This window comes from Triturus cristatus, chromosome 6, assembly GCF_964204655.1.
Source record: "Triturus cristatus chromosome 6, aTriCri1.1, whole genome shotgun sequence".
Taxonomy (NCBI): Eukaryota; Metazoa; Chordata; class Amphibia; order Caudata; family Salamandridae; genus Triturus; species Triturus cristatus.
The window spans coordinates 1813186413-1813474770 of record NC_140589.1 but is presented as its reverse complement, the minus strand read 5'-3'; positions in this window follow the sequence as shown (position 1 = coordinate 1813474770).

The following is a 288358-nucleotide window of genomic DNA, read 5'->3' as shown; positions in this document are numbered from 1 at the left end:
TGCATCAGACATTAGTCATCAGACATCCACAAGCATCAGGCATTAGACAACCTCAGGCATCAGACATCAGACATCAGGCATCCACAAGCATCAGGCATCAGACATCCACAAGCATCAGGCATCAGACATCAGGCATCAGACATCCACACGCATCAGGCATTAGACATCCACAAGCATCAGACAACCTCAGGCATTAGACATCAGGCATCAGGCATCCACAAGCATCAGACATCAGACATCCACAAGCATCAGGCATCCGACATCCATATGCATCAGACATCAGGCATCAAACATCAGGCATCAGACATCCAAAAGCATCATGCATCCACAAGCATCAGACAGCAGGCAGCAGACATCCACAAGCATCAGACATCAAACATCAGGCATCAGACATACACAAGCATCAGACATCCACAAGCATCAGACATCAGGTATCAGGCATCAGACATCAGGCATCAGATAGCCACAAGCATCAGGCATCAGACATCAGACTTCAGGCATCAGACATCCACAAGCATCAGGCATCAGACATCCACATGCATCAGACATCAGGTGTCAAACATCAGGCATCAGACATCCAGAAGCATCAGGCATCCACAAGCATCAGACATCAGGCAGCAGACATCCACAAGCATCAGACATCAAACATCAGGCATCAGACATCCACAAGCATCAGACATCAGGTATCAGGCATCAGACATCCACAAGCATCAGACATCAGGCATCAGATAGCCACAAGCATCAGGCATCAGACATCAGACTTCAGGCATCAGACATCATGCATCAGACATCCACAAGCATTAGACAACAGGTATCAGACATCCACAAGCATCAGGCATCAGACATCCACAAGCATCAGGCATTAGACATCCACAAGCATCAGACAACCTCAGGCATTAGACATCAGGCATCCACAAGCATCAGGCATCAGACATCCACAAGCATCAGGCATCAGACATCCACAAGCATCAGACATCAGGCATCAGACATCCACAAGCATCAGGCATTAGACATCCACAAGCATCAGACAACCTCAGGCATTAGACATCAGGCATCAGGCATCCACAAGCATCAGGCATCAGACATCCACAAGCATCAGGCATCAGACATCCACATGCATCAGACATCAGGCATCAAACATCAGGCATCAGACATCCAAAAGCATCATGCATCCACAAGCATCAGACAGCAGGCAGCAGACATCTACAAGCATCAGACATCAAACATCAGGCATCAGACATCCAGAAGCATCAGGCATCCACAAGCCTCAGACATCAGGCAGCAGACATCTACAAGCATCAGACATCAAACATCAGGCATCAGACATCCACAAGCATCAGACATCAGGTATCAGGCATCAGACATCCACAAGCATCAGACATCAGGCATCAGATAGCCACAAGCATCAGGCATCAGACATCAGACTTCAGGCATCAGACATCATGCATCAGACATCCACAAGCATCAGACATCAGGCATCAAACATCAGGCATCAGATATCCACAAGCATCAGACATCCACAGGCATCAGGCAGCAGACATCCACAAGCATCAGGCATCAGTCATCAGACATGCACAAGCATCAGGCAGCAGACATCCACAAACATCAGGCATCAGACATCCACAAGCATCAGGCATCAGACATCCCAATCATCAGACATCAGGCAGCCGATATCCACAAGCATCAGGCATCAGACATCCACAAGCATGAGACATCAGGCAGCAGACATCCACAAACATCCGGCATCAGACATCTGGCATCAGACATCCACAAGCATCAGGCATCAGACATCCCAATCATCAGGCAGGAGATATCAACAAGCATCAGGCATGAGACATCAACAAGCATCAGGCATCAGACATCCACAAGCATCAGACATCAGGCATCAGACATCCACAAGCATCAGGCATCAGACATCAGGTATCAGACATCCACAAGCATCAAGCATCAGACAACAGGCTTCGGACATTCACAAGCATCAGGCATCAGACATCCACAAGCATCAGACATCAGGAAGCAGACATCCACATGCATCAGACATCAGGCATCAAACATCAGTCATCAGACATACACAAGCATCAGGCATCAGACATCGACAAGCATCATGCATCAGGCATCAGTCATCAGACATCCACAAGCATCAGATATCAGGCAGCAGACATCCACAAGCATCAAGCATCAGACAACAGGCTTCGGACATTCACAAGCATCAGGCATCAGACATCCACAAGCATCAGACATCAGGCAGCAGACATCCACAAGCATCAGACATCAAACATCAGGCATCAGACATACACAAGCATCAGACATCCACAAGCATCAGACATCAGGTATCAGACATCAGACATCAGGCATCAGATAGCCACAAGCATCAGGCATCAGACATCAGACTTCAGGCATCAGACATCCACAAGCATCAGGCATCAGACATCCACATGCATCAGACATCAGGCGTCAAACATCAGGCATCAGACATCCAGAAGCATCAGGCATCCACAAGCATCAGACATCAGGCAGCAGACATCCACAAGCATCAGACATCAAACATCAGGCATCAGACATCCACAAGCATCAGACATCAGGTATCAGGCATCAGACATCCACAAGCATCAGACATCAGGCATCAGATAGCCACAAGCATCAGGCTTCAGACATCAGACTTCAGGCATCAGACATCATGCATCAGACATCCACAAGCATTAGACAACAGGTATCAGACATCCACAAGCATCAGGCATCAGACATCCACAAGCATCAGGCATTAGACATACACAAGCATCAGACAACCTCAGGCATTAGACATCAGGCATCAGGCATCCACAAGCATCAGGCATCAGACATCCACAAGCATCAGGCATCAGACATCCACATGCATCAGACATCAGGCATCAAACATCAGGCATCAGACATCCAAAAGCATCATGCATCCACAAGCATCAGACAGCAGGCAGCAGACATCCACAAGCATCAGACATCAAACATCAGGCATCAGACATCCACAAGCATCAGGCATCAGGTATCAGGCATCAGACATCCACAAGCATCAGACATCAGACATCAGGCATCAGATAGCCACAAGCATCAGGCATCAGACTTCAGGCATCAGACATCCACAAGCATCAGGCATCAGACATCCACATGCATCAGACATCAGGCGTAAAACATCAGGCATCAGACATCCAGAAGTATCAGGCATCCACAAGCATCAGACATCAGGCAGCGGACATCCACAAGCATCAGACATCAAACATCAGGCATGAGACATCCACAAGCATCATACATCAGGTATCAGGCATCAGACATCCACAAGCATCAGACATCAGGCATCAGATAGCCACAAGCATCAGGTATCAGACATCAGACTTCAGGCATCAGACATCATGCATCAGACATCCACAAGCATTAGACAACAGGTATCAGACATCCACAAGCATCAGGCATTAGACATCCACAAGCATCTGACAACCTCAGGCATCAGACATCAGGCATCAGGCATCCACAAGCATCAGGCATCAGACATCCACAAGCATCAGGCATCAGACATCCACATGCATCAGACATCAGGCATCAAACATCAGGCATCAGACATCCAGAAGCATCAGGCATCCACAAGCATCAGACATCAGGCAGCAGACATCCACAAGCATCAGACATCAAACATCAGGCATCAGACATCCACAAGCATCAGACATCCACACGCATCAGACATCAGGTATCAGGCATCAGACATCCACAAGCATCAGACATCAGGCATCAGATAGCCACAAGCATCAGGCATCAGACATCAGACTTCAGGCATCAGACATCCACGAGCATCAGACATCATGCATCAGACATCCACAAGCATTAGACAACAGGTATCAGACATCCACAAGCATCAGGCATCAGACATCCACAAGCATCAGGCATCAGACATCCACAAGCATCAGGCATCAGACATCCACAAGCATCAGGCATCAGACATCCTCAGACATCAGGCATCAGACATCAGGCATCCACAAGCATCAGGCATCAGACATCCACAAGCATAAGACATCAGGCAGCAGGCATCCACAAGCATCAGGCATCAGACATTCACATGCATCAGTCATCAGGCATCAAACATCAGGCATCAGACATCCACAAGCATCAGACATCCACAAGCATCAGGCAGCAGACATCCACAAGCATCAGGCATCAGACATGCACAAGCATCAGGCATCAGACATCCACAAGCATCAGGCATCAGACATCCTCAGACATCAGGCATCCACAAGCATCAGTCATCAGGCAGCAGACATCCACATGCATCAGACATCAGACATCAAACATAAGGCATCAGACATCCACAAGCATCAGGCATCAGACATCCACAAGCATCAGGCATCAGACTTCAGGCATCCACAAGCATCAGGCAGCAGACATCCACAAGCATCAGGCATCCACAAGCATCAGACATCAGGCAGCAGACATCCACAAGCATCAGGCATCAGACATCAGGCATCAGACATCCACAAGCATCAGACATCCACACGCATCAGACATCAGGTATCAGGCATCAGACATCCACAAGCATCAGACATCAGGCATCAGATAGCCACACGCATCAGGCATCAGACTTCAGGCATCAGACATCCACAAGCATCAGACATCATGCATCAGACATCCACAAGCATTAGACAACAGGTATCAGACATCCACAAGCATCAGGCATCAGACATCCACAAGCATCAGGCGTCAGACATCCACAAGCATCAGGCATCAGACATTCACAAGCATCAGGCATCAGACATCCTCAGACATCAGGCATCAGGCATCCACAAGCATCAGGCATCAGACATCCACAAGCATAAGACATCAGGCAGCAGGCATCCACAAGCATCAGGCATCAGACATTCACATGCATCAGACATCAGGCATCAAACATCAGGCATCAGACATCCACAAGCATCAGACATCCACAAGCATCAGACTTCAGGCATCCACAAGCATCAGGCAGCAGACATCCACAAGCATCAGGCATCAGACATCAGTCATCAGACATCCACAAGCATCAGGCATCAGACATCCACAAGCATCAGGCATCAGACATCCTCAGACATCAGGCATCCACAAGCATCAGGCATCAGGCAGCAGACATCCACATGCATCAGACATCAGGCATCAAACATAAGGCATCAGACATCCACAAGCATCAGGCATCAGACATCCACAAGCATCAGGCATCAGACTTCAGGCAACCACAAGCATCAGGCAGCAGACATCCACAAGCATCAGGCATCAGACATCCACAAGCATCAGGCATCAGACATCCACAAGCATCAGACATCAAGCATCAGACTTCCACAAGCATCAGGCATCAGACATCCACAAGCATCAGACATGAGGCATCAGACATCCAAAAGCATCAGACATCAGGCTTCGGACATCCACAAGCATCAGGCATCAGGCGGCAGACATCCACAAGCATCAGGCATCAGACATCAGTCATCAGACATCCACAAGCATCAGGCATCAGACATCCACAAGCATCAGGCATCAGGCATCAGACATCCTCAGACATCAGGCATCCACAAGCATCAGTCATCAGGCAGCAGACATCCACATGCATCAGACATCAGGCATCAAACATAAGGCATCAGACATCCACAAGCATCAGGCATCAGACATCCCAAGTGTAGGAGAGTAGGGTCTGCAATCCTATGATCACCCAGATTTTTTTGCTTTTGCTTCATTGGTTTACGACTTTCCCCGGCTGTGGGCCTGCCAATCAGACCCACAGCCTAGCTGTTCTCTCTCGAAATTAAACACATGTACCTTAGGTGCATCCACCAATTGGAACTGGGCCGCCTTGTCAGTCCCTGTCTCAGCATACCACAGGTATCCAGGGCATCGGTGTACCCAGGGCCTACCAGGGGCTGCAGCATGTATTATGCCACCCCCGGAATGGCCGCCCAAATCTGACACAACTGGCTGCACGACAGCTGGGGCAACGTGGTGTAATCATCACCCGTTGCTGTAGGTGTAGTATTCCTACACCTAACCCTAAAATGGACACATGGATTCCTATCAGTCACTCCTATGGCAGGCCTTATCAATCCTGAAGGCAGAGTGCAGGGAGTCATGTGGGACGGTGCTCTGGCGCGAGCTGAGCCCGTCGACGGCTTGCGGAACCAAGTCCTAATAGCCGTTCCATGGTGACGCGGGCCAACTACTTTTTAAATGCATTATAATCCTTGCGGTTATTTGCTAACTTTGGCATCGCATCACCTACACATGTCGAGTAAGGTGTCATACGAATTGGAATACGAACCCCTCGCCAGTTCCGGCGACGGGGTTAGCATTCCCCCCTTTTAGAGGGGCACGACATGGAAGTAACCTTGAACCCCGGTTAAAGTTGACTCAAGCCTCAGCATCACAAAATGGATGCTGCCACCAGACACAAGTCTGACCTCCTGCTGCTGGGAGACCTTCCAGCGAGGGGAGCTTGGACAAAGGGTTTCCTGTCGAGGGCGGTGTTAGCACCATCCCAGACAGGGTTTGTGTATCCCAGGTAGGCAGGGCTGAAAGGAAGGTGATTGCAAGCGGCACCCCGGTGCTCACTGTGCATAGCCCGGCTCAAACCAGTTTCGGGGGCACCCCAGCCCCTGAGCTGGGGCGAAGCCGGACAAAGGATAGGGGTGTAACCACCCCCCTCCTGGCTCCACCCATAGGTAGTACCTAGTCACGGGCCAGCCCCTTTTCTTAGAATAAAGGTAGGAGCGAGTCCCCTTCCCAAATTGGATAATCGGATAATCGGATAATTCTGAATCTTGAACTACTTTCCACGAAAGGAACTCTTGACTATTTTCTGAAGACTCTCCCTTGTGGCTAAGGAGTAGCCACCCTGCACCAGCAGGCACCACCTAAGCGCTTGCGATTTGCTGTAAGTCTCTCCCATGGATCAAGACTGCCCAGCTCGACGAGACCCGAGTTCCCTGCCATCTCTGACCTTTTACCTACCTCATCAGCCCAGCTGAGAGCCGTAGGTGTGACGAGACTTGCGGGACCGGCCATCTTCAGAACCTGCACGACGCTTATCTAGCACGCCCACCGAGGGACCCTCGAGTGAGTGCACCTAGGGTTTGAGAAGCCCTAACCCTGAGCAGCTCCAGCACCGAAGTCTGCCTCCCCAGCATCCACGAGATCTGCGTGGGGGCCCTTCCGCTCCTTGCTGTTCACCGCGTTGTTCGACCACTTGACGACCGGCTTGTGGCCCTCTTCACGACGCACCACGATTGTTTCATCACTAGTCTGGTTGCTCCAGACTGGCTCTTGCTCCCCTTCAACAGAGGAGTACCACGGACCCTCCTGGTCCACTCCAGACGCCATCTTGACTCCACCGCGTGGGTTTGCCACTGCCAAGATCCGCTGCCCCATTCCTGGGCCCAGTATCATCGACACCAGACACCTTCGTGGGACAGCTCGCCCTCCATCCTGGTCGCCGCCGCGCCTCCTGGTCCGAGGAACAGCCGAGTCCGACGTCATCCACTCACCTGGTCGAGGTGACTTCAGCCGGTACCCTCCTGGTGCCCACCCGATCACTGGCTAGCGGTTGAGAACTGAGTCCCCTCTGCTTTCAGGTTTCCTTCGACACCGATCCAGGCTTGGATCTCGCTGAACATCGACACTGGTCGCCTGCCAGCAACTCTTCTTTCAGGCTCCTGAGACTACAACGAGGACTTCCGACATCTTGCCGAACCTTCCACCGCCGCAGCCTCTGGACTAGGTAACTCGAGCATTTCGGTGCTCCATCGCAGGTTCGCTTTACAAGTGTCCAGTTCCTTTTTTGTTTAGTCCCACTGATCGGATCACTCCGGAATCAGTAACCTTAGACTTTCTAACTTCTCCCCTTCCACTTGCAGTGTAATGGTTTCGTGCCCTCGGGCATTTGTGTAAATTGTGCAACCAGAAGTATTTTCCTAAGAGTTTTGTATTGTGCTTAGCTCCCTGACTCATAAAGAGCCAGGGTAGTCTTGTTATAAATAAATATCCTTTATTTTCATAACAACTTGTGTGGTGTCCTTTCACTTGGTGTTCCAGGGGTATATGTGATGGTAAACAGCTGGCTTAACACGCCCTCTAGAGTTTAGCCTAAGACTGCTCGTATCCACGCTACTAGGATAGCTGGTCAATAAGGTTGACTTACAACCAATCACCAATAAGGGTTGTTTGGAATGATACACAGTGATCACTAGAATAGTGAGCACTACATATCAGGCCAACTTCTCACACCAAGCATCAGACATCAGGCAGCAGACATCCACAAGCATCAGGCATCAGACATCCACAAGCACCAGGCATCAAAGATCAGGCATCAAACATCCACAAGCATCAGGCATCAGACATCCACAAGCATCAGACATCAGGCATCCACAAGCATCAGGCATCAGACTTCCACAAGCATCAGGCCTCATACATCAGTCATCAGGCATCAGACTTCCACAAGCATCAGGCATCAGACCTCATCAGGCATCAGGCATCCACAATCATCAGTCATCAGGCAGCAGACATCCACATGCATCAGACATCAGGCATCAAACATCAGGCATCAGACATCAGGCAGCAAACATCCTCAAGCATCAAGCATCAGACATCCACAAGCATCAGACATCAGGCATCCACAAGCATCAGACATCAGGCATCACGCCTCAGACATCCACAAGCATCAGACATCCACAAGCATCAGGCATCAGACATCAGGCATCAGACATCCACAAGCATCAGGCATCAGGCTTTGGATATTCACAAGCATCAAGCATCAGACATCCACAAGCATCAGACATCTGGAAGCAGACATCCACACGCATCAGACATCAGGCATCAAACATCAGTCATCATACATCCACAAGCATCAGGCATCCACAAACATCAGGCATCAGACATCCACAAGCATCAGGCATCAGCCATCAGACACCGTCAGACATCAGGCATCCACAATCATCAGGCATCAGACATCCACAAGCATCAGGCATCAGACATCCCAATCATCAGACATCAGGCAGCAGATATCCACAAGCATCAGGCATCAGACATCCACAAGCATCAGACATCAGGCAGCAGACATCCACAAACATCAGGCATCAGACATCCACAAGCATCAGGCATCCCAATCATCAGACATCAGGCTTTGGACATCCACAAGCATCAGGCATTAGACAACCACAAGCATGAGACATCAGGCAGCAGACATCCACAAACATCCGGCATCAGACATCTGGCATCAGACATCCACAAGCATCAGACATCCCAATCATCAGGCAGGAGATATCAACAAGCATCAGGCATGAGACATCCACAAGCATCAGGCATCAAACATCAGGCATCAGACATCCACAAGCATCAGACATCAGGCATCAGACATCCACAAGCATCAAGCATCAGACATCAGGCTTCGGACATCCACAAGCATCCGGCATCAGACATCCAAAAGCATCAGACATCAGGAAGCAGACATCCACATGCATCAGACATCAGGCATCAAACATAAGTCATCAGACATCCACAAGCATCAGGCATCCACAAACATCAGGCATCAGACATCCACAAGCATCAGGCATCAGCCATCAGACACCCTCAGACATCAGGCATCCACAAGCATCAGGCAGCAGATATTCACAAGCATCAGGCATCAGACATCCACAAGCATCAGACATCAGGCAGCAGACATCCACAAACATCAGGCATCAGACATCCACAAGCATCAGGCATTCCAATCATCAGACATCAGGCATCCGACATCCACAAGCATCAGGCATCAGACAACCACAAGCATCAGACATCAGGCATCCACAAGCATCAGGCATCAGACATCCCAATCATCAGACATCAGGCAGCAGATATCCACAAGCATCAGGCATCAGACATCCACAAGCATCAGACATCAGGCAGCAGACATCCACAAACATCAGGCATCAGACATCCACAAGCATCAGGCATTCCAATCATCAGACATCAGGCATCCGACATCCACAAGCATCAGGCATCAGACAACCACAAGCATCAGACATCAGGCATCCACAAGCATCAGGCATCAGACATCCACAAGCATCAGGCATCAGACATCCACAAGCATAAGGCATCAGACATTCTCAGACATCAGGCATCCACAAGCATCAGGCACCAGACATCCACAAGCATTAGACATCAGGCAGCAGACATCTACAAGCATCAGGCATCAGACATCCACAAACATCAGACATCAGGCATCCACAAGCATCAGACATCAGGCATCATGCAGCAGACATCCACAAGCATCAGACATCAGACATCCACAAGCATCAGGAATCAGACATCAGGTATCAGACATCGACAAGCATCAGGCATCAGACATCAGGCTTTGGACATCCACAAGCATCAGGCATCAGACATCCACAAGCATCAGACATCAGACAGCCACACACATCAGACATCAGGCATCAGACATCCACAAGCATCATGCATCAGACATCAGTCATCAGGCATTAGACAACCTCAGGCATCAGACATCAGGCATCAGGCATCCACAAGCATCAGGCATCAGACATCCACAAGCATCAGACATCAGGCATCAGACATCCACAAGCATCAGGCATCAGACATCCACAAGCATCAGACATCCACAAACATCATGCCTCAGACATCCACAAGCATCAGACATCAGACATCTACAAGCATCAGGCATCAGACATCAGGTATCAGACATCCACAAGCATCAGGCATCAGGCTTTGAATATCCACAAGCATCAGTCATCATACATCCACAAGCATCAGGCATCCACAACCATCAGGCATCAGATACCCTCAGACATCAGGCATCCACAAGCATCAGGCATCAGGCATCCACAAGCATCAGGCATCAGACATCCCAATCATCAGACATCAGGCAGCAGATATCCACAAGCATCAGGCATCAGACATCCACAAGCATCAGGCAGCAGACATCCACAAACATCAGGCATCAGACATCCACAAGCATCAGGCATCAGACATCCCAATCATCAGACATCAGGCAGCCGATATCCACAAGCATCAGGCATCAGACATCCACAAGCATGAGACATCAGGCAGCAGACATCCACAAACATCCGGCATCAGACATCTGGCATCAGACATCCACAAGCATCAGGCATCAGACATCCCAATCATCAGGCAGGAGATATCAACAAGCATCAGGCATGAGACATCAACAAGCATCAGGCATCAGACATCCACAAGCATCAGACATCAGGCATCAGACATCCACAAGCATCAGGCATCAGACATCAGGTATCAGACATCCACAAGCATCAAGCATCAGACAACAGGCTTCGGACATTCACAAGCATCAGGCATCAGACATCCACAAGCATCAGACATCAGGAAGCAGACATCCACATGCATCAGACATCAGGCATCAAACATCAGTCATCAGACATACACAAGCATCAGGCATCAGACATCGACAAGCATCATGCATCAGGCATCAGTCATCAGACATCCACAAGCATCAGATATCAGGCAGCAGACATCCACAAGCATCAGGCATCAGACATCAGGTATCATACATCCACAAGCATCAGGCATCAGACATCAGGCTTCGGACATCCGCAAGCATCAGGCATCAGACATCCACAAGCATCAGACATCAGGAAGCAGACATCCACATGCATCAGACATCAGGCATCAGACATCCACAAGCATCATGCATCAGACATCAGTCAACAGGCATCAGGCATCAGACATCCACAAGCATCAGGCATTAGACAACCTCAGGCATCAGACATCAGGCATCCACAAGCATCAGGCATCAGACATCCACAAGCATCAGACATCAGGTATCAGTCATCCACAAGCATCAGGCATTAGACATCCACAAGCATCAGACAACCTTAGGCATTAGACATCAGGCATCAGGCATCCACAAGCATCAGGCATCAGACATCCACAAGCATCAGGCATCAGACATCAAACATCAGGCATCAGACATCCAGAAGCATCAGGCATCCACAAGCATCAGACATCAGGCAGCAGACATCCACAAGCATCAGACATCAAACATCAGGCATCAGACATACACAAGCATCAGACATCCACATGCATCAGACATCAGGTATCAGGCATCAGACATCCACAAGCATCAGACATCAGGCATCAGATAGCCACAAGCATAAGGCATCACACATCAGACTTCAGGCATCAGACATCCACAGACATCCACATGCATCAGACATCAGGCGTCAAACATCAGGCATTAGACATCCAGAAGCATCAGGCATCCACAAGCATCAGACATCAGGCAGCAGACATCCACAAGCATCAGACATCACACATCAGGCATCAGACATCCACATGCATCAGACATCAGGTATCAGGCATCAGACATCAGGCTTTGGACATCCACAAGCATCAGGCATCAGACATCCACAAGCATCAGACATCAGACATCCACACACATCAGACATCAGGCATCAGACATCCACAAGCATCATGCATCAGACATTAGTCATCAGACATCCACAAGCATCAGGCATTAGACAACCTCAGGCATCAGACATCAGACATCAGGCATCCACAAGCATCAGGCATCAGACATCCACAAGCATCAGGCATCAGACATCAGGCATCAGACATCCACACGCATCAGGCATTAGACATCCACAAGCATCAGACAACCTCAGGCATTAGACATCAGGCATCAGGCATCCACAAGCATCAGACATCAGACATCCACAAGCATCAGGCATCCGACATCCATATGCATCAGACATCAGGCATCAAACATCAGGCATCAGACATCCAAAAGCATCATGCATCCACAAGCATCAGACAGCAGGCAGCAGACATCCACAAGCATCAGACATCAAACATCAGGCATCAGACATACACAAGCATCAGACATCCACAAGCATCAGACATCAGGTATCAGGCATCAGACATCAGGCATCAGATAGCCACAAGCATCAGGCATCAGACATCAGACTTCAGGCATCAGACATCCACAAGCATCAGGCATCAGACATCCACATGCATCAGACATCAGGTGTCAAACATCAGGCATCAGACATCCAGAAGCATCAGGCATCCACAAGCATCAGACATCAGGCAGCAGACATCCACAAGCATCAGACATCAAACATCAGGCATCAGACATCCACAAGCATCAGACATCAGGTATCAGGCATCAGACATCCACAAGCATCAGACATCAGGCATCAGATAGCCACAAGCATCAGGCATCAGACATCAGACTTCAGGCATCAGACATCATGCATCAGACATCCACAAGCATTAGACAACAGGTATCAGACATCCACAAGCATCAGGCATCAGACATCCACAAGCATCAGGCATTAGACATCCACAAGCATCAGACAACCTCAGGCATTAGACATCAGGCATCCACAAGCATCAGGCATCAGACATCCACAAGCATCAGGCATCAGACATCCACAAGCATCAGACATCAGGCATCAGACATCCACAAGCATCAGGCATTAGACATCCACAAGCATCAGACAACCTCAGGCATTAGACATCAGGCATCAGGCATCCACAAGCATCAGGCATCAGACATCCACAAGCATCAGGCATCAGACATCCACATGCATCAGACATCAGGCATCAAACATCAGGCATCAGACATCCAAAAGCATCATGCATCCACAAGCATCAGACAGCAGGCAGCAGACATCTACAAGCATCAGACATCAAACATCAGGCATCAGACATCCAGAAGCATCAGGCATCCACAAGCCTCAGACATCAGGCAGCAGACATCTACAAGCATCAGACATCAAACATCAGGCATCAGACATCCACAAGCATCAGACATCAGGTATCAGGCATCAGACATCCACAAGCATCAGACATCAGGCATCAGATAGCCACAAGCATCAGGCATCAGACATCAGACTTCAGGCATCAGACATCATGCATCAGACATCCACAAGCATCAGACATCAGGCATCAAACATCAGGCATCAGATATCCACAAGCATCAGACATCCACAGGCATCAGGCAGCAGACATCCACAAGCATCAGGCATCAGTCATCAGACGTGCACAAGCATCAGGCAGCAGACATCCACAAACATCAGGCATCAGACATCCACAAGCATCAGGCATCAGACATCCCAATCATCAGACATCAGGCAGCCGATATCCACAAGCATCAGGCATCAGACATCCACAAGCATGAGACATCAGGCAGCAGACATCCACAAACATCCGGCATCAGACATCTGGCATCAGACATCCACAAGCATCAGGCATCAGACATCCCAATCATCAGGCAGGAGATATCAACAAGCATCAGGCATGAGACATCAACAAGCATCAGGCATCAGACATCCACAAGCATCAGACATCAGGCATCAGACATCCACAAGCATCAGGCATCAGACATCAGGTATCAGACATCCACAAGCATCAAGCATCAGACAACAGGCTTCGGACATTCACAAGCATCAGGCATCAGACATCCACAAGCATCAGACATCAGGAAGCAGACATCCACATGCATCAGACATCAGGCATCAAACATCAGTCATCAGACATACACAAGCATCAGGCATCAGACATCGACAAGCATCATGCATCAGGCATCAGTCATCAGACATCCACAAGCATCAGATATCAGGCAGCAGACATCCACAAGCATCAGGCATCAGACATCAGGTATCATACATCCACAAGCATCAGGCATCAGACATCAGGCTTCAGACATCCGCAAGCATCAGGCATCAGACATCCACAAGCATCAGACATCAGGAAGCAGACATCCACATGCATCAGACATCAGGCATCAGACATCCACAAGCATCATGCATCAGACATCAGTCAACAGGCATCAGGCATCAGACATCCACAAGCATCAGGCATTAGACAACCTCAGGCATCAGACATCAGGCATCCACAAGCATCAGGCATCAGACATCCACAAGCATCAGACATCAGGCATCAGTCATCCACAAGCATCAGGCATTAGACATCCACAAGCATCAGACAACCTTAGGCATTAGACATCAGGCATCAGGCATCCACAAGCATCAGGCATCAGACATCCACAAGCATCAGGCATCAGACATCAAACATCAGGCATCAGACATCCAGAAGCATCAGGCATCCACAAGCATCAGACATCAGGCAGCAGACATCCACAAGCATCAGACATCAAACATCAGGCATCAGACATACACAAGCATCAGACATCCACATGCATCAGACATCAGGTATCAGGCATCAGACATCCACAAGCATCAGACATCAGGCATCAGATAGCCACAAGCATAAGGCATCACACATCAGACTTCAGGCATCAGACATCCACAGACATCCACATGCATCAGACATCAGGCGTCAAACATCAGGCATTAGACATCCAGAAGCATCAGGCATCCACAAGCATCAGACATCAGGCAGCAGACATCCACAAGCATCAGACATCACACATCAGGCATCAGACATCCACATGCATCAGACATCAGGTATCAGGCATCAGACATCAGGCTTTGGACATCCACAAGCATCAGGCATCAGACATCCACAAGCATCAGACATCAGACATCCACACACATCAGACTTCAGGCATCAGACATCCACAAGCATCATGCATCAGACATTAGTCATCAGACATCCACAAGCATCAGGCATTAGACAACCTCAGGCATCAGACATCAGACATCAGGCATCCACAAGCATCAGGCATCAGACATCCACAAGCATCAGGCATCAGACATCAGGCATCAGACATCCACATGCATCAGGCATTAGACATCCACAAGCATCAGACAACCTCAGGCATTAGACATCAGGCATCAGGCATCCACAAGCATCAGACATCAGACATCCACAAGCATCAGGCATCCGACATCCACATGCATCAGACATCAGGCATCAAACATCAGGCATCAGACATCCAAAAGCATCATGCATCCACAAGCATCAGACAGCAGGCAGCAGACATCCACAAGCATCAGACATCAAACATCAGGCATCAGACATACACAAGCATCAGACATCCACAAGCATCAGACATCAGGTATCAGGCATCAGACATCAGGCATCAGATAGCCACAAGCATCAGGCATCAGACATCAGACTTCAGGCATCAGACATCCACAAGCATCAGGCATCAGACATCCACATGCATCAGACATCAGGTGTCAAACATCAGGCATCAGACATCCAGAAGCATCAGGCATCCACAAGCATCAGACATCAGGCAGCAGACATCCACAAGCATCAGACATCAAACATCAGGCATCAGACATCCACAAGCATCAGACATCAGGTATCAGGCATCAGACATCCACAAGCATCAGGCATCAGGCATCAGATAGCCACAAGCATCAGGCATCAGACATCAGACTTCAGGCATCAGACATCATGCATCAGACATCCACAAGCATTAGACAACAGGTATCAGACATCCACAAGCATCAGGCATCAGACATCCACAAGCATCAGGCATTAGACATCCACAAGCATCAGACAACCTCAGGCATTAGACATCAGGCATCCACAAGCATCAGGCATCAGACATCCACAAGCATCAGGCATCAGACATCCACAAGCATCAGACATCAGGCATCAGACATCCACAAGCATCAGGCATTAGACATCCACAAGCATCAGACAACCTCAGGCATTAGACATCAGGCATCAGGCATCCACAAGCATCAGGCATCAGACATCCACAAGCATCAGGCATCAGACATCCACATGCATCAGACATCAGGCATCAAACATCAGGCATCAGACATCCAAAAGCATCATGCATCCACAAGCATCAGACAGCAGGCAGCAGACATCTACAAGCATCAGACATCAAACATCAGGCATCAGACATCCAGAAGCATCAGGCATCCACAAGCCTCAGACATCAGGCAGCAGACATCTACAAGCATCAGACATCAAACATCAGGCATCAGACATCCACAAGCATCAGACATCAGGTATCAGGCATCAGACATCCACAAGCATCAGACATCAGGCATCAGATAGCCACAAGCATCAGGCATCAGACATCAGACTTCAGGCATCAGACATCATGCATCAGACATCCACAAGCATCAGACATCAGGCATCAAACATCAGGCATCAGATATCCACAAGCATCAGACATCCACAGGCATCAGGCAGCAGACATCCACAAGCATCAGGCATCAGTCATCAGACATGCACAAGCATCAGGCATCAGACATCCACAAGCATCAGGCATCAGACATCCTCAGACATCAGGCATCCACAAGCATCAGTCATCAGGCAGCAGACATCCACATGCATTAGACATCAGGCATCAAACATAAGGCATCAGACATCCACAAGCATCAGGCATCAGACATCCACAAGCATCAGACATCCACATGCATCAGACATCAGGCTTTGGACATCCACAAACATCAGGCATCAGACATCCACAAGCATCAGACATCAGACATCCACACACATCAGACATCAGGCATCAGACATCCACAAGCATCATGCATCAGACATCAGTCATCAGGCATCAGACATCCACAAGCATCAGGCATTAGACAACCTCAGGCATCAGACATCAGACATCAGGCATCCACACGCATCAGGCATCAGACATCCACAAGCATCAGGCATCAGACATCCACAAGCATCAGACATCAGGCATCAGACATCCACAAGCATCAGGCATTAGACATCCACAAGCATCAGACAACCTCAGGCATTAGACATCAGGCATCCACAAGCATCAGGCATCAGACATCCACAAGCATCAGGCATCAGACATCCACATGCATCAGACATCAGGCATCAAACATCAGGCATCAGACATCCAAAAGCATCATGCATCCACAAGCATCAGACAGCAGGCAGCAGACATCCACAAGCATCAGACATTAAACATCAGGCATCAGACATACACAAGCATCAGACATCCACAAGCATCAGACATCAGGCATCAGATAGCCACAAGCATCAGGCATCAGACATCAGACTTCAGGCATCAGATATCCACAAGCATCAGGCATCAGACATCCACATGCATCAGACATCAGGCGTCAAACATCAGGCATCAGACATCCAGAAGCATCAGGCATCCACAAGCATCAGACATCAGGCAGCAGACATCCACAAGCATCAGACATCAAACATCAGGCATCAGACATCCACAAGCATCAGACATCAGGTATCAGGCATCAGACATCCACAAGCATCAGACATCAGGCATCAGATAGCCACAAGCATCAGGCATCAGACATCAGACTTCAGGCATCAGACATCATGCATCAGACATCCACAAGCATTAGACAACAGGTATCAGACATCCACAAGCATCAGGCATCAGACATCCACAAGCATCAGGCATTAGACATACACAAGCATCAGACAACCTCAGGCATTAGACATCAGGCATCAGGCATCCACAAGCATCAGGCATCAGACATCCACAAACATCAGGCATCAGACATCCACATGCATCAGACATCAGGCATCAGACATCCAAAAGCATCATGCATCCACAAGCATCAGACAGCAGGCAGCAGACATCCACAAGCATCAGACATCAAACATCAGGCATCAGACATCCACAAGCATCAGGCATCAGGTATCAGGCATCAGACATCCACAAGCATCAGACATCAGGCATCAGATAGCCACAAGCATCAGGCATCAGACTTCAGGCATCAGACACCCACAAGCATCAGGCATCAGACATCCACATGCATCAGACATCAGGCGTCAAACATCAGGCATCAGACATCCAGAAGTATCAGGCATCCACAAGCATCAGACATCAGGCAGCGGACATCCACAAGCATCGGACATCAAACATCAGGCATGAGACATCCACAAGCATCAGACATCAGGTATCAGGCATCAGACATCCACAAGCATCAGACATCAGGCATCAGATAGCCACAAGCATCAGGTATCAGACATCAGACTTCAGGCATCAGACATCATGCATCAGACATCCACAAGCATTAGACAACAGGTATCAGACATCCACAAGCATCAGGCATTAGACATCCACAAGCATCTGACAACCTCAGGCATCAGACATCAGGCATCAGGCATCCACAAGCATCAGGCATCAGACATCCACAAGCATCAGGCATCAGACATCCACATGCATCAGACATCAGGCATCAAACATCAGGCATCAGACATCCAGAAGCATCAGGCATCCACAAGCATCAGACATCAGGCAGCAGACATCCACAAGCATCAGACATCAAACATCAGGCATCAGACATCCACAAGCATCAGACATCCACACGCATCAGACATCAGGTATCAGGCATCAGACATCCACAAGCATCAGACATCAGGCATCAGATAGCCACAAGCATCAGGCATCAGACATCAGACTTCAGGCATCAGACATCCACAAGCATCAGACATCATGCATCAGACATCCACAAGCATTAGACAACAGGTATCAGACATCCACAAGCATCAGGCATCAGACATCCACAAGCATCAGGCGTCAGACATCCACAAGCATCAGGCATCAGACATCCACAAGCATCAGGCATCAGACATCCTCAGACATCAGGCATCAGGCATCCACAAGCATCAGGCATCAGACATCCACAAGCATAAGACATCAGGCAGCAGGCATCCACAAGCATCAGGCATCAGACATTCACATGCATCAGACATCAGGCATCAAACATCAGGCATCAGACATCCACAAGCATCAGACATCCACAAGCATCAGGCAGCAGACATCCACAAGCATCAGGCATCAGACATGCACAAGCATCAGGCATCAGACATCCACAAGCATCAGGCATCAGACATCCTCAGACATCAGGCATCCACAAGCATCAGTCATCAGGCAGCAGACATCCACATGCATCAGACATCAGGCATCAAACATAAGGCATCAGACATCCACAAGCATCAGGCATCAGACATCCACAAGCATCAGGCATCAGACTTCAGGCATCCACAAGCATCAGGCAGCAGACATCCACAAGCATCAGGCATCCACAAGCATCAGACATCAGGCAGCAGACATCCACAAGCATCAGGCATCAGACATCAGGCATCAGACATCCACAAGCATCAGACATCCACACGCATCAGACATCAGGTATCAGGCATCAGACATCCACAAGCATCAGACATCAGGCATCAGATAGCCACACGCATCAGGCATCAGACTTCAGGCATCAGACATCCACAAGCATCAGACATCATGCATCAGACATCCACAAGCATTAGACAACAGGTATCAGACATCCACAAGCATCAGGCATCAGACATCCACATGCATCAGACATCAGGCGTCAAACATCAGGCATCAGACATCCAGAAGCATCAGGCATCCACAAGCATCAGACATCAGGCAGCAGACATCCACAAGCATCAGACATCAAACATCAGGCATCAGACATCCACAAGCATCAGACATCAGGTATCAGGCATCAGACATCCACAAGCATCAGACATCAGGCAACAGATAGCCACAAGCATCAGGCATCAGACATCAGACTTCAGGCATCAGACATCATGCATCAGACATCCACAAGCATTAGACAACAGGTATCAGACATCCACAAGCATCAGGCATCAGACATCCACAAGCATCAGGCATTAGACATACACAAGCATCAGACAACCTCAGGCATTAGACATCAGGCATCAGGCATCCACAAGCATCAGGCATCAGACATCCACAAGCATCAGGCATCAGACATCCACATGCATCAGACATCAGGCATCAGACATCCAAAAGCATCATGCATCCACAAGCATCAGACAGCAGGCAGCAGACATCCACAAGCATCAGACATCAAACATCAGGCATCAGACATCCACAAGCATCAGGCATCAGGTATCAGGCATCAAACATCCACAAGCATCAGACATCAGGCATCAGATAGCCACAAGCATCAGGCATCAGACTTCAGGCATCAGACACCCACAAGCATCAGGCATCAGACATCCACATGCATCAGACATCAGGCGTCAAACATCAGGCATCAGACATCCAGAAGTATCAGGCATCCACAAGCATCAGACATCAGGCAGCGGACATCCACAAGCATCGGACATCAAACATCAGGCATGAGACATCCACAAGCATCAGACATCAGGTATCAGGCATCAGACATCCACAAGCATCAGACATCAGGCATCAGATAGCCACAAGCATCAGGTATCAGACATCAGACTTCAGGCATCAGACATCATGCATCAGACATCCACAAGCATTAGACAACAGGTATCAGACATCCACAAGCATCAGGCATTAGACATCCACAAGCATCTGACAACCTCAGGCATCAGACATCAGGCATCAGGCATCCACAAGCATCAGGCATCAGACATCCACAAGCATCAGGCATCAGACATCCACATGCATCAGACATCAGGCATCAAACATCAGGCATCAGACATCCAGAAGCATCAGGCATCCACAAGCATCAGACATCAGGCAGCAGACATCCACAAGCATCAGACATCAAACATCAGGCATCAGACATCCACAAGCATCAGACATCCACACGCATCAGACATCAGGTATCAGGCATCAGACATCCACAAGCATCAGACATCAGGCATCAGATAGCCACAAGCATCAGGCATCAGACATCAGACTTCAGGCATCAGACATCCACAAGCATCAGACATCATGCATCAGACATCCACAAGCATTAGACAACAGGTATCAGACATCCACAAGCATCAGGCATCAGACATCCACAAGCATCAGGCGTCAGACATCCACAAGCATCAGGCATCAGACATCCACAAGCATCAGGCATCAGACATCCTCAGACATCAGGCATCAGGCATCCACAAGCATCAGGCATCAGACATCCACAAGCATAAGACATCAGGCAGCAGGCATCCACAAGCATCAGGCATCAGACATTCACATGCATCAGACATCAGGCATCAAACATCAGGCATCAGACATCCACAAGCATCAGACATCCACAAGCATCAGGCAGCAGACATCCACAAGCATCAGGCATCAGACATGCACAAGCATCAGGCATCAGACATCCACAAGCATCAGGCATCAGACATCCTCAGACATCAGGCATCCACAAGCATCAGTCATCAGGCAGCAGACATCCACATGCATCAGACATCAGGCATCAAACATAAGGCATCAGACATCCACAAGCATCAGGCATCAGACATCCACAAGCATCAGGCATCAGACTTCAGGCATCCACAAGCATCAGGCAGCAGACATCCACAAGCATCAGGCATCCACAAGCATCAGACATCAGGCAGCAGACATCCACAAGCATCAGGCATCAGACATCAGGCATCAGACATCCACAAGCATCAGACATCCACACGCATCAGACATCAGGTATCAGGCATCAGACATCCACAAGCATCAGACATCAGGCATCAGATAGCCACACGCATCAGGCATCAGACTTCAGGCATCAGACATCCACAAGCATCAGACATCATGCATCAGACATCCACAAGCATTAGACAACAGGTATCAGACATCCACAAGCATCAGGCATCAGACATCCACAAGCATCAGGCGTCAGACATCCACAAGCATCAGGCATCAGACATTCACAAGCATCAGGCATCAGACATCCTCAGACATCAGGCATCAGGCATCCACAAGCATCAGGCATCAGACATCCACAAGCATAAGACATCAGGCAGCAGGCATCCACAAGCATCAGGCATCAGACATTCACATGCATCAGACATCAGGCATCAAACATCAGGCATCAGACATCCACAAGCATCAGACATCCACAAGCATCAGACTTCAGGCATCCACAAGCATCAGGCAGCAGACATCCACAAGCATCAGGCATCAGACATCAGTCATCAGACATCCACAAGCATCAGGCATCAGACATCCACAAGCATCAGGCATCAGACATCCTCAGACATCAGGCATCCACAAGCATCAGGCATCAGGCAGCAGACATCCACATGCATCAGACATCAGGCATCAAACATAAGGCATCAGACATCCACAAGCATCAGGCATCAGACATCCACAAGCATCAGGCATCAGACTTCAGGCAACCACAAGCATCAGGCAGCAGACATCCACAAGCATCAGGCATCAGACATCCACAAGCATCAGGCATCAGACATCCACAAGCATCAGACATCAAGCATCAGACTTCCACAAGCATCAGACATCCACAAGCATCAGACATGAGGCATCAGACATCCAAAAGCATCAGACATCAGGCTTCGGACATCCACAAGCATCAGGCATCAGGTGGCAGACATCCACAAGCATCAGGCATCAGACATCAGTCATCAGACATCCACAAGCATCAGGCATCAGACATCCACAAGCATCAGGCATCAGGCATCAGACATCCTCAGACATCCACAAGCATCAGTCATCAGGCAGCAGACATCCACATGCATCAGACATCAGGCATCAAACATAAGGCATCAGACATCCACAAGCATCAGGCATCAGACATCCCAAGTGTAGGAGAGTAGGGTCTGCAATCCTATGATCACCCAGATTTTTTTGCTTTTGCTTCATTGGTTTACGACTTTCCCCGGCTGTGGGCCTGCCAATCAGACCCACAGCCTAGCTGTTCTCTCTCGAAATTAAACACATGTACCTTAGGTGCATCCACCAATTGGAACTGGGCCGCCTTGTCAGTCCCTGTCTCAGCATACCACAGGTATCCAGGGCATCGGTGTACCCAGGGCCTACCAGGGGCTGCAGCATGTATTATGCCACCCCCGGAATGGCCGCCCAAATCTGACACAACTGGCTGCACGACAGCTGGGGCAACGTGGTGTAATCACCCGTTGCTGTAGGTATAGTATTCCTACACCTAACCCTAAAATGGACACATGGATTCCTATCAGTCACTCCTATGGCAGGCCTTATCAATCCTGAAGGCAGAGTGCAGGGAGTCATGTGGGACGGTGCTCTGGCGCGAGCTGAGCCCGTCGACGGCTTGCGGAACCAAGTCCTAATAGCCGTTCCATGGTGACGCGGGCCAACTACTTTTTAAATGCATTATAATCCTTGCGGTTATTTGCTAACTTTGGCATCGCATCACCTACAAATGTCGAGTAAGGTGTCATACGAATTGGAATACGAACCCCTCGCCAGTTCCGGCGACGGGGTTAGCATTCCCCCCTTTTAGAGGGGCACGAAATGGAAGTAACCTTGAACCCCGGTTAAAGTTGACTCAAGCCTCAGCATCACAAAATGGATGCTGCCACCAGACACAAGTCTGACCTCCTGCTGCTGGGAGACCTTCCAGCGAGGGGAGCTTGGACAAAGGGTTTCCTGTCGAGGGCGGTGTTAGCACCATCCCAGACAGGGTTTGTGTATCCCAGGTAGGCAGGGCTGAAAGGAAGGTGATTGCAAGCGGCACCCCGGTGCTCACTGTGCATAGCCCGGCTCAAACCAGTTTCGGGGGCACCCCAGCCCCTGAGCTGGGGCGAAGCCGGACAAAGGATAGGGGTGTAACCACCCCCCTCCTGGCTCCACCCATAGGTAGTACCTAGTCACGGGCCAGCCCCTTTTCTTAGAATAAAGGTAGGAGCGAGTCCCCTTCCCAAATTGGATAATCGGATAATCGGATAATTCTGAATCTTGAACTACTTTCCACGAAAGGAACTCTTGACTATTTTCTGAAGACTCTCCCTTGTGGCTAAGGAGTAGCCACCCTGCACCAGCAGGCACCACCTAAGCGCTTGCGATTTGCTGTAAGTCTCTCCCACGGATCAAGACTGCCCAGCTCGACGAGACCCGAGTTCCCTGCCATCTCTGACCTTTTACCTACCTCATCAGCCCAGCTGAGAGCCGTAGGTGTGACGAGACTTGCAGGACCGGCCATCTTCAGAACCTGCACGACGCTTATCTAGCACGCCCACCGAGGGACCCTCGAGTGAGTGCACCTAGGGTTTGAGAAGCCCTAACCCTGAGCAGCTCCAGCACCGAAGTCTGCCTCCCCAGCATCCACGAGATCTGCGTGGGGGCCCTTCCGCTCCTTGCTGTTCACCGCGTTGTTCGACCACTTGCCGACCGGCTTGTGGCCCTCTTCACGACGCACCACGATTGTTTCATCACTAGTCTGGTTGCTCCAGACTGGCTCTTGCTCCCCTTCAACAGAGGAGTACCACGGACCCTCCTGGTCCACTCCAGACGCCATCTTGACTCCACCGCGTGGGTTTGCCACTGCCAAGATCCGCTGCCCCATTCCTGGGCCCAGCATCATCGACACCAGACACCTTCGTGGGACAGCTCGCCCTCCATCCTGGTCGCCGCCGCGCCTCCTGGTCCGAGGAACAGCCGAGTCCGACGTCATCCACTCACCTGGTCGAGGTGACTTCAGCCGGTACCCTCCTGGTGCCCACCCGATCGCTGGCTAGCGGTTGAGAACTGAGTCCCCTCTGCTTTCAGGTTTCCTTCGACACCGATCCAGGCTTGGATCTCGCTGAACATCGACACTGGTCGCCTGCCAGCAACTCTTCTTTCAGGCTCCTGAGACTACAACGAGGACTTCCGACATCTTGCCGAACCTTCCACCGCCGCAGCCTCTGGACTAGGTAACTCGAGCATTTCGGTGCTCCATCGCAGGTTCGCTTTACAAGTGTCCAGTTCCTTTTTCGTTTAGTCCCACTGATCGGATCACTCCGGAATCAGTAACCTTAGACTTTCTAACTTCTCCCCTTCCACTTGCAGTGTAATGGTTTCGTGCCCTCGGGCATTTGTGTAAATTGTGCAACCAGAAGTATTTTCCTAAGAGTTTTGTATTGTGCTTAGCTCCCTGACTCATAAAGAGCCAGGGTAGTCTTGTTATAAATAAATATCCTTTATTTTCATAACAACTTGTGTGGTGTCCTTTCACTTGGTGTTCCAGGGGTATATGTGATGGTAAACAGCTGGCTTAACACGCCCTCTAGAGTTTAGCCTAAGACTGCTCGTATCCACGCTACTAGGATAGCTGGTCAATAAGGTTGACTTACAACCAATCACCAATAAGGGTTGTTTGGAATGATACACAGTGATCACTAGAATAGTGAGCACTACATATCAGGCCAACTTCTCACACCAAGCATCAGACATCAGGCAGCAGACATCCACAAGCATCAGGCATCAGACATCCACAAGCACCAGGCATCAAAGATCAGGCATCAAACATCGACAAGCATCAGGCATCAGACATCCACAAGCATCAGACATCAGGCATCCACACGCATCAGGCATCAGGCATCAAACATAAGGCATCAGACATCCACAAGCACCAGACATCCACAAGCATCAGGCATCAGCCATCCTCAGAAATCAGGCATCCACAAGCATCAGGCATCAGACATCCACAAGCATAAGACATCAGGCAGCAGGCATCCACAAGCATCAGGCATCAGACATTTACATGCATCAGACATCAGGCATCAGACATCCACAAGCATCAGACATCCACAAGCATCAGACTTCAGGCATCCACAAGCATCAGGCAGCAGACATCCACAAGCATCAGGCATCAGACATCAGTCATCAGACATCCACAAGTATCAGGCATCAGACATCCACAAGCATCAGGCATCAGACATCCTCAGACATCAGGCATCCACAAGCATCAGTCATCAGGCAGCAGACATCCACATGCATCAGGCATCAAACATAAGGCATCAGACATCCACAAGCATCAGGCATCAGACATCCACAAGCATCAGGCATCAGACTTCAGGCATCCACAAGCATCAGGCAGCAGACATCCACAAGCATCAGGCATCAGACATCCACAAGCATGAGACATCAAGCATCAGACATCCACAAGCATCAGGCATCAGACATCCACAAGCATCAGGCATCAGACATCCACAAGCATCAGACATGAGGCATCAGACATCCACAAGCATCAGACATCAGGCTTCGGACATCCACAAGCATCAGGCATCAGGTGGCAGACATCCACAAGCATCAGGCATCAGACATCCACAAGCATCAGGCATCAGACATCCACAAGCATCAGGCATCAGATATCCACAAGCATCAGGCATCAGACATCCACAAGCATCAGGCATCAGACATCCCACGCATCAGACATCAGGCATCAGAGATCCACAAGCATCAGACATCAGACATCCACAAGCATCAGGCATCAAACATCAGGCATCAGACATCCACAAGCATCAAACAGCCACAAGCATCAGACATCAGGCATCCACAAGCATCAGGCATCAGACATCCACAAGCATCAGGCATCAGACATCCACAAGCATCAGGCATCAGACATCCTTAGACATCAGGCATCCACAAACATCAGTCATCAGACATCCACATGCATCAGACATCAGGCATCAAACATAAGGCATCAGACATCCACAAGCATCAGGCATCAGACATCCCAAGCATCAGACATCAGGCAGCAGACATCCACAAGCATCAGGCATCAGACATCCACAAGCATCAGGCATCAAAGATCAGGCATCAAACATCCACAAGCATCTGGCATCAGACATCCACAAGCATCAGACATCAGGCATCCGACATCCACAAGCATCAGGCATCAAACATAAGGCATCAGACATCCACAAGCACCAGACATCCACAAGCATCAGGCATCAGACATCCTCAGAAATCAGGCATCCACAAGCATCAGGCATCAGACATCCACAAGCATAATACATCAGGCAGCAGGCATCCACAAGCATCAGGCATCAGACATTCACATGCATCAGACATCAGGCATCAAACATCAGGCATCAGACATCCACACGCAGCAGACATCAGGCAGCAGACATCCACAAACATCAGGCATCAGACATCCACAAGCATCAGGCATTAGACATCCCAATCATCACATATCAGGCAGCAGATATCCACAAGCATCAGGCATCAGACATCCACAAGCATCAGACATCAGGCAGCAGACATCCACAAACATCAGGCATCAGACATCCGGCATCAGACATCCACAAGCATCAGGCATCAGACATCCCAATCATCAGGCAGCATATATCCATAAGCATCAGGCATCAGACATCCACAAGCATCAGGCATCAGACATCCACCAGCATCAGGCATCAGACATCAGGCATCAGACATCCACAAGCATCAGGCATCATACATCAGGTATCAGACATCCACAAGCATCAGGCATCAGGCATCAGACATCAGGCTTCAGACATCCACAAGCATCAGGCATCAGACATCCACAAGCATCAGACATCAGGAAGCAGACATCAACATGCATCAGACATCAGGCATCAAACATCAGTCATCAGACATCCACAAGCATCAGGCATCAGACATCCACAAGCATGATGCATCTGACATCAGTCATCAGGCATCAGACATCCACAAGCATCAGGCATCAGACATCCTCAGACATCAGGCATCCACAAGCATCAGGCATCAGACACCACAAGCATCAGACATCCACAAGCATCAGGCATCAGACATCAGGTATCATACATCCACAAGCATCAGGCATCAGACATCAGGCTTCGGACATCGGCAAGCATCAGCCATCAGACATCCACAAGCATCAGACATCAGGAAGCAGGCATCCACATGCATCAGACATCAGGCATCAAACATCAGTCATCAGACATCCACAGGCATCAGACATCCACAAGCATCATGCATCAGACATCCACAAGCATCAGGCATCAGACATCCACAGACATCAGGCATCCACAAGCATCAGGCATCAGACATCCACAAGCATCAGACATCAGGCAGCAGACATCCACAAGTATCAGGCATCAGACATCCACACGCATCAGACAGGCATCAAACATCAGGCATCAGACAGCCACAAGCATCAGACATCCCAAGCATCCGACATCAGGCAGCAGACATCCACAAGCATCAGACATCAGGCATCAAACATCAGGCATCCGACATCCACAAGCATCAGGCATCAGACAACCACAAGCATCAGGCATCCACAAGCATCAGACATACACAAGCATCAGGCATCAACAAGCATAAGGCATCAGACATTCTCAGACATCAGGCATCAGACATCAGGCATCCACAAGCATCAGGCACCAGACATCCACAAGCATCAGACATCTACATGCATCAGGCATCAAACATCAGACATCCACAAGCATCAGACATCAGGCAGCAGACATCCACAAGCATCAGGCATCAAACATCAGGCATCAGACATCCACAAGCATCAGACATCAGACATCCACAAGCATCAGGTATCAGACATCAGGCTTTGGACATCCACAAGCATCAGGCATCAGACATCCACAAGCATCAGACATCAGTCCTCAGACATCCACACGCATCCGACATCAAACATCAGTCATCAGACATCCACAAGCATCAGGCATCAGACATCCACAAGCATCAGATATCAGGCATCAGACATCCACAAGCATCATGCATCAGACATCAGTCATCAGGCATCAGACATCCACAAGCATCAGGCATTAGACATCCACAAGCATCAGACAACGTCAGGCATCAGGCATCCACAAGCATCAGGCATCAGACATCCACAAGCATGAGGCATCAGACATCCACATGCATCAGACATCAGGAATCAGACATCCAGAAGCATCAGGCATTCACAAGCATCAGACATCAGGCAGCAGACATCCACAAGCATCAGGCATCAAATATCAGGCATCAGACATCCACAGGTATCAGACATCCACAAGCATCAGGCATCAGACATCCACAAGCATCAGGCGTCAGACATCCACAAGCATCAGGCATCAGACATCCACAAGCATCAGGCATCAGACATCCTCAGACATCAGGCATCAGACATCAGGCATCCACAAGCATCAGGCATCAGACATCCACAAGCATAAGACATCAGGCAGCAGGCATCCACAAGCATCAGGCATCAGACATTCACATGCATCAGACATCAGGCATCAGACATCCACAAGCATCAGACTTCAGGCATCCACAAGCATCAGGCATCAGACATCAAACATCAGGCATCAGACATCCAGAAGCATCAGGCATCCACAAGCATCAGACATCAGGCAGCAGACATCCACAAGCATCAGACATCAAACATCAGGCATCAGACATACACAAGCATCAGACATCCACATGCATCAGACATCAGGTATCAGGCATCAGACATCCACAAGCATCAGACATCAGGCATCAGATAGCCACAAGCATAAGGCATCACACATCAGACTTCAGGCATCAGACATCCACAGACATCCACATGCATCAGACATCAGGCGTCAAACATCAGGCATTAGACATCCAGAAGCATCAGGCATCCACAAGCATCAGACATCAGGCAGCAGACATCCACAAGCATCAGACATCACACATCAGGCATCAGACATCCACATGCATCAGACATCAGGTATCAGGCATCAGACATCAGGCTTTGGACATCCACAAGCATCAGGCATCAGACATCCACAAGCATCAGACATCAGACATCCACACACATCAGACATCAGGCATCAGACATCCACAAGCATCATGCATCAGACATTAGTCATCAGACATCCACAAGCATCAGGCATTAGACAACCTCAGGCATCAGACATCAGACATCAGGCATCCACAAGCATCAGGCATCAGACATCCACAAGCATCAGGCATCAGACATCAGGCATCAGACATCCACAAGCATCAGGCATTAGACATCCACAAGCATCAGACAACCTCAGGCATTAGACATCAGGCATCAGGCATCCACAAGCATCAGGCATCAGACATCCACAAGCATCAGGCATCCGACATCCACATGCATCAGACATCAGGCATCAAACATCAGGCATCAGACATCCAAAAGCATCATGCATCCACAAGCATCAGACAGCAGGCAGCAGACATCCACAAGCATCAGACATCAAACATCAGGCATCAGACATACACAAGCATCAGACATCCACAAGCATCAGACATCAGGTATCAGGCATCAGACATCAGGCATCAGATAGCCACAAGCATCAGGCATCAGACATCAGACTTCAGGCATCAGACATCCACAAGCATCAGGCATCAGACATCCACATGCATCAGACATCAGGCGTCAAACATCAGGCATCAGACATCCAGAAGCATCAGGCATCCACAAGCATCAGACATCAGGCAGCAGACATCCACAAGCATCAGACATCAAACATCAGGCATCAGACATCCACAAGCATCAGACATCAGGTATCAGGCATCAGACATCCACAAGCATCAGACATCAGGCATCAGATAGCCACAAGCATCAGGCATCAGACATCAGACTTCAGGCATCAGACATCATGCATCAGACATCCACAAGCATTAGACAACAGGTATCAGACATCCACAAGCATCAGGCATCAGACATCCCAAGCATCAGGCATTAGACATCCACAAGCATCAGACAACCTCAGGCATTAGACATCAGGCATCCACAAGCATCAGGCATCAGACATCCACAAGCATCAGGCATCAGACATCCACAAGCATCAGACATCAGGCATCAGACATCCACAAGCATCAGGCATTAGACATCCACAAGCATCAGACAACCTCAGGCATTAGACATCAGGCATCAGGCATCCACAAGCATCAGGCATCAGACATCCACAAGCATCAGGCATCGGACATCCACATGCATCAGACATCAGGCATCAAACATCAGGCATCAGACATCCAAAAGCATCATGCATCCACAAGCATCAGACAGCAGGCAGCAGACATCTACAAGCATCAGACATCAAACATCAGGCATCAGACATCCAGAAGCATCAGGCATCCACAAGCCTCAGACATCAGGCAGCAGACATCTACAAGCATCAGACATCAAACATCAGGCATCAGACATCCACAAGCATCAGACATCAGGTATCAGGCATCAGACATCCACAAGCATCAGACATCAGGCATCAGATAGCCACAAGCATCAGGCATCAGACATCAGACTTCAGGCATCAGACATCATGCATCAGACATCCACAAGCATCAGACATCAGGCATCAAACATCAGGCATCAGATATCCACAAGCATCAGACATCCACAGGCATCAGGCAGCAGACATCCACAAGCATCAGGCATCAGTCATCAGACATGCACAAGCATCAGGCATCAGACATCCACAAGCATCAGGCATCAGACATCCTCAGACATCAGGCATCCACAAGCATCAGTCATCAGGCAGCAGACATCCACATGCATTAGACATCAGGCATCAAACATAAGGCATCAGACATCCACAAGCATCAGGCATCAGACATCCACAAGCATCAGACATCCACATGCATCAGACATCAGGCTTTGGACATCCACAAACATCAGGCATCAGACATCCACAAGCATCAGACATCAGACATCCACACACATCAGACATCAGGCATCAGACATCCACAAGCATCATGCATCAGACATCAGTCATCAGGCATCAGACATCCACAAGCATCAGGCATTAGACAACCTCAGGCATCAGACATCAGACATCAGGCATCCACACGCATCAGGCATCAGACATCCACAAGCATCAGGCATCAGACATCCACAAGCATCAGACATCAGGCATCAGACATCCACAAGCATCAGGCATTAGACATCCACAAGCATCAGACAACCTCAGGCATTAGACATCAGGCATCAGGCATCCACAAGCATCAGGCATCAGACATCCACAAGCATCAGGCATCAGACATCCACATGCATCAGACATCAGGCATCAAACATCAGGCATCAGACATCCAAAAGCATCATGCATCCACAAGCATCAGACAGCAGGCAGCAGACATCCACAAGCATCAGACATTAAACATCAGGCATCAGACATACACAAGCATCAGACATCCACAAGCATCAGACATCAGGTATCAGACATCAGGCATCAGATAGCCACAAGCATCAGGCATCAGACATCAGACTTCAGGCATCAGACATCCACAAGCATCAGGCATCAGACATCCACATGCATCAGACATCAGGCGTCAAACATCAGGCATCAGACATCCAGAAGCATCAGGCATCCACAAGCATCAGACATCAGGCAGCAGACATCCACAAGCATCAGACATCAAACATCAGGCATCAGACATCCACAAGCATCAGACATCAGGTATCAGGCATCAGACATCCACAAGCATCAGACATCAGGCATCAGATAGCCACAAGCATCAGGCATCAGACATCAGACTTCAGGCATCAGACATCATGCATCAGACATCCACAAGCATTAGACAACAGGTATCAGACATCCACAAGCATCAGGCATCAGACATCCACAAGCATCAGGCATTAGACATACACAAGCATCAGACAACCTCAGGCATTAGACATCAGGCATCAGGCATCCACAAGCATCAGGCATCAGACATCCACAAGCATCAGGCATCAGACATCCACATGCATCAGACATCAGGCATCAGACATCCAAAAGCATCATGCATCCACAAGCATCAGACAGCAGGCAGCAGACATCCACAAGCATCAGACATCAAACATCAGGCATCAGACATCCACAAGCATCAGGCATCAGGTATCAGGCATCAGACATCCACAAGCATCAGACATCAGGCATCAGATAGCCACAAGCATCAGGCATCAGACTTCAGGCATCAGACACCCACAAGCATCAGGCATCAGACATCCACATGCATCAGACATCAGGCGTCAAACATCAGGCATCAGACATCCAGAAGTATCAGGCATCCACAAGCATCAGACATCAGGCAGCGGACATCCACAAGCATCGGACATCAAACATCAGGCATGAGACATCCACAAGCATCAGACATCAGGTATCAGGCATCAGACATCCACAAGCATCAGACATCAGGCATCAGATAGCCACAAGCATCAGGTATCAGACATCAGACTTCAGGCATCAGACATCATGCATCAGACATCCACAAGCATTAGACAACAGGTATCAGACATCCACAAGCATCAGGCATCAGACATCCACATGCATCAGACATCAGGCATCAAACATCAGGCATCAGACATCCAAAAGCATCATGCATCCACAAGCATCAGACAGCAGGCAGCAGACATCCACAAGCATCAGACATTAAACATCAGGCATCAGACATACACAAGCATCAGACATCCACAAGCATCAGACATCAGGTATCAGACATCAGGCATCAGATAGCCACAAGCATCAGGCATCAGACTTCAGGCATCAGACACCCACAAGCATCAGGCATCAGACATCCACATGCATCAGACATCAGGCGTCAAACATCAGGCATCAGACATCCAGAAGTATCAGGCATCCACAAGCATCAGACATCAGGCAGCAGACATCCACAAGCATCAGACATCAAACATCAGGCATCAGACATCCACAAGCATCAGACATCAGGTATCAGGCATCAGACATCCACAAGCATCAGACATCAGGCATCAGATAGCCACAAGCATCAGGCATCAGACATCAGACTTCAGGCATCAGACATCATGCATCAGACATCCACAAGCATTAGACAACAGGTATCAGACATCCACAAGCATCAGGCATCAGACATCCACAAGCATCAGGCATTAGACATACACAAGCATCAGACAACCTCAGGCATTAGACATCAGGCATCAGGCATCCACAAGCATCAGGCATCAGACATCCACAAGCATCAGGCATCAGACATCCACATGCATCAGACATCAGGCATCAGACATCCAAAAGCATCATGCATCCACAAGCATCAGACAGCAGGCAGCAGACATCCACAAGCATCAGACATCAAACATCAGGCATCAGACATCCACAAGCATCAGGCATCAGGTATCAGGCATCAGACATCCACAAGCATCAGACATCAGGCATCAGATAGCCACAAGCATCAGGCATCAGACTTCAGGCATCAGACACCCACAAGCATCAGGCATCAGACATCCACATGCATCAGACATCAGGCGTCAAACATCAGGCATCAGACATCCAGAAGTATCAGGCATCCACAAGCATCAGACATCAGGCAGCGGACATCCACAAGCATCGGACATCAAACATCAGGCATGAGACATCCACAAGCATCAGACATCAGGTATCAGGCATCAGACATCCACAAGCATCAGACATCAGGCATCAGATAGCCACAAGCATCAGGTATCAGACATCAGACTTCAGGCATCAGACATCATGCATCAGACATCCACAAGCATTAGACAACAGGTATCAGACATCCACAAGCATCAGGCATCAGACATCCACATGCATCAGACATCAGGCATCAAACATCAGGCATCAGACATCCAAAAGCATCATGCATCCACAAGCATCAGACAGCAGGCAGCAGACATCCACAAGCATCAGACATTAAACATCAGGCATCAGACATACACAAGCATCAGACATCCACAAGCATCAGACATCAGGTATCAGACATCAGGCATCAGATAGCCACAAGCATCAGGCATCAGACATCAGACTTCAGGCATCAGACATCCACAAGCATCAGGCATCAGACATCCACATGCATCAGACATCAGGCGTCAAACATCAGGCATCAGACATCCAGAAGCATCAGGCATCCACAAGCATCAGACATCAGGCAGCAGACATCCACAAGCATCAGACATCAAACATCAGGCATCAGACATCCACAAGCATCAGACATCAGGTATCAGGCATCAGACATCCACAAGCATCAGACATCAGGCATCAGATAGCCACAAGCATCAGGCATCAGACATCAGACTTCAGGCATCAGACATCATGCATCAGACATCCACAAGCATTAGACAACAGGTATCAGACATCCACAAGCATCAGGCATCAGACATCCACAAGCATCAGGCATTAGACATACACAAGCATCAGACAACCTCAGGCATTAGACATCAGGCATCAGGCATCCACAAGCATCAGGCATCAGACATCCACAAGCATCAGGCATCAGACATCCACATGCATCAGACATCAGGCATCAGACATCCAAAAGCATCATGCATCCACAAGCATCAGACAGCAGGCAGCAGACATCCACAAGCATCAGACATCAAACATCAGGCATCAGACATCCACAAGCATCAGGCATCAGGTATCAGGCATCAGACATCCACAAGCATCAGACATCAGGCATCAGATAGCCACAAGCATCAGGCATCAGACTTCAGGCATCAGACACCCACAAGCATCAGGCATCAGACATCCACATGCATCAGACATCAGGCGTCAAACATCAGGCATCAGACATCCAGAAGTATCAGGCATCCACAAGCATCAGACATCAGGCAGCAGACATCCACAAGCATCAGACATCAAACATCAGGCATCAGACATCCACAAGCATCAGACATCAGGTATCAGGCATCAGACATCCACAAGCATCAGACATCAGGCATCAGATAGCCACAAGCATCAGGCATCAGACATCAGACTTCAGGCATCAGACATCATGCATCAGACATCCACAAGCATTAGACAACAGGTATCAGACATCCACAAGCATCAGGCATCAGACATCCACAAGCATCAGGCATTAGACATACACAAGCATCAGACAACCTCAGGCATTAGACATCAGGCATCAGGCATCCACAAGCATCAGGCATCAGACATCCACAAGCATCAGGCATCAGACATCCACATGCATCAGACATCAGGCATCAGACATCCAAAAGCATCATGCATCCACAAGCATCAGACAGCAGGCAGCAGACATCCACAAGCATCAGACATCAAACATCAGGCATCAGACATCCACAAGCATCAGGCATCAGGTATCAGGCATCAGACATCCACAAGCATCAGACATCAGGCATCAGATAGCCACAAGCATCAGGCATCAGACTTCAGGCATCAGACACCCACAAGCATCAGGCATCAGACATCCACATGCATCAGACATCAGGCGTCAAACATCAGGCATCAGACATCCAGAAGTATCAGGCATCCACAAGCATCAGACATCAGGCAGCGGACATCCACAAGCATCGGACATCAAACATCAGGCATGAGACATCCACAAGCATCAGACATCAGGTATCAGGCATCAGACATCCACAAGCATCAGACATCAGGCATCAGATAGCCACAAGCATCAGGTATCAGACATCAGACTTCAGGCATCAGACATCATGCATCAGACATCCACAAGCATTAGACAACAGGTATCAGACATCCACAAGCATCAGGCATCAGACATCCACATGCATCAGACATCAGGCATCAAACATCAGGCATCAGACATCCAAAAGCATCATGCATCCACAAGCATCAGACAGCAGGCAGCAGACATCCACAAGCATCAGACATTAAACATCAGGCATCAGACATACACAAGCATCAGACATCCACAAGCATCAGACATCAGGTATCAGACATCAGGCATCAGATAGCCACAAGCATCAGGCATCAGACATCAGACTTCAGGCATCAGACATCCACAAGCATCAGGCATCAGACATCCACATGCATCAGACATCAGGCGTCAAACATCAGGCATCAGACATCCAGAAGCATCAGGCATCCACAAGCATCAGACATCAGGCAGCAGACATCCACAAGCATCAGACATCAAACATCAGGCATCAGACATCCACAAGCATCAGACATCAGGTATCAGGCATCAGACATCCACAAGCATCAGACATCAGGCATCAGATAGCCACAAGCATCAGGCATCAGACATCAGACTTCAGGCATCAGACATCATGCATCAGACATCCACAAGCATTAGACAACAGGTATCAGACATCCACAAGCATCAGGCATCAGACATCCACAAGCATCAGGCATTAGACATACACAAGCATCAGACAACCTCAGGCATTAGACATCAGGCATCAGGCATCCACAAGCATCAGGCATCAGACATCCACAAGCATCAGGCATCAGACATCCACATGCATCAGACATCAGGCATCAGACATCCAAAAGCATCATGCATCCACAAGCATCAGACAGCAGGCAGCAGACATCCACAAGCATCAGACATCAAACATCAGGCATCAGACATCCACAAGCATCAGGCATCAGGTATCAGGCATCAGACATCCACAAGCATCAGACATCAGGCATCAGATAGCCACAAGCATCAGGCATCAGACTTCAGGCATCAGACACCCACAAGCATCAGGCATCAGACATCCACATGCATCAGACATCAGGCGTCAAACATCAGGCATCAGACATCCAGAAGCATCAGGCATCCACAAGCATCAGACATCAGGCAGCAGACATCCACAAGCATCAGACATCAAACATCAGGCATCAGACATCCACAAGCATCAGACATCAGGTATCAGGCATCAGACATCCACAAGCATCAGACATCAGGCATCAGATAGCCACAAGCATCAGGCATCAGACATCAGACTTCAGGCATCAGACATCATGCATCAGACATCCACAAGCATTAGACAACAGGTATCAGACATCCACAAGCATCAGGCATCAGACATCCACAAGCATCAGGCATTAGACATACACAAGCATCAGACAACCTCAGGCATTAGACATCAGGCATCAGGCATCCACAAGCATCAGGCATCAGACATCCACAAGCATCAGGCATCAGACATCCACATGCATCAGACATCAGGCATCAGACATCCAAAAGCATCATGCATCCACAAGCATCAGACAGCAGGCAGCAGACATCCACAAGCATCAGACATCAAACATCAGGCATCAGACATCCACAAGCATCAGGCATCAGGTATCAGGCATCAGACATCCACAAGCATCAGACATCAGGCATCAGATAGCCACAAGCATCAGGCATCAGACTTCAGGCATCAGACACCCACAAGCATCAGGCATCAGACATCCACATGCATCAGACATCAGGCGTCAAACATCAGGCATCAGACATCCAGAAGTATCAGGCATCCACAAGCATCAGACATCAGGCAGCGGACATCCACAAGCATCGGACATCAAACATCAGGCATGAGACATCCACAAGCATCAGACATCAGGTATCAGGCATCAGACATCCACAAGCATCAGACATCAGGCATCAGATAGCCACAAGCATCAGGTATCAGACATCAGACTTCAGGCATCAGACATCATGCATCAGACATCCACAAGCATTAGACAACAGGTATCAGACATCCACAAGCATCAGGCATTAGACATCCACAAGCATCTGACAACCTCAGGCATCAGACATCAGGCATCAGGCATCCACAAGCATCAGGCATCAGACATCCACAAGCATCAGGCATCAGACATCCACATGCATCAGACATCAGGCATCAAACATCAGGCATCAGACATCCAGAAGCATCAGGCATCCACAAGCATCAGACATCAGGCAGCAGACATCCACAAGCATCAGACATCAAACATCAGGCATCAGACATACACAAGCATCAGACATCCACACGCATCAGACATCAGGTATCAGGCATCAGACATCCACAAGCATCAGACATCAGGCATCAGATAGCCACAAGCATCAGGCATCAGACATCAGACTTCAGGCATCAGACATCCACAAGCATCAGACATCATGCATCAGACATCCACAAGCATTAGACAACAGGTATCAGACATCCACAAGCATCAGGCATCAGACATCCACAAGCATCAGGCGTCAGACATCCACAAGCATCAGGCATCAGACATCCACAAGCATCAGGCATCAGACATCCTCAGACATCAGGCATCAGGCATCCACAAGCATCAGGCATCAGACATCCACAAGCATAAGACATCAGGCAGCAGGCATCCACAAGCATCAGGCATCAGACTTTCACATGCATCAGACATCAGGCATCAAACATCAGGCATCAGACATCCACAAGCATCAGACATCCACAAGCATCAGGCAGCAGACATCCACAAGCATCAGGCATCAGACATGCACAAGCATCAGGCATCAGACATCCACAAGCATCAGGCATCAGACATCCTCAGACATCAGGCATCCACAAGCATCAGTCATCAGGCAGCAGACATCCACATGCATCAGACATCAGGCATCAAACATAAGGCATCAGACATCCACAAGCATCAGGCATCAGACATCCACAAGCATCAGGCATCAGACTTCAGGCATCCACAAGCATCAGGCAGCAGACATCCACAAGCATCAGGCATCCACAAGCATCAGACATCAGGCAGCAGACATCCACAAGCATCAGGCATCAGACATCAGGCATCAGACATCCACAAGCATCAGACATCCACACGCATCAGACATCAGGTATCAGGCATCAGACATCCACAAGCATCAGACATCAGGCATCAGATAGCCACACGCATCAGGCATCAGACTTCAGGCATCAGACATCCACAAGCATCAGACATCATGCATCAGACATCCACAAGCATTAGACAACAGGTATCAGACATCCACAAGCATCAGGCATCAGACATCCACAAGCATCAGGCGTCAGACATCCACAAGCATCAGGCATCAGACATTCACAAGCATCAGGCATCAGACATCCTCAGACATCAGGCATCAGGCATCCACAAGCATCAGGCATCAGACATCCACAAGCATAAGACATCAGGCAGCAGGCATCCACAAGCATCAGGCATCAGACATTCACATGCATCAGACATCAGGCATCAAACATCAGGCATCAGACATCCACAAGCATCAGACATCCACAAGCATCAGACTTCAGGCATCCACAAGCATCAGGCAGCAGACATCCACAAGCATCAGGCATCAGACATCAGTCATCAGACATCCACAAGCATCAGGCATCAGACATCCACAAGCATCAGGCATCAGACATCCTCAGACATCAGGCATCCACAAGCATCAGGCATCAGGCAGCAGACATCCACATGCATCAGACATCAGGCATCAAACAAAAGGCATCAGACATCCACAAGCATCAGGCATCAGACATCCACAAGCATCAGGCATCAGACTTCAGGCAACCACAAGCATCAGGCAGCAGACATCCACAAGCATCAGGCATCAGACATCCACAAGCATCAGGCATCAGACATCCACAAGCATCAGACATCAAGCATCAGACTTCCACAAGCATCAGACATCCACAAGCATCAGACATGAGGCATCAGACATCCAAAAGCATCAGACATCAGGCTTCGGACATCCACAAGCATCAGGCATCAGGTGGCAGACATCCACAAGCATCAGGCATCAGACATCAGTCATCAGACATCCACAAGCATCAGGCATCAGACATCCACAAGCATCAGGCATCAGGCATCAGACATCCTCAGACATCCACAAGCATCAGTCATCAGGCAGCAGACATCCACATGCATCAGACATCAGGCATCAAACATAAGGCATCAGACATCCACAAGCATCAGGCATCAGACATCCCAAGTGTAGGAGAGTAGGGTCTGCAATCCTATGATCACCCAGATTTTTTTGCTTTTGCTTCATTGGTTTACGACTTTCCCCGGCTGTGGGCCTGCCAATCAGACCCACAGCCTAGCTGTTCTCTCTCGAAATTAAACACATGTACCTTAGGTGCATCCACCAATTGGAACTGGGCCGCCTTGTCAGTCCCTGTCTCAGCATACCACAGGTATCCAGGGCATCGGTGTACCCAGGGCCTACCAGGGGCTGCAGCATGTATTATGCCACCCCCGGAATGGCCGCCCAAATCTGACACAACTGGCTGCACGACAGCTGGGGCAACGTGGTGTAATCACCCGTTGCTGTAGGTGTAGTATTCCTACACCTAACCCTAAAATGGACACATGGATTCCTATCAGTCACTCCTATGGCAGGCCTTATCAATCCTGAAGGCAGAGTGCAGGGAGCCATGTGGGACGGTGCTCTGGCGCGAGCTGAGCCCGTCGACGGCTTGCGGAACCAAGTCCTAATAGCCGTTCCATGGTGACGCGGGCCAACTACTTTTTAAATGCATTATAATCCTTGCGGTTATTTGCTAACTTTGGCATCGCATCACCTACAAATGTCGAGTAAGGTGTCATACGAATTGGAATACGAACCCCTCGCCAGTTCCGGCGACGGGGTTAGCATTCCCCCCTTTTAGAGGGGCACGAAATGGAAGTAACCTTGAACCCCGGTTAAAGTTGACTCAAGCCTCAGCATCACAAAATGGATGCTGCCACCAGACACAAGTCTGACCTCCTGCTGCTGGGAGACCTTCCAGCGAGGGGAGCTTGGACAAAGGGTTTCCTGTCGAGGGCGGTGTTAGCACCATCCCAGACAGGGTTTGTGTATCCCAGGTAGGCAGGGCTGAAAGGAAGGTGATTGCAAGCGGCACCCCGGTGCTCACTGTGCATAGCCCGGCTCAAACCAGTTTCGGGGGCACCCCAGCCCCTGAGCTGGGGCGAAGCCGGACAAAGGATAGGGGTGTAACCACCCCCCTCCTGGCTCCACCCATAGGTAGTACCTAGTCACGGGCCAGCCCCTTTTCTTAGAATAAAGGTAGGAGCGAGTCCCCTTCCCAAATTGGATAATCGGATAATCGGATAATTCTGAATCTTGAACTACTTTCCACGAAAGGAACTCTTGACTATTTTCTGAAGACTCTCCCTTGTGGCTAAGGAGTAGCCACCCTGCACCAGCAGGCACCACCTAAGCGCTTGCGATTTGCTGTAAGTCTCTCCCACGGATCAAGACTGCCCAGCTCGACGAGACCCGAGTTCCCTGCCATCTCTGACCTTTTACCTACCTCATCAGCCCAGCTGAGAGCCGTAGGTGTGACGAGACTTGCAGGACCGGCCATCTTCAGAACCTGCACGACGCTTATCTAGCACGCCCACCGAGGGACCCTCGAGTGAGTGCACCTAGGGTTTGAGAAGCCCTAACCCTGAGCAGCTCCAGCACCGAAGTCTGCCTCCCCAGCATCCACGAGATCTGCGTGGGGGCCCTTCCGCTCCTTGCTGTTCACCGCGTTGTTCGACCACTTGCCGACCGGCTTGTGGCCCTCTTCACGACGCACCACGATTGTTTCATCACTAGTCTGGTTGCTCCAGACTGGCTCTTGCTCCCCTTCAACAGAGGAGTACCACGGACCCTCCTGGTCCACTCCAGACGCCATCTTGACTCCACCGCGTGGGTTTGCCACTGCCAAGATCCGCTGCCCCATTCCTGGGCCCAGCATCATCGACACCAGACACCTTCGTGGGACAGCTCGCCCTCCATCCTGGTCGCCGCCGCGCCTCCTGGTCCGAGGAACAGCCGAGTCCGACGTCATCCACTCACCTGGTCGAGGTGACTTCAGCCGGTACCCTCCTGGTGCCCACCCGATCGCTGGCTAGCGGTTGAGAACTGAGTCCCCTCTGCTTTCAGGTTTCCTTCGACACCGATCCAGGCTTGGATCTCGCTGAACATCGACACTGGTCGCCTGCCAGCAACTCTTCTTTCAGGCTCCTGAGACTACAACGAGGACTTCCGACATCTTGCCGAACCTTCCACCGCCGCAGCCTCTGGACTAGGTAACTCGAGCATTTCGGTGCTCCATCGCAGGTTCGCTTTACAAGTGTCCAGTTCCTTTTTCGTTTAGTCCCACTGATCGGATCACTCCGGAATCAGTAACCTTAGACTTTCTAACTTCTCCCCTTCCACTTGCAGTGTAATGGTTTCGTGCCCTCGGGCATTTGTGTAAATTGGGCAACCAGAAGTATTTTCCTAAGAGTTTTGTATTGTGCTTAGCTCCCTGACTCATAAAGAGCCAGGGTAGTCTTGTTATAAATAAATATCCTTTATTTTCATAACAACTTGTGTGGTGTCCTTTCACTTGGTGTTCCAGGGGTATATGTGATGGTAAACAGCTGGCTTAACACGCCCTCTAGAGTTTAGCCTAAGACTGCTCGTATCCACGCTACTAGGATAGCTGGTCAATAAGGTTGACTTACAACCAATCACCAATAAGGGTTGTTTGGAATGATACACAGTGATCACTAGAATAGTGAGCACTACATATCAGGCCAACTTCTCACACCAAGCATCAGACATCAGGCAGCAGACATCCACAAGCATCAGGCATCAGACATCCACAAGCACCAGGCATCAAAGATCAGGCATCAAACATCGACAAGCATCAGGCATCAGACATCCACAAGCATCAGACATCAGGCATCCACACGCATCAGGCATCAGGCATCAAACATAAGGCATCAGACATCCACAAGCACCAGACATCCACAAGCATCAGGCATCAGCCATCCTCAGAAATCAGGCATCCACAAGCATCAGGCATCAGACATCCACAAGCATAAGACATCAGGCAGCAGGCATCCACAAGCATCAGGCATCAGACATTTACATGCATCAGACATCAGGCATCAGACATCCACAAGCATCAGACATCCACAAGCATCAGACTTCAGGCATCCACAAGCATCAGGCAGCAGACATCCACAAGCATCAGGCATCAGACATCAGTCATCAGACATCCACAAGTATCAGGCATCAGACATCCACAAGCATCAGGCATCAGACATCCTCAGACATCAGGCATCCACAAGCATCAGTCATCAGGCAGCAGACATCCACATGCATCAGGCATCAAACATAAGGCATCAGACATCCACAAGCATCAGGCATCAGACATCCACAAGCATCAGGCATCAGACTTCAGGCATCCACAAGCATCAGGCAGCAGACATCCACAAGCATCAGGCATCAGACATCCACAAGCATCAGGCATCAGACATCCACAAGCATCAGACATGAGGCATCAGACATCCACAAGCATCAGACATCAGGCTTCAGACATCCACAAGCATCAGGCATCAGGTGGCAGACATCCACAAGCATCAGGCATCAGACATCCACAAGCATCAGGCATCAGACATCCACAAGCATCAGGCATCAGATATCCACAAGCATCAGGCATCAGACATCCACAAGCATCAGGCATCAGACATCCCACGCATCAGACATCAGGCATCAGAGATCCACAAGCATCAGACATCAGACATCCACAAGCATCAGGCATCAAACATCAGGCATCAGACATCCACAAGCATCAAACAGCCACAAGCATCAGACATCAGGCATCCACAAGCATCAGGCATCAGACATCCACAAGCATCAGGCATCAGACATCCACAAGCATCAGGCATCAGACATCCTTAGACATCAGGCATCCACAAACATCAGTCATCAGACATCCACATGCATCAGACATCAGGCATCAAACATAAGGCATCAGACATCCACAAGCATCAGGCATCAGACATCCCAAGCATCAGACATCAGGCAGCAGACATCCACAAGCATCAGGCATCAGACATCCACAAGCATCAGGCATCAAAGATCAGGCATCAAACATCCACAAGCATCTGGCATCAGACATCCACAAGCATCAGACATCAGGCATCCGACATCCACAAGCATCAGGCATCAAACATAAGGCATCAGACATCCACAAGCACCAGACATCCACAAGCATCAGGCATCAGACATCCTCAGAAATCAGGCATCCACAAGCATCAGGCATCAGACATCCACAAGCATAATACATCAGGCAGCAGGCATCCACAAGCATCAGGCATCAGACATTCACATGCATCAGACATCAGGCATCAAACATCAGGCATCAGACATCCACAAGCAGCAGACATCAGGCAGCAGACATCCACAAACATCAGGCATCAGACATCCACAAGCATCAGGCATTAGACATCCCAATCATCACATATCAGGCAGCAGATATCCACAAGCATCAGGCATCAGACATCCACAAGCATCAGACATCAGGCAGTAGACATCCACAAACATCAGGCATCAGACATCCGGCATCAGACATCCACAAGCATCAGGCATCAGACATCCCAATCATCAGGCAGCATATATCCATAAGCATCAGGCATCAGACATCCACAAGCATCAGGCATCAGACATCCACCAGCATCAGGCATCAGACATCAGGCATCAGACATCCACAAGCATCAGGCATCATACATCAGGTATCAGACATCCACAAGCATCAGGCATCAGGCATCAGACATCAGGCTTCAGACATCCACAAGCATCAGGCATCAGACATCCACAAGCATCAGACATCAGGAAGCAGACATCAACATGCATCAGACATCAAACATCAGTCATCAGACATCCACAAGCATCAGGCATCAGACATCCACAAGCATGATGCATCTGACATCAGTCATCAGGCATCAGACATCCACAAGCATCAGGCATCAGACATCCTCCGACATCAGGCATCCACAAGCATCAGGTATCAGACACCACAAGCATCAGACATCCACAAGCATCAGGCATCAGACATCAGGTATCATACATCCACAAGCATCAGGCATCAGACATCAGGCTTCGGACATCGGCAAGCATCAGCCATCAGACATCCACAAGCATCAGACATCAGGAAGCAGGCATCCACATGCATCAGACATCAGGCATCAAACATCAGTCATCAGACATCCACAGGCATCAGACATCCACAAGCATCATGCATCAGACATCCACAAGCATCAGGCATCAGACATCCACAGACATCAGGCATCAGACATCCACAAGCATCAGACATCAGGCAGCAGACATCCACAAGTATCAGGCATCAGACATCCACACGCATCAGACAGGCATCAAACATCAGGCATCAGACAGCCACAAGCATCAGACATCCCAAGCATCCGACATCAGGCAGCAGACATCCACAAGCATCAGACATCAGGCATCAAACATCAGGCATCCGACATCCACAAGCATCAGGCATCAGACAACCACAAGCATCAGGCATCCACAAGCATCAGACATACACAAGCATCAGGCATCAACAAGCATAAGGCATCAGACATTCTCAGACATCAGGCATCAGACATCAGGCATCCACAAGCATCAGGCACCAGACATCCACAAGCATCAGACATCAGACATCTACATGCATCAGGCATCAAACATCAGACATCCACAAGCATCAGACATCAGGCAGCAGACATCCACAAGCATCAGGCATCAAACATCAGGCATCAGACATCCACAAGCATCAGACATCAGACATCCGCAAGCATCAGGTATCAGACATCAGGCTTTGGACATCCACAAGCATCAGGCATCGGACATCCACAAGCATCAGACATCAGTCCTCAGACATCCACACGCATCCGACATCAAACATCAGTCATCAGACATCCACAAGCATCAGGCATCAGACATCCACAAGCATCAGATATCAGGCATCAGACATCCACAAGCATCATGCATCAGACATCAGTCATCAGGCATCAGACATCCACAAGCATCAGGCATTAGACATCCACAAGCATCAGACAACGTCAGGCATCAGACATCAGGCATCAGGCATCCACAAGCATCAGGCATCAGACATCCACAAGCATGAGGCATCAGACATCCACATGCATCAGACATCAGGAATCAGACATCCAGAAGCATCAGGCATTCACAAGCATCAGACATCAGGCAGCAGACATCCACAAGCATCAGGCATCAAATATCAGGCATCAGACATCCACAGGTATCAGACATCCACAAGCATCAGGCATCAGACATCCACAAGCATCAGGCGTCAGACATCCACAAGCATCAGGCATCAGACATCCACAAGCATCAGGCATCAGACATCCTCAGACATCAGGCATCAGACATCAGGCATCCACAAGCATCAGGCATCAGACATCCACAAGCATAAGACATCAGGCAGCAGGCATCCACAAGCATCAGGCATCAGACATTCACATGCATCAGACATCAGGCATCAGACATCCACAAGCATCAGACTTCAGGCATCCACAAGCATCAGGCATCAGACATCAAACATCAGGCATCAGACATCCAGAAGCATCAGGCATCCACAAGCATCAGACATCAGGCAGCAGACATCCACAAGCATCAGACATCAAACATCAGGCATCAGACATACACAAGCATCAGACATCCACATGCATCAGACATCAGGTATCAGGCATCAGACATCCACAAGCATCAGACATCAGGCATCAGAGAGCCACAAGCATAAGGCATCACACATCAGACTTCAGGCATCAGACATCCACAGACATCCACATGCATCAGACATCAGGCGTCAAACATCAGGCATTAGACATCCAGAAGCATCAGGCATCCACAAGCATCAGACATCAGGCAGCAGACATCCACAAGCATCAGACATCACACATCAGGCATCAGACATCCACATGCATCAGACATCAGGTATCAGGCATCAGACATCAGGCTTTGGACATCCACAAGCATCAGGCATCAGACATCCACAAGCATCAGACATCAGACATCCACACACATCAGACATCAGGCATCAGACATCCACAAGCATCATGCATCAGACATTAGTCATCAGACATCCACAAGCATCAGGCATTAGACAACCTCAGGCATCAGACATCAGACATCAGGCATCCACAAGCATCAGGCATCAGACATCCACAAGCATCAGGCATCAGACATCAGGCATCAGACATCCACAAGCATCAGGCATTAGACATCCACAAGCATCAGACAACCTCAGGCATTAGACATCAGGCATCAGGCATCCACAAGCATCAGGCATCAGACATCCACAAGCATCAGGCATCCGACATCCACATGCATCAGACATCAGGCATCAAACATCAGGCATCAGACATCCAAAAGCATCATGCATCCACAAGCATCAGACAGCAGGCAGCAGACATCCACAAGCATCAGACATCAAACATCAGGCATCAGACATACACAAGCATCAGACATCCACAAGCATCAGACATCAGGTATCAGGCATCAGACATCAGGCATCAGATAGCCACAAGCATCAGGCATCAGACATCAGACTTCAGGCATCAGACATCCACAAGCATCAGGCATCAGACATCCACATGCATCAGACATCAGGCGTCAAACATCAGGCATCAGACATCCAGAAGCATCAGGCATCCACAAGCATCAGACATCAGGCAGCAGACATCCACAAGCATCAGACATCAAACATCAGGCATCAGACATCCACAAGCATCAGACATCAGGTATCAGGCATCAGACATCCACAAGCATCAGACATCAGGCATCAGATAGCCACAAGCATCAGGCATCAGACATCAGACTTCAGGCATCAGACATCATGCATCAGACATCCACAAGCATTAGACAACAGGTATCAGACATCCACAAGCATCAGGCATCAGACATCCACAAGCATCAGGCATTAGACATCCACAAGCATCAGACAACCTCAGGCATTAGACATCAGGCATCCACAAGCATCAGGCATCAGACATCCACAAGCATCAGGCATCAGACATCCACAAGCATCAGACATCAGGCATCAGACATCCACAAGCATCAGGCATTAGACATCCACAAGCATCAGACAACCTCAGGCATTAGACATCAGGCATCAGGCATCCACAAGCATCAGGCATCAGACATCCACAAGCATCAGGCATCGGACATCCACATGCATCAGACATCAGGCATCAAACATCAGGCATCAGACATCCAAAAGCATCATGCATCCACAAGCATCAGACAGCAGGCAGCAGACATCTACAAGCATCAGACATCAAACATCAGGCATCAGACATCCAGAAGCATCAGGCATCCACAAGCCTCAGACATCAGGCAGCAGACATCTACAAGCATCAGACATCAAACATCAGGCATCAGACATCCACAAGCATCAGACATCAGGTATCAGGCATCAGACATCCACAAGCATCAGACATCAGGCATCAGATAGCCACAAGCATCAGGCATCAGACATCAGACTTCAGGCATCAGACATCATGCATCAGACATCCACAAGCATCAGACATCAGGCATCAAACATCAGGCATCAGATATCCACAAGCATCAGACATCCACAGGCATCAGGCAGCAGACATCCACAAGCATCAGGCATCAGTCATCAGACATGCACAAGCATCAGGCATCAGACATCCACAAGCATCAGGCATCAGACATCCTCAGACATCAGGCATCCACAAGCATCAGTCATCAGGCAGCAGACATCCACATGCATTAGACATCAGGCATCAAACATAAGGCATCAGACATCCACAAGCATCAGGCATCAGACATCCACAAGCATCAGACATCCACATGCATCAGACATCAGGCTTTGGACATCCACAAACATCAGGCATCAGACATCCACAAGCATCAGACATCAGACATCCACACACATCAGACATCAGGCATCAGACATCCACAAGCATCATGCATCAGACATCAGTCATCAGGCATCAGACATCCACAAGCATCAGGCATTAGACAACCTCAGGCATCAGACATCAGACATCAGGCATCCACACGCATCAGGCATCAGACATCCACAAGCATCAGGCATCAGACATCCACAAGCATCAGACATCAGGCATCAGACATCCACAAGCATCAGGCATTAGACATCCACAAGCATCAGACAACCTCAGGCATTAGACATCAGGCATCAGGCATCCACAAGCATCAGGCATCAGACATCCACAAGCATCAGGCATCAGACATCCACATGCATCAGACATCAGGCATCAAACATCAGGCATCAGACATCCAAAAGCATCATGCATCCACAAGCATCAGACAGCAGGCAGCAGACATCCACAAGCATCAGACATTAAACATCAGGCATCAGACATACACAAGCATCAGACATCCACAAGCATCAGACATCAGGTATCAGACATCAGGCATCAGATAGCCACAAGCATCAGGCATCAGACATCAGACTTCAGGCATCAGACATCCACAAGCATCAGGCATCAGACATCCACATGCATCAGACATCAGGTGTCAAACATCAGGCATCAGACATCCAGAAGCATCAGGCATCCACAAGCATCAGACATCAGGCAGCAGACATCCACAAGCATCAGACATCAAACATCAGGCATCAGACATCCACAAGCATCAGACATCAGGTATCAGGCATCAGACATCCACAAGCATCAGACATCAGGCATCAGATAGCCACAAGCATCAGGCATCAGACATCAGACTTCAGGCATCAGACATCATGCATCAGACATCCACAAGCATTAGACAACAGGTATCAGACATCCACAAGCATCAGGCATCAGACATCCACAAGCATCAGGCATTAGACATACACAAGCATCAGACAACCTCAGGCATTAGACATCAGGCATCAGGCATCCACAAGCATCAGGCATCAGACATCCACAAGCATCAGGCATCAGACATCCACATGCATCAGACATCAGGCATCAGACATCCAAAAGCATCATGCATCCACAAGCATCAGACAGCAGGCAGCAGACATCCACAAGCATCAGACATCAAACATCAGGCATCAGACATCCACAAGCATCAGGCATCAGGTATCAGGCATCAGACATCCACAAGCATCAGACATCAGGCATCAGATAGCCACAAGCATCAGGCATCAGACTTCAGGCATCAGACACCCACAAGCATCAGGCATCAGACATCCACATGCATCAGACATCAGGCGTCAAACATCAGGCATCAGACATCCAGAAGTATCAGGCATCCACAAGCATCAGACATCAGGCAGCGGACATCCACAAGCATCGGACATCAAACATCAGGCATGAGACATCCACAAGCATCAGACATCAGGTATCAGGCATCAGACATCCACAAGCATCAGACATCAGGCATCAGATAGCCACAAGCATCAGGTATCAGACATCAGACTTCAGGCATCAGACATCATGCATCAGACATCCACAAGCATTAGACAACAGGTATCAGACATCCACAAGCATCAGGCATCAGACATCCACATGCATCAGACATCAGGCATCAAACATCAGGCATCAGACATCCAAAAGCATCATGCATCCACAAGCATCAGACAGCAGGCAGCAGACATCCACAAGCATCAGACATTAAACATCAGGCATCAGACATACACAAGCATCAGACATCCACAAGCATCAGACATCAGGTATCAGACATCAGGCATCAGATAGCCACAAGCATCAGGCATCAGACATCAGACTTCAGGCATCAGACATCCACAAGCATCAGGCATCAGACATCCACATGCATCAGACATCAGGCGTCAAACATCAGGCATCAGACATCCAGAAGCATCAGGCATCCACAAGCATCAGACATCAGGCAGCAGACATCCACAAGCATCAGACATCAAACATCAGGCATCAGACATCCACAAGCATCAGACATCAGGTATCAGGCATCAGACATCCACAAGCATCAGACATCAGGCATCAGATAGCCACAAGCATCAGGCATCAGACATCAGACTTCAGGCATCAGACATCATGCATCAGACATCCACAAGCATTAGACAACAGGTATCAGACATCCACAAGCATCAGGCATCAGACATCCACAAGCATCAGGCATTAGACATACACAAGCATCAGACAACCTCAGGCATTAGACATCAGGCATCAGGCATCCACAAGCATCAGGCATCAGACATCCACAAGCATCAGGCATCAGACATCCACATGCATCAGACATCAGGCATCAGACATCCAAAAGCATCATGCATCCACAAGCATCAGACAGCAGGCAGCAGACATCCACAAGCATCAGACATCAAACATCAGGCATCAGACATCCACAAGCATCAGGCATCAGGTATCAGGCATCAGACATCCACAAGCATCAGACATCAGGCATCAGATAGCCACAAGCATCAGGCATCAGACTTCAGGCATCAGACACCCACAAGCATCAGGAATCAGACATCCACATGCATCAGACATCAGGCGTCAAACATCAGGCATCAGACATCCAGAAGCATCAGGCATCCACAAGCATCAGACATCAGGCAGCAGACATCCACAAGCATCAGACATCAAACATCAGGCATCAGACATCCACAAGCATCAGACATCAGGTATCAGGCATCAGACATCCACAAGCATCAGACATCAGGCATCAGATAGCCACAAGCATCAGGCATCAGACATCAGACTTCAGGCATCAGACATCCACAAGCATTAGACAACAGGTATCAGACATCCACAAGCATCAGGCATCAGACATCCACAAGCATCAGGCATTAGACATACACAAGCATCAGACAACCTCAGGCATTAGACATCAGGCATCAGGCATCCACAAGCATCAGGCATCAGACATCCACAAGCATCAGGCATCAGACATCCACATGCATCAGACATCAGGCATCAGACATCCAAAAGCATCATGCATCCACAAGCATCAGACAGCAGGCAGCAGACATCCACAAGCATCAGACATCAAACATCAGGCATCAGACATCCACAAGCATCAGGCATCAGGTATCAGGCATCAGACATCCACAAGCATCAGACATCAGGCATCAGATAGCCACAAGCATCAGGCATCAGACTTCAGGCATCAGACACCCACAAGCATCAGGCATCAGACATCCACATGCATCAGACATCAGGCGTCAAACATCAGGCATCAGACATCCAGAAGTATCAGGCATCCACAAGCATCAGACATCAGGCAGCGGACATCCACAAGCATCGGACATCAAACATCAGGCATGAGACATCCACAAGCATCAGACATCAGGTATCAGGCATCAGACATCCACAAGCATCAGACATCAGGCATCAGATAGCCACAAGCATCAGGTATCAGACATCAGACTTCAGGCATCAGACATCATGCATCAGACATCCACAAGCATTAGACAACAGGTATCAGACATCCACAAGCATCAGGCATTAGACATCCACAAGCATCTGACAACCTCAGGCATCAGACATCAGGCATCAGGCATCCACAAGCATCAGGCATCAGACATCCACAAGCATCAGGCATCAGACATCCACATGCATCAGACATCAGGCATCAAACATCAGGCATCAGACATCCAGAAGCATCAGGCATCCACAAGCATCAGACATCAGGCAGCAGACATCCACAAGCATCAGACATCAAACATCAGGCATCAGACATACACAAGCATCAGACATCCACACGCATCAGACATCAGGTATCAGGCATCAGACATCCACAAGCATCAGACATCAGGCATCAGATAGCCACAAGCATCAGGCATCAGACATCAGACTTCAGGCATCAGACATCCACAAGCATCAGACATCATGCATCAGACATCCACAAGCATTAGACAACAGGTATCAGACATCCACAAGCATCAGGCATCAGACATCCACAAGCATCAGGCGTCAGACATCCACAAGCATCAGGCATCAGACATCCACAAGCATCAGGCATCAGACATCCTCAGACATCAGGCATCCACAAGCATCAGGCATCAGACATCCACAAGCATAAGACATCAGGCAGCAGGCATCCACAAGCATCAGGCATCAGACTTTCACATGCATCAGACATCAGGCATCAAACATCAGGCATCAGACATCCACAAGCATCAGACATCCACAAGCATCAGGCAGCAGACATCCACAAGCATCAGGCATCAGACATGCACAAGCATCAGGCATCAGACATCCACAAGCATCAGGCATCAGACATCCTCAGACATCAGGCATCCACAAGCATCAGTCATCAGGCAGCAGACATCCACATGCATCAGACATCAGGCATCAAACATAAGGCATCAGACATCCACAAGCATCAGGCATCAGACATCCACAAGCATCAGGCATCAGACTTCAGGCATCCACAAGCATCAGGCAGCAGACATCCACAAGCATCAGGCATCCACAAGCATCAGACATCAGGCAGCAGACATCCACAAGCATCAGGCATCAGACATCAGGCATCAGACATCCACAAGCATCAGACATCCACACGCATCAGACATCAGGTATCAGGCATCAGACATCCACAAGCATCAGACATCAGGCATCAGATAGCCACACGCATCAGGCATCAGACTTCAGGCATCAGACATCCACAAGCATCAGACATCATGCATCAGACATCCACAAGCATTAGACAACAGGTATCAGACATCCACAAGCATCAGGCATCAGACATCCACAAGCATCAGGCGTCAGACATCCACAAGCATCAGGCATCAGACATTCACAAGCATCAGGCATCAGACATCCTCAGACATCAGGCATCAGGCATCCACAAGCATCAGGCATCAGACATCCACAAGCATAAGACATCAGGCAGCAGGCATCCACAAGCATCAGGCATCAGACATTCACATGCATCAGGCATCAGGCATCAAACATCAGGCATCAGACATCCACAAGCATCAGACATCCACAAGCATCAGACTTCAGGCATCCACAAGCATCAGGCAGCAGACATCCACAAGCATCAGGCATCAGACATCAGTCATCAGACATCCACAAGCATCAGGCATCAGACATCCACAAGCATCAGGCATCAGACATCCTCAGACATCAGGCATCCACAAGCATCAGGCATCAGGCAGCAGACATCCACATGCATCAGACATCAGGCATCAAACAAAAGGCATCAGACATCCACAAGCATCAGGCATCAGACATCCACAAGCATCAGGCATCAGACTTCAGGCAACCACAAGCATCAGGCAGCAGACATCCACAAGCATCAGGCATCAGACATCCACAAGCATCAGGCATCAGACATCCACAAGCATCAGACATCAAGCATCAGACTTCCACAAGCATCAGACATCCACAAGCATCAGACATGAGGCATCAGACATCCAAAAGCATCAGACATCAGGCTTCGGACATCCACAAGCATCAGGCATCAGGTGGCAGACATCCACAAGCATCAGGCATCAGACATCAGTCATCAGACATCCACAAGCATCAGGCATCAGACATCCACAAGCATCAGGCATCAGGCATCAGACATCCTCAGACATCCACAAGCATCAGTCATCAGGCAGCAGACATCCACATGCATCAGACATCAGGCATCAAACATAAGGCATCAGACATCCACAAGCATCAGGCATCAGACATCCCAAGTGTAGGAGAGTAGGGTCTGCAATCCTATGATCACCCAGATTTTTTTGCTTTTGCTTCATTGGTTTACGACTTTCCCCGGCTGTGGGCCTGCCAATCAGACCCACAGCCTAGCTGTTCTCTCTCGAAATTAAACACATGTACCTTAGGTGCATCCACCAATTGGAACTGGGCCGCCTTGTCAGTCCCTGTCTCAGCATACCACAGGTATCCAGGGCATCGGTGTACCCAGGGCCTACCAGGGGCTGCAGCATGTATTATGCCACCCCCGGAATGGCCGCCCAAATCTGACACAACTGGCTGCACGACAGCTGGGGCAACGTGGTGTAATCACCCGTTGCTGTAGGTGTAGTATTCCTACACCTAACCCTAAAATGGACACATGGATTCCTATCAGTCACTCCTATGGCAGGCCTTATCAATCCTGAAGGCAGAGTGCAGGGAGCCATGTGGGACGGTGCTCTGGCGCGAGCTGAGCCCGTCGACGGCTTGCGGAACCAAGTCCTAATAGCCGTTCCATGGTGACGCGGGCCAACTACTTTTTAAATGCATTATAATCCTTGCGGTTATTTGCTAACTTTGGCATCGCATCACCTACAAATGTCGAGTAAGGTGTCATACGAATTGGAATACGAACCCCTCGCCAGTTCCGGCGACGGGGTTAGCATTCCCCCCTTTTAGAGGGGCACGAAATGGAAGTAACCTTGAACCCCGGTTAAAGTTGACTCAAGCCTCAGCATCACAAAATGGATGCTGCCACCAGACACAAGTCTGACCTCCTGCTGCTGGGAGACCTTCCAGCGAGGGGAGCTTGGACAAAGGGTTTCCTGTCGAGGGCGGTGTTAGCACCATCCCAGACAGGGTTTGTGTATCCCAGGTAGGCAGGGCTGAAAGGAAGGTGATTGCAAGCGGCACCCCGGTGCTCACTGTGCATAGCCCGGCTCAAACCAGTTTCGGGGGCACCCCAGCCCCTGAGCTGGGGCGAAGCCGGACAAAGGATAGGGGTGTAACCACCCCCCTCCTGGCTCCACCCATAGGTAGTACCTAGTCACGGGCCAGCCCCTTTTCTTAGAATAAAGGTAGGAGCGAGTCCCCTTCCCAAATTGGATAATCGGATAATCGGATAATTCTGAATCTTGAACTACTTTCCACGAAAGGAACTCTTGACTATTTTCTGAAGACTCTCCCTTGTGGCTAAGGAGTAGCCACCCTGCACCAGCAGGCACCACCTAAGCGCTTGCGATTTGCTGTAAGTCTCTCCCACGGATCAAGACTGCCCAGCTCGACGAGACCCGAGTTCCCTGCCATCTCTGACCTTTTACCTACCTCATCAGCCCAGCTGAGAGCCGTAGGTGTGACGAGACTTGCAGGACCGGCCATCTTCAGAACCTGCACGACGCTTATCTAGCACGCCCACCGAGGGACCCTCGAGTGAGTGCACCTAGGGTTTGAGAAGCCCTAACCCTGAGCAGCTCCAGCACCGAAGTCTGCCTCCCCAGCATCCACGAGATCTGCGTGGGGGCCCTTCCGCTCCTTGCTGTTCACCGCGTTGTTCGACCACTTGCCGACCGGCTTGTGGCCCTCTTCACGACGCACCACGATTGTTTCATCACTAGTCTGGTTGCTCCAGACTGGCTCTTGCTCCCCTTCAACAGAGGAGTACCACGGACCCTCCTGGTCCACTCCAGACGCCATCTTGACTCCACCGCGTGGGTTTGCCACTGCCAAGATCCGCTGCCCCATTCCTGGGCCCAGCATCATCGACACCAGACACCTTCGTGGGACAGCTCGCCCTCCATCCTGGTCGCCGCCGCGCCTCCTGGTCCGAGGAACAGCCGAGTCCGACGTCATCCACTCACCTGGTCGAGGTGACTTCAGCCGGTACCCTCCTGGTGCCCACCCGATCGCTGGCTAGCGGTTGAGAACTGAGTCCCCTCTGCTTTCAGGTTTCCTTCGACACCGATCCAGGCTTGGATCTCGCTGAACATCGACACTGGTCGCCTGCCAGCAACTCTTCTTTCAGGCTCCTGAGACTACAACGAGGACTTCCGACATCTTGCCGAACCTTCCACCGCCGCAGCCTCTGGACTAGGTAACTCGAGCATTTCGGTGCTCCATCGCAGGTTCGCTTTACAAGTGTCCAGTTCCTTTTTCGTTTAGTCCCACTGATCGGATCACTCCGGAATCAGTAACCTTAGACTTTCTAACTTCTCCCCTTCCACTTGCAGTGTAATGGTTTCGTGCCCTCGGGCATTTGTGTAAATTGTGCAACCAGAAGTATTTTCCTAAGAGTTTTGTATTGTGCTTAGCTCCCTGACTCATAAAGAGCCAGGGTAGTCTTGTTATAAATAAATATCCTTTATTTTCATAACAACTTGTTTGGTGTCCTTTCACTTGGTGTTCCAGGGGTATATGTGATGGTAAACAGCTGGCTTAACACGCCCTCTAGAGTTTAGCCTAAGACTGCTCGTATCCACGCTACTAGGATAGCTGGTCAATAAGGTTGACTTACAACCAATCACCAATAAGGGTTGTTTGGAATGATACACAGTGATCACTAGAATAGTGAGCACTACATATCAGGCCAACTTCTCACACCAAGCATCAGACATCAGGCAGCAGACATCCACAAGCATCAGGCATCAGACATCCACAAGCACCAGGCATCAAAGATCAGGCATCAAACATCCACAAGCATCAGGCATCAGACATCCACAAGCATCAGACATCAGGCATCCACACGCATCAGGCATCAGGCATCAAACATAAGGCATCAGACATCCACAAGCACCAGACATCCACAAGCATCAGGCATCAGCCATCCTCAGAAATCAGGCATCCACAAGCATCAGGCATCAGACATCCACAAGCATAAGACATCAGGCAGCAGGCATCCACAAGCATCAGGCATCAGACATTTACATGCATCAGACATCAGGCATCAGACATCCACAAGCATCAGACATCCACAAGCATCAGACTTCAGGCATCCACAAGCATCAGGCAGCAGACATCCACAAGCATCAGGCATCAGACATCAGTCATCAGACATCCACAAGTATCAGGCATCAGACATCCACAAGCATCAGGCATCAGACATCCTCAGACATCAGGCATCCACAAGCATCAGTTCTCAGGCAGCAGACATCCACATGCATCAGGCATCAAACATAAGGCATCAGACATCCACAAGCATCAGGCATCAGACATCCACAAGCATCAGGCATCAGACTTCAGGCATCCACAAGCATCAGGCAGCAGACATCCACAAGCATCAGGCATCAGACATCCACAAGCATGAGACATCAAGCATCAGACATCCACAAGCATCAGGCATCAGACATCCACAAGCATCAGGCATCAGACATCCACAAGCATCAGACATGAGGCATCAGACATCCACAAGCATCAGACATCAGGCTTCGGACATCCACAAGCATCAGGCATCAGGTGGCAGACATCCACAAGCATCAGGCATCAGACATCCACAAGCATCAGGCATCAGACATCCACAAGCATCAGGCATCAGATATCCACAAGCATCAGGCATCAGACATCCACAAGCATCAGGCATCAGACATCCCACGCATCAGACATCAGGCATCAGACATCCACAAGCATCAGGCATCAAACATCAGGCATCAGACATCCACAAGCATCAAACAGCCACAAGCATCAGACATCAGGCATCCACAAGCATCAGGCATCAGACATCCACAAGCATCAGGCATCAGACATCCACAAGCATCAGGCATCAGACATCCTTAGACATCAGGCATCCACAAACATCAGTCATCAGACATCCACATGCATCAGACATCAGGCATCAAACATAAGGCATCAGACATCCACAAGCATCAGGCATCAGACATCCCAAGCATCAGACATCAGGCAGCAGACATCCACAAGCATCAGGCATCAGACATCCACAAGCATCAGGCATCAAAGATCAGGCATCAAACATCCACAAGCATCTGGCATCAGACATCCACAAGCATCATACATCAGGCATCCGACATCCACAAGCATCAGGCATCAAACATAAGGCATCAGACATCCACAAGCACCAGACATCCACAAGCATCAGGCATCAGACATCCTCAGAAATCAGGCATCCACAAGCATCAGGCATCAGACATCCACAAGCATAATACATCAGGCAGCAGGCATCCACAAGCATCAGGCATCAGACATTCACATGCATCAGACATCAGGCATCAAACATCAGGCATCAGACATCCACAAGCAGCAGACATCAGGCAGCAGACATCCACAAACATCAGGCATCAGACATCCACAAGCATCAGGCATTAGACATCCCAATCATCACATATCAGGCAGCAGATATCCACAAGCATCAGGCATCAGACATCCACAAGCATCAGACATCAGGCAGCAGACATCCACAAACATCAGGCATCAGACATCCGGCATCAGACATCCACAAGCATCAGGCATCAGACATCCCAATCATCAGGCAGCATATATCCACAAGCATCAGGCATCAGACATCCACAAGCATCAGGCATCAGACATCCACCAGCATCAGGCATCAGACATCAGGCATCAGACATCCACAAGCATCAGGCATCATACATCAGGTATCAGACATCCACAAGCATCAGGCATCAGGCATCAGACATCAGGCTTCAGACATCCACAAGCATCAGGCATCAGACATCCACAAGCATCAGACATCAGGAAGCAGACATCAACATGCATCAGACATCAGGCATCAAACATCAGTCATCAGACATCCACAAGCATCAGGCATCAGACATCCACAAGCATGATGCATCTGACATCAGTCATCAGGCATCAGACATCCACAAGCATCAGGCATCAGACATCCTCAGACATCAGGCATCCACAAGCATCAGGCATCAGACACCACAAGCATCAGACATCCACAAGCATCAGGCATCAGACATCAGGTATCATACATCCACAAGCATCAGGCATCAGACATCAGGCTTCGGACATCGGCAAGCATCAGCCATCAGACATCCACAAGCATCAGACATCAGGAAGCAGGCATCCACATGCATCAGACATCAGGCATCAAACATCAGTCATCAGACATCCACAGGCATCAGACATCCACAAGCATCATGCATCAGACATCCACAAGCATCAGGCATCAGACATCCACAGACATCAGGCATCCACAAGCATCAGGCATCAGACATCCACACGCATCAGACATCAGGCAGCAGACATCCACAAGTATCAGGCATCAGACATCCACACGCATCAGACAGGCATCAAACATCAGGCATCAGACAGCCACAAGCATCAGACATCCCAAGCATCCGACATCAGGCAGCAGACATCCACAAGCATCAGACATCAGGCATCAAACATCAGGCATCCGACATCCACAAGCATCAGGCATCAGACAACCACAAGCATCAGGCATCCACAAGCATCAGACATACACAAGCATCAGGCATCAACAAGCATAAGGCATCAGACATTCTCAGACATCAGGCATCAGACATCAGGCATCCACAAGCATCAGGCACCAGACATCCACAAGCATCAGACATCAAACATCTACATGCATCAGGCATCAAACATCAGACATCCACAAGCATCAGACTTCAGGCAGCAGACATCCACAAGCATCAGGCATCAAACATCAGGCATCAGACATCCACAAGCATCAGACATCAGACATCCACAAGCATCAGGTATCAGACATCAGGCTTTGGACATCCACAAGCATCAGGCATCAGACATCCACAAGCATCAGACATCAGTCCTCAGACATCCACACGCATCCGACATCAAACATCAGTCATCAGACATCCACAAGCATCAGGCATCAGACATCCACAAGCATCAGATATCAGGCATCAGACATCCACAAGCATCATGCATCGGACATCAGTCATCAGGCATCAGACATCCACAAGCATCAGGCATTAGACATCCACAAGCATCAGACAACGTCAGGCATCAGACATCAGGCATCAGGCATCCACAAGCATCAGGCATCAGACATCCACAAGCATGAGGCATCAGACATCCACATGCATCAGACATCAGGAATCAGACATCCAGAAGCATCAGGCATTCACAAGCATCAGACATCAGGCAGCAGACATCCACAAGCATCAGGCATCAAATATCAGGCATCAGACATCCACAGGTATCAGACATCCACAAGCATCAGGCATCAGACATCCACAAGCATCAGGCGTCAGACATCCACAAGCATCAGGCATCAGACATCCACAAGCATCAGGCATCGGACATCCTCAGACATCAGGCATCAGACATCAGGCATCCACAAGCATCAGGCATCAGACATCCACAAGCATAAGACATCAGGCAGCAGGCATCCACAAGCATCAGGCATCAGACATTCACATGCATCAGACATCAGGCATCAGACATCCACAAGCATCAGACTTCAGGCATCCACAAGCATCAGGCAGCAGACATCCACAAGCATCAGGCATCAGACATCAGTCATCAGACATCCACAAGCATCAGGCATCAGACATCCACAAGCATCAGGCATCAGACATCCTCAGACATCAGGCATCCACAAGCATCAGGCAGCAGACATCCACATGCATCAGACATCAGGCATCAAACATAAGGCATCAGACATCCACAAGCATCAGGCATCAGACATCCAAGAGCATCAGGCATCAGACTTCAGGCAACCACAAGCATCAGGCAGCGGACATCCACAAGCATCAGGCATCAGACATCCACAAGCATCAGGCATCAGACATCCACAAGCATCAGGCATCAGACATCCACAAGCATCAGACATCAAGCATCAGACTTCCTCAAGCATCAGGCATCAGACATCCACAAGCATCAGACATGAGGCATCAGACATCCAAAAGCATCAGACATCAGGCTTCGGACATCCACAAGCATCAGACATGAGGCATCAGACATCCAAAAGCATCAGACATCAGGCTTCGGACATCCACAAGCATCAGGCATCAGGCGGCAGACATCCACAAGCATCAGGCATCAGACATCAGTCATCAGACATCCACAAGCATCAGGCATCAGACATCCACAAGCATCAGGCATCAGACATCCACAAGCATCAGGCATCAGGCATCAGACATCCTCAGACATCAGGCATCCACAAGCATCAGTCATCAGGCAGCAGACATCCACATGCATCAGACATCAGGCATCAAACATAAGGCATCAGACATCCACAAGCATCAGGCATCAGACATCCCAAGCATCAGACATCAGGCAGCAGACATCCACAAGCATCAGGCATCAGACATCCACAAGCATCAGGCATCAAAGATCAGGCATCAAACATCCACAAGCATCAGGCATCAGACATCCACAAGCATCAGACATCAGGCATCCACACGCATCAGGCATCAAACATAAGGCATCAGACATCCACAAGCACCAGACATCCACAAGCATCAGGCATCAGCCATCCTCAGAAATCAGGCATCCACAAGCATCAGGCATCAGACATCCACAAGCATAAGACATCAGGCAGCAGGCATCCACAAGCATCAGGCATCATACATTCACATGCATCAGACATCAGACATCCACAAGCATCAGACATCCACAAGCATCAGACTTCAGGCATCCACAAGCATCAGGCAGCAGACATCCACAAGCATCAGGCATCAGTCATCAGACATCCACAAGTATCAGGCATCAGACATCCACAAGCATCAGGCATCAGACATCCTCAGACATCAGGCATCCACAAGCATCAGTCATCAGGCAGCAGACATCCACATGCATCAGACATCAGGCATCAAACATAAGGCATCAGACATCCACAAGCATCAGGCATCAGACATCCACAAGCATCAGGCATCAGACTTCAGGCATCCACAAGCGTCAGGCAGCAGACATCCACAAGCATCAGGCATCAGACATCCACAATCATCAGACATCAAGCATCAGACATCCACAAGCATCAGGCATCAGACATCCACAAGCATCAGGCATCAGACATCCACAAGCATCAGACATGAGGCATCAGACATCCACAAGCATCAGACATCAGGCTTCGGACATCCACAAGCATCAGGCATCAGGTGGCAGACATCCACACGCATCAGGCATCAGACATCCACAAGCATCAGGCATCAGACATCCACAAGCATCAGGCATCAGATATCCACAAGCATCAGGCATCAGACATCCACAAGCATCAGGCATCAGACATCCCACGCATCAGACATCAGGCATCAGAGATCCACAAGCATCAGACATCAGACATCCACAAGCATCAGGCATCAAACATCAGGCATCAGACATCCACAAGCATCCACAAGCATCAAACAGCCACAAGCATCAGACATCAGGCATCCACAAGCATCAGGCATCAGACATCCACAAGCATCAGGCATCAGACATCCACAAGCATCAGGCATCAGACATCCTTACACATCAGGCATCCACAAACATCAGTCATCAGACATCCACATGCATCAGATATCAGGCATCAAACATAAGGCATCAGACATCCACAAGCATCAGGCATCAGACATCCCGAGCATCAGACATCAGGCAGCAGACATCCACAAGCATCAGGCATCAGACATCCACAAGCATCAGGCATCAAAGATCAGGCATCAAACATCCACAAGCATCTGGCATCAGACATCCACAAGCATCAGACATCAGGCATCCGACATCCACAAGCATCAGGCATCAAACATAAGGCATCAGACATCCACAAGCACCAGACATCCACAAGCATCAGGCATCAGCCATCAGACATCCTCAGAAATCAGGCATCCACAAGCATAATACATCAGGCAGCAGGCATCCACAAGCATCAGGCATCAGACATTCACATGCATCAGACATCAGGCATCAAACATCAGGCATCAGACATCCACAAGCAGCAGACATCAGGCAGCAGACATCCACAAACATCAGGCATCAGACATCCACAAGCATCAGGCATTAGACATCCCAATCATCAGACATCAGGCAGCAGATATCCACAAGCATCAGGCATCAGACATCCACAAGCATCAGACATCAGGCAGCAGACATCCACAAACATCAGGCATCAGACATCCGGCATCAGACATCCACAAGCATCAGGCATCAGACATCCCAATCATCAGGCAGCATATATCCACAAGCATCAGGTATCAGACATCCACAAGCATCAGGCATCAGACATCCACAAGCATCAGGCATCAGACATCAGGCATCAGACATCCACAAGCATCAGACATCAGGTATCAGACATCCACAAGCATCAGGCATCAGACATCAGGCTTCGGACATCCACAAGCATCAGGCATCAGACATCCACAAGCATCAGACATCAGGAAGCAGACATCCACATGCATCAGACATCAGGCATCAAACATCAGTCATCAGACATCCACAAGCATCAGGCATCAGACATCCACAAGCATCATGCATCTGACATCAGTCATCAGGCATCAGACATCCACAAGCATCAGGCATCAGACATCCTCAGACATCAGGCATCCACAAGCATCAGGCATCAGACATCCACAAGCATCAGGCATCAGACATCAGGTATCATACATCCACAAGCATCAGGCATCAGACATCAGGCTTCGGACATCCGCAAGCATCAGCCATCAGACATCCACAAGCATCAGACATCAGGAAGCAGGCATCCACATGCATCAGACATCAGGCATCAAACATCAGTCATCAGACATCCACAAGCATCAGGCATCAGACATCCACAAGCATCAGACATCAGGCATCAGACATCCACAAGCATCATGCATCAGACATCCACAAGCATCAGGCATCAGCCATCAGACATCCACAGACATCAGGCATCCACAAGTATCAGGCATCAGACATCCACAAGCATAAGACATCAGGCAGCAGACATCCACAAGCATCAGGCATCAGACATCCACACGCATCAGACAGGCATCAAACATCAGGCATCAGACATCCCAAGCATCCAACATCAGGCAGCAGACATCCACAAGCATCAGACATCAGGCATCAAACATCAGGCATCCGACATCCACAAGCATCAGGCATCAGACAACCACAAGCATCAGACATCAGGCATCCACAAGCATCAGGCATCAGACATCCACAAGCATCAGGCATCAACAAGCATAAGGCATCAGACATTCTCAGACATCAGGCATCAGACATCAGGCATCCACAAGCATCAGGCACCAGACATCCACAAGCATCAGACATCAGACATCTACATGCATCAGGCATCAAACATCAGACATCCACAAGCATTAGACATCAGGCAGCAGACATCCACAAGCATCAGGCATCAAACATCAGACATCCACAAGCATCAGACATCAGACATCCACAAGCATCAGGTATCAGACATCGACAAGCATCAGGCATCAGACATCAGGCTTTGGACATCCACAAGCATCAGGCATCAGACATCCACACGCATCAGACATCAGTCCTCAGACATCCACACGCATCCGACATCAAACATCAGTCATCAGACATCCACAAGCATCAGGCATCAGACATCCACAAGCATCAGATATCAGGCATCAGACATCCACAAGCATCATGCATCAGACATCAGTCATCAGGCATCAGACATCCACAAGCATCAGGCATTAGACATCCACAAGCATCAGACAACGTCAGGCATCAGACATCAGGCATCCACAAGCATCAGGCATCAGACATCCACAAGCATGAGGCATCAGACATCCACATGCATCAGACATCAGGCATCAGACATCCAGAAGCATCAGGCATCCACAAGCATCAGACATCAGGCAGCAGACATCCACAAGCATCAGGCATCAAATATCAGCCATCAGACATCCACAAGCATCAGACATCCACACGCATCAGACATCAGGTATCAGGCATCAGACATCCACAAGCATCAGACATCAGGCATCAGATTGCAACAAGCATTAGACAACAGGTATCAGACATCCACAAGCATCAGGCATCAGACATCCACAAGCATCAGGTGTCAGACATCCACAAGCATCAGGCATCAGACATCCACAAGCATCAGGCATCAGACATCCTCAGACATCAGGCATCAGACATCAGGCATCTACAAGCATCAGGCATCAGACATCCACAAGCATAAGACATCAGGCAGCAGGCATCCACAAGCATCAGGATTCAGTCATTTACATGCATCAGACATTAGGCATCAAACATCAGGCATCAGACATCCACAAGCATCAGACATCCCAAGCATCAGGCAGCAGACATCCACAAGCATCAGGCATCAGACATCCACAAGCATCAGACATCAGGCATCAAACATCAGGCATCAGACATCCACAAGCATCAGGCATCAGACATCCACAAGCATCAGACGTCAGGCATCCACAAGCATCAGGCATCAGACATCAGGCATCACGCATCAGACATCCACAAGCATCAGACATCAGACATCCACAAGCATCAGGCATCAGACATCAACAAGCATCAGACATCAGGAATCAGACATCCACAAGCATCAGGCATCAGTCATCAGACATCCGCAAGCATCAGACATCAGACAGCGCGCTCAGTTGTATTATGTCCGCTGGAATAATAGCAAAGTAAACAAAGCAAAGTACTAACTTGTACTACAAAAAGTATGTGCACTGCTATTAATATAAAGCTTAGCGTGCAGCGCAGTTATGTGCTCATGGCAACCTAAAAACAAACAAAAATGTAAAAAGACTGCGCTCTGTTGGCATTACATAATGTTAAAGACGTACATCGTAAAGCCCTTCGCTCCGAAAATAAAGAGACCCATTTCGAACATGCAGGCTTTTGTAAGCACATGATAACGTGAATGTTTAAAAAGACGACAAATGTTTTGGCATGGGCGTCGAAAGAAAAGCTTAAAGCCGTTTACTCCGAAAATAAAAAACCCATTCCCAACCCGCGGCTTTTGTAAACACATGATAACGTGAATGTAAAAAAAGACGAAAATGCTTTGCCATGGGCGGCGAAAGAAAGCCTAAAAAAAAGTCCAACAATGCAAACGTATCTCTTCAGACCACGAAGGAGTACACGTAAAGGGGCCAATAGCTGTAGGCATGTACAATGTCCAAAAGGAGGGACTTTCTGACAGCTTGCACCAACAACAACTTGAACGGAACTCGGACGGTTTGAGTGACACACCAAAAATTGAATCGAAAGTCTGGAAGAAAAAGAGGCGGTTACCAACATCATTTAGTGTAAACAGCATCTCTCGTCGAGACAGCGCATGCGCTTCCTAGGCGAGACCTAAAAGGGATGTTTTTAAACTTCCATGCACTGGATATTTGGGGCGACACCACAAGTGCCCCCCTGGCCACATAGCAGTGCCCCATGGGGTCTGCCTGACATCGTAATGAGGGTCTAAGTCTGGCTGAAACCATATAGCTACATTTTAATTTTGCAAGGGCTTTCATTAACCAATCATTTGCTGTTTTGTCATTGCGATGTACAGTGCAATGCTGTAAAAATTACTGTGGTGTATCGCGGCACAATATATAGCTACGTTTTTGTGCTTTATAACTTTAACACGACTGAACCTATTTTGGTCTTTTAACAAAAAGAACTCTTTCCAACACAAATCTATATTCCTGCCAATTTTGTTCTACATACATTTCTAACATTTTCCTGCTACATCTGTTTAAACTTCACTCTACCACATAAGCCACTCCACTCCATTGTACGACAAGTCACTCCACTCTATCACAAGTCATTCACTCTACTCCACACCACTCTGACAGTCCACTCTATGACACTCCACGCCACTTCGCCACTCCACTCTACAAGACGTCACTCCACTCTATGAGATGCCACTCCACTCTATGATGCTATACCACTCCACACCACCCTTCACTCAATAATATGCCACTTCATGGGACACCACTCAACTCTACACTATTCCATTCTACACCACTCCCCTCTATTTTACTCTACACCACTCCACTCTAGGGCACTCCACCACTTCATGCTACACCACTCCCCTCTACGCTATTCCACTCTACCCCACTCAACACTATGGCACTCTAATCTACACCACTCCACTCTACGTTATTCCTCTCCATGCCACTGCACTCTAAACAACTCCATTCCATGCCACTCCAAGATGCTATTCCACACCTCTCCAAACTGTATTCGAGCCTACTGTACTAACCCACTCTACTGATGCCACTCCACTCTGTTATTCCACTCTATGCTATTCCACTCTATGCTACTTGACTCTACCCCACTCTACACTATTTCATGCAATGCCACTTCCCTCCACGCCACTACAGTCTACACTACTCTACTGTGTGCCACGCCACTCTATGAATCCCCACTCAGTGCCACTCCACTCTACACTATTACTCTCTGCCGCACAACTCTACACCACTCAACTCTGCCACTTCACTCTATGACCTTCCAATCTACGCCATTCCGCACTATGCCACTCGACTGTATGCCATGCCACTCTATTCAACTCTAAGCCACACCATTTTGTGCCACTCTACTCTACACAACTCCATTGTATACTTCTATAGTGTATGCCACTCCACTCTATGCTATTTTACTCTATGCTACTCCACTGTACACTACACCACTCCAGGTCATTCCATTTTACACAACTCGTACGCCAGTGTACACCATTCCACTCCAGCCTACGCCCTCCATTGTTACACACTGCATGACATACCACTCCACTCCATGACATGACACTCTACGCCACTCCACTCTACTCTATGACACAAAACTTCAGTTCTATGCCACTCCATTCTACAACACTACCCTATGTGCCTGTATATTCTACACTATTCCACTCCATGCCACTGCACTCTACGCCACTCTTTTTCATGCCACTCCACTGTACATCATTCCACTATGTTATTCGACCCTATGCTACTCCATGCCTTTCCAATCTATGCAACTCGACTGTACGGTATTCAACTCTACACCACTCCACTCTATGGATTCCACTCTACGTCACTTCACTCTGCGCTATTACACTATTACACTCTACACTGCTGTATGACACTCCACTCTATACTAATTGATACAACACCACTCCACTCTATGCTATTCCACTCTAAGCTGTTCCACTCTATGCCACTCTACTGTATTCCACTCCACACTATTCCACTCTACGCCACTCCATTTTAAGCCAATCTACTCTATGGCACGCCACTCTATACCTCTCTACTGTATTTCAGTTCACTCTATGCCCTCTCTCCATACGCCACTCCATTCTACAACACTGCTCTCTATGCCACTGCACTGTATGCTATTCCACTCTATGCCACAACACTGTACACTATGCCACTCCACTAAGCTATTCCACTCCACGCTACTCCATGCCTCTCCAATCTATGCAACTCCACCCTATGCCACTCCACTGTACAGTACTGGACTCTACACCACTCTACTATATACCCCTCCACTCTAGTCAACTCCTACCCTATTTGACTCTACCCCACTCTATGACACTCCACTCTACACTATTTGACTCAGCGTCACTGATGACATAATCTACATAATCTCTGATGCACCTACTCACACCCCAATATAAACTATCAGACACCCACTAAAAAAATTCCTGACTACCATTCTTGAAACCATTGACACACCAATACCAGTATGTACAGACCCACTCACTGATTCATAGGGCCACATACACATACACGCACTCACCCATACAGGCACTCCTACAGGCAGTCACTCACCAATACAGCCGCTGAGATATTCACTCATACATCCATTCAGCCACTCATACACCGCCAGTCACCCATAGAGCTACTCACACACCTACTCACTCACCCAAACACTCAGTCACACAGCCACTTACTCACCCATACAGAAACACACACACACTCACTACTCATACAGATACTAACAAATACTTACTCTCCTTATAGTCGCTGACACAAGCACACACTCACCCATACAGCCACTCTCACAATCACTCACTCACACATACAGTCACTTATATACCACAACACCCATATACTGCCTTTCACAAATGCAGTTACACTCACCCATATACCACTGAGACATCCATTCACTTTCTGACACAGCCATACGCACACTCACTCGCCTATACAAAGACGCACTCATGAACCCATACACCCAGGGATTCACTCACTCATACATCCATGCAGGGAGTCACACACCACCTCATGCACCCACACAGACACTCAGGCACCCATACAGGTACTCAGAAAACTAATCAATAACCCATATAGTGACTCATGTACCTATTCACCACTCACTACTCATTGTGTGTATAGATATATATTTTATATATATTTCTTAAACTTTTTACAAATTCTCACTCACTAGATGATGTCATCAGTGATGTCACTGACCATGTCTTGAGTGATGTAATATGTGACGCCATCAGCAGTGCATTGCAGGGGTGCAAGTTATAGTTAGCTCAGTTAACTATAACAGTTGCCTTTCTAAGGTTTTTTTAATGCTAATTTCTAACCATAACATCCCTGAAACCTATGGTGTTTTCAATGAATTTCTAAGGTTTTTTAAATGCTAATTCCTGTTGGACTTGGCCCTTTTTGCAGGGTCATCCCTAAACTTTTTGCCTTCCTACTGTATTTTTTCTGACCTGGTGTTGGCTGTTTTATGACTCTGGGCACCTTACCGCTGCTGACCAGTGCTAAGGTGCATATGCTCTCCCTTATGAAAAATGTATTATGTGAATTGACTTCCATGTTTGGCTTATTTGGTTTACTATCAGTCCCTAGTAGAGTGCACCAGGGGTGCCAAGGGCTTGTATATCCAAATGCTGCTAGTGGGCTTGCAGCACTGGTTGTGCCACCCGCAGAAGCAGCCTGGTAAAATGTGTCTAAGGTCTGCCATTGCAGAACCTGCATGCAGTCTGGTACTGTCATGCTGACTGGGAAAGTGTCCCCACTTGCCAGTCCCTAAACCTTCCCTTACCTTCATATTAGTCCCCCCTATGGTAGGCCCTAGGGCAGGGTGCATTGTGAGGATAAGGTAGGACATGCCCTGAGGTGTGTGGCATGTCCTAATAGTGAATTACAGCTATTTTCGTTTTTCACTATTGTAGGGCTACCTGCTCTCCATAGGCCAGAATGGGCTGCTAGATTATAACACTCTATAATCCTAGCAGGCTCAGGAAGCATGGTAGAAATTCATGTTTAGTATGCCTGAACTCAGAATAATAAAATACATCTTTTAGCAAAGGTTATTTTAATATCCTGGGTTTGCAAATGCTACTTTTAGAAAGTTAGCCTTTGCGTGCCTAACCATCTCAGTCCGCCTCTGGAGGGGAGGGCTATCTTCTTTGTTTGTAGCTTGAGTGACAGGGCTGGGAAGTTCCAGGAGACAGGCTGGGGCTGCCAGGTGGTGAATAGAAAGATTACACCAGGATGGGTGGGAGGAGTGCACCTTGACTCTGAATAGGGCAGTGCTCTGCCACCACAATGCTGGCTCCACCCCCTGGGGAGCGTCTGAAGTCTCTGTCCTGCCTGCTGAAAGAAGAAGCCAGAGTCCCAATAACAACGTGCTCCTCACTGAAAAGAACTGGACTGGGATTATGCAAAGGCCCCCCTGGCCTGCAAAGACAAAATAAACTTGGTATGAATGTAGGAGCCCTGCTCCTAAGAAATCAGATCCTGATTGAACCACAAAGGAACTCTGCCTGACCAGAAGGACCTGGAAGAAGCTGAAGGAGGAGTAACTTTCCCTGACCTGGGGGATTGGCCTGCAGTTGGTGCCTTGCTGAGAAAGGAGAGGAAAAGACTGAAAGAGACTTTGCACTTTGTTTTTCAACTATCTCCAAGGGCTTGGAAGAAGAGCTTGCCCCCTGAACTGAGTCCCAGGACCATTGGACTCATCTGCCTTCCAAAACTGAGTTGCCTGGACAATTCTTGCTTGTTTCCCGCTGGATTTGACCCCAGTACGCCTCGTACCCCATCCGCCGTGAAGCCGTGTCTTTGCCGCCCGGCACCGTGTGTCTACGCTGATCCAAAAGCGTTAGTACGAGCGTATCCCTCCCGGCCGCATCGCACCTAACCTTCCCCGCCGATTCGAGACGTATAGCCCTGGCTGCCGAACCCTGTACGCCGGACTCAAGCTTCGCTGTCCCGCAGGTGCGGTCCGTATGCTGCTAACGTACTGCACCGTGCCGTGCTCAGAGCCGAGACGCCGCATCGCACTGATCCTCCCCGTACGCTGTACGGCGCCGAGAAGTGTCGCCGCCTATCCGCACTGAAGGTACGGCTCGAACGCCGAACGCCACGGACTCTGCAAGCTGATCCGGGCCATCCGCACGTATCCCTGAAGGTCCCGTACCAACGCCGCGTCCCGACGCCGCGACCCGACCAGCATCTGAATACGCTGCCGAACTACGACCCGGACCCATCAACTTGTCCCGCACTGTCCGTCGCGGACTCCACGAACTTAAGGTACTTTGTTCTGTTCGCACCGCAGCGTGCGCGTCACGGACCCCGGAATCCGCACCGATTGTTTGACTCGTACTTTCCTTGTTTTTAATGCGGACGAGTTGCGCACCGTACAAAGCCTGAAAAGAAGCAGAATTGACTAAAAGAAGCCTATTTTTGTATTTTAAGCCTTTTTACAAGAACATTGAACTTTAAAAAAATACTGTGGTCATTTGAATCGTTATTCTGGTCTTGTGCTAAGCCTTATATAAAGAAACCTATTTTTGATATAACCTTGACTGGTGTCCATTTGTGGTGTGTCATTGTATTACTGTATGTGTTCACAAATGCTTAACCTATGACGCCCTGAGAATAGTCTTGACTGCTTGCGCCACACTACCTAAAGGGTGAGCAGGGGTTATTTGAAAGGGTGATCCCCTTACTCTGACTTAGAATTGAGAGTCCCTGCTTGTCGCAAGTGCATACCTGTGCCAACTAGAGATTCCCAGTTCTAACATTGGTGGTCAGCGGTGAGGATTTGAATTTGCATTTGTGATTCATGTACAGTGATTGAGTGAACGCCACGTAGTGAGTTCAGACCAATAACGCAGCCACACAGTATTGATTTTTGTCTTTGCTGAAGAATCTCCACTTTAAGAAACCATGCCTAGCTCAGTCTTGGAGGCAGGGCGGCCTCTATATTCTCTGGAGTTGATGACATAGATTGGGAGGAGAAGGAACTGATGAGGTGCACAAGTGAAGTCTTGAAAAGATACCTCTCCAAGTACAGAATTAAACAAACTAGATTGAAAAACATGGAGCAGTACACAAAGGCGCTGAGGGCCTGGTACGAATCCAAGTTCCCAGAGAATGTGCTGGAGGTGATACCCCCAGAAGGTGCTTCTGAGCCTGCAGAGGCCTGTCGCCAGAGGAGATGGGCGACAGGATTGCTGCAAGAGCACATGAAGTGGAGATGGCAAAACTGCAAATGGAAATGGAAAGACAAAGGCTGGCCATGGAGCATGAGGTAAAAATGAGGGAGTTGGATCTCAAGGCCAAGAGTTTAGACCGCTCTCCCTCTAGTGGCAGCAATATTGAATTTTATAGTGCTGAGAGAGTAGTATGCACACCCAGAGATGTGGCGCCTGACTTGAAGGAGAGGGTTGACATACACCAGGAGGTTCAAGGGCATGAGGTAGCTCCAGTAGTGCGCAGTATCCCTGAAGGGAATAGGGTAACTGGCGCAGGGGTTCATAGTCCTAGTGGAGGGAGGGACACTCTACTGACTCTAGCTGAGAGGTACAGGGAGAGGGGTTCCCCCAAAATTGAAGTCCTGGTGGGTGAGTGTGAAGACCGCCCAGAAGAGTGTGGGTTGTGTGACAGAGACAGTCAGATACTGTCTAGCCAGTCTCAGGATAGTGGTGTGGGGTACGTGTGCGAGGCACGGGATGGTAAGGTGAAGGATAGTTTGGTTAACCCTGCTAGGGGGCTGTGTGATCCAATGGTGGGAGAGCATATTGTAAGTCCCTGTTTTCCAGAGCTATGCCAACACCTGTGTGAGGGTGAGTTCTCTGACCGCAGAGAGCCCACATTGGAGGCAGACCTTTTGATGGATTACAGAGGGTCTGGAGAGGCATTGGGGAGTGACCCCGTGGGGAGTGGCTCGGGTATCTTCCAACCCAGAGTGGTGGAAGTGGTGCAGAGTAGCCCAGCTAGGTCCCCTGGTAGTGGGAGTGGTGTAGGGGCTCACGTCCTGTCTCAGTGGAGAAGGAGTGAGTGCGGGGCTGCGTGCCCCCAGGTGCCCGAAACCCAGTCTCAGAGCCTGGATGGTTCTTTAAGGGAACACCAGGCGGGGACCCTAGGCTGTCCTGATGGTCCGCCCGTTGAGGGGGATCCCCTAGTGTCTATTGGACGGGGAGTGTCTGTAAGCAGGCCTCCCTCAGTTCTGGTGTCTGGCAGCACCGCTCCAGTTGGGAGGGTGCAGAAGTCCAGAGTGAGGGGTGAGAGGGGGAAAGAGTCCCCAGTGGAAGAACCAGTGGGTCAGGGGCCAGCCAGAAGGGCTGCATCACCAGTGAATGACCATGGTGACACCACTTCTGTCCTGGGGGATCTTCAGGCACTGTCAGATGGACAGGGGTCGGGAGGTCAGCGCCAGGCAGACTGTCACACGACACATGAGTTATGTGTCACCCTCAGGGGGGCAATGCGTGCTCCCCGGTAAGTCCTGGTGCGCCAGGCAAGCGTTCAACCGCATGGGTTGGTCCCAGGGTTGGGAAGCCAGGTTCAGGTGTTGTCTGACCTGGAGGGTGGGACCACTGTAATCAGTGTCCTGACCCATGTTGCTTCTAGGGGTACCACGCCAGTTGGGAGTGGGCAGTACTCTGGAAGGGGGTGCAGAGGGAGGGAGTCCTCGCCTCTGACCCCGGCTCAACTGAAGGGTTTAGACCCTAGGTTGGGGGGCCAGGTTCAGGGTGTGCCCCCTGACCTGGGCGCCCAGTTGCAGGATAGAACCCCTGAACTGGTGGGCGAATTGCGCAGGACACCTGCCCCAGGTGCCCTGGCAATTCTGGAAGGGGGTACCACTCCAGGTGGGAGGGTACCGAGCCCCAAGGAGGAGGACCGTGTGTGGGAGAGGCCACCCCAGTCTTTGGTCCAGCCGCCGGGTACAGTCCTGGGGCTGGTGGGTCAGTGCCAGGATGTCATACCTGACCTGACAGGAGGGAGAAGGGACAAATGGTGCCAAGCACCTGGGGCTACTGCCCCCCACACCCTGGCACCACAGAGGTTTGAGAGCCCTGAGAGGCATACGGCCTGGGTCTCAGCCCTGACTACTGTCAGTGGCCACTGTAACATTTTGCTGTCTGTCTGTTGGGACACACCTGTGGTCCAGTTAAGGTTAGGTGCTGCACAGGTGGTGTCCACAGGTGAGGAGAAGGGTTCCCCATGGATTGGCTTGGTGGGCCCTGAGAGTATGTACAGAGGAAGTCCAATAGGTTCAGATTGGCGTAGAACTGGAGTCTGCCCCTGCAGTTGCGGGCCAGGTCCTTGTTCTATCGCCCCAAGCAGGGAAGACCATCACGGTGGTGATTGGTCTACCCTGCGTTTTGGCTGGAAGGGGGTTGTGTTGGACTTGGCCCTTTTTGCAGGGTCATCCCTAAACTTTTTGCCTTCCTCCTGTATTTTTTCTGACCTGGTGTTGGCTGTTTTATGACTCTGGGCACCTTACCACTGCTGACCAGTGCCAAGGGTGCATATGCTCTCCCTTATGAAAAATGTATTATGTGAATTGACTTCCATGTTTGGCTTATTTGGTTTACTATCAGTCCCTAGTAGAGTGCACCAGGGGTGCCAAGGGCATGTATATCCAAATGCTGCTAGTGGGTTTGCAGCACTGGTTGTGCCACCCGCAGAAGCAGCCTGGTAAAATGTGTCTAAGGTCTGCCATTGCAGAACCTGCATGCAGTCTGGTACTGTCATGCTGACTGGGCAAGTGTCCCCACTTGCCAGTCCCTAAACCTTCCCTTACCTTCATATTAGTCACCCCTATGGTAGGCCCTAGGGCAGGGTGCATTGTAAGGATAAGGTAGGACATGCCCTGAGGTGTGTGGCATGTCCTAATAGTGAATTACAGCCATTTTCGTTTTTCACTATTGTAGGGCTACCTGCTCTCCATAGGCCAGAATGGGCTGCTAGATTTTAACACTCTATAATCCTAGCAAGCTCAGGAAGCATGGTAGAAATTCATGTTTAGTATGCCTGAACTCAGAATAATAAAATACATCTTTTAGCAAAGGTTATTTTAATATCCTGGGTTTGCAAATGCTACTTTTAGAAAGTTAGCCTTTGCGTGCCTAACCATCTCAGTCCGCCTCTGGAGGGGAGGGCTATCTTCTTTGTGTGTAGCTTGAGTGACAGGGCTGGGAAGTTCCAGGAGACAGGCTGGGGCTGCCAGGTGGTGAATAGAAAGATTACACTAGGATGGGTGGGAGGAGTGCACCTTGACTCTGAATAGGGCAGTGCTCCTCCACCACAATGCTGGCTCCACCCCCTGGGGAGCGTCTGATGTCTCTGCCCTGCCTGCTGAAAGAAGAAGCCAGAGTCCCAATAACAAAGTGCTCCTCACTGAAAAGAACTGGACTGGAATTATGCAAAGGCCCCCCTGGCCTGCAAAGACAAAAGAAACTTGGTATAAATGTAGGAGCCCTGCTCCTAAGAAATCAGATCCTGATTGAACCACGAAGGAACTCTGCCTGACCAGAAGGACCTGGAAGAAGCTGAAGGAGGAGTAACTTTCCCTGATCTGGGGGATTGGCCTGCAGTTGGTGCCTTGCTGAGAAAGGAGAGGAAAAGACTGAAAGAGACTTTTCACTTTGTTTTTCAACTATCTCCAAGGGCTTGGAAGAAGAGCTTGCCCCCTGAACTGAGTCCCAGGACCATTGGACTCATCTGCCTTCCAAAACTGAGTTGCCTGGACAATTCTTGCTTGTTTCCCGCTGGATTTGGCCCCAGTACGCCTCGTACCCCATCCGCCGCGAAGCCGTGTCTTTGCCGCCCGGCACCGTGCCTCTACGCTGATCCAAAAGCGTTAGTACGCGCGTATCCCTCCCGGCCGCATCGCACCTAACCTTCCCCGCCGATTCAAGACGTACAGCCCTGGCTGCCGAACCCTGTACGCCGGACTCAAGCTTCGCTGTCCCGCAGGTACGGTCCGTACGCTGCTAACGTACTGCACCGTGCCATGCTCAGAGCCGAGACGCCGCATCGCACTGATCCTCCCCATACGCTGTACGGCGCCGAGGAGTGTCGCCTCATATCCGCACCGAAGGTACGGTTCGAACGCCGAACGCCACGGACTCTGCAAGCTGATCCGGGCCATCCGCACGTATCCCTGAAGGTCCCGTACCAATGCTGCGTCCCGACGCCGCGACCCGACCAGCTTCTGAATACGCTGCCGAACTATGACCTGGACCCATCAACTTGTCCCGCACTGTCCGTCGCGGACTCCATGAACTTAAGGTACTTTGTTCTGTTCGCATCGCAGCGTGCGCGTCACGGACCCCGGAGTCCGCACCGATTGTTTGACTTGTACTTTCCTTGTTTTTAATGCGGACGAGTCGCGCACCCAGGTACGAACCGTACAAAGCCTGAAAAGAAGCAGAATTGACTAAAAGAAGCCTATTTTTGTATTTTAAGCCTTTTTACAAGAACATTGAACTTTAAAATAATACTGTGGTCATTTTAATCGTTATTCTGGTCTTGTGCTAAGCCTTATATAAAGAAACCTATTTTTGATATAACCTTGACTGGTGTCCATTTGTGGTGTGTCATTGTATTACTGTATGTGTTCACAAATGCTTAACCTATGACGCCCTGAGAATAGTCTTGACTGCTTGCGCCACACTACCTAAAGGGTGAGCAGGGGTTATTTGAAAGGGTGATCCCCTTACTCTGACTTAGAATTGAGAGTCCCTGCTTGTCGCAAGTGCATACCTGTGCCAACTAGAGATTCCCAGTTCTAACAATTCCTAACCATAACATCCCTGAAACCTGTGTTTTTTTCAGTGAATTTCCAAGTTTTTTTTAATGCTAATTCCAAACTATAACGTCCCTGAAACCTATGGTGTTTTCAGTGAATTTCTAAGGTTTTTTAAATGCCAATTCCTAAATATAACGTCCATGTAAAGAGGCAAGAGAAACGCAGAGAGAGGAAGAAAGGTGCAGAAAGAAGCAAGAGAAGTGCAGAAAGAGGCAAGAGAAGTACAGAAAGAAACAAGAGAGGTGCAGAAAGAAGCAAGAGACTTGCAGAAAGAAGAGAGTGAGCTGCAGAAAGAGGCAAGAGAGGTGCAGAAAGAAGAAGAAAGGTGCAGAAAGAAGCAAGAGAAGTGCAGAAAGAAGAGAGGTACAGAAAGAGGCAACTGAGGTGCAGAAAGAGGCAGGAGAGGTGCAGAAAGAAGGAAGAGTAATGCAGAAAGAAGAGAGGTACAGAAAGAGGCAACTGAGGTGCAGAAAGAGGCAGGAGAGGTGTAGAAAGAAGGAAGAGTAATGCAGAAAGAAGCATGAGAGGTACAGAAAGAAGCAAGAGAGGTGCAGAAAGAAGCAAGAGAGGTACAGAAAGAGGAAAAAAGGTGCAGAAAGAGGCCAGAAAAGTACAGAAAGTGGCAAGAGGTGCAGAAAGAAGCAAGAGGGTTGCAGAAAGAGGAAGTGATGTGCAGAAAGAGGCAAGAGAAGTGCAGAAAGAGGAAGAAAGGTAATGAAAGAGGCAAGAGAGGTGCAGAAAGAAGAAGAAAGGTGCAGAAAGAAGCAAGTGAAGTGCAGAAAGAAGAGAAGTGCAAGTACAGAAAGTGGCAAGAGGTGCAGAAAGAGGCAAGAGACATAAGAAAGAGGAAGAAAGGTACAGAAAGAAGCAAGAGAAATGCAAAAACAGGCAAGAGAGGCGCAGAAAGAAGCAAGAGGTTTGTGAACCTTTAGTACCAATTTAACACCCACATTTCGCAATAAGTAACAGGTAACTATTCCAGCTTTGCAAAGGGCCTTCCACCACTCTGTAACACGTGTTGCTGCATTTTTTGTAACGTTTGAGCCGTTTGAGCTCCAAACAAGGTTTTTTTTGTTCAAATCTGCAGATTATGCGGCAGATGATGGATTATGTGGCAAATGCAGAAAATGTATAACTATGTGAAAATCGGTGCGGCCGAACAGTCGTATGATTCCAGTGGCCCTGTTCATACTCTGACTAGGTCCAGAAGTGCTCGTCTATGGTTGCTTCTTTTTTTGTGTCTTATTGAGTTTATAGGTTAGCTTCTTTGGGAACAAGGAAGACTAAACCTGAGGTTACCACTCCACAACACAGACTACCATACCACATAATTACTCTCTATAACACATAATCCCACTCCACATAGTTCCTATACACTAAATACCGCATACTATGTAACCACATAATTTCACTGCACAACATACAACATAATTCCACTACCCACAATGTACATTCACTCCACTCCACTCCAAAAACATTAGTAAAAAACATTTTACACTTTCAACGCCAATCGCTCTAAGTCTCGCAAATGTGAGACCAATTGCATTACAAATGCTTGTTTAACAAGTAGTCTCGTTTGCAGTGGTGGAGAAACGGGGCTGAGCCTCCAACCAGCGCTCCGGAATTTCACTGCATAGGACTTATATGAGGTGCCAGAGGACTTCTTCGCCCCCAAAGTCCCTCAGGAGTAAAGTGGACTTCATCCCCCAACCAGTAGTCTACTAGGAGGCACAATTGTAGAGTGGTGGAGAAAGGGGGCGTGGCCTCCAAAGACCTCTTAGCAATCCCACTGTGTGGGACTTACTGGAGGTAACAGGAGGAGTAGTTGGACACAAGGACGTCCCTAGGGGACACCTACCCCCTCCTATTACCTCCATTAAGTCCCACACAGCAGGATTGCTAAGTTCAGATAGCAGGCCACGACCCCTATGCCCACCACTCTGCAAATGCGCTTCCAGGCACACTCTTGGTTGGGGAATAAAGTGCCCTTTGCTGCTGTAGGTCCTTAGGGGCCAACTATCCTACCCATTACCCCTAGTAAGCCCCACACAGTGGTACTTCTGAGAGGTGGTCACCGGCCATGCCTCCTTTCTCCACCACCTTCAAACACGCTGCCTGGTGCACTGGTGCTTGGGGGATGAAGTCCACTTTAGTGCTGAGGTCCTCAGGACACAAGGGGACATCATCGCCTCACCACCAGTGCACCAAGAGGCGCGTATGCAGAGTGGTGTAAAAAGGTGTGTGGACTCCTACCACCTCTCAGCAATCCCACTGTGTGGGGCTTACTGGAGATAACAGGTGGGCTAGTTGGCCTCTAAGGACCCTCAGTAATGATGGGGACCTCATCCCCAAAACAAGAGCGTGCCAGGAGGCACATTTGCAGACTAGAGGTGAAAGGGGGCAGGGCTTCCGGCAAGTTGCTGGTTCCTCTATTTTTTTTTTGATTTAGAAAAAGGGGGCTGTATGGCCCCCCTTCCATTGGTGCTTTTGGGCCCCGGGGATACCATCCCCTAGGGCCCAACCTATTTAAAAAAAAATGAAATTGAAAGGGTAGTGGGGCTGATTTTGCCCTGGGGACCCCATCCCCCGGGGCCTGGCCATTTTTGTTCTTATTTTATTTTATGTTTTAAGGGAGAGGGGCCGATTGACCCCCTCCCCAGGCCATTTTTGGCCCCGGGAACCCTATCCGCTGGGTCATGGTCTCTCATTAGGGACCGTGGGGGAACCTCAATGTCCCCGCGGTCGCTGCCGGTTCCCCACCTCCTTCGGGAGCCAACATTGCTTTTGGGCAAAGGGAGCTGATAACATGCAGCTCCTTTTGTCCAAAAGCAATTCTGCTTCGCTTCATGGAAGCAAGAGCAGTTTTCCTGCTCTCGCTTTCAGGAAGTGAAGCAGAGGTTTGCTATGGCATGGTGGGAGCAATGCAATAGCAAACTGTAATATCCCGGCATGGGTACCCCGGGACATTGCTGGAGCCGGCCCTGGACCATATTTTTAAAGTTAGCCCCAGGGAGGTGGTGGCCCCCAGGGCTGCGGGGGGCCGCGGGCCCCCGTGTTCAATCACTATCGCTTGGAGAGGTGGTGGTCCCCGGGGCAGTGTGGCGGGGGTCCAGCAACCCTACATCATATTTTTACACTTATCTCCAGAGAGGTGGCGGTTCCCGGAGCAGTGGGGGCCACCACGGGCCTCTGCACAATACTTTCTCATTGCCCCCGGAACCTCACCCACCCGGGGGCTTAAAACAGACAAAGCGCTGCAGGATTTGCGTACCCTATGCAACTCCGGCTGAAATTTAAAAACAAATGCTTTTTTTGGACCTCGGGGTCCCTGTGGGACCCTCTGAGCAGGCCTAGGGGGTCAGGGTGTTTTGTACCCTGCCCACTTTTTTTTTTTTAAACATTTTTTCTTGTGACTTGTGGATCAACCGAGTCCCAAGATGTCTGCCAACACTGCCTTGTTTGAAGTGTTGGCAGCCAATCAGATATCAAGCTCAAGACCGGAAGGGTTTGCAAATCCTTCGCGTCAATATATGGATATCTGTATATTATAATATATAAAATTGTGGGGGGCTCCGGACTTTGCTTTCGCTCCGAGGTTGGAGGGCAAATCAACAGTTGGGCTGTGCACCGCGGAGCCTCACAGATCGTACACAAGACGTGCCCTGACAGAGCGGCCCTGGGCCTGAAGTCTTGAGGCTGGTGTTGCCTGGTGGAGTGAAGCAGACCGGGCACAGGACGGAAGGGAAAGGTGCTGTGCGTCCTGGCTGGGCCTGCGGTGTTGCAGTCTCTCACTAATCGCTGCTTCTCCGTAGAGTGGATGCGACCGTCGGCTCCACCTGGCGGAGAACCCTGGAGCCTGCTTGGCGGGGGCGCAGCCTGCTTCTCCTCGTGGGCCCATCTCTGGCTCAGATTTATCTCACGCCACTTACATGGAAGCCCTACTGACCTTCGGCGTAGGCAGGGGTATCGCTTCTAAGTCCCATCAGTCTTTCCACCGTGCTCTGACCTTCACTGGGAGCCCTGTGCTGTAGCTGGGGTCCTCCTTCCCCCTGCTGCTGAATCGAGGTGCTCTCCTGGCTCAGACCTACGTTCGGGACAGTGCACGAGATGACCTCGCTGTCTGGGTACGGGGCGCACTCGGGTCGGAGCAGCCCCTGAAGACGGCGGTCCGAGCCTGCAGACAAGTTGTGCTACGGCGCGGACGATGCAGAGTCCAGAAGTTGGCGTCATAAATCAGTCCTGACCTGCAGCGCTGCAGAGCTCAACTGAGGGCAGCTGCTTTTGTTACGAAGGCGAGTAGGTGCTGGGGGACGCACTTGATCACAGCACCTCCAGCCTAGAGGTTCATCTGTTTCCTTCACCGAACAGCTGATTCTTGTGAAGAAAGCCATTTGTGATCCTCTGCTCAAGGTACCCCTTATGTTCGAACTGTTGCGCTGTATTCGCCCTTCACGGCGATCGCTCCAGAGAAACTGTCTGACTTTAAAATGGCACCTCGAACCCCGTCTACACACATCTTGCCGCAATATTTGTTTACTGTGTAATGCATAGCTCTAAGTTTGCCAGCGCTTCTTCACTATGTGGCCCCTTGACCTGTTATAACTGCTCACTCACTCTCTTTAGTCCACGCGTGTAGCAGCGACTGAAGCATCTATGAACAAAATGGTGCCCAGCACATGTTAATGCTGTTCTTTACCTGCAATAGCATTACCAGCAACATTTGTTGTGTTGGGCAGCAGGATCCCAGGCAACTGAACCAGCGACCCAACTGTCAATTCCCCCTACAGCAGTGAGGGACATTCATACCAGCCTGACTGTCCCTACGATGGTCGCCACGAGTGGGCCTTCCACAAACGCACTCTTTTCTCCCCATGTTGGCGAGGGATCCAGCATTTGTTCTCTGGGGCTACAGGGATCTCTCCGAGAGTGACTACAGCGGCAAGGGAGACACACTCAGTTGAGGATTGGGAGTGGTCCCACTACCACTGGAACCTGCACAATTGCCCAACACTCACTACTGCTGCTGTAAATGGGGAAGATCTGCAGACTTTGGAACTGTCCCTTCCACCTCTCCTCTCACCACTCGTGACCTGGGGGTGAGCTGGAGGACGAAGTGGACGGCGCTCCCCAGTAACACCGGAACCGGTGCTTTTGATTGACCTATAATGATGCCCCCTGTGCTGAAACCATAACTGTCTATACTTACTGTGGAGCCCAAGCAACCTTGCCCGGTGGAGCTGTCCTATTCAGCAATAGAGGAGTTTGGCTTCGATTCAACCCCTCGGCATTCACCTTCCAAGCCGGACATCGTACATTGTTTTCCTCGCCTCCCCGTTGTGTTTCTTTTCCCTCTCCCGCCTCCTCCCTCCGTGACTCTTTGACTGCCTCCTCTTTTCCAGCCCTTCGTGGAACTGTGGAGTCTGCTACCTTTATTTTTTTTTATTTTATTTTGTATATCCCGCCATTCGGGGATAATGGTATTGGCTTCTGTAGGTCCTCCCTCTTGGCGGTTTCAACCTATCCTCTTTTCCGCTGGTCTGCTCCTTGTTCGCCTAATTGACCTTTTCTTCTAGTCTACCCCCCCATCGGTCTCCCACACCCCTCCCTTTGTATTCTTTCACTGATACTCAGGTTTGTTTTGTCTGTCTCTCACTTTGACCGCTTTGTTCCCCCTGAAGTACTTTTCCCCTTTGCCTGTCTGCCTGACTCTATCTGCACTCCTTAACCCTCTTTACCATTCCTCCTCTACCTTTTATTCCCCACAAGACGTATGTCTTGTTATGCTACTCGCTAAGAACTCATATTATTGTGTAATCTCATGTTTTTTCTCCTATGTCTATACTTGGCTCCTGTAATTGAAGTAATTATGTAACCTGTAACTCGTTGATCCTCATGTAAAGCGCTCTGATACCTCCGGGTCTAGCCAGCGCTATATAAAACTTTGCAAATAAATAAATATTTACATTTCTCAAAAACTACTAAACCTATTTACACCATTTAACAAGAGGGCACACTGGACCAAGATCTGCCTTTCTACCAAATTTGGTGTAATTATGTCCAGCAGTTTGGGCTGCAGCTGCGTCAACAGTTTCCTATGGAAATTAACATAAAGAAAAAGTGTTTTGGGACCCCCCTATTTTCTCAGCCCCCGCTTGACGAATCACCCTGCAACTTTTAAGACAGGAGCTGACCTGAGCGAAAATTATGCTAAGATTCGTCAAACAGCGCCAAAGATATTGGCAAAAGAAAAAACTTATTTTCTATGGAAACTAGGTCCTAACTATAACTACCTACTGGCGACCGCCAGTAGGTAATAGATATATATAAATATATACCTAGATAGATAGATAGATAGATAGATAGATAGATAGATAGATAGATAGATAGATAGATAGATAGATAGATAGATAGATAGATAGATAGATAGATAGATAGATAGATAGATAGATAGATAGATAGATAGATAGATAGATAGATAGATAGATAGATATTACCTACTGGCAGTCGCCAGTAGGTAGTTATAGTTAGGACCAAGTTTCCATAGGAAAATAATTCTTTAATTTGCTTATAACTGTGGCGTTGTTTGACGAATCTTTATGAAATTTTCCCACAAAATTCTTTTTTCAGATCAGCTCCTATCTTGAAAGTTTGGGTGTGATTCGTCAAGGAGGGGCTGAGAAAAAAGGGGGGTCCCAAAACGTGTTTTCGCCATGCAATATCCATAGGAAACTTTAGACAAGGCTACAGGTCAAACTGCTGAACGGAATTACGCCACATTTGGCAGGGAGAAAGGTCTTGGTCCAGAAAGCATCTTTTGTTCAAATGGTGTAAATCAATTCAGGAGTTTTTGAGAAATATCAAAATTTACAGATATCAATATTTGAGAATTCTGACATTTGAGTGGCTGAGGCATTACGAGCACGAACTTGCGGCTGATTGGCTGTGAACAGTTGAAATGAGGTAGTGTTGGCAGCCATTTTGTGGCTCAGTTGAAAGGAGTAGGGGGAAAAAACAGAAAAATTGTATAAGAGGGTATAGTAGGAACACTGTGGACTTAGTTTAAGCAGTCTGTACGGTGCAGAGGTAGGGAGTTTGAATGTTGCTTAGGCCGTGGAAATCACGTCTGCTGAACAATGGTGCGCGGTATTGCGGCACGGTTGCGTAGGCTTGGAAATCCCGTCGGGAAAACAATGCGCCGTATTGCGGCAAGCAATATGTAGGGTGCACAGACAGATAGTGTGAATGTTGCGTAGACCGTGGAAATCACGTCCGCAAAGCAACGATGCACGGTATTGCGACAATGTTCAGTAGGCAGTGGAAATCATAGCGGGAAAACAACAAGGCACCGTATTGCGGCCTTCCTTTAATATAATACGCAGTAATGTTTACTTATAATGCTGTGTTCACTTTTATCACGGATGGTGTCACTTTTTTAGAGGAAAAGTAATATTATGTGGGAGGGCGTGTTCTGTCCCTGTGCGCGGAACAAAATTAACGTTTAATTGGCTGAGGTGTTCCAACAACGAGCTTAATGTTCATTGGCTGCGAACCATTGAAAGTAGAAGTGTTGCCAGCCATTCCCTCCCCCTCTGCGGAGGAGCAAGGACATCTGATTGGCTCACATGTTCCAAGCAGGACCTTCCAGAGCTTAATGTTCATTGACTGTGAACCATTGAAAGTCGAAGTGTTGCAAGCCATTCCCTCCCCCTCTGCGGAGTAGCAGGGACATCTGATTGGCTGACGTGTTCCAAGCAGGACCTTCCCAAGCTTAATGTTCATTGGCTGTAAACCATTGAAAGTAGAAGTGTTGTCAGGGATTCCCTGCCCCTCCCCGGAGTATCAGGGACATCGGATTGGGTGACGTGTTCCAAACAGGACCTTCCCAAGCTTAATGTTCATTGGCTGTGAAGCATTAAAAGTAGAAGTGTTGGCAGCCATTCCCTCCCCCTCTACGGAACACCATGGACATTTTATTGGCTAAACTGTTCCGAGCACAAGTTTGCTCCTTATTGGCTGGGAACGGTTCACTTTTGTGAGCCATTTTGTGACGCACTTCAAAGGAGTAGGGGGACAAAAAAGTAGTAGAGTGGAGGGTAGAAACACTATTAACTCTGTACAGTGGTCACAAGGTGGTGGACAGGGACTGTGAAGGTAATTTAAAAAAAATATATTTTAAGGGCCATTTATATCATTTGCGTGGGGCCTACAAATCACAGCGGGAAAATAACAGAGTGTGTTGCGGTCTTCTTTTTATTAAGTCCGCGGGTGGGATACTTCCCAGGAGCACTCTTTACTTATAATGTGGTGTTTACTATTCTGACGGGTGGTGTGGTTGCGCTGCAAAAATGTCAGTCTAGGTTTGAAACAGTTTTTATTAAGCAATCACAAATATACTTTCTTAGGAAAGTGAAGCTGTATATATGAGAGCGGTGACAAATTAAAACGCAATTCATAAAATATCCCTTAAGCGTGACCACACCCTCCCTTTTTTTTGTCGACAATACTTTGTAGAAATGTTGCCTTTTAGATAAAGTAGAAAAGAAGTGCTACAAGAAACACTTCCGCACTACATCATCTCAGGTCACAACAACAATAACAAGTAAAAAACAGTTAAACACAAATGACGTCATATTACATAGAAATGTACGCTTCATCAAAACATTAAATGAAGCACTATGTATACAATTTTTTTAGCAGCTACTATTTTATAAAACATTAGCAGTGTTACATCTGTGAGGTACTAAGTTATCAATGGAAATAACTGTAGTATATGTTGTTAATTTCTCGCACAGATAGATCTCCAACCCCTTTGATCTACTATAAAGTCACAGTATTAAAATATACAGGGTGAGTTTATAGTATTCCACAGGAGAACAAGAATAAGGACCACAACAAAAAAATCAAAATTTTTACAATTTCTATTCTGTAGAACTCGGGAAAGTTCTGTCGTAGTGCTTAGAGGTCGTTCACTGCTCCGCTAACAGATCACGTACTCCTTTAAGAACATATAGGATAGTAGTATAATATACACTACTATTCCTATATATTCTATAGGGAGAAGGGGAATATTTTCCAGCGGTGAATATGTTCAACGCTTCTTTTCTCCGGGACTTCGAAATCTTTCCTCTTCACGTCGACGGGTCATAAACCCCTCTGAGGTCAGTATGAATGTGAATATTGCAATATACATACTCACACTATATGACCCCAGGGGGAAACAACCAGAAGCTGCTGACATTACATATAAATCTTTAGTCTTCGCACCTGCCGGTCACCAACATCTCTGAGGTCAAGTATAGTGTCAATATTATAATATACAAAGTCATACTATATGAGCTCAAAGGAGCAAGAAAAGGAACAGTGTTTCCTCTATTCTGTCTGTTTCTGAATACAAGCTGCTGATATTACATATAAATGGCAAAAACAACCAATAACACTTTTTTCTAAATACAAATCTTTAAATATTCACAAATAGCTATGTATTATAAATATCTACTATTCCATAATAAAACAACTTACAACTCTGTTATATGTTTTGTTGTCGCAAAAGAAGAATCCAACGCTAGAAAATGGAATCTGCATCACAGAATGGACACGCGTAAATAACTCGCAAAAAGAAAACTAATCGATCAACGGGTGTGGTTTACATACTTTTTGGTTATTGAGTAGTCTATGGAAGGAACATGCGGCTCCGCCCATTTAGAGGTCACGTTTTACAGTTGACACGTGCTCACATTTTCACTGTTTAACCTGTGCACGTGCTGGGAAAAGTTACAAAATGTGAAGCGGTAAAGGTTTCGATTTCCATCCTCACACGTATAAGCTCCTTAATATGTACATACGTTGGAGAGCTTAAATACTGTTACCCGGCAAACCGTGTCATTTCCTTTCTTGTGACTAAATACATCTATTAATTGCCGTAATTCTAAATAGAAGACATAAACAAATATCGTTCAGAATAGAAGAAAAAACAATACGTGCTAATATTTCTCATCACTATGGTTTTAAATTTAAAAAATGCCAGCATTTGTAAAGCTTACCTCCAGAGAGGTGTCCCGACGCTTGGGGAGTTGGGAAGATTAAGCAAGGTATTGCCCACAGTGACATAGTGGTGGGCTAACGTGCCGCCGGAGCCGGGAATCGAACTGTGAACGCTGTTGTTCGAATGCAGGTATCATAGATACTGCGTCACACTTTTTCCACACTCAGGAGTCGATTCCGGCCGCAAATCGTACCGACCGACACGGACCCGGACCGGAGACCGACCGACACAGACCAGCGCCGTACGACCCATGCAGTACGATGCAACACGTGTGAATTACAACCAACACGTACGGAATACAAGCCGTACGACCGAGCCGTAGGGAAAATAGTGATCCAGCCAGAAAACTGACGCGAGTTTCACCGACCGACACGAACCCGGAATGAACCCGACCGACCCGTAGCCGCGATGTCCGATCCGCGCAATGCGTGTAAACCCAGACCGACTCGCACGGAGACCAAGCCACACAACCGACACGCACAGAAAACCGGTCCCACAAGTAATAGAGATCTCCGTGACCGACGCGTATGAAACACAGAAGATAGGCACGTGAACGAGGATGAGAAGCCCGCACGAGCTAACATCAGCATCCATTTCCGCCAGAAGAACGTCTCCTTCATGCCTACAAAACCCAAAGGAAAAAAGACAAAAAAAGGACCAAATAAGCAATGACAAAGCCAATAAATATCAAATTAAAAAAACCTGGGACAAAGACACACCCACAACTCAAACTATATAAAGGACTACCATCACTACCATGATCTCTTGCAAACAGGAGACACAGCCAGCAGCAAACACCATCACACAGCAACCACAGACACACTCACAACTCACCCATCACACAACTCACACACCATCAGCACCTCACCAAAAGCACTCACACATACAGCTAGCTAAACCAACACTAACCCACCCTCACTTGCACCCTCACACACCCATCACTCACCACCACCACCCATCACCACGCCCCCAAAAAAGAATCCAAAGTTCACAGATAGTGAGTTAGAAGTGCTGGTAGAGAAAAAAAAACCTTGAATATTCCTCCCACCCTGCTCAGATAGACTTGGGGCAACGACGGTCAGAGCGGGGCCTCCTTCACCTGAGACAGGTTCCAGGGTAGGTGAGGTGCAATCCCAGATCACGTTGGGTGACGTTTGCAACCTGTGATCCAGAGGATTAGGATCAACTGAGGTTGTGTGAATTCCAACCTTGTTTATTATTCACATTTCTTGGATTTGTGTGGTCACGCTTCACTATTGGCAGTGTGTTAATTGATCGCAGTAGCATGTTTTAGATAGATACAGATCCTGAAGAAAGCCGTGGGTAGTATACCCGGATGGCTGAAACATGTCGACCTACATATAGCAGTCACTATTATTATTATTATTATTGTTATGGAAGTTTGTAAAGCGCATGGTTACGTACACCGACGTGTCCCCGCGCTAAGAAGAAAAGAGAGGCGGATAGAGCAAGGAGGTCACATCAGTGCAGAGCGGAAAAGGTGAGTTTTTAATTTTTTTCGGAATTTAGTCTGAGGGTTCGAGGCGCAGCTCCATCGGGAGCAAGTTCCAATTCTTGGCCGCAAGAAATCTAAAAGATCTCCCACCCATCCGAGCTTTACGAAATGTGGGGACAACTACAAGCCCCGTATCCGAGGATCTGAGCCTCCTCTCCGGTCTATAGGGAGTAATGAGATTGCAAAGGGGTGAGGGCACTCTACTCATTATGATGCGATGGCACATGCAGAGTGCCTTGAAGATGATCCTTTCCCTAACCGGCAGCCAGTGAAGGGACTTCAGGGCAGCTTTAGAGGGTGATCTTCTAGGAAGCCTCAGTACCAGCCGGGCTGTGGCATTTTGAAGTACCTGGAGACGGTTTAGACTTTTTGCTGTAGCATCCAGATATAGAAGATTCGAGTAATCAAGTCTGGAAGTGACCAAAGCATGAACAAGGGTCTGCCTGGCATTGACTGGAAGTAGGTCAAGAATCTTCCTTAGACTCTTAAGCATGCCAAAGCATATTCCAACCACCCGATTGATCTGGGTCGTGAATGAGAGGTCGATATCAAACAGTACTCCCAGATTTTTAGCCTGCTGACAAGGCACTGGAGTGGGTCCCAGGCACGCTGGCCACCAAGCCGATGACCACACATTCGGTACACCGCCCACCACGAGTACTTCCGTTTTGGACCCATTTAACTTCAGGCAGTTGTTAGACATCCAGGATGCAAGCTCCTGCATGCAGGCACCGAAGTTGGAGGCCGCAATATCAGGTGCTCGTGACAGCGAAATGACCAGCTGTGTGTCATCTGCGTATGACACTAGTTGAAGATCGTAACTTTCCGCAATAGAGGCAACAGGGGAGACATAAAGGTTGAATAGGGTGGGGCTGAGGGCAGAGCCCTGGGGAACGCCTTGATCAAGAGTGACCCTATGAGAGTAGTGTTCTCCTTGTCTAACCTGAAAACCCCTATCCGTGAGGAAGGATTGGATCCATCTGAGCGCTAAGCCCGTGACTCCTCCTTTATTGAGACACTGTAGCAAGGTGAAATGTGCTACAGTGTCAAAGGCTGCAGTAAGGTCCAATAAAATAAGGGCCATGGTGTGCCCCTCATCAGCCCCTCTCCTAATGGTCTCAGTGGCCAGGAGTAGTGCAGACTCCGTCGAGTGGCGAGCACGAAAGCCAAACTGAGTAGTGTGAAGCAGGTTGGCTTTCTCCACAAAGGCCATAAGTTGGAGGTTAGCCATCTTTTCTGCCACTTTAGCCATATAGGGGAGGAGAGAGATGGGTCGGAGATTGTCCATCCTATCCCAGCTAAGGTTGGGTTTTTTTTGGAGCGGGAGTACTATAGCCTGTTTCCAGTTTAGAGGTACAATGCCGGAGCTAAAGGAGAGATCCAGAACATCTCTAATATAGGGTTCAAGGATCTCAATGCTCTCAGCCAAAAGCTTGGGGGATGCAGGGTCTCGTGGTGATCCAGACTTGATCGAACGACAGATCCGCTGGACCTCGTCCGAAGGCGAGACAATAAAATTTGTCAAGCAATTAATGCCCACATCGACTAGAGGGCTTTCAATAAATGCTGTTCCCTTTTCCTTCCCTCCCGAGAAAGTGGAATAGATGGTAGACACTTTTTCAGAAAAGAAGGCCGCAATGCGGTTGCAGGATTCTTCTGATACCAGGGACGGATCAGCCGAAGAGCCACAGAGGGCAATTTCTTTATAGATTTTAAATAGCTCCTTGGAAGAGTTATTGGCTTCTTCTATCTTACCTGAGAAATATAAGGTTTTGGCACGCCTAATCTGGGTGTGTTATTCTCTACGTCTATCAATGTATCTTTGTTTAGCTTGATCTAGGTAGGCCATTCTCCACTGCCTTTCAAGTTGTTTACTAGAAAGTACTGCTATAATTTTGTTACACTTTTTTAGTCAAGGTGTGTGGAGTGAATGGAATATTCAAGGTTTTTTCTTTTTTTTCTCTCTACACAACCTTTTTCAGATTTCACTGTTTTCTTCGCACTGCACTATACAGGATTATTCATCCTGGACATAACAATCTCTTGACTTTCTTGTGTGGTCAATATCCATCAGCCCCAATGAGCAATAGAGCTTCTAACTAGTGAGGCAGTCTCGATGTTCAAGAGACATACCTCCGTTATGAGTCGGATGACCAAATGATATGAACGATCAAGAGAGCTAGTATGTTTCAATTCCATGCTCCATCCTATGAGTGAGATTGATGGTAATCCATGCTCTGCTCTAGGACTGTTTGGGACTGATCCTATGCACCAACTTCCTTCTCTTTCTTCTGTGCTGTCTGTTACTAGACCCCCAGTTCTTGTTTGTGTGTATAATTAAGTCAGTAGTGGGGATTGGAACTTGGGCAGGTCTATAAATAATTTTTCCCTTAGACCCTACTTTCCTATTAGTATTTTTGATACACAAACAACATACCCAATATTGTGTGGCAAGGGGACAGTGAAACCATGCACCGCAAGCAAAGCCACAGTAACCAATAGATAATCATCCCAAGATGTGTATGCCAGTCAGACAAACACGATACCTGCCATCTCATAGTGACTTGGAACTGTGTCATGACATGCACCAACCTACAAACAAATAGAGCAAGGCAGTGGCACAACGCTAAATAAACACTGCCAGACAGTTTGCCACCACAAACACACTACTTCACAGGGAGTGGGAAGGGACTGACAAGATGTCTGACACTGGGCTCTGTTGTGGGGAGCACAAGGCCCTGCTGGGAAATGGGCAACAACAAACACCAGGACTTCACAGTCAGCCATCTTGCCATTGCTGTCACACCCCCTCACAGGGAAGCAGAGCCAAGAGGGAGGAAGTATGGGCATGCTGGGAAGGGGGTGTAGCCAAGAGTATGATGGGCGTTGCAGTCACAGACAATCCACACCCACCCACATGGCCCAGCAAGCAAACACTGAACCATGCTTGCCTCACAGGGAGTGGGAAGGGACTGACAAGATGTCTGACACCGGACTCTGTTGTGGGGAGCACAAGGCCCTGCTGGGAAATGGGCAACAACAAACACCAGGACTTCACAGTCAGTCATCTTGCCATTGCCGTCACACCCCCTCACAGGGAAGCAGAGTCAAGAGGGAGGAAGTATGGGCATGATGGGAAGGGGGATGTAGGCAAGAGTATGATGGGAATTGCAGTCACAGACAATCCACACTCACCCACATGGCCCAGCAAGCGAACACTGAACCATGCTCGCCTCACAGGGAGTGGGAAGGGACTGACAAGATGTCTGACACTGGGCTCTGTTGTGGGAAGCACAATGCCCTGCTGGGAAATGGGCAACAACAATATCAAACTCTGTCCGTGACACGCTGGAAAAAAGCAGTGTACAGGCAGGCATCTGTTCGTACAGTAGAAAATGTCATGTTTGTGAACCATTGATGCCTGTAGAAACATAGCTTACATTGTGTGTCTCTTCCAAACACAGGTGGTGCTGGGGACCCAGCACCAAATGAAGAGGATTCCCAGTCCCAGACTCTGGTGGACACTGAGCTCTCTGGTTTGACTCTGTCTCTGTCCTCTTCGGATGACGACGACCAACCTGGCCCCTCCGGTGTGAGTCATCATGCAGCACCAGCAGCATCAACATCTGCACCCCCTGTACCCGCGCCTCCAGCATCTGGAAACCGACAGGGCACCCCCGCCAACACGGACAGACCAAGGCCAATGAATACCCACAGCACAGGGACACAGGACCCCCCGGAAGCTACAGCAAACACCACCAGCAACACCCCCCAAGGGGTCCCAGTCTCACCTGTGCGGCACGCCGCTGGTCCTGCCCGTGTGGATAGGGGTGCTGGGAGGGGTGGGAGGCAGAGGGTGGGCCTTGCAGAGGGGTCTGGACTGCATGATGACCCCCAACTGGCACGCATCATAGATGCGTATCAGGATAGCACCGGAGGATTTGGCCAGGTAGTGGGGATCCTCAAGGACATACAACAGGAGCAGGCTGCCCACCAAGCCCGCATGGAGGCAAATTGGGATGCCCTTACTGCGGTGCATCGGGACATACTCCAATGCCTCTGCCAGATCAACACAAACCTGTCCACACCTCCCTGTGTGGCCACAACATCTGTTGCAACACCATTTGCCAGAGCCACAGGGAAGGAGGAGGACTCTGGCGGAGAGTCCTCTGCACCGCAGAGGCCTGCACCTGAGGATCCCCCCCCCCCAAGAAGAGGAGGGGTCGTCCGAAGAAGGACATGTGAGAGGCAGATGTCCCAGCACATCCCCCAGGGCCTCTAAACCTGTTCTGGACAATGTTCTTTGTGCGCAACCAGTTCACCTTGTTCCATCGCACACAACTCGCCCACATGACATGGAGGGTTCATGTTGGTCCAATGTAGCAGATGACTGTGGATTTACTCTGGACATTTCATCTAACAGCACTTCCAACTCTAATGTGAACTTTGGATTCCAAAACCAATGTACAGCACCCACCATCCTGTGCACTTTCCTCACCCATGTTCGAAAATAAACTCACCAGTACACCATACTTGCCTCTGTTGTGATTCCAACTTGTCATGTGTCATGGAGATGTCGATCTGCTACACAACACAGTGCATGCCAAATACTGCAACAATGTGACCAACGTTAGGCGAGTCATGTTGATGTGACACATGTGAGAGAGACACACCACTATGGCAACACAACACATACTCACCACGGCCATCTTACTCATCCCACACAATGATGTTGACCTGAAACACATAGGTATGCCCAAACACAACACCTATCCATAGTCATTGGTAACAAGTCCACAGGTGAGGTAAGCAAATGTCACTCAGATGTGGGAAGACAGACAACGCACCTAACAAAGCATAGCACAGGTTCATTACACATCAGCAACATGTTTATTCAAAAATAGTTGCAAGGCAATTGTACGTTACGGTGGAGAATTGTAGTCCAGGGGTGTGTGGCACATCACTTGATGTCAATTGACTACTCCCACACTGGTGTCGGATTCTGGGTGTTGGGGGTCAGTGTTGACCAAACAACAGGCAAATTACCCTGTGAAGGACAGAGACAAGACACAGTCAAAATCACAGCAGAACAGGAGAGAAATGCAATACACATGCACAAAACATGTCACACGAAACCTACACAGAAACAAGTTAGCAGTACTACCCTATTGTGGAGTACACACCACCTGAATGGACACATCACTGCACGCATCCAGTCAAGTGGCACACAGACACACTCATACAGCAACAGAGCAGCCACAACACATTCCAGGCTAACTCCATACATTGACATAACAAGCCTGGAAACTCACATTCAGGTGAAGAAGTTGTTGATGAGCTGTGAGCGGACATCACCCTCATCCTCATCATCACTAGCATCGTGGCCCAGGCCGGGATTCTCCACAGGTGGCGGAGGTTGGTCATCGTCATCCTGGATGAGAGGCGCCTTCTTCCGCACTGCCATGTTGTGTAGCATGCAGCATACAAGGATTATTTTGCACACCTTTGCAGGCTTATATGGGAGGGCCCCTCCAGTCTTGTCCAGGCAGCGAAAGCGGCTTTTCAGGAGGCCGAATGTCTGCTGAATCACCCTCCTGCTCCGACCATGTGCCTCATTGTAGCGCATCTCGGCTGGTGTCACAGGGTTCCGGAGGGGTGTCGGCAACCACGGCATGTTGGGGTATCCGGAGTCACCTACACACAAAAAAGTGAACAAGTAGCTGAGTTTTGTAGGAGTGCGGAATACAACATTGACAAACACACAATGGAAAACAGTCAGTACACACCGACAAGCCAGGCACGCAGATCTGGCATCTGTGACATCAGCGTTGCAATGCGACTACTCCTCATTATGTAGGCATCATGCGCAGAACCAGGGAACCGTGCACACACAAGTGTGATACACATGTCTGCAAGACATACCACCAGAGCATTGATCGAGTGGAAATGTTTCCGGTATGCCTGCTCATGTGCCTGTGGTGGTATCAGGGCCACATGTGTCCCATCAATAGATCCGATGACGTTCAGCATCCTCCCCAGTGTATAAAAGACATCCTTTATTTCAGGGAGTTCAGCTGGGCTAGGGAACTTGATGTACAGGTCAAGGAAATGCAACATCCCCTCCAAGACATCGCGTAGCACACGACTAAACATAGTTTGTGACATACCACCTGCTGTAGCCACAGTGTACTGGAAGGTACCTGTAGCAAAGAAGTGCAGGGCTGCCATCACCTTCACCTCTGGGGTCAGTGCTGTAGGGTATGTCCGGCCAGGTAGCAGATGTGGCGCCAACTGCTCCGCCAACTCCTCAATCAGTGGCCTGGTGAAGCGGTAACGTCGGATGCAATCGCGTTCCTGCATGGTTTGAAGGTCTGGGAACGGTCGATGGACAGCTGGTGCCCTGCAGAACAGAGATGAACAAAGGAAGATTGTCGGTTCATCCACCCATGTGGCCATGACCAGGCTCAATATTACATGATACATCATGACATTACACAATGTACTGAGATGTGTGCTGTTGGGCATGGACACATATGTCACCTACATGACCATCACCTCACATCTCAATTCCACATGTCCACATAAGTCCCATGTAGTGCAATGGCCAATCATTTGGCTGTGTCACCCGACCTATGTACTGCTGTGACGTTACAAACACACACCACAGTGACAAGTGAGGCCTGGTGTCTCCCAGGCATCACAGATCTTTGCCATGCAGATACCCAGGGTCCCTGTATTGCCACATCGACACTGGCATGGACATGGCGTATCACGTACACACCACAAGGCAAGCGTGAGTTCCACAGGTAGTGGCCACTGTTGTCCCTGCAGGCCCTACATATACGTCTCTTAGACACACACACACCATCATTGTTGCTGCATATACCACATGGATGTGGAGACTGTCTCCCATTGGGCACATTTGATCGGAAACATCTGAGACACAACATGCACACAGACTGTGGGTGCACATCTGAATTGTGGCTACAGGTCTCACTGTGACGTACATGCCATCACCCCCCGGACTCAGGGTGTATGCGACATGTCCTAAACATATCCAACCTGCAAATGCGTCCGTGACTCATGCCCATTACTGTACACTTGCACATCACAGTTGTAATGTGCACAACACACAAAGGATTCTGCCCCCATGTACACGTGCATAGCCTGGGAGTGTCTGAACAAAAGTGCCACCCAACAAACCAAATGTTGCCCCCCCCCCAAAACACAGGGAATGCAGCCTTACATGCCATGGGACACTGTGTGGCCAATGCTGTAGTGTGGTAGGTGTGCACAGGTGTCCCTGGCAATTAATTGTGTGTTTAATCCGTCAAATAGTCACACCAATGAGGTCCGACGCGGGTGACAATGCGTACGCATTGCGCGGTTCATGACCGAGCCGTGCGTACGCTTTGCCATTGACTGCAATGAGCTCCGACGCGGGTGACAATGCGTACGCATTGCACGGTTCATGAGCGAGCCGTGCGTACGCTCTGTTATTGACTGCAATGAGCTCCGACGTGGGTGACAATGCGTACGCATTGCACTGTTCATGACCGAGCCGTGCGTACGCTTTGCCATTGACTGCAATGTTCTCCGACGCGGGTGACTATCATGATTGCGCGTCGGGCAGGCATGGTCCGAGACAGGCGTACGCCTTGGCCATTGAATCGTATGGAGACGGGTGCATGTGTATTTTCAAAAATACGCGTTGTGCAGTCAGTTGACCGAGCCGGGCGCACCCATTGGCTCTGGACTGCCATGGAGACGGATGCAGATTCAAAACTTGTACGACTTGTGCGCTGGAAATTCAGTTGGATGCCTACAACAATGTTGCAATTCCTAGTATTTCATGAAGGTGAAGATTTGAACGATGCGGAAGACGTGTACGAGTCTTACATTTCCATGGATTGGCCAGATTCATAGAATGCAACCGCGTTGGACCTATCACTGGGGACTCATGGCACAGAGTCTGCCTCTGCAGCACAGAAATAAGGCTGGCTGGCCCCCAGGGAGCTCACTTGCCTGCACTACATGCTACTGGACCACATCCCTGCTACCACTGCTGCTGTCTCTGCATCCTCTGGCTCCTGCTTTGGCACGTACTCTGGAGAGGGCCCCAGCCTTCCCTGAGGAGGAGAACCAGGCCCTGCTGGACGAGCTCCTTCCACAGTACCGCAAGCTGTATGGGCAACCAGGGGAGCAGGTGGGTGTGCAGTCCACTGCCTTCCTAATTGTGCATGTTGTCTGACTAGCAGTACTAGCAGTGTGTACACCAGTGGCAAGCATTCTCACTGACTACTTTCATCCCCCAAAGTGTGTAGGTACATGTAATGAACAGGTGTTCTGCTCCTAAAGTGCATTAGTGCAAGCTTAAACTTCCCAGGCATTGTTAACATGTCAGACATGCAGGTTATTTGTCCTTTCCCATGGTTGCACTACCTGTGTAACTCATTTTCCTTTGTGACGATGACATGTATAACCAAATGTGTGCATCACAAATATGGGGCATGTGTGTTAATGAACTTTTAACTTTGCCATCCTCACAGGTTGATGCCCACCAGAAGCAGGAGATATGGCTGACCATCGCCCGGGCAGTTCGTTCGGTGGGGGTCTACAAGCGCTGGATCCCCAACTGCCAGAAGAGGTGGCAGGACCTTCGGGGCTGGACCCGGAGGATCGCTAGAGTCCAGCTGAAGCTGTCACCTCCACACAGGCGGGGCGGACACCGGACCCTGACCCCCCACATGCTCCGGATCCTGGCAGTGGTCTTCCCAGACCTGGATAGGCAGCTGAAGACCAGATAGCAGCAAGGAGGGGGTAAGTCCATCCCTAATCTGTGTACTATGTCTGACACGCTAATTGCAGTCTTTTGGCCTGGTCACACTTCCCCATTACGTAGGTCTTGTAGTCCAATACTCAGGTCCCTCAATTGTGTGATGCACCCTCCTCATCTGTTCAACAGGTGTGGCCCCTACAGTCTGTTGCTTGTGTCACTAGGGCACTGTGTCCCTGCAGTCAGCTATGCTTCAGCTTCCAGACAGCATCTGTTCCCGTGACTCTGTTGTGTGTTTCATGGGTGGTTCAATTGTTTACCCAATGCCTGGGATCTGACATGTGATCTGTGTGTGCCCTTGATATGTGTTCCAATTGCTGGTCTGACTCGCCACATGTGGCTGGGGTATTTCAAACAAAGCCATGCAGCAGGGGACTCCAATTTGTGGGCCTCAGGAGTATGTATATAAAGTATGTCACACTTGCTTAGCCACCTGACTACTGTCCAGGGCCAAACACTGTTTCACGTAGACCTGGGCAGACATGCCTCCTCAAGGGCATTTAGAAACACTCTGTAATCCCACTCCTGTGTATCAACTTACAGGTTGTGCTTAGTGACATGTGCCTTCAGGTGTCTGCCTCTGTGTCATTATGGTGTGGCTTCCTGTTACATACAACTGGGGTGTCCATGATTTTGAGGGTCAGCAGGACATCTGAGATGTGACTGTGAGAGACAAGACCTGTGTGACACATATGTGTGTGATCATCTGACAGCGCACAATGGTGTATGCAACTGTGTACTTCAGGCAGCTGGCTTACATGCACGGCAGACTGTGATGTGCTAATGTACAGGGAGTTGTGTTTGCAGAGTCTCATATGTCTGATTTGCATGATGTGAGGTCTTCTGGGTCATAGATATGTTGCTTGCAGGGGATGGGCAAGTGCACTTGTCATCTGCAGAGTTAGCTTTACCCCTCAGCTATGATTGTGACACAGTGCATATTGTTGTCTGGATTCCCTGCCCCTGTGACAGGTGACAGTGATGACTGACTTTCCAGGCATGCCAGTGCCATGGCATTTAACTTGCTATGAGTGATCCTGCATTCGGGTCAAATGTGCTCCATGCACCCCATTGTGGCATTCACTATCAGGACATGAGAACATCATAGTGTGTGTTGCTGGTATGCATCACAAGAATGTGAAATGAGACTCTGGCCATCCCTTCATCCTGACACCTGTACTGAGTCAGTGGCAAGAGATGTGATGTATGTATAGTGACATACTCCTACATGTTCACTTGCATGTCCAACAAATGTGTAGATGGTGCATGTCTGCACATTGGGGTATTAGCATCCAACATGCAATAGACATATGGGTGCAAGTCCAGGAGGGATACGAGTGCCATGGTTGATGGTGAGACTGACAATTGGCTTATTCTAAACAGTGTGAGCACTTTGAGCGTTGTTCAGCTGATGATGCCAGGGCTTGCCCTGTGATGTGCTGTACTCACTGTGGTGTGTGCGGTCAGTGCAGGTGACTGATGTTCTTCTTAGTTTCCTAATTCTATCCAGATACATCTACGGCCACAGGAGGGGACAGCTCCACGGACCAGGAGGAGCCACAGAGCCTGACTGGGACAGAAGGCGAGGAGTCGGAGGGACCCATTGACACGGACGGCAAGTGGAGCCACACCGAGGAGTCCTCAGCACCATCCACCCCAGCTGAGGGCCACAGCAGCTCGGAGGATGACTCCCTTGTGGAGGTGGGTGTCAGCAGCCACCAAACCCCAGCTAGTGTGGCTGTCCCCGCCACCGCCATCACCACCACCATCACCATCACCACCCTCCCATCGGCTCCTATCCCAGAGCATGTCTCCTTTGTGCCAGGCACCGCACCCCCTGCCCCTGTGTCCCCTGCTGCCGTGAGTGTGGAGGCTGTGGACTTGCTTCTACAGATCCATGTAGGGCAGACATCAATGCTGAGTGTCCTCCATGCACACAACAGTCTGTTGACACAACTGGTGTCGTTCATGGAGGGCATTTCATTGGGCATGTCTGCCCTACGAAGGACCAATCAGTCCATGGCCTCCTCCCTGACAGCAGCAGTGTCCCTCCTGCAACAGTCCCGCACCCCTCCTACCCCTGCCCCACCCACGATTCCTAGCACCCTACCTGTCCCAAGTACACACGCACCAGCACATTCACCCAAACCCACAGATACGGGCAGCACACAAACACCCAAACCAAGGGCTAGACGTGCACACAAGCAACCTTAGGGGACTGATACTACACTCACAGGGGATGGTTTGCAAACACACACACACAGTCATCCAGAACCACTCCGCAGTCCTCCGATACCTCTCCCTCCCAGCCCCCTTCCCTTGCCTCATCTGCAACCCCATCACGCCAGAAGCTGTGATTTTGATTTAGCTGTACATTATGTTGATGATGTTTAGCATGACCTTGCAGTTGTAAAGCTGGATTTCCAATGTTGAATACTGAGGTGTTGATGTGAGGTACCCCATGTGGTCCATGAGGTATGTATCCTATTCTGGGCGGTATCCATGTCATCCTTTGCAGCTAACTGGGTGTGTCATAAATAACAATTTGTGAACATCTATGTAAACATTTCATTTGCATGATTACATCTGTGGCTTGCACACATCCACATATAATGTGCTTCCCATTGTCCAATTTGTCTATTTCCCTGACTGTGGGCGCATCTCCACTGGACATGTAGGCGTGGGCATCATTGGTGTAGGAACATCTGGGTCCTCTGTGCAACTTGCTGGACATATGTATTGAGTATGTGCAGATGACTTAAGGGACACTCCCGTACCCAGGCTGTTGTGACCAGAGCCTTCATTGTGTGGTAACTGATGGCTGACTGACCAAGTGTTCTGCTGACATGACTGAGACCTGCTGGGACTATGTTTGGCACAGCTGAGCTTCCAAAGGATTTGAGTCCCCTCAAGTAAGTGTGTTGTTCCGTGACATTGCCTGGGCCCATAGTGTGTGTTGTGTGAGCATGCGTGTGTGTGTGTCCACATCCCTTTTCATACACAAGCAGTGTTCCCTTGATATGTTCCTGTTGTTGATGCTTGCTGAGTTGTACTGTGTTCATCCCACATCTTTGCCATGGGCTACCAGATGTGTGGGTGCATGACACACTACTGTTAATTGGTGTTTCATCATTGGGATTTGTCAGTACTGAGTGGTGATGATGTGGTCAGACGCAGATGGGACACAGTCAGGGGACCCCAAGGCACTTCTTTGTTCGCAATATCATGTAGTTGTCCCTAAGTGGTACCTTTCAGTGATTGAGACATGTGTATGTGTGTGTGACTGCTCCCACTCGTCAGGTTCAGGGCTGCAATGTCGGCAAGTGTCAGCATGTGTGCCTTGTGGTTCTCCTTGGCTTCTGCATTGTCCTGGGACTGTGGCAGGTATTCCGAAGGTTACGGGAGCTTTGACCTCATGGCCATGTACCGCATACTGTGCAGTATGTCTGTCATTCACCAGGGTTGTAGACTGTCCTTGTGTGATGAGTCTGTGCACCTTAATTCCTCCCAACATTCCTGTGTTTGTCATGGGTGCATGTGCAATGTCACCTGTCCATGTGGGCTTCGCAGATGCACATTGGTGCAGTTCAGGGTGTGTGGTGTTGAGGGTGGACTGATGTAAATGTTTGCTTGGATGGGCCCCTAGCTCCCGATTGTCCATGGATGACGGGCCATGCTGAAGGATTTGTGTTTGTGTAGGTGTGATGTACGTTTGTGGCACAGGACACATGTCTGGGTTTCACAGTTTGTACGACATCTACCTTTATCATCACAGTAGACGTATCATGCATGCTTGTGTCACTCCAATGTCTGGTCCCTAGGGGTAGTGCTGTTGTGTGTCAGTCTCTTGCTGTGTAAGTTGCTGTTCATTCCAACTTGTCACATGTGTCTGATGTGCTCCCTCTCATCTCACAATGCCTGATTGGCCACTAAGGGGGGCCCAATGAAGGGTTACTTTTGTATGGCACTGTGTCCACATCTGTCTCACTGTGGTTCAGCCCCCTCGTGTGTTGTGTAGTTGCCTGGAGACACTGAGACACACACACACATTTTGTATCAAATGTGCAGTGTGAGGTTGCCTGTTTGTGTTTGTGCATCTGCACCAGTGCATTGGTATTGCTGTTGTGGGCCATTGTCTGGATGTTGTTTTTGTGATTTTCCCTGCTGTCCCTGTGAGTCATATCACATCATTCTGCACATTCATCCTGGTTGTTAGGTCCCATTGCTGCCATGGAATGGGAATTTGTGACCTGACACCTACAGTCTACACAGGATGTTTTGATTTGTGTGTCTATTTTCGAGATGTGTGTATGCTTTGTGATGGTCACTTCTGCTTTTGTGTCATTGTACACTGTATGCAATGTCAGCCCCCATTGGTGGTTCTTGTCGGCACATGGCCGAGAGTATGTTAGTGTTTCACTGCACTGTTTGCCTCACCACATCTCTGTGGGTATGGGACACAACCACTACTTTGCCACACAAGTGTTTCATGTGTTGGGAGCAGGAATCATACATGCTGTTTGGCATTTGCAGCTTTGACCACGATGAAACTTACCTTTTGGTCACTGTGATGAGGGGAGTTTTAGACCCCATCACCACAATGCTCAACATTTTCTGCAGTTTGGAACCCCACAATTTACTTTTGTTTCACACAGTGAGGGGGTGTTAGTTTTACATTGACACAGTGCTATAGTGATGCCTGCCTTGTGTAGGCCACACTCAGTTTTTGATCACACATGTGATGGTAGTTACATTGTATGTTCGAAGTCATAATCACTGTTGTGGGCATTTGTCACAGACTACACAATGTTGTCATGATGTTAGGGTGGATGTATTTTGCTGACATACCTAATGTTGGTGTATGATGGATGTGTGGCGCATCACCCATCCTATGGGTGGGGGTGGCAGGGGTGATGGGCAACAGGTCCCCTATGGGTGGGGGTGGCAGTAGTGCTTGGCAACATAAGCCCTATAGGTGGGGGTGGCAGTAGTGCTGAGCAACATAAGCCCTATGAGTGGGGGTGGCAGTAGTGCTGGGCAACAGGTCCCCTATGGGTGGGGGTGGCAGGAGTGATGGGCAACATAAGCCCTATAGGTGGGAGTGGCAGTAGTGCTGGGCGACATAAGCCCTATGAGTGGGGGTGGCAGTGGTGATGGGCAACAGGTCCCTATGGGTGGGTGTGGCAGGAGTGATGGACAACATAAGCCCTATGGGTGGGGGTGGCAGTAGTGCTGGGCAACATAAGACCTATGAGTGGGGTGGCAGTAGTGCTTGGCAACATAAGACCTATGGGTGGGGGTGGCAGTAGTGCTTGGCAACATAAGCCCTATGGGTGGGAGTGGCAGTGGTGAGGGGCAACAGGTCCCCTATGGGTGGGGGTGGGAGGAGTGATGGGCAACATACGCCCTATGGGTGGGGGTGGCAGTAGTGCTGGGCAACATAAGCCCTATGGGTGGGGGTGGCAGTAGTGCTGGGCAACATAAGCCCTATGAGTGGGAGTGGCAGTAGAGCTGGGTAACAGGTCCCCTATGGGTGGGGGTGGCAGGGGTGATGGGCAACATAAGCTCTATGGGGGGTGGCAGTAGTGCTGGGCAACATAAACCCTATGGGTGGGGGTGGCAGTAGTGCTGGGCAACATAAGCCCTATGAGTGGGAGTGGCAGTAGAGCTGGGTAACAGGTCCCCTATGGGTGGGGGTGGCAGAAATGATGGGCAACATAAGCCCTATGAGTGGGGGTGGCAGGAGTGATGGGCAATATAGTCCCTATGGATGGGGGTGGCAGTAGTGATGGGTAACAGGCCCCCTATGGGTGGGGGTGGCAGGAGTGATGGACAACATAAGACCTATGAGTGGGGGTGGCAGTGGTGATGGGCAACAGGTCCCCTATGGGTCGGGGTGGCAGGAGTGCTTGGCAACATAAGCCCTATGGGTGGGGGTAACAGTGGTGATGGGCAACAGGTCCCCTATGGGTGGGGGTGGCAGGAGTGATGGGCAACATAAGCCCTATGGGTGGGGATCGCAGTAGTGCTGGGCAACATAAGTCCTATGAGTGGGGGTGGCAGGAGGGCTGGGCAACATAAGCCCTATGGGTGTGGGTGGCAGTAGTGCTGGGCAACAGGTCACCTATGGGTGGGGGTGGCAGGAGTGCTGGGCAACATAAGCCCTATGAGTGGGGGTGGCAGGAGTGCTGGGCAACATTAGCCCTATGAGTGGGGGTGGTAGTGGTGATGGGCAACAGGTCCCTGAAGTGTGGGGGTGGCAGTGGTGATGGGCAACATACCCCCTATGAGAGGTGGTGGTAAGTGTGTTGGCCATGCAACCCCTATGGTGGCCTGTTGCTAGTGGCCAGGATATAGATCCTCTGGGTGTGTGTGACATTTGGCGGGTACGTGTCGTTTGTTTGTGTGGTGGGTGTCTGACTTACCGCCTGCGCTGTCTGCGTCTGTTCCTGATCCGGTCATAGATGTACAGTACTGGTATGACCTGCATGATGTGTTCGTCTCGTACACACTGCTTGTTGCTCCATCTCGTACCCATTGCAAGCTGGACCGTCTCGTAGCCGTGGATTGTGTTCTGGCACGAATCGTACCTGATATGCTTCTTTTCCGGATGTTGGGACGTGCTGTACGTAGCGACCCGTCCGGCACGTATGATTTGTGCATCGTACTTGTCCAGCCGGAAATTGCTGTGGATACTGCTTCCGGGCGACTCGGTTCGGCGTTCGGAGGTACGGCTCGGACGGAGAATGAAGCTTGAATCACAGCTTACGTGTTGGTCGGATTTGTGTCAGTTATGCGCATCGTACTTCATCGCCCGGACGGACCGGCTCTGGGTGCGAGTCAGTCGCAAGGTAAGGCTAGAGACAGGTCTCGGAGAGCTGTATGACCCAGACCGGAATCGACTCCTATGTAGTGAAATTAATTTGTTTTGGGTGACTAACAGTTTTGAAGTTTACGGCGCTGTCTTGCAGACTTGTTTAAAATTATGCTTATCACTTATATATCCACAGACTTAAAAGACCATGCATCTAACAACCTGAAAATACTTTTGGCAGTATGGAAGAAACCAGTGATCGAACGTTTGGAAGCAATAGTGTTGAACATGTAACTGTATGATTCTTCATTCCATTCACTCAAAACACCACAATGGATAGTTGATGAGGTTTGTTTCTGTATCATTTAGACACAATATAGTTTGGCGAACGGCATGGCATTTACAGGGTGGTTCCTCTTCCAAAGGTCATGGTGCTTTTCAAAAAGGCACCGTATTGGGAGATGCCTCACAATCTTCCCGCACGGCATGGACTGAAAAGTCGATGCCGTTCAAGAACTACTGTGCATGCACACAGTGTGGCACATGTTTTAGTCCCCCTGAGTGTCGCGATCAACCAAGCTCCTCAGGATCAGGGCAATGCTCAAAGGGGTCCACCTCATGACTTCCCCACACTCTGATGAAATAGGATCACAGAGTATAAGGGCAGTCAAGCGAGGGATAGGGTTAGGGTAGGAACAGCGGTGGAAGAGGGAAGACCTGCAACAAAAATAAGCAAAGGATTAATAGGGTGCAACGCTCTGTCTACTCACATGTAATTCTCACTAGCTTCCCAACCATACCTAAAAAGGAGTGCTCCCGAGGTGGACCCCTTCCCTCACTCTGGCAGGATACGTCTCTCACCATAGAAAAGGTACACACACCTAAAGGGCAAACACAAATGTTTAGGCTCCATACAATGGTAACATAATGGTAAACTGCCACTGACATACCCCATACATACCCACTGTCTTCCACTCTCTCTCTTCCACAAAACCACAAAAACGGGCCAACTCCAACACCAAGGAAAGGTTCTCAGTATTCAGGCACAGTTCGCTTGTAAAATCAAAAGAGCATCAACAAGTTCCACAAGCCACTGTTCTCCAAATGTACTGGCACTAGAACGCCAAAATAAGGACTCCTGGGAGTGCACAGCTGTCCCAGCCAAGAGTTCGCTATTCCCAGATGAGTTAGTTTGAAAAGAAAAGACACAACGGGGCCCTGTAATTGGACATCCACTCTGGATGCCCAGGGAGCTTACCGGTACTTGATTCAACGCCGATAGCTATCAAAATCTCAAAAATGTAGTTCCCCTCGAGAAACAGCCGGATCCTGCTCGCTTGTCTCCGCTGCCGCCGTCGGGGAGGGATGGATTCTCTGCACAGCCGACCTCGGAGACTGCAGGTCGTGAAAGGTGCTCGCGCTCAGCCGAGCGGAACGCGCCAGACGGCTTTGTGGGAGCATCAGCGGTAATGTCCTGATATCCGTCCGCGTCTCAGCGGAGAACGCGGTACAATCCCCAGGCGTGGTATCTCGCAGGACACGGTCAGAGCAGCCGCTCTGACAACGGGAAAAATCAACCGCCAAACAGAATCACTTACAACGCTCCCCGCGTAGTACGTGATTATATGTGTTGGATCCCTCCCAGAAGGATGGCCTTCTGGGAGGTGTAGTTCATCTACTGATGTGGTCCTTTCTTTACGGTAGGCGCGATACGATCAGATCCCGACAGTACGCCCTCTCCCCAAGTGCCTCCTAGCACCGGGTTTCCCTGGGTCTCGGGCGTAGAATAAACGCACAGCACGAGGGGCATGGACAATGGAGCTCGGCTCCCAGGAATCATCCTCCGATTGATACCCCTTCCATGAAACCAGGAACCATAGGCGACCCTGGCGATACCTGGAATCCACGATACGACGCACCTCATATTCCAATTGCCCCTCCCTTAGTACCGGTGACACAGCCTTCCGCCGTGCGCATTTTGCGGGCTTCAGCAGACCACAATGGAACACGGGGTGTATTCTCAGTGAGGCTGGCAATTTCAGTTTATATGCCACGGGATTAATCCTGCGAAGAACGGTGTAAGGACCAATGAACCTGGGATGAAATATGCTGCGATATCTGAAGCGTATGTTTTTTGTTGACAGCCAGACCCGGTCGCCCACCTGATAAGTAGGCCCCTCTTGACGATGGCGATCAGCCCATCTCTTGTAGGTCTTCTTGGCGTGTTCCAGATTTGTTCGTATACGCCAGGGGATTTTCAGAAGAGCCTTTACTTGATCCAACACCGTGGGATGGTTCTGTACTTCACTAGGGATGACCAAAGGCAAAGTATTGGCATGAAAACCGGTGTTAGCCCTGAACGGGGTTTCCCCAGTCAAACTATGCCAGGCGTTGTTGTAGGACAGTTCGGCCAACCATAGAGGAGACACCCAGGATTGTGCCGCTTCCTCGGAATAGCATCGCAAATACTTCTTCAGCGTCTGGTTCAACCGTTCTGTTTGTCCATCCGTCTGTGGATGGAAACTGGTGGATAGAGCATCTTCCACATGAAGAGCCTTACACCACATGTGCCAGAATCGAGTAACGAACTGAGGTCCCCTATCCGAAACGATGACCCTGGGTATTCCATGCATGCGAACCACATGAGTCAGCAGTAGTTGGGCGGTTTGGCTTGCCGTAGGTAGATTCTTACACGGGATGAAATGACCCATTTTCGTCAGGCTGTCAAGAACGACTAAAATAGCGTTGTATCCCATATCCATCGGCAGGCCCGTTATAAAATCCAAACTGATCGTTTTCCACGGTTGAGATGGTGTGGGCACTGGCATAAGCTTCCCTTTGCTCTTGTTCTGTTACCCCTTGGCTCGGGCACAGGTCTCACATTGACCCACCCATAGTTCCACGTCCTTGGACATTCCTTCCCACCAGAACTGGCGCTGCACCAGATGCAGCGTATTCTTATTTCCAGGATGACCTGCTAGTACCGCATTGTGGCACCAGTTGAAGGCCTTCAAGCGAAGAGGGTGGGTAGGCAAGTACAGTTTGTTGTCATGCAGAGGAACTCCATGTTTGAGGGTTCGGTGAATACTTTGCCCTGCCCATGACTGCCATTGAGCCGGAGACCGGTTACTGGTGACCTGTTCAAGAAAGTGTTCCACAACACTGGTGCATACAATTTTTTCGGGGTGTATGATGGCCTTCTGGACTTCCTGTCGAGGGGGTACGTCCTCACCTTGCCGGGACAAGGAGTCCGCCTTTTTGTTGTCTGCTCCTGGGCGAAAGGTAATCAAAAAATCGTACTCTGCAAAAAACTTCATCCACCGTATCTGCCTCTGTGACAGATGCCGCGCGGTCTTCATGAACTGGAGGTTCCTATGGTTCGAGTAGACCGTTATGGGATGCCGAGCCCTCCACAGATAGTGTCTCCACTCCTGGAAAGCCTTTTTTATCGCCAAGAGTTCCTTTTCGGCCACCGTGTAATTGGTTTCAGCCGTGTTCAGTTTTTTGGAAAGAAAAGCCACCGGATGTAGTTGTCCGGTGTGCTTGTCCCTCTGCGATAACACGGCCCCAATGGCCACATCCGAAGCATCTGCCTCCACTACAAATGGAACATCTGATTGGGGATGTCTGAGGATAGGAGCCGTACAGAATGCCCTCTTTAGTTGCGTAAAAGCCTCCATGGCTTCGGTAGTCCAGAGAAAGGGCGTGCCTTTCCTTAACAACCTGGTTATTGGAGAGGCCACCTGCGAGAAAGGTGAGATGAATCTCCGGTAGTAATTGGAGAAACCCAAAAAACATTGGGGCAGATTTATGAAAAGTGACGCATAGCTGCCGCACCGCAGCGATGCGTCAGAAAACTTGTGGCATCACTGCGACAACGCAAGTCACACGAGATGCGCCATATCAACAAGGCGTCGGAGCGTGGCGCAACGCGGTAACCTGCGTCAGAAAAAATGCTGCAGGTGCCGCAAAGGTGCCGCAAGTCAATCCGACGCAACCACGTGAAAAGTCACGCAAGGATGCCTTACGATACGCAACGCCATTCCGAAGAGACTGCGTGAACGCACACTGCGTGAAGCGAGAAAAATCGACCCGTAAAGCGACGCAAATCTGCTGAAACACATTACTGAGAACAGAGGAGCCAGAAATGGAAGCTGAAGGTGACACCAGCACCCAGGACCCACACGCAAACCCCGGCAGCAGAAGTCCTGATGGCCAGGCTGAACCAGTGGCCAAACGCAAGCGGAAGTCTAACTTCAGCCATGAAGAGAACAAAATCCTGGTGACGGAGGACACCAACCACCAGCACCAGCTGTTTGTCAACTCCAAGCTGCCCATTTAAAAAAAAGAGGCAATCTGGCAGCGAATAGTGACAAAAATCAACTGTGTGGGACAGGCGAAGCGGACCGTGCTGGACTGCAAAAAAAGGTGGCATGACTACAAGCGGCGCACCAAAGAAAAACTTGCTGCAAACCGCAAGGCCGCACTACGAACCGGAGGAGGCAGCCCAGCACATCAGGAGTAACTTGATGACTTGGAGGAGCGGGTGGCACGAGTCATCCCAGAGGAGATATTGAGTGGAATCTCTGGACAGGACAGTGCCGCAAGAGAAACAGAACAGCAGACAACTGGTAAGTAACAAAAAATGCACAAATGTCATGAAGGGGTCATGTTGGGCATAGCAGATTTAAATTTCACCGTGCCGTAGTCTGACGTCTGCATATTGTTGACCACATATTACTCCACAAGTACAAAACTCCACAATGTAAGTCCCACACATATGTCAATCACACATTTTAAATGTCAGAAATGCACCACCATATCCATATCTGATTGAGCAGACTTACTGGACATCATTTATGTAGGGACTTGCACCACCGGTATCTCACCTTTCAGAATATCCAAAGTGAAGATCTCGCAGTGCAAGGAGTACATAAAAGATGTGCACATGGTCATGCATATGCATACTTGCGTAATGTAGCCAATAAGGTGCAAACAGGTGCCACATCTTGCCTGTATGGCCTTGAGGTGTGCCAGGAGGTGTGGGCAGGTTTCGAACAGTGGGTGGAGGACGTGTGCAGCGGGGTCATACAGTGAAAGTGTAGGCGTAGTGCTGTGGCCCAGGGAGTCCATGATAACCGATTAGATGTCCATAACACCTTTGGGATGTGTATCAATGATGGTGGTGCTGTATGGTGGGCATGGTGAACAAGTGACACACACAATGAGGGTTGGTCCACATCAATATGGTGGTGTGGCTGAAGTTCAATCTGTCTACTGGGGAGAAGATGTGCCTGTCAACGTCTCCAGCAATGTGGCTTGGTGTTGGCAATAGCTCTCTCAGTCTGATGCCAGATATTTCACCAAGTAGCCAATGGTGTCCTGGTCACGGGTGTTGTGCATGTGGAACCAGAGTCCCTGAAGTAGGAAAGGGGGAGGGGAGCCTGGTGTGCAATGACGTCTACAATGGCAATGTTGAAAGGGTGCACATGTCCCGGGTGGCCTGCAAATGAAGGGGGCAATGTGATTGTTGCCATGCCGGGTCTGGCCGTGTTAATTTGATTAGCACCATGGTTAATGCTGGGTCATTTAAGTGTATGTCCATTGTAAGTGTTCACCTTCCTTGTAGGATATGGCAATGCCTCATTCTTGATGGATGTGGTGTACCTTGGGGGAATGAAGTAGCTGTCAATGATGTTGATGGTGATTACAGGTCCACAATGAAGGTTGGTGTATGTGTATGTGAAGCAGGTGACATATGAAGAGTCAACAGCAAGGTTGGGTGACATCTCTGTAGTGGGCATGTGTACTGCCAGCAGTGTTTTGAGGATGTATGTGATCCGGTTGTGTGTAGTATTGTTTTGCTGGGTGGCACAAGGCACTGGTGTCCTGATGTGTAACAAGGTCCGTCCTGAGATTACACTTGTGCAGGGGGCAAGTTAAGCATACTGTAATGCAAGATGGCAGGTGTGGTTGCGTACAGGGTGGATGTCGAGGTGGGTGGCCATGTTCCAGCAGAAGAGTGTAGGCGAGGAATTGTCCGAGCTGGTGTGTGTGGTCCTGGGCTAAATGACTGCATATGATTTTAGCCATAGCTTCCCTCCCTCATGCTAGATGTACATTACAACACAGTCATCACATTAGAATGTCAATTCCAAATACCACAGGCTTGCATCTGCCTTCACATGACATGTGAAATCAGTGCATTGTGATGCAACAAATGGGAGTTCCATCCATCAAAGCATATGTAAATATTTGCTTCCTGACATAGCAATGTAAGCATAGTATTCTTGAGAAAGAATTATCAATATCGGGATTCATGTTGAGAGAAAAAAGGGACAATAGTCGCTTCTCTGTGTGGTCAAAAGCTAAACAGGATGCCTTCACTGGCCAGTAAAATTGTAAATCATGTGTTTTCTGGGGTCAAACATTGCTATCTGTGCGTCGAGTGTGGGGTCTATTTGAAAATAGGGGGCTATGGTGGACAGAAAATGAACATAGGGTGCCACTTGGGGGCAAGAAATTAATTGTTACACATTGTATTATTTGTGGCGACAAATATACAACTGGGCGACATATGGGGACAATTCATGACAAAATTGTGTCTGTCGGGGGCAATCCATAACAATAGTGTATTGTATGCACCAAATGTGCTATCTACTGTTAGTGGGGTGGGTCTGAGATGGATCTCAGTTATCTTGCGTCATGTGTAACAAGTGTCCCTTTGAGGGTTGCAATCACTTCAGTAGTTACTGTAATTCACAACGCTATCCTAGCCAGCTCTCACCACACTGTTGTAACATGAGACCCATTGGTATGCATCATAACTGTAAGAAATTGAATAGTATGCCATGCAACAAAAGACATCTTGTGTTAGTTCACAACAGGTCTGCATGATGCACAGGGCTGCACAGCATCTGGCAGTGAGAAATTATGTAGGGGGTACTGGACAGCTGCCTGGAGAACTAATGTAGAAAATACACTGGAGGGGGCATGGATGTGGGGGTGGTTGTAAGTGTGGGCCTTACATCACATCACAAATGAAAATGTGTAACAAGGCCTGGGCATGTGTAAACTGTGCACCTGGGACTATGAGTCTGCCTCAAGGAACAGGAACCAGCCATGCTCCCTCACCTAAGTCAATCACAGGGCTGCAATGTGGTCTTGTGATTGCTCATGCGCGCAGGGACAGTGCGTTCTGACAGGGGCTTGATGGGTGGCCATGTACTTAATGCAAGCTGTAATGCTGTCTGCATTGTGAACATGGAAGTGCACATGAATGTCTGTGCCAGACTGAGAGGACAAATGACCAGACATTGTGCACTTCATTAGGCATACTACTGAGTCATGGGCCTAACTCTGATTCAAGCAGACCCAATCTCCCTCACACACAGAAAGGAAATGTAGCAACAGTACATAGATATTTGACCATCATGGTAGTTGCTTCACTGTTTAGCACCACTCAAAATCATGGACCAAAATCTCAAGATCCATAAAGGATATTCCCCCATTGGGTGTCCTGCACCCACAGGCATTACCCCTGCGCACTACCATATCATGGCCATCCTACACTACACATCACACCCTGCACTCACTTGGACATCCACACAGTGGTGATACCTGATGCACATTGATAATGTCGGTGAATCAGACAGCAGGATCCTCTGCTAGGTGGACTTACCCAGGCCTGGGTCGAGCATTTCCTGCAAAGACAGCTGGCCAAGGACACAATGCCGGGGATGCTACATGCATCCCTCATGTGTGTAACTTGAGTGCCAATGATTCATACGTTAGATTCAGCTCAGGGTCAAAACCCTCCACAGCGTCGGGCCATTGATCCATCCTGTGGCCTAGGGTGCAGATATGCGTTGAACAACATTGGCAATATACCTTGTGTAGCTCAGTGCACTGTTGGGGCATGGTATGCAATGTCTCACACCATCGGTAGTTACCCCTGAGAACAGGTAACATTCACAAATACATGGGGGTACAGGGTGTCTTCACACACAAGTCTGAAGCATGCCTCCATGCAACCATGCTGGCTCCAACAACAGGTACAGGTGACCACCAATGCCTCAATTACCAACAACAGAGCCCAGAAATAGACAGCACCTCCGTATCCCAGGTTGACTCACTAATAGCAGGCCAGCAATGGCACCATGAGCCATGAACCCATTGTTGCCTACATGGGCTTGTATGTCATTGTGTAGTACGATTGCCCAATTAGATGTGATGCACAATGGTCGTGCCCATCCAACTGCATGTACTCAGTGGTGTATCCTCATACTTAAGCCGTTTTCCTTTCTTCCTGGATTTGCAAGGCATTTGGCGGGGTGTGTGAGAGTAGGATCTGTTTCACATGGGTACCCCCACTTTTTGCTGGTGTCACACTGTTTCCCCAACCTTAGTCTGGCTGTGTCCCTGATAATCAGGACCAATGCCTAGCTGCTTCCTCCTGCCCCCACTATATGGAATACTATGTACCTGGGGCATAGGTACCTCAGAGGCCTACCAAGGTCTGAAGCATGTATCATCCCACCCCTGGGAACCATTGACATAAATGGCCACACATGTAGGCTACTGCAGCCTGGCTAAGGGTGTGCTTGCACCTCTTACTGTGGTATAGGCTACCTATATAACTACTATTTGACAGACGCATATAAACCTATACGCCACTCCTATGGCAGGACTTGACAATCCTGAAGGTAGAGTGCTTGGTGTTATGTGAGAGGGTTCCCAAGCGTGAGCTGAGCCCCTATGCAGCTTGTGGGAATACATCCGTACGGCTGTTATGTGATACAGCCATACCATATACACTTAAGTGCATCATTACCTTGTGGGAAATGCTAACTTTGGAATGTCTGCCTCAAAACATGTTGGGTGTTGTCAACCGCATTGGAATTCTACTCCCCCGCAAGTTCTGTCGTTGGGGGTAGCATTCCACCATTCGAGAGGGAGAGACATGTTCACACTGGCTAAACCTGGTCGGACCTCCCTGAGCCCTGGCATCATAAAAAGGATTTCCCAGACACAGACACGGGTCTGGCCTACTCCTGCTGACCAAAAGTCCTGCAGGGGATGGCTGGACAATAGCTTTCATTTTGAGGGGAGGTGTGTCCACCTCCCCAGACAGGCAGGTGTGTATTGTATCTGAGCGGGACCACTCCCTGGTGCATTGAAGTCCTGGTCTGCACGTTTGCTGACCATGTGCATAGGCCACTTTTAAACGGTTGCAGGGTTTACCTGCCCCTGCACTTGCATGAAACAGGACAAAGGAAATGGTTGTAACCACCCCTTACTCAAAGACCACATATAGGTGGGTCATTACAGGAAGTCCATCCCCTAAAACCACTATAAGTATAGGAATCTTGTTCCTAGGACTTGAGATTACCCTTGATGAAAATAGGTCCTATATATCTCCTGTACCTTGGAATTTCTATCACATATAGAATACAGAATAAATACCCCTTGTGACTCCCCAGCTTGTCAGGCACCCAAAAAGCTAATGAACTGTTTGCTTTGCTGAAGCTCCTGCCAGATGCCAAAGTCTGTGCATCACCAGAGGTGGAATTCCAGACTTCTCCAAGGCTACCCTGAGTCCACAGCAAAGCTGAGGCCCGTGGGTGATGTGAAACTGTGACCCCTGGACCCCGTCATCTTTTGCAGCAACAGCAACTTCCTGATCCTCCTCGAAGATGTGCTTTGGGCTTCCAGTAGCCCCAGCCTTGAGCACCACCTGCAACAAAAGTTGCTGGCCTCCACTCCACGAGGGACCCGTGTGCCAGCTTAAAGTGCGCCTGCTTGATGCACCTTTGCAAACACTAGCCTGTTGGTTAGCAGGTGGCCACAAAGGCAAATCCTCTTCTACTTGGCCTTTCCTGGTTGCTCCAGATGTACCCTGACTTACCCTTGCTGGGTGAGTCCCTCAGATCTTGCAGGTCTGCACTGCAGTCCCTCCTCTAAATTCCATTGACTTGCCGTTGCCAAGGCTTGTTGGGTCCTTACTCGCCACCAAAAATGCAGCAACCAACAGACTTCGTGGGACATCTCGAATTGCACTCGTGGACTTCTTCAATGCCTCAAGGACATCGCGGATGAAGAGTCAAGACACACATCAACTCACATGAAGCACACCACATAAGTGGTCAGTGTTCCATCTTGTCCTAGGTCACGGGCAAGTGACCAACACTCTGTCCACTCTGCTTTCTGGTTCCTTACATCATAGAACCAGGTTTGGATCTCGCAAGACACGTCTCCTCTTCACGGCAGATGAAGTACTTAGCTAGCTCACATTGAAATGGATGAAACAAGCCAACACCAAAAGACACCTGTGCACCCTGATTCCCTGGGTGGCCAAACTCAAGTACCCTGGTGCCCATGTGTGTGCGAGCCCCAGAATTTCTGAACTCAAAAAGGCTTTGTTCCGGACTTGATTAGAAGCTCCCCTTAATCTCCAAATTTACAAACACGACATTGCACATTGAAGATCATGTGAACCTGTGATTGTGGTCTCACACTGCATACAGTCCCCATGTGTCCCATATGTCACTATGTTGGGTGGTCCCTTGGGGTCCCACAGATTATACAGGTTGTGTCTAGTGCAGTTGTGTTTGAAATATCAATGTATTGGTATATGTATTGGAACTCCCCTAGGGCCCAAACGTGTAATAGTGATATCACTGATGATTGTTATCCTGTAACTTAAGTAGTTTCAACTCTAGGCCCATAAACAGACTAGAGGGGTGTGCGTAAACCTAAAGACATATATCTGAAACATATACCTGGTGCGTTATTCCTTCCATGTGATAATTCCAGACATCATACACTGGTTAAAAATTCCTGCTTCACAGTCCTTCTAAAATTCCCATTAAGTCTTCTCTCCATACCTACCACTAGGATAGCTTTCAACAAAGGGTGTCTTCATACTATCATCAGAAGGTGTCTTTCGGACTGGTACAAGGTGCACAGTTCAACTAGTGGACAGCATATATCAGGCCACCGTCTCACCGGGGACCTTGGAGATTTGATGCCCTTTGAGGTACTGGGCCCAGGCTAATACATGTAGCATTATAACTAATGTTAGCTTAATATCCCACATTGTAGGTTGACTCATAGGCTAAGTTACACACAGTTGATGCAAGAATAATTCTCGCTGAATATATTTATCATTTGGCTATAATCTTTTTACTACTTCACTCATTGCTTGCCAATGGTGTGATTAGTAATGATATCGTAGCAGTATTCCTGGCAGTCTTTATTGAGGACAACAGCAAATCTTGCCACGTCACACTGTATTGTAAGAGCTGGCGGAACAGTGTGTCCTTAGTGGGTGATAGGCTGACACAAACACAACTCATGCTAACTAGTGTGTGTCGTAGATGGCACACATGGTCCGTAATGTAACAGGAATGTGCAGGGACATATCTCATTAGTTTGTTTTTGAAAGGAGGACAACACACTTGAATCACATGTACACTTGCAGTGTTGGCCTGAAATGTCAGCTACCACTAATAGCAAGATTACAATTGTGGTGTATGTACACAGGTCAGCATCAATGCATATCGATTAACAGCAAGACTAATGTAACAATAAGTGGTGCGTAGTCCATTCAAGTGGCTCTGAGTATGAAGAATCTGTGTGCCTAAGGACATAGATCGCTAGAATGTGCCACAAAGATCACCTTTGAAAAGACACATGTGATGCCTCTCACAAAACATCTAGACAATAGAACATGCAAACACCACTAACAGATTTGCATCTTACTTTTACAGATAATGCTGCTTCCACATCACAACAGGTGGATGACAGCAATCTGTTGGACGACATTGAAGACAACCCTCTCTCCATAGACAATGGCACACTTGAGGAGCTTATTGAAACTCTGCGGTCACCTACACCACCTCCAGAGCCTGACAACCGTGGGCTTGCTGATCAAGCGGAAACCCCAGCCCCACCAGATTCTGCACCCACAAACATAAGCACAGAGTGGGAGGACACCCAGCGTGAATTTCAAAGAACTGCTGTCTCTCTACAGCGTGAGCTCCTCAATGAGGTACACGTTGGTGTGTTGAGCATGGGTGGCACACTGCAAGCAATCCTACAAAGCCTAAATCCAGAGTTGGTGAACATCAGCCCTGAGCAAGGCAGCTCAAACCAAACACCGAGGATTGCACAATCGCTGGCAAACATTTCCAACATAATGAGTCAGAGGCATGTGCAAGTGCCAACCCAAAGTGCCACCAGGGATATAGCCCAGCACCTCCAAAGTATTGATAACCAAATGAGAGAGATGCACCAACGTCAGGAACACTACATGTCAACACTCACAGCATTTCATGCAGAGTTGCTGATGGTGATTAAAAATCAGCAACTGATGCTGAATGCTCTAATGGTAAGATTTATGTCACCTGAACATGTGTTCCCACACACATCCACTGCCACAGCTGGTGGTAGCAGTGGGACAACATGCCCTGCACATAACCCAGAAACCAACACACACTCTGAGGACTCCGAGGATGAATTTGCAACACATGTACAGAGGAAGACATCCCAATAAATGACTGTACGTCACAGTTGCCGGATGACAACCACCAAACATTCACTGCTATGAGAACAATGTCCGCCACACAAGAGTCTCCAGACAAATATTAAAACTGTGGCACCCAACATGTTTTTGTTGTACAAAATATGAAGTAAGATACATTGTGACTATATGTATGAAAATAAAACCTACGTTAAAAATAAGAGATCTTGTTCACAACACCCTCAAACATGTCAACTACTGATGTTTCCACACTTGATTGTCAAGGACAATGTGCCCTTGTGTCCGGTTTGTACCACTCAACATTACCAGTGTGTATAATGTATGATTGCTAATCCAGACACACGTGGAATAGTGCGTAAGTACAAGCTAAAGGTTTGTAAGTATGACTAATTAGATGGGAAAAGACATGCTGTCACATGTAGCAATTAGTGAATGTCACTCATCAATGTGCTGCAGCGCATCACCACAAGCCCCTCCCTAACACAGAAATCCCACACATATTCTAAGTAAAATCTGCATTCCTGTGCTCTCCCCTGTGCTGGTGCTGAGCCCTCTGCCATGTTCCGGTGTATGCACCCTAGCAGCATGCCTGCGTCATGGTGGGTGAATTTTTTGGGCATGAATGTACACCTCTACACACACAAATAATTCCTGAAGGCTTATATCTGAAATGAATGCATGCTGTACACTGCATCAAAACTTCAACATCACTAAAACGTGGATGAAGTCAAAGCATGGTCATCAATGTGCCACTATCTGCCACACCTAGTCAGGCGTAGCATGCGGATGCATTAGCAGGAATAGGATTCCTTGTAACGCTTGAATGCTGTCTCCTTACACTGTTTAGAGTTGTGAACACCAACAGTAACCCACATGGGACACAACTTTCACAAAGACAGCTTATCTAAAAAAGTATGGAGTGTAAACTGCAGGTTTGGATGAGATACGTATTTTGACACTGGTCCCATGTGATCTATGTGCTGCTTTCGACAGGGTGTCCAAACACATCTCACTGCTAAGGTTGGAGTAGGCAGCCAAAGTGGCCATTGCAATGGACTGGTTCACCTTTGGAGAGGAGCTTCCATGTTATGAATCCCCCTATCATCTCCATGCCTCACACTAATGAAGAGGGTGTGCCACAGGGCTCAGCTCTGACCCCAACACATCTTGAGGCATTTCTCCAACCATCACCTGCGCTGTCCATGTGGTGAGAGTTCACAGTAGTGGCACATGCCGATGATATGCATTTGCAAGTTACACTTTGCAATAACTGTGTGCCGGATGTTCCCAATTTCGTGATTAAATTAGCAGATGTTGCTGGGTGGATGACTGCCAAGTGCCTCTAGCTCCATGCCAGCAAGTCAGAGGTGTTGCTGGTGATTAAAGATCATAAGCTGTGGAGTGAATGCTGGTGGCCTTCTAAATTTGTTTGTGCACTCACACATAAGCAGGTGCTGAAATACCTGTGTGTCTGTGGAGACTCTGCTGGCATCCTCCAGGCCTAGACTAACAAAGTGGCAGGAACGTGTCTTGGTATATTAAGGGGGTTCACACTGCTGTTGGTAGTTATTGTTGTCAAGCCATACATCACTCAGGTTATTGTCTATGAATCTATTTTCCAACAAAAAATATTACTGCAACTTTCTGTAGCTGGGGATAAACAATTCTGAGATTGTGAGACTGGCCAGGGTCACAAACACAGCTGCCAGGACTCTAATAGATCCCTATAGAACCAGCTCCAACGCCAGACCCAGTTGTTGGCATCATTGGCTTGCGTCAGCCAGAGTAGTGAGTACAAGCCTCTCAGAATTGTGTATAATATATTCGAATCATCCCCTCCTGCCATCTTGCCCCACATGCTGTCACAATACACCACCACTTGCCAAATCAGAGCAATAGGTCAACAGCTAGTGGTTGTCGCACGGGTAAGGAGGGTGTGAGCTTTCGTGTGCAACTCCTTCACAATAGCAGCTCAAGTCTTGAACTTATTCACTACACACATTAGCATCATGGAATATACTCTGGGCTGTTGTGAGGTTCTCAAGATTCACCTCTTCACTTACATCCCGGACTCCTACTGTCACCGGCCACCTGTTGTGTTTGCTACAAGTGCTGGGAGGGACCTTTGCTGGGGAAGCTGTGTGCATAGACGTCTACACAGTACAAAACTTATCAAAGTCTCCACACAGTGGATGGTTGAATCCCTGTCAAAATGGGGCTGGGAAAAGCTCTGCCAGTGTGTCACAAAAACTCACTTCCTGGCTGCAAAAGATGATTTAGAGACAGCACATCACCATTGATGACGTTGTGTCTAAAAATATTGTTGTCATGCCCCAACTAAATGGGCAGAAATTTTAACCTGGTTACTCCATACAACATCCATAAATTGTAAATACGTCTGTATACAGACACTGTGTTGTACAGTCATATGTACTAGCCACTTGTAACACAATGACCACTTGCACATGAACATGGTGTAGCTATTACAACACGGAGGGATCAGATGTGTGGTGAGTACAATCTGTACATCTGTGTAAGAGAAAAGCTGTATTTCACATACATATGTCAACATCGTACCCAGCAGAGACAGAATATTGCTAGATTCTCATGCAGAGGTTGGCAGAAAACTCATGATTAGAATCCAAAACGTATGTATGTGTCAGACCACTATTGGCTACCAACAAAAGCAAAGCACAGGTGTTGCATGAACATGTACATCTAGTCAGACATGTAGCACAAACCTACATCAATGTACTAATATGATGCACTCAAACAGGAACCGGTGGTCACAGTCCATGTGCCCACCAACTCACACATACAACATATGAAATGCGGAATATCATAGAATATAGTCCAATGTATGTAAAGAAAGGTTTTATAAAATAAGAAGGGTGATCAAGAATTACATTACCTAACACACTACCATATCTTAACAACTAATCTAAAATGAAAAACCTATCTAAACTAACTAATCTTACACTAACTAACTTAACTCAATTAACCTAAGCTAAACTATGATCACGCAGACAAGTAGACATCATCCCCCACCCCCCTTAACACATCAATGCACAATAGACATACACATACTTAAACTACACATTCATTAACTATAATACCATACAAAAACAAAGATATATATATATATTTTTTTTTTCATAAACTATTAACACACATAACATTACCCCCCACCCCTAAAAGTATTAAAAAAACCCTATGATGAAAAAACTTAAAACTAAATCTACATCTAAAAAACCTATCTCATCTAACTATGCCTACATATACAAAAAAATCTACAATCAGTAACAAAATGATACTTAAAAATTCTAATATTTACAAACACAATATGTGGAAACAATATTTACATTAGCCCCTAGATGAGGCTAATCAAATGTTCCAGTCTCTGCTGGACCGTGTCCAATTTGTCTTCCAACTTATCGATTTTACTGTCCATAGAATCGAGTCTGGACATCATGGTGTCCATTGCCTGCTCATGTATGGCCTGTCCAGCTGACGATCCAGAGGCTGCTGCTGTGGGGACAACTGAGGCTGATGATGTTGCTGGGGCCACGGTAGTGGGAGGATGCTGCTGTGGCTGCATGCCATCCCTTGCGGCGGGGTTGGTGGTCCATGTGTTGGCAGCCCGCTGCTTGTCATACTGGCGGGAGGTCCAGCGGAAGCCCTTGGCCACAGAGAGAATGTGTTGTTATCGGGCCTTCCTTATGCGGAAAGCCCGCTCTTCCTCTGCATTCATGTTATCTGTATGAAAAGGTGGACATGTGTCAGTTCACCAGAACATGCCGGACATAAATTCATAGGAAATGCATGCTGTCATGTGTAATGTAAACAACATTTGGGCAAATCATCTTTTACATTTGTTGCCCACACACACCAATACAGAAGTACTGATTTAGCTCGGCACATACTGTGCAGTCAACTGAATGTCATGGTTGCATGTTAATCCTTGCCACACTTGACATAGTAACTAATTAATGATGAGCCATATGAATGTAAGAACCAGTCAACAGGCATCACGACATGTGATCATTTACCCACAAACATGACATCTGGCTAGCCTTGTATCAGTCATGGAGTCATGTGGACATTAATCTGCAATGGATGCTAGGTTCTGACAGTGTCACAGTTTGTCATGGAAGAAGAACTTCTTCCCTTGCATATTTACCACTAGCCCGTTCATTTCACACTCCAACAGAGGAATGCACTGTAGTGGCAATTTCCTTTAGGAACACAGAGATGTGCTTGCTGTCTACACACCAAGGAGACTCATAATTGATAACAATACTAAAATTGGATGGCATGCAGCATGCCACGTAGTACTAGCAGGGTGAAATTAACGTCAGCTTGGAGTTCACAGCATACATGCAACGAGCACTTAAATGTAGACCATGGTTTTAGTGTGTATTGTCTAATCTCCAAAACACAGAAACAAATCTACCATATCTTGCAGCTACTCAGTCATCATGACATAGGATCAAGGATGCGTCACAGCATCATGACATAAGTCTTATGTTGTCATGAATGTGAATATAACATTAGCAGACAGGATGTGCCACACATGTGTGTTGAAATACTTTCGTAGTGTCACCTACCGTGTGCTCTAAAGCACGTCACAGCAATGTCAACATCATCCCTTATCTGTCCCATGGGGAAAAAGGGACAATCAAGTGTACAGTTCCAAGGATCACATCAGAAGGACCCATGCCTAGCTGTTGAAGTGTCTCGACTGTAGAAATGCTCACCTGCAGTCCATGCATTAATTGCTAATGCAACCATGCTGCCCAGGGTCATCCTGGCTATCGGCCATCTCATTGATTGTTCCATACACATCCAATCATCTGTGGGACACACATTGTAAGTCCTGTACCAACTTTAATTGTGAAAGTGGGTCTGTGATATGTCTAGACATGAGATGAGGCTGTCAGCAAAATAATCAAATAGGAGGCTGATTCCTGTCGCACAAACAAATGGCTGTGGACATCGAAATTCTAAAAGCCACCATAGTCTTGAAATAATCCGTGTGGAATTCCATGAGGACGAACCACGCATGGGCTGCTATCTGTTGTGTTACATGTAGGAAATGTCAATGCATGGACACTACACCCGCATTGGTACACATATATTGACATCATCCTGGAAACTGATTGGATTGTATAAGCCTTTTCACTACATTATGGAAGACATGCATACTTGACACATAGCTTTGCTCTTATTCTGTGCATATGGTACATAGTGTCATCTATACTCCGTTGTAGGAATATTGCATACCTATACAAGGTGGGTGGGTCTTCTAGCACAATGGAACCACATGAGAAATGTGATGACCGACAGATTGAATGCAAACTACATGACTCACAGACATATTGATGTGCAGATCGCAAGGCATATCCACAGGACGTTTCCATACATTACAAATTGACCTTTTCATTGACCCAGCACAAGGAGAACCGCATTCAAATACACAATATGCTATACACAGTACGCAAACACCCCATCCAACTCGTGGACACAATCCATACATCTTCCACGGATGTTGCCTTCCTGGGGGAGACATGTTTGAAGGCCTCCTCCATGCCCGACGTTGCCATAGCCATTCTGGACGGCTACAAGAACACTGGCAGGGACCGCAACAACGGAGTAGGAGGTGGACTTGCCATTGTCATGGTCAACCACAAAACCCTCTGGGGCTCACACATCAATGACCACACCCTCAGCACCGCCAAACTCATGCACTTGAAGATCCACACATACCACAACCCCATTCTCAGAGGAACCCTCGTCTACAGAACCCCTGGACCCTGGCCTCAATTCTGTGACACCATCGCCAATTGGTTCTGCACGCATGACTACATCCTCCTGGTAGACCTGAACCTCCACCTCAAGAACCACAAACACAACAACTACCCCACCCTGGTAGTCAACCTCGGACTCAGTCAGCTCGTCAAAACACCCACCCACTCCGCCAGACGCACGCTTGACCCAGATCCTCGGCTACCTCCCATGTCACTTTCAGCCACACCACCAAACTGGACTGGCCATTGGTGCATCTACTACACCTTCAAGACAAATCACCACACCCCAACACATTCAACACATCACATGCTGCAGCCAGATCAAAGACAACAATGAACAGCTTAACAACACCCTTGCCCAGAGCCCACACGCCAACCCAAACTACACTGACTCCGCCACATTCAACCGCAGGCTATGGATCAATGACTGCGCCAACACTCTCACCCTGATCACAGAACCCTCCAACAGACACATTGACAAGAAGGCTGCCTGGTTCACTGTGGACATACGGCCCTCCATACAAACATGCCAGAAAGTAAATAAAACATTGCACCCCAAACAGACACCAGACAGTATGTGGGCCACAAGAACGCCATCCTCAGACACCATCACCTCATCTGAACTGCTACAAGGGCCACCACCAAGGACCGCATAGACAACAGCGCCCCCAAAAACAAAGAGATCTTCAACATCATTAAGGTACCCTCCAACCCTGGCTCCAACACCAATGACATCCCACAACTGCAAGACCTGTGATACTCCCTTGCCACACTCTTCCATTGCAATATTGCAGACATCCACAACAGCTACAACAACCCGTACACCTTGACAGGCACCGACACCTCAGACCCCCCGGCCACCATCCACACTGACCCCCCTGCTCACCTGGACCAATGTGAAGGACGATGACAACATCAAAATCAGGTACACCATCCACTCCATCTCACCGTCTGACACATTGGCGCACCACATGTGCAGCAAAGCTAGCCCCACCATCGCAACCCATCTCCTTAAAGGCCATCAACATCTCCTTCGAGAGTGCGAGCTTCCCAGCGAATTTTGAAGCACGCCGAGATCAACGCCTCACTCCAGGAATCCAAGGTGGATGCAAGAGGCCTCAAGAACTTCCAGACCATTTCCCTGCTCCCATTCCTGCTAAAGGGCATGCAGAAGATTGCAAACAAACAACTGACCGGCTACCTCGAGGAGTACAACATCCTGGACCTGTCACACTCCGACATCTGCAGGAATCCCAGTATTGCTAATGGCCTCATTGCCGACACCAATGGCATCTGGCCCCTGATGTTCAATGGTGAAAGGGCGGCACACATCCGCCAGGACCTCTCAGCCGCCTTCAACAATGTCTGTCAACGCACCCACGCACATGCCTCAAAAACGCAGGAATCCAAGGCAAGGCTCTGGAATGGACCACCTCCTTCCTCTCTGGCAGAAGCCAGAGCCTCCACCTACCCTCATTCTGCTCCCAAGCCTCAAAGATCATCAGCGGCAGAACACAAAGATCATCCCTCTGCACAACATTGTTCATCATCTCCATGGGCCCGCTTGCACACGTTGCACAACTGCACCACCACCACATCATCTCCTACGCTGACAACACACAGCTGATCCTTTCCCTCACCAAGGACAACCTCAACACCAAAACCAACATCCACAAAGGAATGACTGTCGTTGACGAGTGGATGATGAACAGCTGACTGAAGCCGAACTCAGCCAAGACGGAGGTCCTCTTCTTTGGATCCACCCCCTCAGCCAGGGACGACTCCTGGTGGACTACTACACTGAGAGCAGCACCGGCAGCCACCAACCATGCAAGCAACCTGGGGGTCAACCTCAAATCAACACTCACCATGACCAGGCAGGTCAACGTCGTCTCATCCTCCAGCTACAACACCTTCCGCATGCTCAGCAAGATCTACAAGTGGATCCCCACTGCAACAAGAAGAAGCTTCACCCTGGCCCTCGTCAGCATCAGGCTGCACCATTGACACGCAGACAATGTGGGAGCCACTGCCAAACTCCGTAAACGTCCGCAACACATACAGAAGGCTTCTGCACACCTTGTGCTCGACATCTCTTGCCACAGCCACATCACACCCCATCTGGGATCCCTGCATTGGCTCACCGTCAACAAGAGGATCGCCTGCAAGCTTCTCACCCATGCACACAAAGCACTCCCCCACACCGGTCAAACATACCTCAACAGGATACTCACCGTCTACAACCAGAATTGCCAGGGCCCTTTCAGTGGCCTTGCCCTTGCCACTGTCCCCCACATCCAAAGACCTACCAGCAGCGGGAGTTTGTACTGCCAACATGCCGCAAAGACCTGGAACACCCTCCTACAGCTGAGCCTGGACCTCCTTACCTTCATGAGGGTACTCAAGACCAGGCTGTTCGAGCAGTAGCAGCACACCTCCCCCCGCGCATTAAGACCCTCACGTGTGAGTAGAGCAATTTACAAAAGTAATGATTGATTGATTGATTCATAAGTCAGAGTGCCATTCTAATGGCTCATCTATATACAAATGATTTGGGGCTAGGGATGTTGATGGTAATTGCACTGACAATGTTTCCATAGCATGATACATTGTCTAATTAATGCAAGGATGACATTAAACTGTCACTACAATATACTTGAACTTGTCCAAATTGTTCACTGACGTGAAGGGTCAAATGTCAATTTTTTGGATGAGCGCACACTTATATGACACATGAATCAGTGATTTGCGGTACGCGTGCACTGTGGCTAATGTTCCAGTAGGCCATATATGTAGTAAGTATGGAGTGGCCTAGACCGTGAAGGTTGACTAGGAGTGCAACCTGATGATAGGATGTGTGAATTGTATCCTTGGACCTATTCGGTTACGTGTGCGTATTTTCAGAATCATGGCTGGCTTAGAAAATGTGGAAATGAAGAAGATGTTATCAAAGAATCAAGGTGAACATAGCAAAACTTCTTGCCACGTAGTGTGTTAAAGAATATGATCTTTGTACATTTGTCCATGTATGTGTTAGCATAAGATGGTGCTCCCAGGAAACCCATGGAAGTTGCGTTTAACTGTATGTAAAGATTCTCATTCCAGTTACAACTGCTATTGTGTACACAGATTTTAAAGTGTCATGGAATTAAACATTTAGATGCATTCAAATGTGCTATTCAAATTGTAAGACCATTCCATGCTTCAAGTCCATTGGCATGTGGTATGTATGTCCAAATTGCCACACATCAATGGTGCCCAAAATTAAACTTTCACTAAATTCATCATTGACTGTATTCAGGCTTCATAAGACATCCATTATATCTTCTACGTAAATTATCACACTCTTGTTATTGTTATTGTGTGACTCATTTTGATCACTCAGTAGTTCTGGTGTGCTACAGCTTGCTTCCATAGCGTTATGTCCATTTCCATAGTGCTTGGAACTATTGGAATGTAGATTGTAATCCTCGTGAAAGTCATGGTTTTTTTTCTATTTCATTTGTTACATTCACCAGTGGTGATGGGAGCACGGTGTATTCACATACCATACTAGTGTTCAACAACATATCTGATCACAGGTGTGCTTCCTTTTAAATCGTGATTCTTTTCTCAACACAGTATACCCCTGATGAAGGGACACAGCCTCACAAATTTGCATTGGGTGTCCCAGTAATCTCTTTTCTAACATGAAATATGAAATGTGGATCAGCTTGGCTTGTTCATGGGAACAATAGTACAGCACGACCTTGCATGCATATTGAAAAGTATCTGTTGTCTATCTGTCCTTGCTAATTATTGTTTAAAAAAATATGATTTACATGTAGGAGCGTTAATTTTCTGTGCAGGTTTAAGTCCTAGTCACCTTTTATGCTCTAGGGCAATCAGTGCACTGACGTGAAGAGCCAGATGACAAGCATGGACACTGAGCATGGCCACTTATTGGCTGGTTGTTCTCTGTGTCACCACATTGAATCAATATTGAAAGACATGTCAAGCCATGTACATCCATAGACCAGCTGACTCTGACCTTGCACCCCCACTGCAACCCTGGAATCACGCCCTGTACAACGATTGGTGAATACTACATCCCCAACATGTAGTGAGCACTGTGCCCAGCATGCACTCCTCTCCTTATGGCAGGGTTCAGATGCTGTTCTCTCAACTTGGCTTCGGCTACTCCAGTCCCAGTGGCAATGGCCACTCCATTTTGCCTTGTGGATAGTGGCAAGGACTGTCTGACAGTGTTGTGGCTTCTGATCTGTCCACACATGTCTACACGTAGTACAACGGTCACAACATGTTACATCATGGTCTTTGGAATTTGGATGCAAAAGATAAGTTCAGACTGCAGCAGGAAGTTGTGATTGTACCATAGTTGCCCACATACACAGTTTAGCTTCCATCCTCGCACTTGATACACATCAAATTATATGAACAAAGATACTCACTGGTGGCATTAGGGTCTTCAAAGCTGTCGACCTCCCCATTGTGTATATGGCCGTGGGCCACCTACAAGAAGAGTAACAGAAGTACAAATCGGTATAGAATCACATCATATGTACATGCATATTTAAACAGAAACATTATTTAGCGTGACACATGCATGGAATTAACAGGACGTGTCACTCCTTTTACATTGAGTGCAGCCATATTTTTCCTAACACACCTGGACACTGTAAACACTTGATTGCTTCTACATCAATGTTCACTGAGTGTGGAACACACATGTGTGGCATCCCTGTGATTTAGCACGTGCATCAACAGAATCATCACATATGCCCTTATGCAGACACTGTTGCTGACTGCTGTAAGGATTGCTGTTTCAAAAACTTGTTTATGCACATGCACATGTGTAAGCATTATTAGCCACAGACACTGACAACGCTTCTTCGACTCTCAACATTCCCACAACATGTAAAGCTCTATCTTGTTCTCTGATTGCATACTGATATGAGCTTGCAGGTGAATGTAGCATTGTGGCTCACACATGACTAGGGTTACATTTGGCTGCCTGCTTCACACTCCGTTCGGGATGCCGATTCACCTGAAGTGCATCCACCCTGACGAATACAGCGTTCAAGGTGTACATCCATGAAACATTCAAGCGAACATGTAGTTTGATGCATGTACACAGTGCAGATGCACAGTATCGGACCATCAGCCAAAACCATCTTTACCCAGCAACAAGCCAAACTCAATCATTGGACATGCATATACACAATCCATCGGCTCCAACTTGGATCACTTTGTATGGACTGTACCAGTGGCAAATCTACACGATACACAAATTACACACCCAGCAACACCCAGGGACAGTGATACAGACTACAATGCACCGTGGCGTTCACCACCAAGTACACGCACACTACGTACACACAAAAATACACCAAATCTGGATCATGACATGCAACGCCATCAAAGTGTCCACCCTTTGAAGACTAGCCATGGAGATCTGTATTATCCGCAAAAAGATTAGCAACAGATGGATCGTTACTCACAGGAATCATTGTAAACGCTACCTTTCCATCACAAATTAGCAGATGCCTCACCAATTAATCATCCCATTTCATGAATAGTCTGCAACAACTGTCTGGTATGTGCACATGCCATTGCACTCAATAGGTACATCAAAATCACAAAGTTAAGCACAAGCCATTGCACGCTCAACAGCAAACAACTAAGTGCACAGATCCATGTCCGAACAAGGACAACACCCCTGTGGGAACCTCGTCCAAATACCTTCATGCCCCTGAGGTGTGTACACAACCTACATCACATACATCATTGCCCAACATGCAATCGCATACATGTACCACAGACTTGTGACATAGCTCAACTCACATCTTGACCACAGACGTGCCAACAGATTAGCAAAATGCATTGACAAGCTTGTAGACATCACACAGTAGCAACTGGCCACAAGGCACAGCCACAAGGACGGTGCCAACATCAACACATCCACCACACCAAGACCACATACCCCCATGGACTGACCGGTCTGACGTACACCTCCATGTCAACTATACAGCTGCATCCATATGAAACAATTAGCACAACACACAGGAAATTACAGAATATTGACATGTAAAAACTATAATGAGCCACAAACCAAAATGCCAACAACACCTTGCACTACACAAGCTTGGTTCTCAATGGACCACACAGATGGTTATCGTAATGTCGAGATGATTTTGCTACAGTCTCCAACACAGACACACAGCAGTACAGAAAGTCAACACGGTTCACATACAGACAACATCATTAGTGAGACACATGCAGACACCATTTGGCAACGATAAATGACGGGGAGGCTAAGACACCATAAATCCCCTTGATAAGGATCCAAAGCAAGGACACCATCTCAACAATCCACACACACATCATAATTTTAAAAGGGCAAATGACTCACCCAATCAATCCTCATCAACTCCAGAAATGCTAAGGTAAGAATCCACTTCACGAGTCACATTGGCAGAACTAGCATTGTGCATGCGGACATCTCCCCCTCACAGGATCACTACAACAAGCTCTGCTCATATTTCCACACAGATGTCATGTGCCTCCAGGATCATTGACATTTTCAGACACAGGTCAATGTAAACATATATCTTCATGCAAAACCTGCTACCCCTCCATCTCATCTTTGACAACATTAAGCACCACAGACAACGCATCTACCATGAGACTCATCCTTTGATGATCACAAATGTACCCCTGTCACCAACCTCTCCTACCAATCTGCCACACACGTCACTCCAGCATTCAGCGTTTACAATGAAGCCGGGTGTGTAATAGTGAGATTATGCACCTTAAGTGGACTAGTGCCTGCTTACGACCCACATTCAATGAGCTGACAACAAATATCCTGCGCAGACCACACCGTGCACCTCTCCTTTTCAAATGTATAGAATAAACTCTGCAACTGCAGCTGGATTGTGACCCTCACATGTGAGTAGGCTAATAATGATGATGATGTCTGCTTGATTCATCTATTGATGCCTCATGCTTACATACACAACCAGAGTCATGTTTATCTTGAGATATGCACAGGGTATGGCTGAAATACAAGATAGTGCAGGAATGATGCAACCCCAGACCTTTGTCTGCACCACACTGTTTAAAATTCCAAGCAATGGAATACAACATGGACATTATTAATATTCCTTGTTCCAACAGTACTTCACTATATTCTACATCCTGGTGGTGCTGGTTCATGCTTAACATTGACAATGAACCGCAAATCCAGCAAGCGTGTTTTACCATGCCCTTGTGATCATGCAACATTTGCACTAATTTTTTTTAACACTTGCTATGTTGCATGTTGTTAGATGTGGATGTTCACACACAACACCCATAGCCACTGATGCATAGCCAGACTTACAGAGTGGCAATTAAGTGGGAAACCATCAGGATCGCACTCCACCCTAAGGCTGACCTACTGTCTCACGAAAAAGGGAATATTTAATCATTTCATTTCTCATCGCTCAATGCATGCTGCATTTGACTACACACATTGGAGGAGATAATCATAACAATTGTGACCTTGGGGTGTGTTGGACCTGTCAGCCCTAGGGTGGTCTCCCCTTCTATTTTTGATCGTGCCTCATTTTTTCCACCCTCATTTTTATGTTGGACTAGGTCTCCGTGCGCCTTTTCATTGCCAATCAGTGTTAAGGTGCAGGTGCTCCCTTCTCCCAAGATGGCTGCCACAGACCCCTGCTACTGCAGAGTGGTCTTTCATAGTAGCACCCTAGCTGCCAGGAGCTGGCTGGGACCCCACAACAATGTTGCAACACCAGCCCGCCTTTTCGTCCCATAGGTAGAATGGGGAAGCTCCTGGAATGTGCTGGAACCTTCTAGAAGGGAGGTGGGGTTTTACTTTTGCCGCCTTGGCTAGAGGTCACCTGACCTAGGGCTACTTAGGTGAGGGAGGGAACTTTTTGTGGTGAGTTGGCCAGTGGGGTACAGCAGAGCTGGAGAATCCACGCAGGAGTGTAGGCGGTAGGGCCTAGCCATGGACTTATGCCTCTGAGAGTGACAGGATTTAGGTGCTGCCTCTTAAGTGAGTGAGGGACCCTGTGAAGCCCACTGATCTTGCCCAGCAGTAGGAGGAACCAGAGAACCTCTGCCCAGCCTGACTAGGAAGGACCTAGTCGTTAATTCCATACCTACCCCCCTGTAACAGAACCCCCTTAAGGGCGCCAGAGCCATCTGCGCCAACAAGACTTCATCTAACACCTGAGAACAGAAACTGAATGCTGAGACTGCGTGTCCAGACTGAACTCTTAAGTTCTATACCAAGCGCTGAGACTGCGTGTCCAGACTGACCCCCGAAACCCTATGCAAAGCAGAGTGAAGAACCACCGGGGATCGACCAGGTACTAGCGCTGTGACCCCTGCGCTCCCTGACCTGGCCTTGGACCCCCGGCAGCGTGCTCCGCTGAGCGCGGAGCTCCCCTCCTTAATTTGAGCCCCCCCCCCTGTGGCGTGGGAGCAAGCGCGCTCACCGCGGCGGCCCGGAGGCCGGAAGAAGTGCCCTTCAGTGTCACGAGGCCCGTGGAGAAGCCTGGGGCCCCGTCGCTGCCGTCGCAGCTGTGCAAGAAGGTGCGCGAGGCCGAGGACGAGTTCCCCCATCGCCGATGGAGCGGACGCCATCCGACGTCGAGAGCAAGGTAAGCCCGGAGGCTGGGATTGACCCCGGTGCGCCCCCTGCTGGTTGGGAGCCACACCGCACCCTGAGCCCGGGTTCCCTCTCCGTGGGAGTCCCCCTGGTCACCACGACAGAGAGACCCCGCCGAAGGATCCTTTCCTTGTGCCCCCCGTGACTGTACTGAAGCGTGGTGCCCTACGAACTGCACCGGAGCCCGAGAGACTTGCTCCGCAAGTCCCGTGCGCTCCCTGCTACAAGCTCAGTGTGGAGAGATTCACTGTTACTGATTACGAGTAGCGCTATGCTCTTCATGTTCCGTTCTGAAGTGCTGAATGTCATTGCTTACGAGTAGCGCTCTGTTATTCAGGCCCCATACTGAAGTATTGAATGTCATTGCTTACGAGTAGCACTCTGTTATTCATGTTCCGTTCTGAAGTATTCCTTGCTAATGATTACGAATAGCGCTCTGTTTCAAATGCTCCGTTCTGAAGTATTCCTTGCTAATGATTATGAGTAGTGCTCTGTTTAAAATGCTCCGTTCTGACGAATGCATGGCTATTGATTACGAGCAGCGCTCTGTGTACAATGCTCCGTTCCGAAGTGTTCCCTGTTAGCAACTACGAGCAGCGCTCTGGTCTAGATTCCCCGTTCTGAAGTAGCCATTGCCAGTTTATCACGAGTAGCGCTCTGTGGAAAAAGGCGCTGTTCTGAGGTATTCACCACTTAGCGCGTAAAGCGCGGGAATCGCCACTGAGGCGCTACAGGTAACCGAAGTAGCGGTGGGCCCACGAGGTCTGCCCTGGGTCCCTGCACGCCCCGGGAGTGGCGCTACGGTCCCCAAACCCTACCCTGAGAAGTAAGATACACTAGGGTGGCCTAGAGCCTTTAGAAACATACTGGTGAATAACGTGCTGGTGAATATGGTGCGGGTGAATCCACTGCTAATCTAAGTGAAGCTTGCATTGATATCTTATGAACTGCATTTACGTCTCATGAATTGCATTTATATCTTATGAATTGCATTTACATCTCATGAATTGCATTTATATCGCATGAACTGCATTTATCTTGAACTACTTGGATAAACTTGAATTATTTGCATAAACCTTTACAGTGTGGCATCCCTTATTGTGTGTGTTCCCCGTTCCATGAGAGGTGCGTGTTGTATGGTTGCTTTACACACAGGCCTTTGGGTGCCCAGCCGCTCGTGTCACATTACCGCCCTTAGGGACTGGAGACCCCGGTTTCCTACAGGGTGCATGAAGTTGTCCCTTCCTGAACAGACACTACTGCCCCATGACGCAGGCAGCCATGTACATGTTAGCAAGTTTGCCTGCACCTGCACATGGTGGCAGTTTGTGTACCCGCACAGGGCTTGGCACCGTGATTACACATGATGTGTAAGAGATGTTTGAGGTGTGCAACTTGGAGGGAATTCTGCTTTGCATAGTCAAATGTCTTGCAGCACCGCGCAGACTTTGTATCCAAATAATCCTCCCCCTTGTTTACAGCATGACAATAAAAAATCTATTTTTGGAACTGGTGCATGTGTGTGTGTGAATAGAGACAATTTCTATGTCAACATCATATATATTGGGGCAGATTAATGTTTCCTGGCGCATCCCTGCAAATCAGCAAGGATGCGCCACGAAAGATGGGTCACACAAGTTTACCCTTGCGCCACCCATGATGCGCAGCATTTGCAATGCGGCGCATCATGGCGCAGGAATAAACAGATGCGTGACGCATTCGATGGCGTAAGGTTGGCGCAGTGCTTAAGTTGTGTCGCAAGCGCGACGCAACTCCAGCACTGTTCCAACCTGCCCATCCCTAACATGGTGTGTCAAGCCTTACGCCTGCTTCAAGCAGGCGCAGGGTTTTGACGCATCATTGTCGGAAAAGTGACTCAGTCAAATATTATAGATTTGACTGAGTCACTTTTCCGAGGCTTTTTCCGCCGTTACGCCCACCCTGCATACATTAAACCTGACGCAGGTTTAATGTAGCGCAGAGCTTTACAGCGTGACACATCTCCATTGATGCGTCACGATGTAAATAGGGCGCAAACTGGCGCAGGGTTTACACCACCACTGCGTCACAAAAGTGACGCAACGGCGGCATCAAAGGGGCACAAGTCCCTCATAAATCTGCCCCATGGTTTCCAACATATGTGTCTGTGGCCACAGAACAGTCATTTGTATTGCATGCGCTCATATGTAAATCCAAACAGACCATTGCAACGCCAATTGATTGGTCATACGATTTGTGCAGAGGGAGATATGGCATAGATTTGCACCTCTGAAGAGAACAATATGAGTAACAAGAAACATTTACTTACCAACTGGACCACCAACCTCCAGGCCAAGATGATCAAGCAGGTCAGCCTCCCTGCTGATCACGTCCTGCCAGCGGTGCTTGATCTGGTGGGGTGTCCGCCCCACCAGGAAAAATGAGGAGAAATAAAGATATTTCTCCCCGTTGCACCTCCCTTACGTCTCCCCTGGGGAGGCGTCAGCTTTTGGCGCTGCCTCAGATTTACGATTTCTCGTAAATCTGAGGCAGTGTCAAAAGGCCATGGATGTTGCTGGGAACGCCCCCAGCGACACCCATTGCACGCCCCTTTAACGCAGAACACTGCGTTTAAGGGACTGATATTTATGAGGCAGCATTAAGCCAAAAAAAGTGGCTCAGTGCTGCCTGATAAATATCACGCAGGCTTCTGCGCCACGGAACGTCACAAAAAGTGACGTTCCGATGGCGCAACGGGCCTCATAAATGAGGCCCCATGTGTGCATATGTCGTCAGTGTGACTTGGTGATCAACAAAGTTTGATGTGTGATATTTCCATGCATTCCTATCTGGTGTCCCTTGGGCCTTTAAGTTATGCTGCTATATGTGTCAGCAGGTTTGTCCAATATGTTGTGTGGTTATAGTGTATATGTGGCAATGCATTTCCACATTGATGTATTGCATCATTTGGAGCTAAGGGCATGTAATGTGGATGTAATGTGGCATAGTAGAAGCTGCTGTTGCATAATATACTTGGATATACATTTATTAGTGCTTACCTACAAGAAGGCCGTTGCCATATTGCCCATTTTCAAAACGTTCATTGATTATGCTGTTTCTGAAAATGTAGGAGTCATGCACACTGCCAGGGTATTTCGCAAGGACATTGAGAAATTGTCCCCGATGGTCCACAATGGCCTGGACATTGATGGAGTGTGTGTGCTTTCGGTTGCGGTAAAGGTGTTCCGTAGCTGCAGGTGGTACGAGCTGTACATGCGTGCAGTCCATTGCTCCAAGCACATGGGGAAATCCAGCAATGGCATAGAATCCTTCTTTGATGTCCATCTGCAGCTGGTGTGTGTTGGGAAAATGAATGTACTGTGGTGTGAGATGAAGAATGGCATCCAGGACCGTAGGGAGGAAGCCCGAGAAAGATGACTGTGACACCCCAGCCACTTGTGCAGCTGTTGTTTGGAACGATCCAGAGGCCAACATATGTAATACCGCCAGTAGCTTTGTCAGGGGTGGGATATTGTTACCCCTTTTAGTTGGTGCCTGGAGCTGTGGTGTGAACTGCCGCAACAGATTTAGTATGGACGGTTTCCTGATCCGATACAGTTTTATGACTTGTTCGTCCCGGAGTCCAATGAGGGTGGTCCTTGGACGGAAGATGCGCTCCTTTCTCCTGCGCTGCCTTTGTGGTAATGGTGGAGGGTGAGGTAGTGGGATTGGTTGTGGTGGTGGTTGTTGTCTTCTTTGTGCAACTCCCAGCTGGAGGATTAGCAGGTCCATGTTGCTTGCTATGCTTCCAAATTGCTATGTGGCACTTTAAATCAAGTTCTGGTGAACTTGCGTCATTTTTTGCACGTGGGTTTATGAGGCGCAGGTTTTCTGACGCATTCTCGTATTTGCGTGACGCATTACGTAGATGCGTCGACGCGGGGAAATGACATAAATATGCCTGCGTTAGCAATGCGTTGCTTTTTGGTTGGGAACGCCTACCTTGCATATATTAAAAGTTACGCGACGCAGCCGATTCTGACGCTACTGAATTCCGTCGCATCTTCGATTACGTGACGCATCTCCGTAGATGCGTCACCTTATAAATTTTGCGTAAAAAAAAACCCGCCGCTGCGTCACAAAAGTGACGCAACGGCGGTGTAAAAGTGGCGCAAGCCCAACATAAATCTGCCCCATTGTACATCTTTCACACTCTTGGGAACAGGCCACTCCTGAACCGCATCCACTTTCCTCTCAGCCATCCTGAAACATTGTGGACTTAAAATGACCCCCAGGAATTCTACCTCCGTAACGCTAAACTTGCACTTGCTTAGTTTACAATACAAGCGATTCTCTAGTAGCCTTTTGAGGATTAGGATGACATGGCTCACATGTTGAGCACGAGAGACGGAATAGCACATATACCCTACACGAAGGGAGGGCGGCTCCCTCCACCAGATCAATGCGACAGTCATAGTCGCGATGTGGGGGTAAAAATTTGGCTTTGGCTTCACAGAATACTTCCCGATACGAGTGATATTCGGGTGGTAATACCGTTGCCTTCTCGGCTGCCGTAGCAATCTGATACAACCGTGCTAGTGCCAATGTGTGCGATACGCTCTTTTTCAGGCAGTGAGACAGGCATTCCGACAATTGGAAGCTAATGGTTTTAAGCCTCCAATCCATGGTAGGGTTGTGTTGCCATAACCATGGCATACCCAAGATTACCTCGTATTGAGGAGCCTCGATGATATTCAGGGTGATTTCTTCAACGTGGTCCTGAGGGTGTCTCTCGAGGACCAGCTCTACCTCCTCGGTGTGTTCGGTAATGGGGCCTGATTTCAAAGGGGTTCCATCTACTGCTAACACTTTTTCGGGTTTATTGCTAGGTACTCTCACTAGCCCCAGACGACGTACCAACCCGCAATCAATAACATTTCCTGTGGCTCCTGAATCGATCATAGTCCACACCTGATGCTGTTGTTGACCTCTCCTTACGATCATGGACAGTACCAGGTGTGACGCGGTACTTTTCATCTCGGCAACCGCCAAAGACGGTAATTTCCACTCCTGCTCTACCAAATCCCCTCTCCTGCCCTCCGCCGTAGTAGGGTCTCCTTTACCGGAATTCCCCCCCGACATGGTCGCTACCTGTTTACCGTAAGTGAACGTATTCCTTTTCTTAGGTTTCAGGGGGTAATCTCTCACATAGTGCCCCTTTTTCCCACAATACATGCAGAGACACAAGGCACGGCGGTTCTCTCTCTCTGTTTTGGATAGGGGAGGCCTGATGGCTCCTACGTCCATTGGCTCAGGACCTGTTTCTTTCGGTGACAAAGTACGGTTTTCCTGTTCCATTCCCATCAGGTTTCTCTCACTTCTTTTGCGGTCTCCTCCTCTCTCTGCCAGGCTATGATCTAATCGCAGCGTGAGGTTTATAAAATCAGTACAGGTCGTAGGTTGTGGGTCTATTTGAGCCAACACGTCTTTTAGTTCATCCTTTAAACCCTGGTAGTATAACGCCATTCTCTTTTCTTCTGGCCACGCTGTCTCGACCACTAACCTATTAAAGGCTGTCATGTAAGTAACCAGGTCCCTCTTGCCCTGACGCAGCTCAAGCAGCTCCCTATCTGCGCTAAGCGTGGTGGCACGGCGGTCGAACACCCTCTCGAATTCTCTCATGAATGCCGCCCAGTCAGTAAGTAGAGGGTCGTCATTCCTGACCAGGGGGACCGCCCAATTGGCGGCGTCCCCTACTAAATAAGAGATGGCAAAGGCTACTCTCGATAGATTAGTGGGAAACGAAGAAGGTCTGCACGAAAAATGAAGAGTAATCTGGGTAAGAAAGGTTTGGATTCTGTTAGGATCACCTCAGTACCTTTCTGGACTAGCCAACGGGATGGGTGGAGGAAGGGTACCTGTATCTGGGGGGTTCCTACAGAAGCATCAAAGGGGTTCCTGGCCTGTCTATCCACCCTCTCTTTCAGGGCCGCGGTTTCCGCACGGGAAGCCGCCAATTCCTGCTGAACTAGAACCAAGGCCTGTAGAACGTCTTCTAAAGTGGCCATCTTTGAGGATCTCCCTGACCGGGAGGAGAAGATTTTCGTGGGTACGTGATTCTGTCATGATCAACCAAGCTCCTCAGGATCAGGGCGATGCTCAAAGGGGTCCACCTCATGACTTCCCCACACTCTGATGAAATAAGATCACAGAGTATAAGGGCAGTCAAGCGAGGGATAGGGTTAGGGTAGGAACAGCGGTGGAAGAGGGAAGACCTGCAACAAAAATAAGCAAAGGATTAATAGGGTACTCTCATGTAATTCTCACTAGCGCCCCAACCATACCTAAAAAGGAGTGCTCCCGAGGTGGACCCCTTCCATCACTCTGGCAGGATACGTCTCTCACCATAGGAAAGGTACACACACCTAAAGGGCGAACACAAATGATTAGGCTAAATACAGTGGTACCATGATGGTAAACTGCCACTGACATACCCCATACATACCCACTGTCTTCCACTCTCTCTCTTCCACAAAACTACGCAAAATGGGCCAACTCCAACACCAAGGAAAGGTTCTCAGTATTCAGGCACAGTTCGCTTGTAAAATCAAAAGAGCATCAACAAGTTCCACAAGCCACTGTTCTCCAAATGTACTGGCACTAGAACGCCAACATAAGGACTCCTGGGAGAGCACAGCTGTCCCAGCCAAGAGTTCGCTATTCCCAGATGAGTTAGTTCGAAAAGAAAAGACACTACGGGCCCCTGTAATCGGACATCCACTCTGGATGCCCAGGGAGCTTACCGGTACTTGATTCAGCGCCGATAGCTATCAAAGTCTCGAAAATGTAGTTCCCCTCGAGGAACAGCCGGATCATGCTTGCTTGTCTCCGCTGCCGCCGTCGGGGAGGGATGGATTCTCTGCACAGCCGACTTCGGAGACTGCAGGTCGTGAAAGGCGCTCGCGCTCAGCCGATCGAAACACGCCAGACGGCTTCATGGGAGCCTCAGCGGTAATGTCCTGATATCCGTCCGCGTCTCAGCGGAGAACACGGTACAATCCCCAGGCGTGGTATCTCGCAGGACACGGTCAGAGCAGCCGCTCTGACAACGGAAAAAAACAACCGCCAAACAGAATCACGTACAACGCTCCCCGTGTAGTACTTGATTATATGTGTTGGATCCCTCCCAGAAAGAGGGCCTTCTGGGAGGTGTAGTTCGTCTACTGATGTGGTCCTTTCTTTACGGTAGGCGCGATACGATCAGATCCTGACACTGTGTGCATCAACATGCAGAGGAGGCACAAGTGGCCCTGTAGGTACCCCTTGGTTTCCTCTCCGCTACAGTGGACATTGAGGTGGAACCCCCATGTCACCGTCGTCGGAAAGAAAACTCATAATATGCTTTGCGGTACTGCGGCGATTTTGCCAAGCATATTGCAGTCTCTGACTGGGGTGGTTGTCCCGCCAGTGTGGTGGTGGCTGTACTACCACAGCCGTGTTCATGCCAGTCTGGTGGTCCTCGCTCCACCAGAGTTGTAATCGGGCACTAGTTATTAACTAAGTGTAATTGCTGGGTTTTCTTTAATAGGTAGTTGTTGCGTACTTTGCCAAGTTGCGTTTGTAAAGAGCCAACATACGTATAGTTTCCTCAATATTACAAACAGACCAAACCAAAAAAGTAGTTGTTTTTTAATCTGTTTAATGATGTCCTTTTATTTTCACCTTAGTGTTTAGCACTTTCTGCCAAAGTGTTGTCCTCTATCTTCATGGGCAATTATCATTCGTCTGTTTTGCAGGTAACTATTTGAATCTCTTATGTGACTTTTCACACTGTCAGGTTGTAATGATTTGGTAATAAAACTGTTTGATTTACTGTTGAAGTGTAAACAAACTCCGCGAGCTACGCGGAATTCCGTGATCACGCGGAGTTGCTTGTTCTGCCCGTTCGCGATGTGTTTTTCCTGTTAGGGAACGCGTATTGCGTGTTCGGGACGCTGTTTGCGTGCTCGGGGGAAATATCTCGCGAATTTGCCTATGCGGTCGCCAATGGGCGCGGCGATCTTATTTTTTATTTGTCCCGCCTGTTCGTGATGCGTATATCCTGTTCCGGAACGCATATTGTGTGTTCCCACCCGTTCGCAATGCGTATTTCCTGTTCGAGAACGCGTACTGCGTGTTTGTGACGCGCTTTGCGTGCTCGGAGGGGAAATATCGCGCAAACTTGCCCATGTGGTCGCAATGGGCGCGGCCATCTTGTTTTCCACTTTTTTGCTATAGTTCTGGGCCTGCTTTTCTATCCTCCCTCTATCTTTTCAATCCTTTGTTTCTGGAAACTTTTTTCCGCCCCCCCCCCCCCCCGAGTACCAGTACCATGGGAAAGGTCAAGGCTCGTAGCCGCAGCCAGAGCCGCGACCGCACACCCAAAAGGGGTGCAGGCACGGACCTTATTTGGAGAGGCGGAGGGGGCCGCACTTGTTTTTTTGTGCAGCGCCACCTCCCCTTAACCCTGGCAGCAGGCGGCAGGCCTGGGTACGGGCTCCGGGAGCGTCACCAGCGGTGGGGAAGGGGTGCGCCAGGCAGTGTTTAGCTGCTCTGGGGTGCGGTGCACCCATAACCAGCTTACGCACCGGTGGTCCAATATCCTGGACCGGGAGCAGGACCTGCTGGACTTGCTAGGAGTTGAGGTCCCAGAGCTTGGTGAGTAGCTATTTAATATTACTACTTTGTGTTCTTCTGCTCTGTGTTATATATTTCAAAGATAATTTTTTTCCAAATAGCAAGAATGCTGCTGCTTACATTGCAGGTAAATTACATTTAAAAATCTTCTGTGATTGTTATGCCAGAGGTGCTCGGCACTACTAATCTTACTTGTTTGCAACTTTACGCTCGCTTGGGCTAATTATGTAAGGGTTTACTTTAGAGAACTTAAGTTAGGTAATGCTAGAGAGACTCAAGTCCTTCCTTTGTCCTCCTGTCACTAGGAGATAGTGGTGGATTGATTTAACTTATGTATGGCCATGAAGCCAGATTTCCAAGTGAGGTTGCAGAGTTCAATCTTATTTTGCTCTGTTACTTTTCTTTTGCATAAGATTTATTTGCAATAAATCTTGGTATTTTGATTTTTATATACATAGAGGGTTAGATTCAATTTATAAATATATATTTTTTATTATGCAAGCCCGTCTTACAATATTTATATTTAAAATTCTTCAAATACGTTTAATTGTAGTGATTATAAAGAAAATTAGTGATTGAGTTTTATGTTTCCTTTAATAGCTTCAGTATATGCTACCAACGGAAACGGAACATGCGGGCATTATCTTCGAAAAGAGAAAAAGAAAAAGAGCAGAGTTGCAGAAGCAGACAAAACAGAATATTGAGATTGCACAGGAAAAAAAAAAGAAAAATTCTAAAAAAGAATTACAAAGAAATATAAGCCATGCACCTTTAAAGGAGGACAGTTACTGCTTCTGAAAAATTGTAGGCCAAGTACAAGAAAAGAAGGAATTTTGGAACATAACTTTACAAGACCATACACTATTGCTGAAATTCAAGGAAAGCGTGTTAAATTGCTTAATGCTAGCAACCTCCCTTTACGTACACCACACAATATTAACATGTTGAAGCCTTTTAAGTCGAGCGGCAGCAGCATACCATCGAAGAGTATATTTTTTGTTTGCAATGGGGCAAAGTTGGATGTGTATTGAAATTATATACCATCAACCTGTGCCAATGGCACCATACTTGGTGAAAAGGTACTAGGTTAAGCAAGAGAACATGAAATTGAGTTTGTCAAAAAAAATAAGAGATTTTTGAATACTTATTTTTGTTTGAGCAGGGTTTGGGGTGGGTTGGATGAGTAGTGTCTGTTTTTCCAAACTGAATTTTAGTAAACCTATAAAAAAGTATTTTGCAGGAAGCACGACCACTCAGGAATCTACAGCATCTCTTCCAATTGAAACACTTTGAAAAGAGATTCAGGATTTTACAGAAAATCAAACGTGTGTGCCGATGGGGGGTAAGGTTGCTACTTATTTTATTAATTTGCAAATTTCTGTTTTGAAATTGTTTAACAAATATTGACACACATGATGTAAGGGTGTTCTCACAAGCAGCTTGTTTTTACTATCTCTACGTTTGTCATTATATATCTTAGTAGTTTGCCATTTTAAAAATAGAAAAAATAGTGTATTACATGCAATCAAAAATGGTTTTTGAATCAAAAATGATGTTCTTTTCTTATTTCATTTTCTTTCAAATAACAATTGTAAGAGGTTGGCTTAGTATATGGTGCTCACTTGTGTAAGTGTAGCACCTTCCACTAATCCAAACAACCCTCATGGTGATTTCAGTTATTTTAGACAACCTTAGAAATGTATCTAAGTGGTAGCTGTGGAGAGCAGCCTTCAGGCTTAGTCCAGGAGTGTAAAGCAGCTTAATTTACCAGTACGCAATCTTATTGGTATAGTTTAAGCAAAAAATAACCCGACAGTGTATTTATAAAAATATGTATTTATTATAAGACACTCAAAAACACATACCCATATCTCCTACCCGGCGATATAACACAATATACACAATACTTTGCAATAGAAAATGGTAAGTAGCACAAAATACACAGTGGTCGCCTTGGGGGAGACCAAACCAAATACTCAATTAATGGGATGCGAACCGTGGCTCAAGTGAAGGCTGCACCCAGAAAAGATAGGAGGGCCCAGGAAACCCACCGATGCTGGGTGCAGAGAATATACCCGACCGCATGCTCAATTGAAGTCAATGGGTAAGGCGTGGTTGCAGATTTACAGAAGGAAAAGACCTGGCAACAAAAACTGCACACTAATTGTAACACTAGGAATTGTGTCTACCTGATTACATGCCCCTAACACCTACGCTATGTGGGGATGACGACAAGACCCGCACAAGATACGAATCAGTGAACACCGCAGCACGATACAGTGTAGAAAAACCACCAATAAGATGTACACACATTTCCTTGAAAACCATCACACACTAGATAGTTTACGTTGGACCATCACTGACTCCAACCCCTTTTGGCCAACAAGAACTCTCTTCCCACAAGAACAGTGCTGGGTATTCCGCCGATGATCCAACACTCAAGGACTCAGTGATGACATACCCGGGGCTGAATTCATCAACTGATTCCTCGCTAGTCCTTAATGCTCAATATCAATGCACCAGATGATCTAACTAGGGCACTAGCAACTACACGTGATCAGTAAGGGAACCGTTACTATAGTGACATGTGGCCACGCTGAACCAATCTGTTGGGAACATAGCTCTAAATTCTAGCGCTCCTGCAAGATGGACAGACAAGTGATTATAGTCTCTGACCTACACAACGCAAGTGGTTAATACCACTAGGTATATCCCTCAGCAGCTCCCCGTAACCTCTACAGTTCATATGTACGTTAGTACTATGAGTAACCGGATTGTAATTAGAACAGCGTCTACTCTTTTCCCCATCCTGTTTGTGTTAACATAATTTACCATTCAGCCACAGTTCCCATATATTGCACTGCGCATACTTGCAACAACATAGTGATGACATCTTTCTCAACCGAACTAAGATATAATTGAACCCATTTACTTTTTAACTTTCATTTTGATTTACTTTGGGGTGACTCCAAACAACCCCAAACGAAGGCTCTGATTGCGCATGACAGGCCATTCTCTACTGTTCTGGCATTTCAATCACCTTGCATATGACTACAACGACATTGCCATACCTATCTGATGCCACCACTACATCTTAACCTGGCAGCCAAAGTTGAACCTCTAAAACACCTGCAGCCTCATTAGGTTCCGCTGCCCACTGCTGTAATGACTGACGCATAGAGCAGCTCAACGTAATTGACGTAAAGGCGGGTCCAATTTACCCTACGTGTCAATCACCTCACGTACAAATACTGGTACCTGACTACAGCTTAACCACTGGCAAAGAGGCGGCAGCGGGCAGATACCAGGACTGCACACCAGGAGGTCATTGTGAGTAACAGAACCCCGTGACCCGCCCCTTGCCCCATCCCAAACCCCCGTCCACCCTGATAATCGCCTGGCATAGTGAAGCTCCGTACAGAGGAGCTCTCGCAACGACCCCTTAACGCTTGACTCTGTTACCTTAATCTCCAATGTGGGTAACTTCTTCAGCCGCGTCTCACCGCCGAGGAGGCCGCCCTGAGTATTGACTGGGGTAGGGTTTTACTGTGTCTACTCTTTACGTTTAAACTGTGATATTTCAAAGTGTGTTTTCTGTTGAGAGTGTGCTGACGCCCACAGACCCCCTAACTCCAAAGGGCCCGTTTACCGGTCACAACTACTTACCGCTAAGTGCACTTTAAACTTTACTTAGTCACACAGAGTCTACCACAAGTACGTATTTTATGTACCAACGGGTAGCGATACCTATGAAGAATAAACACATTTAATTCACCACTCGTGACTTCACGAGTGTATAATCATAATGCCTATTTTATTTCTCTTCTTTCAGGCTGGATCCTCTCATTAAGGTGGTCAGTAACAAGTGGGTGCAGAGTTGCCCAAGACCACAAGATACCTGAATCAGGGTAATTCTACAGGGTGTATTGTGTGTCTCTTTCTCAAACCTCTGCTTCATTACATTTTTTTCACCTTTTTAAACTTCCATGGTCCTGATGATACGCCACGGGATCCAAGAGGGATCATTCAGGCGTGAAACATGTCGACCTAAAAACTAAACCAAAAAAAACACCACTTACCATCTTTTTTCTCACCAAGACACATAAAAAGGTACACTCCCTCTTCATTGACAATAGGGAGGTGTGTCCTTTTTCACCTGTTTTTAACACCACAGCACAGACCCAAGATTAAATACTCTGGAAGGTACCAGTATGGTGTTTTTAAAACCCAGAGTCCCCAAACACCCCCATTCACCACTGCTGCGTTCCTCAAAAAAGAACTCTGACAAAGAGCCCTCTTGCGAGGCCCGTGGGGGACTGCAGTGCCACCCTCACGAGGAGCAAAACGCCAAATGATTAAGCATGACACCAGTAAGGGTGTGTGAGGGCAACACTCCAATTAGGAGGTAATCCCTTTCTGTATCCAACCTTCGACCATGTATGATATTAAGCACCGCTTTACAGATTCCTTCAGGTGTCTCGGATGTCCACAGGCTTTGTGAGGAACCTGTACGGAGCATGGACTTGGACGTTGCAACAAGCTTGCAGGACGAGGATGCCAGGAGCAGCAGGGATCTTCCCTGATGCGGTCTCAGTGCCCAGAGCGAAGTACAGAGTATCCAGGCGGTCAAAGTTGATGTGGTGTCTGATCTGAATCTTGTCCAAGGACCCATCTAGGGATCCACCCACAGGTAAGCATTTAAGTACCTAAGGTGAGGGTTGGAAAGATTCAGGTGTCCCTCCAAGAGGAGGGGTTAAACAGTGGGAAGGATATGGCCCGCAGCACAAGCTCTCATTGAAAAATTGAAGTTCTACAACATCCCTGCACCGCGGGGCTGGCACCTCAGGGCCAAATGCAGAGGGCCAGGGTGGATGTTGGCCCTGCTGGGCTACCCCAAAGTTGCTTTTCAACAACAAATCTATGTGTGAAAGGCCGACATGGATTTACAGGCAGAAACCAACGTCGTAATGCCCAAGGCGGAAACAGCTTTGTTAAAGGAATATGTTTGGAACCTAGTCGTATTGACCATTTGGTTTACCCTTGACCGCCTACATTCTGATTTGGCGGTCAGATTGTAAATTCACCATGTCGGTTGGAAAACCTACAACCAGCAGTTGGAGGCTTTCTAACCGACATTGTAATAAGTCCCTAAGTATTTATAGTTAACTTATGGATAACAATAGTTTTACTCTCGATAACTTCAAGTACTATGTAGTGAAATTAATTTGTTTTGGGCGACACAATATAGTTTGGCGAACGGCATGGCATTTACAGGGTGGTTCCTCTTCCAAAGGTCATGGTGCTTTTCAAAAAGGCACCGGTTTGGAGATGCCTCACAAAGTTCCCGCACGGCATGGACTGAAAAGTCGATGCCATTAAAGAACTACTGTGCAAGCACACAGTGTGGCACATGTTTTGGTCCCCCTGTGTGCATCAACATGCAGAGGAGGCACAAGTGGCCCTGTAGGTACCCCTTGATTTTGACATTGAGTCGTCGGAGAGGAAACTCGTAATATGCTTTGCTGTACTGCGGCGATTCTGCCAAGCATATTGCAGTCTCTGACTGGGGTAGTTGTCCCGCCGGTGTGGCGGTGGCTGTACTACCACCGCCGTGATCATTCCAGTCTGGTGGTCCTCGCTCCACCAGTCGTAATCGGGCACTAGTTATTAACTAAGTGTAATTGTTGTGTGTTTTTTAATAGGTAATCTGTTGTGATCTTTTGAGTTGTGCTGCATGCGTTTGCTATTCCATCTCCATGGCAGCATTCTGTTTACTCCTGGAGTTACAGCAGGCTGGCAGCAGGAGTTGATGGTCTATGCCTCATGACAGAATAAAACTTAAAAACCTACCAGAACGGATGTCTTCTCTTCAGAGCAAGTTGCTGTGAAACCCGGGAAGCAGTGTTGTTCTGCTGTTTTAAAGGAACTTCCTCCCGTGGTTCCCGTTTCTGTCCGATGCTTTCTGCCAATTTCGGACATTTTTCAAGGTTTTTGCTGTTTTACGCTGAGTAACTCGAGACGCAGCTCGAGACTTCCCCACCATCTGCCGTCATCACACACGTCATCGCGCACGTTAAACTATGTGCGTGCGTGCGGCCATCTTGTTTGAGCTGTTACCTTAGCAACTCACGTGGAGCCTCACCGAGTCTGAATTAACCGCGTCTGGATTTACGATCATACACTGAAGGAGTGAACAATTTCAGGTATGATTCTGCCGCTTAAACAATAAAGCTGCTTTTGCCTGCACTTGGATCTTCCTTACTATTTGGAAACATTGGATCTATTTTATATCGTTTCACAAGGTCCTACCATTAAACTTTTTACCTTTTCTGCCAGCACTTTTATTGTTCTGGAATCTTTTGAATTACCACACAATTATCTCTTTGACAAGCCTGCCATCTACTGACATTTTGAAGTATTTATTATCTGTTCATTCTTCACCCTTAACAAAATGACAATTCTACATTCTGTTTTTCTATGCTGGTAGTAGTCCAATTTTTAACTACACATTATTTGACGTTGCAGAATTTATTTATTAATTTCTTTCTTTCACCTTACAATCTAATTGAACTTCACCATGTCTGCAACTAGCATGAGTCAACCACCTCCGTTTCTCTGCGAAAAAGGTGAACCGCCTTTACCCTGGAAGCGATGGAAGTTATTATTTGACTCTTACCTAGTTGCGATTGGCGGTGAAAAATTCTCAGCTTACAGAAAACAAGCAATTCTTCTCCATAACCTAGGGATTGAAGGAACCAATATTTACGAGAGCATTGACGCAATTCCTATTGGTGAAGGGAGTGGTGATGCTTCAGATGTTTTTGATATGTCCATGAAAATGTTGGAAAAATATTTCGGACCTCGCATTAACGTTGTCTGAGAAAGACATAAATTCTTCATGAGAGTCCAACACAATGAAAAAGTGGGCAACTATGTAGTATCACTCAAAACCCTTGCTCGCACTTGCGAATTTGGTGATCTAACAGATTCACTAATTTGTGACCAACTTGTTAGATGCACTAACAGCTCCAGAGTGCAAGAAAAACTTCTTTCAAAAAATCCTTCACTCAAAGAATCTGTAGCCATTGTCGAAAGAATGGAAAATACGTTTGGTTGGGTCAAAGAAATGAAAGCCCAAAAACCTACTCCTGATGACACTCCGACACTGAGTAGTATTCACGAAGTAAACCAAAAAGAATCTTGCCTTTCTCCTAGTCATCCTCATGAATTTGTTGATAATGTGTCAAAAATTGTCCGATGTCCTAAACCAAAGACATTTTCAGACTCTTCGAGAATGAAATGTTACAGATGTGGTAGTAACAATCATTCTTCCAATCATCCCCAATGTTATGCTAGGAATACTACTTGCCTTAAATGTGGAATCAAAGGTCATTATGCAAGAGTATGTAAGTCTGGAGGAAGAGTACGCACTATCGATGTCACGCATGAGAATGTTGGCTCAGATGTCTCAACCAAAACCACTATGTTAACTGTAAGAAACGATGGTGCAGTAGATGCTGAACATATTCACATGCCAGAATGTGACGTGATGATTGGGGATAAATTGTTTGTTGTTTTAGCTGACTCGGGTTCCCCATTTACTATGATTGGGAATGAAATTTGGGACAAGATGTTTCCTGATCTTGAACTGTTTCCCCCTGATATAAATCCTGTGAGTTATGGAGGCTCACATATAGATGTAACAGGTTATGTCATTTTCAAAATCCATTTTAAAGGTAGAGAGACAATTGGGAAAATGTATGGTGCCAAACATGGTGACAATCTTCTAGGATGGAGGCACCAAAGAGACTTAGGCATAATTTTGAACCCTAATGCTCGATGTCCTTCAGAACAAGTCATGTTAGTGGACAACAATTTATCATCTAGTAAGTTCTTGGATGAATTTCCCCAGGTTTTCTCTGATAATTTAGGTCTACTTAAAAATTTTGAGCACCGCATTATACTCAAGGAAAGAGCCTTACCAGTAGTACATAAAGTCAGAAAGGTTCCCAATATGATGTTGATATCTCTTGAGCGTGAACTCAAAAGACTAGTTTCCCACAATATTATTGAGGAAATTGAATCCTCAGAATGGTTGGCTCCAGTGGTCTTGGCCCCTAAGGATGGAGGGAAGAGTATTCGGATGTGTGTTGACTTGAGAAGCCTAAATAAATGGATATGGGTAGATCGTCAACCACTTCCCAATATCTCTGAATCGATTACCATACTTGATGGTGCAAAAGTTTTTAGCGTTTTAGATTTATCTTAAGCGTACCATCAAGTTCCCCTCCATCCGGATTCCAGACACCTCACATCGTTCGTCACACCACTCGGGGCATTCCGATTTATCAGAATGCCATTTAAATTAGCCTCTGCGGCTGCTTGTTTTCAACGAATAATGAAATTGGTTTTGAAAGGAGTTCCCAATGTCATATTTTTTCAGGATGACACTTTAATTTATGGCAAAGACGGCCTTGAACACGCTACAACTCTGAGAAGCACTCTTCATAGGCTTGCCGACAGTGGTTTACCTGTCAATCGCATGAAATGTAAAATTGGCGTGTCTTCTGTAACATATTTGGGCCATGTGATATCGAGGGAGGGCATTCAACCAAAATTAGACCAAGCAAAAAGTATTGTAGATGCTTCTGCCCCAACTGACAAAGAGCAAGTTAGGTCCTTTTTGGGACTTGCAGAATGTTATTCTAAATTCATTCAAGGTTTTGCCTCCATTGTGGAGCCTATCAGCGTTTTACTAAAAAAGGGAGTTACATTTTGCTTGGTCCTCTGAGTGTGCTTCTGTTTCCAGTCTTGTCAAACAAGCTATTGGTAAAATGCCTACTTTGGGTCATTTCGACTCCAAGAAGAAAACTATTCTCACTACTGACGCAAGTTTGAGTGGTCTAGGGGCTGTACTTTCACAAGTGGAGTGGGGTGAGGAAAGGGTTGTGGCGTTTGCCTCCAGGTCATTAAAGAAACCGGAACAACAATACTCTTGCATTGAAAGGGAAGCTTTAGCCATAGTGTGGGGGATCATACACTTTAAATTTTATTTATGGGGCATTCCCTTTGTAGTCAGATCTGATCATCAGCCCTTAGTGCAAGTATTCTCCTATACGGAAAGTGAAAGACTCACTCCGAGACTAAAGTGTTGGAGTGAAGGTCTTGAAGAGTACAACGTTTCTGTGGAATATCTTCCGGGCAAGGCTAATAAGGTGGCAGATTGTTTGTCAAGATTACCTGTTGAGTCCACTGAGAAATCCCTTGACAATGATACCTTCAGTGTTGATTGGGTTAAGGAGTCCACCATTCCTGAGAGTGAATGGGAGAGTTCCAGACTAGAAGATCCTTTGATTCCAACATTAACACGTTTTGTTGTGGAAGGTGGGCCTAATAGCAAAAGTGTTGATTCTGATTTACTTCCCTTTTGGGCTGTCAGGTGTGAACTCACTCTTTCTCAGGGACAACTCATTCGCGGTGAAAGAGTAATTCCTCCTGATGGACTTAGATCCAAGCTAATTAATTTAGCACATGAAGGACACCTGGGAAGAAGTCTCGTTTGCGTGAAAGGTATTGATGGCCGAAAATGGATGGACAAGTTGAGAAAGTAGTTAAGGAATGCACTGCGTGTAGTTCTTGTGATAAGTCCCGGCTTGTCAAGAATACTCCACTTTCTCCTGTTGATGTTCCCAAGGAACCATGGGTGAAACTGGGTTTAGATCTGATGGGTCCTTTTGATCTATTAAGCCCTGGAGATAGGTTTGTGATTCTTTTAGTGGATTATTCATCTAAATGGGTCTCTACTAGGTGTGTCAGTTCAGTAAGTACGAGAACTGTGATTGATTTTCTTAAAGATGAATTTGCTACTGAAGGAATTCCAAAGTACATTGTCACTGACAATGGGCTCCAGTTTGTTTTGCAGGAAATGCATGAATTTTTGAATGAGTATGGCATAGTGCATTAGAGAACTGCTTTGTATTCGCCTCAAGCCAATGGATTGGCAGAACGCATGAACAGGGTAGTCAAAGCGTGTGTACAAAGAACTGTGGTATCAAGACTTCCTCTGAAAGGAATTTTAAGAGACACATGGTGGGCTCATCGCACTGCTGTTAACTATGTTTTGCAGAGGTTCCCATTTCAGATATTACGTGGCAGGGTTGCTTCTTCTAAACTCAATCCAAGTTGGTTACCTCCAATCGAAGGTCCTATTTTAAGTGAGAAAGAAGTGAGTGGTAAAATCAAAATGTATCAAGACTCGTGTAAACAAAGATTTGATGAGAAAAAATCCACCAAAACTGTAAAATGGGTTTGGGTCAAGAGACCACGCTGGGACAAAAGAGGGGTCACTGATTACATGGGACCTTTTGTTATTACTGCTGTTTATAGAAATGTGGTCACTGTACATAATGGTGGTAAGTAGAGAATGTCTCGGTTGGCAAAGTTCCATGGTGATAAATCTATGTTTCCATCATGCCCAGATGTTTCACCAACTTTTGATGCACTTTCCAATAGAGACTCTCCATCTCACCCTTCTAGAACTCATCGACTTCCGTTAAGGTATGAAGATTATGAAATGTCCTAATTTCTCCATTTTACTTGTTTCTTTTGCAGGAAATTGTATTTAAATTTAAATTGTTGTTGATATTGTACAAGATTTACTTAGATTATTGTTTTTGTTAATTTGTTCTTTCTTTTTCTTATTGTTTCCTCTGTAAGGGGGATGTGTTGTGATCTTTTGAGTTGTGCTGCATGCGCTTGCAATTCCAGCTCCATGGCAGCATTCTGTTGAGACAGTTTACTCCTGGAGTTACAGCAGGCTGGCAGCAGGAGTTGGTGGTCTATGTGTTATAACCTGTTGTGTTGTGTGCATCTTCCTTATTGCTATTCTGTCCCTTGCTGCTCAGCCATGTGTGATGTCACTTAGAATGTTGGGTGTGAGGGACTGGAGGAGTTGGCAGTTGGAAGAGATGGGCTGAGCAGCAGGGAGGCTGCTCCTGGTGGGGCTCTACAAGAGATCTAATGGGCTCTTATATGAACTTATCTGAGGCTTTACTAGAGATCTTACCATCATATTTGATCCTGTAACCTGCCTAATAAATATACAACCTGTTCTACGTTACCTGGCTACCTGATTGATGCTTCATTATTACACTGGCGACGATTGGAAAATAATCTACGTGTGTGCTACTTCTATGGATTATGGACTTTGAACTTAATGGATTTACAAGTGGAAAGGAACTTCAAGAGAGCTTTAAAGCTGGTTGCTGAGAGAAATTGTACTGAAACTGTGAGTGAATAGAGATTACAAGCTACGTTTTTGCTGAAGGAAACTGTGATTGAAACTTATGAACTGGAACTTGAAAAGTGATTACAAGTGAAATTTGGTAAGCTGACACTCAAGAGCCCCACCAGTGACCTATCCATCGGTCGCACTACAATGTGAGTGTCAGTTTCTTTCTTCTGTACCGTGTTGTACCATGTACTAAAGGAATTGAGAAAAGCTTGAGGAATGAGACTGTGTTTAAAAGAGCTAAGAAACTATCGGAATATATATAAAGTAACTGGAAAAAACGAATCGGAAACGCTCCACCAGTGACCACAACTCAAGTGTGCCAGTTTCTGTTTGACTGCCTGCTGCCTACATGTGCCGCGATTTGGCAGTTTGTGTTGTGCATCCAGCCACGCTTTAATATTGAGAAGTCATGCTGCATGTTTGAGTAAAGTTATTCACTTAAATCGGAACTGTATTGGTTGATATCCGTGCTGCACAGATTTGTTTGAGTCTTCAGAAGAGTTTTTTTTACTCAGTATGTTGATGTGATAACTGAAGCGACATAGACATTACAAGCTGCATGTTATGATTTAAATTCTAGCAAGAACGTTTCACAACTGATTTTACCAATTTAAATATGAACTTGAGACAAGCGGTAAATAATTCGTGAGGCACCTGAATGTGAGAGAATTCGACATTAGCACAATACGAAGTGAGAAGTGAAGCGTGTCCTTCAGTATACCGTATCAAACCCCTAATTACCGTTGCTGTCTGGAGATCCTTCCCTGGGTGCTGTCTTCCTCCTACTGATGACGTGTTGGAATCTCCGTAGGTGTTGGCGAAGAGACAGTGCACCGTCATGGTAAAGTTATTCTTTCCGTGTTGCTAGGGTGGACACGTCATCGCGCAGCTTTTCTCAACGTGAATTTGCCGTATTGTTACTTGTTCCTATGGTTACCTGAACACATGGTAACGCCGCCGGCTTGGAGATGGGTTTACTAACGCACCACGGGCTTTTACATATGTAAACTTTCCAAGAAATAATTTGTGACACTCATGAGTGGATAAGGTGAGCGTTGTCAGTCAGTTTCTTCACTCGCTGTTGTGCTGGTCGATGATCTCGTTGCTGTAAAACGAGCAAGTTTTAGATACATCTTTGTGACAACAGCGCCACCTTGTGAACTTTTAAAGTAATTTATTTGCAGTTCATAGCATAAAGCTAGAATTGAGGCACTGCTGGTTTTGTTGGTGATGTGCAAAAGTACATAAATAGTAACGTCTCTGAATAAGCGTTGAAGGAGTACCGTATGGACATAATTGGGAAAACTTGTTAAGCACCTACTGTGCATCATTCCAGAGGCACTGTATTGAATTACAACTACATTGGATTTTATGGACAAGGACTTCACTTTGGGTGAGGACTTCGGGTGAGAGATCGCTCACCGGTGTATGAGATTTCCTTTTTCTTTATTTTCGTTGTTACAATACTGTTTTGTGGGGTGTGAGTGTGTGCCTCTATCTTGTGGGGGTAGTGTGTGTTCTGATTTAGTTGAGGTTGTGGGGTGGTGTGTACCCCAATTTTTGTTCCATAGGGATGTTTGTACCCTGGTTATTGGGTGGTGTTTGAGGAGTTTTGTAGCTGAATGTCCAGTTTTGAGACGTTTTGGGAGTTATGTGCTCCGGTTCATTTCAGTTCACAGGGAGTTGGTTCCCTATTACTATCTGTTGAGTTTAAGGGAGGTGTTTTTCCCCTATAGGGTGACGTTGTTCCCCTATTTCTGTGATTTGTATCATAGGGAGGTTTTTTTTTTTCCCTATTTCGGAGTCTTTTGGGAGGTGTTTTTCCCCTATAGGGTGACGTAGTTCCCCTATTTCTGAGTTTAAGGGAGGTGTTTTTCCCCTATAGGGTGACGTTGTTCCCCTATTTCTGTGATTTGTATCATAGGGAGGTTTATTTTCCCTATTTCGGAGTCTTTTGGGAGGTGTTTTTCCCCTATAGGGTGACGTAGTTCCCCTATTTCTGAGTTTAAGGGAGGTGTTTTTCCCCTATAGGGTGACGTTGTTCCCCTATTTCTGTGATTTGTATCATAGGGAGGTTTTTTTTTTTTCCCCTATTTCCGAGTTTTTGGGAGGTGTTTTCCCCTTTTATGGTGTTCCAAGTTTCTTAGGGTGGTGAGTTCCCCTTTTGCAATTACAATGTTCTGTGTGTCTAAGGGAGGTGTATTCCCCTATAGGGAGGTGTAATTCCCCTATTACGCTGTTTTGGATTCTAAGGGAGGTGTTTTCCCCTATGGGGTGGTGTGTTTACCCCATTGCTGTTCATTTGTTGGTGGTGTTTTCCCATCTAATTAGTTCCCTAGGGAGGGGGATGGGGTTCATTATTGATTTTCAGTATTTTCTGATTTGTTGTATGTTTTCTTGCATAATGAATTTTCTGTTTATGTATACGATGGTATTTTGGTGATATTTTGATTTTATGCATTTGTATCTTTATGCTTTGTTTTTGTAAGGAAGGGAGATGTGTTATAACCTGTTGTGTTGTGTGCATCTTCCTTATTACTATTCTGTCCCTTGCTGCTCAGCCATGTGTGATGTCACTTAGAATGTTGGGTGTGAGGGACTGGAGTAGTTGGCAGTTGGAAGAGATGGGCTGAGCAGCAGGGAGGCTGCTCCTGGTGGGGCTCTACAAGAGATCTAATGGGCTCTTATATGAACTTATCTGAGGCTTTACTAGAGATCTTACCATCATATTTGATCCTGTAACCTGCCTAATAAATATACAACCTGTTCTACGTTACCTGGCTACCTGATTGATGCTTCATTATTACACTATGCCTCATGAAAGAATAAAACTTAAAAACCTACCAGAACGTGTCTTCGTAATATAATTGTTGCGTACTTTGCCAAGTTATGTTTGTCAAGAGCCAATGTACGTATAGTTTGATCAATATTACAAACAGACCAAAACAAAAAAGTAGTTGTTTTTCAATCTGTTTAATGATGTCCTTTTATTTTCATTTTCTTTCAAATAACAATTGTAAGAGGATGGCTTAGTATATGGTGCTCACTTGTGTAAGTGTAGCACCATACACTAATCCAGACAACCCTCATGGTGATTTCAGTGGTTTTAGACAATCTTAGAAAGCTATCTAAGTGATAGCTGTGGAGAGCAGCCTTCCGGTTTAGTCCAGGAGTGCAAAGCAGTTTATTTCACCATTGCGCAATCTTATTGGTATAGTTTAAGCAAAAAAGAACCCCACAGTGTATTTATAAAAATATGTATTTATTATAAGACACTCAAAAACACATACCCATATCTCCTATCCGGAGATATAACACAATATACACAATACTTTACAATAGAAAATGGTAAGTAGCACACAATACACAGTGGTCGCCTTGGGGATGACCAAAACAAATACTCAATTAATGAGGGCGAACCGTGAATCAAGTGAAGGTTGGACCCAGAAGACATAGAAGAACCCAGGAACCCCACCGAGGCTGGGTGCAGAGTAGATACCCGACCGCATGCTCAATTGAAGTCAATGGGTAAGTCGCGGTTGCAGAATTACAGGAGAAGACCTGGCAACAAAAACAGCACACTAATGGTAACACTAGGAATTGTGTCTACCTGATTGCATGCCCCTGACACCTACGCTATGTGGGTATGATGACAAGACCCGCAAAAGATATGAATCAGCGAGCACCGCAGCACGATACGCGGTAGAAAAACCAACACTAAGATGGACACACATTTCCTTGAAAACCATCACACACCAGATAGTTTACGTTGGACCATCACTGACTCCAACCACTATTGGCCAACAAGAACTCTCTTCCCACAAGAACAGTGCTGGGTATTCCGTCTATGATCCAACGCTCAGGGATTCAATGATGACATACCCTGGGCTGAATTCATCAACTGATTCCTTGCTAGTCCTTAATGCTCAATATCAATGCACCAGATGATCTAACTAGGGCACTAGCAACAGCACGTGGTCAGTAAGGGAACCCTTACTATAGTGACATTTGGCCACACTGAACCAATCTGTTGGGAACATAGCTCTCAATCCTAGCACTCCTGCAAGATGGACAGATGAGTGATTATAGTCTCTGATCTGCACAACGGAAGTGGTTAATACCACTAGGTATATCCCTCAGCAGCTCCCCGTCACCTCTGCAGTTCATATGTACGTTAGCACTATGAGTAACCGGATTGTAATTAGAACAGCATCTACTCTTTTCCCCAACCTGTTTGTGTTAACATAATTTGATTTTCAGCCAGTTCCTGTATATTGCACTGCGCATACTTGCAACAACATAGTAATGACATCATTCTCAACCGAACTAAGATACCACTGAATCCATTTACTTTTTAAGTTTCATTTTGATTTACTTTGGGGTGACTCCAAACAACCCCAATAGAAGGCTCTGATTGTGCATAACAAGCCATTCTCTACTGTTCTGGCCTTTCAATCACTTTGCATATGACTACAACGACATTGCCATACCTATCTGATGGCACCACTACATATTAACCTGGCAGCCAAAGTTGAACCTCTAAAACTCCTGCAGCCTCATTAGGTACTGCTGCCCACTGCTCTAGTGACAGACGCGTAGTGCAGCTCAACGTAATTGACTTGCAGGCGGGTCCACTTTACCCTATGTGTCAATCACCTCATGTACAAATACCGGTACCTGGGGGGCGCTAGAGGGCGCACAAGCAGTATGGCCGCACTCATGTGAGGCTCCTGCAGCCTGGACACGTAATCCTGCATTTATCCTATATATCGGACTGCCTTCCGGACCAAAACCGGGTGCGGATGTAGCTGTTCTCCCCCTGCGGCTACGCCTGAAGTTTGGGAGCTGGGCGATCGACGGGGACGGAGTAAGAGACGCCGCAAGTCGTACCGAGCCCTGGGCTGCTGCATGGTGGAGCGAGCGGCCGGGCTTTGGAGCTACGCGACGCCGGAGCGCACCACGAGGCAGGTGGGCCCCAGAGGGACCGTTGCTGCAGCGGGGCCCTCTAGAGCGCGGATCGCGGTGTCTGCTCGCCGACGGGAGGCAGAAGGTAACGCAGGGGCGCGAGACACGGCCTGTGCCTGGGTTGCCCCCCGGTGGGCATACAAACTGAGATAGATTGTGGAGCGAGGCGGCCCGGAGCCGGGGGATCGGCGATAACTTGCCGGGTTGTGCTGGCGGCCAGAGGGGTTTATCGGAGTTGCGCGGGGGTGAGACGCCTGCCCCCCCCACCCCCCCCCTCGGACGGATCGTGCCGGTTGGGGTGCTGGTGGATGGACGCCCCCCCCCCCGACGGTGCTGCATGTGCCTGCTGGGCCGATGCCTGATGTCGCGCTGTGGCCGGTCCGAGCCTACAGCTTCCTTTGATTTGGGGCCCCGTGCGCAGGGGGGCCCACCTGCTGTGATCGCTGAGGAGGTGCACGGAAGATGATTGTGGGTGAAATTGCACCGCCATTGCTTCGTGGCTGTTGGCCTTTGAGTGCTGGAGGCCGAAGTCGAGGTGCGAAGACGCAGACCTGATTGCGGCGCCAGCGCAGGATACCCTGGGCGAAGCCTGGCCACTGCTGAGGGCCCCTGTGGCTAACTCCGGGCCCCCCCCATCCATCCACTCTTGCCGGGGGGTTGGGGTCGCTGGCCCGAGGGCCCCCGGTGGGACGGCCGGCTGTCGATCCTTGCGTGGGGTGGACTTACCACGCGGCTATATCTTTCCACTGAGAGGGATGCGATTGTTCGATGGGGTGTGCTGGCTGGCGCTGCCCCGGTGACGGCGGGGGTTGACGACGCGTTCCCTTCCTGGCTTTCTATCAGGGTGCTGGACTGGGCCCTCATCTGTGCGGACGCCGGCGGTGGTTGAGCTGCTCCTGGGGTCCTCTGCTTCTGTCCTGCCTGTGGCAGGGGCGACCTTCGCTCCCTTGGGGTGAGCGGCGGCTCCCCTCGTCGAGCCCACAATGGGTAAACATGACAATAAACAACCGAAACTGTCATTTGCTGCCCCAGTGGCTAAGACGGGGCTGCGGAGTGCGCAAGATTTGGGGGGGCACACAGGGCCCTCCGGCGACTGACGTGGACACGGCCTCTCCGCCGTCGGACCTTCAACAGATGATGCGGGAGATGAGGCAGGGCTTTGCCACCATAGTTGACAAGGTGGACCGCCTTTCTTCACGCGTGGATGCGTTTGCACAGAAAGTTGATGCCCACGAGGAACGTATAACTGAGGTTGAGAGGCGGATCTCTGATAACGATGACACAACTGCTTCCCATTCGACGCAGCTTACGAGAATGGACAATGTTCTGAGGGTTATCGCTGCTAAGAATGAGGAGTTGGAAGCCCGCAGCCGGCGTAATAACATTCGCGTGGTCGGTGTGCCAGAGTCCACCAACACTGGGCGCATGGAAGAATACGTGGAGAAGATACTCCTGGCCTCCATCGGCTCAGAGACATTCTCTAAACAGTTTATCGTGGAGAGAGCACACTGCTCACTTGGGCCACGACCTCGACCTGGTGCTCCACCTAGGCCCATCATCGCGCGGCTCTTAAACTATCGAGATCGTGATGCTGCGCTGCGGGCCGCACGTATGAACCAAAACCTTTCATGTGAGGGTGTCAGCTTCACCGTTTACCCAGATTTCACGCCTGTCGTTCAGGAACAGCGGCGTAAATTCGTTGATGTCAAGAAAAAGCTCCGTGCCCTCCAAATTGATTACGCGTTGCTTTATCCGGTGAAGCTGCGAGTCACCCATCAAGCGAAGCAACATTTCTTTACGAACCCGCAACAAGTGGATGACTTCCTGAAGTCCCTGCGGAGGGTGAAGGCTGCGCGGCTGGAAGAGGAAGAAGCTGCTCAGGGGAATGAACAATAATTGCTAGCCTGCGGGTCTCTGGGGCCTGTCCTCTGAACTAGTAGGCGGCTCCGCTGCCTTTTCCTGGAGACCCGCCACGTGAGCCCTTTTGAAGGGCGGCGTCAAGACTGATCAAGACTGCCCTGGTCGAGTGCTGGTCGGTGGTTGGTAATGTATTCCAGGCACCACCCTTCCCCCCCTTCCTGTGTCTGTGATGGGGAGTGGGACTAGAGGGTGGATATGTGCGCCCCCTGGGTGACCCCCGTAGGGTGTACCCCATTGACTAAACTGACTATGTTGCTCCTGTTGAGCTATTTGGTGGCAATCACGGGTGGGGGGTGGGTAGTTTTTTCTGGCAAGTTGGGGCTGCTTCAGTGGGTGGGGGGTGGGGTAGAGGGTTTCGGGTCCTTTCTGGTATCTTCACTTCCCCTTCCAAGTGCTGATGTGTTAGTGCTCACAAGGAGCGCGGCGATCTCCCTGGGGACTATGATGTGTACACTTATGGCTGGACTACGTCAAAGATGGTGGGAGTCCATTCGGCTTGCTGCTAGGCCCCGGGGCACAGTGCAGTTTGGGACAGTCTTATTGAGTTTAGTTGCCCTTCGGGAGGGAGATCGCAGTGCTACCCCAAGGTTAGATGCAAGGTCCCAAGTTACTATGGCCGATTCTGCCGGCCGCGGCAGAGGGGCGTATGGCTGTAGGGGTGGTGGTGTATTGACCTCACATGGTGCAGGGCTGAGTAATATGTGCGCTGAGCAAGCTGCTTCCCTCAGGATTCAGGCTCTGCTCACCGGAATGGGGAGGCTGCACTTCGGTGCTAGTTCTTGGGTGATGGTGAGAGTTCTTGTTTCAGTACTTTATGGGATTGGTTGTCACACGTCTTCAGATAGATTTGAAATTGCAACTGGCTTAAGGTACATGTTGGTGAAATCAGCGGGGAGGGGTGGGGGGTCAGGGGTGTTTATAAATGTTGTTCAACTGTTGGTCGCAGCTACGTTCATGGCGTTACCATTCAGAGAGTTGACAAGGGTTTTTGCTGTGAGTTTGCGAAGAGGTCCCCTTGTGGGGCATGTAGTGCACTTAGTTATTGGAGGTGGATACTGTCTTGGCCTGACTGATGGTGTGGGTTGCGGAACTGTGTTGCCTCCTCGCGGGAGGAGTAAGGCAGATGGCATGCAAGACTGGTGGGGGTGGTGTGGGTGGGGGCCCTATACCAGTGCACGATATTCCTTTTTTGTATCAACCCGTCTATGGGAGACACTGACCTGAACATACTTACATGGAACGTCAGAGGCCTGGGGGACCCTAGGAAACGGAGACAAATCCTGTCTTATTTAGATCGCCATGCAATACACATTGCGTTTCTCCAAGAGACCCACTTCAGGGCGCAGTCCGCTCCAACCTTTGCCGGTAGGTGGGCGAAATACTCTGCCTTTTCTTCCTACTCTTCATACTCTCGGGGTGTTGCAATATTGGTCAAAAAGGGGACCCCCTTCATTCTGTCAGGTACAAAAAGTGATGCCCAGGGCAGGTACTGCCTGATGTGGGGTAGACTAGGGCATAGGGCGTTTACCCTGGCCTGCTGCTATGGTCCCAATGTGGACAACCCAAACTTCTTCGCGGACCTCGGTGCAGTCATAGTGGGTGTAGGAACACAACACCTCATATGGGGGGGAGATTTTAATACCACGCTCAATCCACCGTTGGACAGGTCCCACCCGGCCCCACATCATTATACCCATTCCCGGGGGGCGCTTTTAGAGATCTTAGAAGAGCATAGACTAATTGACACATGGAGACACCAACACGCTGTGGACCGTGAAGGTACTCACTTCACGGCGCAAGCGCGATCATGGGCACGGCTTGACTATGTCTTCCTGGCCCCACAATTCCACGTGGCGTTGGTTAGGGCGCGACACCTCCCGAGAACCTTTTCGGATCACGCGCCGATACGCGTTACCTTGAGGGCTGCAGACCTTGGCCCCCCACTGACGGCCTGGCGTCTGCAACCCATGATGCTCCTAGATGCCTCTTTCCAGGAGGAGCTGCGGGTGGACTGCTTGGATTTCTTTAAGCGCAACAAGGACTCTGCGAAGGATGTTGAGACTATTTGGGATGCGTTCAAGGTGACCTTGCGTGGTCTGTGCATTGCCAAGGGGTCGGGTGTACTGAAGAGTATTATGGCGTGCCTTTGCGCCTTGGAAACTGACCTTCAGACACTGGAGACATCATTGGCTGCAAATCCTGATGATGCCACGCTAGCAGGTATTCGTGACAAAATCACAGAGTACACTGATGAAGCCGCTAAGGAAACAAAATTTAGAGGCAAACATTGGGTCGCCCGGAGTTATGGCGAGGGCGAGAGGCCGGGGAAAGCCCTGGCAGCGACAATGAGGCTAGTGCGGCCGTCTAATACTATCATGGAGATTGTAGGTGCGGACCGCACATTGTACAGAGATACTGCGCAAATTCTCAACGCGTTTGTTGCACACTATCGCGAGCTGTACGCGTCGACTAGGGCTGGGGAGCTACAATTGCACGACTACCTGGAGGATGTGTCCCTGGGGTGGCATAGTGATGCGCAAAGAGAGTTTCTGAGTTCCCCCTTTGAACTGGACGAGGTGCGGGAAGCTATTATGCATATGAGGTCGGGCAAAGCCGCCGGACTGGATGGGATACCAATCGAATTCTATAAGACCTACATTGACTTTATGGCACCAGTCTTGAGAGAGGTGTATGAAGATGCGTTAGAGGTGGGCCACCTGCCCCCTTCGATGCGCATGGCCCTCATCACGTCGCTCCTTAAGCCAGGGAAGGCGGCGAATGGCTGTGACTCCTACCGGCCTCTCTCCCTGCTTAATTGCGATGTGAAAATCCTAGCCAAGCTCATAGCCACTCGCATTAATCTGCTACTCCCTAACCTGATATTACCCGATCAGGCCGGGTTCGTGCCCGGAAGGGCAACGTCCCATAACCTGCGCACGTTCTTCTCGATCCTCAATTCTGTGCATGGTGACCAGCCCATGGCCGCCGTTTTCCTTGATGCCACGAAGGCATTTGACTCCCTTGAGTGGGACTACTTGTTCCAGGTGTTGGGGCGCATGGGATTCCCGCGCATATTTATCTCGTGGATCAAGTTATTATACACCGCTCCTACGGCCAAAGTGCTGGTGAACGGCCAGCTTTCCTCTGCGTTCCCTATTACCAGAGGCACCAGACAGGGGTGCCCTCTATCACCTCTGCTGTTTGCTTTAGCCTTGGAGCCCCTGGCGGCCAAATTGCGGCAACACCATAGGGAAAAGGCGCTGAGATGTTTCCAGAGGCAGATATTAATATCCATGTACGCTGATGATATCACCCTCTACGTGCGTGACCCTAGGGATAATCTCAACCCGATCCTCAGGGAATTTATTCGGTTTGGCATGATTTCCGGTGTCCAGATCAATTGGAGCAAGTCTTGTTTGTTCCCCCTAACGGCCTCCACTGGGCGGTTTGGGCTGGACTTCTCCCTCGCCTGGTGTGAGGGGGACTTTAAATATTTGGGCATACATATAGAAAAAAAAAGGGAGGAGCTCCTGAGGGCTAACTATGGCACGGCGATGTCCCGCATTACGGATTGCATTACTCGTTGGATCGCTCTGCCCCTCTCCATGGCTGGCAGGTCATCATTGATTAAAATGGTAATATTGCCGCAGTTGTTGTACCTCTTTCTGAATATTCCCTTTTATCCGGGTGCCTTTTTCTTTAGGCAACTCCGCACGGAACTCATCAGACTAGTTTGGGGTGGTAAGTCGCCCCGGCTCAAGTGGGAGATCCTCGTTAAGCCTTACGATCAAGGTGGATTTGGCATCCCCAACTTTCAGCTGTATTATCAGGCAGCCCAGGCGCATTAATCTTACTTCTGGATACGGCAGCCTAGATATATGCCGCAGCTTGCAGCCGAACACTGGCTGGCACACCCGATCCCTATAGAGGGCGCGTTGTACATCCCAGTGCAGGGGAGAGACAAGACGCCCACGACGTTGATTAGCACGGTGACTGCATGGAATCAGTTGGCTGCCACTCTGGGGCTTGACCTGGTGTACGCACCGCTTTTGCCCCTTGCTTACCACCCAAGTATGCCCCTGTTGCAGGAGGCGGGTTTCCGGAAATTACTTCACACTATACATGTGGTGACGTGGGGGGACTTGTACCACAATGGCACGTTCCGGTCCATGGAACACTTGTATGACAGCATACAGCCTTCTCCCCTCGATGTTTTTCTATACCTCCGCCTTTGTCAGGGGTTGAGGGCACTCACGCCCAGCTTCCCACAGGAACCCCCGCATATGGCTCCGCTGCATTGCATACTGAGTGATGAAACTCCGGCCAAGCTCATTTCCAAAATATACCGATCGGTACATTCCTTAATACCGGCGCCGCAGTTGGCAGCTAGGGAGAAGTGGGACCGAGAGTTGCAGGCCCCGTTGACGGATAAACAGTGGCAATTCTGCTTAATGCAGACGGACCGCGTTTCCTCCAGTAGCCGCCTCAGAATTATACATTACAAATACATTCACAGACTATACTACACACCTGCCAGACTTCACAGCTATCAGCTCCGCGACGATGATAGATGCGAAAGATGCCGGGCTCCTGGTGCGGACTTTCTTCACCTGGCGTGGTCGTGTGAAACAGTGCACCGCTATTGGTGCCAGGTGTTTGAAGCGCTCTCAAAGATGATCAACACAGTGTTGGAGCCCTCCCCTCTCCTGGCCCTGCTGGGCTATGTAGAGCCCATACAGGCGACGCACCGCAAATTCATCGCGCTTGCTTTTTTGCTTGCTAAGAGAAGGGTGGCGTGTCGTTGGGGCAGAGGCAGGGCCCCGAAATTCAAGGAATGGATGCGTGATCTTACATACTGTCAAGAACAGATCTGTACGTATTCTGAGCTTATGCCACCAACGTCAAGGCCCACGGACATTTGGGCTCCGCTGCGAAGTTATCTCCTGGCTGGGGAGACTGCCGCGGACGACGTAATGTCAGCTGGGTGATCTCTGGCTGTTGACCTCAGGTGCTCAGGGGGGTGGCTGCCCGGGGCTGTTGCCATGGTGGTGTAGTACGGTGGGCACTGAAGCTGTGGGTCTCCACTCCGATGGGCTTGGTGTGATTTTATTGTGTGGTGTGTTGAATGAAGTGCCCCTCGGGATGTGTACGCATTACGGTGTCTTCTGTGGGTATTTACCTGGGTGTTGTTTTGCACTGGTTTTATAATGCTGACCGCACCAGCACTGCCCGAAATGTTTTGCCTGTTTCTCCTCCATGCTTTCTATGTATCACCTATGATGACTTGTGTACTCATTGTCGCGCTTTGGAATACAGCTGTATGTTTTGCTCTAAAGTTCCAAAAATAAAATAAAAAAAATAATAAAATACCGGTACCTGACTACTGCTTAACCACCGGCAAAGAGGCCGTGACCCGCCCCTCCCCCCCACCCCAAACCACAGTCCACCCTGATAATCGCCTGGCATAGTGAAGCTCCGTACAGAGGAGCTCAATCAGCGACCCCTTAACGCTTGAATCTGAAAGAAACACGTTAGTTAGATTCCTTACCTTAGAATATCCCCTGGCGTCAGGCTGGACCCGGAAAGATTTTTCATCAGCAGTACCCCTGCGTGTCGGTAGGCATCGGCTGCGGCTCCGCGTCAGTCGTCGGCGTCGTGATCGCCGGGATGACGTCGTCGGAGTACTTAGACGCCGCCCTCGCGCATTGACATCAGTTTCCGCGCGTCAGCAAGTGCAGATCCGGGAAGAGCGTACCCTTAGTCATTTTTTGACTAACTTTTTGGACGTTTTGTTTATCTTTTTCGAGTCGACTTCGACTCCTGGTGCCGGAAGGGATGCCTGGGTTCAAGCCGTGTGGCGTCTGTCACCGACTGACGTCGGTTACCGACCCCCACTATCGGTGTCTCTACTGTCTTGGGGCTGACCACGATGACAAGTCGTGCCCCGACTGCCGGGTCTTGACGTCGAAAGCTAGGCGGGAGCGGTCCCGCAAGCTCCTCAAGATTCGGCAGACGGCTCAATGCCGGTCGAGGAGGAAGTCGAGGGGCCGGTCGCGGAGCCACCGTCCTCACCACTCATCGGGATCCAAGTCCTCGTACTCAGGTAAGTCGAGGCATGGCAAAAAGAAGTCGAAGAAACGTCATCGCTCTTCTGACTCCCCCCGCCGGTCGCGCGACTCGGCCGAGGGTTCGGGTGGCACCACCCGCGCGTCTCTGCCGGAGCTGCAGGAGTCGCATCCGGCCCCACACCCTTTGGTCCCTGGGCTTCATGCAACTCCGGGCGAGATTTGAGACTTCCTCATGGCCAAGAGGACTCTCTTCCCGCCGTCGAGGCCTGCCGGCACGCCTCCGGACCCTGCAGGTCTGACTGGGGGTCCTAGAGAGCCAGCGGCTTCGGCCCCAGCGCCGTCGTCGACTTGGGTCCCGACACCACAGGCTCTCATGGGATCCAGGCCTGGATCCCGGTCGACGCCAGTTGACCTCACGACTCCTCCGCTGGCGCTGACCCCCATGGTGTCGCTCCCGGCGCCGTCCACGGACGACACCATCCCTGGTTTCAGCCCCAGTCCGGGTTCGGCGTCGGAGCTGTGCTGCTCGACGCCCTCTCCGGTGTCGATGGGTGAGCCTTTCGCCTATGATCCGGTTCCCCCATTTCTCCCTGATTACCAGGATATGAATGAAGGGGAGGACTGGGAGGGATCTGAGGACCCTCTGGCACAGCAGTGCCAGTTAAGTCAGGACTGGGCAGATGAGCTGGGGGAGGCCAGTGGTCTAGACACTTCGCCTGACACTGGTTTCATCTCTCCTCCTTCCGTGGCTACGGAGGAGGGTGCTACTTATGCTGTGGTGCTGTGCAAGGCGGCCAAGGCCTTGCGCCTGGAGCTCCCTCCAGTGGCCGTGAGGACTAACCTCCTCACTGAGGTGCTTCAACCGCCAGTAAGCTCTTCGGAGCCTCTGCTGCAGTTTAATGAGGCCCTCACCGACGTTCTGATGGGCACTTGGTCCAAGCCCTCCACAGTCTCTCCTGTGGATCGGAACGTGGCCCGGCGCCATCGCCCAGCTCCGGGCGACCCCTGCTTTCTGTCCGTACACCCTACCCCTGAGTCTAGTTATCCAGGCCTCCACGTCCCAAACCGTCTTCCCGTCCGCACCTCTGGTCCGAGAATCCAAAAGGATGGAACAGTTTGGCAAGAAACTGTTTTCCTCACTCAGTCTTGGGTTGCGGTCCATTAATACCACATGCCTTTTGGACCGTTACACCCACTCTCTGTGGGATATGGTGGCGGACGTGCTGCCCCAGTGTCCAAAGGAGGCCAGGACACGGCTCGCCCAGGCTCTTGCTGAGGGGCGTGATGCAGCACGGTGTTCCATTAGATGTGGACTTGACACCACGGACTCGCTGGACAGAGCGATTGCAACGACGGTGGCGATTCGTTGTCACGCCTGGCTGAGGTCCACAAACTTTTCAGGGGATGTCCAAAGCACTCTCATGGTCATGCCCTTTGATGGCCATCGCCTTTTTGGCGACAAAGCAGATAGCGCGCTGGAGTGCTTTAAGGACTCCAGGGCTACAGCCAAGTCCTTGGGTCTGTCGGCCCAGCGCCAGCAAACTTCTGCTTTTCGCCCCTTTCGTGGCCATGGAAGGGGCGCCCCCGCATGGTCGTCCAGCCAGAGGCCGCAGAACCAGCCTCAAAGCGATTGCGGATTTGGATTCCGCCATGGCGGAGGACGGAGACAGAGAGCCGGTCAGTCCACATCCGCTCCCGCAGCATCTGCCTCAAAGCCTTCCTAGTCCGAGCTTTCAGGCCCATTCCACGCCAGTGGGAGGCAGAGTTCGCCATCACCTGCTCCACTGGCGTACCATCACTTCGGACAGGTGGGTGCTGCAAATCGTCCGAAGGGGCTACTCCCTCCCCTTCGAGGTGACCCCTCCAGCCATCCCACCGCAGTACCACCGCATGTCGGGGGTATCACTTGCAACTTCTGCAGGCGGAAATTACGGCCCTCTTGGCCAAGGGGGCCATCGAGCGCGTTTCTGGCCCATAAGTAGGACTGGGTTGTTACTCCCACTACTTTCTGGTTCCCAAGAAGGGCAAAGGTGGCCTACGCCCTATCTTGGACCTCAGGAGCGTCAACGCCTTCCTCCGGAAGGAGAAGTTGAGGATGCTGACATTAGCTCAGGTTCTGGCTGCCCTAGACCCTGGAGACTGGATGGTAGTGTTGGACTTGCAGGACGCTTATTTCCACATCCCCGTCCTGCCGGCCCACCGGCGTTACCTGCGGTTCATGGTAGGCCACGAACACTTTCAGTTTACCGTGCTCCCTTCGGCCTCACCAGTGCCCCTCGGGTGTTCACGAAAGTGATGGCGGTGGTCGCAGCTCATCTGCACAGATTAGGGGTTCCAGTCTTCCCCTATCTCGATGACTGGTTGTTGAAGACGGGCTCGCCCCGAACAGTCGTCTCCCACCTCCAGACTACGGCCGACCTCCTGCATTTGCTGGGTTTCTCCATCAACGTGCCAAAGTCACATCTGAGTCCCTCCCAGAAGCTCCTCTTCATCGGAGCGGTTTTGGACTCGGCGCAGTTTCAGGTCTATCCTCCCGAACAGCGGTTTCGGGATATTCAGGCTCTGATTCCGATCTTTCAGCCTTTATCCCGAGTTTCGGTCAGGATGTCCCTACAGCTGCTGGGTCTGATGGCCTCCTGCATCCTTCTGGTACATCACGCCAGGTGGCGGATGCGGGCTCTGCAGTGGGACCTGAAGTTCCAGTGGGCTCAACATCAGGGACAGGGCACTGCAAGACAGTTGCAGTGGTGGCTCACGGACCGCGATTGGGTCAGTGGCAGATCCCTCTCCCTACCCCAACCGGAGCACGTGGTGGTGACAGGTGCTCACGGACAACACCACCGCCATGTGATATTGCAACAAACAGAGCGGGGTGGGGTCGTGGACCCTTTGTCAGGAGGCTCTGCGCCTCTGGACATGGCTGGAACATCAGGGCATCAACCTGGTGGTTCAACACATGGTGGGCTCTCTGAACGCCAGGGTGGACGAACTCAGCCGTCGGTGCATGATGGATAACGAGAGGCGTCTGAACTCGGACGTGGCACAAGGTCTCTTTCGGCAGTGGGGAGAGCCTTGGTTAGCTCTATTCGCCACCGAAGAAAAAGCGCACTGTCATCAGTTCTGCGCATTGGAATTTCCAAGGCGGCACTCGCTCGGACGCGCTTTTCGACGCGAGTGGAGTTACGGTCTGTTATACGCCTTTCCGCCTACACCACTTCTGCCCGGAGTGCTGAAGAAGATCAGGCGTGACCGGGCCCAAGTCATCCTTGTGGCTCCGGATTGGGCACAAAGATACTGGTATCCCGAGCAACTCAGTCTGTCAATTGATCCCCCGATTCGACTGCCTCTTCAGGAGGACCTTCTGTCGCAGCAGCAGGGGACGGTCCTCCACCCGAACCTGTCCAGCCTCCACCTCCATGCGTGGAGATTGAGCGGTGGCCGTTGATGCCATTTGACTTGCCTCCTGAAGTCTGTGATGTCATTCTGGCAGCCAGGCGTCCCTCCACTAAAACGGTATACGCCTGCAGGTGGAACAAATTTGTGGCATGGTGCACAGCAAATGCTGTGGATCCCCTTTACGCCCATCTTTCTGAGGTTCTCCTCTTTCTTCTTTCCCTGGCCCAGCAGGGCTCTGCTCTTGGCACCATCAGGGGATATCTTTCAGCTGTTTCAGCCTTCTTGAGGCTTCCTGATAAGCCTTCTCTTTTCAAGTCCCCTGTTGTCAATAGATTCTTGAAAGGCATTACTCACACGTTTCCTCCTGTTCCCCTTGTAATGCCTCAGTGGGGCTTGAATCTGGTGTTAACTTATCTGATGTGCGCTCCCTTTGAGCCACTTCATAACTGTCCTCTTCGTCTTCTGACTCTCAAGACTGCTTTCCTGGTTGCCATCACCTCTGCCAGAAGAGTAAGTGAGCTCCAGGCTCTTTCTTCTAAACCTCTTTTCCTCTCTGTCCATCAGGACAAGGTTGTTCTGAGGACTCGCCCTTCTTTTCTTCCTAAGGTGGTTACTGCCTTTCACATCGGGCAGTCCATTACCTTACCCACCTTCTTTCCGCCTCCGCATCCCTCGAAAGAGGAAGAGAGTCTCCACCGTCTGGACCCAAAACGTGGGCTCTCCTTTTATCTGGATCGCACAAAACAGTTCCGGGTGGACGACCAACTCTTCTTTGGCTACGTGTGCGCTAACAAGGGGCGGGCAGTGCACAAGCGAACCATCTCTCGGTGGGTCGTTTTGTGCATTAAGGTCTGTTATTCCTTGGCTAAGAAGGATCCTCCTGTGGGGCTGAGGGCCCAATCCATTTGGGCCACAGCGGCTACTACTGCCTTGGGACGGGGAGTCCCTCTGCAGGACATTTGTCAGGCAGCTACGCGGGCCTCGCTGCACACGTTTGCCAAGCATTCCTGCATGGACAGCCAAGTCCGGAGAGACGGCTTCTTTGGCCGTTCTGTTCTCCAGGACTTCCTGGTGTGATCTTGGTTCGCAGACCCACCACTGGAGTTGGTATTGCTGGGGTATCTATTTTAAGGTAAAGAATCTAACTAACGTGTTTCTTTCAGATGCACAAGTTACTTACCTTCGGTAACGATATATCTGTAAGAAACATTAGTTAGTTAGATTCCTTACCGCCCCACCCATCCTCCCTGTTCTGTGAACTGATATCTAGGGTTAACGTCATCCCTTTCAGGGCCCTAGTTTCATGGCACAAGTGTCGGTTTCTTGAATGGCTCTGCGTTCCTGGCGCGGAAAGCTATGTACAGAACTGATGTCAGCGTGCGCGGGCGGCGTCTAAGTACTCCGACAACGTCATCCCGACGATCACGCTGCCGATGACGGACACGGAGCCGCAGACGACGCCTACCGACGCGCAGGGGTACTGCTGACGAAAAATCTTTCCGGAACCAGCCTGACGCCTGGGGATATTCTAAGGTAAGGAATCTAACTAACTAATGTTTCTTACAGATATATCGGTACCGAAGGTAAGTAACTTGTGCCTCTGTGACCAAAAACTCCAATGTAGGTAACTTCTTGAGCCGCCTCTCACCACCGAGGAGACCGCCCTGAGTATTGACTGGTGTAGGGTTTTACTGTGTCTACTATTTACTTTTAAACTGCGATATTTCTAAGTGTGTTTTCTGTTGAAGCCCACTGACCCCCAAACTCCAAAGGGCCCGTTTACGTGTCACATCTACTTACCGATAAGTGCACTTTGAACTTTACTTACTGAAACAGAGTCTACCACAAGTACGTATTTTATGTACTAACGGGTAGAGATACCTATGAAGAATAAACACATTTATTTCACCACTCGTGACTTCACGAGTGTATAATCATTATGCCTATTTTATTTCTCTTCTTTCAGGCTGGATCCTCTCATTAAGGTGGTCAGTAACAAGTGGGTGCAGAGTCGCCCAAGACCACAAGATACCTGAATCAGGGTAATTCTCTAGGGTGTATTGTGTGTCTCTTTCTCAAACACCTGTTTCATTTAATTTTTTTCACCTTTTTAAACTCCCATGGTCTTGATGAAATGCCACAGGATCCCCTAGGGACCATTCAGGCGTGAAACATGTCGACCTAAATACTATACCAAAAAATCACCACTCACCATCTTTTTTCTCACCAAGAGACATAAAAAGACACACTCCCTCTTCATTAACAATAGGGAGGTATGTTCTTTTTCACCTGTTTGTAATGCCACAGCACAGACACAAGAATAAATACACTGGAAGGTACCAGTATGGCCTTTTTTTAAATCCACAGTCCCCAAACACTCACACTCACCACTGCGGCGTTCCTCAAAAAATAACTGACAAAGAGCCCTCTTGCGGGGCCCGTGGGGGACTGCAGCGCCACCCTCACGAGGAGCAAAATGCCCAATGATGAAGCATGACACCAGTAAGGGTGTGTGAGGGCAACACTCCAACTAGAAGGTAGTCCCTTTCTGTATACAACCTTCCACCATGTATGATATTTAGCACCGCTTTACAGATTCCTTCAAGTGTCTTGGATGTCCACAGGCTTTGTGAGGAACCTGTACGGAGCATGGACTTGGACGTTGCAACAAGCTTGCAGGATGAGGAAGCCAGGAGCAGCAGGTATCTTCCCTGATGCGGTCTCAGTGCCCAGAGCGAAGTCCATAGTTTCCAGGCGGTTGAAGTTGATGTGGTGTCTGATCTGAATCTTGTCCCAGGACCCATCTAGGGATCCACCCACAGGTAAGCCTTTAACCTAAGGTGGGGGTTGGAAAGATTCAGGGATCCCTCCAAGAGGAGGGGTTGAACAGAGGGAGGGATACAGCCGCAGCACAAGCTGCCATTGAAAAATTGAAGTTTTACTACATCCCTGCACCGTGGGGCAGGCACCTCAGGGCCAAATGCAGAGGGCCAGGGTGGATGTTGGCCCTGCAGGGCTACCCCAAAGTTGCTTTTCAACAGCAAATCTATGTGTGGAAGGCCGACATGGATTTGCTGGCAGAAACCAACATCGTAATCCCTCAGGCAGAAACACCTTTGTTAAGGGATTATGTTTGGAACCTAGTCGTATTGACCATCCGGTTTACCCTTGACCGCCTACGTTGTGATTTGACGGTCAGATTGTAAACCTACCATATCGGTTGGAAAACCTCCAACCAGCAGTTGGAGGCTTTCTAAAAGACATTGTAATAAGGCCCTAAGTATTTTTGGTTAATTTATGGATAACAATAGTTTTACTCTAGATAACTTCAAGTACGTTTAAAAAAAATGTATACATAGGAGCCGATTCCGATTCCAGTCGCAAAACGTACCGACCGACACGGACCCGGAACGGATCCAGACCGACACGGACCGGCACCGTACGACCCGTGCAGTATGATGCAACGCATGTGAATCACAACCGACACGTACGGAATACAAGCCATACGACCGAGCCGTAGTGAAAACAGTGACTCGCCCGGAAAACGGACGAGATTTGCACCGACCGACAAGCACCAGGAATGATCCCGACCGACACGTACCCACGATGTCCGAACCGATGGATGTGAGACCGGCCTCGTGGCGTGGGCCCTCCCGACCAGCAAGTCACACTACAAACACGCCGAACCTTGTGGGCACGGCCTTCCGGCCTCGGTGGACCAACATCCCGAGGGCCGTCCGGATCCCCAACACGCATGCCCGGCCGAGGGAGAACGAAACCCCCCCCAAACCAGACCGAGAGGCGCAGACTCTGTCACACCTCTGGTCTCTTCCCGAGGGAGGTTTCGATCGGCCACCAGGCCCCCGGTGAGCGGGCGCCTCTCCTGCTGGGCGTCTGGAGTCCCTCCCGGACACATCTGAACAGATCAAGGGGCTGAGCGACAGGAAACCCCGACACACCGCCCCCCAGGCACGAGACCCCTCTCCGCGAGGACTCCGGACTTCAAAGAGGAGGGGGAGTATAACAAGGGGTGCGGAAGGGATGAGAGGCAGAGAAGACCTGGACTGACGAGAGCCTGCTGACCTGGTCGCGGCTCGATCGCTCACCGAACAGAAGAACGCTATCCGAACTCTGAAGCCACCTGAGCCCTGCTGACGCCGTCGCGGCTCCCCGAACTCTGAACCATCTGAGCCCTGCTGACGCCGTCGCGGCTCCTCGAATTCTGAATCATCTGAGCCCTGCTGACGCCGTCGCGGCTCCCCGAACTCTGAACCATCTGAGCCCTGCTGACGCCGTCGCGGCTCCTCGAATTCTGAACCATCTGAGCCCTGCTGACGCCGTCGCGGCTCCCCGAACTACGAACCTCCGGTGCCTGCTGAGTGACTCGCGGCCCGCTCCTCCAAAGGAATCGGCAGAGATTGCCGAGAGAAGCAACATCCCCTCAGCTCGAGGATTGAGAGCTGTGCGCCGGATACCTCGCAGAGACACCGATTGAAAGACTGTCCCGCTACCCCTTTTCCCATCATCACAAGATCGCTGCCGCTTGTGGCATTAATTCTGCACCTGCCTGCCGGATCATAAAGATCCCTGACAACAACTGATAAAAGCTTATTACCTTATAACGACCTACTGTGTGGGGTCCCTCTATCCGAAGAGAGAGTAAGCGCAGCGCGTGCGATCCTAGGTGCGAGACCCTTCCAGGAAGGGCCTCCCTGCTCTTGCTCGGCCTAATTCTGGGAAAGGTGGGCCTTAGGGTGGTCAGGAACCCATTCTGCAGCCTCCCCGGGGAACGCCTTCCAACAATGGAATGCGTGTAAAACCAGACAGACTTGCACGGAGCCCAAGCCGCATGACCGACACGCACAGAAAACAGGGACCTGAAGCGATAGAGATCTCCGCGACCGACGCGTATGAAACACAGAAGAAAGCCAGACGGAGAAGCCCGCATTAGCCAACATCAGTGTCCATCTCGGTCAGAAGAACGCCTCCTTCATGCCTAGAAAACACAAAGGAAAAAATACAAAAAAAGGACCAAACAAGCAATGACAAAGTCAATAAATATTTAAAAAAAAGAACTTGGAACAAAGACACACCCACAACTGCACCTATATAAAGGACACCATTCACTACCATGATCCTTTGCAAATTGAATACATCAGCCAGCAGAAAACACCATCACACAGCAACCACAGACACTCACAACTCACCCATCACACAACTTTCACAACATTAGCACCTCACAAAAATCACCCACACATACAGCTAGCAAAACCGACACTCTCCCACCATCACTTGCACCCTCACACACACACATCACTCACCACCACCACCCATCACCATGCCCCCAAAGAAGAATCCAAAGTTCACAGATAATGAGTTAGAAGTGCTAGTAGACGAGATCATCAGAGTAGAGCCACATTTGTTTGGTACATTGGTCCAAAGGACCCCCATGTCACAGAAAACAAAGATGTGGGCGAGGATTGTGGACAAGGTGAACACACAAGCCCCAACGTTGCGCACAAAGGACGATATCCAGAACAGATGGTATGACGTGTACAGGAGGGGCAAGAAACTCATCGAGAAAGATCACGCCTTGAGTCAGCGCACTGGTGGTGTCCCTCCTGCCAAACCAGTATACTTCAGGTCCTGGGAGGAGAAGGTGCGGGACATCCTACCACCAGAGAGCGTCCATGGTCTACCAGACATACCAGAGCCTGGTGAGGCAAGGGGACAGTGAAACCATGGACCATTAGCAAAGCCACAGTAACCAATAGATAATCATCCCAAGATGTGTATGCTAGTCAGACAAACACAATGTGAGAAGGTGGCCTGATATATGCTGTCCACTAGTTCTAGTGGGCACCTTGTATCAGTCCAAACAACCCCTTATGGTGATAGGTTAAAGACAACCTTTATTGAAAGCTATCCAAGTGGTAGCTATGGAGAGCAGCCTTCAGGTTAAGTCTTGAAGGGATGTAAAGCGGCTTGTTTTACCAGTCTATATTATCTTGAATGACCAAATGAAAAGACAACCACACCAGGTATATATTTAAAATATATGTATTTAGGTTAACACACACCCCTCTAGTCTCTTTACGAGACTGGAGTTCGAAGTACTTAAGTTACAAGGTAGCAATCATCAGTAATAGCACAAATACACGTTTGGGCCCTAGGGGCGAACCAAACCATATACCAAAAAAGTGGTATAAGAACTACGACTGGAATAGACACTAGGCCTATAGCCTGTAGAATCACTGGGACCCCAAGGAACCACCCAAGGTAGTGACACAGGGGACCCACGGGGACTGTATGCAGTGTGAGAACACAACCGCGGGTTCACGTTATTTTCTATGGGCAATGTCGCAGTAGGAAATTTAAAGATTAGGGACACTTCTAATCGAGTCAGGACCAAACCCTTTTGGACTTAAGAAGTTCTAGGGCCAGCACCCACGAGAGCACTGGAGTACTCGAGTTACCTCACCCAGGGAAGCCGGGTGCATAGGAGTCTTTTGGTGTTGGGTTGCGTCGTCGATTTCAATGGAAGCCTGCAAAGAACTGCTGCTGCCATGAAGAGGAGAAGTGTCCGAAGAGATCCAAGCCCGGATCTAGGATGGAAGGAACCTGAAAGCAGAGGGGACAGAGTCTGGGTCACTTGCCAGTGACCGAGGGCAAGATGGACCAATGCCCACAGATGTCGGGTGCTTCAGGTGAGTTGATGGGTGTCTTGACTCTTTAGCCATGAGGTCCAGGAGGCGTCGGCGAAGTCCACGAGCCGGATTCGAGCTTTCCACAAAGTCTGTCGAAAACTGCAGTGTCGACAACCAGAATGGACCCAACAAGCCTTGGCAATGGCAAGCCACAGGAATTCAGAGAAAGGACTGCGGTGCAGACCAGCAAGGTCTGCGGGACTCACCCAGCGAGGGTAAGTCAGGGCATATCTGGAGCAACCAGGAAAGCCCAAGCAGAAAAGGAGTTGCCTTCGTGGTGACCTGCTAGCCAACGGGCTAGTGATCGTGAAGGAGCCTCAAGCGGTCGCACTTGAAGCTGGCCCACGGGTCACTCGTGGAGTGGAGGCCAACTATCTTCGGTGCAGGAGGTGCTCAAGGCTGGGGCTACTCGGAAGCCCAAAGCACAACTTCGAGGAGGGCCAGGAAGATAGTGTTGCTGCAAAAGATCACGGTGTCCAGGGGTCACGGTTCCACGTCACCCACGATAGCCATGGGCCTCAGCTTTGCTGTGGACTCAGGGTAGCCTCGGGGAAGTCTGGAAATCCACCTCTGGCGATGCAAAGACTTCGGCGTCCGGCGGGAGCTTCAGCGATGCAGACCGGTCAGTTGCTTCTTTGGTGCCTGCCAAGCAGGGGAGTCACTCCTTGACCCCAAGGGAGATTTCTTCAGCCCTCTAGTCGGGATAGAACGTTGAAGGTCCAGGATATATGTTGCAGAGTTTCGTCCGGGGTAATCTAAAGTCCTAGGGACTGGATTCCTATACTTATAGTAAGTTTAGAGGATGGACAAATTCTAAGGCCCCACCTATGGGTGGGCTTGGAAAGAGGGGTGGTTACACCCATTTCCTTTGTCCAGTTTCGCACCAAAGCAGGGGCAGGTAGCCCCTGCAAGCGGTTTGAACTGGACTATTCAAAGGGACACCAAACTTGCCCCCAGTGCAGGACTACAAAGCACCAGAGTGCTCCCGCCCAGCCCCAATACACATCTGCCTGTCTGGGGAGGTGGTCACACCTCCCTTTGACAGGAAACCTATTGTCCAGGCCTCCCCTGCTGGAGTTTCGGTCAACAGCAGGAGGCCATACCCGTGTCTGTGGCAGAGGCATCCATTTTGTGATCCCAGGGTTCAGGAAAGTCCTACCGGGTTTAGCCAGTGTGAACATGTCTCTCCCTCTAGAAGGGTGGAATGCCACCCCCGCCGCCAGAATTGGCGATGGGGTAGTATTCCAAAGCGTTTGACACCAAATGACATGCTTTGATGGAGCCATTCCAAAGTTAGCATTTACCGCGAGGTTATAATGCACTTAAGAGTATATGGTATGGCTGTATCACAGAACAGCCATAAGGAAGTATTTCCGAAAGTTGCAGAGGGGCTCAGCTCATGCACCCTCTCACAGAAAACCAAGCACTCTGCCTTCAGGATTGTCAAGGCCTGCCATAGGAGTGGCTTATAGGTTTATATGTGTCTGTATAAGGGTAGTGATATAGGTAGCCTATACCACATTAAGGGGTGCAAACACACCCTTACCCAGGCTGCAGTAGCAGACCTCTGGTGCCATTTTGGAGTGCTTCCCAGGGGTGGCATAATACATGCTTCAGCCCCTGGTAGGCCGCTGAGGTACCTATGCCCTAGGTACATAATATACCATATACTAGGGGCTTATAAGGCACTCCAGAATACAATTAGATATGTACCTAATGTACATGCAAACTATTTTAGAGAGGAAGCAGCTAGGCTGTGGTCCTGATTAGCAGGGCCACAGCCAGACTAAGGTCGAAAAACAGTGAAACACCAGCAAAAAGTGGGGGTACCCATGTGAAGCAGATCCTACTCTCCTACTCAACCCCCCCCCCCCCCCAAGCGCAGGGACATTAAACTAACCTTGACCAGTTGAGTCTTCATGTTCTAAGTGGAAATACCTAGAGAGTCCATCTGCATTGGCATGGTTACTCCCAGGTCTATGTTCCACCGTAAAGTCTATCCCCTGTAGGGAAATGGATCACCTAAGCCGTTTGGGGTTTTCACCCTTCATTTGTTTTAGCCATAAGAGGGGCTTATGGTCTGTCTGAACAAGGAAGTGAGTACCAAACAAGTATGGCCTCAACTTCTTCAGAGCCCAAACCACAGCAAAGGCCTCCCTCTCAATGGCTGACCAACGTTTCTCTCTAGGGGTCAGCCTTCTGCTTATGAAAGCTACTGGCTGATCCTGACCTTCTTTATTCAATTGTGACAGTACAGCCCCTACCCCCAATTCAGATGCATCTGTTTGAACAATGAACTTCTTGGAGTAGTCAGGACTACGCAAAATGGGAGCAGTGCACATGGCCTGCTTCAGGTCATCAAATGCCTTCTGACAGCTAGCTTTTAGGGCATCTTTTTAGAAGTCATTTGAGGGTGTCTCTATTGATCCATAATGGTATACACAAGGGAAGGAAGGGCCAAAGAGAAAATTTTAAAAACCAATATAGACTAAATCCTCAATCAACTGATACAACACATACAAGTCTAACGGTCTCAAGAGGGCACCTAAACTGACGGTGACCTAAGTGTCAGTACGTACACTGAAGAAACTAAAACTACACAGGAAGTCCTATCTAAAAGGACGGAATCCCATCACTCACCGAAGTGACATGCTTCATCATCTGGGTCCTCCTCTCAGCTGTAAAACCTAGTACAGCTGAGGGTTACAACTCCCTCACTAAGAGGGAGGAGCTCATGGATGTTTTAAGATGTGTTTTATTAACCTATGGGTTCCTAAAACCCAGAAGTGAGAATCTGTTATGGTGAAAAATGAGTGATGCGCGCAGTGAAAACTAGAGCAGTCAATGTGCTAATGTGAATTAAAACTGGCTATCAAGATACACAAAGACATTTATTAATTGTCTCGTGATGGCAGGACTAAAAACAGTGCAAAATGGCAGTTTTAACAATATAACTGCAAGCGTGGTCTACATGTTTCAGCTATCATGACCCTACAGGTGTCTAGCTTTCTTCAGGACCTAGATGTAAATTGCTACTGCGTGTGCTCAATAAAGTCAAAACATGACAAAATAAATGAAACGATACAACCTATACCACACTAGATCTCGAAAAAGATGGTCCATGTGTATGTCTACTGTGTGGAGAGAGTAACATAGCATCAATAATGCGGATATACAAGAGATATATACATGCAGTATTATATCAAAACGACTCCGCCGCTGCGAAAGAAACACTTACCCATCACTTTTGAGTAAGGGACAACACCTCACCTGGCAACAGTTCAGGACGTGAGGCACCGCTCTGAAACATAAGTGAGAAAACGAAATGAATGAATTCTCACTGAGTTCGCACTAAGAATGACTTCTAATCTCATTAAGTGCTCATATATAGTCAACCACCCTAAACTAATGAAAACAGTCTGTGCGCATCAAAGGTGCATCTAACAGTATGGCCAATTATTGGTTGTGAAAATGAGATGATTAGGGTCTTATCATACCTAAAATATGCCACAATAGAACCATCACAACTGTGGCCTGGCAGGTCACCCAGAATAACATAGGGTAACCAAGTATAGTTAAATCTAATCACATCTGCCAGTGTTGTCAAAATAATATTACTAGAAAAAAGCAATGGCTAGGGATCACAATAACCACACTACATCTGACCCAATGAGGCAACTTAATTTACAAGGAAGTCTAAAACACGACCTGTTGATAATGCTCTGAATAGCAAAGACAAGGAATTCGATGTGCAATGCCATCATGCCACGTACCTATTTAAATAGGTGGCTGGCTCAAAATATGTCCGAGTTTGCGGCCACTCACTCATCAAGATAGTATTACATCGCTAGAACCCAACAGCGCCCCTAGGTCATAGGCGTGTAATTATAAACATTAGATTACCATTTCTCTATTACAGAGCCTACCTGTCCGTCGGTACCCCGGGCTATTCAAGGCTGTAACCGGAGGCGACGCGGGCGGCTCACAACTTGCTATTAATAGCATCAAAGAAGTTCACTTATTAACGCGCACCGGAAATGACGCTGCAGGGCGCTAAGAATAATGGGAATTGTGGTTTTCTGTGCTCACGCAGGGTTTGTGACTCTGAAAACACGCAAGCCCGAACCTCACGGTGATAGTCAAATCAAAAACATCACCCTTATTGAAATTAAAGGGAGTAGACAATTACAAAATTCAACTTAATCAAAAATGTAAATCGCATCATCCAAATTAACGAATCACCTTAAGTATTGTCGAGCCGTGCACCAAAAAGGCTATAAAGGCGTTAACCAGTGTACATTGTATTTCGCCCCTCAAGTATGATATATAAGGCAGGGGTGTAGGAGAGTAGGGTCTGCAATCCTATGATCACCCAGATTTTTTGCTTTTGCTTCATTGGTTTACGACTTTCTCCGGCTGCGGGCCTGCCAATCAGACCCACAGCCTAGCTGTTCTCTCTCGAAATTAACACACATGTACGTTAGGTGCATCCACTAATTGGAACTGGGCCACCTTGTCAGTCCCTGTCTCAGCATACCACAGGTATCCAGGGCATCGGTGTACCCAGGGCCTACCAGGGGCTGAAGCATGTATTATGCCACCCCTGGAATGGCCGCCCAAATCTGACACAACTGGCTGCACGACAGCTGGGGCCACGTGGTGTAATCACCCGTTGCTGTAGGTGTAGTATTCCTACACCTAACCCTAAAATGGACACATGGATTCCTATCAGTCACTCCTATAGCAGGCCTTATCAATCCGGAAGGCAGAGTGCAGGGAATCATGTGGGACGGTGCTCTGGCGCGAGCTGAGCCCGTCGACGGCTTGCGGAACCAAGCCCTAATAGCCGTTCCATGGTGACGCGGGCCAACTACTTTTAAGGCATTATAATCCTTGCGGTTATTTGCTAACTTTGGCATCGCATCACCTATACATGTCGAGTAAGGTGTCATACGAATGGGAATACGAACCCCTCGCCAGTCCTGGTGACGGGGTTAGCATTCCCCCCTTTTAGAGGGACACGACATGGAAGTAACCTTGAACCCCGGTTAAAGTTGACTCAAGCCTCAGCATCACAAAATGGATGCTGCCACCAGACACAAGTCTGACCTCCTGCTGCTGGGGGACCTTCCAGCAAGGGGAGCTTGGACAAAGGGTTTCCTGTCGAGGGCGGTGTTAGCACCGTCCCAGACAGGGTTTGTGTATCCCAGGTAGGCAGGGCTGAAAGGAAGGTGACTGCAAGTGGCACCCCGGTGCTCACTGTGCATAGCCCGGCTCAAACCAGTTTCGGGGGCACACCAGCCCCTGAGCTGGCGCGAAGCCGGACAAAGGATAGGGGTGTAACCACCCCCCTCCTGGCTCCACCCATAGGTAGAACCTAGTCACGGGCCAGCCCCTTTCTCTTAGAATAAAGGTAGGAGCGAGTCCCCTTCCCAAATTGGATAATCAGATAATCGGATAACTCCGAATCACGAACTACTTTCCACGAAAGGAACTCTTGACTATTACTGAAGACTCTCCCTTGTGGCTAAGGAGTAGCCACCCTGCACCAGCAGGCACCATCTAAGCGCTTGCGGTTTGCTGTAAGTCTCTCCTACGGATCAAGACTGCCCAGCTCGACGAGACCCGAGTTCCCTGCCATCTCTGACCTTTTACCTCCCTCATCAGCTCAGCTGAGAGTCGTAGGTGTGACGAGACCTGCGGGACCGGCTATCTTCAGAACCTGCACGACGCTTATCTAGCACGCCCACCGAGGGACCTCCGAGTGAGTGCACCTAGGGTTTGAGAAGCCCTAACCCTGAGCAGCTCCAGCATCGAAGTCTGTCTCCCCAGCATCCCCGAGATCTGCGTGGGGGCCCTTCCGCTCCTTGCTGTTCGCCGCGTTGTTCGACCACTTGCCGACCGGCTTGTGGCCCTCTTCACGACGCACCACGATTGTTTCATCACTAGTCTGGTTGCTCCAGACTGGCTCTTGCTCCCCTTCAACAGAGGAGTACCACGGACCCTCCTGGTCCACTCCCGACGCCATTTTGACTCCCCCGCCTGGGTGGCCACTGCCAAGATCCGCTGCCCCTTCCTGGGCCCAGCATCGTCGACAGCAGACACCTTCGTGGGACAGCTCGCCCTCCATCCTGGTCGCCGCCGCGCCTCCTGGTCCGAGGAACAGCCGAGTCCGACGTCACCCACTCACCTGGTCGAGGTGACTTCAGCCGGTACCCTCCTGGTACCCACACGATCGCTGGCTAGCGGTCGAGAACTGAGTCCCCTCTGCTTTCAGGTTTTCCTTCACCACCGATCCAGGCTTGGATCGCTCTGAACATCGTCACTGGTCGCCTGCCAGCAACTTCTTCTTTCAGGCTCCTGAGACTACACGAGGACTCCCGACATCTTGACGAACTTCACGCAGCCGCAGCCTCCGGGCTAGGTAACTCGAGCATCTCGGTGCTCCATCGCAGGTTCGCTCTACAAGTGTCCAGTTCCTTTTTCGTTTAGTCCCACTGATCGGATCACTCCGGAATCAGTATCTCCAGACTCTAACCATTCGCATTTCACTGTTAGTGTAGATGGTTTCTCGTGTCCCTCGGGCATTTGTGTAAATTGTGCAACTGAAGTATTTTCCTAAGAGTTTTGTAGTGTGCTTAGCTCCCTGACTCATAAAGAGCCAGGGTAGTCTTGTTATAAATAAATATCCTTTTATTTTCATAACAACTTGTGTGGTGTCCTTTCACTTGGTGTTCAAGGGGTATATGTGATGGTAAACAGCTGGCTTAACACGCCCTCTAGAGTTTAGCCTAAGACTGCTCGTATCCACGCTACTAGGATAGCTGGTCTAAAAGGTTGACTTACAACCAATCATCAATAAGGGTCGTTTGGAATGATACACAGTGATCACTAGAATAGTGAGCACTACATATCAGGCCAACTTCTCACATTGGTGAGCAGCGGTTGGGATTTGAGCTTGCGGTTGTTTTACCACACACGTATCCTAAGAATATCGCAGTGAAAGATCACATAAGTACCCAGGTACATATAACTTAACTTAGAATACTCCGAGTTCTACTGAACCGGCTGTTGTAGTGTAACAGGGCTTAGCACACCCTGACTACAACTCTTAGCAAGGGATCAGTAGGTAAACCCATAGTGTAGGTAGGTGCAACACTTACACCTCACTAGAAAAGCATGTCGGTCCACGGAGAGTCTGCAGGGACTCCCCTAGTGGTCAGTGACCCTCCACAGGTCGTGTCACGATATGCAACTCTTAGCTTCAAGGAGATGAGACAAATGTGTGCCTCCCGGAAGCTAAACCAGGGTTCTAACCCTACCATCGCAATACTGATAGGTCTCTTAGAGGCGTACGATGCTAGGAGGTCCTCTAACCCAGGTCCCCCCAGTGCAGATGGGAACATGCCTCCCTTAGAGGGAACCCTCGGTGACCCAGACCTCGACCTCCACACAGAGGAGGAGGACGAGGACGAGTTATCGGGAGACGAGGCAGACAAAGGTCCAGTGGTAGTCGGCAGGCTTACAAGGACCAACTTAAGCAGGCATGAGAATGGAACTGGGGGAGCCCCGGGCCCACGCTCAAGCAGGCTCAACCTTGGGAACGGACGAGCTAGGTCTCTCTCCAGAGGCTCTGGCAGATCGGTTCATACACATGTCTCTCAGGCACCTTCTCAGAGAGGAATGACTTCCCCTCAGAGGAGGGAGCATGAAGCGAAGATGCGGGAGGTCAACCTGAGGATCGAGCGGGAAGAGCTTGCCCTCGCCAAAGAAAGACTTGCCTTAGCCCGAGAGCAGAAATTAAGTGGGTTAGATCCCACTGGTGGCAGCATTCTCAATAGAGAGAAAGACAGGGGTATAGACACTAGACACCTGAGTAAAATCGTGCCCCCCTTTAAACAAGGGGACGACATCCACAAGTGGATAACTGCCTTGGAAAGGGCCTGCACTGTCCAGTGCGTCCCCCCAAGTCAGTGGGCAGCTATACTGTGGCTTTCCTTTGAAGGTAAAGGAAGGGACAAGCTCCTCACTACAAGAGCTGAGGATGCTAACAACTACCAAGTCCTGAAGAACACACTGATTGATGGGTTCGGCTTAACCACGGAACAGTACCGGGTGCTGTTCCGAGACACCCAGAAAATTCAGTCTCAGGATTGGGCTGACTTTGTCGATTGTGCCACTAAGGCTTTGGAAGGCTGGTTGCTGGGTAGCAAGGTTACTGATTACACAGGATTGTACAATCTTATCATGCGAGAACAGATTTTAAACAACTGTCAGAACCAATTGTTGCATCAGCACCTTGTCGACTCGGATCTGACCTCTCCCCAAGAATTGGGAAAGAAGGCAGACAGATGGGTCAGAACAAGGGTCAAGCAGAACCAGAATCAGAACCAGGGTGGTCAGAAGAAAGCAGACCAAAAGGGTAACAAGAACGAACAAAATGACCAGAAGTCTTCGACAGGTCCCCAACAAACCAAAGAGGGTGGGGGTCAGGCTTCACAGAAGAAGAAGACTCAAGAAGGCCAGTCAAAAAGGTGGTGCCAATACTGTAAAAGTAAGACTCACTGGTTTAGTGAGTGCACCAAGAAAGGAGGGCAAACTCCTACCACTGCAGCCCCTAAGGCACCTGCGCCCCCTAGTACAGTCAGCAGTGGTAGTGCGCCTCCCAAGGCATTAGTTGGGTTAACCTTGGGAACCGAGGGGAGTGACGACTTAGTCGGCACGCTCACTCAGGCCGTCCTTGTCTGTACAGGGGATATGGATATGTCCCCTGATGCCAGTCCCAATACTTTGGGCAAATACAGGCAGACACCTTTGATAAATGGAAGAGTGGCTCAGGCCTACAGGGACACGTGTGCCAGTGTCACCATGGTGACGCCTAACTTCGTGGACCCTGGACAGATCATGCTAGGTACCAGTTACCTAGTGACCAATGCCAGCAACGTCACTACCAATCACAGTATGGCAGTTGTTGATTTCTCCTGGGGAGGGGTAAGTGGCCCGAAAAAGGTTGTGGTTAGTTCAGACCTCCCCGTAGAATGTCTGTTGGGCAATGATTTGGAAACGTCACAATGGTCAGAAGTGGAGCAGAGGACTCACATGGAAATGTTAGGTTTGCCAGCGCATGTCCTTGCTGTGACCAGGTCACAGGCCAAAAGATGCCCCACTGAACAGGTGCTGGATCCTGGAAGAACGGACCAGACACCTTCCAAGAAAAGGAGCAGTAAGGGTAAGGCTTCGCCTTCCCCCTTGCCCCAGGTCGTGGATCAAGTCTCCGAGGAGGCTGACCTTAAAGAACTGAGGGAAACTGAGCCGCAAGAGCTTGAACCTGGTCAGGTTGAGTTTCTGGGCTCAGGGGGACCCTCCAGGGAAGACCTGGGGAAGGCACAGTTAGACTGCCCCTCACTTGAACCCCTCAGACAGCAGGCCGCTGCTGAGGCTGCAGGGAACGCCACGGGTACCCACAAAGTGTACTGGGACGATGGACTCCTGTACTCTGAGGCAAGAGACCCCAAACCTGGTGCAACCAGGAGGCTGGTCATCCCCTTGTCTCTGAGAGGTTTCCTTCTCACCCTGGCCCACGAGATTCCCCTTGCAGGTCACTTAGGCCAGAATAAGACTTGGGACAGAATTGTTCCACACTTTCACTGGCCCCACATGTCCGAAGATACGAAGGAGTTTTGCCGCTCCTGTGTCACTTGCCAAGCCAGTGGTAAGTCAGGTGGCACGACAAAGGCCCCCCTCATACCACTACCAGTGGTGGGGGTACCCTTTGAACGAGTGGGGATCGACATTGTCGGACCAATGGAACCCCAGACAGCATCAGGGCACAAGTTCATACTGGTGGTGGTGGACCACGCCACCAGGTATCCTGAAGCTATTCCCCTTAGGACCACTACAGCACCTGTGGTGGCACGGGCCCTGCTTGGAGTGTTCTCCAGAGTGGGCTTCCCTAAGGAGGTCGTCTCAGACAGAGGTGCAAACTTCATGTCGGGATATCTGACTGCTATGTGGAAGGAATGTGGTGTCAACTACAAGTTCACCACACCCTATCACCCACAATGCAATGGGCTGGTTGAGAGATTCAACCGGACCCTAAAAGGGATGATTCACGGACTACCTGAAAAGCTTCGGCGGAGATGGGATGTCCTGATACCCTGCCTCTTGTTCGCCTACAGAGAGGTCCCGCAGAAGGGGGTTGGCTACAGCCCTTTTGAGCTTCTGTTCGGACATCCTGTAAGGGGACCCCTTTGTTTGGTAAAGGAAGGATGGGAGAGACCTCTCAGAAAGCCGGCATCAAACATTGTGGACTATGTGCTCGGTCTCCGCTCGCGGATGGCGGAGTACATGGAAAAGGCGTCTAAAAACCTTGAGGCGAGCCAAGAATTACAGAAAGCTTGGCACGACCAAAAGGCTGTCCTGACTGTGTACCAGCCTGGACAGAAGGTGTGGGTGCTGGAGCAGTGGCCCCAGCAGCACTCAAAGACAAATGGTCTGGGCCCCACACGATCATTGAGCAAAAGGGAGAGGTCACCTACCTGGTAGACCTGGGAACTCCCCGGAGCCCCCACAGGGTGCTCCACGTAAACAGGCTCAAGGCATATGTCGACAGGGAGGGCATGGGCTTGCTCATGGCCACAGATGAGGGACAGGAGGAGGAGAGTGACCCTCTCCCAGACCTGCTCTCTCAGAACCCTGACGATGGATCAGTAGATGGTGTTGTCTTTTGTGGCAGCCTCTCTGGACATCAACAAGAGGATTGTAAACAGGTTCTTCAATCCTTTCGACATATGTTCTCTCTGACACCCAGTCAGACCAAGTGGTGTACCCACGAGGTCGACACTGGGGACAGTCTGCCCGTAAAGAGTAAAATCTATCGGCAACCTGATCATGTCAGAGACTGCATCAAGACAGAGGTGCAGAAAATGTTGGAGCTGGGAGTCATTGAACCCTCGGACAGCCCCTGGGCTAGTCCCGTAGTGCTCGTGCCGAAACCTCACACCCAGGGCGGTAAGAAAGAGATGAGGTTTTGCGTGGACTACAGAGGTCTCAATGCGGTCACTAAGACCGACGCCCACCCGATACCCAGAGCAGACGAACTTATCGACCGGTTGGCCTCGGCCAACTACTTAAGTACGTTTGACCTGACAGCGGGGTATTGGCAAATCAGGTTAGCTGAGGAGGCCAAGCCAGAAACAGCATTTTCTACCCCGGGTGGGCATTATCAGTTCGTGGTAATGCCCTTTGGTTTGAAAAATGCACCTGCCACCTTCCAAAGGCTGGTGAATCGCATTCTCACTGGGTTGGACGACTTCTGTGCGGCGTATCTGGACGATATCGCTGTCTTTAGCTCCACCTGGGAGGATCACCTGGTCCACCTGAGGAAAGTGTTAGAGGCCCTGCAGAAGGCAGGCCTCACTATCAAGGCCACCAAGTGCCAGATAGGGCAGACACAGGTTGTATACCTGGGCCACCTTGTAGGTGGAGGCCAGGTTCAACCATTGGAGAGCAAAATACAGGCCATCCAGGACTGGGCTCCTCCAACCACCCAGACTCAGGTTCGAGCTTTCTTGGGCCTGACTGGTTATTACCGGAAATTTGTCAGAAATTATGGATCCATTGTGACCCCGCTAAACGACCTGACAAGTAAAAAGATGCCAAAAAAAGTTCAGTGGACAGCAAGCTGTCAGAAGGCATTCGATGACCTAAAGCAGGCCATGTGCACAGCACCTATCCTAAAGAGTCCAGACTACTCCAAACCATTCATTGTCCAAACAGACGCTTCGGAGCTGGGTGTGGGAGCTGTTCTATCGCAACTGAGTTTTGATGGTCATGACCAGCCCATAGCTTTTATTAGCAGGAGGCTGACCCCCAGAGAGAAGAATTGGTCAGCTATTGAGAGGGAGGCCTTTGCTGTGGTTTGGGCCCTGAAGAAGTTGAGGCCCTACTTGTTTGGCACTCACTTCAAGATTCAGACCGACCATAAGCCCCTCTTGTGGCTAAATCAAATGAAGGGTGAAAACCCCAAACTACTTAGGTGGTCCATTTCCCTACAGGGGATGGACTTCACAGTGGAGCATAGACCTGGCACTGATCATGGCAATGCAGTTGGGCTCTCCAGGTATTTCCACTTAGAGCAAGAAGACTCACCTGGTCAAGGTTAGCTTATTGTCCCAAAGTTTGGGGGGGGGGTCATGTAGGAGAGTGGGGTCTGCAATCCTATGATCACCCAGATTTTTTGCTTTTGCTTCATTGGTTTACGACTTTCTCCGGCTGCGGGCCTGCCAATCAGACCCACAGCCTAGCTGTTCTCTCTCGAAATTAACACACATGTACGTTAGGTGCATCCACTAATTGGAACTGGGCCACCTTGTCAGTCCCTGTCTCAGCATACCACAGGTATCCAGGGCATCGGTGTACCCAGGGCCTACCAGGGGCTGAAGCATGTATTATGCCACCCCTGGAATGGCCGCCCAAATCTGACACAACTGGCTGCACGACAGCTGGGGCCACGTGGTGTAATCACCCGTTGCTGTAGGTGTAGTATTCCTACACCTAACCCTAAAATGGACACATGGATTCCTATCAGTCACTCCTATAGCAGGCCTTATCAATCCGGAAGGCAGAGTGCAGGGAATCATGTGGGACGGTGCTCTGGCGCGAGCTGAGCCCGTCGACGGCTTGCGGAACCAAGCCCTAATAGCCGTTCCATGGTGACGCGGGCCAACTACTTTTAAGGCATTATAATCCTTGCGGTTATTTGCTAACTTTGGCATCGCATCACCTATACATGTCGAGTAAGGTGTCATACGAATGGGAATACGAACCCCTCGCCAGTCCTGGTGACGGGGTTAGCATTCCCCCCTTTTAGAGGGACACGACATGGAAGTAACCTTGAACCCCGGTTAAAGTTGACTCAAGCCTCAGCATCACAAAATGGATGCTGCCACCAGACACAAGTCTGACCTCCTGCTGCTGGGGGACCTTCCAGCAAGGGGAGCTTGGACAAAGGGTTTCCTGTCGAGGGCGGTGTTAGCACCGTCCCAGACAGGGTTTGTGTATCCCAGGTAGGCAGGGCTGAAAGGAAGGTGACTGCAAGTGGCACCCCGGTGCTCACTGTGCATAGCCCGGCTCAAACCAGTTTCGGGGGCACACCAGCCCCTGAGCTGGCGCGAAGCCGGACAAAGGATAGGGGTGTAACCACCCCCCTCCTGGCTCCACCCATAGGTAGAACCTAGTCACGGGCCAGCCCCTTTCTCTTAGAATAAAGGTAGGAGCGAGTCCCCTTCCCAAATTGGATAATCAGATAATCGGATAACTCCGAATCACGAACTACTTTCCACGAAAGGAACTCTTGACTATTACTGAAGACTCTCCCTTGTGGCTAAGGAGTAGCCACCCTGCACCAGCAGGCACCATCTAAGCGCTTGCGGTTTGCTGTAAGTCTCTCCTACGGATCAAGACTGCCCAGCTCGACGAGACCCGAGTTCCCTGCCATCTCTGACCTTTTACCTCCCTCATCAGCTCAGCTGAGAGTCGTAGGTGTGACGAGACCTGCGGGACCGGCTATCTTCAGAACCTGCACGACGCTTATCTAGCACGCCCACCGAGGGACCCCCGAGTGAGTGCACCTAGGGTTTGAGAAGCCCTAACCCTGAGCAGCTCCAGCATCGAAGTCTGTCTCCCCAGCATCCCCGAGATCTGCGTGGGGGCCCTTCCGCTCCTTGCTGTTCGCCGCGTTGTTCGACCACTTGCCGACCGGCTTGGGGCCCTCTTCACGACGCACCACGATTGTTTCATCACTAGTCTGGTTGCTCCAGACTGGCTCTTGCTCCCCTTCAACAGAGGAGTACCACGGACCCTCCTGGTCCACTCCCGACGCCATTTTGACTCCCCCGCCTGGGTGGCCACTGCCAAGATCCGCTGCCCCTTCCTGGGCCCAGCATCGTCGACAGCAGACACCTTCGTGGGACAGCTCGCCCTCCATCCTGGTCGCCGCCGCGCCTCCTGGTCCGAGGAACAGCCGAGTCCGACGTCACCCACTCACCTGGTCGAGGTGACTTCAGCCGGTACCCTCCTGGTACCCACACGATCGCTGGCTAGCGGTCGAGAACTGAGTCCCCTCTGCTTTCAGGTTTTCCTTCACCACCGATCCAGGCTAGGATCGCTCTGAACATCGTCACTGGTCGCCTGCCAGCAACTTCTTCTTTCAGGCTCCTGAGACTACACGAGGACTCCCGACATCTTGACGAACTTCACGCAGCCGCAGCCTCCGGGCTAGGTAACTCGAGCATCTCGGTGCTCCATCGCAGGTTCGCTCTACAAGTGTCCAGTTCCTTTTTCGTTTAGTCCCACTGATCGGATCACTCCGGAATCAGTATCTCCAGACTCTAACCATTCGCATTTCACTGTTAGTGTAGATGGTTTCTCGTGTCCCTCGGGCATTTGTGTAAATTGTGCAACTGAAGTATTTTCCTAAGAGTTTTGTAGTGTGCTTAGCTCCCTGACTCATAAAGAGCCAGGGTAGTCTTGTTATAAATAAATATCCTTTTATTTTCATAACAACTTGTGTGGTGTCCTTTCACTTGGTGTTCAAGGGGTATATGTGATGGTAAACAGCTGGCTTAACACGCCCTCTAGAGTTTAGCCTAAGACTGCTCGTATCCACGCTACTAGGATAGCTGGTCTAAAAGGTTGACTTACAACCAATCATCAATAAGGGTCGTTTGGAATGATACACAGTGATCACTAGAATAGTGAGCACTACATATCAGGCCAACTTCTCACAAGGGGTCATCACAAAATTAGATCAGCCTCATTAGTCAGTCTCAGAAGCCCTTATAAAAAGCAGCCTCCTTAATAGTGTTGTTAAGGTCATGCATACAACCATGAAGCAACAGACATACTCGCTGCAGTATCAATGAGGCAGTAGCGACCTTGGCTTGGACGGCACATTCCTTGCACTGGTCAATGGTGATATTATATGTGTAACCAGTGAACTTTGGCAATGGAACCAAGTATAACAAGCATTTGCAATGCAATCGGTCTCGCCTTTGGGGCCTTATAAGTATTTAGCCCAGCAGAACATTTTTTGCAGCTGGTTGGCCAGTAGCAGTACCACCGGGAAGCAGGGAAGAAGAAGAAATAACTGAGAGATCACAATGGGGCAATTCATGCATGTACCTTTGAAAAAGTCTAGAAATGAACTCACAACAAAGTCAATTCACTTTCGATGTGGACACGTTTGCCTTAGAAGGTATCCTCTTCAATCAATCAATAAATGCTTTATTCGATTAAAAAAAAAAAAAAATCATAAAAGCACAAAATACAATAAGAACAAATCATTTAAAAATTACATTAAAAATATCTTAATAAAATGCAGCTAGTCCAATTATACATAATTTTACAGCATAAGGGTTAACAGGTTAAACTTCTTCTTTTCCTCATTATACTCTTCAAAAGCCCCGTCATAGCTCCAATACAGTACACATTATCCAATAATTTTAAAAAGAGAAATGCCGGGCGACATTGCTGCCAGCCTCCCTGCTTTAAAATAGGCTTGATCCATCTAGCTCTTTCTTTAACATAAAATTTACAAAATAGAACACCGTGCATTGTAGATTGTGAAGCAGTTTTGTCACAGGGACAAAGGCCGAGTTTCCTGGACCAGTCATTTACAGCAGGAAAAGAAACCAGGCGGGGGAAACAGTCAAATCTGAGCCTTGTCAATATATATCTATCAAGTTCCTGTAGACAGCATACTAAATAGAGCTGAATGGAATAACTAGACAGACTCAGTTGATGCTGGATCACAGAGTTTTTACTTATCTCTACCGTTAATCTAAGGGACTCGAAATGATTTAAGCATAAGGATTTAAGCTCCTTTCTCGATAAAGTGCTCATAGTGTCTGGGTTAGAGTAAAAATCAGGTCTACATAAGTCATGCGATAAATTACTTATATAGTTTAACCAAGGGATTTTTTTGGCCTGATCTAATCCCATGGAATCTTTTATGATCTCACGGTTCAGGCCTAAACTAGAGGAGGTGCAAATCCTGTTCCAAAGTAAAATTGGTTGAATTTTAATCAAAATCGGAAATATGGGAGATTCCCAGTTCATTATGACAATTAAAACTGGAAGAACTCCGAGGGACGGCTAAAATGAACCTTAAAAAAGCGTTTTCAACCACTTGGATTGATGCAACATCATGGAAACCTCAAATCCCTGCCCCATATGTGGCAATGCTCATGCATTTAGCTTGGTAAATTTTCAATAATATTCCCGGGGGCCTTTTCCCCATTTTTCTTGAAAAAAGCATCAATGCCACAGTTGACCTTTTAAATAGAAGCTTCCTTCTCTTAATCGCTGGTCCCCAGGAACCCAAATCCTCCAATAAAATTCCAAGATAAGAAAATGTTTTAGTTGATTCAATTCTACCGTACCCCGTTACTGAAGTTCTACACTTATTCTTCCCCTTCCCACAGGACATCACAAAAGTCTTTGTAACATTTATTTTTAGGCCCCAGTTATCCATAAAATTAATATAAGTTGACAGGGCCCTCTGTAGGCCAAGCTGGGTTCTGGCCATTAGCACGGCATCATCCGCGTAGAGAAGGGAGACAATCTGCTGGTTCTTTATTATCGGTGAATCATTCACCCTGGCCACCAATTCCTCTTCCAATGCGTTGGTATATAATGAGAAGAGGAACGGGGCCAGTACACAACCTTGCCTAACACCCTTCTCCACACGGAATGATTTAGTGCACTCTCCCTTTAATCCATACCTCACTTTGGCTGAAGCCCCCTGATATAGTTGTCTCAGGAATTGCACTAAGTAGGGATCAACTTTTAGTTCCTCTAAAATACTCCATAACCTACTATGATCAACACAATCAAATGTGGCAGTAAGATCAACAAATACCACAAATAAATTCCCTGCCTTGGCTTGGGTATATTTCCCCTGTATCAGGGAAAAATTTAAAACCTGTTCAATAGTACCCATCCCCTCCCTTAACCCATATTGGACCCGGCTCAAGATATTATTGTCCTCGGCCCACTGTTGAAGTCTATTTAAAACAACCCTTCCTGCGATTTTCATAAAAGAATCTAAGAGAGAGATAGGACGATAACATGCTGGGTTTTCCCGGTCCCCCTTTTTAAAAACTGGTATTACCACAGACTCCGACCACGATTTAATTAAACCCATGGCACAACAGGTTTCTCAAACTTGGGTTAACAGTGGAGACCATAGCTCTGTTGTACTTTTATATAAGTCAATCGGGATCCCGTCGGGGCCTGGAGCTTCACCTCTTTTGCTCTCATTTATTGCCATCAAGACTTCGTCATGTGAAAATTGAATGTCAATCGACAGGAACTGAATGGAGTTACCAGATATAAAAGGTTCCCGAGATAAACTGATTTCCTCATTACTCTTATTTCCGTACACTTTAGAGAAGAAATTTAACCATGAAAGCTCATCGATTGCTCTCTTAACTCATGCTTCCTCTTTTTTAGCAAAAAATGGTGCTTTAACTGCCTGCCAAAAATAAATACAATCTTTACGTAAGGAAGCCTCATACAAGTTATTCCAAGCTAGGTTTTTAATTTCTTTCTTGCGATTACTCCTAGCCAAGCTGTAGGCCTTCCTACAGTCTCTAATTTCCTCATAACCCCTCTCTGATTTATGAAGAGCAGCCTTTAGCAAGGAATATGTCTTAGAGCACTTGTTCTCGAACCACCCCTGGTCTTTGTTGGGTACAGCCCTTATTGGGCGAATCAGCAAATTCTGTATCACCGCGGTAACTTCAGAAAAAGCATACAGGATGTCCCTATGGGATGTCCCTTCCTGCAGGCACTCAGTGATGGGAATTAGAGCCTTTGCTATAATCTTTGTATTCAGTGCTTCTGGGTCCTTCCTGCCCCAAATCAGGGAGAAACCGTTTTGGCAGGCCAGTACGACGTCTTGAGTCCAAGCCAAACTTTCCGTAACCGAAAGTGTACATTTAGTTGGGAGTAGAATGTTTATACTTAATGGCAAGTGGTCACTTAGGCCATTTGGATAAGTACAAAATTGATTGAACCAATTAGAATAGCGATTTGGGATAACGATAAAATCTATTAGGGAATTAAATCCCCGACCAATAAACGTAGGACTAAACTCAACTGGAGGTGAGCACAATGTGTTAGCAAAGCCTAAATTAAAGGTTGCCATCATTTCATTAAAACCTTCTCCTCTATCTGAGTGGGCAAAGTAGGCTACATGGACATTATAACCTGTATCAATATCCCCAAACCCACATTCAGGATTTCGGCAAATACTAGTATTAAAATCCCCACCCCAAATCATAATCACATCCTTTCCCCTAGGAACAACCAAATTAGTTAAAAAATCCAGGAGGCTTTTTAGTATATCTACAAATTTACCCTTGTCAATATTATTATAAAAATTAATAATCACTACCTCAATTTGCATAGAGAGGTAGATATTGACAATTTGATAATAAGGGGTCGACTTTAATGTTTTTATCTTCTGGACCTTCATCATATTCGAAATATAAATGGAAATCCCCCCTTTATGCCTTCCATATACTGAACGCAGAGCAGGAGTATGATATGTTTTAAAACCATCAATATGCAGTGCGTCCAATAACCAGGTCTCCTGTATACAAAGAAGTTGTTGATAAAATCTACCCATAATTGATTATCCACCTTAGATTGTAATCCAGCTATATTCCAAAATACCACTCTAATATTACCTTTAGCAGAATCAGTTAAAGGGACAGATTCCTGCTCGCCATTTTCCTGCCTTTGGTTCCTCTCCAACTGTGGGTCAATAACAAAATTATTTACTAAATCTATAGGAGATACTACTTTAGTCACTGTCCTTATTAGAGTCATTTAATCCAATTTTTAATGGGCCTACTAAAGGCGGAACAGTTAAGTTTTGATGACCCATTATAGTATTAGAACTAATAGAATCATTGGACTTAGAGGTCAGGGGGTTTTCTATACCACCCCCGGACAGCATATCACTTATACCTTTGGTCGATTCCACAGAGATTACTGGGAAGCTTCGCCTAGTTTTAATATTAGATGCCCAGTCCTGTCGTGGGTAATAATTGTTAATAGGAACCATAAGTCAATCCACCTCCTCCAAGGAAACTAAAGGACCAAACCTATTAGAAACTTCTATATTATACAAATGATTCCTATTGGATAAGGATGGTCCGAATGGGGTGGAATGATTTTCATACATTCTTGGGTGATAAAAGTAGCCTAAAGGGAGAACATAAATGCCCTCGGTCATGAAATTATTTGTGGCGATTCTGGTTAAAATTTCATGAACTAAGGAAGGGGATCCCAAAGTAAGAACAACACAATCCCCTTTAAACTTTTTTCTATTGTCACCCACCCACGGGACTCGTCTCAACATTTGAATGCGGAGAACATCTCCTGTGACAGACCTATTTTAGTACCCAAACAAGGAATAGCTTTATTCCTCAGGGAGATCCAGGATTCTTGCTCACCCTCTGGTAACAGTGGGACATTTGCCAAAATCACAGTGTAAGGGACCGCGGCTGGAGGGAGATTTAGAATATGAGCGATTGTATAAGGCTCTTGATTAGGACGCATACAAGTGTCTTGAGAGGAGCTAATGTCAGATTGAATCAAATCATCCCTCCTTTCTTTTCTACCAGCTACGCTCCGTCCCCCACTCACTTTTACTACCCTATGCAAATGACCACTAGGAACTGGCTTCCCGATACTTCTAATACTAGGGGCTCTATTAATATCCCCCATCATTTTGCTTTGATTGCTACAATCAACAGAGCTAACTGGTAAGGCTTTCCTTATGCTTTTATCTTCACCATTACCCTCACTATTCTCTAGTGGTATAATAATCCTTTCGTTTAGGCGCCCTGTGATGGATACCAAACCTATCTCAATTTTGTCCAGTCTCTGTGCTAGAGTATCAATAGATTCCTTAATCAATGTAGTTAAATCACTTAATATACTCATAATTCCTGAGACATTATTGCCTAATTGGCCTTTACTTTTACTTTTATTACTAGGACAAATGTTTCGATATTTAACTTTATTTATAGTAGGGATATCCAATCCCTCTGTCATCCCAGTTTTGGTTATTAAAATATTGGTAGCGGTAGCGGATGCTGCCTTATACCTCAAGGGCAAAGTGCTATTTGACATAACTTTTTTCTTTGACATACAATCCCTTTTTGACGGCGGCAATGATGTTATATCTGTGTCGATTAACGAGATCTCATCACTATCAGTCTGGACGCATCCATTCTGTAAGTCCAAAGTTAGCGCATGGGGGTTTATCTCCGCCCCCCGGAAGATATATGCTTAGGGGGGACTGGTAAATCTTTATGCAAAGCCTCTTCTACATTACATATTTGTTTTTCTAGAGCGCCTACAGCCCCCGTCAGATATTTCAATAATGACATACTGGGCTCTTTTGCCTTAGGACGTTTTTCAGTTGCAAGTACATTTTGAAGTTTTCATTTGCCCATGGCGGAAGCAGCAAGACAACCCCAGCAGTGCTGGCCCCAAATGCAATGAATCGAACACAGTACATCGCTACTAGGTTAATCAGCCTCCGCAAAGATACCAAGTTAGCAAAACATATAGAATGGATGAGATTACCACAATATCAACAGTAGGTTCAATAATCCAATCAAACAAGAGAAGTAGCCCAGCCCAGCTTCTTTCGGCCACTGACGGCCAGGGACGGGCCCGCCCTTGGCCCGGGCTTTGCCTGGGCGAGCCCGCACGCGTCCCGCGCTACGGGATGCCCTCTGGTAATTTATGCGCCGGATGGCGCGCTGAAGGTGCGACGTTCCTCGCGCGTCCACAAAGGCCCCCTGGGAGTTGTAGTCCCCTTCAGCGGCAAGATCCGCTCTCTCGTAGGCGCTGTGGCTCCCGGCTGCAGGGAGGGCTGGACAGAACAGCGTTTCTAAAAGTAAGGTAGGAAAGTTGAATGACCGGCGTCCAACGCCGCAGGATGCCCTCCGGTAATTTATGTGCCGGATGGCGCGCTGAAGGTGCGCGGTTCCTCGCGCATCCACAAAGGCCCCCTGGGAGTTGTAGTCCCCTTCAGCAGCAAGATCCGCTCTCTCGTAGGCACTGTGGCTCCCGGCTGCAGGGAGGGATGGACAGAACAGCATTTCTAAAAGTAAGGTAGGCACAATGTGTTTTCTTACCAAGGTATGTTACGTCACTGACTAGTATAATTATGCTTGGTATGTTCCTATTGTATCACCTCTACTTGGTATTGGTTTGTTCCTAGTCCCTGGAGGGGACCGTAGAATGTTGAGTGAGGGACTGGAGGAATGCTGGTGGAGAGAGGAGTCAGGAATAAAGGATTCTACTCTTACCTTCTGGAGTCTTCATCTTTATATCACTGGCGACGATCTGTGTAAGGGGACAGATGTATCCAGCTCTTCCCCTTTGTGTGCCAATCCACCAGCTGTTCATGAGGAGGAATATGTCTTCTTGATCTGGTGAGGTGTCTTTGCTCATCGTTCTATGAGTGACTCTTAAAAGTCATATTCTGTGCCTGCGCAGATCTTCATTGCTGATGGTGTTGGAGTGAGGAGAGGGGCTTGGCACTACTCCTCTTGCTGTTTCTGTCCATGTGAGTTTTCCGCGTGGATCTGCGCTGGTCTTCCAGAGATGCAGTGGGACATGTGATTGAGGTTGGCGTGAGGCTAGGTGTCCGTGTTTCCTGACATCTGTCGGAAGCATTGCCTTGCTTGCTCCTTTACTTGGGCATCGTTCCGGTGGTTGATTAAGTGAGCAATCTTGTCTGCAATATACCTCATCTCCGGATTGTCGATCTTCGGTCGGAGGTCTGGTTCCTGTCAGGAACGCTTCCGGCGCTTCTGTTGCTCTCCGCTTAAACCTCGATTCAGCGAGTGCTCCCGCGTACCAGCTGCCGTGGGACACGACGCCTCTGATGCTTCAGCCGCTCTGCAGCTAAACTTCGCCTCAGCGAGTGCTTCCTGCGCACCAGCTGCTGTGGGACAGGACGCCTCCGACGCTTCAGCCGCTCTGCAACCAAAACTTCGCCTCAGTGGGTGCTTCCTGCGCACCAGCTGCTGTGGGACAGGACGCCACCGACGCTTCAACCGCTCTGCAGCGAAACTTCGCCTCAGTGAGTGCTTCCTCGCACCAGCTGCTGTGGGCCAAGATTAGGAAGGTATTTCTTTAAGTTTTCATGCGGAAAAACGCACTCCTTAGCGCGTCAAGATGATTTCATCGGTGACACGCACACCGTTATAGATTGTCAGAAACGAGTTATGTTCTACAGCATTTTAGGTGAATTTGTTGGAGCGTACGAATCAGTCCATCTAATATCGTTCGGAGATATGCACTCCTTAGCGTGTGAAATCACGGTGACACGCGCACCTTAAATTAATGCATAATTAGTCATTAGACACCTAGGAATTGGTGTTTACTTCAATTGCAGTGATATACACTCTTTTAACGGTAATAGTACAAGCCAAACTTCACCAATTGCAGGTCGTTCTACCTCACATAATGACTTGGTGGTAGTAATGTTTGTTGGTAGTAATTTCTGAAAGGCTACAGTGATACACACACCTTAGATTTAATGGATTTTGCCACTATCGGCTGTTCTCATATTTTTCATGTTATTATTCAAGCCTGTATGTGTATCATTTAGTCACAGAGTTATATATAGGAGATGTGTAGAATGTTATGTCGTGTTGACATTTGGATCTATATATTTTCACCATCCCTACGTCCTTAAGGCACAGGATCGGTTATGCTCATTTAAAAATTTCATTTTAAGTACTGATTGTTGGAACAACGCACTTTTCTTATCTCATCATTCTGAGTGTACCTTACAAATTACACCTATAGTACGTTGTTATCACTTCCATTATGGCAGCTGCAAGCATGTTGCAACCAGCGCTGTTCCTGAATGAATTTGGAGAACCTACCATCCCATAGGAAGATTGGGAGAAGATATTTGAGTCGTATCTGGAAGCCATTGGAGGGGAAAAATTCAGTGCGTTTAGAAAACAGCACATATTGCTACACAACTTGGGTTCAAATGGAAGGAAAATATTTGAATCACTACCGGAACCAGAGATAGAGGAGGAGGATGAGGATGCCTATGAAACAACTTTGTCTAAGCTACGGAATCACTTTGGGGACAAGGTTAATATAGTCTTGGAGAGGCATAAATTCTTCAGTCGAGGACAGGGCAAGCAAGAGAATGTGTCCACTTACGTTGCTGTTCTCAGAGGCCTCAGCAAACTTTGTGCTTTCAGTGATCTAAGTGACTCTTTAATCAGAGACCAGTTGGTGCGCTGTACTAACAGCAAAGAAATCCAGAGGAAATTATTAGAAAAACAACCAGATCTTCCGGAGGCAATTAAAATTGCAAAATCAATTAAACATACAGCAATTTGCATAAAAGAGATAAATTCATCAGAGTGTAGTGACAGGGTATCAGAGATAACCAATCTAGATGAAAAATCAGATGTGTACAAGATTAAAAATGAACCATCCAAAAATGACAATTGGCGTACTCAAACAGCAAACTCGGAAAATTCTAAACTTAAATGCTATCGTTGCGGAAGCAACAATCATCTGGCAAATGACCTCAACTGTCAAGCCAGATATGCTTGGTGCAGAAAATGTAACAAGAAAGGGCATCTAGCAAGGGTTTGTGGGTGCTTTCCGAAGAAGACGGGGGGAAATCAAGTCATTGAGGATAAAAAACAGGTTAAGAAAATTATTCTACAAATTAACGAGGTTGCAATTCACGAGCAGCAAAGCTACCCTGAATGTGATGTTTCTATTGATGGGAAAAGTGTCAAAATGTTTGCAGACTCTTGCTCGCCTTTCACTCTGGTGAACTTCTCAGATTTCCAATCCGTCTTAGGAAGAGGGCAGGACAAACTGGATAAGGCAGACATAGCTCCCAGTGGTTATAACAGAGACCCTATACCTATGAAAGGAATGTTTAAATCTCTTATTTCTTTCAAAGGCCGTCGCACAGTAGGGAAAGTTTACGTTGTAGAGAATGGGTCAGACTTATTGGGATGGCAACATCAAACAGAGCTGGGAATTAAGTTAGACCCAAATAACCCAGAACAAGTTTTGGTGGTTGTTGGACCGGGCCTCGTAGCATGGCTCTACTGGTCCCCGCACCACCTCACCTGGTACCTGCAGCCCCGAGCTCACGGCCTAACCGATCCTTTCCACCAGAACACACGCACCCAACCCGGACATCCTCGTCCATGGCCTCTCCCCCTTCGGCCACCCCGGGCCCGCGTGCCCACTTCATGCACCAAGATGGCCGCCCGGCCCCAGCGCGACCCGGGCCTAGAGGCGCCACTCCGGCTGGAGTACATCACGCTTCCAGGGGATGAGAGGGAGAGGAGCAGTTTCTATCGCACCTCTGAACTCCCCTGGGACGATGGGTTTCGATCGGCCCTCCGGCCTCCCTGAGAGCTGGCTCCACGCCTGCTGGGTGTCTGGGACTCCTCCCGACCCGGCCCTGAAAAGATCACAAGATAATGGCAGGAAACCCCGACAAGCGACCCCCAGGTGACAAGACCCCTGCCTGCACAGACTCCGGACATCAAAGAGGGGTCGACCTATAACAAGGGGTGCTCTGGGACTGTCCGGAAGATTCGACGCTGGAACAACGAGAGCCTGCTGACGCGGTCGCGGCTCCTGGAACTTAGAACCACCTGAGCCCTGCTGAGTGACTCGCGGCTCCCTGAAGATCGTAAGACCTCCGAACTGTACCTGAGCCCTGCTGAGTGACTCGCGGCTCCCTGAAGATCGTAAGACCTCCGAACTTGTACTTGAGCCCTGCTGAGTGACTCGCGGCTCCCTGAAGATCGTAAGACCTCCGAACTCGTACCTGAGCCCTGCTGAGTGACTCGCGGCTCCCCGAAGATCGTAAGACCTCCGAACTTGTACTTGAGCCCTGCTGAGTGACTCGCGGCTCCCTGAAGATCGTAAGACCTCCGAACTAGTACCTGAGCCCGCTGAGTGACTCGCGGCTTCCACAGACTCCACCGGTCCCGCCGGACCCCACGACAGCCAGCCTACCCCCCAGCTCGAGGATTGTGAGCTGTGCGCCGGGTACGTCCTTGCCTTGAACCTTTTACCAGAGACTGTCCCGCTACCCCCTATCCCTTCCGAGACTCATTAAGCCCGTGCTCTCCTTGTACATATTTGCAGTGCTAACCTGTTTGATAAAGATTGGTTCCTAAGGACACACGGTGTGGTGTTTCTGTGTCGTGTGGTGCCAGAAGTACGATCCTCGATACGAGATTTCTCCTCCTGAGGAGTCTCCCGCCAGTGCCCGGCTACGATACTTTGAGGGTGGGTCTCAGGGTAGTCAGGACCCCCTTTCCGGGCTCCTCTGAGGTCGCCGTCTAACATTGGTGGCAAGCGACGGGATTCGGGCCCATCACCGAGAGATCGTACCGTGAACGACGGACGCACTACCGACAAAGATGGCAGAAGGAAACGCCATGATCCCCGCAGAAACCAACGCCAACAGGGTGTTCCAGGTGGAACAACTAGAAGAATACACACACAAAGAACTAAAGCAATTCTGCAAAGAACTTAGAATCGCTACCACCGGTCTCAACACCAAGGAAGATTTGCAGAAAGCACTGAAAGCCTGGGTGGATGCCGGGGCCTCCCGCCCGGAAGACACGGGGGAGCGCCCCGACGAGGCCGAACCCCCCCAAGGCGAAAGCAGCAGCAATCAGGTGCGAGGCATCGTACCAGACGGGGGCCTATCCCCGGAAGAACTCGCGGACAGAGAGAGAAGCCGCAATCACGAACTCGAGTTAGCTAAACTCAAAATCGAAGGCGAATTAAAGTTAGCGGAGAAAAAGCTAGCAGTAGAGCAAATGCGCGTGCAAGGCGAGCTAGAAGAGAAGAAGCTCCAACGGGAACACGAAGGAAGGAAGCTCCAACTAGAGCACGAACGCAGCTTGAAAGAAATCGAGCTCAAGGCCAGAAGCGAGGAAGGGAGGCCCCCGGGAAACCGAGAGGCGACCTCCCCAGCGGAGCAGAAGGTCCACATTCCCAAGGACGTGGTCAAGGAATATTATAAAAACGATGACATTCAACAATGGTTCAGGGCCTACGAGGTCGCCATGACCTCCCATCGGGTCCCGCAGAAGGACTGGGGGGCAGGGTTGTGGGGACGGTTTCTGAGCGAAGGAAGAGACACCCTGCTCGACCTACCCCTCTCGCTGCAGACCTCCTACAGCCACATGAAAGAGGCTCTACTCACAAGGTACGGTCTCACCCCCGAGATGTACCGTCAGCGATTCCGGGACTGCAGGAAAATCCCGGGCACCACCTGGGTGGAATATGTAAACTTTTTTAGTCGGGCCTTCGATGGGTGGGTCAAGGGCAACAAAGTCACCACCCTTGAGGAACTCACCGACCTCCTGTTGTGGGAACACCTGGCTGCGAACTGCTTTGTGGAACTACGCCAGCATCTGCTTGACAGCAAACTCACCGATCCCAGGAAGCTGGCGGTGGAAGCAGACCGCTGGACCAACACCCGGGTCACCCGGGGCATGGTAGGAGAATACCCCCGAGCCAGTCAGGGACCACCCCGCCAGAGAGGAGGGGGGAACCAGGGAGGCCAGAGAGAGTCCCAGCCTAGCCCCCCAAAGACCCAACCTCCACCTTTCCCAGCGCCCCCCCCACCAGTAACCGGACCCCCCGGGAGACGGGGACACAGGGTAACCGTCACTTGTTTCCGTTGCCAGAAGCCCGGGCACTACGCCAATGACCCAGAATGCCCCATGGCCACCCAAAACACCCCTGCAAGACAGATAGCCAACATAGCTCTGGGGGAGGAGGTTGAGGAAACCGGGGAGTGGGAACCCGCAGCCATGGCCCTAGTATCCCTGGGAGATAGGGAGATGGTCCCTGGTAGCCTCCTGCCCTCCAACACGAAGAAATACGGGCAGCTCGTCAAGATCAATGGCCACCAAATAGAGGCCCTGCGGGACACCGGGGCCAGCATCACCGGTGTCCTCAGGCACTTAGTCCCCGAGGAGCAGATCCTCCCCAACGTCTTTTGCCCGGTAATTTCCGCAGATAATAGAGAGAGTATGTGTCAGGTAGCTCTGGTGCCGTTTGAGTGGGGTGGAGTGATAGGTAACCTGAGGGTGGCCGTAAGAACCTCCCAGCCGGTCGACTGCCTCTTAGGGAACGACCTGGAGAGTTCTCCTTGGAAGCACGTCGAGCGCAAGGCCCACCTAGAGATGATGGGGCTCCCCGAGTGGGTGTGCGCCACCACCCGATCTATGTCAGCTCGACTTCCCCCCCTGGGAGAAGTCGAAGACGCCCCGACCGAAGAAGTCAGAGCAGTAACCACCGAGGGTCCTCCCGTCCCCCCATCGGAAGGGCCCGTCGCCAGCGACGAACCCTCACTGTCCGACACCGCCCCGGTCCCCGAGTTAGGCGATCTACCCGAGTTAGCCCAATGGCGCCACAAGGGCGGGCCCACCCGGGAGGAGTTTTGCCGGGAGCAAGCCACTTGTCCTTCCCTGGTCGGACTACGGCGCCAGGCCGAGGGCCAAGCCGCAGGCGACCAAACTGGAACGCACCGAATTTATTGGGAGAATAACATTTTATACAGTGAGCAGAAGTCGGTGGAGCTGGGATCCGGACGGGTGCTGGTGGTACCCCTCCGCTTCTGAGACTTCCTCCTGGGCTTAGCCCACGACGTCCCCCTCGCCGGCCACCTGGGTCAAGACAAGACCTACAGCCGTCTCGTGACCCATTTTTACTGGCCTAGAATGAGAGCAGCTGTAGAGGCCCACTGCAAGTCCTGTCCCACGTGCCAAGCTAGTGGGAAGAGTGGGGGGAAGCGCAAGGCTCCCCTCCAACCCTTCCCGGTCGTCAGTACCCCCTTCGAACGAGTCGGGATCGACATCGTGGGGCCACTGGACCCCCCCACCTCCCAAGGTCACCGTTTCATCCTGGTCCTGGTGGATCACGCCACCCGATACCCTGAGGCGATCCCCCTACGCACCGTCACGGCCCCCGTAGTGGGCCGGGCCCTGATGGGGATCTTTTCCCGGGTAGGTTTTCCCCGCGAGGTCGTGAGCGATCGCGGCACTAATTTTAACTCGAAGTACATGACGTCCCTGTGGCAACAATGTGGAGTGTCCTACAAGTTCACCACCCCGTACCATCCCCAAGGGAACGGCCTAGTAGAGAGGTTTAACAGGACTCTGAAAGGGATGATCACCGGCCTAGAAGAGCCCCTCCGGCGTAAGTGGGACGTCCTGCTCCCCTGCCTCTTGTTCGCTTACCGAGAGGTCCCCCAGAAGTCCCTAGGGTTCAGCCCGTTTGAGTTGCTCTATGGACACCCCGTCCGAGGTCCCCTCAGCTTGGTTAAGGAAGGGTGGGAGGCGGCACCCCAGACCACCCCACGAGATGTGTTCCACTATGTTCTGACCCTCCGGAACCAGACCAGGAAGTTCCGAGCACTGGCCGAGGCCAACCTAGAGACAAGCCAAGAAGAGATGAAGCGCTGGTACGACCAGAATGCCACTCTGGTCGAGTTCCAGCCGGGCCAACAAGTATGGGTCATGGCCCCGGTGAAGCCAGGCGCCCTCCAGGACAGGTGGACCGGGCCCTACAAAGTGATTGAGCGGAAGAGTCAAGTCACATACTTGGTGGACGTCCAGTCGCCTCGGGATCCCCTTCGGGTCTTTCACGTGAACCGCCTCAAGCCTCACTTCGTGCAGACAGAACTGAGCCTCCTGCTGGCCACCGATGACGGGGCCGAAGATGAGTCCGATCCCCTCCCGGACCTCCTGTGTGTCAAGGAGCAGGATGGCTCCGTGGAGGGAGTGAACCTCTCCCCAGCTCTCACTGCCCAGCAACAAGAGGACTGCCGCCAGCTACTAGGACAATTTGCCGACCTCTTCTCCCTGATCCCCCGAGTCACCGACTGGTGTGTCCATGACGTGGACACCGGGGACAGCCCGCCGGTGAGACACCGAGCATACCGGGTCCCAGACCGGGTCCGGTCCTGCATTCAAGCTGAAGTCTCAAAGATGTTGACCATGGGGGTGATCGAGCCATCTGACAGTCCCTGGGCCAGCCCAGTGGTCCTGGTCCCGAAGGCAGCGGCCCCCGGTGTCGCCCCCGAGCTCCGGTTCTGTGTGGACTACCGGGGGCTCAATGACGTCACCCGAGCCGATGCCCACCCCATTCCACGAGCCGACGAGCTCATTGACCGACTCGGGGCAGCCCGGTTCCTCAGCACCTTCGACCTCACCTGCGGATACTGGCAGATTGCGCTCACCGAGGGGGCCAAGGAGCGGTCCGCCTTCTCCACCCCAGATGGGCATTACCGCTTCCGCGTAATGCCCTTCGGAATGAAAAATGCCCCGGCCACCTTCCAGCGACTGGTGAATAGAGTCCTGGCCGGGCTGGAACAGTTCAGCGCGGCCTATCTAGACGACATCGCCGTTTTCAGTTCCGAATGGAGTGAGCACCTCCAGCACCTCCGGAGGGTGCTAACCGCCCTGCGCCAGGCAGGCCTCACCGTAAAAGCCAGCAAGTGCCAAATTGGGCAAGGATCAGTAGTCTACCTGGGGCACCAGGTCGGGAGTGGCCAGGTCGCCCCTCTACAGCCGAAGATCGACGCCATCGTGGCCTGGGAACCCCCCACCACCCAAACGGAGGTCCGAGCCTTTCTGGGCCTCACTGGCTACTACCGAAGATTCATCAAGGGGTATGGCAGCCTTGTCGGCCCCCTCACAGAACTCACATCCAAAAAACAGCCAAAGAAGGTGCAGTGGACGACCGCCTGCCAGGAGGCGTTCGATGCCCTAAAGAAGGCCATGTGCACGGCCCCCGTCCTCCAGGCTCCCGACTACTCCAAGGAGTTTGTAGTCCAAACCGATGCCTCCGAGCATGGCATTGGGGCCGTCCTGTCCCAGGTGAATGACCAAGGCCTAGACCAGCCCGTCGCCTTCCTCAGCCGGCGGCTGTTGCCCAGAGAACAGCGATGGAGCACCATTGAGCGCGAAGCCTTTGCCGTGGTCTGGGCACTCAAGAAACTACGCCCCTACCTGTTCGGCACCCATTTCAAAGTCCAAACCGACCATCGGCCCTTGCGATGGCTCATGCAGATGCGGGGAGAAAACCCCAAGCTACTGCGGTGGTCAATCTCCCTCCAGGGGATGGATTTCACCGTAGAACATCGCCCTGGTACGGACCACGCCAACGCTGACGGCCTCTCCCGGTTCTTCCGCCTCAGCGAAGAGAACCCCCCAAGATGATGGGCAGTTCTCTCCGGCTTTCAGCTGGGGGGACGCGTGTTGGACCCGGCCTCATAGCATGGCTCTACTGGTCCCCGCACCACCTCACCTGGTACCTGCAGCCCCGAGCTCACGGCCTAACCGATCCTTTCCACCAGAACACACGCACCCGACCCGGACATCCTCGTCCATGGCCTCTCCCCCTTCGGCCACCCCGGGCCCGCGTGCCCACTTCATGCACCAAGATGGCCGCCCGGCCCCAGCGCGACCCGGGCCTAGAGGCGCCACTCCGGCTGGAGTACATCACGCTTCTAGGGGATGAGAGGGAGAGGAGCAGTTTCTATCGCACCTCTGAACTCCCCTGGGACGATGGGTTTCGATCGGCCCTCCGGCCTCCCTGAGTGCTGGCTCCACGCCTGCTTGGTGTCTGGGACTCCTCCCGACCCGGCCCTGAAAAGATCACAAGACAATGGCAGGAAACCCCGACAAGCGACCCCCAGGTGACAAGACCCCTGCCTGCACAGACTCCGGACATCAAAGAGGGGTCGACCTATAACAAGGGGTGCTCTGGGACAGTCCGGAAGATTCGACGCTGGAACAACGAGAGCCTGCTGACGCGGTCGCGGCTCCTGGAACTTAGAACCACCTGAGCCCTGCTGAGTGACTCGCGGCTCCCTGAAGATCGTAAGACCTCCGAACTGTACCTGAGCCCTGCTGAGTGACTCGCGGCTCCCTGAAGATCGTAAGACCTCCGAACTTGTACTTGAGCCCTGCTGAGTGACTCGCGGCTCCCTGAAGATCGTAAGACCTCCGAACTCGTACCTGAGCCCTGCTGAGTGACTCGCGGCTCCCCGAAGATCGTAAGACCTCCGAACTTGTACTTGAGCCCTGCTGAGTGACTCGCGGCTCCCTGAAGATCGTAAGACCTCCGAACTAGTACCTGAGCCCGCTGAGTGACTCGCGGCTTCCACAGACTCCACCGGTCCCGCCGGACCCCACGACAGCCAGCCTACCCCCCCAGCTCGAGGATTGTGAGCTGTGCGCCGGGTACGTCCTTGCCTTGAACCTTTTACCAGAGACTGTCCCGCTACCCCCTATCCCTTCCGAGACTCATTGAGCCCGTGCTCTCCTTGTACATATTTGCAGTGCTAACCTGTTTGATAAAGATTGGTTCCTAAGGACACACGGTGTGGTATTTCTGTGTCGTGTGGTGCCAGAAGTACGATCCTCGATACGAGATTTCTCCTCCTGAGGAGTCTCCCGCCAGTGCCCGGCTACGATACTTTGAGGGTGGGTCTCAGGGTAGTCAGGACCCCCTTTCCGGGCTCCTCTGAGGTCGCCGTCTAACAGTGGTAAGTCCTTCAAATATAAGTGAACACATTGCAAGTGAATTTCCAGAAGTCTTTTCAGAAAACTTAGGTTTGCTTAAAGAATTTCAACATAGAATTCAATTGAAACAAAACGCTAAACCAGTAATCCACAAAACTAGACCTATTCCACATCTTATGTGGGAACCTTTGAGAAAAGAGCTAGATAGGTTGGAGAAACTGAACATCATTCAACCTGTTGACTGTTCTGAATGGGTCGCCCCTATTGTTATTGCTAAGAAAGGTCATAGTCAAGACCTTCGCATGTGCATTGATTTACGTGTCCTAAATAATAACATACTGGTAGAGAGACATCCTTTACCCCGCATCCACGAGATGTTAAGCACCATGGGTGGAGCGATTTGTTTCAGCGTCCTGGATCTCTCCATGGCGTACCATCAAGTGGAGCTACATCCGGACTCTAGAAAACTCACTACCTTTACTACACCCATGGGCACCTTCATGTTCTGCCGCATGCCTTTCGGATTGGCCTCTGCGGCAGGAGTATTTCAGAGAATTATGCAACATATCTTAAAAGAGGTGCCAAAGACGCTTTGCTTTCAGGATGATATCCTAATTTATGGTGCCAATGTGGAAGAACATAACCATATTTTAAGACAAGTCCTGTCTAAATTTAGAGACGCTGGACTTACACTTAAGAAAGAGAAATGCCAGTTTGGCGTGTAATCTGTGGAGTACCTAGGACATTGTATCTCTAAAGAAGGGTTTAAACCCAAACATTGCCTTGTTGAAGCGGTAAGGGATGCTCCTGCACCTACAAAGAAAGATGAACTTAAGTCATTTTTAGTGTTGGCTGAATATATGGCGAAATATGTAAATCATTTCTCGGATCTAACTGCCAACCTCAGAGAACTTACAAAGAACAACACTCAATTCAAATGGGCAGAGGAACATCAGACATCATTTTCTTAAGTGAAGGAAGGTATACTCTCTGCTCCGTATTTGTGCAAGTTTGAACACAACCGCAGGACCTTTCTTACTACAGATGCAAGTGGGAAAGGGTTAGGGGCTACACTCTCGCAAGTTATTGAAGGCAAAGAGAGAATTGTTGCGTTTGTATCACGATCCCTTACCAAAGCGGAAAGGAACTATTCAGTGGTGGAAAGAGAAGCGTTGGCTTGTTTTTGGGGGATGAAACATTTCAAATTCTTTCTGTGGGGTATCCAATTTTGTTTACGTACTGATCATTAACATACCATCACTACACAGGAATGGCTAGATTGCATGAACTCAGACAACACTATGACACAGGTCATTTCTTACACTGTACAGGGTTGGCCCGATTCTTCTGATCAAATTAGTGCAGATTTAAGAATGTTCTAGGAGGTACACTTTGAGCTTAACTTAGATCAAGGGATTTTATTCAGAAATGATAAAATATTTCCACCGGAGTCTATTAGGGGTAAAATAATTGATCTTGTTCACGAGGTCCACTTGGGCAGGGGCTTAACGAAGGCAAGGTTACGTGAAAGGTATTGGTTCCCCAAAATGGACTCGTTAGTGGAGACAAAAGTAAAAAACTTGTGTTACATGTTCCAACAGTGACAAATCTAGAGAAACCACACAATCCCCCATATCCCCTATAGCTGAACCAGATAAACCATGGGAGAAGATTGCATTGGACATCATAGGTCCTCTCAATTTCAAGGGGGTGGGGAAACAGTTCGCACTGGTCTTAGTTGACTTCCACTCTCACTGGACCGTAGTCAAAATGGTCTACCAGGTAACGACCGCATCTGTAATTCAGTTTCTTAAAGATACATTTGCTCAGGAAGGCATACCGTCCTCCATGATCACTAATAACGGAGTTCAGTTTACGTCCCACGCCATGACAGAATTCTTAAGTAAACTTAACATATCACATTTGAGAACGCCACTATACTGTCCTAGGGCAAATGGGTTAGTGGAAAGAATGAATCGCATGGTCAAAGGTTGCATACAATTGGCGGTGGTAAATAGAATACCCACTGAACAAGCGTTACAGGAAATGTTGTGGGCTTATCACACCACTTCGAATTCAGTTACTGGTATGTCTCCTTTTTCAGCTTTGAGAGGAAGGAGACCGGGTACAAAAATGTTCCCGAATTGGTTAGGAGGGGGATCCCACATCACAATGGACATGCAAGCTTTCAGGGACAAAATTTATGCACACCAAACTAAGTACAAAATTCTGTATGACACTAAACATGGGACCAAAATTCCACAGTGGAAAGTGGGAGACTAGGTATGCATCAAGATGCGAAGAAGGAGCGATGCTGAAACTAAGTTTTCAAAACTTGTGCGCATCACAGCTGTAAGAAACAACACAGCCATGTTAGATAATGACCAAATGTGGAGCATGGACAGGTTAGTTAGATCTCAATACTCACACAGCCAATCTTACGACCATGCAGCAGAGACACAAAACCAAGACATCAATGATTTACCTATCACACGAAGAACATGCAGAACCCCAGGTTGGCACAAAGACTTTATTAATTACAAGTAAATATCTGTTTGCTTTAAGTTGAGGTTGTTGTATTACAATGTTTATTCATTTGTATTAAGGGGAAGATGTGTTACGACGTGTTTTCTTACCAAGGTATGTTACGTCACTGACTAGTATAATTATACTTGGTATGTTCCTCTTGTATCACCCCTACTTGGTATTGGTTTGTTCCTAGTCCCTGGAGGGGACCTTAGAATTTTGAGTGAGGGACTGGAGGAATGCTGGTGGAGAGAAGAGTCAGGAATAAAGGATTCTACTCTTACCTTCTGGAGTCTTCATCTTTATATCAATCTGCTCTCTCGTAGGCACTGTGGCTCGCGGCTGCAGGGAGGGATGGACAGAACAGCATTTCTAAAAGTAAGGTAGGCAAGTTGAATGACCGGGCCTCCTGCGCCGCGGGTGCCCTCCGGTAATTTATGCGCCGGATGGCGCGCTGAAGGAGCGCGGTTCCTCGCGCGTCCACGATGGCTCCCTAGGAGTTGTAGTCCCCTTCAGCGGCAAGATCCGCTCTCTCATAGGCAATGTAGCTCCCGGCTGCAGGGAGGGATGGACAGAACAGCATTTCTAAAAGTAAGGTAGGCACGATGTGTTTTCTTACCAAGGTATGTTACGTCACTGACTAGTATAATTATGCTTGGTATGTTCCTATTGTATCACCCCTACTTGGTATTGGTTTGTTCCTAGTCCCTGGAGGGGACCTTAGAATGTTGAGTGAGGGACTGGAGGAATGCTGGTGGAGAGAGGAGTCAGGAATAAAGGATTCTACTCTTACCTTCTGGAGTCTTCATCTTTATATCACTGGCGACGATCTGTGTAAGGGGACAGATTTATCCTGCTCCTCCCCTTCTGTGTGCCACTCCACCAGCTGTTCATGAGGAGGAATATGTCTTCTTGATCTGGTGAGGTGTCTTTGCTCATCGTTCTATGAGTGACTCTTAAAAGTCATATTCTGTGCCTGCGCAGATCTACATTGCCGATGGTGGTAGAGTGAGGAGAGGGGCTTGGCACTACTCCTCTTGCTGTTTCTGTCCATGTGAGTTTTCCGCGTGGATCTGCGCTGGTCTTCCAGAGATGCAGTGGGACATGTGATTGAGGTTGGCGTGAGGCTAGGTGTCCGTGTTTCCTGACATCTGTCGGAAGCATTGCCTTGCTTGCTCCTTGTCTTGGGCATCGTTCCGGTGGTTGATTAAGTGAGCAATCTTATCTGCAATATACCTCATCTCCGGATTGTCGATCTTCGGTCGGAGGTCTGGTTCCTGTCAGGAACGCTTCCGACGCTTCTGTTGCTCTCCGCTTAAACCTCGATTCAGCGAGTGCTCCTGCGTACCAGCTGCCGTGGGACACGACGCCTCTGACGCTTCAGCCGCTCTGCAGCTAAACTTCGCCTCAGCGAGTGCTTCCTGCGCACCAGCTGCCGTGGGACAGGACGCCTCCGACGCTTCAGCCGCTCTGCAACCAAAACTTCGCCTCAGCGAGTGCTTCCTGCGCACCAGCTGCTGTGGGACAGGACGCCACCGACGCTTCAACCGCTCTGCAGCGAAACTTCGCCTCAGTGAGTGCTTCCTCGCACCAGCTGCTGTGGGCCAAGATTAGGAAGGTATTTCTTTAAGTTTTCATGCGGAAAAACGCACGCCTTAGCGTGTCAAGCTGATTTCATCGGTGACACGCACACCGTTATAGATTGTCAGAAACGAGTTATGTTCTACAGCATTTTAGGTGAATTTGTTGGAGCGTACGAATCAGTCCATCTAATATCGTTCGGAGATGCGCACTCCTTAGCGTGTGAAATCACGGTGACACGCGCACCTTAAATTAATGCATAATTAGTCATTAGACACCTAGGAATTGGTGTTTACTTCAATTGCAGTGATATACACTCTTTTAACGGTAAAAGTACAAGCCAAATTTCACCAATTGCAGGTCGTTCTATCTCACATAATGACTTGCTGGTACTAATGTTTGTTGGTAGTAATTTTTGAAAGGCTACAGTGATACACACACCTTAGATTTAATGGATTTTGCCACTATCGGCTGTTCTCATATTTTTCATGTTATTATTCAAGCCTGTATGTGTATCATTTAGTCACAGAGTTATATATAGGAGATGTGTAGAAGGCGTGCCTTGGCAGCCGACGGGCATGGACGCGTGAGCGACGAGCTCCGCATCCAGCCCAGACATTAATCCTGCACCGAGAGTCCCCCCGGCGGTCTGAAGCTCCCGGAGGGCTTCCCCTGCCACCTCGGGATCCCAGGAGCAGTCGGGCGGGGTGGAGCGCGGCGGAGAGGGCTGGCGCGGTGCCGGCGACGTGACGGAGGCGGCCGGCCGTCGGCCATGTTGAGCGGCCTGTGAGGGGACGAGCAGCAGCGGCCCACAGTGCCTGAGGGGCCGGCCGGAAGTGCGGCTGAATCGGCTGCGGGCACCGGAAGTGCCGGTCTAGCCCTGGCGATCGGTGGGACACTGCAGAGTTCGCCTTCTATGCGGAGCCCGGGACTGGGAACCCTGCGAACACCCTGAGCTAACGGCGGTGGCCGCGCGGAGGTGAGACGGCGACACAGTGGACGGCGCTGAACGTGTGCCGAGAGCGGAGGGCCTGGAGCTGAAGTGGAGGCAGTAGGGCCCTGTGTGTTAGGTGGACAAGCGAGAGGGGTGACCGGCGCTGTGAAATCCTCGAAGGTGGTGGCTTGGCTTGCCGCAGGAAGCGGACTCGAGGGCCTGGCTGCTGGATGGTGCACACCTTGGTGCGACGGCCCCAGAGCTCCCCGGAGGACAGCGGTGAGGGTCAGCCGGTACTCCCGGCCACAGCGGAGACGACGGCTTTGAAGTGTGATGGGGGCCGCTCCCGTCGGGGCACCCAGTGAGTGACAGGAGTGCGCCAGAGCCCTTGTTGCCCGGAGGCGAGGGGGAGCAGGTCCCTGAGGCCGGCGAGGGGGCGCACTCCCCGCAGACTCGTGGAGCGGGCCTGGAGGCCGATTGGGGAGGGGCCCCCTGACGAGCTGCCTGGCTGGAGAAATGGGCAAGCCGAGACCCAAGCTGGGGGGGAACACAGCGGAGTCGGCGGGAGACTCTACCGGTGGCCGAAAGGACGGCGCCGGCACTGACTCTGCGGCGGGCCTGCAACAGCGACAGCTCGACCAAATCCTGCAGGCCATAGCGGACACGAAAACGGCGCTGCAAACAGATATCGCTCAGGTGTCTTCGGATCTGGGGCTGCTCCGAGCGGACCACAGGAAGCTGGTGGACAGGGTCAAGACCTCGGAGGACAGGATGGACCTGGTGGAGCCAGCGCAGAAGGTATTGGAGGGTCAGACGGCGGATCTTTTGCGGCGGGTGGTGACTCTGGAAAAGAGGGCCGAGGATGCTGAAGGGCGCAACCGCCGCAATAACATTCGCGTAGTCGGGCTGCCTGAAAAGATTGAAGGGGGAGATATGCTAACCTATCTGGAGACCTGGCTACAGGAGGTGGTGGCGCCCGAGGGACTCACACGCTTTTTCACGCTGGAGAGAGCGCACAGGGTTCCGGCCCATCCGCCAGACCCGGGCCGCCCGCCTCGGCCGGTGGTGGCCCGCCTGCTGCATTATAAGGACCGGGATATCATCCTTCAGAGGGCCAGAGCCTCAGGACCTCATCAGGTGGAGAACGCTCGGGTATCTATTTACCCGGATTACCCCATGGAGGTCCAACGCAGACGCACCTCATTCCAGGCGGTGAAGAGGGCGCTGCGGGAAGAGGGGCTGCAGTACTCTTTGTTGTTCCCGGCCCGCCTCCGAGTTGTGCTGGATGGGGCAACTTCCTTCTTCACTGACCCCGCGGCGGCCTGGAGTTGGCTAGAGTCGGCCCGGACCCGAGCGGCGGCGCATGCTGCTGGGGAGGGGCCGCAGGGTACCCCGACGAAGGCCCGTCGCAACAGACGCAACAAGGTGAGGACAGCGGGGGCCCGATCACCGGGTGCATCCCAGACGGCTCTGGAGAGGCGAGCCGCACTGCGGGCGGTATCGGTGATTTCCGGGGCCACGGCCTCTCAGCCCAGTGAGGATTCGGGCTCCAGGAAGGGCACAGAGGACTCCCACTCGGACGGTGTTGTCGACGAAGCGGAGGGGCTGCCGGATGTTACCCCGGGGACGGCAGATGAACTGTTGGACGCTTGAAGGTTTGGGGAGTGCCTGGGCCATGAACTGAGGGACATGGGCAGGGAGGACCGGGTGTGTGGAGAGAAGGAGGATGGGCCGGGCTTGATGGGGCTCGGGAAAGGTTTGGTGCCTGATGGGGTCCACGGCTGGAGATTATTGAGGGGTCCTGGGGGTGGGGACGGGGGGAGCCTACGGGGAGTGGAGCGCTGGGGGAGGATTGGCGGACTCTGGGCGTGGATGCTCTGGGGAAGACTGCCGTCAACCCGTCAGGCGTAGAGCCACCACCTTAACCTCACGGACATAGTGAGACTCTGGTGGCTACCAGAGTGTTTGGTTTCTGTTTGGGGTATTATTTGGATGTGACTGTGGTTTAGAACCTGTTCTGGGGAAGGGAGGGGAATCAGGGAGTTGGGATGTTTTGGGGTTCCAAGGGGTTGTCAGTGTGCCTAGGAGGGGTGAGAAGAGATGGTTAGTTCGGCGATGGGATGGGGACCCCCCCTGAATTGAGAATTGTGACTTGGAACGTGAGGGGGCTCACCTCTATGGTGAAGAGGCATAAGGTCCACGCCTACTTAGTGCGGAGAGGGGTTCAGGTAGCCTTCCTTCAAGAGACCCACTTAGACAAAGAGGAGGGGAAGGCATTGCAGAGGCGCTGGAGGGGTCAAATGTACTATACCACCTTCTCGAGGTTTGCCCGGGGGGCCCTGATCTGGGTGAGAGCAGGTGTCCCTTTTCAACCCTTGATGACGTTGGTGGACCCAGAGGGCAGGTTTGTGGCAGTGCAGGGGCGGCTGGACGGGAGGGACTTGAGCATGTGCAGTGTCTATGCCCCTAATATGGACCAGGCTGCGTTCTTCTCCAAGCTGTCGGGGCAGTTGGCGGCGTACCTGACGGGGCCGGTGGTGCTGGGGGGGGACTTTAACTCGGTGACTGATGTGGAGCTGGATAGGTCCCACCCACCCCTGGTGCAGTCGGTGGTGCGTCGGGTGGCCAATAGCCGACGTAGCTGGCAGACTACTTGGGGTCTGGTAGACACTTGGCGTACTCATCATCCGCTGGACAGGGATTACTCCTTCTATTCTGCCCCTCATGAGCTGTATGTCCGATTGGATGGTATACTGTGTTCCCCGGACGTCCAATTGCGGATGCGGCATAGCGAATATCTAGCTAAAACTCTCTCGGACCATAACCCCTGTATGGGGGTGCTGCAGTGGTCCAGGCAACGGCAAGTTATCCCCACGTGGCGTCTTAACCCCCTGCTTCTGGAGGACCCGGTCTTCCGGGCTGAGGTTGGTGACTGCATAAAACAATATTTCGAGCGGAACTCGGGTACGACGGTAAGCCGGGCGACGGAATGGGACGCGCTCAAGGCGGTCGTCCGGGGGGTTTGTATATCGTCCACGGCCGGAGTACGGAAGACTTTATTGAAGGAGGTGGACGGGGCAGAGGCCCGGCTGCAGGCGGCTGAACAGGCGCATCAGGCGGGGACCGGCGAGTTGGCTGCTGTTGCCGAGGCACGCGAGGGGGTGGCGGTGCAGGTGGAGAAGCTCCGCTGTTTTGACCATAAAAGCTCCTTAATGCGAGCCCACGCGGAACGGGATAAGGTGGGATCCCTTCTGGCGTGGTTGGCGAACCCGGCGGCCCGGGGGGAACCGATACTTTCCTTGGTTGAAGCGGGGGGTGCCCCGGTTTACTCCCAGATGGGGATAAATCAGCGGTTTGCCGGATATTACGCTGGGCTGTACGACAGCACTATGGAGGGGGAGCCTGAAGGCCTGGCGGGCTTCTTGCTGGAGGCCCGCCTTCCTCGCCTGGACCCGGAGATTGGGAAAGAGCTTGGTGGTGCCATATCGCTGGGCGAGATTCGCGCGGCGATTAGGCACATGGCCCGTCGGAAAACCCCGGGGGCGGACGGGTTGCCGGTCGAGTTCTTTGCGGCGTTTCCGGATCTGTTAGCGCCGCAGTTGCAGGTCCTATACAGCGAGGCCTGGCGGCGTGGGTGCTTGCCCGCCTCAGCTCGAGAGGCGATTGTGATACCCTTATTGAAGCCCGGAGGGGAGGCTGACGCGCGCACGGCGTATCGGCCGCTCTCCATGTTGACGGTGGACTATAAAATATTGAGTAAGATATTGGCGTCGCGCCTTTTGAGTCATATGACCGCCTTAATCCACCCGGATCAGGCGGGCTTTATTCCCCGACGCAGCACGGCCACTTCCGTACGTCGGTTGTTGCGAGTGATGGAAATGGACCGGGAGGTCTTCCCGGAGGCCTGCACGCTGTCGGTCGACATAGAAAAGGCCTTTGATAGTGTGAAATGGCCCTATTTATACCGAGTGCTGCGGGAGTTCGGCTTGGGGGAGGACTTCGTACGCTGGACCACGCTGCTTTATAGCGATGCTACGGCCCGAGTGAAGACGGGGGCCACCATATCGGCCTCCTACCGTGTGCGGAGGGGGACGAGGCAGGGGTGTTCCCTCTCCCCCTGTTGTTTGCACTGGCCATCGAACCGCTGGCGGCTCATGCCCGACGAGGGGGCGCTTATGTGGGAGTTTCCCTGCGGGAGGATACGCACTATATCTCCCTCTATGCAGATGATCTGCTGATGTTTTTGGCGGATGCGGAGAGAGCGCTGGAAGGAGCAGTTGCTCTCTTGGAGGAGTTTGGTCGGCTGTCCGGGCTTAAAGTCAACTGGGGTAAGACGTGTTTGTTCCCGTTGTCGCAGGGGGGACGGCCCCCGCGGGAGTTGGGCAATATCCGATGGGAGAGTAGCTGTCTCCGTTATCTGGGGGTTAACATCTACCACACCCAGGCTGATTTGCTGGAAGGGAATGTTGGTAGGGCACTTCGAGGCCTACGGGGTAGCATGGGGTTTTGGAGTTCGCTCCCACTCTCGTGTGCTGGGAGAGTGGCGCTCCTGAAAATGGTGGCGCTGCCACGGCTTCTTTACTATTTTCGCACCCTTCCTATATGGATCCCGGCGTCGTTTTTCGCGAGGCTGCGGGTATTAGCCACGGGCTTCATCTGGGGCTCGGGCAGGCGTCGAGTGGCGCTGACCACCTTGCGGCGACCCAGGGCGGAGGGAGGCTGGGCGGCGCCAGATTTTGAGTGGTACTACTTGGCGGCCCAGCTCTAATGGCTCACGCAGGCGGTGGCCAGGGAGTACAGGGGCCCGGAAGGTCTTCAGGGCAGACTAATACCGCGCCATGTGCTGGCCTTTATAGTCCTTCACCAGAGATTAGACCTCGCCAAGCTCACCTTGGAGGAACGTACCCTCCAGTTATGCTGGAACAGATGCCAGAGGAGGGCCACCATAGTCCACCCCTATGCCCCGGAGATCCCCCTGGGGATGTGTACGGCGTTCCCGCACGGGGGAGATTGGTCGGGATTAGCGGTCTGGGAGGAACTGGGGGTGCAGATGGTGGGGGACTTATTTAGAGAGGGAGTACTGCTGCCTTTTCAGGACTTGCAGGACTCTTACGGGCTCCCGCGGGGAGACTTCCTGCTCCATGCGGCCCTGGTGGCGAGCCTCCAGCGGCATTGGAACATGGGGCTATCGGAACCGCCGACTGCCGCGGGTTGCCAGTATGTAGTGATGGCAGCGGGGACGGCTAAGGCCATCACTTGCCTCTATCGCCGGTTGTCGACGGAGAGACTCCTCCCCCTGGGCGCTCTGAGGGAAAAGTGGGCAGCGGACCTTGGAAAGGAGATCCCTGAATCCACGTGGACCACGCTGGTGCGGAGGGCCTGGAAGGGAACGAGGAATGCCCGGTTCCAATTAGTCCAGTTTTTTACGTTACACAGGGCATACCTGACGCCGGCCAAAATACTGCGATATTTCGGGGGTGCGCACTCCCCGTGCCCGCGGTGCGGGGTGGATGGGGCGGACTTTCGGCACATGTTTTGGTCCTGTACGCAGTTGGGTGACTACTGGGAAGCAGTGGTGGATTGTTTGAACCAGGTCACTGATCGCTCCATTGCCCCGGATATGGGGACCTGTTTGTTGCTTTGGTTCCCCCACACTCGCCGCACGAAGGTTACTAGCAAATTTTATGATCTGGGGTTGATAATGGCCAAGAGGGAACTGACTCTGCACTGGAAATCCCGGGGGGGACCTAACTTCTTGCGCTGGAGATCGGCGTTGGCGCGTTGGGCGGGGGCCGAGGGCACCCTCCGGGTGCAACTGGCCCTCCGGAGAGATGACGAAAAGGCGCTGGCGACGGCCCGGGCATGGGAAGCGCTGGTGGTAGACCTTCAGGGGTTGATGTCCGAGGCTGGGGCTGAGGAGTGCGGGTCTGACGGGCAGGAGGCAGTGGGGAGCGGGGAGTAGAAGAGGCGAGAGGGTGGGCACTGACCGCCGACAATTTTGGCTGGGCTAGCTGGCAGGTTCTGTTGGGTTAGGGAGTGGTTGGGCTCCTGGATTTTATTGACTAGGGAGGGGGGGCACGTCGGAAGCAGGTACGGAGTAGGGGAAGGGGGCACACTGACAGGGGGTGGGGGAGGGGGGTAGGGGACTGGGGGGGACGGTTGAGCCATCTTCAGGAGAGTGGGGGATGCTGATACATGTTTGGTATTTCCTGGCCGGGGGGGGATGGCGAGATGATTGATGTTTTGTTGAGTTGGAAAACAATAAAAATGTTTCAACAAAAAAGAAAATAGGAGATGTGTAGAATGTTATGTCGTGTTGACATTTGGATCTATATATTATCACCATCTCTATGTCCTTAAGGCACAGGATCGGTTATGCTCATTTAAAAATTTCATTTTAAGTACTGATTGTTGGAACAACGCACTTTTCTTATCTCATCATTCTGAGTGTACCTTACAAATTACACTTATAGTATGTTGTCATCTCTTCCATTATGGCAGCTGGAAGCATGTTGCAACCAGCGCCGTTCCTGAATGAATTTGGAGAACCTACCATCCCATGGGAAGATTGGGAGAAGGTATTTGAGTCGTATCTGGTAGCCATTGGAGGGGAAAAATTCAGTGCGTTTAGAAAACAGCACATATTGCTACACAACTTGGGTTCAAATGGAAGGAAAATATTTGAATCACTACCGGAACCAGAGATAGAGGAAGAGGATGAGGATGCCTATGAAACAACTTTGTCTAAGCTACGGAATCACTTTGGGGACAAGGTTAATATAGTCTTGGAGAGGCACAAATTCTTCAGTCGTGGACTGGGCAAGCAAGAGAATGTGTCCACTTACGTTGCTGTTCTCAGAGGCCTCAGCAAACTTTGTGCTTTCAGTGATCTAAGTGACTCTTTAATCAGAGACCAGTTGGTGCGCTGTACTAACAGCAAAGAAACCCAGAGGATATTATTAGAAAAACAATCAGATCTTCCGGAGGCAATTAAAATTGCAAAATCAATTGAACATACAGCAATTTGCATAAAAGAGATAAATTCATCAGAGTGTAGTGACAGGGTATCAGAGATAACCAATCTAGATGAAAAATCAGATGTGTACAAGATTATAAATGGACCATCCAAAAATGACAATTGGCGTACTCAAACAGCAAACTCGGAAAATTCTAAACTTAAATGCTATCGTTGCGGAAGCAACAATCATTTGGCAAATGACCTCAACTGTCAAGCCAGATATGCTTGGTGCAGAAAATGTAACAAGAAAGGGCATCTAGCAAGGGTTTGTGGGTGCTTCCCGAAGAAGACGGGGGGAAATCAAGTCATTGAGGATAAAACCCAGGTTAAGAAAATTATTCTACAAATTAACGAGGTTGCAATTCACGAGCAGCAAAGCTACCCTGAATGTGATGTTTCTATTGATGGGAAAAGTGTCAAAATGTTTGCAGACTCTTGCTCGCCTTTCACTCTGGTGAACTTCTCAGATTTCCAATCCGTCTTAGGAAGAGGGCAGGACAAACTGGATAAGGCAGACATAGCTCCCAGTGGTTATAACAGAGACCCTATACCTATGAAAGGAATGTTTAAATCTCTTATTTCTTTCAAAGGCCGTCGCACAGTAGGGAAAGTTTACGTTGTAGAGAATGGGTCAGATTTATTGGGATGGCAACATCAAAGAGAGCTGGTAATTAAGTTAGACCCAAATAACCCAGAACAAGTTTTGGTGGTAAGTCCTTCAAATATAAGTGAACACATTGCAAGTGAATTTCCAGAAGTCTTTTCAGAAAACTTAGGTTTGCTTAAAGAATTTCAACATAGAATTCAATTGAAACAAAACGCTAAACCAGTAATCCACAAAACTAGACCTATTCCACATCTTATGTGGGAACCTTTGAGAAAAGAGCTAGATAGGTTGGAGAAACTGAACATTATTCAACCTGTTGACTGTTCTGAATGGGTCGCCCCTATTGTTATTGCTAAGAAAGGTCATAGTCAAAACATTCGCATGTACATTGATTTACGTGACCTAAATAATAACATACTGGTAGAGAGACATCCTTTACCCCGCATCCACGAGATGTTAAGCACCATGGGTGGAGCGATTTGTTTCAGCGTCCTGGATCTCTCCATGGCGTACCATCAAGTGGAGCTACATCCGGACTCTAGAAAACTCACTACCTTTACTACACCCATGGGCACCTTCATGTTCTGCCGCATGCCTTTCGGATTGGCCTCTGCGGCAGGAGTATTTCAGAGAATTATGCAACATATCTTAAAAGAGGTGCCAAAGACGCTTTGCTTTCAGGATGATATCCTAATTTATGGTGCCAATGTGGAAGAACATAACACTATTTTAAGACAAGTCCTGTCTAAATTTAGAGACGCTGGACTTACACTTAAGAAAGAGAAATGCCAGTTTGGCGTGGAATCTGTGGAGTACCTAGGACATTGTATCTCTAAAGAAGGGTTTAAACCCAAACATTGCCTTGTTGAAGCGGTAAGGGGCCTGCACCTACAAAGAAAGATGAACTTAAGTCATTTTTAGGGTTGGCTGAATATATGGCGAAATATGTAAATCATTTCTCGGATCTAACTGCCAACCTCAGAGAACTTACAAAGAACAACACTCAATTCAAATGGGCAGAGGAACATCAGACATCATTTTCTTAAGTAAAGGAAGGTATACTCTCTGCTCCGTATTTGTGCAAGTTTGAACACAACCGTAGGGCCTTTCTTACTACAGATGCAAGTGGGAAAGGATTAGGGGCTACACTCTCGCAAGTTATTGAGGGCAAAGAGAGAATTGTTGCATTTGTATCACGATCCCTTACCAAAGCGGAAAGGAACTATTCAGTGGTGGAAAGAAAAGCGTTGGCTTGTTTTTGGGGGATGAAACATTTCAAATTCTTTCTGTGGGGTATCCAATTTTGTTTACTTACTGATCATAAACATACCATCACTACACAGGAATGGCTAGATTGCATGAACTCAGACAACACTATGACACAGGTCATTTCTTACACTGTACAGGGTTGGCCCGATTCTTCTGATCAAATTAGTGCAGATTTAAGAATGTTCTGGGAGGTACATTTTGACCTTAACTTAGATCAAGGGATTTTATTCAGAAATGATAAAATAATTCCACCGGACTCTATTAGGGGTAAAATAATTGATCTTGTTCACGAGGGCCACTTGGGCAGGGGCTTAACTAAGGCAAGGTTACGTGAAAGGTATTGGTTCCCCAAAATGGACTCGTTAGTGGCGACAAAAGTAAAAAATTGCGTTACATGTTCCAACAGTGACAAATCTAGAGTAACCAGGCAATCCCCCATATCCCCTATAGCTGAACCAGATAAACCATGGGAGAAGATTGCATTGGACATCATAGGTCCTCTCAATTTCAAGGGGGTGGGGAAACAGTTCGCACTGGTCTTAGTTGACTTCCACTCTCACTGGACCGTAGTCAAAATGGTCTACCAGGTAACGACCGCATCTGTAATTCAGTTTCTTAAAGATACATTTGCTCAGGAAGGCATACCGTCCTCCATGATCACTGATAACGGAGTTCAGTTTACGTCCCACGCCATGACAGAATTCTTAAGTAAACTTAACATATCACATTTGAGAACGCCACTATACTGTCCTAGGGCAAATGGGTTAGTGGAAAGAATGAATCGCATGGTCAAAGGTTGCATACAATTGGCGGTGGTAAATAGAATACCCACTGAACAACCGTTACAGGAAATGTTGTGGGCTTATCACACCACTCCGAATTCAGTTACTGGTATGTCTCCTTTTTCAGCTTTAAGAGGAAGGAGACCGGGTACAAAAATTTTCCCGAATTGGTTAGGAGGGGGATCCCACATCACAATGGACATGCAAGCTTTCAGGGACAAAATTTATGCACACCAAACTAAGTACAAAATTCTGTATGACACTAAACATGGGACCAAAATTCCACAGTGGAAAGTGGGAGACTAGGTATGAATCAAGATGCCAAGAAGGAGCGATGCTGAAACTAAGTTTTCAAAACTTGTGCGCATCACAGCTGTAAGAAACAACACAGCCATGTTAGATAATGACCAAATGTGGAGCATGGACAGGTTAGTTAGATCTCAATACTCACACAGCCAATCTTACGACCATGCAGCAGAGACACAAAACCAAGACATCAATGATTTACCTATCACACGAAGAACATGCAGAACCCCAGGTTGGCACAAAGACTTTATTAAGTACAAGTAAATATCTGTTTGCTTTAAGTTGAGGTTGTTGTATTACAATGTTTATTCATTTGTATTAAGGGGAAGATGTGTTACGACGTGTTTTCTTACCAAGGTATGTTACGTCACTGACTAGTATAATTATACTTGGTATGTTCCTCTTGTATCACCCCTACTTGGTATTGGTTTGTTCCTAGTCCCTGGAGGGGACCTTAGAATTTTGAGTGAGGGACTGGAGGAATGCTGGTGGAGAGAAGAGTCAGGAATAAAGGATTCTACTCTTACCTTCTGGAGTCTTCATCTTTATATCAATCTGATCTCTCGTAGGCACTGTGGCTCGCGGCTGCAGGGAGGGATGGACAGAACAGCATTTCTAAAAGTAAGGTAGGCAAGTTGAATGACCGGGCCTCCTGCGCCGCGGGTGCCCTCCGGTAATTTATGCGCCGGATGGCGCGCTGAAGGAGCGCGGTTCCTCGCGCGTCCACGATGGCTCCCTAGGAGTTGTAGTCCCCTTCAGCGGCAAGATCCGCTCTCTCATAGGCAATGTAGCTCCCGGCTGCAGGGAGGGATGGACAGAACAGCATTTCTAAAAGTAAGGTAGGCACGATGTGTTTTCTTACCAAGGTATGTTACGTCACTGACTAGTATAATTATGCTTGGTATGTTCCTATTGTATCACCCCTACTTGGCATTGGTTTGTTCCTAGTCCCTGGAGGGGACCTTAGAATTTTGAGTGAGGGACTGGAGGAATGCTGGTGGAGAGAAGAGTCAGGAATAAAGGATTCTACTCTTACCTTCTGGAGTCTTCATCTTTATATCAATCCGCTCTCTCGTAGGCACTGTGGCTCGCGGCTGCAGGGAGGGATGGACAGAACAGCATTTCTAAAAGTAAGGTAGGCAAGTTGAATGACCGGGCCTCCTGCGCCGCGGGATGCCCTCCGGTAATTTATGCGCCGGATGGCGCGCTGAAGGTGCGCGGTTCCTCGCGCGTCCACGATGGCTCCCTAGGAGTTGTAGTCCCCTTCAGCGGCAAGATCCGCTCTCTCGTAGGCACTGTGGCTCCCGGCTGCAGGGAGGGATGGACAGAACAGCATTTCTAAAAGTAAGGTAGGCACGATGTGTTTTCTTACCAAGGTATGTTACGTCACTGACTAGTATAATTATGCTTGGTATGTTCCTATTGTATCACCCCTACTTGGTATTGGTTTGTTCCTAGTCCCTGGAGGGGACCTTAGAATGTTGAGTGAGGGACTGGAGGAATGCTGGTGGAGAGAGGAGTCAGGAATAAAGGATTCTACTCTTACCTTCTGGAGTCTTCATCTTTATATCACTGGCGACGATCTGTGTAAGGGGACAGATGTATCCTGCTCCTCCCCTTCTGTGTGCCACTCCACCAGCTGTTCATGAGGAGGAATATGTCTTCTTGATCTGGTGAGGTGTCTTTGCTCATCGTTCTATGAGTGACTCTTAAAAGTCATATTCTGTGCCTGCGCAGATCTACATTGCCGATGGTGGTAGAGTGAGGAGAGGGGCTTGGCACTACTCCTCTTGCTGTTTCTGTCCATGTGAGTTTTCCGCGTGGATCTGCACTGGTCTTCCAGAGATGCAGTGGGACATGTGATTGAGGTTGGCGTGAGGCTAGGTGTCCGTGTTTCCTGACATCTGTCGGAAGCATTGCCTTGCTTGCTCCTTGTCTTGGGCATCGTTCCGGTGGTTGATTAAGTGAGCAATCTTATCTGCAATATACCTCATCTCCGGATTGTCGATCTTCGGTCGGAGGTCTGGTTCCTGTCAGGAACGCTTCCGACGCTTCTGTTGCTCTCCGCTTAAACCTCGATTCAGCGAGTGCTCCTGCGTACCAGCTGCCGTGGGACACGACGCCTCTGACGCTTCAGCCGCTCTGCAGCTAAACTTCGCCTCAGCGAGTGCTTCCTGCGCACCAGCTGCTGTGGGACAGGACGCCTCCGACGCTTCAGCCGCTCTGCAGCGAAACTTCGCCTCAGTGAGTGCTTTCTCGCACCAGCTGCTGTGGGCCAAGATTAGGAAGGTATTTCTTTAAGTTTTCATGCGGAAAAACGCACGCCTTAGCGTGTCAAGCTGATTTCATCGGTGACACGCACACCGTTATAGATTGTCAGAAACGAGTTATGTTCTACAGCATTTTAGGTGAATTTGTTGGAGCGTACGAATCAGTCCATCTAATATCGTTCGGAGATGCGCACTCCTTAGCGTGTGAAATCACGGTGACACGCGCACCTTAAATTAATGCATAATTAGTCATTAGACACCTAGGAATTGGTGTTTACTTCAATTGCAGTGATATACACTCTTTTAACGGTAAAAGTACAAGCCAAACTTCACCAATTGCAGGTCGTTATATCTCACATAATGACTTGCTGGTAGTAATGTTTGTTGGTAGTAATTTTTGAAAGGCTACAGTGATACACACACCTTAGATTTAATGGATTTTGCCACTATCGGCTGTTCTCATATTTTTCATGTTATTATACAAGCCTGTATGTGTATCATTTAGTCACAGAGTTATATATAGGAGATGTGTAGAATGTTATGTCGTGTTGACATTTGGATCTATATATTATCACCATCTCTATGTCCTTAAGGCACAGGATCGGTTATGCTCATTTAAAAATTTCATTTTAAGTACTGATTGTTGGAACAACGCACTTTTCTTATCTCATCATTCTGAGTGTACCTTACAAATTACACTTATAGTATGTTGTCATCTCTTCCATTATGGCAGCTGCAAGCATGTTGCAACCAGCGCCGTTCCTGAATGAATTTGGAGAACCTACCATCCCATGGGAAGATTGGGAGAAGGTATTTGAGTCGTATCTGGTAGCCATTGGAGGGGAAAAATTCAGTGCGTTTAGAAAACAGCACATATTGCTACACAACTTGGGTTCAAATGGAAGGAAAATATTTGAATCACTACCGGAACCAGAGATAGAGGAAGAGGATGAGGATGCCTATGAAACAACTTTGTCTAAGCTACGGAATCACTTTGGGGACAAGGTTAATATAGTCTTGGAGAGGCACAAATTCTTCAGTCGTGGACTGGGCAAGCAAGAGAATGTGTCCACTTAGGTTGCTGTTCTCAGAGGCCTCAGCAAACTTTGTGCTTTCAGTGATCTAAGTGACTCTTTAATCAGAGACCAGTTGGTGCGCTGTACTAACAGCAAAGAAACCCAGAGGATATTATTAGAAAAACAATCAGATCTTCCGGAGGCAATTAAAATTGCAAAATCAATTGAACATACAGCAATTTGCATAAAAGAGATACATTCATCAGAGTGTAGTGACAGGGTATCAGAGATAACCAATCTAGATGAAAAATCAGATGTGTACAAGATTAAAAATGAACCATCCAAAAATGACAATTGGCGTACTCAAACAGCAAACTCGGAAAATTCTAAACTTAAATGCTATCGTTGCGGAAGCAACAATCATTTGGCAAATAACCTCAACTGTCAAGCCAGATATGCTTGGTGCAGAAAATGTAACAAGAAAGGGCATCTAGCAAGGGTTTGTGGGTGCTTCCCGAAGAAGACGGGGGGAAATCAAGTCATTGAGGATAAAACCCAGGTTAAGAAAATTATTCTACAAATTAACGAGGTTGCAATTCACAAGCAGCAAAGCTACCCTGAATGTGATGTTTCTATTGATGGGAAAAGTGTCAAAATGTTTGCAGACTCTTGCTCGCCTTTCACTCTGGTGAACTTCTCAGATTTCCAATCCGTCTTAGGAAGAGGGCAGGACAAACTGGATAAGGCAGACATAGCTCCCAGTGGTTATAACAGAGACCCTATACCTATGAAAGGAATGTTTAAATCTCTTATTTCTTTCAAAGGCCGTGGCACAGTAGGGAAAGTTTACGTTGTAGAGAATGGGTCAGATTGATTGGGATGGCAACATCAAAGAGAGCTGGTAATTAAGTTAGACCCAAATAACCCAGAACAAGTTTTGGTGGTAAGTCCTTCAAATATAAGTGAACACATTGCAAGTGAATTTCCAGAAGTCTTTTCAGAAAACTTAGGTTTGCTTAAAGAATTTCAACACAGAATTCAATTGAAACAAAACGCTAAACCAGTAATCCACAAAACTAGACCTATTCCACATCTTATGTGGGAACCTTTGAGAAAAGAGCTAGATAGGTTGGAGAAACTGAACATCATTCAACCTATTGACTGTTCTGAATGGGTCGCCCCTATTGTTATTGCTAAGAAAGGTCATAGTCAAAACATTTGCATGTACATTGATTTACGTGACCTAAATAATAACATACTGGTAGAGAGACATCCTTTACCCCGCATCCACGAGCTGTTAAGCACCATGGGTGGAGCGATTTGTTTCAGCGTCCTGGATCTCTCCATGGCGTACCATCAAGTGGAGCTACATCCGACTCTAGAAAACTCACTACCTTTACTACACCCATGGGCACCTTCATGTTCTGCCGCATGCCTTTCGGATTGGCCTCTGCGGCAGGAGTATTTCAGAGAATTATGCAACATATCTTAAAAGAGGTGCCAAAGACGCTTTGCTTTCAGGATGATATCCTAATTTATGGTGCCAATGTGGAAGAACATAACACTATTTTAAGACAAGTCCTGTCTAAATTTAGAGACGCTGGACTTACACTTAAGAAAGAGAAATGCCAGTTTGGCGTGGAATCTGTGGAGTACCTAGGACATTGTATCTGAAAGAAGGGTTTAAACCCAAACATTGCCTTGTTGAAGCGGTAAGGGATGCTCCTGCACCTAGAAAGAAAGATGAACTTAAGTCATTTTTAGGGTTGGCTGAATATATGGCGAAATATGTAAATCATTTCTCGGATCTAACTGCCAACCTCAGAGAACTTACAAAGAACAACATTCAATTCAAATGGGCAGAGGAACATCAGACATCATTTTCTTAAGTAAAGGATGGTATACTCTCTGCTCCGTATTTGTGCAAGTTTGAACACAACCGCAGGGCCTTTCTTACTACAGATGCAAGTGGGAAAGGGTTAGGGGCTACACTCTCGCAAGTTATTGAGGGCAAAGAGAGAATTGTTGCGTTTGTATCACGATCCTTACCAAAGCGGAAAGGAACTATTCAGTGGTGGAAAGAGAAGCGTTGGCTTGTTTTTGGGGGATGAAACATTTCAAATTCTTTCTGTGGGGTATCCAATTTTGTTTACGTACTGATCATAAACATACCATCACTACACAGGAATGGCTAGATTGCATGAACTCAGACAACACTATGACACAGGTCATTTCTTACACTGTACAGGGTTGGCCCGATTCTTCTGATCAAATTAGTGCAGATTTAAGAATGTTCTGGGAGGTACATTTTGAGCTTAACTTAGATCAAGGGATTTTATTCAGAAATTATAAAATAATTCCACCGGACTCTATTAGGGGTAAAATAATTGATCTTGTTCACGAGGGCCACTTGGGCAGGGGCTTAACGAAGGCAAGGTTACGTGAAAGTTATTGGTTCCCCAAAATGGACTCGTTAGTGGAGACAAAAGTAAAAAATTGCGTTACATGTTCCAACAGTGACAAATCTAGAGTAACCAGGCAATCCCCCATATCCCCTATAGCTGAACCAGATAAACCATGGGAGAAGATTGCATTGGAAATCATAGGTCCTCTCAATTTCAAGGGGGTGGGGAAACAGTTCGCACTGGTCTTAGTTGACTTCCACTCTCACTGGACCGTAGTCAAAATGGTCTACCAGGTAACGACCGCATCTGTAATTCAGTTTCTTAAAGATACATTTGCTCAGGAAGGCATACCGTCCTCCATGATCACTGATAACGGAGTTCAGTTTACGTCCCACGCCATGACAGAATTCTTAAGTAAACTTAACATATCACATTTGAGAACGCCACTATACTGTCCTAGGGCAAATGGGTTAGTGGAAAGAATGAATCGCATGGTCAAAGGTTGCATACAATTGGCGGTGGTAAATAGAATACCCACTGAACAAGCGTTACAGGAAGTGTTGTGGGCTTATCACACCACTCCGAATTCAGTTACTGGTATGTCTCCTTTTTCAGCTTTGAGAGGAAGGAGACCGGGTACAAAAATTTTCCCGAATTGGTTAGGAGGGGGATCCCACATCACAATGGACATGCAAGCTTTCAGGGACAAAATTTATGCACACCAAACTAAGTACAAAATTCTGTATGACACTAAACATGGGACCAAAATTCCACAGTGGAAAGTGGGAGACTAGGTATGCATCAAGATGCCAAGAAGGAGCGATGCTGAAACTAAGTTTTCAAAACTTGTGCGCATCACAGCTGTAAGAAACAACACAGCCATGTTAGATAATGACCAAATGTGGAGCATGGACAGGTTAGTTAGATCTCAATACTCACACAGCCAATCTTATGACCATGCAGCAGAGACACAAAACCAAGACATCAATGATTTACTTATCACACGAAGAACATGCAGAACCCCAGGTTGGCACAAAGACTTTATTAAGTACAAGTAAATATCTGTTTGCTTTAATTTGAGGTTGTTGTATTACAATGTTTATTCATTTGTATTAAGGGGAAGATGTGTTACGATGTGTTTTCTTACCAAGGCATGTTACGTCACTGACTAGTATAATTATACTTGGTATGTTCCTCTTGTATCACCCCCACTTGGTATTGGTTTGTTCCTAGTCCCTGGAGGGGACCTTAGAATGTTGAGTGAGGGACTGGAGGAATGCTGGTGGAGAGAAGAGTCAGGAATAAAGGATTCTACTCTTACCTTCTGGAGTCTTCATCTTTATATCAATCCGCTCTCTCGTAGGCACTGTGGCTCCCGGCTGCAGGGAGGGATGGACAGAACAGCATTTCTAAAAGTAAGGTAGGCAAGTTGAATGACCGGGCGTCCCGCGCCACGGGATGCCCTCCGGTAATGTATGCGCCGGATGGCGCGCTGAAGGTGCGCGGTTCCTCGCGCGTCCACTATGGCTCCCTGGGAGTTGTAGTCCCCTTCAGCGCCAAGATCCGCTCTCTTGTAGGCAGTGTGGCTCCCGGCTGCAGGGAGGGATGGACAGAACAGCATTTCTAAAAGTAAGGTAGGCACGATGTGTTTTCTTACCAAGGTATGTTACGTCACTGACTAGTATAATTATGCTTGGCATGTTCCTATTGTATCACCCCTACTTGGTATTGGTTTGTTCCTAGTCCCTGGAGGGGACCTTAGAATGTTGAGTGAGGGACTGGAGGAATGCTGGTGGAGAGAGAAGTCAGGAATAAAGGATTCTACTCTTACCTTCTGGAGTCTTCATCTTTATATCACTGGCGACGATCTTTGTAAGGGGAAAGATGTATCCTGCTCCTCCCCTTCTGTGTGCCACTCCACCAGCTGTTCATGAGGAGGAATATGTCTATTGATCTGGTGAGGTGTCTTTGCTCATCGTTCTATGAGTGACTCTTAAAAGTCATATTCTGTGCCTGCGCAGATCTTCATTGCCGATGGTGGTGGAGTGAGGAGAGGGGCTTGGCACTACTCCTCTTGCAGTTTCTGTCCATGTGAGTTTTCCGCGTGGATCTGCGCTGGTCTTCCAGAGATGCAGTGGGACATGTGATTGAGGTTGGCGTGAGGCTAGGTGTCCGTGTTTCCTGACATCTGTCGGAAGCATTGCCTTGCTTGCTCCTTGTCTTGGGTATCGTTCCGGTGGTTGATTAAGTGAGCAAACTTGTCTGCAATATACCTCATCTCCGGATTGTCGATCTTCGGTCGGAGGTCTGGTTCTTGTCAGGAACGCTTCCGACGCTTCTGTTGCTCTCCGCTTGAACCTCGATTCAGCGAGTGCTCCTGCGTACCAGCTGCCGTGGGACACGACGCCTCTGACGCTTCAGCCGCTCTGCAGCTAAACTTCGCCTCAGCGAGTGCTTCCTGCGCACCAGCTGCTGTGGGACAGGACGCCTCCGACGCTTCAGCCGCTCTGCAACCAAAACTTCGCCTCAGCGAGTGCTTCCTGCGCACCAGCTGCTGTGGGACAGGACGCCACCGACGCTTTAACCGCTCTGCAGCGAAACTTCGCCTCAGTGAGTGCTTCCTCGCACCAGCTGCTGTGGGCCAAGATTAGGAAGGTATTTCTTTAAGTTTTCATGCGGAAAAACGCACTCCTTAGCGCGTCAAGATGATTTCATCGGTGACACGCACACCGTTATAGATTGTCAGAAACGAGTTATGTTCTACAGCATTTTAGGTGAATTTGTTGGAGCGTACGAATCAGTCCATCTAATATCGTTCGGAGATACGCACTCCTTAGCGTGTGAAATCACGGTGACACGCGCACTTTAAATTAATGCATAATTAGTCATTAGACACCTAGGAATTGGTGTTTACTTCAATTGCACTGATATACACTCTTTTAACGGTAATAGTACAAGCCAAACTTCACCAATTGCAGGACGTTCTACCTCACATAACGACTTGCTGGTAGTAATATTTGTTGGTAGTAATTTCTGAAAGGCTACAGTGATACACACACCTTAGATTTAATGGATTTTGCCACTATCGGCTGTTCTCATATTTTTCATGTTATTATTCAAGCCTGTATGTTTATCATTTAGTCACAGAGTTATATATAGGAGATGTGTAGAATGTTATGTCGTGTTGACATTTGGATCTATATATTATCACCATCTCTATGTCCTTAAGGCACAGGATCGGTTATGCTCATTTAAAAATTTCATTTTAAGTACTGATTGTTGGAACAACGCACTTTTCTTATCTCATCATTCTGAGTGTACCTAACAAATTACACCTATAGTACGCTGTCATCTCTTCCATTATGGCATCTGCAAGCATGTTGCAACCAGCGCCGTTCCTGAATGAATTTGGAGAACCTACCATCCCATGGGAAGATTGGGAGAAGGTATTTGAGTCATATCTGGTAGCCATTGGAGGGGAAAAATGCAGTGCGTTTAGAAAACAGCACATATTGCTACACACCTTGGGTTCAAATGGAAGGAAAATATTTGAATCACTACCGGAACCAGAGATAGAGGAAGAGGATGCCTATGAAACAACTTTGTCTAAGCTACGGAATCACTTTGGGGACAAGGTTAATATAGTCTTGGAGATGCACAAATTCTTCAGTCGTGGACTGGGCAAGCAAGAGAATGTGTCCACTTACGTTGCTGTTCTCAGAGGCCTCAGCAAACTTTGTGCTTTCAGTGATCTAAGTGACTCTTTAATCAGAGACCAGTTGGTGCGCTGTACTAACAGCAAAGAAACCCAGAGGAAATTATTAGAAAAACAATCAGATCTTCCGGAGGCAATTAAAATTGCAAAATCAATTGAACATACAGCAATTTGCATAAAAGAGATACATTCATCAGAGGGTAGTGACAGGGTATCAGAGATAACCAATCTAGATGAAAAATCAGATGTGTACAAGATTAAAAATGAACCATCCAAAAATTACAATTGGCGTACTCAAACAGCAAACTCGGAAAGTTCTAAACTTAAATGCTATCGTTGCGGAAGCAACAATCATTTGGCAAATGACCTCAACTGTCAAGCCAGATATGCTTGGTGCAGAAAATGTAACAAGAAAGGGCATCTAGCAAGGGTTTGTGGGTGCTTCCCGAAGAAGACGGGGGGAAATCAAGTCATTGAGGATAAAACCCAGGTTAAGAAAATTATTCTACAAATTAACGAGGTTGCAATTCACGAGCAGCAAAGCTACCCTGAATGTGATGTTTCTATTGATGGGAAAAGTGTCAAAATGTTTGCAGACTCTTGCTCGCCTTTCACTCTGGTGAACTTCTCAGATTTCCAATCCGTCTTAGGAAGAGGGCAGGACAAACTGGATAAGGCAGACATAGCTCCCAGTGGTTATAACAGAGACCCTATACCTATGAAAGGAATGTTTAAATCTCTTATTTCTTTCAAAGGCCGTCGCACAGTAGGGAAAGTTTACGTTGTAGAGAATGGGTCAGATTTATTGGGATGGCAACATCAAAGAGAGCTGGGAATTAAGTTAGACCCAAATAACCCAGAACAAGTTTTGGTGGTAAGTCCTTCAAATATAAGTGAACACATTGCAAGTGAATTTCCAGAAGTCTTTTCAGAAAACTTAGGTTTGCTTAAAGAATTTCAACACAGAATTCAATTGAAACAAAACGCTAAACCAGTAATCCACAAAACTAGACCTATTCCACATCTTATGTGGGAACCTTTGAGAAAAGAGCTAGATAGGTTGGAGAAACTGAACATCATTCAACCTGTTGACTGTTCTGAATGGGTCACCCCCATTGTTATTGCTAAGAAAGGTCATAGTCAAGACATTCGCGTGTGCATTGATTTACGTGACCTAAATAATAACATACTGGTAGAGAGACATCCTTTACCCCGCATCCACGAGATGTTAAGCACCATGGGTGGAGCGATTTGTTTCAGCGTCCTGGATCTCTCCATGGCGTACCATCAAGTGGAGCTACATCCGGACTCTAAAAAACTCACTACCTTTACTACACCCATGGGCACCTTCATGTTCTGCCGCATGCCTTTCGGAGAAGCCTCTGCAGCAGGAGTATTTCAGAGAATTATGCAAGATATCTTAAAAGAGGTGCCAAAGACGCTTTGCTTTCAGGATGATATCCTAATTTATGGTGCCAATGTGGAAGAACATAACACTATTTTAAGACAAGTCCTGTCTGAATTTAGAGACGCTGGACTTACACTTAAGAAAGAGAAATGCCAGTTTGGCGTGGAATCTGTGGAGTACCTAGGACATTGTATCTCTAAAGAAGGGTTTAAACCCAAACATTGCCTTGTTGAAGCGGTAAGGGATGCTCCTGCACCTACAAAGAAAGATGAACTTAAGTCATTTTTAGGGTTGGCTGAATATATGGCGAAATATGTAAATCATTTCTCGGATCTAACTGCCAACCTCAGAGAACTTACAAAGAACAACACTCAATTCAAATGGGCAGAGGAACATCAGACATCATTTTCTTAAGTAAAGGAAGGAATACTCTCTGCTCTGTATTTGTGCAAGTTTGAACACAACCGCAGGACCTTTCTTACTACAGATGCAAGTGGGAAAGAGTTAGGGGCTACACTCTCGCAAGTTATTGAGGGCAAAGAGAGAATTGTTGCGTTTGTATCACGATCCCTTACCAAAGTGGAAAGGAACTATTCAGTGGTGGAAAGAGAAGCGTTGGCTTGTTTTTGGGGGATGAAACATTTCAAATTATTTCTGTGGGGTATCCAATTTTGTTTACGTACTGATCATAAACATACCATCACTACACAGGAATGGCTAGATTGCATGAACTCAGACAACACTATGACACAGGTCATTTCTCACACTGTACAGGGTTGGCCCGATTCTTCTGATCAAATTAGTGCAGATTTAAGAATGTTCTGGGAGGTACATTTTGAGCTTAACTTAGATCAAGGGATTTTATTCAGAAATGATAAAATAATTCCACCGGAGTCTATTAGGGGTAAAATAATTGACCTTGTTCACGAGGGCCACTTGGGCAGGGGCTTAACGAAGGCAAGGTTAAGTGAAAGTTATTGGTTCCCCAAAATGGACTCGTTAGTGGAGACAAAAGTAAAAAATTGCGTTACATGTTCCAACAGTGACAAATCTAGAGTAACCAGGCAATCCCCCATATCCCCTATAGCTGAACCAGATAAACCATGGGAGAAGATTGCATTGGACATCATAGGTCCTCTCAATTTCAAGGGGGTGGGGAAACAGTTCGCACTGGTCTTAGTTGACTTCCACTCTCACTGGACCGTAGTCAAAATGGTCTACCAGGTAACGACCGCATCTGTAATTCAGTTTCTTGAAGATACATTTGCTCAGGAAGGCATACCGTCCTCCATGATCACTGATAACGGAGTTCAGTTTACGTCCCACGCCATGACAGAATTCTTAAGTAAACTTAACATATCACATTTGAGAACGCCACTATACTGTCCTAGGGCAAATGGGTTAGCGGAAAGAATGAATCGCATGGTCAAAGGTTGCATACAATTGGCGGTGGTAAATAGAATACCCACTGAACAAGCGTTACAGGAAATGTTGTGGGCTTATCACACCACTCCGAATTCAGTTACTGGTATGTCTCCTTTTTCAGCTTTGAGAGGAAGGAGACCGGGAACAAAAATTTTCCCGAATTGGTTAGGAGGGGGATCCCACATCACAATGGACATGCAAGCTTTCAGGGACAAAATTTATGCACACCAAACTAAGTACAAAATTCTGTATGACACTAAACATGGGACCAAAATTCCACAGTGGAAAGTGGGAGACTAGGTATGCATCAAGATGCCAAGAAGGAGCGATGCTGAAACTAAGTTTTCAAAACTTGTGCGCATCACAGCTGTAAGAAACAACACAGCCATGTTAGATAATGACCAAATGTGGAGCATGGACAGGTTAGTTAAATCTCAATACTCACACAGCCAATCTTATGACCATGCAGCAGAGACACAAAACCAAGACATCAATGATTTACCTATCACACGAAGAACATGCAGAACCCCAGGTTGGCACAAAGACTTTATTAAGTACAAGTAAATATCTGTTTGCTTTAAGTTGAGGTTGTTGTATTACAATGTTTATTCATTTGTATTAAGGGGAAGATGTGTTACGATGTGTTTTCTTACCAAGGTATGTTACGTCACTGACTAGTATAATTATACTTGGTATGTTCCTCTAGTATCACCCCTACTTGGTATTGGTTTGTTCCTAGTCCCTGGAGGGGACCTTAGAATTTTGAGTGAGGGACTGGAGGAATGCTGGTGGAGAGAAGAGTCAGGAATAAAGGATTCTACTCTTACCTTCTGGAGTCTTCATCTTTATATCAATCCGCTCTCTCGTAGGCACTGTGGCTCCCGGCTGCAGGGAGGGATGGACAGAACAGCATTTCTAAAAGTAAGGTAGGCAAGTTGAATGACCGGGCGTCCTGCGCCGCGGGATGCCCTCCGGTAATTTATGCGCCGGATGGCGCGCTGAAGGTGCGCGGTTCCTCGCGCGTCCACGATGGCTCCCTGGGAGTTGTAGTCCCCTTCAGCGGCAAGATCCGCTCTCTCGTAGGCACTGTGGCTCCCGGCTGCAGGGAGGGATGGACAGAACAGTATTTCTAAAAGTAAGGTAGGCACGATGTGTTTTCTTACCAAGGTATGTTACGTCACTGACTAGTATAATTATGCTTGGTATGTTCCTATTGTATCACCCCTACTTGGTATTGGTTTGTTCCTAGTCCCTGGAGGGGACCTTAGAATGTTGAGTGAGGGACTGGAGGAATGCTGGTGGAGAGAGGAGTCAGGAATAAAGGATTCTACTCTTACCTTCTGGAGTCTTCATCTTTATATCACTGGCGACGATCTGTGTAAGGGGACAGATGTATCCTGCTCCTCCCCTTCTGTGTGCCACTCCACCAGCTGTTCATGAGGAGGAATATGTCTTCTTGATCTGGTGAGGTGTCTTTGCTCATCGTTCTATGAGTGACTCTTAAAAGTCATATTCTGTGCCTGCGCACATCTACATTGCCGATGGTGGTAGAGTGAGGAGAGGGGCTTGGCACTACTCCTCTTGCTGTTTCTGTCCATGTGAGTTTTCCGCGTGGATCTGCGCTGGTCTTCCAGAGATGCAGTGGGACATGTGATTGAGGTTGGCGTGAGGCTAGGTGTCCGTGTTTCCTGACATCTGTCGGAAGCATTGCCTTGCTTGCTCCTTGTCTTGGGCATCGTTCCGGTGGTTGATTAAGTGAGCAATCTTGTCTGCAATATACCTCATCTCCGGATTGTCGATCTTCGGTCGGAGGTCTGGTTCCTGTCCGGAACGCTTCCGACGCTTCTGTTGCTCTCCGCTTAAACCTCGATTCAGCGAGTGCTCCTGCGTACCAGCTGCCGTGGGACACGACGCCTCTGACGCTTCAGCCGCTCTGCAGCTAAACTTCGCCTCAGCGAGTGCTTCCTGCGCACCAGCTGCTGTGGGACAGGACGCCTCCGACGCTTCAGCCGCTCTGCAACCAAAACTTCGCCTCAGCGAGTGCTTCCTGAGCACCAGCTGCTGTGGGACAGGATGCCACCGACGCTTCAACCGCTCTGCAGCGAAACTTCGCCTCAGTGAGTGCTTCCTCGCACCAGCTGCTGTGGGCCAAGATTAGGAAGGTATTTCTTTAAGTTTTCATGCGGAAAAACGCACGCCTTAGCGTGTCAAGCTGATTTCATCGGTGACACGCACACCGTTATAGATTGTCAGAATTGAGTTATGTTCTACAGCATTTTAGGTGAATTTGTTGGAGCGTACGAATCAGTCCATCTAATATCGTTCGGAGATGCGCACTCCTTAGCGTGTGAAATCACGGTGACACGCGCACCTTAAATTAATGCATAATTAGTCATTAGACACCTAGGAATTGGTGTTTACTTCAATTGCAGTGATATACACTCTTTTAACGGTAATAGTACAAGCCAAACTTCACCAATTGCAGGTCGTTCTACCTCACATAATGACTTGCTGGTAGTAATGTTTGTTGGTAGTAATTTTTGAAAGGCTACAGTGATACACACACCTTAGATTTAATGGATTTTGCCACTATCGGCTGTTCTCATATTTTTCATGTTATTATTCAAGCCTGTATGTGTATCATTTAGTCACAGAGTTATATATAGGAGATGTGTAGAATGTTATGTCGTGTTGGAATTTGGATCTATATATTATCACCATCTCTATGTCCAAAAGGCACAGGATCGGTTATGCTCATTTAAAAATTTCATTTTAAGTACTGATTGTTGGAACAACGCACTTTTCTTATCTCATCATTCTGAGTGTACCTTACAAATTACACCTATAGTACGTTGTCATCTCTTCCATTATGGCAGCTGCAAGCATGTTGCAACCAGCGCCGTTCCTGAATGAATTTGGAGAGCCTACCATCCCATGGGAAGATTGGGAGAAGGTATTTGAGTCGTATCTGGTAGCCATTGGAGGGGAAAAATTCAGTGCGTTTAGAAAACAGCACATATTGCTACACAACTTGGGTTCAAATGGAAGGAAAATATTTGAATCACTACCGGAACCAGAGATAGAGGAAGAGGATGAGGATGCCTATGAAACAACTTTGTCTAAGCTACGGAATCACTTTGGGGACAAGGTTAATATAGTCTTGGAGAGGCACAAATTCTTCAGTCGTGGACTGGGCAAGCAAGAGAATGTGTCCACTTACGTTGCTGTTCTCAGAGGCCTCAGCAAACTTTGTGCTTTCAGTGATCTAAGTGACTCTTTAATCAGAGACCAGTTGGTGCGCTGTACTAACAGCAAAGAAACCCAGAGGAAATTATTAGAAAAACAATCAGATCTTCCGGAGGCAATTAAAATTGCAAAATCAATTGAACATACAGCAATTTGCATAAAAGAGATAAATTCATCAGAGTGTAGTGACAGGGTATAAGAGATAACCAATCTAGATGAAAAATCAGATGTGTACAAGATTAAAAATGAACCATCCAAAAATGACAATTGGCGTACTCAAACAGCAAACTCGGAAAATTCTAAACTTAAATGCTATCGTTGCGGAAGCAACAATCATTTGGCAAATGACCTCAACTGTCAAGCCAGATATGCTTGGTGCAGAAAATGTAACAAGAAAGGGCATCTAGCAAGGGTTTGTGGGTGCTTCCCGAAGAAGACGGGGGGAAATCAAGTCATTGAGGATAAAACACAGGTTAAGAAAATTATTCTACAAATTAACGAGGTTGCAATTCACGAGCAGCAAAGCTACCCTGAGTGTGATGTTTCTATTGATGGGAAAAGTGTCAAAATGTTTGCAGACTCTTGCTCGCCTTTCACTCTGGTGAACTTCTCGGATTTCCAATCCGTCTTAGGAAGAGGGCAGGACAAACTGGATAAGGCAGACATAGCTCCCAGTGGTTATAACAGAGACCCTATACCTATGAAAGGAATGTTTAAATCTCTTATTTCTTTCAAAGGCCGTCGCACAGTAGGGAAAGTTTACGTTGTAGAGAATGGGTCAGATTTATTGGGATGGCAACATCAAAGAGAGCTGGGAATTAAGTTAGAACCAAATAATCCCAGAACAAGTTTTGGTGGTAAGTCCTTCAAATATAAGTGAACACATTGCAAGTGAATTTCCAGAAGTCTTTTCAGAAAACTTAGGTTTGCTTAAAGAATTTCAACACAGAATTCAATTGAAACAAAACGCTAAACCAGTAATCCACAAAACTAGACCTATTCCACATCTTATGTGGGAACCTTTGAGAAAAGAGCTAGATAGGTTGGAGAAACTGAACATCATTCAACCTGTTGACTGTTCTGAATGGGTTGCCCCCATTGTTATTGCTAAGAAAGGTCATAGTCAAGACATTCGCATGTGCATTGATTTACGTGACCTAAATAATAACATACTGGTAGAGAGACATCCTTTACCCCGCATCCACGAGATGTTAAGCACCATGGGTGGAGCGATTTGTTTCAGCGTCCTTGATCTCTCCATGGCGTACCATCAAGTGGAGCTACATCCGGACTCTAGAAAACTCACTACCTTTACTACACCCATGGGCACCTTCATGTTCTGCCGCATGCCTTTCGGATTGGCCTCTGCGGCAGGAGTATTTCAGAGAATTATGCAAGATATCTTAAAAGAGGTGCCAAAGACGCTTTGCTTTCAGGATGATATACTAATTTATGGTGCCAATGTGGAAGAACATAACACTATTTTAAGACAAGTCCTGTCTAAATTTAGAGACGCTGGACTTACACTTAAGAAAGAGAAATGCCAGTTTGGCGTGGAATCTGTGGAGTACCTAGGACATTGTATCTCTAAAGAAGGGTTTAAACCCAAACATTGCCTTGTTGAAGCGGTAAGGGATGCTCCTGCACCTACAAAGAAAGATGAATTTAAGTCATTTTTAGGGTTGGCTGAATATATGGCGAAATATGTAAATCATTTCTCGGATCTAACTGCCAACCTCAGAGAACTTACAAAGAACAACACTCAATTCAAATGGGCAGAGGAACATCAGACATCATTTTCTTAAGTAAAGGAAGGAATACTCTCTGCTCTGTATTTGTGCAAGTTTGAACACAACCGCAGGACCTTTCTTACTACAGATGCAAGTGGGAAAGAGTTAGGAGCTACACTCTCGCAAGTTATTGAGGCAAAGAGAGAATTGTTGCGTTTGTATCACGATCCCTTACCAAAGCGGAAAGGAACTATTCAGTGGTGGAAAGAGAAGCGTTGGCTTGTTTTTGGGGAATGAAACATTTCAAATTCTTTCTGTGGGGTATCCAATTTTGTTTACGTACTGAACATAAACATACCATCACTACACAGGAATGGCTAGATTGCATGAACTCAGACAACACTATGACACAGGTCATTTCTTACACTGTACACGGTTGGCCCGATTCTTCAGATCAATTTAGTGCAGATTTAAGAATGTTCTGGGAGGTACATTTTGAGCTTAACTTAGATCAAGGGATTTTATTCAGAAATGATAAAATAATTCCACCGGAGTCTTTTAGGGGTAAAATAATTGACCTTGTTCACGAGGGCCACTTGGGCAGGGGCTTAACGCAGGCAAGGTTACGTGAAAGGTATTGGTTCCCCAAAATGGACTCGTTAGTGGAGACAAAAGTAAAAAATTGCGTTACTTGTTTCAACAGTGACAAATCTAGAGTAACCAGGCAATCCCCCATATCCCCTATAGCTGAACCAGATAAACCATGGGAGAAGATTGTATTGGACATCATAGGTCCTCTCAATTTCAAGGGGGTGGGGAAACAGTTCGCACTGGTCTTAGTTGACTTCCACTCTCACTGGACCAGAGTCAAAATGGTCTACCAGGTAACAACCGCATCTGTAATTCAGTTTCTTAAAGATACATTTGCTCAGGAAGGCATACCGTCCTCCATGATCACTGATAACGGAGTTCAGTTTACGTCCCACGCCATGACAGAATTCTTAAGTAAACTTAACATATCACATTTGAGAACGCCACTATACTGTCCTAGGGCAAATGGGTTAGTGGAAAGAATGAATCGCATGGTCAAAGGTTGCATACAATTGGCGGTGGTAAATAGAATACCCACTGAACAAGCGTTACAGGAAATGTTGTGGGCTTATCACACCACTCCGAATTCAGTTACTGGTATGTCTCCTTTTTCAGCTTTGAGAGGAAGGAGACCGGGTACAAAAATGTTCCCGAATTGGTTAGGAGGGGGATCCCACATCTCAATGGACATGCAAGCTTTCAGGGACAAAATGTATGCACACCAAACTAAGTACAAAATTCTGTATGACACTAAACATGGGACCAAAATTCCACAGTGGAAAGTGGGAGACTAGGTATGCATCAAGATGCCAAGAAGGAGCGATGCTGAAACTAAGTTTTCAAAACTTGTGCGCATCACAGCTGTAAGAAACAACACAGCCATGTTAGATAATGACCAAATGTGGAGCATGGACAGGTTAGTTAAATCTCAATACTCACACAGCCAATCTTATGACCATGCAGCAGAGACACAAAACCAAGACATCAATGATTTACCTATCACACGAAGAACATGCAGAACCCCAGGTTGGCACAAAGACTTTATTAAGTACAAGTAAATATCTGTTTGCTTTAAGTTGAGGTTGTTGTATTACAATGTTTATTCATTTGTATTAAGGGGAAGATGTGTTACGATGTGTTTTCTTACCAAGGTATGTTACGTCACTGACTAGTATAATTATACTTGGTATGTTCCTCTTGTATCACCCCTACTTGGTATTGGTTTATTCCTAGTCCCTGGAGGGGACCTTAGAAGTTTGAGTGAGGGACTGGAGGAATGCTGGTGGAGAGAAGAGTCAGGAATAAAGGATTCTACTCTTACCTTCTGGAGTCTTCATCTTTATATCAATCCGCTCTCTCGTAGGCACTGTGGCTCCCGGCTGCAGGGAGGGATGGACAGAACAGCATTTCTAAAAGTAAGGTAGGCAAGTTGAATGACCGGGCGTCCTGCGCCGCGGGATGCCCTCCGGTAATTTATGCGCCGGATGGCGCGCTGAAGGTGCGCGGTTCCTCGCGCGTCCACGATGGCTCCCTGGGAGTTGTAGTCCCCTTCAGCGGCAAGATCCGCTCTCTCGTAGGCACTGTGGCTCCCGGCTGCAGGGAGGGATGGACAGAACAGCATTTCTAAAAGTAAGGTAGGCACGATGTGTTTTCTTACCAAGGTATGTTACGTCACTGACTAGTATAATTATGCTTGGTATGTTCCTATTGTATCACCCCTACTTGGTATTGGTTTGTTCCTAGTCCCTGGAGGGGACCTTAGAATGTTGAGTGAGGGACTGGAGGAATGCTGGTGGAGAGAGGAGTCAGGAATAAGGATTCTACTCTTACCTTCTGGAGTCTTCATCTTTATATCACTGGCGACGATCTGTGTAAGGGGACAGATGTATCCTGCTCCTCCCCTTCTGTGTGCCACTCCACCAGCTGTTCATGAGGAGGAATATGTCTTCTTGATCTGGTGAGGTGTCTTTGCTCATCGTTCTATGAGTGACTCTTAAAAGTCATATTCTGTGCCTGCGCAGATCTACATTGCCGATGGTGGTAGAGTGAGGAGAGGGGCTTTGCACTACTCCTCTTGCTGTTTCTGTCCATGTGAGTTTTCCGCGTGGATCTGCGCTGGTCTTCCAGAGATGCAGTGGGACATGTGATTGAGGTTGGCGTGAGGCTAGGTGTCCGTGTTTCCTGACATCTGTCGGAAGCATTGCCTTGCTTGCTCCTTGTCTTGGGCATCGTTCCGGTGGTTGATTAAGTGAGCAATCTTGTCTGCAATATACCTCATCTCCGGATTGTCGATCTTCGGTCGGAGGTCTGGTTCCTGTCCGGAACGCTTCCGACGCTTCTGTTGCTCTCCGCTTAAACCTCGATTCAGCGAGTGCTCCTGCGTACCAGCTGCCGTGGGACACGACGCCTCTAACGCTTCAGCCGCTCTGCAGCTAAACTTCGCCTTAGCGAGTGCTTCCTGCGCACCAGCTGCTGTGGGACAGGACGCCTCCGACGCTTCAGCCGCTCTGCAACCAAAACTTCGCCTCAGCGAGTGCTTCCTGCGCACCAGCTGCTGTGGGACAGGACGCCACCGACACTTCAACCGCTCTGCAGCGAAACTTCGCCTCAGTGAGTGCTTCCTCGCACCAGCTGCTGTGGGCCAAGATTAGGAAGGTATTTCTTTAAGTTTTCATGTGGAAAAACGCACGCCTTAGCGTGTCAAGCTGATTTCATCGGTGACACGCACACCGTTATAGATTGTCAGAAACGAGTTATGTTCTACAGCATTTTAGGTGAATTTGTTGGAGCGTACGAATCAGTCCATCTAATATCGTTCGGAGATGCGCACTCCTTAGCGTGTGAAATCACGGTGACACGCACACCTTAAATTAATGCATAATTAGTCATTAGACACCTAGGAATTGGTGTTTACTTCAATTGCAGTGATATACACTCTTTTAACGGTAATAGTACAAGCCAAACTTCACCAATTGCAGGTCGTTCTACCTCACATAATGACTTGCTGGTAGTAATGTTTGTTGGTAGTAATTTTTGAAAGGCTACAGTGATACACACACCTTAGATTTAATGGATTTTGCCACTATCGGCTGTTCTCATATTTTTCATGTTATTATTCAAGCCTGTATGTGTATCATTTAGTCACAGAGTTATATATAGGAGATGTGTAGAATGTTATGTCGTGTTGGAATTTGGATCTATATATTATCACCATCTCTATGTCCAAAAGGCACAGGATCGGTTATGCTCATTTAAAAATTTCATTTTAAGTACTGATTGTTGGAACAACGCACTTTTCTTATCTCATCATTCTGAGTGTACCTTACAAATTACACCTATAGTACGTTGTCATCTCTTCCATTATGGCAGCTGCAAGCATGTTGCAACCAGCGCCGTTCCTGAATGAATTTGGAGAGCCTACCATCCCATGGGAAGATTGGGAGAAGGTATTTGAGTCGTATCTGGTAGCCATTGGAGGGGAAAAATTCAGTGCGTTTAGAAAACAGCACATATTGCTACACAACTTGGGTTCAAATGGAAGGAAAATATTTGAATCACTACCGGAACCAGAGATAGAGGAAGAGGATGAGGATGCCTATGAAACAACTTTGTCTAAGCTACGGAATCACTTTGGGGACAAGGTTAATATAGTCTTGGAGAGGCACAAATTCTTCAGTCGTGGACTGGGCAAGCAAGAGAATGTGTCCACTTACGTTGCTGTTCTCAGAGGCCTCAGCAAACTTTGTGCTTTCAGTGATCTAAGTGACTCTTTAATCAGAGACCAGTTGGTGCGCTGTACTAACAGCAAAGAAACCCAGAGGAAATTATTAGAAAAACAATCAGATCTTCCAGAGGCAATTAAAATTGCAAAATCAATTGAACATACAGCAATTTGCATAAAAGAGATACATTCATCAGAGTGTAGTGACAGGGTATCAGAGATAACCAATCTAGATGAAAAATCAGATGTGTACAAGATTAAAAATGAACCATCCAAAAATGACAATTGGCGTACTCAAACAGCAAACTCGGAAAATTCTAAACTTAAACGCTATCGTTGCGGAAGCAACAATCATTTGGCAAATGACCTCAACTGTCAAGCCAGATATGCTTGGTGCAGAAAATGTAACAAGAAAGGGCATCTAGCAAGGGTTTGTGGGTGCTTCCCGAAGAAGACGGGGGGAAATCAAGTCATTGAGGATAAAACACAGGTTAAGAAAATTATTCTACAAATTAACGAGGTTGCAATTCACGAGCAGCAAAGCTACCCTGAGTGTGATGTTTCTATTGATGGGAAAAGTGTCAAAATGTTTGCAGACTCTTGCTCGCCTTTCACTCTGGTGAACTTCTCGGATTTCCAATCCGTCTTAGGAAGAGGGCAGGACAAACTGGATAAGGCAGACATAGCTCCCAGTGGTTATAACAGAGACCCTATACCTATGAAAGGAATGTTTAAATCTCTTATTTCTTTCAAAGGCCGTCGCACAGTAGGGAAAGTTTACGTTGTAGAGAATGGGTCAGATTTATTGGGATGGCAACATCAAAGAGAGCTGGGAATTAAGTTAGAACCAAATAATCCCAGAACAAGTTTTGGTGGTAAGTCCTTCAAATATAAGTGAACACATTGCAAGTGAATTTCCAGAAGTCTTTTCAGAAAACTTAGGTTTGCTTAAAGAATTTCAACACAGAATTCAATTGAAACAAAACGCTAAACCAGTAATCCACAAAACTAGACCTATTCCACATCTTATGTGGGAACCTTTGAGAAAAGAGCTAGATAGGTTGGAGAAACTGAACATCATTCAACCTGTTGACTGTTCTGAATGGGTCACCCCCATTGTTATTGCTAAGAAAGGTCATAGTCAAGACATTCGCATGTGCATTGATTTACGTGACCTAAATAATAACATACTGGTAGAGAGACATCCTTTACCCCGCATCCACGAGATGTTAAGCACCATGGGTGGAGCGATTTGTTTCAGCGTCCTTGATCTCTCCATGGCGTACCATCAAGTGGAGCTACATCCGGACTCTAGAAAACTCACTACCTTTACTACACCCATGGGCACCTTCATGTTCTGCCGCATGCCTTTCGGATTGGCCTCTGCGGCAGGAGTATTTCAGAGAATTATGCAAGATATCTTAAAAGAGGTGCCAAAGACGCTTTGCTTTCAGGATGATATACTAATTTATGGTGCCAATGTGGAAGAACATAACACTATTTTAAGACAAGTCCTGTCTAAATTTAGAGACGCTGGACTTACACTTAAGAAAGAGAAATGCCAGTTTGGCGTGGAATCTGTGGAGTACCTAGGACATTGTATCTCTAAAGAAGGGTTTAAACCCAAACATTGCCTTGTTGAAGCGGTAAGGGATGCTCCTGCACCTACAAAGAAAGATGAATTTAAGTCATTTTTAGGGTTGGCTGAATATATGGCGAAATATGTAAATCATTTCTCGGATCTAACTGCCAACCTCAGAGAACTTACAAAGAACAACACTCAATTCAAATGGGCAGAGGAACATCAGACATCATTTTCTTAAGTAAAGGAAGGAATACTCTCTGCTCTGTATTTGTGCAAGTTTGAACACAACCGCAGGACCTTTCTTACTACAGATGCAAGTGGGAAAGAGTTAGGAGCTACACTCCCGCAAGTTATTGAGGCAAAGAGAGAATTGTTGCGTTTGTATCACGATCCCTTACCAAAGCGGAAAGGAACTATTCAGTGGTGGAAAGAGAAGCGTTGGCTTGTTTTTGGGGAATGAAACATTTCAAATTCTTTCTGTGGGGTATCCAATTTTGTTTACGTACTGAACATAAACATACCATCACTACACAGGAATGGCTAGATTGCATGAACTCAGACAACACTATGACACAGGTCATTTCTTACACTGTACACGGTTGGCCCGATTCTTCAGATCAATTTAGTGCAGATTTAAGAATGTTCTGGGAGGTACATTTTGAGCTTAACTTAGATCAAGGGATTTTATTCAGAAATGATAAAATAATTCCACCGGAGTCTTTTAGGGGTAAAATAATTGACCTTGTTCACGAGGGCCACTTGGGCAGGGGCTTAACGCAGGCAAGGTTACGTGAAAGGTATTGGTTCCCCAAAATGGACTCGTTAGTGGAGACAAAAGTAAAAAATTGCGTTACTTGTTTCAACAGTGACAAATCTAGAGTAACCAGGCAATCCCCCATATCCCCTATAGCTGAACCAGATAAACCATGGGAGAAGATTGTATTGGACATCATAGGTCCTCTCAATTTCAAGGGGGTGGGGAAACAGTTCGCACTGGTCTTAGTTGACTTCCACTCTCACTGGACCAGAGTCAAAATGGTCTACCAGGTAACAACCGCATCTGTAATTCAGTTTCTTAAAGATACATTTGCTCAGGAAGGCATACCGTCCTCCATGATCACTGATAACGGAGTTCAGTTTACGTCCCACGCCATGACAGAATTCTTAAGTAAACTTAACATATCACATTTGAGAACGCCACTATACTGTCCTAGGGCAAATGGGTTAGTGGAAAGAATGAATCGCATGGTCAAAGGTTGCATACAATTGGCGGTGGTAAATAGAATACCCACTGAACAAGCGTTACAGGAAATGTTGTGGGCTTATCACACCACTCCGAATTCAGTTACTGGTATGTCTCCTTTTTCAGCTTTGAGAGGAAGGAGACCGGGTACAAAAATGTTCCCGAATTGGTTAGGAGGGGGATCCCACATCTCAATGGACATGCAAGCTTTCAGGGACAAAATTTATGCACACCAAACTAAGTACAAAATTCTGTATGACACTAAACATGGGACCAAAATTCCACAGTGGAAAGTGGGAGACTAGGTATGCATCAAGATGCCAAGAAGGAGCGATGCTGAAACTAAGTTTTCAAAACTTGTGCGCATCACAGCTGTAAGAAACAACACAGCCATGTTAGATAATGACCAAATGTGGAGCATGGACAGGTTAGTTAAATCTCAATACTCACACAGCCAATCTTATGACCATGCAGCAGAGACACAAAACCAAGACATCAATGATTTACCTATCACACGAAGAACATGCAGAACCCCAGGTTGGCACAAAGACTTTATTAAGTACAAGTAAATATCTGTTTGCTTTAAGTTGAGGTTGTTGTATTACAATGTTTATTCATTTGTATTAAGGGGAAGATGTGTTACGATGTGTTTTCTTACCAAGGTATGTTACGTCACTGACTAGTATAATTATACTTGGTATGTTCCTCTTGTATCACCCCTACTTGGTATTGGTTTATTCCTAGTCCCTGGAGGGGACCTTAGAAGTTTGAGTGAGGGACTGGAGGAATGCTGGTGGAGAGAAGAGTCAGGAATAAAGGATTCTACTCTTACCTTCTGGAGTCTTCATCTTTATATCAATCCGCTCTCTCGTAGGCACTGTGGCTCCCGGCTGCAGGGAGGGATGGACAGAACAGCATTTCTAAAAGTAAGGTAGGCAAGTTGAATGACCGGGCGTCCTGCGCCGCGGGATGCCCTCCGGTAATTTATGCGCCGGATGGCGCGCTGAAGGTGCGCGGTTCCTCGCGCGTCCACGATGGCTCCCTGGGAGTTGTAGTCCCCTTCAGCGGCAAGATCCGCTCTCTCGTAGGCACTGTGGCTCCCGGCTGCAGGGAGGGATGGACAGAACAGCATTTCTAAAAGTAAGGTAGGCACGATGTGTTTTCTTACCAAGGTATGTTACGTCACTGACTAGTATAATTATGCTTGGTATGTTCCTATTGTATCACCCCTACTTGGTATTGGTTTGTTCCTAGTCCCTGGAGGGGACCTTAGAATGTTGAGTGAGGGACTGGAGGAATGCTGGTGGAGAGAGGAGTCAGGAATAAAGGATTCTACTCTTACCTTCTGGAGTCTTCATCTTTATATCACTGGCGACGATCTGTGTAAGGGGACAGATGTATCCTGCTCCTCCCCTTCTGTGTGCCACTCCACCAGCTGTTCATGAGGAAGAATATGTCTTCTTGATCTGGTGAGGTGTCTTTGCTCATCGTTCTATGAGTGACTCTTAAAAGTCATATTCTGTGCCTGCGCAGATCTACATTGCCGATGGTGGTAGAGTGAGGAGAGGGGCTTTGCACTACTCCTCTTGCTGTTTCTGTCCATGTGAGTTTTCCGCGTGGATCTGCGCTGGTCTTCCAGAGATGCAGTGGGACATGTGATTGAGGTTGGCGTGAGGCTAGGTGTCCGTGTTTCCTGACATCTGTCGGAAGCATTGCCTTGCTTGCTCCTTGTCTTGGGCATCGTTCCGGTGGTTGATTAAGTGAGCAATCTTGTCTGCAATATACCTCATCTCCGGATTGTCGATCTTCGGTCGGAGGTCTGGTTCCTGTCCGGAACGCTTCCGACGCTTCTGTTGCTCTCCGCTTAAACCTCGATTCAGCGAGTGCTCTTGCGTACCAGCTGCCGTGGGACACGACGCCTCTAACGCTTCAGCCGCTCTGCAGCTAAACTTCGCCTTAGCGAGTGCTTCCTGCGCACCAGCTGCTGTGGGACAGGACGCCTCCGACGCTTCAGCCGCTCTGCAACCAAAACTTCGCCTCAGCGAGTGCTTCCTGCGCACCAGCTGCTGTGGGACAGGACGCCACCGACGCTTCAACCGCTCTGCAGCGAAACTTCGCCTCAGTGAGTGCTTCCTCGCACCAGCTGCTGTGGGCCAAGATTAGGAAGGTATTTCTTTAAGTTTTCATGCGGAAAAACGCACGCCTTAGCGTGTCAAGCTGATTTCATCGGTGACACGCACACCGTTATAGATTGTCAGAAACGAGTTATGTTCTACAGCATTTTAGGTGAATTTGTTGGAGCGTACGAATCAGTCCATCTAATATCGTTCGGAGATGCGCACTCCTTAGCATGTGAAATCACGGTGACACGCGCACCTTAAATTAATGCATAATTAGTCATTAGACACCTAGGAATTGGTGTTTACTTCAATTGCAGTGATATACACTCTTTTTTTTTTTTTTTGAAACCGTTTATTACATAATCCAAAAAATATACAAAGATGGGCCTACAACCTTCAGGCCGGCCGCTAGCAAACAGAAGGAGCATATAATACAGACAGTAGAACGCACGCTGCGGCAGAAGGGAATTCACAGGAGTTGAAAGAGGCGTTGGCAGCCACACCATCCGGACCCCACACGACGGTTTCATTTTTATATAAATAACAACAAAAAACAAGTCCACAAGGCAACCCACAGTCGGAAACAACAGCATGTGCTCCCCTAGGGGGGGGACCCCACCGATCCACAGGAATATCGAGGGGGGGAATAGGTCAGGTCGGGGACTAAGTAGACTCATTGCCCAGAACCGGGAAGACAAACAGGCTAAGGAGACGGGGCCGGTGACGGATCAGGCAGTAGCGGCGGGGTACAGATTCCCCCACGGTAGGCGTTCCAGGGGCCCCATACTTTCACCCATGTCCCAGGCTTACCTCTCGCAACATACACCACCTTTTCCCGAAACATACACCAATCCATGTTGTCCTTCCACGCCGAGACCGTCGGCGACCTCTGGGAACCCCACAGTTGCGCAATGTCACGTTTGGCCACCATATATCCCAGAGTCGCCCACCACGTCTGCGGCACTGAGTAGTCGGTTGGCTCCCATACATTCAAAAGACATCTCCTCGCCTCAGGCAACAGCGGCACATGCGTAACTACCTGCAAAACCTCATGCACACCACGCCAGAATCGCACCACCTCCGGGCATTCCCACAAAATATGGAGAAAGGTCCCCAAAGAACCACACCCACGCTTACACAACCCGTCCACAGCATAGCCCATTCGCATCAGCCTCGGCCCCGTAACATAGACCCTATGGAGTATCTTGAGCTGGACGAAGCGAAGGCGGGCCAGTATGGCCACCTCTTTCGGGGAGGCCACCGCAGACACCCAGTCCTCGTCATCCAGCTCCAATCCATCAGCCCCCCACGCCTCACGAAGGCCGGTCAGCAGTCCCGAACGGTCATTGATGAGCTTTTTGTAAATTAATGAAATCGTGCCGTCCGGGACATGCCCATCTAGCACTCTATCCTCCAGAGGGGAGTACTCCGGGATGGAGGCAACGTCTGGAAATACGGAGCACAACGCATGACGGATCTGCATATATCGAAAGTACTCCCTGTCCTGCAGCTGGAATTCTGTCTGCAGCACATCGAACGTTTTGAATCCCCCCCTCGTCCAGAGATCGCCCACCCTGCTGATGCCTATCATGTCCCACTTCTCAAAGCCCTTCGAGGTCCACAAGGAGCCCAGCCGCTCAGATGCGTATAGTGGCGTCGCCCTGGTCAAGCGATCCTTCCACCCCATCGCCACGTTAGCCGTGTGCCACACCCGTACCATGACCCTCGTGGGGCCAGTCAGCCGCGCGTCATGCGAGCTAGAATAAAGCGCCCGATTATAGTCACCACCCGGCAGTAACATTTTATCCATCTCAAAGGCCGGGTTTAGGGCGGGCCCGTAAAGGCCGTGATTGATCGCAGCCAGCTGGGAGGCCCAGTAATATCGCTTGATATCTGGGAGGGCAACCCCCCGTCGTACCACGGGAGCATCAGCTTCGCCAGGGCGATACGCGGCCTACCCTCCCAGAACAGTCGGCGCTGCAAACTCTCCACCTCGCGAAAGTAGCGCGCCGGGACAACGTCCATTGTATTCTGCAAAGCGTACAGGAAACGCGGCAGCAACATCATCTTAAACAATGCCGCCCGGCCGAGCGGCGAGAGCGGCAAGCGCCTCCAACGCGCGACGTCCTCCTTCAGGCGCTGGAGGGGGGGAAGCAAGTTCTGTTTATATCGGGCCTCCGCGTCCAGGGTAATGAAGACACCCAGGTACCTAAATCCCCGCGGGGCGATCTGGATAGGACAACCCCGCGGAAGGATAGGATCCTCCCCAGAGAGGACATACACACACGATTTAGCCCAGTTGATGACCAGGCCGGAGTTGAGGCCAAATGAGTGCAATACATCAACCAGTACTATCAGTGATTTACGTGGGGAAGCCAGGTACAGAAGAATATCATCAGCGTAAAGAGATACGCGGTCCTCATACTCGGGGGTCCATCGGAGACCACGAATAGAAGGATGCCACCGCAGCCACTCCGCCAGGGGCTCCAAGGCAAGCGCGAAGAGGAGCGGTGATAATGGGCAGCCCTGCCGCGTGCCCCTGCCCAGCTCAAACGGAGCCGACACTCTACCGTTCACAACCACCTGCGCCAGCGGTCCAGAGTACAACAATTTCACCCAACCGATGAATCCCGGGCCAAACCCAAACTTCGCCAGCGTCGCCCAAATATATGGCCACTCAAGTGTGTCAAACGCCATAGTGGCGTCCAGGGATGCCAAAATGGCCGGTTCCCGTATAAACGGGACACGCGCGAGCACCCCATGCAAGCGCCGCAGGTTAAGCGCAGTGTTGCGATGAGGGATAAAGCCGGACTGATCCTGGTGAATCAAATCGCACACCACGCCAACCAGCCGATTAGCCAACACCTTGGCGAGAATTTTGGGCTCCGCATTCAGCAGCGAAATAGGCCGGTAGGACGTGAGCCGGTCCCGCGGTCTCCCCTCCTTGTGAATAACCACGATAGTAGCCAGACGCTGGTCTAGCGGGAGGGAACCCGCCGAACGGGCCGCGAGGAACATCGCACGGAGATGCGGCGCCAGCGTATCCGGTCGCAGCTTGTACAATTCGATGGGAAGACCATTAGGACCCATGGCCTTGCCGGAAGCGACCGAGCGTATGGCGAGGGCAATTTCCTCAGAGGTTGGGGCGGCGTCCAACAACACTCTGTCCTCCTCCGAAAGGGAAGGCAGCGCGATATCCCTAAGCAGGGCATGGGAATCCTCTTCCGAGCGGGAGGACACCGGGGTATACACCCCACGGAAATATTCTGCAAAGCAATCGACAATTTCTTCCGGTTCAGTGACACACACACCATCCAGTTTCTCAATCGACGGGACAACTCGACTCGCTCTCTCCTTTTTATCCAGCCACGCAATCAATTTCCCAGCCTTATCACCCACATCATACAGTCTCCCCTGTTGCTCTCTACTGAGGCCCCTGGCCGCCTCCGCGACGAGGGCCTTATAGGCCGCCTGCTTGAGTCGGAGAACATGTAATTTGTCATCCGTCACCCCACATTCGAGGTCGCCCTCCAACTCAGTTATTTCAGTTTCAACACGGGTCACCTCCTCCCGCTCGCGCCTCCGGGAATGGGAAATAAGGGACAGGGCATCCCCCCGAATCACCGTCTTAAATGCCTCCCATAGCGAGACCGCCGATGACACCGACCCCACATTATCGTCAAAATATCGCTTAAGGGACTTAACCAACTCTGCGCGAATGGTGGGGTCACGCAGGTACCAGGGATTAATCGGGACCACCCTACCCTCTCCCCTCGGGAGAATATCGAAGTGCAATAAGAGCGGGGAGTGGTCTGAAATACCCCGCGCCAAATGGCGCACCTCCCGATCCTCCCCGCATGCGCCGCCGGCACCAGGACATAGTCTAGCCTTGAGAGACTGCCATGGGCCCCGGAATGAAAGGTGTACTGTGTCTGCGTAGGATGTTTCAAACGCCAACAATCCACCAGCCCCAAGGTATCCAAGAGGCCAGACAACCACGCTTGGGCACGGGGGAGATCCCTAGGGGGGTGACGGTCCTCAGTTCCGGAAACCACAGCGTTAAAATCCCCCCCAACCACCATAATCCCCTCCGGAAGGCCAAGGAGGAGGCGCCCCAGATCCGCAAAGGTGGTCGTCTGCAACCCTGGCGGGACATAGACAGAAACAAAAATAACCACTCTGCCCTCCATTCTACCCACCAGAACCGTGTAACGTCCCCTGTCATCATGGAGCACTTCATCAACTTCCAACGGGAGCGAGGTCTTGGCCATGATGCCCACACCCCTTGAACAAGAAGTGAAGCCCGAATGGGCCAGGAGGTGGTAGCCCCGTCGGTTCATAGCACGAAAGGAGTTGCCAATGAGGTGTGTCTCCTGCAGAAAAACTATGTCAGGTGAAATTCGTTTCAGGAACTGCAGGACCACACCTCGTTTTATCCTGTCCCCCAGTCCATTAACGTTCCAGGACAAAAGACTCAGTCCCCTACCCCCCATCATAAACGAAAGCAATCACTCGTCCCCCCGAGAGCACTTTGGGAATAGCACGACGATACTTTTGCCTTGTGGTACAAATGAACAACACCCCACCCCAACCCAACCGCCCCAACAAAACTCCCCCCTCCCTGCACCCCTGCTTGAGCCCAAACAGCCCCCTCAACTTGCAGTGTGCCTGTCGCCCCTATATAGTTGAAACTAGGTAAACCCCCTAGAGGAGGAAAGAGTACCACTTCGAGACCCCGCACCACCTACAAAGGAGGGAGAACGAGTACAAAAAACGAGAGACCCTAAGCTTGGCCGAAAGCGGTAGCATCTTCGTCCAGAGTGAGTCCCAGTATCAGCACCTCAGTCCCGGTCCAGTGGGCCTTCTCCTCCCGCAGCCCCCCCCCCGCCATCCCGATCCCGACCCCCAGACAAAGTGTCCAGCCAGTCCCCGGCCGTTTCAGGACGGTCAAAAAAGTGAGTGCGATCATCCACCACCACCCGCAGCCTGGCCGGGAAGAGCATGGCGTATTTTAAGTTAATGTCCCGAAGCCGCCGCTTGACGCCCAAGAAGCTCAGTCTCTGCTTCTGGACCGCTTGGGTGAAGTCAGGATAAAAGTTCACCTCCATGTTCTCCAGCTTAATCGGCCCTTGCAGTCTGGAGGCTTGCAGAATCGCATCCCTGTCCCGAAAATTAAAAATACGGGCAATAAGAGGCCGCGGAGGGGCTCCGACCTTCGGCCTTCCCCCGGGAACTCTATGAGCCCTCTCCACGGCAAAAAATGTACTCAGTCCCCGAGGCTGGAGATGGGTAGTGATCAGGTCCTCCACAAAAAGATCCGCCGCCGACTCCTCCCGTCCCTCAGGTACTCCGATGATGCGGATATTATTCCTCCGGGCCCGGCTCTCGGAATCCTCCAGGCGCCGATCCATGAGCGCACTCGCCTGACGAAGCCGGTGTACCTCCGTTTGAAGGGCCGCCACCTCAGTCGTGAGGCCCGACGCGGTGTGGGCCAAAGAATCGACCCGGTCGTTAGTCTTCGAGAGATCAGCTCTCACCAGGTTGACATCAACGAGGACCGCGTCGATTTTATGCGCTAAAGTGTCAAACCGCTGGCCCACCGAGGCCTTCATCTCAGCAATGGCGCCCATGACGTCTTGCAGAGTCAGATCTGTGGGCAAATCCGGGGCATCCGGGGGGCACTCAGAGGACTTGTGCGGTCCACCGGGAGATCCCTTCGGGAGGGTGTAGCAGTCCATGATGTTGGCCTGATGTGCGGCGCCACGCCGGGTCGACCTGGCCTTCAACCGATCTCCATCTTGTTTCGTGGCCATCGTCACGGGTCTCACACCCTCACCAGCCACGCAGTAAAAAACAAGCAATCAAGGCCACAAGCTCCGGGGGGCCACCCCAGGATGGCGGAGCGGGCCACAGCAGGCAGGCAGGCAGGGTCACCCAGCGAGGCCACCCCAACACAAAGAGCGCCGCGATCCCACTTGCAAAGACAGCAAGGGGGCGCGAAAGTGAAAGTGCGGGGTACGCGACTCGCCAGGCTCAGCCCGCCGTTGTTGTTCACTTTGCCACCGGGTCGCCCCCAAACGCGAATCCGGGGTCAGGAGAGAAGTAGGCCGCAAACTTCAATCGGTGCTCACTCCGGCACCCGAGGTCCGATTCGAAAACGGGAATCGGGTACCACCTCGGCTCAGGCTCACCGACACAGTCCCCTCAACCGATCCAGGATGAAGACAGGATAAACGTAGGAGGTTGCGGAGGTCCTCGGGAGCCTCGCACCTACGCGGCCATCTTGGTTGCGCGCTAGGCTCCTCCCTCGATATACACTCTTTTAACGGTAATAGTACAAGCCAAACTTCACCAATTGCAGGTCGTTCTACCTCACATAATGACTTGCTGGTAGTAATGTTTGTTGGTAGTAATTTTTGAAAGGCTACAGTGATACACACACCTTAGATTTAATGGATTTTGCCACTATCGGCTGTTGTCATATTTTTCATGTTATTATTCAAGCCTGTATGTGTATCATTTAGTCACAGAGTTATATATAGGAGATGTGTAGAATGTTAAGTCGTGTTGAAATTTGGATCTATATATTATCACCATCTCTATGTCCATAAGGCACAGGATCGGTTATGCTCATTTAAAAATTTCATTTTAAGTACTGATTGTTGGAACAACGCACTTTTCTTATCTCATCATTCTGAGTGTACCTTACAAATTACACCTATAGTACGTTGTCATCTCTTCCATTATGGCAGCTGCAAGCATGTTGCAACCAGCGCCGTTCCTGAATGAATTTGGAGAGCCTACCATCCCATGGGAAGATTGGGAGAAGGTATTTGAGTCGTATCTGGTAGCCATTGGAGGGGAAAAATTCAGTGCGTTTAGAAAACAGCACATATTGCTACACAACTTGGGTTCAAATGGAAGGAAAATATTTGAATCACTACCTGAACCAGAGATAGAGGAAGAGGATGAGGATGCCTATGAAACAACTTTGTCTAAGCTACGGAATCACTTTGGGGACAAGGTTAATATAGTCTTGGAGAGGCACAAATTCTTCAGTCGTGGACTGGGCAAGCAAGAGAATGTGTCCACTTACGTTGCTGTTCTCAGAGGCCTCAGCAAACTTTGTGCTTTCAGTGATCTAAGTGACTCTTTAATCAGAGACCAGTTGGTGCGCTGTACTAACAGCAAAGAAACCCAGAGGAAATTATTAGAAAAACAATCAGATCTTCCGGAGACAATTAAAATTGCAAAATCAATTGAACATACAGCAATTTGCATAAAAGAGATACATTCATCAGAGTGTAGTGACAGGGTATCAGAGATAACCAATTAGATGAAAAATCAGATGTGTACAAGATTAAAAATGAACCATCCAAAAATGACAATTGGCGTACTCAAACAGCAAACTCGGAAAATTCTAAACTTAAACGCTATCGTTGCGGAAGCAACAATCATTTGGCAAATGACCTCAACTGTCAAGCCAGATATGCTTGGTGCAGAAAATGTAACAAGAAAGGGCATCTAGCAAGGGTTTGTGGGTGCTTCCCGAAGAAGACGGGGGGAAATCAAGTCATTGAGGATAAAACACAGGTTAAGAAAATTATTCTACAAATTAACGAGGTTGCAATTCACGAGCAGCAAAGCTACCCTGAATGTGATGTTTCTATTGATGGGAAAAGTGTCAAAATGTTTGCAGACTCTTGCTCGCCTTTCACTCTGGTGAACTTCTCGGATTTCCAATCCGTCTTAGGAAGAGGGCAGGACAAACTGGATAAGGCAGACATAGCTCCCAGTGGTTATAACAGAGACCCTATACCTATGAAAGGAATGTTTAAATCTCTTATTTCTTTCAAAGGCCGTCGCACAGTAGGGAAAGTTTACGTTGTAGAGAATGGGTCAGATTTATTGGGATGGCAACATCAAAGAGAGCTGGGAATTAAGTTAGACCCAAATAATCCCACAACAAGTTTTGGTGGTAAGTCCTTCAAATATAAGTGAACACATTGCAAGTGAATTTCCAGAAGTCTTTTCAGAAAACTTAGGTTTGCTTAAAGAATTTCAACACAGAATTCAATTGAAACAAAACGCTAAACCAGTAATCCACAACACTAGACCTATTCCACATCTTATGTGGGAACCTTTGAGAAAAGAGCTAGATAGGTTGGAGAAACTGAACATCATTCAACCTGTTGACTGTTCTGAATGGGTTGCCCCCATTGTTATTGCTAAGAAAGGTCATAGTCAAGACATTCGCATGTGCATTGATTTACGTGACCTAAATAATAACATACTGGTAGAGAGACATCCTTTACCCTGCATCCACGAGATGTTAAGCACCATGGGTGGAGCGATTTGTTTCAGCGTCCTGGATCTCTCCATGGCGTACCATCAAGTGGAGCTACATCCGGACTCTAGAAAACTCACTACCTTTACTACACCCATGGGCACCTTCATGTTCTGCCGCATGCCTTTCGGATTGGCCTCTGCGGCAGGAGTATTTCAGAGAATTATGTTTGTAAAATAACAACCTAGGCAATTCTAGTGAATAGCAGTTTGAAATAATTTGTATCTAATAGTCAGAACAATTTAGGCAGTGAAACGAAAAAGTGAAAAAAATATAATTCTTTTTTAATTATAAATTCTGAGTACATTCGCAGTTAAAAACAAATTTAATATACATAGTAAAATTAAGACAAATGTTAAAATAAATATGGGTTACATAGGGATACAGAATAAACAAATATGGTGGCACAACTGTATATTATTCGACGCGCGTTTCGGCGTAGTTTACGCCTTCGTCAGGAAAGCTAAGGCCACAATTCCTGTAATGTAAAAAGAAATAAAAAAATTCTAAATCATATTTCGTCACTGCCAAAGTATTTGTTACAAATTGAGTTTAACATATTTTAAGTCTGACTAAGTAATTTGATTTAATAAACATGTGGTATGCCTTCGGTAATAAGATTATAGTTGTAGCTTAGTTGTAACAACACTGAGTTTGATCACAAACAGAAGGATATCGGAGACATCATCAGTTTATAGATAGTCTGACTAGGTGGTATGATTTACTAAACATGTGACATCAAGAGCAATACAAACAAGAATATCGGAACATCGTTCAGCCATAAAGACCAAAAAACTGACAGCCCCTCTGGTAAAACACTTCATAGAACTCCAACACAAACCAGATGACATCCGCTGGCGTATTTTAGAGAAAATTAACATACAAGATGAAACATATGGAACCAAAATCCGTAAAAAACGGGAAGTCTTTTGGATTTTTTCACTAAATACTTTTAAAAATGGTCTTAACAATGAATTACCGTGGGAAAACGCAATCATCTAAAGTACCATTGAACCTGCCAAACTCTCTTAATATAACATGTATTCACCCTCCAATCTAGTAGTGATACACCTTCACTATTAAGAAACTCTATAACCCAAGTAAGTTTAGAGAAATCCCACTCCCCCCGAAACACAATATAATAGACGTTAGGTTCTTCCTACTAATCTCTCTCGTAGAACCTCCCTTGTAATTTAACTCTGTGGTACACCAAGTAATTCATTACTATAGCTATAGCACACCATACCTTAAAAAAGTCCATAGACTTTCTCCTGAGCGAATAAGAAAAACAACAACAAGCCTCTCATTATGCCACCATTGTGACACAGGATTTATTCCATTAACCAGCATGGTGGTTGTACCATTTACCGGAGATACATATAACCCCCTTTTCTTATACATTATTACAACGATAAAAGTATGAACTGAAATATGTGAGATATCTTCACTTGTTAATGAATTAAGCTACGATGTATTTTTTTCATTACGTTAGTTAATATACAACTTGAAAAACGATACATTCTATTGAAAGATAAACATATGCTAATAAACTCCGCCATGCCACGCGCCGTATTTTTTAGTTCGCGTGCTTTAAAACCCAACCTGAAAAGCGATACGTTACATTGATAGGTCAGCGTCCTCGACATGCAGTAAACGTAACCTAACGTCAGTTAAGCTACGTATATTCCCATACGTGAGACTCTACAATTGCACCAATAGGAAAGCGCCATCCATAAAGACGAATACAAATAAATAGACGGGATACACTGATACATTGTTTCACCCGTTATCTAAAGAGCCCGGTCGACATCGAATAACGCGTCTAAATAACAAGGTAAGCCTGCGTGCCACTCGATTTCACGTCCGTTGTTCTCGGTAAATACTTAATACTAAACCACGTAACTGAGTTATTATAAGCAAACTTAAGAATGATAACATTTTAGTCCCTGACATGAGTCTGTAACAAACCGTCCATCATTCGCCTTATGCATATATACAATGTATCAGCGTTACTGTACAGCATATAATTAACCAATTCGGAGAATATCTTTGTAAACGACACAGTCTATTGTTTAGGCACCTTCAACACTTAAGTAAATCCGTCCAGAGCGATTGATAGATATTCTCAACCTTAATGGGACACGATGAAAACCCACTAACAATTACTAAACTCGACATGTTTAAACGACACTATAATGATATCTATCGCACATTTATGAACCCTGTTAACACATTTGATTCAAACGTTATCGAATATACGAAACCTATTTTTAAATTGGCAAACTATTAGCAACATACATACCTTGTTCGGCATCAATATCACAGTAACTACTCTCATCCTTACATCTTCCCTCCACGCATTTTCGTAATTTCGTTCATGTCATTCCCTTCTCAGGTTATATCATACCTGCGACGCTTCTATTGTCATTGTTTCATATATCTACCGTTTTATCAAGACCGGCACTTACAGAATCTATCCAATACCAGGTAATGCGGCAACTACATTAACTCATAAATCTTAACTTACATTCAGATGTAAATATATCCAACAGCCATCTGAACATCCCCGTATTTCTATTTTCCCAGGTTTTTAAATATATAAGAACTACTTGCAATGAAGCAATAAGGGACTGTCATCCATACGTAAAACTTCCACAAAATAAGGTAATGTTACAATGGCACCAATTAGTAACCAAGCTGTGCCGTCTCATCTCCTTCTAATTACCAGCAAGCTATATATCTTCTAATTCCCATTATCTTAGGTCATACTATGTTTAAGGACTTATCGGAATACAGAACATAAAAGAACAGCCTTCCCCTTTTAACATCTTCTCTATTTGAATGAATAATCATCAATTAAGGTATTAATCAACTTAGGGTGAAACAGTATAAATAAAATGACTTCTGATAAAATCGGCTAATCATATGTTCTATATCAATAGGCATCCATCTACAAGAAAAATAACTTACATAAATTCCTGGAAACCTTCCGTTTGATCCTTGGAGCACAGGTAGACATGTAACGAATTATCCCTTGTCTTAAACTAGAATCAAGGAGAACACAACTATCTGCTCTATATCCTTTCACTACTCCTTTTTTCTGTAAAAACTACCACTAATTAGAAATAGATTGAAATGTTAAAGAATGGAATATATTGCCTTATTAGTTCATTTGTATCTGTCAACTGATGATGTCTCTGATATCCTTCTGTCTGTGATCAAACTCAGTGTTGTTACACAAAGTCATAATTATAATCTTTTGACTGTAGGCATATCACATGTTTAGTAAATCATACCACCTAGTCACACTATCTATAAACTGATGATGTCTCCGATATCCTTCTGTTTGTGATCAAACTCAGTGTTGTTACAACTAAGCTACAACTATAATCTTATTACCGAAGGCATACCACATGTTTATTAAATCAAATTACTTAGTCAGACTTAAAATATGTTAAACTCAATTTGTAACAAATACTTTGGCAGTGACGAAATATGATTTAGAATTTTTTTATTTATTTTTACATTACAGGAATTGTGGCCTTAGCTTTCCGCTTTCCTGACGAAGGCGTAAACTACGCCGAAACGCGCGTCGAATAATATACAGTTGTGCCACCATATTTGTTTATTCTTTATCCCTATGTAACCCATATTTATTTTAACATTTGTCTTAATTTTACTATGTATATTAAATTTGTTTTTAACTGCGAATGTACTCAGAATTTATAATTAAAAAAGAATTATATTTTTTTCACCTTTTCGTTTCACTGCCTAAATTGTTCTGACTATTAGATACAAATTATTTCAAACTGCTATTCACTAGAATTGCCTAGGTTGTTATTTTACAAACATATATTACCCTGTCCTAGGAAACTTCAGGGGGTCCTAATTATTTACACAAAAGTATTTCAGAGAATTATGCAAGATATCTTAAAAGAGGTGCCAAAGACGCTTTGCTTTCAGGATGATATACTAATTTATGGTGCCAATGTGGAAGAACATAACACTATTTTAAGACAAGTCCTGTCTAAATTTAGAGACGCTGGACTTACACTTAAGAAAGAGAAATGCCAGTTTGGCGTGGAATCTGTGGAGTACCTAGGACATTGTATCTCTAAAGAAGGGTTTAAACCCAAACATTGCCTTGTTGAAGCGGTAAGGGATGCTCCTGCACCTACAAAGAAAGATGAATTTAAGTCATTTTTAGGGTTGGCTGAATATATGGCGAAATATGTAAATCATTTCTCGGATCTAACTGCCAACCTCAGAGAACTTACAAAGAACAACACTCAATTCAAATGGGCAGAGGAACATCAGACATCATTTTCTTAAGTAAAGGAAGGAATACTCTCTGCTCTGTATTTGTGCAAGTTTGAACACAACCGCAGGACCTTTCTTACTACAGATGCAAGTGGGAAAGAGTTAGGGGCTACACTCTCGCAAGTTATTGAGGCAAAGAGAGAATTGTTGCGTTTGTATCACGATCCCTTACCAAAGCGGTAAGGAACTATTCAGTGGTGGAAAGAGAAGCGTTGGCTTGTTTTTGGGGAATGAAACATTTCAAATTCTTTCTGTGGGGTATCCAATTTTGTTTACGTACTGAACATAAACATACCATCACTACACAGGAATGGCTAGATTGCATGAACTCAGACAACACTATGACACAGGTCATTTCTTACACTGTACAGGGTTGGCCCGATTCTTCAGATCAATTTAGTGCAGATTTAAGAATGTTCTGGGAGGTACATTTTGAGCTTAACTTAGATCAAGGGATTTTATTCAGAAATGATAAAATAATTCCACCGGAGTCTTTTAGGGGTAAAATAATTGACCTTGTTCACGAGGGCCACTTGGGCAGGGGCTTAACGCAGGCAAGGTTACGTGAAAGGTATTGGTTCCCCAAAATGGACTCGTTAGTGGAGACAAAAGTAAAAAATTGCGTTACTTGTTCCAACAGTGACAAATCTAGAGTAACCAGGCAATCCCCCATATCCCCTATAGCTGAACCAGATAAACCATGGGAGAAGATTGTATTGGACATCATAGGTCCTCTCAATTTCAAGGGGGTGGGGAAACAGTTCGCACTGGTCTTAGTTGACTTCCACTCTCACTGGACCAGAGTCAAAATGGTCTACCAGGTAACGACCGCATCTGTAATTCAGTTTCTTAAAGATACATTTGCTCAGGAAGGCATACCGTCCTCCATGATCACTGATAACGTAGTTCAGTTTACGTCCCACGCCATGACAGAATTCTTAAGTAAACTTAACATATCACATTTGAGAACGCCACTATACTGTCCTAGGGCAAATGGGTTAGTGGAAAGAATGAATCGCATGGTCAAAGGTTGCATACAATTGGCGGTGGTAAATAGAATACCCACTGAACAAGCGTTACAGGAAATGTTGTGGGCTTATCACACCACTCCGAATTCAGTTACTGGTATGTCTCCTTTTTCAGCTTTGAGAGGAAGGAGACCGGGTACAAAAATGTTCCCGAATTGGTTAGGAGGGGGATCCCACATCTCAATGGACATGCAAGCTTTCAGGGACAAAATTTATGCACACCAAACTAAGTACAAAATTCTGTATGACACTAAACATGGGACCAAAATTCCACAGTGGAAAGTGGGAGACTAGGTATGCATCAAGATGCCAAGAAGGAGCGATGCTGAAACTAAGTTTTCAAAACTTGTGCGCATCACAGCTGTAAGAAACAACACAGCCATGTTAGATAATGACCAAATGTGGAGCATGGAGAGGTTAGTTAAATCTCAATACTCACACAGCCAATCTTATGACCATGCAGGAGAGACACAAAACCAAGACATCAATGATTTACCTATCACACGAAGAACATGCAGAACCCCAGGTTGGCACAAAGACTTTATTAAGTACAAGTAAATATCTGTTTGCTTTAAGTTGAGGTTGTTGTATTACAATGTTTATTCATTTGTATTAAGGGGAAGATGTGTTACGATGTGTTTTCTTACCAAGGTATGTTACGTCACTGACTAGTATAATTATACTTGGTATGTTCCTCTTGTATCACCCCTACTTGGTATTGGTTTGTTCCTAGTCCCTGGAGGGGACCTTAGAATTTTGAGTGAGGGACTGGAGGAATGCTGGTGGAGAGAAGAGTCAGGAATAAAGGATTCTACTCTTACCTTCTGGAGTCTTCATCTTTATATCAATCCGCTCTCTCGTAGGCACTGTGGCTCCCGGCTGCAGGGAGGGATGGACAGAACAGCATTTCTAAAAGTAAGGTAGGCAAGTTGAATGACCGGGCGTCCTGCGCCGCGGGATGCCCTCCGGTAATTTATGCGCCGGATGGCGCGCTGAAGGTGCGCGGTTCCTCGCGCGTCCACGATGGCTCCCTGGGAGTTGTAGTCCCCTTCAGCGGCAAGATCCGCTCTCTCGTAGGCACTGTGGCTCCCGGCTGCAGGGAGGGATGGACAGAACAGCATTTCTAAAAGTAAGGTAGGCACGATGTGTTTTCTTACCAAGGTATGTTACGTCACTGACTAGTATAATTATGCTTGGTATGTTCCTATTGTATCACCCCTACTTGGTATTGGTTTGTTCCTAGTCCCTGGAGGGGACCTTAGAATGTTGAGTGAGGGACTGGAGGAATGCTGGTGGAGAGAGGAGTCAGGAATAAAGGATTCTACTCTTACCTTCTGGAGTCTTCATCTTTATATCACTGGCGACGATCTGTGTAAGGGGACAGATGTATCCTGCTCCTCTCCTTCTGTGTGCCACTCCACCAGCTGTTCATGAGGAAGAATATGTCTTCTTGATCTGGTGAGGTGTCTTTGCTCATCGTTCTATGAGTGACTCTTAAAAGTCATATTCTGTGCCTGCGCACATCTACATTGCCGATGGTGGTAGAGTGAGGAGAGGGGCTTGGCACTACTCCTCTTGCTGTTTCTGTCCATGTGAGTTTTCCGCGTGGATCTGCGCTGGTCTTCCAGAGATGCAGTGGGACATGTGATTGAGGTTGGCGTGAGGCTAGGTGTCCGTGTTTCCTGACATCTGTCGGAAGCATTGCCTTGCTTGCTCCTTGTCTTGGGCATCGTTCCGGTGGTTGATTAAGTTAGCAATCTTGTCTGCAATATACCTCATCTCCGGATTGTCGATCTTCGGTCGGAGGTCTGGTTCCTGTCAGGAACGCTTCCGACGCTTCTGTTGCTCTCCGCTTAAACTTCGATTCAACGAGTGCTCCTGCGTACCAGCTGCCGTGGGACACGACGCCTCTGACGCTTCAGCCGCTCTGCAGCTAAACTTCGCCTCAGCGAGTGCTTTCTGCACACCAGCTGCTGTGGGACAGGACGCCTCCGACGCTTCAGCCGCTCTGCAACCAAAACTTCGCCTCAGCGAGTGCTTCCTGCGCACCAGCTGCCGTGGGACAGGACGCCACCGAAGCTTCAACCGCTCTGCAGCGAAACTTCGCCTCAGTGAGTGCTTCCTCGCACCAGCTGCTGTGGGCCAAGATTAGGAAGGTATTTCTTTAAGTTTTCATGCGGAAAAACGCACGCCTTAGCGTGTCAAGCTGATTTCATTGGTGACACGCACACCGTTATAGATTGTCAGAAACGAGTTATGTTATACAGCATTTTAGGTGAATTTGTTGGAGCGTACGAATCAGTCCATCTAATATCGTTCGGAGATGCGCACTCCTTAGCGTGTGAAATCACGGTGATACGCGCACCTTAAATTAATGCATAATTAGTCATTAGACACCTAGGAATTGGTGTTTACTTCAATTGCAGTGATATACACTCTTTTAACGGTAATAGTACAAGCCAAACTTCACCAATTGCAGGTCGTTCTACCTCACATAATGACTTGCTGGTAGTAATATTTGTTGGTAGTAATTTTTGAAAGGCTACAGTGATACACACACCTTAGATTTAATGGATTTTGCCACTATCGGCTGTTCTCATATTTTTCATGTTATTATTCAAGCCTGTATGTGTATCATTTAGTCACAGAGTTATATATAGATGTGTAGAATGTTATGTCGTGTTGACATTTGGATCTATATATTATCACCATCTCTATGTCCATAAGGCACAGGATCGGTTATGCTCATTTAAAAATTTCATTTTAAGTACTGATTGTTGGAACAACGCACTTTTCTTATCTCATCATTCTGAGTGTACCTTACAAATTACACCTATAGTACGTTGTCATCTCTTCCATTATGGCAGCTGCAAGCATGTTGCAACCAGCGCCGTTCCTGAATGAATTTGGAGAGCCTACCATCCCATGGGAAGATTGGGAGAAGGTATTTGAGTCGTATCTGGTAGCCATTGGAGGGGAAAAATTCCGTGCGTTTAGAAAACAGCACATATTGCTACACAACTTGGGTTCAAATGGAAGGAAAATATTTGAATCACTACCGGAACCAGAGATAGAGGAAGAGGATGAGGATGCCTATGAAACAACTTTGTCTAAGCTACGGAATCACTTTGGGGACAAGGTTAATATAGTCTTGGAGAGGCACAAATTCTTCAGTCGTGGACTGGGCAAGCAAGAGAATGTGTCCACTTACGTTGCTGTTCTCAGAGGCCTCAGCAAACTTTGTGCTTTCAGTGATCTAAGTGACTCTTTAATCAGAGACCAGTTGGTGCGCTGTACTAACAGCAAAGGAACCCAGAGGAAATTATTAGAAAAACAATCAGATCTTCCGGAGGCAATTAAAATTGCAAAATCAATTGAACATACAGCAATTTGCATAAAAGAGATACATTCATCAGAGTGTAGTGACAGGGTATCAGAGATAACCAATCTAGATGAAAAATCAGATGTGTACAAGATTAAAAATGAACCATCCAAAAATGACAATTGGCGTACTCAAACAGCAAACTCAGAAAATTCTAAACTTAAACGCTATCGTTGCGGAAGCAACAATCATTCGGCAAATGACCTCAACTGTCAAGCCAGATATGCTTGGTGCAGAAAATGTAACAAGAAAGGGCATCTAGCAAGGGTTTGTGGGTGCTTCCCGAAGAAGACGGGGGGAAATCAAGTCATTGAGGATAAAACACAGGTTAAGAAAATTATTCTACAAATTAACGAGGTTGCAATTCACGAGCAGCAAAGCTACCCTGAATGTGATGTTTCTATTGATGGGAAAAGTGTCAAAATGTTTGCAGACTCTTGCTCGCCTTTCACTCTGGTGAACTTCTCGGATTTCCAATCCGTCTTAGGAAGAGGGCAGGACAAACTCGATAAGGCAGACATAGCTCCCAGTGGTTATAACAGAGACCCTATACCTATGAAAGGAATGTTTAAATCTCTTATTTCTTTCAAAGGCCGTCGCACAGTAGGGAAAGTTTACGTTGTAGAGAATGGGTCAGATTTATTGGGATGGCAACATCAAAGAGAGCTGGGAATTAAGTTAGACCCAAATAATCCCACAACAAGTTTTGGTGGTAAGTCCTTCAAATATAAGTGAACACATTGCAAGTGAATTTCCAGAAGTCTTTTCAGAAAACTTAGGTTTGCTTAAGGAATTTCAACACAGAATTCAATTGAAACAAAACGCTAAACCAGTAATCCACAAAACTAGACCTATTCCACATCTTATGTGGGAACCTTTGAGAAAAGAGCTAGATAGGTTGGAGAAACTGAACATCATTCAACCTGTTGACTGTTCTGAATGGGTTGCCCCCATTGTTATTGCTAAGAAAGGTCATAGTCAAGAAATTCGCATGTGCATTGATTTACGTGACCTAAATAATAACATACTGGTAGAGAGACATCCTTTTCCCCGCATCCACGAGATGTTAAGCACCATGGGTGGAGCGATTTGTTTCAGCGTCCTGGATCTCTCCATGGCGTACCATCAAGTGGAGCTACATCCGGACTCTAGAAAACTCACTACCTTTACTACACCCATGGGCACCTTCATGTTCTGCCGCATGCCTTTCGGATTGGCCTCTGCGGCAGGAGTATTTCAGAGAATTATGCAAGATATCTTAAAAGAGGTGCCAAAGACGCTTTGCTTTCAGGATGATATACTAATTTATGGTGCCAATGTGGAAGAACATAACACTATTTTAAGACAAGTCCTGTCTAAATTTAGAGACGCTGGACTTACACTTAAGAAAGAGAAATGCCAGTTTGGCGTGGAATCTGTGGAGTACCTAGGACATTGTATCTCTAAAGAAGGGTTTAAACCCAAACATTGCCTTGTTGAAGCGGTAAGGGATGCTCCTGCACCTACAAAGAAAGATGAATTTAAGTCATTTTTAGGGTTGGCTGAATATATGGCGAAATATGTAAATCATTTCTCGGATCTAACTGCCAACCTCAGAGAACTTACAAAGAACAACACTCAATTCAAATGGGCAGAGGAACATCAGACATCATTTTCTTAAGTAAAGGAAGGAATACTCTCTGCTCTGTATTTGTGCAAGTTTGAACACAACCGCAGGACCTTTCTTACTACAGATGCAAGTGGGAAAGAGTTAGGGGCTACACTCTCGCAAGTTATTGAGGCAAAGAGAGAATTGTTGCGTTTGTATCACGATCCCTTACCAAAGCGGAAAGGAACTATTCAGTGGTGGAAAGAGAAGCGTTGGCTTGTTTTTGGGGAATGAAACATTTCAAATTCTTTCTGTGGGGTATCCAATTTTGTTTACGTACTGAACATACCATCACTACACAGGAATGGCTAGATTGCATGAACTCAGACAACACTATGACACAGGTCATTTCTTACACTGTACAGGGTTGGCCCGATTCTTCAGATCAATTTAGTGCAGATTTAAGAATGTTCTGGGAGGTACATTTTGAGCTTAACTTAGATCAAGGGATTTTATTCAGAAATGATAAAATAATTCCACCGGAGTCTTTTAGGGGTAAAATAATTGACCTTGTTCACGAGGGCCACTTGGGCAGGGGCTTAACGCAGGCAAGGTTACGTGAAAGGTATTGGTTCCCCAAAATGGACTCGTTAGTGGAGACAAAAGTAAAAAATTGCGTTACTTGTTCCAACAGTGACAAATCTAGAGTAACCAGGCAATCCCCCATATCCCCTATAGCTGACCCAGCTAAACCATGGGAGAAGATTGTATTGGACATCATAGGTCCTCTCAATTTCAAGGGGGTGGGGAAACAGTTCGCACTGGTCTTAGTTGACTTCCACTCTCACTGGACCAGAGTCAAAATGGTCTACCAGGTAACGACCGCATCTGTAATTCAGTTTCTCAAAGATACATTTGCTCAGGAAGGCATACCGTCCTCCATGATCACTGATAACGGAGTTCAGTTTATGTCCCACGCCATGACAGAATTCTTAAGTAAACTTAACATATCACATTTGAGAACGCCACTATACTGTCCTAGGGCAAATGGGTTAGTGGAAAGAATGAATCGCATGGTCAAAGGTTGCATACAATTGGCGGTGGTAAATAGAATACCCACTGAACAAGCGTTACAGGAAATGTTGTGGGCTTATCACACCACTCCGAATTCAGTTACTGGTATGTCTCCTTTTTCAGCTTTGAGAGGAAGGAGACCGGGTACAAAAATGTTCCCGAATTGGTTAGGAGGGGGATCCCACATCTCAATGGACATGCAAGCTTTCAGGGACAAAATTTATGCACACCAAACTAAGTACAAAATTCTGTATGACACTAAACATGGGACCAAAATTCCACAGTGGAAAGTGGGAGACTAGGTATGCATCAAGATGCCAAGAAGGAGCGATGCTGAAACTAAGTTTTCAAAACTTGTGCGCATCACAGCTGTAAGAAACAACACAGCCATGTTAGATAATGACCAAATGTGGAGCATGGACAGGTTAGTTAAATCTCAATACTCACACAGCCAATCTTATGACCATGCAGCAGAGACACAAAACCAAGACATCAATGATTTACCTATCACACGAAGAACATGCAGAACCCCAGGTTGGCACAAAGACTTTATTAAGTACAAGTAAATATCTGTTTGCTTTAAGTTGAGGTTGTTGTATTACAATGTTTATTCATTTGTATTAAGGGGAAGATGTGTTACGATGTGTTTTCTTACCAAGGTATGTTACGTCACTGACTAGTATAATTATACTTGGTATGTTCCTCTTGTATCACCCCTACTTGGTATTGGTTTGTTCCTAGTCCCTGGAGGGGACCTTAGAATTTTGAGTGAGGGACTGGAGGAATGCTGGTGGAGAGAAGAGTCAGGAATAAAGGATTCTACTCTTACCTTCTGGAGTCTTCATCTTTATATCAATCCGCTCTCTCGTAGGCACTGTGGCTCCCGGCTGCAGGGAGGGATGGACAGAACAGCATTTCTAAAAGTAAGGTAGGCAAGTTGAATGACCGGGCGTCCTGCGCCGCGGGATGCCCTCCGGTAATTTATGCGCCGGATGGCGCGCTGAAGGTGCGCGGTTCCTCGCGCGTCCACGATGGCTCCCTGGGAGTTGTAGTCCCCTTCAGCGGCAAGATCCGCTCTCTCGTAGGCACTGTGGCTCCCGGCTGCAGGGAGGGATGGACAGAACAGCATTTCTAAAAGTAAGGTAGGCACGATGTGTTTTCTTACCAAGGTATGTTACGTCACTGACTAGTATAATTATGCTTGGTATGTTCCTATTGTATCACCCCTACTTGGTATTGGTTTGTTCCTAGTCCCTGGAGGGGACCTTAGAATGTTGAGTGAGGGACTGGAGGAATGCTAGTGGAGAGAGGAGTCAGGAATAAAGGATTCTACTCTTACCTTCTGGAGTCTTCATCTTTATATCACTGGCGACGATCTGTGTAAGGGGACAGATGTATCCTGCTCCTCCCCTTCTGTGTGCCACTCCACCAGCTGTTCATGAGGAAGAATATGTCTTCTTGATCTGGTGAGGTGTCTTTGCTCATCGTTCTATGAGTGACTCTTAAAAGTCATATTCTGTGCCTGCGCACATCTACATTGCCGATGGTGGTAGAGTGAGGAGAGGGGCTTGGCACTACTCCTCTTGCTGTTTCTGTCCATGTGAGTTTTCCGCGTGGATCTGCGCTGGTCTTCCAGAGATGCAGTGGGACATGTGATTGAGGTTGGCGTGAGGCTAGGTGTCCGTGTTTCCTGACATCTGTCGGAAGCATTGCCTTGCTTGCTCCTTGTCTTGGGCATCGTTCCGGTGGTTGATTAAGTTAGCAATCTTGCTTGCAATATACCTCATCTCCGGATTGTCGATCTTCGGTCGGAGGTCTGGTTCCTGTCAGGAACGCTTCCGACGCTTCTGTTGCTCTCCGCTTAAACCTCGATTCAGCGAGTGCTCCTGCGTACCAGCTGCCGTGGGACACGACGCCTCTGACGCTTCAGCCGCTCTGCAGCTAAACTTCGCCTCAGCGAGTGCTTCCTGCGCACCAGCTGCTGTGGGACAGGACGCCTCCGACGCTTCAGCCGCTCTGCAACCAAAACTTCGCCTCAGCGAGTGCTTCCTGCGCACCAGCTGCTGTGGGACAGGACGCCACCGAAGCTTCAACCGCTCTGCAGCGAAACTTCGCCTCAGTGAGTGCTTCCTCGCACCAGCTGCTGTGGGCCAAGATTAGGAAGGTATTTCTTTAAGTTTTCATGCGGAAAAACGCACGCCTTAGCGTGTCAAGATGATTTCATCGGTGACACGCACACCGTTATAGATTGTCAGAAACGAGTTATGTTATACAGCATTTTAGGTGAATTTGTTGGAGCGTACGAATCAGTCCATCTAATATCGTTCGGAGATGCGCACTCCTTAACGTGTGAAATCACGGTGATACGCGCACCTTAAATTAATGCATAATTAGTCATTAGACACCTAGGAATTGGTGTTTACTTCAATTGCAGTGATATACACTCTTTTAACGGTAATAGTACAAGCCAAACTTCACCAATTGCAGGTCGTTCTACCTCACATAATGACTTGCTGGTAGTAATATTTGTTGGTATTAATTTTTGAAAGGCTACAGTGATACACACACCTTAGATTTAATGGATTTTGCCACTATCGGCTGTTCTCATATTTTTCATGTTATTATTCAAGCCTGTATGTGTATCATTTAGTCACAGAGTTATATATAGGAGATGTGTAGAATGTTATGTCGTGTTGACATTTGGATCTATATATTATCACCATCTCTATGTCCATAAGGCACAGGATCGGTTATGCTCATTTAAAAATTTCATTTTAAGTACTGATTGTTGGAACAACGCACTTTTCTTATCTCATCATTCTGAGTGTACCTTACAAATTACACCTATAGTACGTTGTCATCTCTTCCATTATGGCAGCTGCAAGCATGTTGCAACCAGCGCCGTTCCTGAATGAATTTGGAGAACCTACCATCCCATGGGAAGATTGGGAGAAGGTATTTGAGTCGTATCTGGTAGCCATTGGAGGGCAAAAATTCAGTGTGTTTAGAAAACAGCACATATTGCTACACAACTTGGGTTCAAATGGAAGGAAAATATTTGAATCACTACCGGAACCAGAGATAGAGGAAGAGGATGAGGATGCCTATGAAACAACTTTGTCTAAGCTACGGAATCACTTAGGGGACAAGGTTAATATAGTCTTGGAGAGGCACAAATTCTTCAGTCGTGGACTGGGCAAGCAAGAGAATGTGTCCACTTACGTTGCTGTTCTCAGAGGCCTCAGCAAACTTTGTGCTTTCAGTGATCTAAGTGACTCTTTAATCAGAGACCAGTTGGTGCGCTGTACTAACAGCAAAGAAACCCAGAGGAAATTATTAGAAAAACAATCAGATCTTCCGGAGGCAATTAAAATTGCAAAATCAATTGAACATACAGCAATTTGCATAAAAGAGATACATTCATCAGAGTGTAGTGGCAGGGTATCAGAGATAACCAATCTAGATGAAAAATCAGATGTGTACAAGATTAAAAATGAACCATCCAAAAATGACAATTGGCGTACTCAAACAGCAAACTCGGAAAGTTCTAAACTTAAACGCTATCGTTGCGGAAGCAACAATCATTTGGCAAATGACCTCAACTGTCAAGCCAGATATGCTTGGTGCAGAAAATGTAACAAGAAAGGGCATCTAGCAAGGGTTTGTGGGTGCTTCCCGAAGAAGACGGGGGGAAATCAAGTCATTGAGGATAAAACCCAGGTTAAGAAAATTATTCTACAAATTAACGAGGTTGCAATTCACGAGCAGCAAAGCTACCCTGAATGTGATGTTTCTATTGATGGGAAAAGTGTCAAAATGTTTGCAGACTCTTGCTCGCCTTTCACTCTGGTGAACTTCTCAGATTTCCAATCCGTCTTAGGAAGAGGGCAGGACAAACTCGATAAGGCAGACATAGCTCCCAGTGGTTATAACAGAGACCCTATACCTATGAAAGGAATGTTTAAATCTCTTATTTCTTTCAAAGGCCGTCGCACAGTAGGGAAAGTTTACGTTGTAGAGAATGGGTCAGATTTATTGGGATGGCAACATCAAAGAGAGCTGGTAATTAAGTTAGACCCAAATAACCCAGAACAAGTTTTGGTGGTAAGTCCTTCAAATATAAGTGAACACATTGCAAGTAAATTTCCAGAAGTCTTTTCAGAAAACTTAGGTTTGCTTAAAGAATTTCAACACAGAATTCAATTGAAACAAAACGCTAAACCAGTAATCCACAAAACTAGACCTATTCCACATCTTATGTGGGAACCTTTGAGAAAAGAGCTAGATAGGTTGGAGAAACTGAACATCATTCAAACTGTTGACTGTTCTGAATGGGTCGCCCCTATTGTTATTGCTAAGAAAGGTCATAGTCAAAACATTCGCATGTACATTGATTTACGTGACCTAAATAATAACATACTGGTAGAGAGACATCCTTTACCCCGCATCCACGAGATGTTAAGCACCATGGGTGGAGCGATTTGTTTCAGCGTCCTGGATCTCTCCATGGCGTACCATCAAGTGGAGCTACATCCGGACTCTAGAAAACTCACTACCTTTACTACACCCATGGGCACCTTCATGTTCTGCCGCATGCCTTTCGGATTGGCCTCTGCGGCAGGAGTATTTCAAAGAGTTATGCAACATATCTTAAAAGAGGTGCCAAAGACGCTTTGCTTTCAGGATGATATCCTAATTTATGGTGCCAATGTGGAAGAACATAAAACTATTTTAAGACAAGTCCTGTCTAAATTTAGAGACGCTGGACTTACACTTAAGAAAGAGAAATGCCAGTTTGGCGTGGAATCTGTGGAGTACCTAGGACATTGTATCTCTAAAGAAGGGTTTAAACCCAAACATTGCCTTGTTGAAGCGGTAAGGGATGCTCCTGCACCTACAAAGAAAGATGAACTTAAGTCATTTTTAGGGTTGGCTGAATATATGGCGAAATATGTAAATCATTTCTCGGATCTAACTGCCAACCTCAGAGAACTTACAAAGAACAACACTTAAATCAAATGGGCAGAGGAACATCAGACATCATTTTCTTAAGTAAAGGAAGGTATACTCTCTGCTCCGTATTTGTGCAAGTTTGAACACAACCGCAGGGCCTTTCTTACTACAGATGCAAGTGGGAAAGGGTTAGGGGCTACACTCTCGCAAGTTATTGAGAGCAAAGAGAGAATTGTTGCGTTTGTATCACGATCCCTTACCAAAGCGGAAAGGAACTATTCAGTGGTGGAAAGAGAAGCGTTGGCTTGTTTTTGGGGGATGAAACATTTCAAATTCTTTCTGTGGGGTATCCAATTTTGTTTACGTACTGATCATAAACATACCATCACTACACAGGAATGGCTAGATTGCATGAACTCAGACAACACTATGACACAGGTCATTTCTTACACTGTACAGGGTTGGCCCGATTCTTCTGATCAAATTAGTGCAGATTTAAGAATGTTCTGGGAGGTACATTTTGAGCTTAACTTAGATCAAGGGATTTTATTCAGAAATGATAAAATAATTCCACCGGAGTCTATTAGGGGTAAAATAATTGACCTTGTTCACGAGGGCCACTTGGGCAGGGGCTTAACGAAGGCAAGGTTACGTGAAAGTTATTGGTTCCCCAAAATGGACTCGTTAGTGGAGACAAAAGTAAAAAATTGCGTTACATGTTCCAACAGTGACAAATCTAGAGTAACCAGGCAATCCCCCATATCCCCTATAGCTGAACCAGATAAACCATGGGAGAAGATTGCATTGGACATCATAGGTCCTCTCAATTTCAAGGGGGTGGGGAAACAGTTCGCACTGGTCTTAGTTGACTTCCACTCTCACTGGACCGTAGTCAAAATGGTCTACCAGGTAACGACCGCATCTGTAATTCAGTTTCTTAAAGATACATTTGCTCAGGAAGGCATACCGTCCTCCATGATCACTGATAACGGAGTTCAGTTTAAGTCCCACGCCATGACAGAATTCTTAAGTAAACTTAACATATCACATTTGAGAACGCCACTATACTGTCCTAGGGCAAATGGGTTAGTGGAAAGAATGAATCGCATGGTCAAAGGTTGCATACAATTGGCGGTGGTAAATAGAATACCCACTGAACAAGCGTTACAGGAAATGTTGTGGGCTTATCACACCACTCCGAATTCAGTTACTGGTATGTCTCCTTTTTCAGCTTTGAGAGGAAGGAGACCGGGTACAAAAAATTTCCCGAATTGGTTAGGAGGGGGATCCCACATCACAATGGACATGCAAGCTTTCAGGGACAAAATTTATGCACACCAAACTAAGTACAAAATTCTGTATGACACTAAACATGGGACCAAAATTCCACAGTGGAAAGTGGGAGACTAGGTATGCATCAAGATGCCAAGAAGGAGCGATGCTGAAACTAAGTTTTCAAAACTTGTGCGCATCACAGCTGTAAGAAACAACACAGCCATGTTAGATAATGACCAAATGTGGAGCATGGACAGGTTAGTTAGATCTCAATACTCACACAGCCAATCTTATGACCATGCAGCAGAGACACAAAACCAAGACATCAATGATTTACCTATCACACGAAGAACATGCAGAACCCCAGGTTGGCACCAAGACTTTATTAAGTACAAGTAAATATCTGTTTGCTTTAAGTTGAGGTTGTTGTATTACAATGTTTATTCATTTGTATTAAGGGGAAGATGTGTTACGACGTGTTTTCTTACCAAGGTATGTTATGTCACTGACTAGTATAATTATACTTGGTATGTTCCTCTTGTATCACCCCTACTTGGTATTGGTTTGTTCCTAGTCCCTGGAGGGGACCTTAGAATTTTGAGTGAGGAACTGGAGGAATGCTGGTGGAGAGAAGAGTCAGGAATAAAGGATTCTACTCTTACCTTCTGGAGTCTTCATCTTTATATCAATCCGCTCTCTCGTAGGCACTGTGGCTCCCGGCTGCAGGGAGGGATGGACAGAACAGCATTTCTAAAAGTAAGGTAGGCAAGTTGAATGACCGGGCGTCCTGCGCCGCGGGATGCCCTCCGGTAATTTACGCGCCGGATGGCGCGCTGAAGGTGCGCGGTTCCTCGCGCGTCCACGATGGCTCCCTGGGAGTTGTAGTCCCCTTCACCGGCAAGATCCGCTCTCTCGTAGGCACTGTGGCTCCCGGCTGCAGGGAGGGATGGACAGAACAGCATTTCTAAAAGTAAGGTAGGCACGATGTGTTTTCTTACCAAGGTATGTTACGTCACTGACTAGTATAATTATGCTTGGTATGTTCCTATTGTATCACATCTACTTGGTATTGGTTTGTTCCTAGTCCCTGGAGGGGACCTTAGAATGTTGAGTGAGGGACTGGAGGAATGCTGGTGGAGAGAGGAGTCAGGAATAAAGGATTCTACTCTTACCTTCTGGAGTCTTCATCTTTATATCACTGGCGACGATCTGTGTAAGGGGACAGATGTATCCTACTCCTCCCCTTCTGTGTGCCACTCCACCAGCTGTTCATGAGGAGGAATATGTCTTCTTGATCTGGTGAGGTGTCTTTGCTCATCGTTCTATGAGTGACTCTTAAAAGTCATATTCTGTGCCTGCGCAGATCTACATTGCCGATGGTGGTAGAGTGAGGAGAGGGGCTTGGCACTACTCCTCTTGCTGTTTCTGTCCATGTGAGTTTTCCGCGTGGATCTGCGCTGGTCTTCCAGAGATGCAGTGGGACATGTGATTGAGGTTGGCGTGAGGCTAGGTGTCCGTGTTTCCTGACATCTGTCGGAAGCATTGCCTTGCTTGCTCCTTGTCTTGGGCATCGTTCCGGTGGTTGATTAAGTGAGCAATCTTGTCTGCAATATACCTCATCTCCGGATTGTCGATCTTCGGTCGGAGGTCTGATTCCTGTCCGGAACGCTTCCGACGCTTCTGTTGCTCTCCGCTTAAACCTCGATTCAGCGAGTGCTCCTGCGTACCAGCTGCCGTGGGACACGACGCCTCTGACGCTTCAGCCGCTCTGCAGCTAAACTTCGCCTCAGCGAGTGCTTCCTGCGCACCAGCTGCTGTGGGACAGGACGCCTCCGACGCTTCAGCCGCTCTGCAACCAAAACTTCGCCTCAGCGAGTGCTTCCTGAGCACCAGCTGCTGTGGGACAGGATGCCACCGACGCTTCAACCGCTCTGCAGCGAAACTTCGCCTCAGTGAGTGCTTCCTCGCACCAGCTGCTGTGGGCCAAGATTAGGAAGGTATTTCTTTAAGTTTTCATGCGGAAAAACGCACGCCTTAGCGTGTCAAGCTGATTTCATCGGTGACACGCACACCGTTATAGATTGTCAGAAACGAGTTATGTTCTACAGCATTTTAGGTGAATTTGTTGGAGCGTACGAATCAGTCCATCTAATATCGTTCGAAGATGCGCACTCCTTAGCGTGTGAAATCACCGTGACACGCGCACCTTAAATTAATGCATAATTAGTCATTAGACACCTAGGAATTGGTGTTTACTTCAATTGCAGTGATATACACTCTTTTAACGGTAATAGTACAAGCCAAACTTCACCAATTGCAGGTCGTTCTACCTCACATAATGACTTGCTGGTAGTAATGTTTGTTGGTAGTAATTTTTGAAAGGCTACAGTGATACACACACCTTAGATTTAATGGATTTTGCCACTATCGGCTGTTCTCATATTTTTCATGTTATTATTCAAGCCTGTATGTGTATCATTTAGTCACAGAGTTATATATAGGAGATGTGTAGAATGTTATGTCGTGTTGACATTTGGATCTATATATTATCACCATCTCTATGTCCATAAGGCACAGGATCGGTTATGCTCATTTAAAAATTTCATTTTAAGTACTGATTGTTGGAACAACGCACTTTTCTTATCTCATCATTCTGAGTGTACCTTACAAATTACACCTATAGTACGTTGTCATCTCTTCCATTATGGCAGCTGCAAGCATGTTGCAACCAGCGCCGTTCCTGAATGAATTTGGAGAACCTACCATCCCATGGGAAGATTGGGAGAAGGTATTTGAGTCGTATCTGGTAGCCATTGGAGGGCAAAAATTCAGTGCGTTTAGAAAACAGCACATATTGCTACACAACTTGGGTTCAAATGGAAGGAAAATATTTGAATCACTACCGGAACCAGAGATAGAGGAAGAGGATGAGGATGCCTATGAAACAACTTTGTCTAAGCTACGGAATCACTTTGGGGACAAGGTTAATATAGTCTTGGAGAGGCACAAATTTTTCAGTCGTGGACTGGGCAAGCAAGAGAATGTGTCCACTTACGTTGCTGTTCTCAGAGGCCTCAGCAAACTTTGTGCTTTCAGTGATCTAAGTGACTCTTTAATCAGAGACCAGTTGGTGCGCTGTACTAACAGCAAAGAAACCCAGAGGAAATTATTAGAAAAACAATCAGATCTTCCGGAGGCAATTAAATTGCAAAATCAATTGAACATACAGCAATTTGCATAAAAGAGATAAATTCATCAGAGTGTAGTGACAGGGTATCAGAGATAACCAATCTAGATGAAAAATCAGATGTGTACAAGATTAAAAATGAACCATCCAAAAATGACAATTGGCGTACTCAAACAGCAAACTCGGAAAATTCTAAACTTAAATACTATCGTTGCGGAAGCAACAATCATTTGGCAAATGACCTCAACTGTCAAGCCAGATATGCTTGGTGCAGAAAATGTAACAAGAAAGGGCATCTAGCAAGGGTTTGTGGGTGCTTCCCGAAGAAGACGGGGGGAAATCAAGTCATTGAGGATAAAACCCAGGTTAAGAAAATTATTCTACAAATTAACGAGGTTGCAATTCACGAGCAGGAAAGCTACCCTGAATGTGATGTTTCTATTGATGGGAAAAGTGTCAAAATGTTTGCAGACTCTTGCACGCCTTTCACTCTGGTGAACTTCTCAGATTTCCAATCCGTCTTAGGAAGAGGGCAGGACAAACTGGATAAGGCAGACATAGCTCCCAATGGTTATAACAGAGACCCTATACCTATGAAAGGAATGTTTAAATCTCTTATTTCTTTCAAAGGCCGTCGCACAGTAGGGAAAGTTTACGTTGTAGAGAATGGGTCAGATTTATTGGGATGGCAACATCAAAGAGAGCTGGGAATTAAGTTAGACCCAAATAATCCCAGAACAAGTTTTGGTGGTAAGTCCTTCATAAGTGAACACATTGCAAGTGAATTTCCAGAAGTCTTTTCAGAAAACTTAGGTTTGCTTAAAGAATTTCAACACAGAATTCAATTGAAACAAAACGCTAAACCAGTAATCCACAAAACTAGACCTATTCCACATCTTATGTGGGAACCTTTGAGAAAGGAGCTAGATAGGTTGGAGAAACTGAACATCATTCAACCTGTTGACTGTTCTGAATGGGTTGCCCCCATTGTTATTGCTAAGAAAGGTCATAGTCAAGAAATTCGCATGTGCATTGATTTACGTGACCTAAATAATAACATACTGGTAGAGAGACATCCTTTTCCCCGCATCCACGAGATGTTAAGCACCATGGGTGGAGCGATTTGTTTCAGCGTCCTGGATCTCTCCATGGCGTACCATCAAGTGGAGCTACATCCGGACTCTAGAAAACTCACTACCTTTACTACACCCATGGGCACCTTCATGTTCTGCCGCATGCCTTTCGGATTGGCCTCTGCGGCAGGAGTATTTCAGAGAATTATGCAAGATATCTTAAAAGAGGTGCCAAAGACGCTTTGCTTTCAGGATGATATACTAATTTATGGTGCCAATGTGGAAGAACATAACACTATTTTAAGACAAGTCCTGTCTAAATTTAGAGACACTGGACTTACACTTAAGAAAGAGAAATGCCAGTTTGGCGTGGAATCTGTGGAGTACCTAGGACATTGTATCTCTAAAGAAGGGTTTAAACCCAAACATTGCCTTGTTGAAGCGGTAAGGGATGCTCCTGCACCTACAAAGAAAGATGAACTTAAGTCATTTTTAGGGTTGGCTGAATATATGGCGAAATATGTAAATCATTTCTCGGATCTAACTGCCAACCTCAGAGAACTTACAAAGAACAACACTCAATTCAAATGGGCAGAGGAACATCAGACATCATTTTCTTAAGTAAAGGAAGGAATACTCTCTGCTCTGTATTTGTGCAAGTTTGAACACAACCGCAGGACCTTTCTTACTACAGATGCAAGTGGGAAAGAGTTAGGGGCTACACTCTCGCAAGTTATTGAGGCAAAGAGAGAATTGTTGCGTTTGTATCACGATCCCTTACCAAAGCGGAAAGGAACTATTCAGTGGTGGAAAGAGAAGCGTTGGCTTGTTTTTGGGGAATGAAACATTTCAAATTCTTTCTGTGGGGTATCCAATTTTGTTTACGTACTGAACATAAACATACCATCACTACACAGGAATGGCTAGATTGCATGAACTCAGACAACACTATGACACAGGTCATTTCTTACACTGTACAGGGTTGGCCCGATTCTTCAGATCAAATTAGTGCAGATTTAAGAATGTTCTGGGAGGTACATTTTGAGCTTAACTTAGATCAAGGGATTTTATTCAGAAATGATAAAATAATTCCACCGGAGTCTATTAGGGGTAAAATAATTGACCTTGTTCACGAGGGCCACTTGGGCAGGGGCTTAACGCAGGCAAGGTTACGTGAAAGGTATTGGTTCCCCAAAATGGACTCGTTAGTGGAGACAAAAGTAAAAAATTGCGTTACTTGTTCCAACAGTGACAAATCTAGAGTAACCAGGCAATTCCCCATATCCCCTATAGCTGAACCAGATAAACCATGGGAGAAGATTGCATTGGACATCATAGGTCCTCTCAATTTCAAGGGGGTGGGGAAATAGTTTGCACTGGTCTTAGTTGACTTCCACTCTCACTGGACCAGAGTCAAAATGGTCTACCAGGTAACGACCGCATCTGTAATTCAGTTTCTTAAAGATACATTTGCTCAGGAAGGCATACCGTCCTCCATGATCACTGATAACGGAGTTCAGTTTAAGTCCCACGCCATGACAGAATTCTTAAGTAAACTTAACATATCACATTTGAGAACGCCACTATACTGTCCTAGGGCAAATGGGTTAGTGGAAAGAATGAATCGCATGGTCAAAGGTTGCATACAATTGGCGGTGGTAAATAGAATACCCACTGAACAAGCGTTACAGGAAATGTTGTGGGCTTATCACACCACTCCGAATTCAGTTACTGGTATGTCTCCTTTTTCAGCTTTGAGAGGAAGGAGACCGGGTACAAAAATGTTCCCGAATTGGTTAGGAGGGGGATCCCACATCTCAATGGACATGCAAGCTTTCAGGGACAAAATTTATGCACACCAAACTAAGTACAAAATTCTGTATGACACTAAACATGGGACCAAAATTCCACAGTGGAAAGTGGGAGACTAGGTATGCATCAAGATGCCAAGAAGGAGCGATGCTGAAACTAAGTTTTCAAAACTTGTGCGCATCACAGCTGTAAGAAACAACACAGCCATGTTAGATAATGACCAAATGTGGAGCATGGACAGGTTAGTTAGATCTCAATACTCACACAGCCAATCTTATGACCATGCAGCAGAGACACAAAACCAAGACATCAATGATTTACCTATCACACGAAGAACATGCAGAACCCCAGGTTGGCACAAAGACTTTATTAAGTACAAGTAAATATCTGTTTGCTTTAAGTTGAGGTTGTTGTATTACAATGTTTATTCATTTGTATTAAGGGGAAGATGTGTTACGATGTGTTTTCTTACCAAGGTATGTTACGTCACTGACTAGTATAATTATACTTGGTATGTTCCTCTTGTATCACCCCTACTTGGTATTGGTTTGTTCCTAGTCCCTGGAGGGGACCTTAGAATTTTGAGTGAGGGACTGGAGGAATGCTGGTGGAGAGAAGAGTCAGGAATAAAGGATTCTACTCTTACCTTCTGGAGTCTTCATCTTTATATCAATCCGCTCTCTCGTAGGCACTGTGGCTCCCGGCTGCAGGGAGGGATGGACAGAACAGCATTTCTAAAAGTAAGGTAGGCAAGTTGAATGACCGGGCGTCCTGCGCCGCGGGATGCCCTCCGGTAATTTATGCGCCGGATGGCGCGCTGAAGGTGCGCGGTTCCTCGCGCGTCCACGATGGCTCACTGGGAGTTGTAGTCCCCTTCAGCAGCAAGATCCGCTCTCTCGTAGGCACTGTGGCTCCCGGCTGCAGGGAGGGATGGACAGAACAGCATTTCTAAAAGTAAGGTAGGCACGATGTGTTTTCTTACCAAGGTATGTTACGTCACTGACTAGTATAATTATGCTTGGTATGTTCCTATTGTATCACCCCTACTTGGTATTGGTTTGTTCCTAGTCCCTGGAGGGGACCTTAGAATGTTGAGAGAGGGACTGGAGGAATGCTGGTGGAGAGAGGAGTCAGGAATAAAGGATTCTACTCTTACCTTCTGGAGTCTTCATCTTTATATCACTGGCGACGATCTGTGTAAGGGGACAGATGTATCCTGCTCCTCCCCTTCTGTGTGCCACTCCACCAGCTGTTCATGAGGAAGAATATGTCTTCTTGATCTGGTGAGGTGTCTTTGCTCATCGTTCTATGAGTGACTCTTAAAAGTCATATTCTGTGCCTGCGCAGATCTACATTGCCGATGGTGGTAGAGTGAGGAGAGGGGCTTGGCACTACTCCTCTTGCTGTTTCTGTCCATGTGAGTTTTCCGCGTGGATCTGCGCTGGTCTTCCAGAGATGCAGTGGGACATGTGATTGAGGTTGGCGTGAGGCTAGGTGTCCGTGTTTCCTGACATCTGTCGGAAGCATTGCCTTGCTTGCTCCTTGTCTTGGGCATCGTTCCGGTGGTTGATTAAGTGAGCAATCTTGTCTGCAATATACCTCATCTCCGGATTGTCGATCTTCGGTCGGAGGTCTGGTTCCTGTCCGGAACGCTTCTGACGCTTCTGTTGCTCTCCGCTTAAACCTCGATTCAGCGAGTGCTCCTGCGTACCAGCTGCCGTGGGACACGACGCCTCTGACGCTTCAGCCGCTCTGCAGCTAAACTTCGCCTCAGTGAGTGCTTCCTGCGCACCAGCTGCTGTGGGACAGGACGCCTCCGACGCTTCAGCCGCTCTGCAACCAAAACTTCGCCTCAGCGAGTGCTTCCTGCGCACCAGCTGCTGTGGGACAGGACGCCACCGACGCTTCAACCGCTCTGCAGCGAAACTTCGCCTCAGTGAGTGCTTCCTCGCACCAGCTGCTGTGGGCCAAGATTAGGAAGGTATTTCTTTAAGTTTTCATGCGGAAAAACGCACGCCTTAGAGTGTCAAGCTGATTTCATCGGTGACACGCACACCGTTATAGATTGTCAGAAACGAGTTATGTTCTACAGCATTTTAGGTGAATTTGTTGGAGCGTACGAATCAGTCCATCTAATATCGTTCGGAGATGCGCACTCCTTAGCGTGTGAAATCACGGTGACACGCGCACCTTAAATTAATGCATAATTAGTCATTAGACACCTAGGAATTGGTGTTTACTTCAATTGCAGTGATATACACTCTTTTAACGGTAATAGTACAAGCCAAACTTCACCAATTGCAGGTCGTTCTACCTCACATAATGACTTGCTGGTAGTAATGTTTGTTGGTAGTAATTTTTGAAAGGCTACAGTGATACACACACCTTAGATTTAATGGATTTTGCCACTATCGGCTGTTCTCATATTTTTCATGTTATTATTCAAGCCTGTATGTGTATCATTTAGTCACAGAGTTATATATAGGAGATGTGTAGAATGTTATGTCGTGTTGACATTTGGATCTATATATTATCACCATCTCTATGTCCATAAGGCACAGGATCGGTTATGCTCATTTAAAAATTTCATTTTAAGTACTGATTGTTGGAACAACGCACTTTTCTTATCTCATCATTCTGAGTGTACCTTACAAATTACACCTATAGTACGTTGTCATCTCTTCCATTATGGCAGCTGCAAGCATGTTGCAACCAGCGCCGTTCCTGAATGAATTTGGAGAACCTACCATCCCATGGGAAGATTGGGAGAAGGTATTTGAGTCGTATCTGGTAGCCATTGGAGGGGAAAAATTCAGTGCGTTTAGAAAACAGCACATATTGCTACACAACTTGGGTTCAAATGGAAGGAAAATATTTGAATCACTACCGGAACCAGAGATAGAGGAAGAGGATGAGGATGCCTATGAAACAACTTTGTCTAAGCTACGGAATCACTTTGGGGACAAGGTTAATATAGTCTTGGAGAGGCACAAATTCTTCAGTCGTGGACTGGGCAAGCAAGAGAATGTGTCCACTTACGTTGCTGTTCTCAGAGGCCTCAGCAAACTTTGTGCTTTCAGTGATCTAAGTGACTCTTTAATCAGAGACCAGTTGGTGCGCTGTACTAACAGCAAAGAAACCCAGAGGAAATTATTAGAAAAACAATCAGATCTTCCGGAGGCAATTAAAATTGCAAAATCAATTGAACATACAGCAATTTGCATAAAAGAGATACATTCATCAGAGTGTAGTGACAGGGTATCAGAGATAACCAATCTAGATGAAAAATCAGATGTGTACAAGATTAAAAATGAACCATCCAAAAATGACAATTGGTGTACTCAAACAGCAAACTCGGAAAATTCTAAACTTAAACGCTATCGTTGCGGAAGCAACAATCATTTGGCAAATGACCTCAACTGTCAAGCCAGATATGCTTGGTGCAGAAAATGTAACAAGAAAGGGCATCTAGCAAGGGTTTGTGGGTGCTTCCCGAAGAAGACGGGGGGAAATCAAGTCATTGAGGATAAAACCCAGGTTAAGAAAATTATTCTACAAATTAACGAGGTTGCAATTCACGAGCAGCAAAGCTACCCTGAATGTGATGTTTCTATTGATGGGAAAAGTGTCAAAATGTTTGCAGACTCTTGCTCGCCTTTCACTCTGGTGAACTTCTCAGATTTCCAATCCGTCTTAGGAAGAGGGCAGGACAAACTGGATAAGGCAGACATAGCTCCCAGTGGTTATAACAGAGACCCTATACCTATGAAAGGAATGTTTAAATCTCTTATTTCTTTCAAAGGCCGTTGCACAGTAGGGAAAGTTTACGTTGTAGAGAATGGGTCAGATTTATTGGGATGGCAACATCAAAGAGAGCTGGTAATTAAGTTAGACCCAAATAACCCAGAACAAGTTTTGGTGGTAAGTCCTTCAAATATAAGTGAACACATTGCAAGTAAATTTCCAGAAGTCTTTTCAGAAAACTTAGGTTTGCTTAAAGAATTTCAACACAGAATTCAATTGAAACAAAACGCTAAACCAGTAATCCACAAAACTAGACCTATTCCACATCTTATGTGGGAACCTTTGAGAAAAGAGCTAGATAGGTTGGAGAAACTGAACATCATTCAAACTGTTGACTGTTCTGAATGGGTCGCCCCTATTGTTATTGCTAAGAAAGGTCATAGTCAAAACATTCGCATGTACATTGATTTACGTGACCTAAATAATAACATACTGGTAGAGAGACATCCTTTACCCCGCATCCACGAGATGTTAAGCACCATGGGTGGAGCGATTTGTTTCAGCGTCCTGGATCTCTCCATGGCGTACCATCAAGTGGAGCTACATCCGGACTCTAGAAAACTCACTACCTTTACTACACCCATGGGCACCTTCATGTTCTGCCGCATGCCTTTCGGATTGGCCTCTGCGGCAGGAGTATTTCAAAGAATTATGCAACATATCTTAAAAGAGGTGCCAAAGACGCTTTGCTTTCAGGATGATATCCTAATTTATGGTGCCAATGTGGAAGAACATAACACTATTTTAAGACAAGTCCTGTCTAAATTTAGAGACGCTGGACTTACACTTAAGAAAGAGAAATGCCAGTTTGGCGTGGAATCTGTGGAGTACCTAGGACATTGTATCTCTAAAGAAGGGTTTAAACCCAAACATTGCCTTGTTGAAGCGGTAAGGGATGCTCCTGCACCTACAAAGAAAGATGAACTTAAGTCATTTTTAGGGTTGGCTGAATATATGGCGAAATATGTAAATCATTTCTCGGATCTAACTGCCAACCTCAGAGAACTTACAAAGAACAACACTCAAATCAAATGGGCAGAGGAACATCAGACATCATTTTCTTAAGTAAAGGAAGGTATACTCTCTGCTCCGTATTTGTGCAAGTTTGAACACAACCGCAGGGCCTTTCTTACTACAGATGCAAGTGGGAAAGGGTTAGGGGCTACACTCTCGCAAGTTATTGAGAGCAAAGAGAGAATTGTTGCGTTTGTATCACGATCCCTTACCAAAGCGGAAAGGAACTATTCAGTGGTGGAAAGAGAAGCGTTGGCTTGTTTTTGGGGGATGAAACATTTCAAATTCTTTCTGTGGGGTATCCAATTTTGTTTACGTACTGATCATAAACATACCATCACTACACAGGAATGGCTAGATTGCATGAACTCAGACAACACTATGACACAGGTCATTTCTTACACTGTACAGGGTTGGCCCGATTCTTCTGATCAAATTAGTGCAGATTTAAGAATGTTCTGGGAGGTACATTTTGAGCTTAACTTAGATCAAGGGATTTTATTCAGAAATGATAAAATAATTCCACCGGAGTCTATTAGGGGTAAAATAATTGACCTTGTTCACGAGGGCCACTTGGGCAGGGGCTTAACGAAGGCAAGGTTACGTGAAAGTTATTGGTTCCCCAAAATGGACTCGTTAGTGGAGATAAAAGTAAAAAATTGCGTTACATGTTCCAACAGTGACAAATCTAGAGTAACCAGGCAATCCCCCATATCCCCTATAGCTGAACCAGATAAACCATGGGAGAAGATTGCATTGGACATCATAGGTCCTCTCAATTTCAAGGGGGTGGGGAAACAGTTCGCACTGGTCTTAGTTGACTTCCACTCTCACTGGACCGTAGTCAAAATGGTCTACCAGGTAACGACCGCATCTGTAATTCAGTTTCTTAAAGATACATTTGCTCAGGAAGGCATACCGTCCTCCATGATCACTGATAACGGAGTTCAGTTTAAGTCCCACGCCATGACAGAATTCTTAAGTAAACTTAACATATCACATTTGAGAACGCCACTATACTGTCCTAGGGCAAATGGGTTAGTGGAAAGAATGAATCGCATGGTCAAAGGTTGCATACAATTGGCGGTGGTAAATAGAATACCCACTGAACAAGCATTACAGGAAATGTTGTGGGCTTATCACACCACTCCGAATTCAGTTACTGGTATGTCTCCTTTTTCAGCTTTGAGAGGAAGGAGACCGGGTACAAAAAATTTCCCGAATTGGTTAGGAGGGGGATCCCACATCACAATGGACATGCAAGCTTTCAGGGACAAAATTTATGCACACCAAACTAAGTACAAAATTCTGTATGACACTAAACATGGGACCAAAATTCCACAGTGGAAAGTGGGAGACTAGGTATGCATCAAGATGCCAAGAAGGAGCGATGCTGAAACTAAGTTTTCAAAACTTGTGCGCATCACAGCTGTAAGAAACAACACAGCCATGTTAGATAATGACCAAATGTGGAGCATGGACAGGTTAGTTAGATCTCAATACTCACACAGCCAATCTTATGACCATGCAGCAGAGACACAAAACCAAGACATCAATGATTTACCTATCACACGAAGAACATGCAGAACCCCAGGTTGGCACAAAGACTTTATTAAGTACAAGTAAATATCTGTTTGCTTTAAGTTGAGGTTGTTGTATTACAATGTTTATTCATTTGTATTAAGGGGAAGATGTGTTACGATGTGTTTTCTTACCAAGGTATGTTATGTCACTGACTAGTATAATTATACTTGGTATGTTCCTCTTGTATCACCCCTACTTGGTATTGGTTTGTTCCTAGTCCCTGGAGGGGACCTTAGAATTTTGAGTGAGGAACTGGAGGAATGCTGGTGGAGAGAAGAGTCAGGAATAAAGGATTCTACTCTTACCTTCTGGAGTCTTCATCTTTATATCAATCCGCTCTCTCGTAGGCACTGTGGCTCCCGGCTGCAGGGAGGGATGGACAGAACAGCATTTCTAAAAGTAAGGTAGGCAAGTTGAATGACCGGGCGTCCTGCGCCGCGGGATGCCCTCCGGTAATTTATGCGCCGGATGGCGCGCTGAAGGTGCGCGGTTCCTCGCGCGTCCACGATGGCTCCCTGGGAGTTGTAGTCCCCTTCAGCGGCAAGATCCGCTCTCTCGTAGGCACTGTGGCTCCCGGCTGCAGGGAGGGATGGACAGAACAGCATTTCTAAAAGTAAGGTAGGCACGATGTGTTTTCTTACCAAGGTATGTTACGTCACTGACTAGTATAATTATGCTTGGTATGTTCCTATTGTATCACCCCTACTTGGTATTGGTTTGTTCCTAGTCCCTGGAGGGGACCTTAGAATGTTGAGTGAGGGACTGGAGGAATGCTAGTGGAGAGAGGAGTCAGGAATAAAGGATTCTACTCTTACCTTCTGGAGTCTTCATCTTTATATCACTGGCGACGATCTGTGTAAGGGGACAGATGTATCCTGCTCCTCCCCTTCTGTGTGCCACTCCACCAGCTGTTCAAGAGGAAGAATATGTCTTCTTGATCTGGTGAGGTGTCTTTGCTCATCGTTCTATGAGTGACTCTTAAAAGTCATATTCTGTGCCTGCGCACATCTACATTGCCGATGGTGGTAGAGTGAGGAGAGGGGCTTGGCACTACTCCTCTTGCTG